At 41.7% G+C, this 280,070-nt stretch overlaps 3 protein-coding genes across 4 annotated transcripts; 1 reads left to right on the top strand and 2 right to left on the bottom strand.

The window, feature by feature from the left end:
- Positions 1-41,750: 41,750 nt before the first annotated feature.
- Positions 41,751-52,218, bottom strand: LOC109416329 (uncharacterized). Its single transcript, XM_062845852.1, has 3 exons — positions 52,011-52,218; positions 51,832-51,949; positions 41,751-45,587 (listed from the first exon to the last, which is right to left on the bottom strand). The coding sequence occupies exon 3, from the start codon at positions 43,954-43,956 to the stop codon at positions 42,031-42,033; it is 1,926 nt and encodes a 641-aa protein (XP_062701836.1). The 5' UTR covers positions 43,957-45,587; positions 51,832-51,949; positions 52,011-52,218; the 3' UTR covers positions 41,751-42,030.
- A 10,443-nt stretch (positions 52,219-62,661) lies between these two features.
- On the top strand, positions 62,662-185,702 carry LOC109416331 (NADH dehydrogenase [ubiquinone] flavoprotein 2, mitochondrial). Of its 2 annotated transcripts, XM_062845850.1 has the most exons (4): positions 62,662-62,819; positions 63,152-63,274; positions 81,287-81,562; positions 185,349-185,702. In XM_062845850.1, exons 1-4 carry the CDS (start codon positions 62,787-62,789, stop codon positions 185,637-185,639), a joined length of 723 nt encoding a protein of 240 aa, XP_062701834.1. In that variant the 5' UTR covers positions 62,662-62,786; the 3' UTR covers positions 185,640-185,702. The 2 variants fall into 2 exon arrangements, with proteins under 2 accessions (XP_062701834.1, XP_062701835.1); XM_062845851.1 differs by lacking the exon at positions 63,152-63,274 and having other exon boundaries at positions 62,667-62,819.
- A 60,305-nt stretch (positions 185,703-246,007) lies between these two features.
- Positions 246,008-264,817, bottom strand: LOC115267065 (uncharacterized). The gene is made up of 3 exons (XM_062845849.1): positions 260,950-264,817; positions 260,317-260,431; positions 246,008-259,052 (listed from the first exon to the last, which is right to left on the bottom strand). Exon 1 carries the CDS (start codon positions 264,798-264,800, stop codon positions 263,514-263,516), a length of 1,287 nt encoding a protein of 428 aa, XP_062701833.1. The 5' UTR covers positions 264,801-264,817; the 3' UTR covers positions 246,008-259,052; positions 260,317-260,431; positions 260,950-263,513.
- Positions 264,818-280,070: the final 15,253 nt, after the last annotated feature.

Here is a 280,070-nt window from a genome sequence, read left to right as displayed (position 1 = left end):
GAGCACCATTGATCTAGAGGAATTCCTGCAGGAGCTCCTGCGGGCACTTCTAGACACTTCTTGTTTGAACTCTGTGAGGGAAATTCTGCCGGAATGCCAAGTGAAACTCCTATAGCAATAATCGTGGGAGCTCCCGAAGGATTTTTTTTTATTTTCACCGGAGATGAAGAAGGCCGCTGGAATAGAGCAATTTTCAATAATCCTTCCTCCAATAGGTATGAAACCTCCTCATTTCTTCATCTTTGAAATTTTATAATTTGCAGTAACAATTTTTGAGTTCATTTTCAATGAGAGTGCACTCATTGATAGTTAGATCACAGACAAACAGACGTAACACTTCGAACATTTTTCGATTCAAATCATAGTCACGGAAACAAATTCGCCCAATGCTAAAAGGACTAAGTTTGGCCGACCATCAACTAGGTGGCGGTAGTGAGCAAACGTCATACTCGAACAAAACCTATGCGAGCGCCACGGATGGGCAGTTGGCCAACTATCATATTTTGAAAAAGACCGATAAATCGATGTACGATGGGAATTATCAGAGTGTTACGTCTGTTTGTCTGTGGTTAGATTGTTGCATCTACAGTAATTGTTGTTGTGAGAATACTAACAAAACATTACAAATCTATACATTTAGGGCTGATTTCTTCACCTACCCGGCTTAACGACGTAAGCCTGGTTTATCTTAAACCACACTTAAAGTTAAGCCAAATTATTAAGCCAGGTTTAAATATTTGCATTTCTTCACACCGGTTTAGCAAATAAAGGCGACGGCTTACGCTAAGCCAAGCTTAACGAAATTTCCCATATCATTCCAGTTAGTAATCCTACATTATAGAGATCTGCGGAGGCGGCCATTGTAAGCCAATCGTGCAGAAAGAACTGTCAAAGTGTGAGCTAAATGAACAGGCTGATCGTTCGTAAGAAGGCGTCGATTGAACGGTATTGCAATCCGAACTAAATAAATTAAAATTATTTATTTTTAATATCGAGAAATTGACGGTATATGTAAGTTTAGTAAAAAGATAGAATTTCATTAATTCTGCTTTCAAAAGCTCAAGCTTATGACGAAACTTTTGTTGCTGCACTTCTCGAAAAAACTTTCATTGCTGCTTCTTGCTTTAGTTCTGCCGATATGTTTAGCTTAACACTTTGCAATAAATTTCAGATTTCATCGATTGCTCCGCTATTTTTTTCAAAATTTTGAAAAAAAAAAAAATTCTATCATAATTAGAAAATGTAAACAAAACAACTTGAACCACTACGAAGTCACGCACAAAGTTTGAACATCTAGCTTTGCAGCAAGTGTTGGCAGCTGATGCAAACAAAATGAACAGCGTTGCCGAATCGACATATGTAACTTCCGCTTATCTCTATGTAGAGGATTTCTAGTTTAGATGTTAATTGACCAATTTATCCTTTGATTGGTTAAAAAAAATATTTCCATGCCTAATGGCTTGCAGTCAAAAAAGCCCAAAATCGTATATTTAGCCCTATAAATTGAGGTATAGCTCAAAATTGCTGGAGCAAATCTAAGCCCGGATTCAGATCCAGCGGCCCAAAATCTGTCAGACACATAAGTTTGCTCTTGAGACAGACCAAAAGTTAATTTTTGTTACGCTGTGTAATTTGCACATTATGGTGGTTACATGTTTTACTTGCGTTGCCTATAAATTAGAAATAACTAGAAATCCTCTACATAGAGATAAGCGGAAGTTACATATGTCGATTCGGCACCGCTGTTCATTTTGTTTGCATCAGCTGCCAACACTTGCTGCAAAGCTAGATCTTCAAACTTTGTGCGTGACTTCGTAGTGGTTCAAGTTGTTTTGTTTACATTTTCTAATTATGATAGAATTTTTTTTTTCAAAATTTTGAAAAAAATAGCGGAGCAATCGATGAAATCTGAAATTTATTGCAAAGTGTTAAGCTAAACATATCGGCAGAACTAAAGCAAGAAGCAGCAATGAAAGTTTTTTCGAGAAGTGCAGCAACAAAAGTTTCGTCATAAGCTTGAGCTTTTGAAAGCAGAATTAATTAAATTCTATCTTTTTACTAAACTTACATATACCGTCAATTTCTCGATATTAAAAATAAATAATTTTAATTTATTTAGTTCGGATTGCAATACCGTTCAATCGACGCCTTCTTACGAACGATCAGCCTGTTCATTTGGCTCACACTTTGACAGTTCTTTCTGCACGATTGGCTTACAATGGCCGCCTCCGCAGATCTCTATAATGTAGGATTACTAACCATTACTTGTCCTATCTATTTGCACAGTACGTACGAAGTGGAAACTAGCCATTAAGGAATAATGTTTAATATTCAACATTGGTTTATCATCCCTGGCCAAGTTCGCAGGGGTTGACGGTATTAAAGTGAAGGAGTTTCATTTTGATTATTGTAATGTAGTGTTCTTTAGTGAAACATATCACCTTTTTAACACTTTAATGCGCCTCCAACGGTTCATCACGAACCGGCTGCTGCAGATGGAGTATGACTGATCATATGCATCAGACATGCTCGATAAACACGGAGGATCCGCCAGGGCTCAGTAGAGTCTATTCCCAAGCAATAGTTCCAAGTCGGTTGGATTTGAGAAGGTGTTGATGATCGTTACAAATCCTAATGAAAGTAATATAGGATTTTTTTTAATCTAGTACCTACTTCACCAATTGCTCCTTTTGCACTTTGAGAATAAGTGGAGTTTCCCAGCCCCTGTTCAGATCAATCATGGGGGAGCAACTATTGACATTTACAGTCAATCTAAGCTATGCTATGCTCATCCATAATCTGCATAATCAAGCTAATGTCGACCAAATGAAAATGAAACGTTGTGGGCCCAAAAGTAATCAACTTCACCCCATGGTGGCGTGTCCACTACTGTTAAAATTAGGCTCCCCTGCGTGGCGTTCTTTCGATTATCAGTTAAACTTAATAGAATTTTTTAGTTATTAATCCCTGTTAATAATAAAATGTGTGTGTTTTTGTTTGCTTTCAGGAGATCATTTGAGTCGCGCTATCGGAAGATTAGCTGGAAAAGGAGGACGAACTAAGTTTACCCTGGAAAACTCAACTAAAACTAGAATTGTTTTACAGGACTCTAAAATTCATATTTTGGGAAATTACAAAAATATACAACAAGCAAAGCGTGCAGTAAGCCATCTAGTTTTAGGATCACCTGCCAGCAAAGTGTATGGGAACTTGCGAACAGTTGCTGGTAAAATGTCTGAAAGAATGTAATATTTTTCAAACCTAAATTTAATGTGTATATATTATGTTAAGTTATATCCATTGAATAAAATTGCGTTTCCTTTTTTGTCAATTTATTTTATCTTACTTAATTAGGGGTTGTGTGCTAGTAGTGGACCCTGCGCCTATAGTGGACCCCCTTCAGAAAAACTCAAATATAAATGCCCAAATAAACTGTTTTCAGGCAACTTCCACCGGGGGAACATCAATTACATTGCTACACAGCAATTCCTGGCAAACACATGACCCAGTAGCCGCAACACTCGATTATTTTAATTATTTAACCCTAAAAGGGATACCTCTATGGCATTAGTTTCGTCACCTCGCTGGGTGTGTTCCATCAAAGACAATGGACCCCAGGTATCCCTTTTAGGGTTAATGAATGTAAACACTCAAAAGGGTCCATTATACGCACACTCAGGGAGGGTCCACTAGTTATCCTACATTATAGAGATCTGCGGAGGCGGCCATTGTAAGCCAATCGTGCAGAAAGAACTGTCAAAGTGTGAGCTAAATGAACAGGCTGATCGTTCGTAAGAAGGCGTCGATTGAACGGTATTGCAATCCGAACTAAATAAATTAAAATTATTTATTTTTAATATCGAGAAATTGACGGTATATGTAAGTTTAGTAAAAAGATAGAATTTAATTAATTCTGCTTTCAAAAGCTCAAGCTAATGACGAAACTTTTGTTGCTGCACTTCTCAAAAAAACTTTCATTGCTGCTTCTTGCTTTAGTTCTGCCGATATGTTTAGCTTAACACTTTGCAATAAATTTCAGATTTCATCGATTGCTCCGCTATTTTTTTCAAAATTTTGAAAAAAAAATTCTATCATAATTAGAAAATGTAAACAAAACAACTTGAACCACTACGAAGTCACGCACAAAGTTTGAACATCTAGCTTTGCAGCAAGTGTTGGCAGCTGATGCAAACAAAATGAACAGCGTTGCCGAATCGACATATGTAACTTCCGCTTATCTCTATGTAGAGGATTTCTAGGGTCCACTATAGGCACAGTCGGCGGCGTGACAGCTAACATGGAAATCAAATGGGGGTGTAGTGTACACCACTGTACAATGTACATACTACCTTTGAACGATAGTGAGTGGTACCCAACCATCATCTGTGTACTCACAATAAGACAAATAAACCTCTGTTCTAGTTTGACTGTTAACTGAAATAGTTGTGGCATCTATGTCGTCCGAGTCCGAAAATCTTGAATATTACAGTGGCTCGAGGATGAACTGGTTTTTGTTTTTAGTTTTGTCGGATGGTTTTTGGTTATTTTCCGACTAGTGATTTTTTTGTGAAAGCGTGCAAATTTTGTAGAATTAGGGAATCGCGCCACTTGGGCAGTGGCTTCTATATTCGTCTGTTTTCCACTATAACTCAGTCAAATTTTAACCAATTGACACAACTTTTGGAATGTGGTGAGATAGGTATTGTAGATACCCGTGTACAACATTTCAAGTCGATTGGTTTAAAATTGACTGAGTTATAGTGGCAAACAGACGAATATAGAAGCCACCGCCCAAGTGGCGCGATACCCTATGTGTACACCTCGTGAATTGTGTGTCGTAATTTTTTGTTTGACTCGGCGGCGACTTTTGAGGCACAGATTTTTGGTGATTGTTTTTGGCGGGATGACGTTTTTTTATTTCAACACTTCAACTTTTGCCCTGGATGATTAGGTGGTTGAATTTGCGAAGCATATTCATTTTTCCAATCGAACAGTGTGCGTATTTTTTAATTTTGTTGTAAGTGTTCGCTGTTTTCAATCAGTTTTATGAATTTGACGTCATTTTGAATCTCGAGTAACGATTCTTTTGCCAAAAAGCCCATTGTGTGCTCAGATTTTGTGCCATTTTGCTTATGGGAATCGACATGGTGCAATAAATAATGAGTGTCGTACTTCGGCCTTTCATCGTGTTTCAGTACCGATCAGCTAGAATGAACTAGATGAATCTTGAGGACCTTGCTGGATTTAGATGTTCAACGATATAGCAGCAGAATGATCATCGTTTGATGTAAGCGCTCCTGTATTATACTTCTACTTATTTCAGTCCCCGTTGTACTGCAGCTAGGGTGGTTTCACCAGCTACGGAGGAAGTGCAGTGCAAAACAATATACAATATACTTTTGTTAATTTTGTTTGTTTAGTACCACCTTAAAAAGTGCATATAGAAATCAATCGGTCATGTTAAGAAATCAATTTAAAAAAAAAAACACATCTACAAAAAAGGCATAGTTAATGTCGTTATTTTTTATATAGAGTTTCAATGTTCATGCATTTGTATTTTTGTAAATATTTGCAAGTCAAAGATGATTTTGCTATCCGAATAATAAGCTTAGTATTTTTTACGTTCTGAATAAAGAGATAGATGTTTTTAATCTTAAGGGTATAGGAGTTGTAGTGTACACCACTGTACAATGTACATACTACCTTTGAACGATAGTGAGTGGTACCCAACCATCATCTGTGTACTCACAATAAGACAAATAAACCTCTGTTCTAGTTTGACTGTTAACTGAAATAGTTGTGGCATCTATGTCGTCCGTGTCCGAAAATCTTGAATATTACAGGGGGGTTCACTATAGGCACCAAGATATTTGTAAATAATCCTATAATGGACCCTGGTGGTGTCCATTGTAGGCAACATCGATGTGTATTTTCAAATGCCTTGAAATAATTTATTAATGTTGTATGTTTGACGGTCTTAACGTAAAGAGGGGCGACGCGATGCAACGACGAACCAAGACAGACTGAAATGTCATCCGCCGCTGCTGGCATCACACGACCGACTCGCTCGAAAACTAGTTTTTTTTTTCTTTAAAAGCACACACATAGGGTAGGTAATCAAAATTTGAACCAAATTGCGGCTTTCTGAAGCAGTGCAAGTTTTAAGTGATTTTTTCTCCCACATGGAAATAATTTACTACGGCAAAATAGTATGTACATGAAAGCCACGGGTATAAGCTTTCTGTTAAATGGTAAAAAGTTTGTATTTGCACCGAATTTCATTGAAATATTTGATGTTTCATCAACAATGGTTTTAATTTTAATTTGAACCATCGTAATCATAATTTGAACCAATTTTAATCTTAATTTGAACTACTGGCGGCAGCAGCTCGAGCAACTCACAAAACAGCCAATTCCATGCTAAACAATGAAAAATCACATGAATCTGCTAATTCTCATACCTATTTTTCATTAGGCAGTGGAATCCCAACTCAGAATGTTCGAAATTCTTTAGGAATTTGGAATTTTTCATCCCCCAAGAGTAGACAAAGCAACCACTAGCGCAATCTACAGGCCAACACTGGAAGCTCACCCCCGTTTACTAGTTCAAATTTAGATTACAAATGGTTCAACTTAAGATAACATTCTCCAAGTAAGAATCACTTAAATTTGATAATTTTATGACAAATTATGCGAAATATTATTCGGTTGATCGATTCTACGATAAATAAGCTTTCATTTGACGTGTTCACATTCTGCGTGTGATACAATGCATGAGCTGTACGAGTGCACCGAAAATGTGCTTTCTGTTGGGGGAAATGGGTGAAATTACAGTGATTTTTCAATTGCCTGTTTTCCATGACAAAAACGCTTTTTTAAATGCTTTCAAAATCCATGTTATCAGGTTCTATTACGGAAAGTTGTTCAACATCTTTTTCGGGACAACATTTGCCTGCGTTTTAATGAATTTTGAAATGGTTCAAATTAAGATTACAATTTGACTAGTTCAAAGTTTGATTTCTTACCCTACACGAAAAGAAATTTAATAATTTTCTTCATAAGTTTCGATTTATCTTTTTCATTAGATACGCCTTCATTACTTTTATAACATCATCTTATTGCACTCATTTTAGAACTTAATATCATTATTAACATATCCTTATACTGCCGTGAATCGCAAGTCAGTCCCATCTGCAATTTGGGCAAAAAAGAGTTGATGGCCGTTTTCGAGCTTTCTTCGGATGATCTTTCAGCTGCGTGCAAAAAAATATATGATTTGTTCAGTAAAATTGAAAAACAACACCAAGTCAGATTGTCCCATAATGAAATGTAATCGCAAGTCAGTCCCATTACGAACTTGTGCACCCTCCAGTACAAAACCTAACACTATATTATCCAGTTTTATTTTTTTCACTGTTACGTTTTCACGTTTGAAACAATATGTGACAGTTTCATGATGATCGCAGAAGTTTTCAATTCATGGCGATTTTTTTGAGTTTCGCATAGAAATCAAATTTGAAAACTTCAGAGGCCATTTTCTCAATGCCTACTTTTTACATATGGGACTGACTTGCGATTCACGGCAGTATACCATGTATAAGTTTTGTGTTATGGTCAAAATGTATAAGTTTTAACTAATAATTTTGTTAAGATCGGGCTTTGAATAATCCCTTCATAAACAAAACAGTATCGTCGTATTTTCGAACGGAGGAAGCCATTGTGGCTCGTTTTCTTTCGGCCAAGCTTTCGGCACTAGCAAATAAAAGTGATTTAGAGGTGTGTAGCGACATCAAAGGCCGACTCCGTTCATTCTACCGACGAGAAGGCATCAAGGCACAATTCACGGCGGCCTACAGTCCGCAACAAAACGGTGTAGCAGAGCGACGGAACCGTTACCTCGTCGAGATGAGCAGGTGCCTGCTATTCGATGCCGGACTGGAACAATGCTACTGGGCGGAAGCGGTGAGCACTGCGGTATACCTGCAGAACATTTCCCTATCACGATCCGTTACTGTCACGCCGTACGAATTATGGTACAACCAGAAGCCGGACGTAAGCCATCTCCAAGTTTTCGGATCCCGTGCATGGGTGCACATTCCGAAGCAGAAGAGGAAGAAGTTCCACCCGACGGCTCAGAAGCTGATATTCGTCGGATATTCCCAAGAGCACAAGGCCTACCGGTTCCTGGACAAGACGACGCGGATGGTGTACATCAGCCGGGATGCAAGGTTTGTCGGGGGCGAACAAGAAGAGCCCGCCGAAAACGTCCAGGAGGAGAATACGGTCGAGTTCCAATCGACACTAAAACCCAGCGTAGTGAATACACCAGCGAAGGAGGTCACTGGTCCCGATCAAAATGAAGACGACGACGGCGACGGCTACGATACTGCTGCTGGCGGTACAGATGATGAGTTCACTGACAGCGACGACGAAGCGACTGTGGACATTGAAACGCCGATTGAACCGCGAAGATCCACAAGAACCACGAAGGGAATCCTGCCGGAGCGTTACCGAGAAGTCACCAGCGTGACGAGTAATTCCGTAGCTGAACCCCGAAGCTACACCGAAGCGATCCAATGTCCGGAGAAGGAAGCATGGCAGGAAGCGATGAAGGAAGAAATCCAATCGTTGGAGGAGCACCAAACGTGGGAGCTGGTTCCACTGCCACCCGGAAGGAAGACCGTTGGATGCAAGTGGACATTCAAAAAGAAGCAGGACGAAAGCGGAAACACGGTGCGGTACAAGGCCAGGTTGGTCGCACAAGGTTTCACCCAACAGTACGGCACGGACTACGATGAGGTGTTTGCGCCTGTCGCGCGGCAAACCACCCTTCGCACGCTGCTGACCATCGCCAGTCGTGACGACATGTTGGTACAGCACTTGGACATCAAGACCGCCTATCTGTACGCCGATCTGAAGGAAGAAGTGTACATGCGACCACCACCAGGACTCAAAACGGGCGAGAAGGTATGCCGGTTGAAACGCAGCATCTACGGGCTGAAGCAGTCGGCTCGTGTCTGGAACCGGAAAATAGACGACACGTTCAAGAGAATGGGGTTCCATCCGTCGTCGTCCGACCCCTGCCTGTACGTGAAGGAGAGCAACGGCAAGCGAAGCTACATTTTAATATACGTCGACGACATGTTGGTATGCTGCCATTCGAAGCGTGAATTTGAAGCGATTACCAAGGCACTGGCGAAGCAGTTCAAGTTTTCGAGTCTGGGAGAACTACGGCTGTTTCTTGGAATCCGCATCGACAAGCAAGACGGGCACTACACCCTCAATCAAGCCGGGTACATCGACAGAATCGTGGAGCGGTTCGGGCACGAAAACGCAAAACCGTCCAAAATTCCACTCGACCCTGCTTACGTAAAGCAAAAGGAGGAGGAAGAGCTGCCTACCAACGAATCTTACCGCAGCTTGGTGGGCAGTTTGCTCTACGTTGCGGTTAACTCTCGACCGGACATCTGCCTCAGCACATCGCTTCTCGGCAGAAAGGTATCCAAGCCAACCAATCGAGACTGGACCGAGGCGAAACGGGTATTGAGGTACCTCAAATCGACGAAGGACTTGTGTCTTCACTTGGGATCCGGAAACGAAGATCTGGAGTGTTTCGTCGATGCTGATTGGGCCGGTGATGAAGCGGACCGAAAATCCAACTCCGGATTCCTGATCAAGTTCGGCGGCGGGCTGGTAAGTTGGGGCACTCGCAAGCAAACCTGCGTTGCACTTTCTTCCACAGAAGCCGAGTTTGTGGCTCTCGCCGAGGGATGCCAGGAATTGTTGTGGATGCGGAAGCTTCTGGACGAACTCAACGAGAAACCAGCTTCTCCGACCGTTGTGTGGGAGGACAACCAATCCTGTATCAAGATGGTCGACCGGCTGAATCGCTGCTGTCTCCCATCTCCATAGTTCCGTCTTCTTCTCGGTCTTAGTGGTCAGCATAAGGAACCCTACACACCAGTCAAACGGTTTGACCAACATTGACTCCGCCCCCAGGTTGGTGTTGAAGTTGGTGCTAAGTTTGACCGTGTGTGATGCTGTTTGACGAACCGATTTGGCAGTTCGTCAAACCGATTTGACGGTTGATGGTTTGGTCGGCAAAAATCAAACCAGTTTGATTTTACTCAAACCAACGGTGGGCGGAGCCAATGTTTGACGAACCGATCGTACCGTGTGTAGCGTTGTTGCACAAACATAGTGCGATTTCAAATGGGAGAAGATGTTGGTGCAACCAAAGTGACATGTTGGTGCAACACGATTTGGCAGTTCGACATACGGTTTCAGAAACATTCGCTGGTTCGACCAACCTGGGGGCGGTGGCAATGTTGGTCAAACGGTTTGAGTGGTGTGTAGGGTGCCTAATACACGTTCCCCAGAATTTCTTGAACGCTTGCGGCATTGTACGTCCGTCGCTGTCTGAGTGGATCAGGCAAGAGCTCAAACCACCGACGAACCGACGTGACAGTGGCGATCCAAAACTGTACGACCAACCCCCCCCCCCCCTAATTTATCGGTCGACCAGCGAAGCGAGCGATCGCTTCTGTCAAATCAGCGCAGACGCGAACCGTTTCCTATATAAACTAGAAATCCTCTACATGTAGGATTACTAATGTAAACAACATGCCGGCCGCAGCTGCTGTTAAATTTCTATTACTTAAAATTTCTGCCGGAATCTAATCATAACTTCCCGATGGTGATCAAAGGAGCAATCACAGGAACTCTGCCGTGAGCTGTTGCCGGAATCTACCGCTGTATCGGATGTCGGGACTTGTAACAATCAAGGAAAATAAGTGTGGAGAAAAATTGTTTTATGTCGTTTTCGTTTTTGCGGCGGTGCTACACCGCTTCGTGCTACACTTTTCGCTGAATAAACGAACATTGTTAGTGCTGTTGCATTGGTGTGTGTGTATAAACACCAAAATATTGACAACTTTGCAAACGCTGATTGGTGGACACGGTGTGCACCAGCTACACTCCCGATTTTTTGAGTGCTACACTATCATGCGCGGTGCAGAAAAAGTGCTGCACCGGTGTAGCACGAAAATCAAAAACGAACATTTTCGGTGCAAATGTGCTACACCGGTGTAGCTCCTCCGCAAAAACGAAAACGACATTAGAAAGATGTCTCAATTTGTTAAATCGTGGATTCTCCAGGAATTCATTCGGTGATTTTTCCAGCGATTCCTTCGGGGATTCCTCCAGGAAATCTTTCGGGGATTCTTCCAGGAATTCATTCGGTGATTTCTCCAGGAATTTCATCGGGATTCTTCCAGGATTTACATAAGGAATTACGAATTACTCTAGCAGATTTTTCGATTCCTCCATTATTTCCATCGGGGATTTCTGCAGGAATTCCTTCGACGAATCCTCCAGGAATTCGGGGATTCCTCCTGGAATTCCATCGGGGATTCTTCCAAGATTTCTTTCGGGAATTCCTCAAGCAGTTTCTTCGATTCATCAAGGATTTCTCCAGGAATTTATTCGGGGATTCCTCCAGGTATTCCGTCGGGGATTCTTTTAGGATTTCCTTCGGGAATTTCTCTAGAAATTTCTTCGATTGTTCTTGGAATTCCTTCGAAGATTCCTTCGGGGATTCCTCCAGAAATTCCTTCGGTGATCCAGGAATTCTTCCGGGAATTCCTCCAGGAATTCAATCGGGGATTCCTCCAGGATTTTTTTCCAGAGATTCCTCCAGAAATTCCTTCAGGGATTCCTCCAGGATTTTTTTCAGAGATTCCTCCAGGATTTCTTACAGAGATACTTCTAATTTTTTTTTCAGGGATTCTTTCAGCGTTTCCTTCAGTGATTCCTCGATTAATTCAAGGATTCCTCCAGGAATTCCTTTAGGGATTCCTCCGAGAATTCCTTCAGTGATTCCACCAGGAATCAAGGGATTCCTTCAGTGATTCCTCCAGGAACTCCTTCAAGAATTGTTCCAGGAATTCCTTCAGGGATTGTTCCAGGAATTCCGTCAGGGATTCAATCGGAGATTCCTCAAGAAATTCCATCAGAAATACTTCCAGGATTTTTTCATGGATTCCTCCAGGAATTCCTCCGGTGATTTATCCAGGGATTTCTTCAGGAATTCCTTCGGGGAGTACTTCGGGAATTGTTCCAGAAATTCCTTAGGGAATTGCTGCAGAAATTCCTCCGGGTATTCATCCAGAAATTCCTTCGGGGATTCCTCCGGGAGTTGCTCCGGGGATTCCTCCAGGGGTTCCTCCGGGGATTCCTCCAAGAGTTCCTCCGGGGATTCATCTAGGAGTTCCTCCGGGGATTCCACCATGAGTTCCTCAGGGGATTCCTCCAGGAATTCCTCCGGGGATTCCTTCAGGAGTTCCACCGAGGATTCCTGCAGGAGTTGCTCCGGGAAATCTTCCAGAAGTTCCTCCAGGAGTTCCTCCGGGGATTAATCCTTCAGGAGTTCCACCGAGTAAACCTCCAGAAGTTGCTCCGAGAATTCCTCCAGGAATTCCTTCATGGATTTCTCTTCAGGAATTTATTCGGAGATTTCTCGGGGAATTCTATCCGGGATTTTTAGCAGGATTCCTCTAAGAATTCCTTCGGGGATTCCTCCAGGAGCTCCTTCAGGGATTCCTCCAAGAATTCCTTCGGAGATTCTTCCGGAAATTCCTCCAGGATATTTTTCAGAGATTCTTCCAGAAATTTCTACACCGATTCCTCCAGAAATTCCTTCAGGGATTCCTCAAGGATTTTTTTTTTCAGGGATTCCTCCAGGATTGCCTTCAAGGACAGGATTTTTTTCAGGGATTTCTTCAATGATTTCTCGAGGAATTCCTTCAGGGATACCTCCGGGAATTCCTTCAGTAAATCTTTCAAGAATTCCTTCAGTGTTTCCTCCAGGAATTCAGGGATTCCTCCAGAAATTCCTTCAGGGATTCCTCCGGGATTTCCTTCAGGGATTGTTCCAGGAATTCCTTCAGGGATTCCTCCAGAAATTCAATCGCAGATTCCTCCAGGAATTTCTCCAGCAATTCATTCGTGGATTGCTCCAGAAATTTCTCCGGGAATTGCTCCAGAAATTCCTTCGGGGATTGCTCCAGGAATTTCTCTGGGGATTCCTCCAGAAAATGCTCCGGGGATTCCTCCAGGAGTTGATCCGGGGATTCCTCCAGGAGTTGTTTCGGGGATTCCTCCAGGAGTTCCAGCGAGGATTCCTTCAGGAAATCTTCCGGGGACTCCTTAAGGAGTTCCTCCGGGGATTCTTTCAGGAGTTCCTCCGGGGATTAATCCAGGAATTCCTCCGGAGATTACTCGAGGAATTCAGGGATTCCTCCAGGAACTCCTCCACGAATTCCTTCAGGGATTTCTCCGAGATTTTCATCAGTGATTGCACCAGGAATTCAGGGAATCCTCCAGGAATTCCTTCAGAGGTTAATCCGGGAATTCCTTCAGGGATTGTTCCAAGAATTCAGGGATTGCTCTAGGAATTCCTTCACAGATTGCTACAAAAATTCCTTCAGAGATTTTTCAGGAATTCCTCCAGAAATTCATTCGTGGATACTTCCAGAAATTTCCTCAGAGACACCTGATTCTTCCAGAAATTCCTCCAGGAATTCTTCCGGAAATTCCTCCAGGAATTCTTCCGGAAATTCCTCCAGGAATTCTTCCAGAAATTCCTCCAGGAATTCTTCCAGAAATTCCTCCAGGAATTCTTCCAGAAATTCCTCCTGGAATTCTTCCAGAAATTCATCCAGGAATTCAGTTACCACCATCCATGCCCAACAGTTAGACCCGTAGCAACACCAACGCCATGCAGCCAGCATAATAGCCAGTATCAACCGGATTCCCAGTAATTGGATCCACGCGCCAAGTAGCAGATACGGATAGACATACCGTTAGACCAGACAGTCAACAAACCCATCTTCCATAGACGCATAAAGGTTATCACCCGCGACCCAGACTTAATAAGAAATCCATATTCATCGGAAACATAAAATAGTCGTAAAAGATAGTATTCGCGAAACAGCAACATCAGCAGAGTCACAACAGCAGATAACCGCATACCGATCTTTTGTATAAATACCCCAGTAGGAAGCTAGGTAGGCCAGTTGCAGTTGCTTTGATTCAGTGTTCAGTTCTAATATCATCTCATCCGGTAGACTAGCTACCATACGCTAGAAATAATAGATCAAGTGTAAATGTATTAAGATTAGTAAGTGTAATAAAATATTTTTTTTCCCTTAACGGAACTGAAATATAATAACTGGCGCCCGAATTAGGCGAATAGCAGTGAAGTTTAGTAGGGCAGTTTTCTTACAACCGCGAAGTTGTATTACAGTGATTGGGCCAAAGAGAGGTGCGACGTGAAGTGCGGCACACCTTTGGGATTTAGTAGGGACTAATCTCTCAAGTGAATTGTCAGAGAAAGTTCAGAAAACCGTCCGAAACAGTTCTAATCACAAAGATTTTGTAGCCGTGTGGAGTGATTCCAGTAGTACGATCACAAAATCGAAAGAGGACAACAATCGCCACACCGAGAGGAACTGGAACATCATTGCCCCATTCTCCCGCAGAACCAATCACAGCTTTTCCCGGAGCTTTCTGTGAAAAAAACTGGACAATAGGAATCGATGGGCTGCAAAACAGTGAGTCGATAAGGAGAGCGTTCAATATTGCTCTGGTCCTCACAAGTTCCTACCTCATGCTTCCACGGGTCAAGCGATGACAAAGACCGCCAGCTAAGAGTTGTGTGCTTAGCTGGTAGTGCAGCCTGGGCACTGTTGTCCTTCTGACTTCAGCTAGATTGAGGAGGTACGATCCGAGTGTCTGTTCACCAAGGAGGTGCGGCTCAAACAGCGTCTGTTCTGGCATCCAGCGGCTGAGTAAGAAACGCTGCACCACGCCCAGCTAGATCCAAGGTGGTAGCCCCATCAGCGTGGTCGTCCCAGTGTTGGTTAGGACGTTAAACAGAACTGGCACGATGGCCCTCCGGCGAGACAGGAGTGTTGGCGTAGGCCCAATAAGCCACCCGTAAAAATCCCCATTGCGAATAACATAGGAGAAAATACGACTCGATACAATCGGCAAAGACCCACGCGACGAAATAAGGACTACGATTGGAAACTTGGAACATGGAATTGCAAGTCACTAGGTTTCGCAGGATGTGACAGGATAATCTACGACGAACTACATCCCCGCAACTTCGACATCGTGGCGTTGCAGGAACTTTGTTGGACTGGACAGAAAGTGTGGAAAAGCGGGCATCGAGCGGCTACCTTCTACCAAAGCTGTGGCACCACCAATGAACTGGGAACAGGATTTATAGTGTTGGGCAAGATGCGACAACGTGTGATCGGGTGGCAGCCGATCAACGCAAGGATGTGCATGTTGAGAGTTAAGGGCCGTTTCTTCAACTACAGCATCATCAACGTCCACTGCCCACACGAAGGGAGACCCGATGACGAGAAAGAAGCGTTCTACGCGCAGTTAGAGCAAACATACGATGGTTGCTCGCCGCGTGACGTGAAAATCGTTGTCGGCGACATGAACGCGCAGGTAGGACGGGAGGAAATGTACAGACCGGTAATCGGGCGAAACAGCCTGCACACCGTATCGAATGATAACGGCCAGCGATGCGTAAACTTTGCAGCCTCCCGTGGTATGGTAGTCCGAAGCACCTTCTTCCCCCGCAAAGATATCCACAAAGCCACCTGGAGATCACCCGACCACCAAACAGAAAACCAAATCGACCACGTTCTAATCGACGGTAAATTCTTCTCAGATATAACCAACGTCCGCACATACCGCAGTGCGAATATAGATTCGGATCACTACTTAGTCGCTGTATGCATGCGCTCAAAACTTTCGACAGTTATCACCACGCGTCGAAGTCGAACGCCGCGGCTCAACATCGAGCAACTTCGTAACGTAGAAGTGGCTCAAGACTACGCGCAGCAGTTAGCAGTGGCCCTACCAACGGAAGAGCAGCTTGGCGCAGCTACACTTGAAGATGGCTGGAGGGACATCCGATCCGCCATAGGTAGTACCTCGGCTACAGCACTAGGCTTCGCGACTCCGAATCACAGAAACGACTGGTACGACGGCGAATGTGAACAGTTGAAAAACGAGAAGAATGCAGCATGGGCGAGAATGCTGCAACACCGTACGAGAGCGAATGAGGCACGTTACAAACAGGCGCGGAACAGGCAGAACTCAGTCTTCCGGATGAAGAAGCGCCAGCAGGAAGAACGAGATCGCGAAGCGATGGAAGAGCTGTACCGCGCTAAGGACACACGAAAGTTCTACGAGAAGCTGAACCGCTCGCGCAGAGGCTTTGTGCCACAAGCCGACATGTGCCGAGATAATCACGGGAATATTCTCACGAGCGAGCGTGAGGTGGTCGAGAGGTGGCGGCAGCATTACGATGAGCACCTCAATGGCGACGTTGCAAGTACCGAAGGTGGCGTGGTAACCGATCTAGGAGTATGTGCACAGGACGAAAGACTTCCGGTCCCTGACCTTCAAGAGATTGAGGAGGAGGTTGGCCGGTTGAAAAACAACAAAGCCGCTGGAGCAGATCAACTACCAAGCGAGCTTCTAAAATACGGTGGAGAAGCACTGGTGAGAGCACTACACTGGGTCATTACCAAGATTTGGGAGGAGGAAGTATTACCGGAGGAATGGATGGAAGGTATCGTGTGTCCCATCTACAAAAAGGGCGACAAGTTGGATTGCGGGAACTACCGCGCGATCACACTACTGAGCGCTGCCTACAAGATACTCTCTCAAATTTTATGCCGCCGACTATCACCGATTGCAAGAGAGTTCGTGGGGCAATATCAGGCTGGATTTATGGGTGAACGTGCTACAACGGACCAGATGTTCGCCATCCGCCAGGTGTTGCAGAAATGCCGCGAATACAACGTGCCCACACATCACTTGTTCATCGATTTCAAATCGGCGTATGATACAATCGATCGAGAACAGCTATGGCAGATTATGCACGAATACGGATTCCCGGATAAACTGATACGGTTGATCAAGGCGACGATGGATCGAGTGATGTGCGTAGTTCGAGTATCAGGGACACTCTCGAGTCCCTTCGAATCTCGCAGAGGGTTACGGCAAGGTGATGGTCTTTCGTGCTTGCTGTTCAACATTGCTTTGGAGGGTGTAATAAGAAGAGCGGGGATAAACACGAGTGGGACGATTTTCACGAAGTCCGTTCAGCTGCTTGGTTTCGCCGATGATATTGATATTATTGCTCGTAAATTTGAGACGATGACGGAAACGTACATCCGACTAAAGAGTGAAGCCAGGCGAATCGGATTAGTCATTAATGTGTCGAAGACAAAGTACATGATGGCAAAGGGCTCCAGGGAGGAATCACCGCGCCCGCCACCCCGAATTCATATCGACGGTGATGAAATCGAGGCGGTTGAAGAATTCGTGTACTTGGGCTCACTGGTGACCGACGACAACGACACCAGCAGAGAAATTCAGAGGCGCATTGTGGCAGGAAATCGTGCCTACTTTGGACTCCGCAGAACTCTACGATCGAATAAAGTTCGCCGTAACACGAAGTTAACTATCTACAAAACGCTGATTAGACCGGTCGTCCTCTATGGGCACGAAACATGGACCCTACGTGCAGAGGACCAACGCGCCCTTGGAGTTTTCGAACGGAAGGTGTTGCGTACCATCTACGGCGGAGTGCAGATGGAAGACGGGACCTGGAGAAGGCGAATGAACCACGAACTGCATCAGCTGCTGGGAGAACCAACCATCGTCCATATCGCGAAAATCGGGAGGCTACGGTGGGCGGGTCACGTCATCAGGATGTCGGATAGCAACCCGACTAAAATGGTTCTCGAGAGTCATCCGACCGGTACAAGAAGACGTGGAGCGCAGCGAGCTAGGTGGGTCGACCAAGTGGAGGACGATCTGCGGACCCTACGCAGAGTGCGGAACTGGAGGCAAACAGCCGTGGACCGAGTGGAATGGAGGCGGCTACTATGTACAGCAGAGGCCACCCCGGCCTTAGCCTGACCGGTAAGGTAAGTAAGGAATCGATAACGAACGACCAGCGCCAGGACCTGCTGAGAACGGCACTGTTAGAGGATTGACGGCCAGCAGTCACGGTTCCCGCAGTTGTGAGCGTACCTCATAATGGTCGAGATTAAATTGTAAGTACAAGAATTTTTCTTTCCTAAGTGAAAAGTGAACAAACAAATCAAAAAGTGAATAGACAAGAAGAGTCAAAAATCTATAACAAGTGAATTTAAATAACAAAAATAAAACAAGTAAAAACTACAACCAAATCATCAAGTAAAATACAAAAGTTCAACATAAAACAAAAACCCCTAACAAATTAAAAAAGCAATACGCCAACTAACGCGATAAAACTCATATAAATTTCATCAAGCATAACAAAGAATTCAACGCAACTCAATTCAAACCAGCACTCATTATCATCAACTTCATTAAATCATCAAATTTTTCTTTCACAAATACACAAAAAATTGATCTATTAACAGAAAAGTTCGGAAATCTCTCACTAGAAATGGCGCAACAAGTGCAAGCGCAAGAAATATTGAATAGATTAGCCGCGTTAGAAAATTTAAATCGCGACGGCAATCTATTAGCAAGAATTAGAAATCTCGAAACACTTAATGCCAACGCAATTGCGTCAGTACCCAGGTAACCACTAAGCACTGTTCTGAGCATTATAACAGCCATATAACAGCTTTTCAGTGCTAAATAGCTCTATATAAGCATTCCTAATGCTTATGGGCACTATAACCAGTAAGAACTAAATTAAGCCCTGTAAGCCTATATAAAGCCTACAAGCTGTAAAGAAGTTTGTCAGTGCTGTCACAGGGCTTGGAGCACATGACGTTTATATCAATCAAAATAGATTTCGACCAAAACAGACTCGAGTCGGTCATGATCAATACATTTTAAACATCCATGTGGGAATGTTTATCGGAATGGTGTTGTTAAATAGATAATAGAATCTGGTTATGTTAATTATTCCATTTTTTTTTCAATCAAGACAAACTCCAGCTCGTTTCCCTATTCTTCTGAAACGTTTCCCGAAAATTTATATAAACATTGCATCTCCTGCTTCATTTCCTGCGTTCGTCACCACCAAGCTTACCACTGAATCATCCTCATCCCATATCATTTTCAACCCTCGAAATGCCCAAACTGTTTTGTTTTTCATGGTTTAAATACTAGTTTGATCACACCATTCCCATGGTGCATTGGTGGAGCAGATGAGAAAGGGAACAGACTTGGACTTGATCAGGAACCCGGAGGACAACAGCTAGAATCTGGATGAAGTAGCAAAAAAGCAACTTCAATGGAAGCGAAGGAAGTTAGAAAAGAACAGGAGATAAACAAAATATTTTTTTTCTTTTTTCTTTGTCTCACTTTTGACAACTTTCGCTCCAGAGACTTGGTACGATATTTCAAAGTTGGCCGTATATCAGCCGAATAATTCGCCAAAAGTGGCTTTTGAGCAGCTCTATAAGAGGATATAGAACCAATTAGCTCTGTTAGCCAGGTTCTACATTCGACTATAGAGCCGATTTAATGCCATTTTTACGGCTTAATGGTTACTTGGGTAGAGGATCTTACCCAAGTAACCATTAAGCCGTAAAAATGGCATTAAATCGGCTCTATAGTCGAATGTAGAACCTGGCTAACAGAGCTAATTGGTTCTATATCCTCTTATAGAGCTGCTCAAAAGCCACTTTTGGCGAATTATTCGGCTGATATACGGCCAACTTTGAAATATCGTACCAAGTCTCTGGAGCGAAAGTTGTCAAAAGTGAGACAAAGAAAAAAGAAAAAAAATATTTTGTTTATCTCCTGTTCTTTTCTAACTTCCTTCGCTTCCATTGAAGTTGCTTTTTTGCTACTTCATCCAGATTCTAGCTGTTGTCCTCCGGGTTCCTGATCAAGTCCAAGTCTGTTCCCTTTCTCATCTGCTCCACCAATGCACCATGGGAATGGTGTGATCAAACTAGTATTTAAACCATGAAAAACAAAACAGTTTGGGCATTTCGAGGGTTGAAAATGATATGGGATGAGGATGATTCAGTGGTAAGCTTGGTGGTGACGAACGCAGGAAATGAAGCAGGAGATGCAATGTTTATATAAATTTTCGGGAAACGTTTCAGAAGAATAGGGAAACGAGCTGGAGTTTGTCTTGATTGAAAAAAAAATGGAATAATTAACATAACCAGATTCTATTATCTATTTAACAACACCATTCCGATAAACATTCCCACATGGATGTTTAAAATGTATTGATCATGACCGACTCGAGTCTGTTTTGGTCGAAATCTATTTTGATTGATATAAACGTCATGTGCTCCAAGCCCTGTGACAGCACTGACAAACTTCTTTACAGCTTGTAGGCTTTATATAGGCTTACAGGGCTTAATTTAGTTCTTACTGGTTATAGTGCCCATAAGCATTAGGAATGCTTATATAGAGCTATTTAGCACTGAAAAGCTGTTATATGGCTGTTATAATGCTCAGAACAGTGCTTAGTGGTTACCTGGGTACTGATCCACCACTTATTCTGCATCACCCCGATGGTACACCAGTATCAATCGATACAATTGAAAAAATCCCAGATCACGTTCGAGATCTTCCAGCCTTCTCTGGAGATCCGAATGAAGTCAGTACATGGATTACTGATGTCGAGGACATCATTAATTCATATAAGCCAACCAATATTAGTACAATTGACCAGAAAAATAAATTTCACATTATTTGCAAGACTATTAGACGAAAAATAAAAGGAGAAGCAAACGACGCTTTGGTATCTTCAAACGTTAATATAAATTGGACAGCAATAAAGAAAACATTGTTAACTTATTATGGTGAAAAACGAGATATTACATCTCTGGACTACCAGATGATGAATAGCCAACAAAAAGGCAAATCTCTAGAAGATTACTTTGATGAAATAAATAAATATCTGTCATTAATAGTAAATCAAATAAAAACTAGTGATAAAATCACCCACCCAGAAGCAGTTAAGGCCCTCATCGAAACATACAACGAGAAGGCTTTAGATGCTTTCATGCGTGGACTAGACGGAGATCTACTTGGACAGTTCCTGAAAAATTATCGACCCGAGTCACTGGCACAAGCCTATGCATATTGTATAAGCTTCCAGAACGTGGAGTTTAGAAAAAAGATGACGAGAGCAAAATTACCAGACACACCTCAAGGACCAAGAAATCTAATTCCCAGTAGTTCATTATTCAGAACACCTCCGAAATTACCCCCAAAACCACCAAGATATTTTCCCATCAATTTTCCTCAACAATATAGGCAACCATCGAATCCATTTGGACAACCACCAGCAATTCCTTTCAGGCAATCACCAAATCCCTTTGGACAACCACCACCAATTCCTTTTAGGCAACCAACACAAGTCTTTGGACAACCACCAGCAATTCCTCCCGAATAGAAATTCTAATGTGGAAAACATCAGCATACATCTATAAAACCTCAACATTTAATGTATATCGTTGTTCTCCTAATGTACTCAGACTTCAATGTAACATCTAAATACACAGTAATACATATGATTTACATGTAACATTGAAGTCAAACTTCAATGTGATGTTGAATTTAACATCATATAACATCCAAAGACCAAATCTTCAAATGTTACGTCAATATCAAATGTCATATCAATGTCAACTGTTGCTCGCTTGAAACATCAGGCTACATCTAACGACAGATAAATGTATTGTAACATTAGAATTAAACATCATATTGGTGTCGAGTGTTGCTCACTTGAAACATCAGAAAACATTTAACGACGGATGATTGTAATGTTACATTAGAATTTAATGTCATATTGTTGTCAACTGTTGCTCTCTTGAAACATCAGACTACATCTAACGACAGATGAATGTAATGTAACATTAGAATCAAACATCATATTAATGTCGAGTGTTGCTCACTTGAAACATCAGAAAACATGTAACCACATCAGAATTAAACGTTACATTAGAATTAAATTTCATTTTGATGTAAAGTGTTGCTAGCTTGAAACATCAGCATACATCTGATGACAGATGAAAGTAATGTTACATTAGAATCAAACATCATGATTATGTAAAGTATTACTCATTTGAAACATCAGAAAACATCTAACGACAGATGAATGTAATGTTACATTAGAATCAATCATCATATTGATGTCTACCGAAGTAGGGAAGATTCAAATATTACGTCCATCATTTTTGGGATTTCTAAATCCCCTCCCCCCTCTGTCTCGCTAATTTCCTATACCTAATACACGTTCTGTCACGCTTTTCTAGACACCCCCTCTCCCCCAAATGATGGACGTACTTTTTGAACGTTCCCTAACCACGATGCTGAAGCCTATGTGTATATGTGTATTGTCGGGCCGCCACCAAACCGGACTTCGCACAATCAAGTCGCGATGCGACCCAATTCGCGACGTTTTTTAATCATGTCAAAAGTAGTGCGCATCCTTCCCGTTGTTGTCAGCAACACAGCGCACTAGATGCGAAACAGTTGCGACACTTGTGGACCAAGAAAATGGCAATTTTTGATTGAATGTCGGTCTTGATTCCAACCGGATAGACAATACATCATGCAGTGTACCTCTCACGCCTCTCACCAATACATATGCATGAATGAGTAAAAAATGAAGAAATGTCAAAGCTTGCCGCGCGGGTGCTGAGAAAAAATGAAAAAAAAAATTCAGCTCCAAAAACAAAATTAAGTTAGGTTCGAGTGATGAATTTTGTTACAAAATCGTGCTAAATAAGGTAAGTAATAAAAAAAATATCATTTGTTATTCATTTACATCTTCAGCTGCCTGTGGCCAGTACGATGACTATGAATTTGTATTATTTTTCGTTATTTTAATGAGTTCTGCCACCACTTAGCACTAGCAGCCAGATTCTTATAACCCAAGCACCCCGACCGTTTTCATTCCAGGCGAATCGAACCACACGGAACATGTTGGATACGGAGGAACAGTGCTTCCATAAGAGCCGAAAACGACAAGTAGTGGTAGGTTTGGAGATGCAGAACGACTTCCCCCGATGTCGGCCCCCAACGCATCGATCTTTAGCTCTTCCGGATGCCCGGTGTGTGCGGTGTGGCGTGCAACTTGAAGGGGTTTTTGTTGATCATGTCCGGATGCATCATTCGTCTCATCACCAACACCCGGACAAGTGCTGGCACAAGAGCAAGATGGTGAGACGGTGGGACCAGGTGTGATGCTGGCCGTGCTTCAGTCCATGCTGGTGAATGCGAGGGTGATTGAACATGAGTGAGTAATAAACTAATAACTTATCTCATTCTCTAGTTAAAAATTCATACGGATATCAAATCCTATATTTTTATATCATTATTTTAATAAAATTTTTCGGGGTTTTAGCATGGAAGTTTGCAATACTCCTCCAGGGCAAATTTCTTCACCAAGAATTCCTCCCTGAAATCTCTTCCGGGATTGCTTATTCCTACCGAGATACCTCTAGGAACTCCTTCCGGGATATCACCAGGTATCCATTCCGGGATTCATAGGAATTTCTTCTTTTTTTTGCATTTTTATTCGGTCGGCTTTCGTGGCGTCAGTTAGTTTACCGGTTCTCGGAGGCCATCAGCTCTTGTTTTGTGTGGGAGTGTCTTCTCCAATGCCGGAAGTGCGATGACTGGACCGGAACGGAAAATCAGGTGAGGATGAGTGCAATTATTTTTTTTCCTGAAGTGGCGGAACAACATCGGCAGTGGTAGAAGTTGCGGATGTTGACCAGGAGAACGATTGTGTATCGCTCCCTGGTATTTTGAGTGAAATTAAAAGTGCTGTGATGGATTAGTGGCTGAAAATTAGTGTTTCGGTGCGTTGCGGGCTATTCCGAGTAGCAGCTGGATGTTGTGTCTACCGTGTGTGGAGGTGCCGCCGGCGTCCGGATGTTTAATGTTCAATGATATATCTACTATAAGACATTATGTTGGAATTTTTTGGATCATCTGGTGAATATAAAAAATGATTTATTTATATTTCGGTGTATGACAGCCATTTGTGCAATCATATGCATGCAGTTGTGTATATTATTCTTGCGTAGAAAAATCGTATTTAAATCATACATGAATGATGCTGCAAATAGTTAATACCTGATTTGAAGTCAACGAATAATTTAGACCAAACAGCGGATCGTTTTTGATTATGCGGGCTATCATTTATGTTTGTTTCTATTTTGCTATATTTTTGAAACAGAAAAATCTTTGAGATGTCTGTGATAGATTTTATTGCCAATAAATATCCATTATTATTTCTATTTTATTGAAGTTTGTAGAATCTACAATATTATTGTGTCACTGGCGCCATTTTGTATTTATGAAGCAAACAAACATTTGTTTTTGTTTTTCAAAGCGTGAGAATCTCTAAAAGAAAAGTGCATAATATACATGATGATTATTTTAATTAATCAGGAAGCTGCCGTTTTCATCGTACTGCTGTTAATGAAGGTAATTTAAAATTTCAGTATAGTAATAATGTGTACTAATACTCTTGGTAATTTCAGGTTTTTTTCTTGGAAAAAAAAATCGTATTTACGACAAAAAATTGCACGAAGGAAGTAGAAGGTAATTTTTACACGGTAGATTGAAAAAATAATACGCGTATGTTAATTAATCATATTTATTTATTGCAGAATTTCTACATTGAATGATTCATTCAAAGGAACAGCACCACATTATGAAATCCTTGAAATCAATATTTACCGTCAGTGTACCAGTAGCCGCTTGTGTTCCAATAGCCAATAGCAGCATTTAGGAAAATAAATCAAATTTAAATTCTGTAGATTAACTTTTGCTGGTTTTTCTATACGATGAACATAATATCAGAGCAGATATCAGAGGAAGGTTCTGTGCTATGTAGTTAAAGGTGTAGACAACAGAAGGTATATTGATGAGAAGTTATTAACTATTCGAATTTCTCTGCTTGTCCCATAGAATGTCTACTAAAATGCTACAAAAATTATCTAGCACGCCGTAAAATTCGTCACCCATGATTTGGCGCCTACATCAGTGGTCTAACAACTCTTCGCGCGTTCGGCACTGGTTCCAATATACCGCTTAAAGAGTTGCCACATATGATGTTAGGTAAGCTAAGGTCAGTAAGCTGACCGATGGGGCACGGGAGCTATTGCTATGATCAAAATGTACGCGTTACATAGACATATTCTAGACGGGCTATCAGAAGAAAAACGAGTATTTAAGAATATAACACCAATCTATCATGTCGGAAGTAAGGTACTGTGCTATGTAGTTAAAGGTATAGACAACAACGAGTGCATTGATAAGACATTAGGTATTATTAACTATTCGATTCTCTCTACTTGTCCCATAGAATGTCTGAAATATTACAAAAATGATCGAGCACGCCGTAAAATAAATAAAATTTATCAAAGGCTATCCAGGAAAAAAATACAAGCATTAAAACATTGAAAATATTTAAAAAAAAATAAAAAAAACTTCGGGAATAGGTAGTATGTTTGCAGTAAAAAGTATAGATGTTCGCAGTGAAAAGTGTAGATAATAAAAAATGTGTAGATGAGAAGTTATTATTATTAACTATTCGATTTTCTCTACTTGACCAATTGAATGTCTGAAATGCTACAAAAATGATCAAGCACGCCGTAAAATTCGTCACCCATGATTTGGCGCCTATATCAGTGGTCTAACAACTCTTCGCGCGTTCGGCACTGGTTCCAATATACCGCTTAAAGAGTTGCCACATATGATGTTAGGTAAGCTAAGGTCAGTAAGCTGACTGATGGGGCACGGGAGCTATTGCTATGATCAAAATGTACGCGTTATATAGACATATTCTAGACGGGCTATCAGGAGAAAAACGAGTATTTAAGAATATAACACCAATCTATCATGTCGGAAGTAAGGTACTGTGCTATGTAGTTAGAGGTGTAGACAACAACAAGTGTATTGAGATAAGACGTTAGGTATTATTAGTTATTCGATTCTCTCTACTTGTCCCATAGAATATCTGAAATGCTACAAAAATGATCAAGCACGCCGTAAAATTCGTCACCCATGATTTGGCGCCTATATCAGTGGTCTAACAACTCTTCGCGCGTTCGGCACTGGTTCCAATATACCGCTTAAAGAGTTGCCACATATGATGTTAGGTAAGCTGAGGTCAGTTAGCTGACTGATGGGGCACGGGAGCTATTGATGATCAAAATGTACGCGTTATATAGACATATTCTAGACGGGCTATCAGGAGGGAAACGAATATTTAAGAATATAGCGTTAATCAATCATGTCGAAAGTAAGGCAATAATGTGTTATTTATGTAGTTTGAGGTGTAAACATTTTTTTTCTGCGAACATCAAAAACACGTTTAAATCTAGGGGTAGCGACACTAGTTTTGCCAAGCCAAAAAACCTCAAAAAAGCTGAAAAAAGACCAAAAAAGTCGCTAAAACCCGCAAAAGTTTTTCGGCTTGGCAAAACTAGTGTCGCTCCCCTGTTTAAATCTAACGTTTTCATAAATTCACATACACCAGAAAACGTTTAAATCTTATATATTTTGGAAACATGAGAATCAAATGTTTCTGTGCATCAAAGAACATGAAAACGTCTATGTTTAACGTACTGTACATCGCAAAACATCAGGAAACCGTTTCATACATCAAAATACATTAGGAAACGTTTGAATCTAATGTTTGTACATTAACATACATCAGAAAAACGGTTGAATCTGATGTTTTGCACATCATAAAACATCTGAAATCATCTAAAATTTATGTCTGAATTAACGTCAACATACATCAGGAAACGTCTGAATCTTATGTTTTTAACATCAACATACATCAGAAAAACGGTTGAATCTAATGTTTTGTACATCATAAAACATCTAAAAACGTCTAAAACTGATGTCTGAATTAACGTCAACATACATCACTAAACATTTGAACCCCATGTTTTTTACATCAACATACATCAGAAAACCGTTTGAATCTAATGTTTTCTACATCAACATACATCAGAAAACCGTTTGAATCTAATGTTTTGCACATCATAATACGTCTAAAACTGATGTCTGAATCAACGTCAACATACATCACTAAACATCTGAATCTCATGTATTTTACATCAACATACATCAGAAAAACGTTTGAATCTAATGTTTTTGCACATCATAAAACATCTGAAAACGTCTAAATCCAATGTTTTTTTTACATCAACATACATAAGAAAAACGTTTGAATTTCATGTTTTTTGCACAGCAAAAAACATTTGACAACGTCAGGTTTTGATGTTTCGGATTATATCATTGACATCTAAAAAACGTTTGATTTCCTGATGTATACATTATGTTACCTTGCATAAACACATCTGAATCGTAATGTTTACTAATGTTCAACATCAGAAGTACATCAAATCTTGATGTTGATGTATACATCGAAATATAATGTCAGGCTAATGTAAATTTTTATTCGGGCTTTCAGGCAACCACCGAAACCCTTCGGACATCAACAATCAAATCCTTTCAGACCATCACAAGGAAACCCGTTCAAGCAGAACAAACCAGAACCAATGGAAGTCGATACATCTATTAGATCCAGACAGGTAAATTATGGTAACAGACCTAACTCTAATCAATACTTACCTCCACAGAAACGACAAAAAGTTTTCTTCACTCAGGGAGAACCTGAAGACGATACACAAAACACTCAAGAACAAGAATACCAGATGGACAATAACGAAGAAGATAATATGATTGATTTCGAAACTTACATGAGAGAATATAATAATCAAGAAATAGAAACAGATGATTATGAAGCAGCAGAATTAAATTTTTTAGGGTAGACTCTAGTTTACCATACTTTTTGTACTATGGTAAATTAGAAAAACCATTGAAAATATTAGTTGACACAGGGTCCAACAAAAATTTCATACATCCTAAATTTACGGACATTTATCACTCTGTAAAGAAACCTTTCATAGTATCATCCGTAGGCGGAGAAATAAAAATAGACCGTTACTCCCAAGGTAAATTTTTTCTACCATACTCAGACATAAATGTGAAATTCTACCACATGGAACAATTAAAAACCTTCGATGCTATCGTCGGTCATGACACCTTAAAGGAACTAAAAGCAATTATAAATGTTCCTAAAGGACTAATTATTTTACCAAACAATTTCGAAATTCCTCTACTCCAATATAAACTTCAGCAAATCAATCAAATTCAAATAAGGGATGATCATTTAAACAAAAATGAGAAAAAACAATTAAAATCCTTCCTAGAAAACTTTCAAGATTTATTCCAACCTCCAGATGAAAAATTACCGTTCACAACTCGAATTGAAGCTACAATAAGGACAACGGATGAAAATCCAGTATATAGCAAAAGTTATCCTTATCCGCAAGCACTTAAACAAGAAGTTACTAAACAAATAGACAAACTTTTAAATGATGGAATTATACGACCTTCACACTCACCGTATAACTCACCAGTATGGATAGTACCAAAAAAGTTAGACGCTTCTGGACAAAAGAAATTCAGAATGGTTATTGACTACAGAAAAAATAACTCTAAAACAATTAGCGACAGATATCCAATACCCGACACTTCCGCTGTACTATCTAATTTAGGGAAAAATAGATACTTTACAACATTAGATTTTGCATCAGGATTTCACCAAATTCCTATGACAGAAAAATAGGGTGGGGCGGGGCAAGATGGGTCGCGGGGCAAGATGGGTCAGTGCCATTTTCGGGCGCATTACTCATGTTTTGATTATATTAATAATTTTGTTAGATGACCAGCATGAATATACAAAAGTTTGGGGCATTGATTGAAAAATTATTCACTCTCATTGGGAATAAAAAATAAAATGGTTTTTTGCCATTTTTCTTATGCGATACATTCCATATATTCTCCATATAAACGGCCGCGGGGCAAGATGGGTCACCTTCAATTTTGAACGTATTTTTGGAGCATTCAAAAGTTATTTATTTTTTATTACAAGACTATCTCATAAATGACTTCAATCAAGCGGAATGAACGCTCAAAATTATAACATAAAATTATGATAATTTTTTAGTAAAAACATCGATTTTCAAGTCGCCTCAGTACCACTCAAATCGTAAAGTTTTTTATGTTCCAAATAAATTTATAAAATGTTTACTAGTAGCTTTTGTTTACTCAGTATGGATATGGAGCATATTTGAATGCGGAACAAACCTTATATTTTGACGTTTTTCGTTGAGAAAATGTTAATTACTTAAAAGGTGACCCATCTTGCCCCGCACTTTTTTCACGGCACAAAATCGATCACTTTTTAAAACTGCTTGTTTAACATCATATTTTGTATTTAATGAACTTTTTATCGACTTTTAGCATAGCTAACTAGTGTATTAAAGAGTAGCGGACGAATGCAAACCAATCCGATTTGTATTTACGAAGTTATGGTGATCCATCCTTATGCGACCCATCTTGCCCCGCCCCACCCTACATTGAAAAAACCGCTTTTTCTGTGAACAATGGCAAATATGAATTTGTTAGATTACCTTTTGGTTTGAAAAATGCACCATCGATATTTCAACGAGTTATGGATGATGTATTAAGAGAACATATCGGAAAAATATGCTACGTATACATCGACGACGTTATAATCTTTAGTGAAACCCTTGAAGAACACTTTAGAAACCTTAAAACAATATTGGAAACATTGCGTAAAGCTAATTTTAAAATTCAACCCGACAAGTCCGAATTTCTTAAAAGCGAAGTAGAATTCTTAGGATTCATAGTATCAGAAAATGGTCTTAAATCAAATGTTAAGAAAATCGAAGCAATACAGAAATATCCAGAACCTACAAACTTAAAGGAACTTCGAGCATTCCTTGGACTCTCTGGCTATTATCGACGTTTTGTCAAGAACTATGCCAAACTTGCAAAACCGTTGACAAAACTTTTAAGAGGGGAGGAATGTCACCATGGACATAATAATTGTAAAGAATGTAAAACGAAAAAAGTTACGAAATTCAATTCCAAATCATTTTCAATCAAACTCGACGAAGAAGCAAAACAATCCTTTTCACTATTAAAACAAATCCTTACATCCGAAGACGTTTTATCTTTTCCAAATTTTGAAAAACCTTTTATTTTAACGACAGACGCTTCTGATAAAGCTAGTGGAGCAGTCTTATCTCAGCAATTTCCTGATGGAGAGAGACCAATAACATTTATTTCTCGCACTCTATCAAAAACTGAAGAAAACTACGCAACAAACGAAAAAGAAATGTTAGCTGTAGTTTGGGCCTTAGGTTCCCTTAGAAATTTCATATACGGAGCAAAGATCAAAATTTACACAGATCACATGCCCCTTACATTCACAATTTCACCTAAAAATAATAACGCAAAATTAAAACGATGGAAAGCATACATCGAAGAACATGACTACGAGATGTTGTATAAACCAGGAAAATCTAATGTAGTAGCAGACGCTCTATCCAGAATTCAAATAAATTCCTTGACACCCACTAGACATTCAGCAGACAATGACGACAATTGTTATATACCTTCAACCGAATCTCCCATTAATGTTTTCAAAAACCAATTAATATTTAAAATTGGAAGAAATTCCCAATATAACTTTGACACTCCTTTTCAAGGATATAAACGCCACACTTTTACCGAACCAATATTTACTGAAGAATTTTTGAAAAATAAATTCAAACAATTTTTCAATCCTCGCGTAGTAAATGGAATTTATACCAGCGAACCAATTATGGGAACAATTCAAGAGATTTACAAAGAACACTTTAATCCTAGAATTGTCAAAGCAAGATTTTCACAAAAACAAGTAACCGACCTTAACGATGAAGAACAACAACTTAAAGAAACAAAAAAGATCCATTTATTTGCTCATCGTAACGCAAAAGAAAACACATTACAATTGTTGAAAAATTTTTACTTCCCTAGGATGCATAAAATTGTTCAACAATTTGTCAAAACATGCGAAACATGCAAAACTGAAAAGTACGAAAGAAATCCGCAAAAATACATTCACGTAAAAACACCTATTCCAAATTACCCGTGTGAAATAATTCATATCGATATCTTTGTTTATGATCAGAATAACCTTTATATTTCATCAATAGATAAATTCTCCAAATTCCTGAAAATCAGACCTATCAAATCTAAATCAATTTTGGACGTTCAAGAAGTTTTGATGCAATTATTATTTGATTGGGATGTACCCGCACAAATAATAATGGATAACGAAAGCTCATTCACCTCAAACGTTGTTGAACAAAGAATCAAAAATCTAGGAATACGAATTTTCAAAACACCCATACACAGATCAGAAACAAACGGTCAGATAGAAAGATGTCACTCTACTTTACGAGAAATAATAAGATGCATAAAATCAGAAAATGAAGAACTAAGCACAAACGAAATTATTCAGTTAGCAGCACACAAATATAATAACAGCATACACTCATTTACCAAACATACCCCACATGATATCTTAATGGGTCCAAACGAAGAAAATTTAACCTACGCAGAAAGATCAAGACAAATAACCGATAACAACAACAAGATAGCAAAAATATTCAGAAACAAAGATGAGAATATAAATCAGGAAACTCAGTACCAACTATACGATCCAGGATCAATTGCTTATGAGAAAATGCACGAATTATCAAAAAAGAAGAGTCGTTATAAGAAAATCATTGTAAAAGAAAATCATGACACTTACATAATTGATAGCATGGACCGAAAAATACATAAGTGTGACTTAAGAAAAACCTTATGATTTTTCTCATTTCAGACTAATTCTTCTCAACATACTTCTTGCAAAATCTAATTGCTTAATGCACATTCACGACTTAAACAACAGTCCCCTTGCAGTTATACCACTAGGAGAAGCTAAATTAAAAATAGGATTCATTAGAATACTACATCCGATAGATCTGAACGACATTCATAATATCATTGTCAAAGTCAACAAAGACGTTAACGATAAAACACAATGCAACGCCTTACAAGATCTGATCACTATTAAGAATAGGAAACTTTATGAAACATTCTTGAAGATAAAGCCATTCGTTAATAGATACAAAAGATGGGATGCGATTGGAACGACGTGGAAATGGATAGCAGGATCACCAGATGCTGAAGACTTAAAAATCATCAACACGTCAATGAATTCACTAATTGACAACAACAACAAACAAGTTATGATTAACAGGGCTATCAATCATCAAATTCAAGGACTTACGGATCTAACCAACGGACTACTTAAGAACCAGTACGAGAGCGCACAGAACCATTCCATTGAAATTAACCAGTTGATTATTCTTTCAAACTTGGACATACTACAAACACAAATGGAGACATTGGAAGAAGCAATCCTTCTAGCAAAACACGGAATACCAAGCAGTAAGTTATTATCAATTCATACCTTCAATCAAATCGCAACACAATTGGCAAATCACGATATATACCTCTCATCATTCGAAGAACTATTAAGCCGATCAACAGCACAAGTTATATTTAACGTAACTCACATCGCCTACATATTAGAGATTCCCCAACTTTCACAAAATACATATGAATATGATTACATTGACTCAACTATCAAAAACAACAGACGAATCATAGTTGAACGAAACTTCCTATTGAAAAATGAAACACACGTATATGAATTGGAAAACTCATGTGACCAGCAAACCGATTACTACCTATGCGACACTACATCTCTAAGACACACCACTGATTGCGTAGAACAACTTATAAGAGGTCAACATTCGAATTGCAATTTTGAAAAAGTTTACTCCAACGGATTAATCAAACGAGTGAACGACGGAACCATCTTTATAAACAACGCAATAGCAGATGTTACATCAAATTGCAGTAATTCTAACCAACGGTTAAATGGAACATTCTTAATACAATTTGAACAATGCAGTTTACATATAAACGGTGAACTATATTCCAATTTTGAAATAACCATAGGAGGACGACCATATCTACCAACAACAGGACAACTGGTACAGGAAATCAACATCATAGATACCCCACCACCAGAATACCTTCGGAATCTCACCCTAGAACATCGAGAAAGATTAAACCAAATCCACCTTCAAAACCATTCACTAAATTGGAAGTTAAAAGTTTTTGGATCTATAGGATTATCAACAACAATAATCATATTTTCGATAATCGGAATCTTATTTTATCTTTCAAGGACATCATTTACCAAAATCAAACTAGAGTTACCAAAATATTCTGTGAATATTCCCTTGTCAAATTTCAAAGCCACAGCACCCAACGACGAGATCAACGAATCATCAGACGAGCTATCAGACGAAAGGAAGAAACAGATCGAACAATTTGTCAACACGCCATCATTGTACAGACCAGTCACCACAACTTTGGAACAACTTTGCGGACAAAGTTAATTAAGAGGGGAGGAGTTACCACCATCCATGCCAAACAGTTAGACCCGTAGCAACACCAACGCCATGCAGCCAGCATAATAGCCAGTATCAACCGGATTCCCAGTAATTGGATCCACGCGCCAAGTAGCAGATACGGATAGACATACCGTTAGACCAGACAGTCAACAAACCCATCTTCCATAGACGCATAAAGGTTATCACCCGCGACCCAGAAATCCATATTCATCGGAAACATAAAATAGTCGTAAAAGATAGTATTCGCGAAACAGCAACATCAGCAGAGTCACAACAGCAGATAACCGCATACCGATCTTTTGTATAAATACCCCAGTAGGAAGCTAGGTAGGCCAGTTGCAGTTGCTTTGATTCAGTGTTCAGTTCTAATATCATCTCATCCGGTAGACTAGCTACCATACGCTAGAAATAATAGATCAAGTGTAAATGTATTAAGATTAGTAAGTGTAATAAAATATTTTTTTTCCCTTAACGGAACTGAAATATAATAACTATTCTTCCAGAAATTCCTCCAGGAATTCTTCCAGAAATTCCTCCAGGAATTCTTCCAGAAATTCCTCCACGAATTCTTCCAGGAATTCTTCCAAGAATTCCTCCAGGAATTCTTTCAGAAATTCCTCCAGGAATTCTTTCAGGAATTCCTCCAGGAATTCTTCCAGGAATTCCTCCAGGAATTCTTCCAGGAATTCCTCCAGGAACTCTTCCAGGAATTCCTCCAGGAATTCTTCCAGGAATCCCTCCAGGAATTCTTCCAGGAATTCCTCCAGGAATTCTTCTGGAATTCCTCCAGGAATTCTTCTGGAATTCCTCCAGGAATTCTTCCAGAAATTCCTCCAGGATGTCTTCCAGAAATTCCTCCAGAAATTCTTCCAGGAATTCCTCCAGGATTTCTTCCAGGAATTCCTCCAGGAATTCTTCCAGGAATTCCTCCAGGAATTCTTCCAGGAACTCCTCCAGGAATTCTTTCAGGAACTCCTCCAGGAATTCTTCCAGGAATACCTCCAGGAATTCCTCCAGGAATTCTTCCAGGAATTCCTCCAGGAATTGCTCCAGGAATTCCTCCAGGAATTCTTCCAGGAAATTCTCCAGGAATTCTTCCAGGAATTCCTCCAGGAATTCTTCCAGGAATTCTTCTAGGAATTCCTCCAGGAATTCCTCCAGAAATTCGTCCAGGAATTCCTCCAGAAATTCCTCCAGGGATTCCTCTAGGAATTCTTCCAGGAATTCCTCCAGGAATTCTTCCATGAATTCCACCAGTAATTCTTCCAGGAATTCCTGTAGAAATTCCTCCGGGAATCGCTCCACGAATTCTTCCAGGAATTTCTTCAAGAATTCCTCCAGGGATACCTCCAGTAATTCGTTAAGGAATTCCTTCAGCAACTCTTCCAGCAATTCCTCCAGGAATTCTTCCAGATATTCCTCCAGGAACTCTTCCAGGAATTCCTCAAGGAGTTCTTTCAGGAATTCCTTCAGGAATTTTTCCAGGTCTTCCTCCAGGAAATCTTTCAGGAATTCTTCTAAGAATTCTTCCAGGAATTCTTCCAGGAAATTCTCAAGGAATTCTTCCGGGAATTCCTCCAGGAATTCTTCCAGGAATTCCTCCAGGAGTTCTTCCAGGAATTCCTCCAGGAATTCTTCCAGGAATTCTTCCAGGGATTCCTCCAGGAATTCTTCCAGAAATTCCTCCAGGAATTCCTTAAGAAATTCCTCCAGGAATTCCTGCAGAAATTCCTCCAGGAATTCTTCAAGGAATTCCTCCAGGAATTCTTCAAGGAATTCCTCCAGGAATTCATCCAGGAATTCCTCCAAGAATTCTTTCAGGAATTTTTCCATGAATTCCACCAGGAATTCTTCCAGGAATTGCTCCGGGAATTGCTCCACGAATTCTTCCAGGAATTTCTTCAAGAATTCCTCCAGGGATACCTCCAGTAATTCGTTAAGGAATTCCTTCAGCAACTCTTCCAGCAATTCCTCCAGGAATTCTTCCAGATATTCCTCCAGGAACTCTTCCAGGAATTCCTCAAGGAGTTCTTTCAGGAATTCCTTCAGGAATTTTTCCAGGTCTTCCTCCAGGAAATCTTTCAGGAATTCCTCTAAGAATTCTTCCAGGAATTCTTCCAGGAAATTCTCAAGGAATTCTTCCGGGAATTCCTCCAGGAATTCTTCCAGGAATTCCTCCAGGAGTTCTTCCAGGAATTCCTCCAGGAATTCTTCCAGGAATTCCTCCAGGAATTCTTCCAGGGATTTTCCCAGAAATTCCTCCAGGAATTCCTTAAGAAATTCCTCCAGGAATTCCTGGAGGAATTTCTGCAGGAATTCCTGGAGGAATTTCTTAAGGAATTCCTGGAGGAATTTCTGGGAAAATCCCTGGAAGAATTCCTGGAGGAATTCCTGGAAGAATTCCTGGAGGAATTCCTGGAAGAACTCCTGGAGGAATTCCTGGAAGAATTCCTGGAGGAATTCCCGGAAGAATTCCTTGAGAATTTCCTGGAAGAATTCCTCCAGGAATTCTTCAAGGAATTCCTCCAGGAATTCTTCCAGGAATTCCTCCAGGAATTCATCCAGGAATTCCTCCAAGAATTCTTCCGGGAATTTTTCCATGAATTCCACCAGGAATTCTTCCAGGAATTCCTCTAGAAATTCCTCCAGAAATTCCTCCACGAATTCTTCCAGGAATTCCTCCAGGAATTCTTCCAGAAATTCCTACACGAATTCTTCCAGGAATTCCTCCCAGAATTCCTCCAGGAATTCTTCCAGGAATACCTCCAGTAATTCGTTAAGGAATTCCTCCAGCAATTCTTCCAGATATTCCTCCAGGAATTCTTCCAGGTCTTCCTCCAGGAACATTTTCAGGAATTCTTCCAGGAATTCCTCCAGGAATTCTTCCATGAAATTCTCCAGGAATTCTTCCAGAAATCCGTCCAGGAATTCGTCTAGGAATTCTTCCAGGAATTACTCCAGGAATTCTTCCATGAATTCCACCAGTAATTCTTCCAGGAATTCCTCTAGAAATTCCTCCGGGAATTGCTCCACGAATTCTTCCAGGAATTCCTTCAAGAATTCCTCCAGGGATACCTCCAGTAATTCGTTAAGGAATTCCTTCAGCAATTCTTCCAGCAATTCCTCTAGGAATTCTTCCAGATATTCCTCCAGGAACTCTTCCAAGAATTCGTCAAGGAGTTCTTTCAGGAATTCCTTCAGGAATTTTTCCAGGTCTTCCTCCAGGAAATCTTTCAGGAATTCCTCCAAGAATTCTTCCCAGAATTCTTCCAGGAAATTCTCAAGGAATTCTTCCGGGAATTCTTCCAGGAATTTTTCCAGCAATTCCTCCAGGAATTCTTCCAGGGATTCCTCCAGGAATTCTTCCAGAAATTCCTCCAGGAATTCCTCCAGAAATTCCTCCAGAAATTCCTCCAGAAATTCCTCCAGGAATTCCTCCAGAAATTCCTCCAGAAATTCCTCCAGAAATTCCTCCAGAAATTCCTCCAGGAATTCCTCCAGAAATTCCTCCAGGAATTCCTCCAGAAATTCCTCCAGGAATTCCTGCAGAAATTCCTCCAGGAATTCCTGCAAAAATTCCTCCAGGAATTCCTCCAGGAATTCCTCCAGAAATTCCTCCAGGAATTCTTCTAAGAATTCCTTCAGGAACTCTTCCAGGAATTCCTCCAAGAATTCCCCCAGGAATTCTTCCATGAAATCCATTAGTAATTTTTCCAGGAATTCCTCCAGAAATTCCTCCCTCCGTGAATTGCTCCTCGAATTCTTCCAGAAATTCCTCCAGGAATTCTTCCAGAAATCTCTCCAGGAATTCCTCCAGGAATTCTTAAAGGAATTCCTGCAGGAGTTCTTCCAGGAATTCCTTCAGGAATTCCTCCAGGAATTCCTCCAGGAATTCCTCCAGATATTCCTCTAGGAATTCTTCCAGGAATTCCTCCAGGAATTCCTCCAGAAATTCTTCAAGGAATTCCTCCAGGAATTCTTCCAGGAATTCCTCCAGGAATTCTTCCAGGAATTCCTCCAGGAATTCATCCAGGAATTCCTCCAAGAATTCTTCCAGGAATTTTTCCATGAATTCCACCAGTAATTCTTCCAGGAATTCCTCTAGAAATTCCTCCAGAAATTCCTCCACCTAATTCTTCCAGGAATTCCTCCCAGAATTCCTCCAGGAATTCTTCCAGGGATACCTCCAGTAATTCGTTAAGGAATTCCTCCAGCAATTCTTCCAGAAATTCCTCCAGGAATTCTTCCAGGAATTCCTCCAGGAATTCTTCCAGAAATTTGTCCAGGAATTCCTCCAGGAATTCCTCCAGGAATTCTTCCAGGAATTACTCCAGGAATTCTTCCATGAATTCCACCAGTAATTCTTCCAGGAATTCCTCTAGAAATTCCTGCGGGAATTGCTCCACGAATTCTTCCAGAAATTCCTTCAAGAATTCCTCCAGGGATACCTCCAGTAATTCGTTAAGGAATTCCTTCAGCAATTCTTCCAGCAATTCCTCCAGGAATTCTTCCAGATATTCCTCCAGGAACTCTTCCAAGAATTCCTCAAGGAGTTCTTTCAGGAATTCCTTCAAGAATTTTTCCAGGTCTTCCTCCAGGAAATCTTTTAGGAATTCCTCCAAGAATTCTTCCAGGAATTCTTCCAGGAAATTCTTCCAGGAAATTCTCAAGGAATTCTTCCACGAATTCCTCCAGGAATTCTTCCAGGAAATTCTCCAGGAATTCTTCCAGAAATTCCTCCAGAAATTCCTCCAGGAATTCCTCCAGAAATTCCTCCAGGAATTCCTCTAGGAATTCTTCCAGGAATTCTTCCAGGAATTCCTCCAGAAATTCCTCCAGGAATTCCTCTAGGAATTCTTCCAGGAATTCCTCCAGGAGTTCTTCTAAGAATTCCTTCAGGAATTCTTCCAGGAATTCCTCCTGGAATTCTTCCAGGAATTCAGAAATTCTTCCAGGAATTCTTCCAGGAAATTCTCAAGCAATTCTTCCAGGAATTCCTCCAGGAATTCTTCCAGGAAATTCTCCAGGAATTCTTCCAGAAATTCCTCCAGAAATTCCTCCAGGAATTCCTCCAGAAATTCCTCCAGGATTTCCTCCAGAAATTCCTCCATTAATTCCTCTAGGAATTCCTCCAGGAGTTCTTCTAAGAATTCCTCCAGGAACTCTTCCAGGAATTCCTCCAGGAATTCCTCCAGAAATTCCTCCAGGAATTCCTCTAGGAATTCTTCCAGGAATTCCTCCAGGAATTCTTCCAGGAATTCCTCCAGGAGTTCTTCTAAGAATTCCTCCAGGAACTCTTTCAGGAATTCCTCCAAGAATTATTCCAGGGATACCGCCAGTAATTCGTTAAGGAATTCCACCAGCAATTCTTCCAGCAATTCCTCCTGGAATTCTTCCAGGTCTTCCTCCAGAAACTGTTTCAGGAATTCCTCCAGGAATTTTTTCAGGAATTCTTCCAGGAATTCCTTCAGGAATTCTTCTAGGTCTTGCAGCAAGTGTTGACCAGGGGACTGTTATGGTCTTCTTGTTTTCTTACCCAGCATTAAAATTATGCTGCTGTGTTGAAAGATAGGTTGTCAGCTTGAGCCCTACGCTTGAGCCGCTGTTATGCTGGCTACGAAAACATTGCATTGGTGGGATAGGGATGCCAATTCCTTGGTGTTGACAGCTGATGCAAACAAAATGAACAGCGTTGCCGAATCGACATATGTAACTTCCGCTTATCTCTATGTAGAGGATTTCTAGTAGGTATCTACTAGACAAAATAAAATATCTAGTAGACATTTAAGCAGATATCTACTACAGTCATGACACGCTGCGGTTGGGGGCTTAATAGGGTAACCAATATAATTTGGACCCCCATATATTTTGGACCCCCTGTGTCCTGTTATCACAACTTACATAGGTTTAATGATGAGATGACGGAAATTTTTAGAATCATTCGCTAAATAAGATCGCTCTGCACGGACAGCAATCATTTCCTCACTGGAAATATCCTTATTTGCCTTGAAATTATTTTTTTCCAATCTCGTCATCCGTGCGAGTGTCGCATCTGTAGTAGGTCACTCTGGATGACAAATAAATAAGTTTACAACTTTATTTCACTTGTATAACTTTGCTTTTATTCTGACTTCGATCTTCACGCGTTTTACACATCACCGTCCCTCCAACGATCTCTTCTCTCTCTGTCTATCTCCCATTTCCCAAGGCGCCATCCCTAAAGGTACAAACAATGCTACTTCTTCTCTGTTGTAGGACCCTACATCCCACCTTACTTCTATTTTTTTAGAAAGGAACGTAGTCCTGAAATTTCTTGGGAGCTACACGTCTCCGTTTCTCTGATTCTGTAGCTTCTGTATCTGATTTAGCCTCTTCCGATCTTAGATTGTTTTGTCCAGAGTCCTCCGATGTATGATCTGTTGCCTGAGCTTGGTTTTCCGCTTTCTTCAAATGTGATACACAGCGTTTATATTCATTTCCTGAACTTAACGACCTAACGATAACCTCCAACCCTGTTCTTCTAATAACCTTGAACATCTCTGAAGAAAACTCTGTGCTCAATTTATTATCTTTTCTTTGACGCTTGACATACACAAAATCTCCTTCCTCAATATCATTCCTACGAGCCTTCCGTTTGTTATCCGCGTATTGCTTCCCTTTTTCTTTAACGATTCTGTCGCTATCCCTAACCTCCTCGTCTTCCTTGTATTCTGGTATCGATGGCAGTTTATTCCTCATTTTGCGCCCGAACATCAGCTCACCCGGGGATCTTCCTGTTGCTGAGTGACTTGTGGAGTGGTACGCCAGCAGGAATTTCCTTAACTCCAACCGCCAATCCTTGCCTAATTCCTGCGCGATTCGCAAACGTTTCAAAATGCTTCGATTCTGACGCTCTACCTCACCGTTTGCTTGAGGCCAGTACGGGATGGTGTTAACAAGCTGGATGTTGAATTCTTCACAGAACTGTGAGAGCTCCCTACACTCTTTGCTCAACTGAGGGCCGTTATCTGCTCTCATAGTGGTGGGAACTCCGAATCTGCTGAAGATGGTTGCTAATTCCCGTATTGTGTCAGCAGCAGATATGGACTTCATCTCGACGACTTCTACAAAACGGCTATAATAATCAACCACGACAAAAAGCCATTGACCTTCTGGGAGAGGCCCCAAAAAATCTACCGCTATTTCCTGCCATGGTCCGGCTGGCATTCGCTTCCTAGTCATGGGCTCTGGTGCGTCAGGTGCCGAGACTAATATGCAACCGCGACAGTTTCGCACAAAATCTTCAACCTCTCTGTCCATTTTGGGCCACCATACCGAAGAACGTAAAGCTGACTTCATCATCGAAGTTCCCAAGTGACCCTCGTGAGCTATTTGAAGAATCCGATTTCGAAGCGCACCAGGAGCTACAATACGGTCTCCACGTAAAAGGATGTCTCCAACCCTACACAGCTCATTACTGAAAACCCGAAATTCAACAGGAAGTTCATGGCGTTTATCCTGATCAATTGATTCCAAAATCTTTTGTAATTCCGCGTCCCGTCGGGTTGCTTCTACAATTTCCTCCCAAGAAACAGCCATAGCGTATGCTGCGAAATCCGTAATCTCTCTAATCATCAATTCTTCTCGCTGGTCAAACGGAACTGGTTGCAGTGTGGACAATCTCGATAATACATCAGCTTGGTTTTCGGTTCCTGGTATATGCAGTATCGAATAATCAAATCCCTGCAGACGTAGCACCCATCTTTCGATGCGGGCACATGGTCTCGAACGTGGGGTGAACAGGTAAATCAAGGCTTTGCAATCAGTTAAAATCTCAAACTCCTTGCCATACAGGTAAATATAAAACTTTTCAACACACCATACTAAAGCCAGTGCCTCCTTTTCCGTATGACAATAACGCCTCTCCGTATCAGTCAAGGATTTTGAGACAAAACTGACTACCCGATGTTGTCCTTGCTTGTCTACCTGAATAAGCATGCCTCCCAGCCCTATTGGACTGGCGTCAGCCATCACCAATGTTCTGTCTTTCCGTTGGTAGAATCCCAAAGTAGACGACTTAGACAGCCTTGTCTTGATTTCACGGAAAGCATTTTCGTGTTCAGCTAGCCATTGGAAAGTGATACCTTTCTTCATCAGGTTTCTTAGCGGTTCATCCACTGTCGCCAAGTTCGGTATGAACCGGTTCAAATAGTTGGCTAGCCCTAAAAATCTTCGTACCTCGTTAGCATTTTCCGGCCTACGAAACGCAACCAGAGCTTCTGTCTTTGCCTCAGATGGTATTATTCCTGAACTTGTTATTTTATGCCCAATAAATTCCAGCTCATCGACCCCAAATACACATTTCTTCCAATTTAGCTGCACATTCCAGGCCTTCAGTCTTTCCAGTACCTATATAAATTAAGTATAAAGATAGAAACAGCATTTTTTTTTTTACCAGTTACAATCATTTTAACTTCTTTTATTTAAACTTCAGAAAAAATCAAGAAAATAAGAGAATGATCTGCCCCCCGTGAGACATAATTAAACAAGACAAAACCTACATTACCTTTGCAACCCGTTCGTCATGCTCTTTTTTGTCCTTGCCTTCGATGTACACATCGTCAATGTACCACCAAGTACCCTCACAGCCGGCAAGAATCGCGTCCATCGTCTTCTGGAAAACTTCCGGGGCCGACACTAGCCCGAACGGCATACGCTTAAATCTGTAGAGTCCACGAGCTGTCAGGAATACCATCGCATCTCTAGAAGCTTCATCTAACTCAAGCTGCAAGAATGAATCTTTGACGTCCAGTTTGCTGCGAATCATGTTTGGTCCGATTCTGGCAAGAAAGTCGTCAACCATCGGCATTGGGTGTCGCTCTCGCAAAACAGCTTCGTTTACCCTTCTCAGATCAAGGCATATCCTGGGTTCACCGTTCGCCTTCCCAACGACTACCAATGGCGAAACCCAAGTCACCGGGCCCTTCTTTTCTTCGATGATGTCCCTCGCCATTAGCTCTGAAAGTTTGTTGTTAACCGCCACCGGAACTCTCCTCATTGGTTGGAAAATTGGCTTAACATCTGGATCTAGGTGGATATGCACCGAAATTCCTTTAACCTTAGAAAGTGGTTCCGCATTTACAGCGACCTGGTCTATCTCTAGGCCAACCTTTAAGACTCCTAACTGCTTAGCTGTTCCATCTCCCAAAAGAGATCGCTGACCACTCTTCACTACGAAAAACTCGGCCTCCACAGATCTTATTCCCACGGCAACCACACATTTGAACGTTCCCAGTACTGTTAGAGGAGTCTCGTTTGCGTAGCTTTTCAGCACCCGATCGCTTCCCTTTTCGCAGCTGATCACAGCGATTCCCGCAGACTTGAACTTTTCCCATGCTTCATCAGTAATCAAATTTACCTCAGCTCCCGAGTCTATCAGCATAGGGTGCATTACTCCGCCGATCATGCAGTTCACTGTATTTGACTCGTTTCCCGAATAGAAAGCGTAGTAGGTTTTCGGAGGGTCTTTTGCCAACGGTTCGCTGACATCAACCACATTTAGTTCTCGAACCTGATCCTGTACCGCTGCACGTTCAACCGCTCGTACCTTCTTCGGTACTTTCGTCTCCTCTTTCCAGGAAAATTTTCCACTGGATGGCCTTCGGCACCGGGCTTCGAAATGTCCTACCCTTTTACAACGCTTGCATGGTTTTCCTCTGGCCGGGCATCGTGAGTCAGTCGAAATATGTCCAAACAGCCCACACTTGAAACATCTCGCCTCCGAATGATTTACCTTTGGTTGGAAATCTGGGAACCCGCCAAGACGTGATTTGATAGGCGGATGTTGTCGTTTGGACTGAACGCCGTAAACTCGCTCATTTTGTCTCAATTCATCGCGCCCCGAGCCAAAATCCTTCATTTGCTTTTGAACCCCCTCTAAGGACTTGCCAATCTCCTCAATCTCCTCAACCGTACGATCCTTTTGCAAAATCTGCCTTCGCAGCTCGTCCGACCGGCAACCCTCCACAATGGTGTCCGTCAACATAATATCCGTAAGAACCTTACAAACATTCGATTCGTATTTGTCCACGCCGCATTCGTTTATCTGCTGTCTGATTCTGATCACGAACTCTGCAAAACGTTCACCTTCCTGTTGTTTCATCCTCCTTAGATTATGCCGTTCCAAGACGTCTTGCCGTCCGGGTTGGAAAAACTCATCGAACGCTTGAACCGCTACGTCATAATACGCCTTCTCTATTGATACCACTGGAAATTTTTCGCTGTTAGGTAGCGATTGAAACAATGCTTGTAATTGTGGCCCGCCCAAATGCAAGAGTTTCGCTCGTCTTCGTTTTTGGTCAGTAATATCCTCGGCTTCAAAATAATATTCCAGCGACCGTTTCCACACCTGCCACTCTTTATGCAATTTGGTCTTTTCAATGTCATTGCACCTGAAGGGTGGTATGGCACGCGTCAAATCCATCTGGAAACATTATAAGCAAGTACGAAAACAACTTAAATTATGACACCCTAATCTTTTATATTCCGAAATATCAAATATTTAAGAAACTGCATGGGTTTATTCATTTATTTAACTTTAGAAAATAAGCATTTATTTGATGGCAGATGAGTGAATGTATGTGTGAACAGAAAGCATTTCTATCCCCCCCCTGAAAAAAAAAACCTTTATTATCAGTCATAATTTTGTTTTATAGTTGGTGTCTTCATTGCAATCGAGATAATCTCAGTCACAACCTAAAAAAATCATATGTTGTAAACTTTGCAAATACTGAAGAACCATTACTGAAAGAAATCTGCACGTATTCATTGGTAACAATCCACGCATTCTATCTACATGCGCACAAAAACGTTGTCTACACCAGGTTGCAAATAAAAACCAACAGCTAGATGTTGAGCATGTGCAACGGCCTATATACCCGAAATGAGTCACCTGAATAACCTATATGCAACGCACGTATATTATAACTACGAAGCTTGATTGCAACAATCTACATGTGGGTGACTAGATGTGGATTTTACTTGGTGTAATCATAAAACGTCGAATGATGTTCAACTCTGAAAAAAAAACAATTTTACTCACCATTCATCTCTTCCGATTCCCAAATCGGGTTGTTTCTACGAGTCCTCAAATCTGGTAACCAGTAGCCACAACATGAACACTACCAAACGTCTGATTCCCGAATCAGAACATACGCACTACACCCTGCTTCAACATATCTTTCCAACTCAATCACCAATCGTATGCGTATGCTCTGCATTTTCATTTTGCGTTACACAAAACCCGATTCCCAAATCGGATTGCCCAACAGCTTCTCGAGTTTCTCGAAACCGAGAGCTTTTTTCCACCACGATGATACCAATCATTTTCACCATTAGCACCAATATTCTGATTCCCAAATCAGATACCATATTTATCACTCATTCATCATTCGATGCCGATTCCCAAATCGGTTTGTATAATCAACACCTCCTGATTCCCAAATCAGGAAACAAAAACACCGCAAGACCAGTTCCCAAACTGGATCGTTTCACTATCACTAGCTTTATCAGATTTTCTGGGCTCTCCGATTTTCATCAATGATTCAACCGCATTCTTTATTGTTCCCGTTATTTGTAGGTAAACAACTCGTATTCCCAACACCAATAACAAACTTCCTTTCTCTGTATCCATCTATTTCGTCATCACACCATAGCATTTACCTTTCATTATTCCCCGCTTCCCAGGAGAAGTGACACACATACACTCACCCATCTCATTGCGGTTGTCGTCATTAATCACGATTCACATCTCTTTTCTTCTACAGTTTTTTTCTCGAATCATTTCAGCCATCTTAAATTTCCAGGCAAAACTCACACCGATTCCAATCACCTTTTTCCTTTTAAAAAGAACATTTTTCAACATACCGTGGTACTTCTCCTCGTCGCCAATTGTAGTAGGTCACTCTGGATGACAAATAAATAAGTTTACAACTTTATTTCACTTGTATAACTTTGCTTTTATTCTGACTTCGATCTTCACGCGTTTTACACATCACCGTCCCTCCAACGATCTCTTCTCTCTCTGTCTATCTCCCATTTCCCAAGGCGCCATCCCTAAAGGTACAAACAATGCTACTTCTTCTCTGTTGTAGGACCCTACAGCATCATGTTTACAAAAAGAGATTGCGAAGCTGAGGAAACTTGCAGATGTAAACAAAAACGTTTATCATTCTAGCGCATTAAATTCGCAAAGTTCGTCTAATCAGCCTTTGTCAATCAAGTAATTAGGATGTGATCCAGCATATTCAAGCGGCAAATTCTTCCAAAATAATTCCAAACGAGTTTAAACACCGGGTGTCCAAAATATATACTGAAGAGGGTCCAAAATATATTGGGGTGTCCAAAACAGTGAAAACTGATGCTTCAAAAATCAGTTATTTTCATCAAATTTTCAGCCAGAAATGACCTTGTAGGTATTTTTAACGGACAGTGGAGGCTTTTACGAACATACTAACATCATCATTATGTGTAAATACCCTCTGAATCTGATTGATTTTAAATTAAATTCAAACCAATGTCCTCTAGGGGTCCAAAATTCAACCGTTACCCTAGTTGGGTGGCTTTTTAGTTGGGGCTCCGTTAGTTGAGCTGTCAGCCAACTAAAAAGCAGTCCCAGCGTAAAGACACTATATGCAAAGACACGAAATGTTCCAATTGGAATTCCAAATTTTCTGTCAATGTCATTCCAATCGAGCAGGAGACCTGTCAAACGTGCTTTAAAGCATTGCTCGTCGGCATCATCGTCATGATTGGATGATCATCATCGACAACAACAATCATCACACTTCGTATCTTTGCTTATAGTATCTTTATCCCAGCGTTGCCGAATCGACCGGGTACTGCATTGTTTTGATTTTGCAAGGAGTTTTGACATTTCGTGGCCTTGTTGTTTACAAAATCTCAATAGGAGTAGAAGAGAGGGAGAGACTTTCGTGCAGAGCCCTATGTAACTTCCGCTTATCTCTATGTAGAGGATTTCTAGGTTAGATCTGGGACGGGACCCGTCAGGTACTAGTGCAAATACGAAACCCAGAGAAAATAGGTAGAGAAGCGAAGAGTGTGAAGTCAAAAAAACCTTGTCGAACCGTCAAACTGGTATCCTATCGAACAAAATCAACAAACCTTGACGATTGCCGCATAATTCATGATAAGTATTGCGATTATTCGAAACATTTATTTACCAATATTTTTAAATATCAAGGATATTACTGTAAATAACATTGATTCCTTAAATTGACGAAAATTTATCCTTTTTGGTATACAATTTAGATGATTTCTTGTTAATAAATCAACAGCATAAATCATTTTCTAATGCAGTGCACGAGAAAGATACTACCCTCGATAGGTGGATTAATCTGTTTTTCGGCAGTTGCCAACATCCGAGTTACGAAATCAAAACAGAAAAAGTGTTGCCGTTCTGACGGCTGTTCACTCTTCGCTTCTCTACCTATTTTCTCTGACGAAACCATTTGCCTGTCAGAAAAGACCACTTCTGATTGGTCGATTTGACAAAAGCGCCGTTGCGTTCCGTTACGCTCGTTTACAAAAGGGCACTTTGTTGTTAAGTTTCCTGTGTTGCTAGTTGTCATTGATTTTTCAAAATGATTTTATTGACTGCCAAGATTTATCATTTATCTCACTTTCTGTGCTGTTGACATTCCGAACTTGATACGAAAATATTATGAAATGAAATACAAAGCGATAAATTATGAGCGGAGTGAAGTGTATACCCCGGTCACAATTTTTACTCGTTTTCGAAGGATCCAAAGGCACGCCGGCACTGGGTGGAAGTCTGTGTGGAGAATGCAAACGAGGAAGACCAATTTGTTTTAAAATTTATACTCTCAGAAGCAAAATTGAAAAAGGAAAATAGTCAACGAGTGTTGATTGATTTGCACATGAATATTAATGGCAGCACTGCCCAAGTAACCACTAAGCCCTGTCGTAAGCTGTCTAAAGGTCATAAAAAAGCTTTTCCGTGTCAATAGGCTCTATAGAAAATTTTCAAATGTTCTCAGGCATTATAAATAGTAAGCACTGAAATAAGCCGTATATTAGTATATGACGCTATGCTATAGTGCTTGTAAACCCAGTGTCTATGAGCCGAATAAGAAGCCTCACAGTGCTGTTAAAAGGCTTGGCCTGCATGACGTTTATATCAATCAAAGCTGATTTCAAGCAAAACAAAAATAAACCACCGACTGATCCGGAGCAAGACGATCAAATATCCTCGGAAATTTCTTCCGATCAATAGGGTGTTTGAAGCTTGTTATCAGACACTTTAAGCATTGAATTGATACAGAAAATGTATAACTACTTTCTCGATTATATTATTAATGCATCGGATGTTAATCTGTGGAGTATCAATCGTTTTATCCACATCCACAGACGAACACCAAAACTAATCGATGAGCGATGAGCCCCATTTTGATTATCCTGTTATTGAACCTCGTCAACCTCCCAAACTTCCCTAGCTGCATCTCCTACAAATCTCTCTCAGCCATCCATAAAACCATTTTATACATCGAATGCGGACACTTTGTGCCCGATTTCCGATCTGAACATCGGATCGTCCGGAACATCAACGCTGTACCAACTTGTCTGCTTTTCTTTAAATACGGTGCTGAGCCAACCGATCTGTTGGTTCATCGATGGAGCAGATGGGAAATGTGATGAAATCCACTTAGAAATAACAATCCCGAGGATATCAGATCGAATCTGGGTCAGGCCGTAAAAATCGAAAAAAAACTTCAATGGAAAAAACATCCAGAACAAAAAAAAAGAAGGTAAATAACTTTCTTTTTTTTGCTTTTTTTCTGACTCTCATTTGACAACTCTTCCACCAGAGACTTGGTACGCAGATTGAAGCTGGCCGTATATCAGCCGAATATTTCGCCAAAATTGGCTTTTAAGCAGATCTATTATAGGATGTAGTTCTGGTAAGCTCTGTTAACATTGCTCTTCATGTGAATATAGAACCAACTTGGTGCCAATTTTTACGGCTTAGTGGTTACTTGGGTGGAGCAGCCCCCGTATCAACTCTGACAAAAAGAATAAAAGGGCTTCTATCAATGAGCTGACTTGTCCCGTCCCAGTGCTTTTTAGTTGGCTGACAGCTCAACTAACGGAGCCCCAACTAAAAAGCCACCCAACTATTAAGCCCCCAACCGCAGCGGGTCATGACTGTAGTAGATATCTGCTTAAATGTCTACTAGATATTTTATTTTGTCTAGTAGATACTAAAGTATCTAGTATTTAGTAGATACCTACTAGAAATCCTCTACATAGAGATAAGCGGAAGTTACATATGTCGATTCGGCAACGCTGTTCATTTTGTTTGCATCAGCTGCCAACACTTGCTGCAAAGCTAGATGTTCAAACTTTGTGCGTGACTTCGTAGTGGTTCAAGTTGTTTTGTTTACATTTTCTAATTATGATAGAATTTTTTTTTCAAAATTTTGAAAAAAATAGCGGAGCAATCGATGAAATCTGAAATTTATTGCAAAGTGTTAAGCTAAACATATCGGCAGAACTAAAGCAAGAAGCAGCAATGAAAGTTTTTTCAAGAAGTGCAGCAACAAAAGTTTCGTCATAAGCTTGAGCTTTTGAAAGCAGAATTAATTAAATTCTATCTTTTTACTAAACTTACATATACCGTCAATTTCTCGATATTAAAAATAAATAATTTTAATTTATTTAGTTCGGATTGCAATAAGGCATTTTATGAGACGTTTCAAATCAGCTGTTTTTTGAATGTTTACCCAGGGGACCCGCATGCGGCAAGGTAGGCCTACTGCTCATCTTTTGCGAGTGTGTTAGTGTGACTGGCAACGCGATCAGAAGCCTGGTCGAATCCTGCTTGGAAATCGGTTTGTTTTGTCGATGGGGATGGCCCGCGAAATCGCATTGTGTTGTTTGGGAAGGCCCGCTCGATGCATGTTAGGTAGGCGTAGTTTGTTCGAGTTTGACGTGCCTGCACCCTCCCTGTGTTTACCAGCTTTGAAGCCCACCCGGTGGGCCCATTTATTTACATTTTCGTTAGCATAACATGTGATACGGACCCATCCAATAAACGGGGTTCATTTATCTGCAAAAATGCGTCAATCCGCCCACTATAATTAATATCCGTAGACCGTGAGAATGTTTTTTCATCTGCTAGTGACATCATACAGCTCGGGGGATTGATACATGCCGCATTAGAAACCGAAACATCTCTGCCAGCAAAAATCTGATTGGCGCTCACCACATGTTATGCTACTTTTTGCGAAAACAAAAACATCAAATGTAAACAATAACATTGAGCGGCCCACCGGTAGAACGTCTCGTAAAATAGCTTATACCGTTCAATCGACGCCTTCTTACGAACGATCAGCCTGTTCATTTGGCTCACACTTTGACAGTTCTTTCTGCACGGATTGGCTTACAATGGCCGCCTCCGCAGATCTCTATAATGTAGGATTACTAATCTAACCTCACTTTGTCTGACAGTTCAGCGAGCTTGTTTACAAGGTGTTAGAAATTTTAACGAGCGGCGAAAATTAAATTTTCGTTTTCCGTCCCGAAACCATTATGATACGGAAATATCTATTATATTCAACTCTACTAGTACAAAATCAATCGTCTAATTACCGTTTCACTGAAATTGTATCGAAAAACAGTTTTGCCCAAGGGGAACGACATATCCTTTTCTAACCGGAATATCCGCATTTATCCGTTTCTAACCGTCGCTAACCGTGTCTAACCGCTGCTCACTTAGCAGCTCGCTTAGCAACGGTTAGCGACGGTTAGAAACGGATAAATGCGGATATTCCGGTTAGAAAAGGATATGTCATTCCCCTTGGTTTTGCCGGATCTCCGCCAGAGACTAAGTCCATGTAAACAAGCTCGCTGAACTGTCAGTGCACGGCTTCGTGACGTCATCTTGCAGTATCCTACACGCTAACCCTCAGCTACCCAGATTGATGTCAAAGCGACCCAGATCGAGCAAAACTGCAGTTACTCTAAAGTGGGTAAAGGTACCTTTACTTAAATCTGGGTTACCGGTATAAGCTATTTTACGAGACGTTCTACCGGTGGGCCGCTCAATGTTATTGTTTACATTTGATGTTTTTGTTTTCGCAAAAAGTAGCATAACATGTGGTGAGCGCCAATCAGATTTTTGCTGGCAGAGATGTTTCGGTTTCTAATGCGGCATGTATCAATCCCCCGAGCTGTATGATGTCACTAGCAGATGAAAAAACATTCTCACAGTCTACGGATATTAATTATAGTGGGCGGATTGACGCATTTTTGCAGATAAATGAACCCCGTTTATTGGATGGGTCCGTATCACATGTTATGCTAACGAAAATGTAAATAAATGGGCCCACCGGGTGGGCTTCAAAGCTGGTAAACATTCAAAAAACAGCTGATTTGAAACGTCTCATAAAATGCCTTATTGGCTGCAAAATCTGGGTAACGGTTACCCTGATTTAGACGTTTCTCATCAGGGTATTCTCTACCCATTTTTACATAAATGAGTAAGCGTACGCGAAACGGATCTTTCATAGAATTGTTGTTTTATCGGTTGAAAAATAGTCACAAAATAAAACAGATAGTATTTATTTACGTCTAAATAAGTAAAATAACATTAAAAGTATAGGGTAACGGTCGAATTTTGGACCCCTAGAGGACATTAGTTTGAATTTAAGCTAGAATCAAACAGATTCAGAGGGTGTTACACATAATGATGATGTTGGTATGACCGTAAAAGCCGCCACTGTCCGTCAAAAATACCCACAAGGTCATTTCTGGCCGAAAATGTGATGAAAATAACTGATTTTTGAAGCATCAGTTTTCACTATTTTGGACACCCCAATTTATTTTGGACCCCCTAAAGTATATATTTTGGACACCCGGTGTTTAAACCAACATGAAACTATTTTCGAAGAATCTGCCACTTGGATATGCTCGATCATATCTTAATTACTTGATTGACAAAGGCTGATTAGACGAACTTTGCAAATTTAATGCGCTAGAATGATAAAAGTTTTTGTTTACATCTGCAAGTTTCCCCGGCACCACTTTCTCTTTTCGTAAACATGCCGCGACACTCGCTCGGATGACGAGATTAATAAAATATAATTTCAAGGCAAATAATGATATTTCCAGTGAGCAAATGATTGCTGCTCGTGCAGAACAATCTAATTTAACGAATGATTCTAAAAATGTTCGTCATCTCTTCATTACATCTGCGAAAATTATGATAATACGACCCAGGGGGTCCAAAATACATGGGGGTCCAAATTATATTGGTTACCCTATTCATAATGATAAAAAGGCTCCAGATTTCAAAGGGCAGTCCCAAGTTTCGTTCCGCGCGCCTACATCGGGCTCCTTTGCTGAAGATGTTGTAGCCGGGAATGTTGCAAAAATATCTGGATGATAAATTTTATGATAAGTAAACACATAATATCATGAAGAATACGAATTACTTACCTGTTTGCAGCTTTCGCGATCCATTTTCTCCGGAGCTTTACCACAGCCTCTAACTTTTTGGAATACACGCCGCGAACAATGTTAATGTTTTTGACAAATCCCGCTTACCCAGATGTTTACCCAGATTTTGACATCAATATACAACCAGGATAAACTGAGTATCGGAATTTTCGCAAAGACCCGTTTACCCATAATCAGAGTAAAGCTTACTCTTCTGTTGCAAGATCGGTTACCCGGATTTTGACAACTTCTAATAACATGAAAATCCGGGTAAAATCGACCCATTCGATGGGTAGTTTCAGGTAAGCGTGTATTGTAAGCCATTCGTGCAGAAAGGGAACGTTCAAAAATTACGTCCATGATTTGGGGGAGGGGGGGGGTCTAGAAAAGTGTGACAGTACGTGTATTAGGTATAGGAAAATAGCGTGACAGAGGGGGGAGGGGGGTCTAAAAATGCCGAAAAACGATGGACGTAATAAATGAACCTTCCCAAAGAACTGTCAAAGTGTGAGCCACACGCTAGTTTGGAAATACCCATTAAATGGGTCTTAGGTACCCATTTTTTACTTCGGTACTAAGCTGTCAAATAATGGGTGTTTTCCGAGCTTCAAATAATGGGTGTTTTTGACACATTTTGGAATACTTCCTGGCTAGTAATCCTACATTATAGAGATCTGCGGAGGCGGCCATTGTAAGCCAATCCGTGCAGAAAGAACTGTCAAAGTGTGAGCCAAATGAACAGGCTGATCGTTCGTAAGAAGGCGTCGATTGAACGGTATTGCAATCCGAACTAAATAAATTAAAATTATTTATTTTTAATATCGAGAAATTGACGGTATATGTAAGTTTAGTAAAAAGCAAGGGGAATGACATATCCTTTTCTAACCGGAATATCCGCATTTATCCGTTTCTAACCGTCGCTAACCGTTGCTAAGCGAGCTGCTAAGTGAGCAGCGGTTAGACACGGTTAGCGACGGTTAGAAACGGATAAATGCGGATATTCCGGTTAGAAAAGGATATGTCATTCCCCTTGGTAAAAAGATAGAATTTAATGAATTCTGCTTTCAAAAGCTCAAGCTTATGACGAAACTTTTGTTGCTGCACTTCTCGAAAAAACTTTCATTGCTGCTTCTTGCTTTAGTTCTGCCGATATGTTTAGCTTAACACTTTGCAATAAATTTCAGATTTCATCGATTGCTCCGCTATTTTTTTCAAAATTTTGAAAAAAAAATTCTATCATAATTAGAAAATGTAAACAAAACAACTTGAACCACTACGAAGTCACGCACAAAGTTTGAACATCTAGCTTTGCAGCAAGTGTTGGCAGCTGATGCAAACAAAATGAACAGCGTTGCCGAATCGACATATGTAACTTCCGCTTATCTCTATGTAGAGGATTTCTATTCCTGGCCAACCTTACAATGGGTAAATAACACCCATGTATAAGTTTGTCAAATAACGTCGCCATCTTCAAAATCATGTTGGACTTTTCGTTTTTCACAAGAAGAATATTTAGTTTAGTGAAGAATTGTGCCATCAGAAAACTACAACGGAGCCCCGGAAGATAGTGTAAATCACTCGGTAATATGTACACTCAGAAACCGGGAAAGTCACTGAATGACTTTATTTTATACATTTGCTAACTAAATTCAATTTATGCATATCAAATGCTGAAAATTATGCATTGAGCAACTGCACGGAACTACAAATGAACCCAAATTTAAGTTGATGATTAACCTGGGCTTGTTAGGGGAATATCTGTAAATAAAAGAAAATCGGGTTAAGTACGGTTCCTTTGAATTCCACTAAGAATTTGCATCCTTTGACAGATACGTATTTCGACCTCAACTGTAAGGTCGTCTTCAGTGTCTTGTCGAGTCAAGTACAAGACACTGAAGACGACCTTACAGTTGAGGTCGAAATACGTATCTGTCAAAGGATGCAAATTCTTAGTGGAATTCAAAGGAACCGTACTTAACCCGATTTTCTTCCAAATTTAAGTTGTTTTGACGCAATCCCGGTCTTCCGTGGAATTACTCAAATTTGCGTCAAACAGCGATAGTGGCGAGTGAGTAGTTCTCGTTTGAGAGCGGCAAAAAAATTAACCCAGTGGTAAGTTATTTTCACCCAACGGAGGCCTCAATTGACGCAAATTTGGGTTAACTCAAGAAAACCCAAATTTGGCTTCTTCCACGGAAGAGCAGCGGATGCGTCGGTGCTTCTCTCTTTGTTTTCGAAAACATTGCGGTGGGGCGAGGGAGAAAACAACCCAACTTTGAGTTAAAACTTTAAGCAGTTTAGTCAAATTTGAGTTTTTAAAACTTATTCTTTGGGTTATAATATTTTTCCGTGTGAATTTCAGCCACGTAAGGGAAGATTCAAAAATTACGTCCATCGTTTTTCGGGATTTCTAGACCCCCCCTCCCCCCTCTGTCACGCAATTTCCCTATACCCAATACACGTACTGTCACACTTTTCTAGACCCCCCCCCTCCCCCAAATGTTGGACGTAATTTTTGAACGTTCCCTAATGAATAACTTGCGTTAAGTTTCCAGTAATGAATATGTTTTAGAACTTATGCCCACCGACTTTCGAAGTTTTGTTGTGTAAAAGAAACTGTTGAAAAAGTAAGTAAATGTAAGACATTTTTTATCAATTCTAGTAAATAACTATATTTTATATTCATCTCAGAATAAAGCCGACAGATTGAGATCGCCACGGACAACGCCCCAGACCCAATATCCGTTTGAAATGCGCGGTGCTACGCTTTCCTCCTTGCTTTCCTCGACTGCTGGCGCAACCGTGGTCAATCAACTTTAGCTGCACCTGGCCACCATATTTCGTGACAATATTATAGAGAGATAATGTAATTTAAGATTTGTAGTTTTGAAGAATAAATAATCTCAAAATACGGTGTCTTTAATCTATAAAATAATTACTAACTTTAAAACAAGCCAATCATGAAAGTTTTTTAATGCTAGAAAGTAGTTGGAAAAATCTAAAAAGTAGTCATTATAAAACTAAACTGATTTTAGTTCAGCTAGAACTTTTCGCGCTTTAGTCATTTTATGCATGAACCCCGAGGGGGGCGACACATCTAAATCGTCCAATAGATGCCGACATAGATGCATCTACTTTTTTAGATCAGTGTGCAACTATCAGATTTTTTTGCACTGCATCCACTTCCAAATCCTGCGAGCGCTGCTTTGATATGGAAGGAGATGTGAATGGATAGAACAGATGTGCGGAGGCCAGTCCAGTAAAAAATGTGAAAAGGGTGTAATTGATTTTTACAAACAAATACGTTAACAACTGCTTCGACTATGTTCACGCAACTGAGTCCAGTAAAATATGGATTACATAGTTATCTAAGCATTTATTTACCTTGTATTTGAGTTAATTGGCGTAATAATATTGAATTAGACCGAGAAATGTCGTCAAATAAAGCGTGAGTGTGAGCTGGTACAAAAAAAAATAGTTGGCCTTTTTTCACATAGTATGTCAGAACTAGTCACTTTGTTTTCGTTAGAAAAAAACAAAACCTGAAGTTCCTCTGGGAGAGTGGAGAATACATGCTCCAGTAATTTTACCGCAATTTTTCAGCAGCTCCGTCCGGAAAATACTCCAGCTGGTTTTTCTCGAAAAATGTCCAGCGATTTCTTCTGTGGCACCCTCCAACGAGTCCTCCAGCAAATCTTTCTATCAGGCAGTGTAAATAATTCAGGACGACAATGAGTTGTTCGTTTATCAGGACGATTGTCTGAATCTTTTGATGACGGAACTCCAGGATTTGTTCCAGCTGAAGCGACCGTCGGTAAGGGTTAGGAGTCCAAGTAGGAGTCTGTCCTACCGAACCGGAGCAACCACAGAAGCTGGCCAAGGCCGTAGAACACAGCGAAGAGGAAGCCGAACACGCTCAGTTGGATCGCGAGGCGAGCAACATGCGACGATGTGCCCAGTGCTTCCAGCTGACGGAGAGGACACTTCAGTGGGAGATGATGGACTTTTGTAACGACAACTAGAAATGTCTTGGGGTTTATCAGAACTCGGTGCGTGCCAATTGTGCCATGTGTAGCAACGCCGTTTCAGTATCCAGCAGGGGCAAGCTTTGCGTCCGGTTTGGATTCGACAGGGCTTACTTGTTTCAAAATGTGCATGGTGAATCTCTATATATATATATAATCACGAGTGTTATCACTAACAGGAACATCGTGTCGGGAAACTGTAAAGTGATGTAAAGTGAAAAGCCCAACTTTGATATGATCCAAAAGGTGATCGGAAACATGGTCAGGTGTTTGCTGAATTGTCTTACCCTGAGCGAAAGTCCGGCAACGCAACGCTCTCTGGGTGAAGCAGATCCCTTGTGACTACTGCAAGCTGCCAAAAACTCCACAGTATCACTTGATCATGAGCGATGCCAGAGTCTAGACCTTCTATACCTATCAGTGCGTGATATCGTTTTAAAGCCAGTTCACCAAAACTCAGTTGACCGAGGAAAGCCGTAATAAATCCGGTGCCCACAGGACTGCCGAAACTAAAAGTGCTCTTCTAAGAGTAGTTTATAAATTGGTCCTATTGTAAAATTTTACGAAGTGGTACATTTCAAAAAGATAGGTATTTTGTACTGATTGTGTATACATATTGATGACCGCCCTTCCCATCCCATTATAGGTTCTGTTTCCCTCTTCAATAACAATAACTACTATTTTTTGAAAGCAACTCATTTCTTGCAAACGACATGAAAATTGTCAAATCTGCACTGCCTATGATCGCATAATTGCCCCACATGTATAGGAAAGCCAGCAAATATAGGACGGATATGCGAACATAGGCAGTACATAGGAATCTAAGCTAAATTGAATGACAGACTTAGTCTATTGCCAGAAATGTTTCTGATTTGAAGTAACGAATCAGTTTCATCTTACGAGCAATATTTAATTCAGCTCGGTGCATTTGATCATCACCAGTTCCAAAGGATCCAGAACATGTATGCCGCCCGGCTTCATTCGTTTCGCGCCATACCACCGCGCACTAACAACTATGGGTGTTTTTTGGTTCTGAACTGTTGTAAAGCTGATGGTTTAGCAAATATTTTATGAAATAACCAAGAGCTGAACCTATGCAAAAATATTGTGGGTTAGCCTTACTGCCCCTATTCGCATAACCGTCCCATGTTTGCTGGGTTTCCTATTCACATGGGACTGTTGTGCCAATGGGGGCAGCTTAGTCCACTTGAAAAGCCCTTCGGGCTTTTTGGCATATCCAAGATAAACAAAGTACCCAAATGGGCAGTGGCAAGATTTTTACACCCACGCTGGTGGCCTAAACGACCAGTAGCAACTATTTTGCCTCCTAGATTTTTGAGAATCTCTTTCAAACAAAATTATTTCCATAATAGTAAACTCTGACACCTCGTCTAATTTCCACGGCTTAATGGGTTAAAATAGGGCACTGATTTATAATCGGGCTGGATTGGGTAGCCTATCAAGTTGCTAGAAATGATTGTGTGTAGCGGAATGAAGCATCCGATTGAAGAGGTAAACCATATCGGTGGCCGTGGGATGAAGGAGTGCTGAATGCTTAGGATGCATGGCAGCCGCTGCGAGGAACAGCAATGTCACTAAAGGAGCAGCAATCGTGGAAACGGGGTCTGATCCCGAGAGAGCATCATGTCCCGAAAGCCTTTAGTAGACCGACTATTACTGGTATCAAATTAGGTACCTGTCACCGATCCTCGAATTCCTCACTGAGTGAATGCAGACGGCGGTGCCTAAAAAATATTAATAGTAATCAGTTTCTAAACGTTAGTTAAGATTCGGACATACTTTTTTCGCTTCATTCCGCCTAGCAGACCAGCAATGCAAAGGGAGTGGCCGACAATCTCGACGACCAGAACCATCACTCACCAGTCTCGGAAGCGGAATACGGCCCTAGCTCTGGCTGCAAACGGTGGAGATACATTGCCTGTGTCAACTGCTTTGCTCCACTCGCTTTTCACACGGCCGGGTTGCTCCGGTTCCTTTCCTTCGGGATACGGTAGGCGGAGATCCTGTTTCCTCCCGACGATCAACTTTAATTGCGCGATTCACTGCAAGGGTTGCGATCTGTTTTGACGTTTGGCAACAAAATCGCTTGCTTTGTTTACGTCGATCGCATTAGATTGAAGAGATGTGAATAGCTTGAAAAAAGGATTTGAGATAGATTTTGGATGGAAAGCAGATGTCAAGATGGAAACGGATAATGCACAGTGCAAAAGATGCGTAAGATTTTTGGTAAAAATGTGATAATCTGGATGTGTCGCCCCCCTCGGCCAGAAGTGAAGGATAATTAAGTAATCTAAAAATGCAGTGGCATACGTAGGACCGCGCATAACTTGCAAACCGAGGGTACGATTTTGGTCGTCTTAGTTTTGTTCTGTTAGTTTTCACCCAAGGAAGGTTTATGCTTGGGTTTATGAGGCAAAAAACATGGAAAAATAGAGAGTTTTTGAAAATCGATCCATACATTTTGACCAGGGATTTGGTCTTGCCTAGAAACTTGAAACGACAAAAAACGCAGTAGGCAAGACAAAGTTTGCTGGGTACAGCTAGTAAGTAGAGTCAGTCTAGTTAGAGTCTGGCGGACTGTCACTTTCGATCGGAGCCAATCGAGCATGACGTCACGGTGTAGCATTTATCGGTGAGGACACTATGACGTCATGCTCGATTGGCTCCGGTCGAAAGTGACAGTCCGCCAGACTCTAATTATAGGGACTCTACTAGTAAGATATAAATTGACTTGTACCTTATATTACGAAATAAATATACAGTTTCAATACTACAGTTGTTTATCTTTTCTGCTTTTCATCTTTAAAAAGTTTTGCCGAATGCCCTAACCTCAACCTGCAATATAGTCACAGAAATAATGAGGTTTAATTACCCATTTTTTAGATGGATATCAAGTGTAAAAAATACCCATTTTATGGAGTTCGGGCTCAACACCCATTAATGGGTAAACGGCAAATACCCATTTAATGGGTTAAGCCACTTTAGTTTGAAATGGGTACTAAAGTACCCATTAATGGGTATTTTCAAACTAGCGTGAGGATTTCTAGGCAAGTGTTGCCACATTTTTATCTGTACCGGAGGCTCAAAAATCTTTTTTATCTGTACCAGACATTCCAAAAATCTGAACCCAAAATCTGTACCAAATTTGTACCACATTTGATTTAAAATCGCTTAAAATCTATGAAAAATACTTAGTTTGAGTATACTGTTACCAATAGGCTAATCCAGATTACCCCCCAATTGTAGAGGCGCTTGGTGAGATGAGGAGAAAATCGTTTGTTTACATAAAAAGGTCAATTTTTTGTCGTCAAATTTTACTCATTCTTGGCTCTAGAAGTTGCTATTTTCCATTTGCAATGGCTTCCATTATCATCATTCTTGATGCCCATGCCGACAGATACCGGATTGGCCAGCTAACAAAAAATCCGGAAGATCGCCCGCCGGAGGCATAGCAAGAGCTCCTCAAATTAATCACATAAATTATAAATTGTTCGTAAGTACCTACACTGCAAAAACTGCAAATATTTATTTTATGTGAAATTACACATCAATCCAATCGACCATCCCACACATATATTTTATTACCCAAAATATAACTAACATGGTTATTGTTTATTCTTTTGATTAGTTTCACAAATCATTGGTATATGTGATCAAGGGGAATGACATATCCTTTTCTAACCGGAATATCCGCATTTATCCGTTTCTAACCGTCGCTAACCGTTGCTAAGCGAGCTGCTAAGTGAGCAGCGGTTAGACACGGTTAGCGACGGTTAGAAACGGATAAATGCGGATATTCCGGTTAGAAAAGGATATGTCATTCCCCTTGTATGTGATCACCCATAGCAAAAAAATATGTGTGTACACACATAATAACAATGTATAGCGAAACCGTGCTTGCATCAGTGTCTGTGTCAGCCGCCGGCCAAGCCGCCGGCGATGCTCAAAGTGAAAAGATGGCGATTAAAACACGTTCACAGAATAATGTGCTGCTGGAGTTGCAGTTCGTAGTGGAGTAATTTCTTCCGAAATCATCTCGACCCTTTTCTTTGGAGCATGAAATAGTGGTTGTCAATAGCTTGAAATTGGAAAATCTATGGAAACTCGAAAATTCCAAGGAAAATTCTCAGGAGAACAACTTTAAAACATCATCAGAAACTTGGTTCGGAACTGAAAAGTTGATCGATTGGTTACTCATTGGGGGTCAATCGATCAACTTTTTAGTGCAATACGGTGTTTGACTCTTTCCAAATGAGCTAAATCCATGTTAAAGGCTAGGATGTTAAAAGCTTTTTAAATCAAATTTATAACATTAATCCCCGATAAAGTTATATTCTCTAATATAAAAACCATTTGAGCACATCCATCAAATATATAAGTAATGTAATAAGCCATTTTACGAGACGTTTCAGAACAGCTGATCGCAGCAGCGGCGTCAACTGACAGAATTCCACGCACGTTTGTTTTGCTGGAATATCGTGTAATTTTTGAAAAGGTACTTGTTCGATAAATTGGAGATATGAGAAATTTGAGCCAAAATAGGCTCAAAAGCTGTCGTAAAAGCAATACAAAACTCAATAATTAATCAGGTATTTTTTTCGTTGCGATTCACTCGTTAACTTGCGAAAAGAAATTAAATAAAAATTTCAAATTATTGTTTTAGCCAGTTTCAAAAACTACGCTTGACTTGCGCGCAGTCATTAACCATCATCAACCGGATGATGATTGAAAACGTAAACATCAGAGCGCGGAGTTCTGTCGTTTGACTAGCCTCATAAAATAGACTATTGATTTTATTTGTCATTCTGCATTGTTTTTATGTGTGGTCCACATCAAAACGATATATACCAAAAAATAATTCGTTATGTGTGTCACCCATAAACATCTTGTCCAGACAAATTACAAAAATATATGTGTGCAAAACATAAAATAATTGTTTGCAGTTTTTGCAGTGTACATAATCTGTACACTGAAATAAATTTTGTTGTGGAAACTACCGATTCCATAGTAAAATTACTAACCGTACCTACACTGAAATAATTCTAAGAGCCTATTTTATCAGACACCACACATAAATTGTACCCCTAGAGTGACACGTTCACTTCAAATGAATCGTTATACGTATCATTTCATAAACAGTTCCGATTGATAAACCTCCTAGTAAAACTAAATGACACTTGCGCATATCGGAGTTATATGCACATAAAACGATCGATACATTAGCTGTGCATATAACTTTGGCCAGGTGGAAAAGCAACATTGGCAGATAAAGTGGAACACGTTTTGCAGAATTCCGCAATCCCAGTAAGTGAGCTTCGTGGTCGTGCGGCTAGCGGCGTCGGTCATTTAGGCGTTGTGAGTTCGATTCCCGCTCCAGCCTAAGGAAACTTTTTTTCAACATATGAAGGATATTATTGGAGTTGCATATACATTGGCGCACTCAGCCCACAGGATAGAAGCAAAATGCATGGCATATAACAATATCATGGCCATCTGAGAGTCATACCACATGCGTCACATATACCTCTCACTTCCCATTTTCAACCTTAGATTAGATTCATATGATATTCCAATAGTGCAGTAATATAAGAGTGACATATAACTACGATCGAGAGAGTTGGCTCAGTGTATGATTCTCAACCGACAACAATTTCCAGTTAACTCCACTAAAACACTGTCAACTTAACTAGCAGTGCAGTTAACATTACCAAAAATAATCTTAATTTAACAAATGAGCATTGTATTTTTAACCATACTGTGTTGTAAAATGCGTGTCCTGGAAAAAATAACAATGTTTTGTTGTTGAGACGACTATGCTTTTAGTTGAATTTACTACAATGCATTGTAATTTCAAGCATAATTCAGTTGCCTTAACAGATTTTGTTGTCGGTTGAGAATCATAGGTACGGTTAGTAATTTTACTATGGAATCGGTAGTTTCCACAACAAAATTTATTTCAGTGTACCAAAAAGTTGAAAAAAAATCTGTACTTTTACAGAATAATCTGTACCTGTGGCAACACTGGTGGGCAGCCTGCTGTCAGGATTTTGCCTCACGCAAAAACGGCTACGCTCAAAAATGTGTTTGACCTGCACATTTTTAGTAAACATCCATGCCGCACATGACTGTGTTGGAAACACACATTTTTTAAAAATTGCTCGTACGCTCACATGAGCATGTATTTTGCAATAATTTCGACATGGCAGCTCACTGGGTTTATAAACCACCTTCAAATACCGAAAAATATTGATATTTTGCAAAAATGTGAGCGTACGAGCAATTTAAAAAAATGTGTGTTTCCAACACAGTCCCTGTGCGGCATGGGCGCTACTCAAAAATGAGCGTTTTTATTTTAGAGAGCTCTGTTAGTGAAGACGGTACTCCGCGAATAGAGGTAATCACGTTCAAATGTATGCGTGCCTTTTTTGTGGATGTAGTTGTGAAACTGCGAGGAAAATATTTGCACTCTTGCCCCGGACGTTAGTTTTATCATTATTTACCCGTTTTACCCAATTCGATTGGGTAATATTTGCATATGCAATCTGAATAGCCTTTCAATCGGCGTGCACTTTTGTGTGAGGAAAAATTTGCGCTAGTGTTCGTGTGTTGAAATGTCACTTATCTCTATGGTTGTGACTTGTTGTGACATTTTTTTAATTGTGATTCACAAAATTGTAGCGAACGAATTTTCCGCGGCAAATATTTTTATTTGAGCGAGTTTTTCTTCAAGATGTTGGCTAACACTTCCAAAATTTTCTCCAAGGTTCGTTTAACTAAAACTCAATATATTATTATCATTGAAATAAGCGATTTCTAACATTTCTGCAAAGTTCGTCAGTTTAAGCCTATTATATAAGTTTTCCTAATGTCCAACTTGTTTTATTTTAGTGTTTTTTTTTTGGGGGGCGACACTAGTTTCGTAAAGCCGAAAAAACCGGTAAACCCCGCAAAACTTTTGCGCTAAAACACTTTTTAGGGATTTTTCAGCTTTTGTTGAGGTTTTTTGGCTTGGCAAAAAGTGTTGCCCCCCCCCCCTGGTTTTTGCGTTATCACTCATAAAATTACAAACTAAGCTGTCATTGTTATTATTTGCAGATGAGTTATCTCCGTGGATTCAGCAGTTCTGCTGTAAGATACAGCGATAATCTTTTTGTGCATCGAGATACGGAAAAAGATAATCCCAGTATTCCATTTGAATTTACCGAAGAGAACAAAAAGGTAAGGTTAACATATGCCGTTTTTCTTTTTGATCCAGTTCCAACCTGGGTTGAAACTGGATGAGATCATAATTTCAACCCCAACCCGACTTCGGTTTCGCTTGTTCTAAAGTCGCCAAAAATTGCCATGGCACAGTGCACTTTTTTCACTTTTTCGTATCGAATTCAGTGTTGGCACATTTAAATCTGTATTTTGCCTTTCAAAAATCTTTATAATCTGTATCACAATTTTTTGTCAAAAATCTGTAAGAAATGGTAGCCAGGCTTACCAGGGATTTCCCACATAGGGTAAGTGTGCCCATCGTTGTGGTATTAAGGTAAATTCATTTTAAAAACAATGATCGTACCATCTACACACTCAGACTCGTTTTCGCTGTTCGGTAAAAATTTCGCAGGAAAAATTCGGTAAAGTGAAAAAGAACAGTTTTTCGGTAATAATCGTTTATTTTACAAGAGTTCGGAAATATAATTACTGACCTGTTTGTAATTTTTTGCAATTTCGCATCGTAATAGGCTGTTTTACCTCATGCCAATCTGCCAGGAAAAGGCCTACTTTCCCACACTAAATTAGCAGTGCTGTAATGTGATGGACTTATCCACCCGCAGAGTCCGTGGGATCACGTGGAAAATGGAAAAAGCCACCAGAAAACCAATCAACGCGAAATTCACAGAGAGAAGTATTTATTTGCGTCTTCGTTTGAATTCAGTACAACGTAGTAATAAAAAGTAAACAAAAGAACTTGTGCCGTTATAATAATTAATGAACTCCAGTGTTGGCAGATCGGTCGGTGAGTCCGCCAGCCGAATAGGGTAGTCCTTTCACTCCAACACTCCTCCTGAAAGACTACTAGGTCTTCAAGCCGATAGCCCTACTCGTTCCACGAACTTCTGCAGCAATGACGGACCCAAAGGTTTAGTTAAGGCGTCCGCCACCATCTCAGCTGTCGGACAGTAGATTAGCTGTATGATCTTCCGCTCGCAAAGCTCTCGGATGTAGTGGCCCTTTGTATCGATGTGCTTAACGCGGCCACTGGCACGTTCCGCTCTGGCAAATGAGAGGCATCCTTGATTATCTTCAAAAATTGTTGTAGGACTTGATTGATGCTCTTCCATGTCCGCCAGCAAACGTCGTAACCATACAGCTTCCTGACAAGAGACCGTAAGCGCGTTGTACTCTGCTTCGAGTGACGATAGGGCCACGCAGTCCTGGCCCTTGCTGTTCCAGCAGATCGGTGCTCCACCATAAAAGAAAACGTACCCGGTTGTTGATCGTCGTGTACGCTGATCACCGGCCCAGTCCGAGTCGGAATATCCGATTAAGTTCCAACCATTGCCCGGACCAAACTTCAATTTATACAGCTTTGTCGTCTTCACGTATTGCAAAACGCGCTTCGCCGCACTCCAGTCGCTCTGGTTCGGGTCGGATACTTTTCTTCCGAGCAGCCCCACGCTAATCGACAGATCTGGACGAGCGTTCACCGCCAGGTAGAGCAGCGCCCCAATCAAGCTCCGGTAAACCGTTTTATCGGTAAACGGTTTACTCCCTTCGTTTGCAGTTGTATATCCTGGATCCATTGGTGTGCGCACTGGATGTGCATCTTCCATACCAAACTTCCTTACCAGATAGTCGATGTATGCAGTCAACCGCAACGTGTAGTAGGTACCATCTCTTCCGATTTCATGGCCCAGGAAGTGCCGAACCAATCCGAGTGACGTAATGTCAAATTTCTCTCGTAGTCTACGGAAGATTTCGTCCATCTCCGCTTCGTCCGTGCTCCCCATCAACAGATCATCAACGTAAACGAGTAAATAGATGGTCGCTCGTCCCGATCGACGGATGTACAGACAGGGGTCCGAATTACATTGCGTAAATCCAAGTTCTATAAGCACAGAGTGAAGTGCTTTATTCCAGCATCTAGCTGACTGTTTTAAACCGTAGATGCTCTTTTGTAGCTTGCATACCATGTCGCTTTCGGCCGTCTGGAATCCCGGCGGCTGTCGCATGTATAGCTCCTCGTCGATCGTCCCGTTGAGATACGCAGTCTTTACATCATACTGTTTTAGCAGCAGACCTTTCTTACCGGCCACTGCCAACATTGCCCTCAGCGTCGTCTGTCGAGTTACTGGAGCAAACACTTCAGAATAATCAATTCCGAACGTCTGCGTGTAGCCTTGCGCTACGATCCGGGCCTTATGTTTAACTGCTTCGCCAGCCTCGTTCCTCTTCAACTTGAACACCCACTTAGCTCCAATGATCTTTTTACCGACAGGCAGTTTCACAAGGTTCCAGGTTTCATTCACTTTATGGGCATCCATTTCTTCACGCATAGCTTTGCGCCACTCCGGTATGCGCAACGCTTCACGGTAGTCACTTGGTTCTTCTTCGTGAAAAACTTGACCCACAACATAATCACCGAATCGAGGAGGCAGCACGCCCCGGTTGCGCCGATCTTCTCTTCTCAAAGGACGCATTTCTGCCTCTTCGAAACCATAAAAGTCATCGTCTTCTTCTTCGTGAAGTTCGTGCGCATCCGCATCTTCGTACACTGATTCTACTTCTTCAGGCTCTTCGACCGCTTCTTTTTCCACACTTTGCTCAAAGATCACTTCGCATTCCGGCTCCACTGATTGCTCCCTTTCAGCTACTTCCGGATCCACAGACATTTCCGGTGGTGTCACCTGCTCCTCCTGTTGTTCTGATCCGTTGCCTAGCTCTATAAACCGCGCATCCCGACTCACAGTGATTCGGTTAGTCTCGCGGTCGACGAATCGGTAGCCTTTGTGGTTATCCGAATAACCCACGAAAGTAAGCTTCTTCGATTTAGCGTCGAATTTCTTCCTCTTGGCGTCGGGAACGTAGACATACGCCTCGCAGCCAAATACACGGAACCTCGAGAAATCAGGCTTTGATCCAGTCCACAACTCAAATGGCGTTCGATCGGTGGCTCTCGACGGCAGTCGATTCTGGATGAATGCGGCCGTCATGATAGCCTCTCCCCAGTAACGCTTTGGGAGTCCCGCGTCCAGCAACATACAATTCGCCATCTCTTGCAACGTCCTATTCTTTCTCTCCGCTATGCCATTGGACTGTGGCGAATAGGGAGTTGAGAATTGCGTTCGAATACCTTCGGCCCTGTAGAAATCTTGCAGACTCTCAGCGATGTATTCTCCGCCGCCATCTGATCGGACGACTCGGACCTTCCGACCAAAAATGTTTTCCGTCCAACGAACATACTCCTCGATCTTGCTAGCAGCCTCGCTCTTTGACTTGAGCAAGAAAACCACACAAAATCGACTATAATCGTCGATCATAGTCATAAAGTATTTGTTGCCGCTCGGTGTAGGGTTCTCCATCGGCCCACAAAGATCGGTGTGGACGATGTCGAGTGGCTGCTTAGATTTTCTTTCGGTAACTTGCGGAAAAGGACTACGGGCTAGCTTCCCCTTAAGGCAGCACTCGCAGATAATCCGTTCGCCGCAATCCTTGATGTCCAAACCATCCGCCAACCCTTTTGATTTAATAACATTCATGGCATCCATATCACGGTGGCCGACTCTCCGGTGCCAAGTATGTTGACACTGCGCGGTGTGATTTCCGGTTGCTACCATACTCGCCTCAGCCATCTTCAGGACGTATTGATTGCCGCGCGTTTCACCAACGGCCACGACAACACCAGACACAGACTGAACTTCGCAGTGGTCCTCCTTGAAAATGACGTCGAATCCCTTTAGCGCAAGCTTGCGAACCGAAATCAACCCGCCCTCCAAGGCAGGAACATACAGGACGTAATCTAACGTAATCGCCATACGTTTGCCTTCTGCGTCCACGCCAAACAGAACTCCGCTTCCGCAACCCGCCGATTTTGTCGTTGTGCCATCCGCCAATGTCACCTGAATCACCACATCCTTCTTGAATTCGGTGAAAAATCCACGGTCGTTTGTCATGTGGCACGTACAGCCACTGTCCACTACCCAAGCACCACGAATCGTATCGCCGGCTGCAAAGCAAACCGCTCCACAAACAGCACTATTCTTCGTTTTCGGTTGCTTCGCAAATTGTTCCGTTTCCGCCTGCTTCGCTTGCTGCTCCGGGGTCGCTTTTTTTGATTCTTTCGAACTCTCGTTCCTGCTTGCTTCTCGAAATTTGCGGCAGTTGCGACGAAAATGTCCCGGTTGATGACAGAAAAAACACTTCTTTTCAGTCTTTGCTCGGACGTCCGTGCGCAGCGCTGTCTCGTCCCTCGAATAACTCTTCTGCAGACCTCCACGCTTCTGGCATTCATCCCGGAGCCGTGCCACTACTAGCTCCATCGTTAGGTCCTCCTGAGGACGATTTTCCAGCGAGGTCACGAAGCTGCTGAATGACGGTGGCAAACTACGCAGCAACATGACTATTCGCAGCAACTCGCTCAACTCGATGCCGGCATTATCAAGCCGTTCGTAAAGACTGTCTATCTGATCGAGATGCTTTTCAACGTCGCCCCTTTCTGCCAAATTCAACGCACACAACTGCTGAAGCAGCATCGCCTGATTCCCGATCGACGCTTTTTCGTGATAGACTTGGAGATTTCGCCACATCTCTTGCGCCGTCGTCGCCTTCTTCACGAACCGCAGCTGGCTGTCCTCCACAAAGAGAGCAATCGTCGTACGTGCGTTTCGGTCGTCCTTAACCCATTGCGCCAGTCCATCCTCGTCGGTCTCGTCCGGCTTCGGCTGGTCAACAGCGTCCCAAACTTCTTCCCGTTCAAGTAGCGTTTTCATCCGGTACTTCCAGGATACGTAGTTCGTGTTGTTAAGTTTGGCGAACGATACTTTCAAACTTTCCGCCATGTTTTCTTCTCACTTTCTTCGCACCACTCGGGGTCGTCGGAAATTTTTCCGGAACACAGTTTTCTCACTAAAGTCCACTTTTTCACAAATTCCACCACTGGGTCCGATAACCTGATGGACTTATCCACCCGCAGAGTCCGTGGGATCACGTGGAAAATGGAAAAAGCCACCAGAAAACCAATCAACGCGAAATTCACAGAGAGAAGTATTTATTTGCGTCTTCGTTTGAATTCAGTACAACGTAGTAATAAAAAGTAAACAAAAGAACTTGTGCCGTTATAATAATTAATGAACTCCAGTGTTGGCAGATCGGTCGGTGAGTCCGCCAGCCGAATAGGGTAGTCCTTTCACTCCAACATAATGAACCATTACATTTGCGTTGCGTAATGAACCATTACAGCACTGTTTTCAGTTTTGATCAAATTGTTGATGGTTTCTGGACGCAGTTTTGAAAAAAATGTGACAACTGCACAGTATAACCTGCAATGATCAGATTTTCTTAAACATGACTATGAACATCGGTGTGCAGTTTGGTGAACAATTTTTGATAAAAACTATCCTGAAGTGGTAGTTTATGAAATTGCAAAAAACGTTGTACGAAACGCGGTGCAGAACTCGATTTTTACAGCACTCGTCGTAATTATCCAACTCGGCAAGCCTCGTTGGATAAATGTACGACTCGTGCTGTAAAAATCTTCATTCTGCACCTTGTTGCGTAAACTACTATATAATTTAGACAGCATCTGCTGTCAAATATATTACAGTATTTACTGTAAAATCGAGAAACCACCGCACACTCAATCCTGAATTGCCTGTCCGGTACTTTTTGACGAAAATAGAACAGCAGAACTTTTTCGGTAGCTTCGGTAATCGATTTTACTGAGGCTCAGTACACCAACTGTCAAAAACGGGTGCAAAAGGTAAACAATCCGTTATAGCTGTATTCAGCTGTTTTATTTTCGTCAAAAATTTACCGAACACGGTACACAAAATTAAGGAAAATATTTTTTTTAAATAGGTTTTTGGGCAAATCTTAAGCACACAAATGGTGCAATCTCATAATTTAAGCGAAATACATCTATTAAAATGCCTTTTGGTAACATTTCAGTCGAAAAAGTGCTCAATTGCCACTACCGCAACATTAGGTACTACCACAACGAAGGGAACAATTACCCTAGTTAAACCTGGTTTAACGCTTAAGCCCGGGTGAAGAAATTGCCCCTTAGTGTATGGGAATGCCATTGAAGGTTTGTAATATGCTCCGAGGCTTTCGAAATCCAACAGGGCGCGTCCCCGGGTTGCGGATAGGGGGAAAAGGGAGATTTTTCGCATTTGTATTGGGTTTCTCATTAATGTTTAGACTACTGTGTTAATTTGAGAATCCACTGAATCATCATTTCCCAGCGAAATTTCACACTAATCAAACTTATTTTGTTTACCTGTTGTGCATCCGACGCCCCTGTCATGAACTCAACCGAACTTGTGTATGCCAGCCGCTGCGAAGTCGTGTGCGAAATTCGACTGTGATGATAATGAATTTCGGCCGAGTCTAAATGGGTGCAAATGTCGCAACTGTAGTCAGCCAATGTGATATTATCTCCTATGGTGTTGTAGTGCGAATGAATGATCTCATTCTATGGGAATTCGAACCTTGTAATGTATTGTTTATTAACTCCAATTTTCTAAGCTTGGCAAGGTTTTGAAGACATACATGTGATGAGAGAATTGCCTAATAGGAAAGTCACATCAGCAAAGCTTTTACATGTGCAAATGCTATCCATGGGGTCATGTCTAGCATTTAATACCCGAGCAGGGAATGAGAACAAACCTATAACAAATTGATAACTCATTTTGTTATTGATAACAAAATGAAATCAAAACAAGTTTTCGTTCCAAATTGTTTTTATTTAATATCAAATTGAGATATCATTTTGTTATCATTTCAAAAACTCAATGATAACAAAATTTGATTTCAAAAATCCAAAATAGGTATAATAAGCCTTATTAACAATCATTATAGGTGTTCACAAAACGTTTGTTAAATCTACCTGAGTATTGTACTTACATGTTGACACAAAATTTATCTGATTCTGGGTAATGGTCATGCTATTGATTTATATTGGCTTGTACTTTAATAAATCTTTTTAGTGTGACTGGTTATTTTTGGAAGGGTTGTTCTCTTCGTTATGAGGGGTTTTCATTGCCCAAATTGTCTAAAACTTGGTCGTATAGCTCAGCTTGGTTGGGAAAGATTTGAGATCAACGTTGAATTCAACAGGTTTCAAGCCTTCCATGACGAAAAGAACAAAACTGCCCAGAATACAAAAGTTCCCCTATAAGTTATTCAAAACAGTTTCAATCTAAACATATTGCCATATATTTTGAAATTTGAACTATTCGCACTTTCGTAAAAAATAACGAGAGTTCCACACTTCCACAGTACTACAGGTATTCTTAGATATAACATACCCTCGATATAGCGAATCCGATATAACGTACATTTTGCTTCGATATAACGTACAACATTGAAATTTTTTATTTTTTCCCAGGAATAATCCTCTGACAAACTACGAAATCACTCAAATCAATGTTTTGTTGCAGCATTAGCCTTTTTACCCAAAATTAGCGCAGTTTGGGGAAAACATTGGTGTAGCAAAATGTACGTTATATCGGAGCACAAAAAACGAAATGAGTTTTTCATGAAAACTTATGTTTTCATTATTAGTTTTGTGAATTTCACCGAAATCATTAATTGGGGTTAATTTCACGTCGAAAACATCAATACTAGCATAAAAAATATTAAATTTTTCTCTGCTTCGATATAACGTACACTTCGATATAACGTACAAAGAGAATTATTTTTTGTACGTTATATCGAAGAGTATCTGTATAAATTTTCTCACATTTTAGGTCGTTTGGTATAAAGTCATTTGGTAGGGGTAGGCGGGGCAATATGGACACCCTAAGGTTTTTGCCAACTTTACCTGGCAAGATGTCATAAAAGTTTAGTTTTTTGATACATGTATCCTTATAAAGTCTATTTAGCATCTATTGCATAAGAATGATCACGAAGAAAAAATATTTATCCACTTCAAAAAATGTTTTGAAAAATGTTAGTTTTTCATGACCGTCTTCAAGCATACGGGGCAGAATGGACACCCCCATGGGGCAATATGGACACCATGAGACTTTTACGAATTTCGTACATTATTTACACCTATAAAGTCATTTCATTACAAAACAACTATTATGGATGAATGATACGCCGAAGTAAAAGTTCATTTTTGTTCAGTTAATTAAAATTCAGGCTGTTTTGGATAAAGCTTCGTTTTTATCGGCATGTTCAGCTGTGCCTAGAAAAACTATTTTCCACTGCTGTCGTTTTTTGACCAATTTGGTTCACCCTATGTCTACTATAGTGAACATTTACCCGAAAATATACTGAAATCGAAGAATTGGGTTGATTTGTGATTTAGGTTATATTTTTCCCTTGCCGCTTCTTTCAAAAAGGTGAGTGTCCATTTTGCCCCGGCAGCAGAAGATATTTCCAAACTTGATTTTTGATATAATAAAGAAGAAAATATAAACATGTTAAGCATGAAGATACAGCAAAACTACTTGCATGTGTTCTAGAAATATCAGGTTTTAATCGACCTGCAATAAATTAATCACTAAATCTTATTTTAGATGGTGTAAAAATTATAATTTCCATGCACAAAAAATGGAGGACGCAACTTTTTCGTGTAAAATCAAGTATAATTTTAATTTCGAATGTTTCTTTCCTGAAACTACGTTTTAGACAAATGGACTATATTCTCTATTCATTAAAAGTTCAAAAAAGTTCGCATATTTAAAAATATTGAGGGTGTCCATTCTGCCCCGGGTGTCCATATTGCCCCGCCTACCCCTATCTCCAAAAATAAAATTATGTTTATTTCGAATAGATTATTTTTTAGGTAGTGGTGAACGTTTATAGTTAATTTCCGATACAGTCCTTAACCCACACTGTTTGCACCACTCCATTGCAGAAATGGAGATTTGATCATATCACCATACAAAAATCCAGCACACTACTTTCAATCTAGTACTTCACTGATTGCGTCCTGTTAGTTGAATCATGGTATAGCTATGCTGCATATCTATGAGGATATCATATCCGATTTCCATACAATTTTTCTTCGTGTAGGCTCCAAGTTAAAAATGACTGTTTATGAAATGTTAATGTTACAATCGATAATACTACGCCATTAATAGGGTTCATATTCTGATGATATCGTATCAAGCAAAACAAGTTTTTAATCACGAGTTTCTTCTAAATTTAAAATAAATTCTCATTTAAATTTTTACTTATTTATGTAAATTAATGTCCAATAAAATATCAAAATGAATACTAAATTTGTAAATTTTTAGTTATTACCCTATAGATATGATAACTCTCTGAGAACTGCATATGATATCAAGTCGTAAAATGTGGATAACGAAATGAGATATCAATTTGTTATCAATGAGAACTCATTCTGTTTTCAATTAGATATTCCAGTACATTATTTTGTTTTCATTTTTGTTATGTTAACACTTAAGTCATACAAAATGAAAACTCACTTTGTTATCAAAATTCGTGATATCTAAATAACTCAATTTGTTTTCAATTAGTTCTCATTCCCTGCTCGGGTATATATGGCAATGACTGGTTCTTACCTAGCAGGGGTACTAAAAGACCACGCTGACAACGCGGACAATTCGATTAAAGGCTTAATTGGGGATAATATATTTTCCAGAACTGAAGGGACATTTTTTCCGGGATGACTGGCGAGTCGGAGAGGGTAGAAGTTTCCGTTTGTTAGAATTGACAAAACAAACAATCGGGCGCTTTTTCTTTCTTTGACTTGCTTGGTATTTTGTGGATTATTGTTTTTTGGTTTTGGAAGCTATGCGATTCACTATTGAGCCTTAAAATTATTTTGCATCTGAATAGCATTGATATTGTCAAGTCTGTACCAACACCCTAATCCCACACCAAAATATCCTTTTCTTACCCCATGGCGTTTATGTGGTCAGCAAAGACTACCCCTCCTTATCATCGGCTTTGGACTGACTTGCGCTCTCATTGCCCCACCAAATGCTGCAAAATGAAAATGAAATGAAATCTTTTTAGTCTCGAATGCATATTTTTCGATATTGGAATGAAATAGAGATTACATTTTGTTTGTTATGCATGCGATTTAATATGCGGTTCGGAGCTGTTCTAAAAAAATGTAATTTAAGTTGTCCAAGATGCTAATAATATTCAAAACAATGAATGTAGTGTAGTTTTTCATTACTTTATTTATTTTTGATCATCACATTTATAATGAACAAAAATATCAAAATTCTCACAGATGGACTTTTAGCCTAGCATTCAACATTGTGTTTAACACTTTGCTTTCCGAATATATGTAGCACGGTTCTCCATTAACCCTTACGTGGCCGGCAGGGTACCCGGGTACCCAGCACCCATTTAAAATACACGGTGTAGAAAAAAGCAAAAAATTTGCCGGCCACATAACGCTTAAAATAATACGGCAAATCTCGTATGTCCTCCGGGAAAAACACAATTGCGGATTATCCTCCTGAAATCTTCATCAAATTGCTGCCGGCTATGGAGATACTGTAATAAACACACAAATAGAAGTTTCTAATCTCTTGAAATTTATGAGCAACTTACCTTAAATCTTTTTAGTGCACTGAATTTGATCAAAACTTTTAAGAAAAACAGAAAAGTGACAGAAATCCACAACTGCGCAATAAGGCATTTTATGAGACGTTTCAAATCAGCTGTTTTTTGAATGTTTACCAGCTTTGAAGCCCACCCGGTGGGCCCATTTATTTACATTTTCGTTAGCATAACATGTGATACGGACCCATCCAATAAACGGGGTTCATTTATCTGCAAAAATGCGTCAATCCGCCCACTATAATTAATATCCGTAGACCGTGAGAATGTTTTTTCATCTGCTAGTGACATCATACAGCTCGGGGGATTGATACATGCCGCATTAGAAACCGAAACATCTCTGCCAGCAAAAATCTGATTGGCGCTCACCACATGTTATGCTACTTTTTGCGAAAACAAAAACATCAAATGTAAACAATAACATTGAGCGGCCCACCGGTAGAACGTCTCGTAAAATAGCCTTTTCATTTGACGTCTTAAATCAGCTGATTCTGGAGCTCGATTTGAATAGGTCGTATGTGCTTTCGTCGATATAAAATTCGATCAGTTTATTTTAGCAATAGTAAAAATATGGATGATATTTCAGTGGCTTTTAATGATAAAACCGAAAGCCTGTTTTGTAAGGAATCGCTTGTATGTATTAATTTTGTTAAATTTCAACAGTTTCCGCCATACGAAGTGAATCCAACTGATCGAATTTTATATCGATGAAAGTACATACGACCTATTCAAATCGAGCTCCAGGATGGTTCAGGCGTTTGACAGTTCTTCTATGAAGATAACACGTTCTTGTTAGGGTGCTATTAATACACTCTTTGCCCAGACGCCAAATAAATATTTGACCACTTTTGACAGATAAATTTTGGCAGGTTGTTTGGCTCTGTTTGTCCCTATTCGTTTTTCGAGAGTGACAAATATTTTTGTTTGCCATGTACACCTTGGTCAAAATTTAACTGTCAAAAATGGTCAAATATTTGGCATTGGTCAAAGAGTGTCATACTAGCTTTAGCAGCTGTTGTTCAAGCTTTGTAAACAAATGCATGCACGGATCTGTCACATGAAAAGGCCTATTAATTTTCTCCGGCCAACAATGGCTGCTGCTTTGCAATGAAACTTGTTGGAAATATTCTTCATGCACCCTCGTCGGAGGTACAGTCTGTTTATAACATATACACAGAGAAATATTTCTACTCAGTGGCTGAGTTGGTCTTACTCAGAAATCGAAAAATCCTTTGTTTTCTTACTCAGTTTCCGATAAAAGTGGGACAACCTACAGAGTGTATATATAAAGACACGCAAAGACAACTTCTTTTGAGTGTTGTTCTTCTTCTTCGCCCGACTTTGTTTTCACAATTTTGCTGGCGTGCTCGATAGGTAGCCGATTTGACAGTTCGATAGGTAGATTTGGTTTCACTCTTTGCGGGACTGTGTTATAAACAGACTGTAGGACAACCCATTGCCAATGGGTTGTCCCACTTTTAGCCTTACTCAGAAATCGAAAAATCCTTTGTTTTCTTACTCATGTCGTTTTTGTTTTTGCGGTGGAGCTACACCCAGCGGAGTCATGGTCACGATTTTTTCACTCAGCGAAAAAAACTGACGAAGTTCATAATAATACCTTATGTTTTTTTGCTATAGGTGAATTCGGATGACTCCCAATTGTAGAGGCGCTAAGTGAGATAAGGTGAAAATCGTTTGTTTACATCAAAAATTCAATTTTTCGTTTTCAAAATTAACTCATATTTTGCCTTGGTGGTTGCTATTTTCCATTGGTAATGGCTTCTATTATCATCAATCTCGACGCCCACGGCGACAGACACCGGATTGGCCAGCTAACAAAAAATCCGGAAGATTGCCCGCCGGAGGCATAGCAAGAGCTCCTCAAATTAATCACATAAGTTGTTCGTAAGTACCTACCGGATCTAAGCGCATCTGAAAGAGAATTAAATTTTCTTTTCAAAAAGTCCTCGTTTGTTTCTCTACGATGCGGAATTCGATATGAAAAAGTGAAAAAAGTGCACTTTGCCTATGATACGCCATGTGAAATTTTGGAGGAGCCCCGTTTTTCATAAGGTTCTCATTCCTGCCACCAGATGCGGAAGGATCGTTAGCTTCCGTTGCATTTACCTATAGGCTAATCCAGATTACCCCCAATTGTAGAGGCGCTTGGTGAGATGAGGAGAAAATCGTTTGTTTACATAAAAAGGTCAATTTTTTGTCGTCAAATTTTACTCATTCTTGGCTCTAGAAGTTGCTATTTTCCATTTGCAATGGCTTCCATTATCATCATTCTTGATGCCCATGCCGACAGATACCGGATTGGCCAGCTAACAAAAAATCCGGAAGATCGCCCGCCGGAGGCATAGCAAGAGCTCTTCAAATTAATCACATAAATTGTTCGTAAGTACCTACCGGATCTAGGCGCATCTGAAAGAGAATTAAATTTTCTTTCCAAAAAGTGCTCGTTTGTTTCTCTACGATGCGGAATTCGATATGAAAAAGTGAAAAAAGTGCAGTTTGCCTATGCTGCGCCATGTTAAATTTTGGCGGAGCCCCGTTTTTCATAGGGTTCTCATTCCTGCCACCAGATGCGGAGGGATCGTTAGCTTCCGTTGGATTTACCTATAAGTAAAAATTATGGATGTCATAAGAAAACCTTATGAAAATTGATCGTGCTTGTTATGACAAATTTCATAAGATAGACTTATGAAAAGAGCAAAAAAAATCTAAAAATGAAGCAGACTGGATTCGATCCATGAACGTCGGGATCACTCCCGGTCAACCATTTCTTTAAAAATCTTTACATTTCTTTATAACGATCTTTAAAGACGTACATATCAAAAATCGATAGCGATCGTCATCGTTTCTTAAAGAAATTTAAATAAAAACAAAGTCACTTCGTTATCGATTGATAAAGATTTTTGAAGATACATCGATTTGAAAATAGTGGGTTCTGCTTTATCGATACGTCATCGTCACAAAAAAAACTAGAAATAACAGCCACTTTACCGCCACCCCACCCTTGCTGTTCATGTTTATTTTTTTGCAATCATTTCCTAAATTGGGAATTGAACTTACATTTTTAGAAACATAGACATTTTATGTTGATACTTACTTACTGAGTCACACGCAATTATAATAATCATGAGTGACAAAATGTATTCAAATATGTATCCAACAAATATCATCTAGTCTTCAGTCTAGCCTTTAGCAGTTTTCAAAATCACAACCGAATTGTTTGCAATCTCTCCTGCATTGACGAATTGCAGCAATATTGAGAAACCATAATTTAGCAAGTAAAACACGGTCCACATAACATCTCACAAGGTTCCCGTCGCAGGAGTGAGTTTTACTGGTTTTACTTGACGGCGGAAATCACGCAACTGGGGGTGTTGGTGGCTTCATACGGCCAACGAAATATCTAAAATACCTACCAATTGCATGAGTTTCTGCTTATGTTGGTATCCTGAGGAGCAATCCTGCGAGCTACGGCGTAATCCGGACCTTGGCATCATTTTTGCGGTCGGAGAAATCCAAGGAGAAACCGTCTCGGTTTAATAAGGATTTCATTTTTTTTTCTAATTCAAGACAAAACCAAAACATTGCTCCTGTCATATGAGATATCAGAACATCTTTACTCAGCTTCACCTAACGACACCGAAAATAACGATAAAGGAGTATCGTGACTAATCTTTGCGCTTCGATATCAATAGGCAAAGTTACGTTGATATCGAAAATTGAATATTTTCCGATAAATGCTCATGAAGAAATCCAAAGTTTCAACGACAACATGGATTTTAACGAAATTAAGTTACTTTTCGGTAAAGATTTATATCTTATCACCGATAAAGGACATATTTCAAGTTTGGTTATCGATCGATGAAGTTGTTTGAATATATGTAACGTAATAATCAGTAAAGAACAGTCTACATTAATATTTATATATTGATAAAGATCTTTAACGTAGTTTGTGAAATGGTTGACCGGGAAGCCATTGCAAATGGAAAATAGCAACTTCTAGAGCCAAGAATGAGTAAAATTTGACGACAAAAAATTGACCTTTTTATGTAAACAAACGATTTTCTCCTCATCTCACCAAGCGCCTCTACAATTGGGGGTAATCTGGATTAGCCTATAAGTCAATGTTATAGTCAAAAATAAGTTCTTTTATGAACACAATAAGTTTATGTTATGAAATTAATTACAGCGTATCTAATGTTTAACATAAATTAATCTTTATGAAGAATATCATTAAATTTCTTTTCGTGCTTAGATCCGGTAGGTAAATACTTACGAGCAATTTATGTGATTAACCCTTAAAGGATGTGGACAACTTTTTTGCATAGTTATACTTATAGCTTTTGACCCAGTGGGTGGATTTCCAAAACCAAAATGTTTTTATCAAGGGGATTAGTTGTGCTATCATATGCATATATGGAGATTGTGTTATGCTAGAACATTTTGGAGATATAGCTGCAAATGTAGTGTACACCACTTGTTATTCGATCGATTTCGGTTAATATTTCTATGCAAATGTGATATATTTTAGTGAAAATTGCCCAAAACTCCTTGTTAGGGTTGTACCTGTTAGATAGAAATGAGTTATGTCATTTTACAGCTGTAACATAGATCTCCAGGTTATCCAAAACGTCCAGAAGTTTTGAACTCTGTCTACTAATTACAAATAGTTATGTTTACTTTTTAAATCACTTGAACTTGAAGAATTACATTCAAATATACATTTTAAAAAGAGAAATGATGGTATTCATGACCTGGTGATGTTCTAGGCAACTTAAAAAATCTCTGAAGTTGTGATTGTAAGGCCTTTACCTGTAATAGTATATCAAACTAATGTATGCATGTCAGAACTGATTCCATTAGATCCATACATGTAAATTAGAGTATGATAGACTAACTGCACATCAATGGCGATACCTTGGGCCATCCAAATCATTCTGGAGTTAAGGCCTTTATATCTACACCCGTAATAACGCATCGGATGCATTTCAAACTTAGTATAGTGTGTTTTGGTAGTCATAGAAGATCAGTTGAATCACATGATACTTGTATACACATCATACAGGCATCCTGGATCATCCGAACTATTCTGAAGTTGAGAAATATGGTTTGAATTTGAAATGGTATACCAACAGAAGTGCACAAACATCAGATTTTGCCCATTTGATTCATACACATAGTGCAAGCCATGGGAGGGAAGTTTCCAGATCATCAGGGATATCTGAGGTCACCTTTCAGTATTATGTGGTTAAGGCCTTCAAATCTACACTCGTAACAAAGCATCCTGCACGTTCAAAACTTGGTGTAGTGTGTTTTAGTAGACATAGATGATGAGTTCAACAATATATCATATAACCTAAAGCTGATCTAGATCATCCAAACCATTCTGAAGGTAAGATATACGGTTTTCATTTGTAATGACATATCAATACAATCGCACTAATAAAAGCATTTATCTCATTTGATTCAAACATATAATACAAGTCTTCTTCTTCTTGGCGTAACGTCCTCATTGGGACAAAGCCTGCTTCTCAGCATAGTGTTCTATGAGCACTTCCACAGTTATTAACTGAGAGCTTCCAATGACCATTTTGCATGCGTATATCGTGTGGCAAGCTCGAAGATACTCTATGCCCAAGGAAGTCAAGGAAATTTCCTTTACGAAAAGATCCTGGACCGACCGGGAATCGAACCCGTCACCCTCAGCATGGTCATGCTGAATACCCGTGCGTTTACCGCCTCGGCTATATGGGCCCTATAATACAAGTCGTTGGAGACAAATTCCCAGTACATCAGCAATATCTGAAGCATATTTTTGTTCGTGAGAACTTTCTTCAGGGAGGAGATGCTTATCCCCTAACGCGGGTTTCACGCAAATATCTCTGCTTGCGGGTCTGCGCAAACCCTTTTTGGCCCATCATAGAGGAGAATAACTGATCATTAACAACAGTACATCTCGCTTTTCAGATTATGCCAGTGGTATAGGCAGATACCTTGCTATAGCATTGTATACAATACAGTCTAAGATAGTTTAGACATGATGTGCAAGATTTTTTTAATTGTTTCTAATCTTAAGTTACAACATTTACAAAAAAAAACTATGTAAACCATATGTCACATGTTCAGCATAGTTTGGATGATTCGGGAAGCTTCTAAAATGTACATTCAAGTATCACGTGAATAAACTGATTTTCTATGACTTCCAAAACGCGTTATAGTGAGTTTGACGTGTAGCCGATGCCTTCAGAATGGTTTGAATGATCTAGAACAGCTTTAGGTTATATGATATATTGTTGAACTCATCATCTATGTCTACTAAAACACACTATACCAAGTTTTGAACGTGCAGGATGCTTTGTTACGAGTGTAGATTTGAAGGCCTTAACCACATAATACTGAAAGGTGACCTCAGATATCCCTGATGATCTGGAAACTTCCCTCCCATGGCTTGCACTATGTGTATGATTCAAATGGGCAAAATCTGATGTTTGTGCACTTCTGTTGGTATACCATTTCAAATTCAAACCATATTTCTCAACCTCAGAATAGTTCGGACGATCCAGGATGCCTCTATGATGTGTACACAAGTATCATATGATTAAACTGATCTTCTATGACTACCAAAACACACTATACTAAGTTTGAAATGCATCCGATGCGTTATTACGGGTGTAGATATAAAGGCTTTAACTCCAGAATGATTTGAATGGCCTAAGGTATCGCCATTGATGTGCAGTTAGTCTATCATACTCTAATTTACATGTATGGATCTAATGGAATCAGTTCTGACATGCATACATTAGTTTGATATACTATTACAGGTAAAGGCCTTACAATCACAACTTCAGAGATTTTTTAAGTTGCCTAGAACATCACCAGGTCATGACTACCATCATTTCTTGTTTTAAAATGTATATTTGAATGTTATTCTTCAAGTTCAAGTGATTTAAACAGTAAACATAACTATTTGTATTCAGTAGACAGAGTTCAAAACTTCTGGACGTTTTGGATAACCTGGAGGTCTATGTTACAGCTGTAAAATGACATAACTCATTTCTATCTAACAGGTACAACCCAAACAAGGAGTTTTGGGCAATTTTCACTAAAATATATCACATTTGCATAGAAATATTACCCGAAATCAATCGAAAAACAAGTGATGTACACTACATTTGCAGCTATATCTCCAAAATGTTCTAGCATAACACAATCTCCATATATGCATATGATAGCACAACTAATCCCCTTGATAAAAACATTTTGGTTTTGAAAATCCACCCACCGGGTCAAAAGCTATAAGTATAACTATGCAAAAAAGTTGTCCACATCTTTTAAGGGTTAATTCAGCTCTACTAGGGTATTTTCTCAGAGTTCTACCCGGAACTTCCGCAATTATCGCCATCCTGAAAATCTAATGTCATAAAACAACACGTCTTCCTTTGTTTTTTGCAGAGAGTGAAGGCTATTCTCAACATTTATCCGGAAGGCCACAAACGCGGAGCCATGATCCCTTTGCTGGATCTGGCACAACGACAGCACGGTTGGTTGCCGATCTCAGCTATGCATAAGGTGGCGGAAGTTCTTGGTCTCCCTAATATGCGAGTGTACGAAGTAGCAACATTCTACACCATGTTTATGCGAAAACCTACCGGTACTTACCACATACAAGTATGCACTACCACTCCATGCTGGTTGCGTGGATCCGATGAAGTAATGAACGCTTGCAAAGTAAGTACAATTTACTGTTTTTATACATAATATATTTTATGCAATTCAGTGTCATAAGCCTACTTTTTCTTAAGGTACATTGGGCAAATGGGACCTAAAAAGTGTTAATTTGGTTTTGTCATGCAAATAATTTCAGAACACACATTCTTTAATAATTCCAATTAATCCAAAATACATTGTTGGTTTATTTCTACTTATAAGAGCATCGCCACGGGCGTCCCTATCTGGGTCCCTATCCCTATTTCCGGGCCCTGAATAGGGACCCATGTTCACACCGGTGGTATCTAAACGGGAATGAAAAATAAGGACGCGGCATGGGATTAGCGATGGGTTTCCACATTTGGGGACCCACTCAAATCTTGCACTGAGTTGCTATTCCGATGGTTTGTGTGACGTCACTTTCTTTATTTACATTTTGCGGTGAAGTGAGCTGAGCAGTGGTGTGGAAAATGAACAGAAGTGGATAAATAAGGCAAGAGGTGAATATTGACGTAAGGTAACGAACCACTTGGGCAGCGGCCGGTATTTTGGGCACTCTTCGCTATAACTAGTCAATTCCAAACCAATTGACTTGAAATTTTGTACACGGCTAGATAATATACGTATCTCATCGCGTTCCAAAAACTGTGAATTGAAACTGAGCCGAAATCCAAATTTTCACGAATTTTGGTGCCCGGGATCTTATTTAAAAATCAATTTGAAGTTTGTATGGGAGCGATTTGTCAAATCACCCATCGTCGCATTTTGTACTGGGTGGAGCTGTCAAACAGTTACTCAGCTGTCAAAAGGTGATTTCAAAAAATCTCTTTGAAATTGATTTTAGGTACCAAAATAAAGTTCTAAATAAAATCATAGTGGCTCAGAAAAAGGTGCTCTTTCGTATAATATCAAAAAATCGTTACATTTTTCTTAATTTAAAAACCCAATTGGCTGAGTTATAGCTGAAAAGTGCCCAAAATAGGACCCCTGCCGAGATGGTTCCACTTCCCTACTTTGTCTTACGTGACTAGATGTTTTCCAGAACCCTATCACAAACAAACAGACGCAGTACCGTGGGGTGCCCTAATTTCGTGCGGGCCCAAACTTCGTTAACTTCTGACATCTGAGAGCATTATTATCTAAATAACAGCGGAATCATCCAAAATTTGCTATAACCTCAAAACTGCATTTGATCTCAATACAATTCACAAAAAAAGAAATGAAAAATTTGATTTATGTCAAAGATTGAAAAATAAATTGCAAATGTATGCAAATAGCAGATGCCATATTCAGAGATACGAGAAAATCAACACTCACGGAAGTTAACAAATATTTCGATCTCTATCAAAGGTAAATATTTCAATTTATGCTTGATTATTTCAATTCAATATGTTTTATTTAAATACGCAATAAAATCACTTAAAAATGGTATTTTCTTATTTTGTTTAAACATTTTTGTTGTTGGCGAAATTAGGAACCCACAATTTGTACGGGTCCCTAATTTCGTGCACTCGTTTTCATAACTTTGTTTTAAAGGTTCATGTGTACACAAATGGCTACAAAGCCATCGTATGATTCGGTTATTAATAATAGTTCTAATTACTATTTTAATTGGTTTAAAATTAGCTAGGGACTGCTCATACACTACGTAGAAAAAAAATAAACAAATTTATAAATGTGGAAATACTAAGTAAGCTCGGGATGATTTTATTTACCCAAACATTGGGAGTAGTAGCTTACAGCCGCTAGTTTCATTCAAGCAAATTATTGCCGTAAGCTTTATTGCCAGAACACAAGTTTGGAAGACGACACTTTACTAGAACTAACCTCCCGAGGAATGTGCCTATTAATGGCACATAATAGAGACGTAAAAAGCTACATTTAAAAAAAAATGAATTAATTCACATTACTGACCATCAGTAAAGTTAGTGAACATTTGATTCAAATAGCAAACAATATATTGTTTTATCAAGATTTCAATAAAAGAGTCAAAATAATATCTTCTTAATCTACAGAAGGATTTTGGAAATCTTAACGTAAACATCCGGGACGAACATGGTAAACAGTAAATATTCACTCATATTTCGTCACAGACAACGATTTTATCTACACTTTATGGTTTCATTGGTATTCTACGAGTATGCTAAGTTTTAAAAATTAACATATTTAAGCGAATTCTACGTCTTTTAGAGTGAGCGAAATTTGGACCCATTTTGAACGAAATTTGGAACCCGTGCACGAAATTTGGCAATTTTAAACAAATCAAAACTAATGCTATATCTATCTTGTATAATGTGAAGATGCCTTATTTATATTTTTCTTGGGAGCTACAGTGCCAGCACTAAATATTATCGAAGAAATTAATCTGATACCGTGTGCGCACCTAACTTTGCGCAGGTCCAAACTTTGCGCATTCTTGTAAAATAATTAAAAAAATAACTAAATGTCAACATTTTCACCAGTTTAATCATTGCACTAGCATTGTGTAAACATAAACATTATTTGACGAAAATTATATTACCATAAAATCTTTGTTTATGTTGAATAATAAATAAAAAATACACAAAACGTCAAAATTTGCCTCGCCTTAACACGGCTGCCAAGAAGTAACTCTACTAAAAATCAACATTTTCCTCGATAAAACTGTGCAATGATGATTAATTTTGCAGTTAATTGACAAAAAAGGTGATATTCTAGTAATATCAATCACAGTTCGTAATATTTTTTTCAATTTAACTAGTAAATAGTGGTGCGCAATGTTTGGAACCAATATTTGCACTGTGTTCTTAATTTTTGCGCACTTTCAGTAAATGCATGATGAACGTGAATACATGACTTATGAACCATTTAAATATTATGTAACAATTGTATTGACAATTTCAGGCCTGCCTCCACCATGTAGCAAATTTTGTATGGAAATTAGTAGAAAATTGTATGAACCGTAGCACTACGGCAGGCACTCTTGGTCTGGCTACAATGTTACGTGATTTGTGAACTTTGACTTTTCCGGCGGTCAATGTTAGGGACGATTCAAATATGACGTCCACCATTTTTTTTGAATTTTAGAACCCCCTCCTCCCCCGGGTTACCCCGTCACGCTTCATAGTACCTATACCTAATACATGGCATATCACACTTTTTCAGACAACTCCAACCCCACCCCCTCCCACCAAAGATGGACGTCATATTTAAATGATCCCTTATTGTTCCTATCCGTAACGATCACTCCATTTATCAGGAAGCTTTTACCTTTGATCTCTACCCACTGGAAAACCCCTCATGAATTTTGGATTGTTCACAGGGTAGGTGCCTAGTACGAACCGCAGACGAATTCAAAAACTGCCGGAGGCCTCCGTCGCCCCTGTCTCGTAGGACAAAGTATTTCAACAAAGATCAGTTAAGAGCACATTACCTGAATAACTTTAGTTCAATGGGGAAACATTAAATAATAGTATTTTTGATGACTTTTTCAAGCAATCCATAGCATGCGCAAAGTTAGGCACACCATGCGCAAAGTTAGGAACAATCGAAGATTTTGTGCGCAAAGTTAGGAACAAGGCAATGAAATAGTTTTTCTATTTTAAGTATTTTTTGGTTCATATTATGATTTTTTAAATATTGCAGACTCAAAGAAGGATCATTAGTCTATCGTATGAGCATGTTGTTCATGATATTATTTGTTTATTTGTATTTTTTATAACGATTAGAAATTTGATTTTTCTTAACTGCGCAAAGTTTGGTGCATACACGGTATACTTTATGGTAAAATTTCAGTCGTTTATCTAACTTTGAGAATTCTTAAGTGCACGAAATATGGGCACCTCACGGTACTAAAAATTCCCACGTATACCGATTCACGTTTTTTTTTTAAATTTCATAGTTGGCCAACTGCCCATCTGTGGCGTTCGCAGCGTTTTTGTTCAAGTTTTACATTCGCTCACTATTGTCACCTAGCTTATGATTGGCCACTCTATTGGCCAAACTCAGTCCTTTTAGATTGGGCTATGACTATGACTTTGAATAGCAAACGTATCACTTGAAAAAAAAACTACTATTAAAATCATCGTCATGTAAACATAATCCCCAATGCCAAACACACTATTTCACAAAACGCTCAGTGGGTGCCGGTAGTGAGCAAACGTCAAGCAGGAGCAAAAATTATGTGAGCGCCGTCTGTGAACAATTTGCAAACTACAGAATATTTGGTTTAAATTTTCTTTAAAAAATAAAACGATAAGAGATGACTAGAGGGAGACCGGAGACGTCTGCTTGTCTGTGACAAAGTGTTAGAAGTGTTACGTGTGCTTGTTTCTATTTTGGGTTTAGGGACTTCAAAAACATATTGATTTTCCACCGTGCGTTGCTAAAAGTGGTCCTTAGAGCAACATTAACGGCGGCTACTATTCGAGCAACCCCCGCAGCGCTACCATTTTGACTTAACCACCCTTTTCCACAACGGTAGCAATCAAATAAGTCACCTTGATTCGTATCGGCAGGGCTGTCATATTTCCATAACATTTTTAGCAGCGCAACTGTCCCGCTACTATATTTGGTCACCCACCCATAGCGCTACTATTTTGCGAGCGCATCCAGCAGCGACCGGTAAAGTTTGCTGCAATGATGGAGGGCTGCCAAACGGGCTATAGAAGCGCACCGTTAAAGGTGCTCTTACTTTTTATCAGATGTAGTACAAACTTAAACATTAAATATATCCAAACTTTTGACGAATCCTGCATAAAATGGCATAAAGGGAACCCTTTATGCCATTTTATGCAGGATTCGTCAAAAGTTTGGATATATTTAATGTTTAAGTTTGTACTACATCTGATAAAAAGTAAGGACCACTTTTAGCAACGCACGGTGGAAAATCAATATGTTTTTGAAGTCCCTAAACCCAAAATAGAAACCACTGCAGTGCACTGGTGGGGAGGTGGGGTGCTATCCTAAAATAGCACCCGAAAAGAAGTGGTATAATAGGGATAGCGATGAGGACTCCCGTGGCGATGCTCTTAACGTGCATTACCTAAAACTGTTTCAAAATATTTACATTCCATATATTATGCATATAATGAAAAGTGTAGCAGTTAGTTATTTACTGCGTTTGATGGGGCAAGTGGGACTTATTCTGTGCTACTGTTCAAATGGCTTAACCCTCTACTTCCCATGGTTGCTCAAGAGCACCATCGGTTTTCGGAAAATTTGAAGAATGTCGCTATTGCTTTTTTCACTGAAAATTTTCCTTGCTTCGCTGAACAACATGACGTTTTCTTCCAGCGAAGGCTTACGCGATACAGAAAATCGCTGAATTTCACACTAACACTGCAGAAAATCTGTCGACAATAACTCAATACACATGCATTTTCAGCGAAAAATTCTATTAGCGTGACAACAATCCACTCCCATGACTACCGGGCGGCCGCCGTCAAATATCAGGTTTGCCAACTGTCCGGCGACTGCTGTCAGTTTTCTTTGTCGCCGAATCTGGCGCTGGGTCTTCGGCGCGGAAACCCAAAGGTGGGAATAAAATTTTGGGGTTTGCGCGCAATATTTTTTCATGGACGATTTTCGAATGCTCCGATGAATTAATTTTGCAGCGAAAGAAGGAAAAAAACCGGGGGACTGTTATGGTCTTCTTGTTTTCTTAGGTACCCCGCATTAAAACTATGCTGCTAGGTGGGATAGGGATGCCACTTCCTTGAAAAAAACAATGGAAGATATTTAGAGAAAAGAGAAACATGAAAAATACACGCTTTAAAAAAAAGGTTTTACCCAAGGTTCTGCCATTTTAAACAAGAACTTCATTATCTAAATAGGCAAATCTGACGAAAGCTAACGATCCCTCCGTATCTGGTGGCAGGAGTGAGAACCCTCCGAAAAGAGTGACTCCGCCAAAAAATGCCATGGGGCAGCATTGGCAAAGCGCACTTTTTTCACTTTTTCGTATCGAATTCCGCATCGTAGAGAAACAAACGAGCACTTTTTGGAAAGAAAATTTAATTCTCTTTCAGATGCGCTTAGATCCGGTAGGTATGTAATTACGAACAATTTATGTGATTAATTTGAGGAGCTCTTGTTATGCCTCCGGCGGGCGATCTTCCGATTTTTTTGTTTGCTAACCAATCTGATGTCCGTCGGCATGGACACCGAGAATGATGATATTAGAAGCTATTTAAAATGGAAAATAGCAACTTCTAGAGCAAAAAATTAGTAAAATTTGACGACAATATTTTTTTATGTAAACAAATGGTTTTCTCCTTATCTCACCAAGCGGCTCTGCGATTGGGAGTCATCCGAATTGGCCTATAAGGTGAATCCAACGGACGCTAACGATCCCTCCGCATCTGGTGGCAGGCCTATGAAAAACGTGACGCCGCCAAAATTTCGCATGGCGCAGCATAGGCAAAGTGTACTTTTTTCACTTTTTCATATCGAATTCCGCATCGTAGGGAAACAAACGAGCACTTTTTGGAAAGTGCCTCCGGCGGGCGATCTTTCGGATTTTTTGTTAGCTGGCAAATCCGGTGTCTGTCGCCGTGGGCATCGAGATTGATGATAATAGAAGCCATTACCAATGGAAAATAGCAACTACCAAGGCAAAATATTAGTTAATTTTGAAGACGAAAAATTGCATTTTGGATGTAAAACGATTTTCTCCACATCTCACCTAGCGCCTCTACAATTGGGGGTCATCCGGATTCGCCTATTGTCATAGGTCTCACTTGCCCCAGATAGAGAAATGCACTGAGGCAAGTGAGAGCAATAAACTAGAAGTAATAAAAAAAATAAATATGTACAGCTTTTTCGTTTAAAATCATTTGCAAGAACTCCAAATATTATTCTGAAATCGAAAAAAGTATTTGTAGAATAACAAATCTATTTTTAAACGTCGAAAGAAGTAAATTAAAAATTACATAGGATAAAGTGACCAGATATCACGGTGTGCCAAAAACCGTTATTAACAAATAAAAATGTCCACCAATTTGGCACCCGTCATTCGAAAGATATACTATCCTAGTATATACTCTGAAAATTTGAAAATCTTTCATCGAGGGAAATTGAAGTTTTTGTCATTTGAGCATATTGCGTTATTTCTATAGGATTTTCTTACATGAGTAAATATGCACATATCGTAGTTCTACGGCCTTGTCTACGGCCATTTATAATTTCAACCCAAATAAATATTCGTTTTTCAAATACTATCCAACGTGTATGATTCCTCCCAAGTTACAGTTATTTGAATAATTTACTCTATTTCCCTAAATTTTACTTATAATCGGTATAATCCAATTATTTCCATGCGACTATCAAACCCGTATATGTCATCAGAGCAAAAATGTTATCCTTTTCAGAAATAAGTATTTAATATGCGTGATTTTTGATCCAATTTGCGATAAGTTGCAGCCACTCTATTGATGGTTTGATAATCACAATGGTATGGGAGCTTAAGACGTTTATAAAATAATCCAATCTAATCTAATCTAATACAAACGCAGCCAGTACGAGAAAGCATCCTGGAAAGTAATCAGGTTAGATTAGGCCCAAAAAAAAAAAAAAATTGCTTTTCTTGTCAATATTGAGGCTTGCCACATATCAAAGATATGATGCAAGCGTCAAAGCGGCCAGGCCTACTGCGTTGTATTTGACGCGAAGATGATTCTTAGAATTGTCTCGAGTTTAAACGATTGTTTTCCTTCGAAGCAATTCTAGAATCTACAGGGGAGGAGGGATGCGTGGACATACCGTACCAAACGCTCCACATATGTATTGAATATGGTTAAAATATTCCCTGGCCAAGTTCGCAGGGGTTGACGGTATTAAAGTGAAGGAGTTTCATTTTGATTATTGTAATGTAGTGTTCTTTAGTGAACCATATCACCTTTTTAACACTTTAATGCGCCTCCAACGGTTCATCACGAACCGGCTGCTGCAGATGGAGTATGGCTGATCATATGCATCAGACATGCTCGATAAACATGGAGGATCCGCCAGGGCTCATTAGAGTCTATTCCCAAGCAATAGTTCCAAGTCGGTTGGATTTAAGAAGGTTTTGATGATCGTTACAAATCCTAATAAAAGTCTTGTAGGATTTGTGACAGGTTTTGGAACCTTTTACAGCCAGCTGACTTCAAAATGTTGTTTGGGCTCTATTTCTCACGTTTCTCGGTTGATTTGGATTAGTAATTTATTAATGTCATAGTCGCTTTTTCGAATTTTTAGAATGTTAGTTGGTCATATTTTCTTGAAATAATGCAATTAAAATCGACCTAAGAATTAATGGGAAGGAGATTTGCAGCACTTAATTGTGCTGATAGATTCGAAGCTAACGTGCGAACACTTAAACGCATTGTTGACGTCAATGCGTTCGACGTGACATTTTGGACAAAAACTGACTGCTTTTTATTAACTGAACAACGTTACTTGTGTATGACTAGGTTGACATTTCTAGGCTACGCTTGAGAAAATGACATGGTTTATCTAGGTAGGACCGATAGGACAATTGAACGAATTTGAATATTTTTCATAGTATTTGTAGGGAGATGAATACATAATAGTTGGCAAGCAATCTGTATTATTTTTTTTTTAATTTTATTGCAATCAACTGACTGGCGTATTTTTGTTTATCTCTTAGCTGGTATTATGACACCAACAGAAATTCAGTTACATGTTTCTGTGGGTTTTGGACCGATGACAATTTAAGGACACAAGAGATGAACACAGAGAAGCAGAAAACGATTAGCGAAATCAAGAAATCAATTTGACACAGGATCGACTATTGTTGGAGAAGGTTCGTGATTTCCGGAGAAATTGCTTCGGAATGAAAATCGGACACTGGCTGTTGGGTAGCCTTACACCGTGCGGAGGTGGTGTTATCGGCTAAAGCACTATTTCACTGTCCACAAAGTTCAACTAACCGCCACTAGGAGATTTTCTTCTTGGATAACGGAAACTTCTGGAGCTTTAACTGTTACTTTATTTTACTTTGGAGATTACGTTGGATACAATTTTGGACCACTTTATTCGTTGGGATTTCAACTTGGAATGAATTTATTTTATAATTTATAATTCTAGGAAAGCTAGCTACTTACTACTACTTTCAAGTATTCAATATATGCTACTCTTTTCAAGTACTACTACTACCATCTAGCACTCAATTGCAGTACTAGAACAAGGTGGGTTCGGCGCGAATCTATAGAGAATTTATTGAGAACTTATTGAGAACAAACATCGCCGCCACCTGAAATTTCTAATTTCATTTCTGACTTTTGTACTGTCAAAACAATTCAATTGTCTGGTCATCTCAACTCACGACAGCGTGCATGCGGAATATGATCAAATTTTAGCAAAATTTTCTACATTTTTTAACAATTTTCTTCGCTTTCAGGTTCACAAACATCGTAGGGTAGTAGGCACACTTTCGTGATAGGTCTTCGGATGGTCCCTCTATTGGTTTGCAGTGTTACGACGCGAATCAATCCGTCGCTCCCTGGATGTGCTTCGATGATCCTCGCTAGCGGCCATCTTACAGGTTGCAGTGATTCATCGACGAGAATAACCATTCTTCCCGTCTGGAAAGCGTTGTTTGGTGTTGTTCGCTTGGCCTCCTTCTGTAGTTCCTGCAGGTAGTCCGTCTGCCACAGATGCCAGAATCGTTGCACTCTCTCCTGGAGCTTCTGGTAGTGGTCCAGCCGGTGGAGTGGAATTGTCGTGACGTCAGTTTCTGGTAGTGTGGAGAGCGAAGAGCCGACGAGGAAGTGCGCTGGTGTAAGGATCGCCAGATCGTCCGGGTTCTCGGTCATCGGTGTGAGAGGCCTTGAGTTCATGCAGGCCTCGATCTGCGTCAGGATCGTTGACATGTCCTCGTAGGATACGGTGATGTTGCCTAGCTGCCGGTGAAGGTGCTTCTTCGCCGTTTTAACCGCAGCTTCCCATAGCCCTCCGAAGTGAGGGGCTTTCGGTGGTATCATATGCCACTGGATTCCATCGGTCGCGCAGACAGTGGCGATCTCTTCTGCTGATTGGTCGCGGTGCAACATCTGATGTAGTAGTTGCAGTTCATTCCGTGCTCCTTCAAAATTCTTGCCGTTATCGGAGTATATGTGCGCTGGGCGACCACGGCGAGACACAAATCGGCGAAGAGCGGCAATGAAAGCAGCGGTGGAGAGATTGCTTACCAGCTCGATATGTACCGCTTTCGTCGCAAAGCAAACAAATATGCTAACGTAGGCCTTGATCGTGGATGCTCGCTTGTGTGGTGGCTTCAGGTACAGTGGACCAGCGTAGTCGACGCCAGTCACGGTGAATGGTCTGCTCGGTGTTATTCTCCGCTGTGGTAGTTGCCCTGTTTGCTGCGTTGCCGGTGTTGGAGATGCGCGTGTGCATCGAAAGCAGCGTCGCAGGATGGTGTTGAGCAGTCGTCGCCCTTGGATAGGCCAGTATTCTTGCCGCATTGTTGCCAATGCTACACGGCCGCCACCGTGCAGCAGTTTGAGGTGATAGTAGGTAGCAACAGAACGTGTGAATGGATGGGAACTGGGGAGTAGGATTGGATGCTTGGTGTGGTATGGCTGCTCTGAAAGGTTTAGTCTTCCCCCGACTCGAATGATTCCGTCAGAATCAAGAAATGGACTCAACAAGCGCAAATTGGACCGTTTAGAAACTGGCTTCCCTTTACCCAAATCCCTAAATTCCTCCGCGAACGAATCCTCTTGGGCTAGCTTTACCAGCTTTAGGCGAGATTGCGCCAGTTCCTCCACGGTGAGTACGGTGCTTCCTTCTGGTTGATCGGATGACCTTCGTCGTCTGCAAGCGTTGATGAACCGTAGGCAATAGGCAGTTACCCGTTGCAGTCGCAGGTAGGATGATGTTCGAAGGAAAATTTCGTTGACTGTTGGCCTGGTTTGGACGGCCGCCACCGTTACTCGCCTCTCCAGAATGTCGTCAGGAAGGTTGCCCGTTTTTGATGACATTGGCCACTGTTCTCTTCGAAGACGCAGCCAGGATGGACCGTAGTGCCACAGATCACTGCTCAGAAACTCCACCTTCATTCCTCTCGTAATTAGGTTTGCCGGGTTGTGGATTCCTGCAACATGGTTCCATTCCGATCCTTGGGTCGTAGTTTGGATTTCCGATACTCGATTGGCGATGAATGTTTTCCAAACATGTGGAGGGGAGCGCAACCATTCGAGTGTGACTGACGAGTCGGACCAAAAGTAGGAAGAATCGATGGACATGTCGAGTGCTTCGAGGATTTTAGCGTGTAGTCGAGCAGCAAGCACGGCGGCTGATAGTTCCAAGCGTGGAATTGAAAGGCGTTTGAGTGGGGCAACTCTTGATTTGGCCGCTATTAGTTGGACGTGAACTTGGCCATTGGGATCGGTGGATCTTGCGTAGGTGCAAGCTCCGTATGCTTGCTCGGAAGCGTCGGCAAACGTGTGGAGTTCTACTGTGGAGTTTGGACGGAAAACGTAGCGATCAACAGTGTAGGTGGACAGTTTTACCAGGTCGGAGCAGTAGGACTTCCATTTCTCGTTGATGACATCGGGAACTTCGTCATCCCACCCACATGGTTGTAGCCACAGTTCCTGCAGCAGCATTTTGGCTCGAATAACGACTGGAGCGGTAATGCCGAGAGGGTCAAAGTGCTTGGACACGCCGGACAAAATCGCTCTCTTGGTTGATGGACCATTAATTTCGACGGAGGCTGTGTCGAAGCGAAGCTTGTCAGTCAGGGGTTCCCAACCTACTCCAAGTGCTTTGATCGGTTTGTCGGCGTCGAGTTTCAGGAATGATTGGGTTTCGATTTGGGATGGATCGAGGCCTTCAAGCACCCGTGGATCATTCGATGACCATTTTTGCAGCTTGAATCCTCCTTTGGATAACAGCTCATCCAACTCCTGCCGTGTTTGGATTGCTTCACAGACGGATTGGGCGCCTCCTATATAATTGAATACCACTCGGACCTTTGTAGTGGTACTTGATTCCTTCACCACTGGATGATGGGGAATGTAGGAGGACTGCGGAGGTTCAGGGTCGTTCGAAGGAACAATGCGTAGGTGACCCAAGGATTTATACTCGGAGAGGAAATTCTGGTACTCCTGCTGCAGATCGGGATCTCGTTCTAATCGTCTCTCGAGTGAAAGATACTGGCGCATGGCGACTTGCTTTGTGTCACCGAGCAGGTGATCAAAATCAGGGTGACGTGGAAGGCGAACCATGTATCGACCTTCGGTGGTGCGGGTGACATTTTCGGAGAAATGCGACTCACATTGTTGCTCTTCGACGGAGTAGTTGGGCGTGTTACTAATTTCCTCAATTTTCCAGAAACGTTCAACGGCGTCATGGAGGGGATCTGATACGGACACATGGCATACGGTGGGCTGTGGGGCGGACGCAAATTGGTTTCTTCCGACGACAATCCATCCAAAGACACTCTCGACAAGCAGATGCTTCTGATCCTGTTCGATTTTTGTCCCAGGGTTGACAAAATTATAGAAATGTTCCGCTCCCAGAAGCAAATCAATTGCTCCGGTTTTGTTGAAGCTGGGGTCGGCTAGGAACAAATCTTTTGGAATTCGCCAGTTGCTGGCTGGAAATGTCACAGCGGGCAGGTCTATTGTGACACGAGGGAGGACTAGAAAATCGAGGTCGATTTGGAAATCATTCCTTCTGGAGCGAATGGAAGAGTGGACGCTGTGCTTCACATTAGAGGCTGATTCACCTACACCATGGACGGGGATGTTTACGACACGTCGTTTCAATTTCAGCATCTGGCACAGCCTCTCGCTCATTATGTTAGATTGAGAGCCGCTATCCAACAATGCTCGTGCAGGATGAGCATCACCATTCGAATCGATGACCAACAGAACGACGGTGGAAAGCAGAACGTTGGAATTCGATATCGGCGCGGGATCGTTTGCATGCGAGGTGTTGCTCGCGCATGTGTAGGTAGTGGATGGAGCATTGTTTCGATTCGACGATGGCTTGGGTGCATGAATGGGTTGATTGGCGAATCGCGACGATGATGCTTGGAGAGTGGATTCATTGAAGCTGTTAGTGTGGTGCAACAGGGTGTGGTGTCTTCTTTGGCAGTGTCGGCAGGAATATTTTGACTGGCAGTTTCGAGCAAAGTGATCGTGGCGGAAACAATTCTGACAAAGACGATTGTTGTCGACTAGTCTCATACGGTCAGACACGTTCATTTTCTCGAAGCGGGGACATTTAATGAGGAAGTGATACTGATTGCAAGCGTAGCATTTGGGCTGTTCTTCTGCGACGGCGTGGGTGGCAACTTTGTGGAACAATGGCTTTCGATGGAGAGGGACTTGATTGACTGGCGTTTGCGAGTTATGCGACTGGTGGTTGACGGACATCGATTCTAGAACACGGATCCTACGTTGTAGAAAATATACGAGACAGGTGTAGTTTGGGTTAGCGACGGTAGTAGCATAATCCTCCCAGGCCTTGAGGGTACCATCGTCAAGGCGGATGCAGAGCAGATGCTCCAGCATTGTGCTCCATTGATCAACGGGTTCTTGGAGTTGGTGGAGAATTTTTGTATGGCGTTGGTACTCATCAACAAGACTATGCAGGGCTTCGGCGGATTCTCTTTTCATGCGGGGACAATCTAGGAGGGCTTGCAAATGGCGCTTTTTGAGCAGGTAGTCGTTGGCGTAGCGGGTAGTCAGCGTCTGCCAGGCGACGGTATAATTGGCAGAGCTAATTGCGATCGATTCGATCAGCTGAGCAGCTTCACCTTTCAAGGCGGCGCGGAGATAATGGAATTTTTGCACTTCGGGGACGTCAGCGTTAGAGTGTATCAAGGCAACAAACGTGTCATGAAAAGCCAGCCATTGATTATAGTCGCCATCGAACTCTGGCAACGAAATGGTCGGAAGCTTGATGCCAGAAAGCAAATTGGTGGGAGGGTTAGGGATTGCGCTTGGAGTTTGGATTGGATTAGCGGGTAAGAGGGAATTTAGAGCAGCCTTCACTTTGAAGTAAACGGATTCGAATTTGGAACGGATTTGATTGTTCTGTTCCCTACCTTCTTCGGTGACCTCCAGTTCCTCGAGTTGCGTTTGAACATCCTCCAGTCCCATCCACACGTTGTCGATGTTCTCGATGCGTAGCGGCACTTGGGCTTGATCACGGTCGGCTTGATAGTTGGACACAAACTGCTCGGCTCTCCCCAGTGAAGCCATGAGGGTCGTGCGGCGGTTGGTTAGCTGAAGCTGGCGTTGTTCCTCCATGACGGAACGGTTGGGGTACGGCGTAACAAAATGGCGGTTCTCTTCAAGGCTAGGATAATGCCTTGTATTTTTTATAAAACACCTCTGGATACTGCAGATTCTCGGCGATGGAGGGTTGGCCAGATTAGCGAAAATGGTGACGGAATGGCCTCTGGGTATTCGGTAGCACTCTCGAGGGCGGAAAACGGGAAACGGCACTTCTATTCACCGGCGGGAGTGGGCCGGAAACGGGCAAAGCTCTTGCGTTCACTGGCGGGAATTCTCGATGGACGGATGTTGAAAGCGTGGAAAGAAAATCGAAAAATCTCAAGGCACCCGCGGATAATAACTGCGCACTGTGGAATCACACGTACCGTGTGCCTAATTTCAATAGGCCTTGTATTAATCTTCTGGAACACTCGGGAATCTTCTTCGGAGGAATGGCGGTTGATCGGTAGAAAATGATGGCGGAATTTCAATAGCGATGTCTTCTCGCGATGGCGGTTGAAGGTCACTCGGATCACGGACACAATGGCGAAACGGAAACCGAATCCTGGTCACGGCACCAAATATGTTGGAGCAGGTTCGTGATTTCCGGAGAAATTGCTTCGGAATGAAAATCGGACACTGGCTGTTGGGTAGCCTTACACCGTGCGGAGGTGGTGTTATCGGCTAAAGCACTATTTCACTGTCCACAAAGTTCAACTAACCGCCACTAGGAGATTTTCTTCTTGGATAACGGAAACTTCTGGAGCTTTAACTGTTACTTTATTTTACTTTGGAGATTACGTTGGATACAATTTTGGACCACTTTATTCGTTGGGATTTCAACTTGGAATGAATTTATTTTATAATTTATAATTCTAGGAAAGCTAGCTACTTACTACTACTTTCAAGTATTCAATATATGCTACTCTTTTCAAGTACTACTACTACCATCTAGCACTCAATTGCAGTACTAGAACAAGGTGGGTTCGGCGCGAATCTATAGAGAATTTATTGAGAACTTATTGAGAACAAACAACTATATTTTAGCATACGGGGTTCGATTGATTCGATGAAAAAAAAAAACAAACATACTACAACTGACTTAACGAGGAGAAATACATATTGAACGGAACCATTCCACAAAATCAAACAAGAAGACAAACACAAACCGTGTGACCATAACACTACTTTGGCAAATCCTAACTGACCGACCAATTGAAAACTTTCCAATCTTCTACCGTAACTTTCTGAGTCAGTTGCAACAGTGTCTTAATGGATATCATTTTCCGCGTACGGCTGGCAAACTGCTTCTGAAAGATTACGTACTCTTTTCTATCTTCGAGTCTAGTGTAGAGGTTTCAACTCTATTCAGAATGCAGCTAGAAACCTAGCAAAAAAAAAAATAAAATTAAAATATTATACGCATATGATATTGCGCGCAAACCCCAAAATTTTATTCCCACCTTTGGGTTTCCGCGTCGAAGACCCAGCGCCAGATTCGGCGACAAAGAAAACTGACAGCAGTCGCCGGACAGTTGGCAAACCTGATATTTGACGGCGGCCGCCCGGTAGTCATGGGAGTGGATTGTTGTCACGCTAATAGAATTTTTCGCTGAAAATGCATGTGTATTGCGCGCAAACCCCAAAATTTTATTCCCACCTTTGGGTTTCCGCGCCGAAGACCCAGCGCCAGATTCGGCGACAAAGAAAACTGACAGCAGTCGCCGGACAGTTGGCAAACCTGATATTTGACGGCGGCCGCCCGGTAGTCATGGGAGTGGATTGTTGTCACGCTAATAGAATTTTTCGCTGAAAATGCATGTGTATTGAGTTATTGTCGACAGATTTTCTGCAGTGTTAGTGTGAAATTCAGCGATTTTCTGTATCGCGTAAGCCTTCGCTGGAAGAAAACGTCATGTTGTTCAGCGAAGCAAGGAAAATTTTCAGTGAAAAAAGCAATATTGAGTTATTGTCGACAGACTTTCTGCAGTGTTAGTGTGAAATTCAGCGATTTTCTGTATCGCGTAAGCCTTCGCTGGAAGAAAACGTCATGTTGTTCAGCGAAGCAAGGAAAATTTTCAGTGAAAAAAGCAATAATGATGAATATTGGAAAGCTCTCACCCATATCGTTTGTTTGGTCCGAAGTTGATCATCCATACTTCACGCAAGACCGCGAGTCAGGACAAGCAAAGTATGGCCGTTCAGCATTCTTTCTTCCTTTGCAAATCACACGGTTATATGGGAAAAAATGGTAAAACTCTTGTTCCTGTATACTTTTTGAGTGCCATTTTGCCCTCATATCAACTGTACAAAATTTCAGCTCAATCAAAGATTTGGCGATTTGTCTTTGAAAAGGTGATTTTTTCCATAGTAAATTGTATGAAAACTTAAAATGGCTGGCGCTAAAATATAGTTTCTCCGATCGTGCTGAAATTTTGCACAGTTTATATGGGGCCAAAATGGAACTCAAAAAGTGTGCAGGAGTGAAATGTCTATTTCTACCCATGCACAATGGTCGGAAAAAAATAAAGTTCGGCCAAAACTCTTTTTATGTGTTTAATCGAAGTTATAGGTTGTCTAGATATGTTATATAGTATTTTTTTGTGTTCAAAAAGGGGTATTCAAAAATTACGTAACTTCAATAATTTCAAAAACGGTAAAAATCGGTTTACTCCACATTTTTTGCGTTTTTTGTTAGGAAACCAATTTGAATTTAATTAAATGATCATCTTTCGATCAAATCCAATCAAGTTTGTTCAAAACGTGTGAAAAATGTTGGAAGATAAATTTTATTTCAGTTAAAAATGGAAAAATAACGTAAAATATATGAAAAAACATGACTTTTTTAAATAGCTCTAATTTGAAAAACTGCAAATTTCTGCAAAAAGTTTAAACGTTTTTATGCAGCCCTAAGCATGATGTTTAAGATGTACTATTCGAAATTGCGGCGACACGTGACGACGCGAACCGTTTTTTAACTTGAATATTACCAAAATTCCCAAGGTACAATATATGAAAATTTGAAAAGTGTTGTGACATATTAATTTTGCACCATACGTGCATTAAAACAGTCCAATAACAAGCTTTCATATGCTGGATAACATAAAACATACATTCCATTCTCAAATATTATTATTTTACTTTTTTCGAATAATTCATTTTTCAATTTTATGACTTAGGCCACTTTGGCAGTGAAAATGTCATTGAAATACAAAAGCTGGTATGCTTTTATTTAAGAAACATAAAACTACAATACATTATCTTTGTTATAAGGTGAAAAAAAGTTTAAAAATATGAATTCCGTTTTTTGAGAGTTTTGGCCGCCCCTTTGTATGGAGCCCGACCAATGTGCCATGCTATTATATATATATTGTTATTGCTACAATTTGTAACAACAATGTGTTAATATGATAATCTCATAATCTCACTTAATTTTTGATAAATTGGAGTTGATACCCAATACCATAAGCTATAACTCCAATTATCTGATGGAATATATTTTTTTATTTTTAAAAAAGATCGGTTATCCATGTTAAAGACACATTTTTACTCCTTTATGGTAGACTAGAAAATATTTTAAACAAGTGGTAGATTTTCTTCCTAACACTTTTTCAAATTATTTTATAAATGTCTTAAACTCTTAAGCCAGCGTGCCTATCAAACCCAGCAATATAATGGTTCAAAATTTATCGCATTTATGCCCAACAATCACGTATATTCATTACAAATTGCTAAAAAAATGTTTTGATGACGTATACGGGTTTGAAACTTATATGTAAGTAACTGAATTATAGGTAACATATTAGGGAAATATGTTGGGATATCAGAGTAAACTATTCAAATTACTGTAACTTGTGATTCCTCTAACAAAATGTTGTCAAATTTGCAGAAACTATGCTTGGATATCATACATGTTGATAGATATTTGAAAAACTAATGTACATATATTTGTTGAAATCACAAATAGCCGTAGAACCACGATATGTTCATATTTACTCATATATGAAAATTGTATAGAAATAACGCAATATGCTCAAATGGCGAAAACTTCAAATTCCCTCGATGGAAGATTTTCAAATTTTCAGAGTAGATACTAGGATAGTATATCTTTCGAATGACGGGTGCCAAATTGGTGGACATTTTTATTTGATAATGTTAATACCGGCTAGCCCCGCGGCTACACCCCTCAGGGTCGGCGACTGCTTGCCTCGAGAAACTCACTTACCGTTAGGTCGGAACAGAGCGGACGATACAAAATGAAAGTAGACCCACTAATAGGGAAACCAAGGCGGTCATAGAAAAAAAAAAATTTGTACTGTTTTTTACAAAACTTAGGCTTAAACATATTTATTAATTAAATTGTGTGAATGTGTGTGGGGGTGGGTGTGTATGTGTAAAACGTTGCGGCCGTGCAGATGCAATATTGAGAGATAGAGAGAAGATGTTGATGGAGGGTTACTTGCCACTGTGACCTGCTGGGGCACCTTAGCAGCCATATCGAGGCATCCTCCTTTGCTGACGTTGGTGGTTTCTGTGGAACTCCATGCCGGATGTCCAGGGTATTTCCTCAGAGGTGATTCCGGGTGGACGACTCTCGGACCAGCTGGGCTCAATAGCGGCTTCCCAGAGCGGAGATGGTTGGCGGCAGTTCAATGGCGGCTTCGCAGCGTGGAGATAGATGGCACAGTTCAATGGCGACTTTCCGGAGCAGAGATGGCTGGCGGGGGTTTTACGGCGACTTTCATCGGTAGGGGATGGCTGAGGGGCTTCGGAGCTGCTCTACAACCTTCGTCGACGTCCCAGCGCCCGCCAACGGGGTGGTGACTCATAGGATTTTGAGCGGCGGCAAGCGGGGCAAGCCCACGGACCTCACCGTCGCCCTCACCGCAAAGACGTCCGTCGCCGGGCCCTCGTGGCGTGTGAAGCAGCAATGGCACTACTCACCGATCACCGGCGCTGAGCTCGCCGACCCTCCTACACGATTCCTCGTGGCTGACCGACCAAAATGGCTACTCTTCGGGGTCGAGATCTCCAATCGCCCCGGTCCTGTCACTTCCGGATTTGGCGTCACGTTCGTCCACGACTAGCTCCTCGATTCGGCTCCCGGGCTCACACTTGGCCGGAAAAACTTCACGTTTGGTCACTATTCGATCCTTTCTTCTTGGGCACTCTACGCGTTCCTTCGCAGGCACTTTCTCTGGAGCAATTTTCGTTTTCCAACCGTTGCGCTCGAGTATCAAAACCTTTCTCCTCGTTTATCGTCTCCGTCCTTCCTCTTTCCTCTCCTTTTTCCACTCCTCTTCCTTTTCTCTTCTCCACTTTCCAGTCACTTTCAGGAGTTGTCATTTGGGGCAGGGTTGCCACTCTCGTAGACTCCAATTATAGAGTAAAGATGTGAGGCGTGCTCATCCATCATGGGTGTAGTAAGGGTAAGTGTTATAATGTCCGGTGTGTTATCTAGCTATTTTTCCCTTTCGTAAACAATCATTGGGCAATACTCCTATCCTTGAGAACTAGTAGGGGAAGACGGGGTAAGAAGGCCCGCCGGGGTAAGACGGACCACCTGCTGTTCAACATGAAAATGCCGTTTTCTTTAAACTTTCACCCAGTACTCTGGTCAAGTACAGGATATTTGTCATTTTGAGCCATTTTTTGCAATGTTTACATTGAGAATTTCAAAACAAATAATCAAAACAAAAATTTTGCTTCATGATGATGTTTTTGATCTAAATTTGTCGCATATAACCTTAAGGTTTTTTATTCGGAAAACGTTTTCAAACCAAAAAAATAACCAGCTCATAACTTACCAGGAATGTAACCAAAGCATAAGAGGAGCGGGATTGAGATTGAAAAAAAAAATCGTTAGGAACTAGCTTCATAAGTAAAATCTGCCCATGTGGGGTAAAAGCGTCCACCTTGAACGGGGTAAGACGGCCACCCCCCAGTTCATAGAACAAAATAGCTGCAACCCAATATAACGAAAATTGTTTGTGAAAAATATGCCATTGCACAAAAATAAACTCATGTTTGAGTTGTTTGTGCTGAACGTGACCAGAAACAACATTTTTGTGATAATAATGGGTGCTGGAGCATTCATATTTACAGTGTCCCAATAAAAACAATAAATGGTAGCATAGGCGCCAACTTGTGACGTAGTTGGGGGGGCGAAGCTCTCCAAAATTGGTCAAAATTCAGCTTTTTTCAGCTCACGGTTTTCACGTAAATATGCCTAAACTTGGTGAACTGCGTCGATACTTTCCGAATTTGATTGATTTTGAGAGGCCCCGCCCCCCCAACTACGTCACAAGTTGGCGCGTATGAATGGTAGCCTTTAAACAATTATGTGAACCAATTTCCCATGTGAAGAACTTAAGGGAGTCATATCTCATTACAACGTATGGAATTCAAACATTTCTAATCAGAATTATTTAAAAAAACGTGATGGTCCTTCTTACCCCTTTGGTGGGCCGTCTTACCCCGCCGTCAAAAAATTAAGCGCTTTTTAATCACATTTTCAAATGGCTCAAAATTATAAAAGTTTCAACAGCACGAATCGTAAGATAATTTTCTTGCATACCTAACACTTTGAAAAAAGATATGCTGTGTTAAAACTAGTGTAATTCATTGTCAGTTTCAAGTTATGATTTTTTTGGCTTAGGGTGGCGGTCTTACCCCGTCTTCCCCTAAAACCTTCTTGGTGTCCATAATGTGGGTTATATTATATTGTTCAGATTGGTCGGTAACAATCATCCCTCCTCCCAAGGAAAATTGCCAAGCTAGAAGTACTTGATTGGTAATTTTTCTTGGATTCATCCTTTTACGAGTCGTAGTGTTCGAATTGTAGTATGCTCTGAGTAAGTAGTTCTCCGGATCCATTGGCTTTTATTTTATTTTATTTTATTTTTGTTTTCAATTATAGACACTTATTGATTGATTTGTGACGTTTACTTTTGTGTTGCTGTATTTCGATTTAACTGTTTTTTTTTTCCTTTTTAATGTCTTGATTCTTAATTCCATATTCTTATTCCATTACTTAGATTATTTCCTATTATTATCTACCTTATCTTCATTCACACTCTCAAACATTTGGGTACCCTTTAATCACTTACATTCTTTCATTCATTTATCATTCATTCATACTGGCTTACTCAATCTTACTTTAATCTACTTTATCTTGAAGATTTATTTTCTCTTCAGAGATGGTTTATATTGGAAGACAATTGTTCTCTTCCAATATGACGACCAGGCTAATTATTTGTCTACCTCATCGTTAGTTTCAAGGTAGGAAAACATTTCGTCTTTCTCTTGGAAAGAGAAAGTTTTCCATCTTTCATTTATCTGTGACCGCGTCATTTTCGTCAAAACGACGGGTCCCTCGTATTTCCCTTTTTTTAAGAGAAGATGTGAACCGTAATGCTAGTGGTTCATTTTTTTGTGAACGCGCACGAAACGGGGAATTTCCAACAAAACGAAAACGCGGAACAAAACAAAATATGAACAAAAACAACAGTCTATTCCAGCTTCATCGATTCATCAGCAACTAAATTTAGCATCCGCAGCAGCAGCCGCCGTGGATCTTTATTTTGCTGTTTTTCCTACCGAAACTGGCCTATTTTGGAGAATGAAGAACTACTATTCGCAGGAGCAACTTGGTAGAGCACCAACCGACGTCTATGAGCGATCCTGTTGTGATGCTACAAGGAAATCCGGGAGTGAAAGCGATTGAAACCCGACAACCTAGTGCTGTTGTTTATTTTTTTTTTAAGGTCAATGAACTCCGGCCGAGTAGCCGGGCTGGGTTCGAGTATAAACAAGGAGGACAATGACCTACATCAGCTAAGTGGAAGCCATTTGTAGGTAAACAGCTACAGCATTATATTGCAATAGTGGTCTGTACCAGAGTGGCTGTGATGAGACAATGAGAGACTGTACACTGTTGTTTTCGTGTGCGCTCTTCAATTCGCCTCTACTGCGTGTACCTACTTACAGAGGAACGCGTATCAGGGTGATATTGTGTTGTAATACAACTGTGCAAGCAATTGTACAGTTGTTTTGCAATTATGGGTCATTTACAATTATGGGTCATTTCCAATAGTATAGTGAATTGGCTGACTAATATTTGTGGATGAATCACGTATAACTGTGATACGAGTGTATCGCAAATCATGTTAACGTATTTATATATATCTAAATATATATGTGAAAAACACGGACACGTTATTTGGAAGAGTGAAATACCTTTGTGAACCTTTGATTTGCATGGGGTTTTTTTTTCTGGGTGTATGTAATATGTGCATCAGGAAATATCCCTGTATTTTTCAAATTGTTCACTATTTGGAATTTCTCCTTCATACATTCATGGGAGAAATGGCAATGGAGGTTTGCTCATTTGTTTGCAATATGAGAGTTCGATCGATTGCTTGTATTGTCAATTATTTCAATCCTAATATGAAAGGGTAAAGGTTCTATACAATGTGTGATAATTTGCGTGCATGGGGTATCTTATGGGCGTATGGCATATGTACGCCAAAAATATCCCTGTATTGCATATTGTTCATAATGGTGTATTTATGGACCTTTTTTTCGCTTTTGGTGCTCAAATTCTCTCCAAAAGTTAGTGTGTTGGTGAGCCAACTACTGATATAGAACCCTACAGAGCGGTTTGACTGAAGTTGATCATTCTTTTGATCCTGGACGTCATTCGTTGTGGTTCGATATTTCTAGCTAAGCGGTGATTTTATTTGAAAACATGGCTGAGCTTTCAGGTAAGCCCTCTGGTAGTTTCGTGCAGCATTCGGAGGATTCTTCGAATGCATTTACTGGACGTGCTGAAGAAGAAACTCTATGTGCTGGACATAAACTTCCGAGTGCGGAGCCATCGACCACAAATAGTGGTGATCCTGGTTTTGCCGCGATAGTGAAAGGCAAAAATTATGCGAGAAACCAGAGAAAGAAGCAAAACCGCAAAACTGCTTTGATCGGTAAAACTTCTATCTCTGGGGAAGCAAACAGTTCTAAACCTTCGTTGCGTTTGCAAATTAGGCTTGAAAAAGGCTATTTTACGAATGCACTGAAGGATGAACTAATGAAGGGTTTGAACACTCTTTTATATCAAACGCCGCCTAATTCATTCATCCCAACATTCCTCGGTTCCGGGCTCAGATACGGCAAAATCTGGTTTTCTCCGGAAAATCAAGAAAGCTATGACTGGCTGAAACAGAGCTTGTTGTTGATCAATGAGAAGGCGGTGGTTGATTTCAAGTTCGCGATTGAACAGTACGATCTTCACCGAAACAGCATTTGCTTGCGCATTCCTTGGAATGCGTCTGAAGATTTGAAACGGAACGATGTATTAAACCGTTTAGTTTTTCAGAATCCCAATATTCTGGCGAACTTCTGGGGGATCAATAAAGTCATACCGAGTGAAAAAGGACATCACCTGTTCTTTTTTAACATTGGTGATGATTCGTTGGTCCTTCTCAAAAAACAAAACTTTTTGGTAAACTATGGTTTCCAGAAAGTTTTTGTTCGTGTTTTATCGAATAAAACAGAATCTAATACTCGAAATGGCGCATCGTCTTCTACTGTGGTAGATAATGTGATGTCATCATAGAGTGTTGGGATTTGTTTATGAATCATTTTCAGTATCCCTTCGGGGGTGCAGAAGTGAATCGTTCTGGAAGGATTAAACGCGATTTTCACTTTGATTGTTGTGTTCGAATCCTTGTTTATTCTAACAAGTAACTCTTCGGGGGTGCTTGTATGAATTTAATCATCCCTTTCCCACTTCCCCTTCCTTTCTCCAAAATCCCTTTTCCCTCAGGTAAGTGATGATCGGCTATGACGTGCGAGGCACAAATCTCCCATTTGATGGAGAACGTGCCGCCTGAGCCAATATTCTGATACCTGAATACCCCTTTGGTGGGCCGTCTTACCCCGCCGTCAAAAAATTAAGCGCTTTTTAATCACATTTTCAAATGGCTCAAAATTATAAAAGTTTCAACAGCACGAATCGTAAGATAATTTTCTTGCATACCTAACACTTTGAAAAAAGATATGCTGTGTTAAAACTAGTGTAATTCATTGTCAGTTTCAAGTTATGATTTTTTTGGCTTAGGGTGGCGGTCTTACCCCGTCTTCCCCTAAAACCTTCTTGGTGTCCATAATGTGGGTTATATTATATTGTTCAGATTGGTCGGTAACAATCATCCCTCCTCCCAAGGAAAATTGCCAAGCTAGAAGTACTTGATTGGTAATTTTTCTTGGATTCATCCTTTTACGAGTCGTAGTGTTCGAATTGTAGTATGCTCTGAGTAAGTAGTTCTCCGGATCCATTGGCTTTTATTTTATTTTATTTTATTTTTGTTTTCAATTATAGACACTTATTGATTGATTTGTGACGTTTACTTTTGTGTTGCTGTATTTCGATTTAACTGTTTTTTTTTTCCTTTTTAATGTCTTGATTCTTAATTCCATATTCTTATTCCATTACTTAGATTATTTCCTATTATTATCTACCTTATCTTCATTCACACTCTCAAACATTTGGGTACCCTTTAATCACTTACATTCTTTCATTCATTTATCATTCATTCATACTGGCTTACTCAATCTTACTTTAATCTACTTTATCTTGAAGATTTATTTTCTCTTCAGAGATGGTTTATATTGGAAGACAATTGTTCTCTTCCAATATGACGACCAGGCTAATTATTTGTCTACCTCATCGTTAGTTTCAAGGTAGGAAAACATTTCGTCTTTCTCTTGGAAAGAGAAAGTTTTCCATCTTTCATTTATCTGTGACCGCGTCATTTTCGTCAAAACGACGGGTCCCTCGTATTTCCCTTTTTTTAAGAGAAGATGTGAACCGTAATGCTAGTGGTTCATTTTTTTGTGAACGCGCACGAAACGGGGAATTTCCAACAAAACGAAAACGCGGAACAAAACAAAATATGAACAAAAACAACAGTCTATTCCAGCTTCATCGATTCATCAGCAACTAAATTTAGCATCCGCAGCAGCAGCCGCCGTGGATCTTTATTTTGCTGTTTTTCCTACCGAAACTGGCCTATTTTGGAGAATGAAGAACTACTATTCGCAGGAGCAACTTGGTAGAGCACCAACCGACGTCTATGAGCGATCCTGTTGTGATGCTACAAGGAAATCCGGGAGTGAAAGCGATTGAAACCCGACAACCTAGTGCTGTTGTTTATTTTTTTTTTAAGGTCAATGAACTCCGGCCGAGTAGCCGGGCTGGGTTCGAGTATAAACAAGGAGGACAATGACCTACATCAGCTAAGTGGAAGCCATTTGTAGGTAAACAGCTACAGCATTATATTGCAATAGTGGTCTGTACCAGAGTGGCTGTGATGAGACAATGAGAGACTGTACACTGTTGTTTTCGTGTGCGCTCTTCAATTCGCCTCTACTGCGTGTACCTACTTACAGAGGAACGCGTATCAGGGTGATATTGTGTTGTAATACAACTGTGCAAGCAATTGTACAGTTGTTTTGCAATTATGGGTCATTTACAATTATGGGTCATTTCCAATAGTATAGTGAATTGGCTGACTAATATTTGTGGATGAATCACGTATAACTGTGATACGAGTGTATCGCAAATCATGTTAACGTATTTATATATATCTAAATATATATGTGAAAAACACGGACACGTTATTTGGAAGAGTGAAATACCTTTGTGAACCTTTGATTTGCATGGGGTTTTTTTTTCTGGGTGTATGTAATATGTGCATCAGGAAATATCCCTGTATTTTTCAAATTGTTCACTATTTGGAATTTCTCCTTCATACATTCATGGGAGAAATGGCAATGGAGGTTTGCTCATTTGTTTGCAATATGAGAGTTCGATCGATTGCTTGTATTGTCAATTATTTCAATCCTAATATGAAAGGGTAAAGGTTCTATACAATGTGTGATAATTTGCGTGCATGGGGTATCTTATGGGCGTATGGCATATGTACGCCAAAAATATCCCTGTATTGCATATTGTTCATAATGGTGTATTTATGGACCTTTTTTTCGCTTTTGGTGCTCAAATTCTCTCCAAAAGTTAGTGTGTTGGTGAGCCAACTACTGATATAGAACCCTACAGAGCGGTTTGACTGAAGTTGATCATTCTTTTGATCCTGGACGTCATTCGTTGTGGTTCGATATTTCTAGCTAAGCGGTGATTTTATTTGAAAACATGGCTGAGCTTTCAGGTAAGCCCTCTGGTAGTTTCGTGCAGCATTCGGAGGATTCTTCGAATGCATTTACTGGACGTGCTGAAGAAGAAACTCTATGTGCTGGACATAAACTTCCGAGTGCGGAGCCATCGACCACAAATAGTGGTGATCCTGGTTTTGCCGCGATAGTGAAAGGCAAAAATTATGCGAGAAACCAGAGAAAGAAGCAAAACCGCAAAACTGCTTTGATCGGTAAAACTTCTATCTCTGGGGAAGCAAACAGTTCTAAACCTTCGTTGCGTTTGCAAATTAGGCTTGAAAAAGGCTATTTTACGAATGCACTGAAGGATGAACTAATGAAGGGTTTGAACACTCTTTTATATCAAACGCCGCCTAATTCATTCATCCCAACATTCCTCGGTTCCGGGCTCAGATACGGCAAAATCTGGTTTTCTCCGGAAAATCAAGAAAGCTATGACTGGCTGAAACAGAGCTTGTTGTTGATCAATGAGAAGGCGGTGGTTGATTTCAAGTTCGCGATTGAACAGTACGATCTTCACCGAAACAGCATTTGCTTGCGCATTCCTTGGAATGCGTCTGAAGATTTGAAACGGAACGATGTATTAAACCGTTTAGTTTTTCAGAATCCCAATATTCTGGCGAACTTCTGGGGGATCAATAAAGTCATACCGAGTGAAAAAGGACATCACCTGTTCTTTTTTAACATTGGTGATGATTCGTTGGTCCTTCTCAAAAAACAAAACTTTTTGGTAAACTATGGTTTCCAGAAAGTTTTTGTTCGTGTTTTATCGAATAAAACAGAATCTAATACTCGAAATGGCGCATCGTCTTCTACTGTGGTAGATAATGTGATGTCATCATAGAGTGTTGGGATTTGTTTATGAATCATTTTCAGTATCCCTTCGGGGGTGCAGAAGTGAATCGTTCTGGAAGGATTAAACGCGATTTTCACTTTGATTGTTGTGTTCGAATCCTTGTTTATTCTAACAAGTAACTCTTCGGGGGTGCTTGTATGAATTTAATCATCCCTTTCCCACTTCCCCTTCCTTTCTCCAAAATCCCTTTTCCCTCAGGTAAGTGATGATCGGCTATGACGTGCGAGGCACAAATCTCCCATTTGATGGAGAACGTGCCGCCTGAGCCAATATTCTGATACCTGAATACCCCTTTGGTGGGCCGTCTTACCCCGCCGTCAAAAAATTAAGCGCTTTTTAATCACATTTTCAAATGGCTCAAAATTATAAAAGTTTCAACAGCACGAATCGTAAGATAATTTTCTTGCATACCTAACACTTTGAAAAAAGATATGCTGTGTTAAAACTAGTGTAATTCATTGTCAGTTTCAAGTTATGATTTTTTTGGCTTAGGGTGGCGGTCTTACCCCGTCTTCCCCTAAAACCTTCTTGGTGTCCATAATGTGGGTTATATTATATTGTTCAGATTGGTCGGTAACAATCATCCCTCCTCCCAAGGAAAATTGCCAAGCTAGAAGTACTTGATTGGTAATTTTTCTTGGATTCATCCTTTTACGAGTCGTAGTGTTCGAATTGTAGTATGCTCTGAGTAAGTAGTTCTCCGGATCCATTGGCTTTTATTTTATTTTATTTTATTTTTGTTTTCAATTATAGACACTTATTGATTGATTTGTGACGTTTACTTTTGTGTTGCTGTATTTCGATTTAACTGTTTTTTTTCCTTTTTAATGTCTTGATTCTTAATTCCATATTCTTATTCCATTACTTAGATTATTTCCTATTATTATCTACCTTATCTTCATTCACACTCTCAAACATTTGGGTACCCTTTAATCACTTACATTCTTTCATTCATTTATCATTCATTCATACTGGCTTACTCAATCTTACTTTAATCTACTTTATCTTGAAGATTTATTTTCTCTTCAGAGATGGTTTATATTGGAAGACAATTGTTCTCTTCCAATATGACGACCAGGCTAATTATTTGTCTACCTCATCGTTAGTTTCAAGGTAGGAAAACATTTCGTCTTTCTCTTGGAAAGAGAAAGTTTTCCATCTTTCATTTATCTGTGACCGCGTCATTTTCGTCAAAACGACGGGTCCCTCGTATTTCCCTTTTTTTAAGAGAAGATGTGAACCGTAATGCTAGTGGTTCATTTTTTTGTGAACGCGCACGAAACGGGGAATTTCCAACAAAACGAAAACGCGGAACAAAACAAAATATGAACAAAAACAACAGTCTATTCCAGCTTCATCGATTCATCAGCAACTAAATTTAGCATCCGCAGCAGCAGCCGCCGTGGATCTTTATTTTGCTGTTTTTCCTACCGAAACTGGCCTATTTTGGAGAATGAAGAACTACTATTCGCAGGAGCAACTTGGTAGAGCACCAACCGACGTCTATGAGCGATCCTGTTGTGATGCTACAAGGAAATCCGGGAGTGAAAGCGATTGAAACCCGACAACCTAGTGCTGTTGTTTATTTTTTTTTAAGGTCAATGAACTCCGGCCGAGTAGCCGGGCTGGGTTCGAGTATAAACAAGGAGGACAATGACCTACATCAGCTAAGTGGATTGATTCGGCGAATTAGTGTTATGCAGGTTTCAGGTGAACGGCCGGCCATACGCCCAGAGATTTACCATCCAGATCCTCGATTTCGTAGGAAGATGAACCAATTTTACGGACTACTTTCGCAGGGAGATACTGCGGGCCAAATTTCGCGTTATATTCCTCTAAAGCACTCGATTGCTTCATGTGGCGCCGATACACCATTTGGCCGACCTGTAAAGCTTTTCCATAGAAGCGATGACGAAGATCGTACCGTTTGTGGCTTTCTTGATGGGCTTTTTCAAGCCTATCCTGTATTAGATTCTTGATATCGCCAAACATTTCTGCCTGGCGTCTTCCTCGCTCGGCGGAGGAAATTTGTGGATCATCATCGCCAAAATTATGGTCAGACCCTTTTAAAAACATCTCATGTCCGTGAGTAGCGAAGAAGGGGGAAATCAGTGGCCGAGTGTTCTGAGGTGTTCAGGACGGCCTCTACTTCGGACAATCTTGTGTCCCAGAGTTTCTGGTCGCTTTTCACATAGGTTCGTATCGCGACATTGACCGTTCTATTCACTCGCTCCACAGGGTTGGCTTGGGAGTGATATTTAGAGTTCAGCCAATGTCGGATATCGAACCTCGTAAAAAGCGAACGAAATTCATGGGACAAGAAACAGGAAGCGTTATTCGTAATTAGTACTTCTGGCACTGAATTACGGTAGAACCACTGGTCCCTCAAAGCTTTACAAAGGCTTTTGCTTTCTATTTTTTGGAAGGGAATCAGCATAATCCACTTGCTGAAAAGGTCAACGACGGATAGAATATACTGATTCTGGTTCCGGCTTTTGGGTAGGGGGCCTATAAAGTCTAGCGCGATGATCTGCCACGGGTGTGACGTCACGCGTTGTTCACCTAGCTGAGGTGCTAGAGCTATGTTTGCGGCTTTCGCTTCCTTACACGTAGTGCATTTACCCACGTATTCTCGCACATCTAGTACCATCTTCTGTCGGTGCCAGGATGCATCGAACCATCGTGGCATTCTTGGATAATGTCATTCCGTTGGGCTGGATGAGGAACAATTTTCCAGTCAAATCGATTATCGTGTGGCTCACTGGTATTGGCCACGTATTTATACGTGGTATATTGTAAGTCTAAACACCAACGACTACAACGGGAGGATGTTTTCCACTTCGCCGTCATAATGTGTGTTAGAGCTGAGGAATCCGTAATGACCGTGAAATGAGAACCCTCTATATATCCCCGGAAAGCCTCGATGGATAAAAGAACAGCTAATGCTTCCTTTTCGCAAGCGTGGTAGTTCTTTTGCGGTGTTGTCAACTTATGCGAATAGAATGCGATGACTCTCTCATATCCCTCTTGGATTTGAGTTAGAATCCCCGCGACTGCAACGTCGCTCGCATCGGTCTGCAAAGTGAACTCCTTCGTAAAATCTGGACATGCGAGGACTGGGGCTGAGATGAGTTTCTCCTTGATAAGATTGAAGGAATCTTCGGCAGACTCATTCCACCTCAAAATCTTGGACTTTGTTTTTAGCAAGTCGGTGAGAGCGGATGTGATCCCACTGAAGTCCTCTATAAAACGGCGATAGTAATTTGCCATTCCTAGGAACCGTCTTAGTTTGGTGACCGTGGTAGGCCGTTCATATTCCACAATGGAGCGGACTTTCTCAGGATTGGCCCTTAGGCCATCTGTTGACAGAAGGTATCCTAGGAACGGCAATTCACTAACGCCGAATTTGGATTTCTCAATGTTGGTAGAAAGGTTCGCTTCTGCCAGACGTCTCGCTACTTCCTGAAGGAGCTGCACGTGACGCTCGAACGTCTCCGATACAATGACTATGTCGTCAAGGTATACGAAGACGTTCGGTTCCAATTCACCATGTCCTAAAACTCTATCCATGAGTCGGGACAGGGTTGCTGGACTGTTCACTAATTCGAACGGCAACCTGGTGAATTGGAACATACCCTTGCCCTGAATACTAAATGCTGTGTATCGTCGGGAAGCTTTCTCCAACGGGATTTGGAGAAAGGCTTCTGATAAATCTATTGTATTCAGATATTTGGCTCTGGGCAACTGATCAAGAATGCGGCCGTGGTGGGGCATGGGATAAGCGTCACGTACAGTCCTTTCATTTATTTTGCGAGCATCTAGGCAGAGTCGAACCTTTCCGGTGGGTTTAATTACCGGTACCACGTTCGAACACCAATCGGAGTTTGCTCTCTCGATAATACCGATGGACTCCATCCGTTCCAACTCATCCGCTACTTTCTGCTGAACTTTTGGAGAAAGGGTGTAGGGGTATTGCCCTTACCGGTGGTTTGCCTTTCCACTCTTCGGCTATTTCAATCCGGTGATCTATTAGAGGTGTGATAGTTAACCTATCCGGACGAGCCGGTAGAAATAACTTTTTAATCTCCTCCAACTGAGAACGCTCTGATTCTGTGAACGGATTTTGGTCTAGTTCGTCTGTAGGTGAGTTGCTTACTTCCACGGTAGCGCAGTCCTTTACGGTGGGCCAGATTTGAAATTTCTGCCAAAAATCCATACCAAGTATGCATTCGGCCGAAAGGGTTTTCACTACTAGGGTAGGAATTATTTTGATTCGCCCTGCGAAGTTAAAAGGGATCGAGAGTTGACCCAGGACTTCTAGTTCTGACCCGTTTGCGGACTTAACAACTACCGGTTGGCTACATGGACGCAATCTTTGGTGATTGAGTTTGCTTTAGACACCTTCGCTTATCAACGTTAGCTGACTTCCAGAGTCTAAAAGACCATTAGACGGTCGACCATAAATTTTTATTCGAGCGTAAGGCCGGTTATCGTGAGTGTCACCAATACAAATGTTGAGAACCTGGGACTCATCACTTGAGTAAAACTCTTCCCGAACTGATTCCCAAAATTCGGCAAGGGTGATTCCTTTTGGAACCTGATTTACGCGCTTGGGGTCGACGGTTGGCGTTTTTGAACCGTCTGCAAGCCGTTTTTTTGACAATAGGGACAATTTTGGGTTTCAAAACCTTTGAACCCACAAACCATACAAATAGAGCCTCTGTAGTTTCTACATTGCTCTAAGGCGTGGTTTGTCTGCCGACAATATAGGCACTCGTAACTCCGCGGAGGCCTATGTGCTTCAATAAGCGTCGCCAAAGTCCTCGTCGGTTTGGACGGACCCTCTTTTGGATCCTGTTCTTTCGACTTATTTGGTTGAGGAGGATGAGGAGCAGGTTTCTTGTTCTCCGTTTCATCCTTTTTCTTCGGGTAAGCTTCTTTGGCCCTTTGGTTAAAATTGGATCCCTGACTTTGACCTGGTTTAAAGGGTGGCCTGCTATTCTGCCCTTTAAAATCACCTCTCTCTGGTTTCGACTCTGAAATCGCATTCGCGGATTTTTCATTTCCGAAAACCTTAGCAAATAAAGAAAAATTGGAAGCGTCAATCATGTGTCCCGCTTCTAACAAATCCGGTAGACTGAGAATCGGCTTCCAGAGAAGCGTCTTCTTGTAATCCGCTCTCATATTCCTTTTCAGGATATCGAGTTGTTCATGATCACTCATGGGGACTATCATGGATCGAAACATACTCTCCATGTCATAATAATATTCCTGAAATGTCTCATTCCTTTGTTGGCGCCTTTGGTAAACCCTAGTGCGAACCAGTGAATCGAGTTCGGGATGTGCGAACGTTTTTCGGAGTTCACTGACCAAATGTAGCCAGTTGACAAGCCGTCCCGATGCGCGCATTGTCATGTACCAGTTTAGGGCTGGACCCGTAAATAAATGGAACGCCGAATCAAATAACTCGGCTTCGGAATTTCGCTCCGATAGGGCTAACTGGGACACAAGGACCAGAAACTCATTCAGTTTGAGCCCCTGATCGGTCCCAGCGTACTTGTATAGCTTCCACTTCGATACCGGTAACGATTTGTGGCCATATTGACCCCGAATAGGTTCCGCTGCACTCACGTACTGATGTGAGACCGGGGCATGGCCTTGATAAGGCTGATTGGGGAGAGTCTGAGGAATTTGAACATTCCTCGCACCCGGAAGGATCGCTGTGCTCACAGGCGGTCCCGGCAGAGGGTGAAAACTCTCCGATGAAGGCACCGGGCTTCTCCAAGGGTAGCCGATAGATGGCCATCCTTGATTGCTGTGTCCCGGCTCCCCTTGTATAGAAGGAGCGCTGCTCAAAAATGAGGTAGTTGGCCCCACGTAAGGGACGTGTCCCTCAGGCGTGTACCCCACACCGTATGGGTGGGAATACACAGATGTCGTGACACGTGGGAACGGGTTTGTGGTTGTAGTCGACGTTTGAAACTGAATCGTCGGGTATGCTACTGGGACTCTGTGATTAATACCAGCAGCATTTGTGGTGATTTCTGAATTGTTCGGAATTGTACCAGGAAGGCTTGAAACGCTCAATGAACTTTGGACACATGAGAACGGTTGAGAAAAGGTATTCGAAAGGACTGGGACTGCTGTACTAAGTTCTGGGTTGGCTGCCTTTTATGGCAAGGTCCAACCCGAGCTTCCGACCTGCGGTACCGATTGCTTGGGTATTGTCCCCATATAAGTAGTACGGTTCGGAAGTGAAGAAGTAGCCATAGAAGTCTCACTTATTGAACCCGAATCAATTGGTAAAGTTGAGTGTAGCTCCGAAGCAGATACAGTTCATGCTCCAGAGTTAGCAGTGCTTCTTTTATATTTGTCGACCCTGCCGCCTGCAAGTTCCCTTCCAACAATCCTAATCTTCTTAACCGTAGTGTGGCCAGCAAAAAAAACACCCGTAGAAGGCCGGCAGGGTACCCGGGTACCCACGCAAATGATCATATCTCAGCGATTTTTCCACCGATTTTTAAAGTTTTTGCCTCATTCAACTCAGAAACTCATTATCTATCGAGATCGTATTTGGTTAGACCGGTCCGATCACCATAGGTACCGGAAAATCCGGATTTCCGGATCCGTGTTTTTATACAATAGAATATACGGGATTTTCGGTAGGTTAGTAGCAATTTCGGTACCAAGCATCGTAAAATTGCTTTGGCATATTGTATCTGACCGGCAGGGAATCATAAAACGTGTTGACTTTTAAACTGTGATTTCGGAACACGCTTCCCGTGAGGCCATGGTTGACCATAAATACTTTAAGGTATCCTAGCCTTAACAATGTGGGTTTCAATATGGTATAAGGACATGCTCCCAAAAATATGGATTTTCCGAAAACCACGGTGATTAGATCGGTCTAACCAAATATTTTCCCGATAGATGATGAGTTTCTGAATTGAATGAGCTAAAAATTTCCAAAATCGATGAAAAATTGACGGAGATATGATCATTTCAATTTCGTGGGTACCCGGGTACCCTGCCGGCCTTCCACGTAATAAAAAAATGCAGGAGCCCCTCCCCCTGCCCATCCTCACTTTAAAATTTGGTCAACCCCAGTAATAGATGTATATTCACGAGTTCTAAGATCTAACAGAGTTCCAACATCCTAGTCTCAATAACCATTAAAATATCGAGATTTGAAATTGAAAAAGGTACCCGGGTACCCTGCCGGCCACATAAGTGTTAAGGATTCCGTAATATCCGTGTCGTTCCCTGATAATGATTCCTGTTCGTTTAAACCTGGGTTCGATGATATTTCCCCAGGATTCCTACCTACCATTGGTGCTGCCGAGCTTTCCGTGCTCCTAAACAATCTGTCTAATCCTGCATCCTCATGTTCGGCTAGCGAAACTGCCCGTTTCCCGTAGAAGCATTCGTTCAAACGAGCTAAAACTGCTTCTTGCAAGTTGATTACTTCTACTTTCCCTTCTACTGTCGCATGTTTTTCGAGGAGAATCAATCTATTTCCTAGGTGCAACAATCTAGATTGGTACCTAGGTGGTACTGCTTTTCCTGATAATCTAATTGTACCGTCTACTTCCGCGAGCTTGTTCCTACACACCTCGCATTCTTCGGTAGGATCGCGCCTGAAATCTAGGAATGGCTCATCAACTGTCCTTTCAGCTTTCAGCGCTTCACGAAGAGCCCGTCTCTTCCTCGCCATCGCCTTGTTATCGCTGAAAACGATTTTCCTCACCTCCAGCTCATAATCAAGTTCATCTTCGGCTAAGTGGTCCACCCTAATATCATAGAATAGTTGTTGGAGCTTCTTCGCAACTAAATTTTGACCAAATGCCATTTTTCTTTAATCTTCCACTCGATTCACCAAACAAAAGTTCACTTTCAAATTCAAAACATTACCTAATCCTATGTTATAGTTTCAATTCAATTTCGTATTTCTAAATTCATATTCAAGTAATCCTATTCAATTCAATTAGATAAATATAATATTTAATTCACTTAATTTTACCTTAATCAGTAATGTTCAATAGAAAAATAGTACAGCTATGGAAAAATAAACTCGATAATCAAAAAAAGCATCTATAATTGATTTAATTTACTAATTTGGATCAAACAGATAGTTTATCTTACCTTTTTGCTACTATTTTGACGAAACACAACGAAACATTCACGATGAATAGAGGAACGAATCGTGAGTCTCCCGGAGCAAGCAGAAACAATGTTCTTGGAACAAGGAGATTTTTTTAGTTGGATCGCCAATTGTTAATACCGGCTAGCCCCGCGGCTACACCCCTCAGGGTCGGCGACTGCTTGCCTCGAGAAACTCACTTACCGTTTGGTCGGCACAGAGCGGACGATACAAAATGAAAGTAGACCCACTAATAGGGAAACCAAGGCGGTCATAGAAAAAAAAACAGTACAAAACAATACAAAACTTAGGCTTAAACATATTTATTAATTAAATTGTGTGAATGTGTGTGGGGGTGGGTGTGTATGTGTAAAACGTTGCGGCCGTGCAGATGCAATATTGAGAGATAGAGAGAAGATGTTGATGGAGGGTTACTTGCCACTGTGACCTGCTGGGGCACCTTAGCAGCCATATCGAGGCATCCTCCTTTGCTGACGTTGGTGGTTTCTGTGGAACTCCATGCCGGATGTCCAGGGTATTTCTTCAGAGGTGATTCCGGGTGGACGACTCTCGGACCAGCTGGGCTCAATAGCGGCTTCCCAGAGCGGAGATGGTTGGCGGCAGTTCAATGGCGGCTTCGCAGCGTGGAGATAGATGGCACAGTTCAATGGCGACTTTCCGGAGCAGAGATGGCTGGCGGGGGTTTTACGGCGACTTTCATCGGTAGGGGATGGCTGAGGGGCTTCGGAGCTGCTCTACAACCTTCGTCGACGTCCCAGCGCCCGCCAACGGGGTGGTGACTCATAGGATTTTGAGCGGCGGCAAGCGGGGCAAGCCCACGGACATCACCGTCGCCCTCACCGCAAAGACGTCCGTCGCCGGGCCCTCGTGGCGTGTGAAGCAGCAATGGCACTACTCACCGATCACCGGCGCTGAGCTCGCCGACCCTCCTACACGATTCCTCGTGGCTGACCGACCAAAATGGCTACTCTTCGGGGTCGAGATCTCCAATCGCCCCGGTCCTGTCACTTCCGGATTTGGCGTCACGTTCGTCCACGACTAGCTCCTCGATTCGGCTCCCGGGCTCACACTTGGCCGGAAAAACTTCACGTTTGGTCACTATTCGATCCTTTCTTCTTGGGCACTCTACGCGTTCCTTCGCAGGCACTTTCTCTGGAGCAATTTTCGTTTTCCAACCGTTGCGCTCGAGTATCAAAACCTTTCTCCTCGTTTATCGTCTCCGTCCTTCCTCTTTCCTCTCCTTTTTCCACTCCTCTTCCTTTTCTCTTCTCCACTTTCCAGTCACTTTCAGGAGTTGTCATTTGGGGCAGGGTTGCCACTCTCGTAGACTCCAATTATAGAGTAAAGATGTGAAGCGTGCTCATCCATCATGGGTGTAGTAAGGGTAAGTGTTATAATGTCCGGTGTGTTATCTAGCTATTTTTCCCTTTCGTAAACAATCATTGGGCAATACTCCTATCCTTGAGAACTAGTAAAACCTTCTTGGTGTCCATAATGTGGGTTATATTATATTGTTCAGATTGGTCGGTAACAATAATAACGGTTTTTGGCACACCGTGCGATATATTTTGCTCTGATGCGGGACATAGTTTTACTAAACCAGGATGTCGATTACCTGGAGAGCCAGGGACTGTTAGGGAGTTTATTTCTGGGCTTGGAAAATTTGAGAAAGTCAGAGAATTTCACGGGGAATTTGGTTGAAGATCAGGGAACAAAGTATCAGATCTCAACAAGGAAATTATGGAATTTGGAAAACTAGCTTAATATTTTTTTTTTCTAAATGTCTGGATTTTTTCATGAAAAATTTCTGCCAAAACATTGAAGAGATAGCTGGAGAAAATCCAGGAATGAGTTTTTGACAAAACTATGGGAATTTTTTAGTTGCATTCAAACGTAAAGTACTGGTGGACATTTTCCAAAACATTGCTTGACAAAACTATGGGAATTTTTTAGCTGCATTCAAATGTAAAGTACTGGAGAACATTTTCCAAAACATTTCTTGGAAAGTATTCTGAAACAATTCTTCAATATTTTCATCATAAACATGAAGTGTATCTTTATCAAACTTTATAAGAATATACGTTTCTAAAAAAGATATTTGTTTCCTGAAATTATTTCCATTTGTAGCTAAAAAAATCTACCACCGGTGGAGTTTGCAGAGTGATCCACCATATACTTATATAGAACTCCTTCGATCATTTCCGAAAACCCCCGGGAAAATCTGACAAGGGGAATCCTGTATGTAACCTTCCACGAATCAATTAGCCATGTAGGCATTTTTCTCTTAGGAGTTTATCTGACGGGTTCTAACAGATATTTCTATGAGAAAGCCCTGTGGATTGTTACTAGAAATTCATTTGAAATTTTTGAAAAAAAAAATATGAACAAAAGTTCTGGTGAGACACTTCTAAATTCACTTGCAGATCAAGGCAGAGATTCAAAAATGTTCAGTCAACTCCAAGGGGTTGGTCATTCAGCACACTTCGTTTGTACCATTATTTTTGAGCATGTGCCAAAACTGTGCCGGATGATTTTCATTGTGTGCCGGACGTGCCGAAGGTGTGCCGCACGTTCCCAGTGGGGTTTTTTCTTTGAATGTTTTTGCGCTAATGAAGAACCCTGCCAATTTTTGGCGAATGTTGTTTATCTGATTGCTTTCGGGCCCGTATGAAGTTGATCACCAATATTAACTTCTTTTCCCGATCAGCCTAGATAGCTGTGTAGTGTCGGTAGCGGTTAGTTCAACTGGCTAAGAATAGCACTACGGACCGCCTGTTCCAGTGGTAGGAATCCACTAATCAGGTGACCCCTAATTCATGGTGTTATGCGGCTTTACGCTTACCATGCCTAGGAATGAATGGTTAGGGGGGTCTTATAAAAACCCAATCGCAAACGGAGCCTGTGGAGTACCAGGGCACCCTCCACAGTATTTGCCCTTACTGTGCTAACCGGAGCAATAGCGCGGTGGACCTTGTGTTTCTCCGAGACAATCAGCTGCCCTTCTTCAATCTCATACTTGAGGCTGAATAAGGGCGGGATTATGAAGATGTTATTAATTAGTTTAGATTTTCACCTTTATGGTTTCGCATTATGCGTTTTACACAGTGTATTCTGTGCATCCTCGCCTTTGGCGCACTCAAATCGATACCGATCTGGCTTTATTGTTGCTGTTCTTTTTTGTGCTGTGATTGTTAAGAGTTTAATCTTGCCTAGTTTGGGTAGTGGCTACGGTTAGGATAGCTCAGATCAATCTTCAGCACAAAAGAACAGCAACGATCAATCTTTGTAGACTTATGCAAAATGGTACAGCCCAAGTGGCGTTAGTCCAAGAACCTTACTTTCGTAAGGGGAATTTCTATTTAGGAAACCTTGTGAATCCGGTGTTTGCTACTTTCAGTAAAAATGAAATGGCAAACACACGTGTCATGCCTCGAGCATGTGTGCTTGTCAACAACGCAATCGTTGCTACACTCATCTATGAACTAAGTACCAGAGATGTATGTGCTATCACAATAGATGTATCTGTTGGAAACCTCAACAGGAAATACGTTTATTGTTCGGTTTATTTACCGCATGATGAACCATCCCCTACGGATGCTTTCAAGCAAGTCATTGCATACTGCACTTCAAAAGGCCTTCCGCTAATTGTTGGTAGTGATGCTAATGCACACCATATAATCTGGGGCAGCTCAGACATCAATTTGAGAGGCTCCAGTTTGATGGAATACTTAAGTAGTACAGATCTTGGATTACTTAACATAGGCAACCGCCCAACCTTCATGGTATCTGGTAGAGAGGAAGTGTTAGACATAACGCTTTGCTCTAGCAGAATTAGTCATGAGCTGACCAATTGGCATGTGTCACACGGTGTGTCTGGTGGACAACATTAATTTAAAAAAATCGGTATCGCTAAGACACCCACCAAACGAAAGCTAAGGGTCCCCCCTTTCATTTGAGACTTAAAGGAGAAAGTTCTATCGGCGGGTCTAGAACAATTTTTTTTTTGAAAAAAATTTGATATTTTTTCATTTTTTTCGAAGAACACATTTATGACAAAACACTGTTTTTCCATTGCAAGCATGATTTTCCGACGATATATTTTTATATTATGTTTATTATTCTTCACATAAAAGCACAATAGTACCATGTGAATGGAAAATCCAGGCGATGACAGTTTTGTGTTTATGGACAGTGTGGTGAAAGTACTAGAACATTGAGTATAAAATCGAGTGATATGCAGTTCCTTTGATTTCCAATCTAGATTCCAATAATGTGTTTGCATCCTATGACAGATGCATATACGTCTTTAGGGTCTCGTATTTGACTGGCACCAGCAGGTCACAAATCGAACACCTTACAGCATATACCGTCATTTGGTTCTTCAGATTTGTGCTCTTGAAATTTCGGGGTGTGACTTCGTCATATATGCTCCTAAAACAGCTTCTCAACTTCAATGCGCGTCTGGTACTCAAGACACATGTTTTCTTTCGTCTTCTTCTTCTTCTTCTTCTTCTTCTTGGCGAAACGTCCCTACAGGGACAACGCATGCTTCTTAGCTTGTTCTATGAGCACTGTAGGAGATGTAATAAGAATAAATGAAATTGTTTGATTTGTTTGAAATTTTCTTTTTTTATCTTCTACAAGCACTTTCACAGTTTTTAACTAAAAACTTCTTTTGCCAATTACTTTTGTGTGACTTGCTCGAAAATACTACATGCTCATTTAAGTCAAGGAAATTTCCTTCACGAAAAGGCCCTGGACTGACCGGGAATCGAACCCGTCATCCTCAGCATGGTTGTGCTGGGTACTCACGCCTTTGCAGATGTGGCTTTATGGACACTTTTCGTTATCAAAAACAAATCATCGGTGAACAAAATCGGTTTACTGTTCAGGTCACTCGTTGACGCCGGTTTCTATCTGGATGGTAGTTCATGAATATTTGAGAGCTTCATCTGATCTGCCTGATCTCTGGGTTTAACCCGCAAATATTCAGCAACCGCAGCAACTTTATGAGAAGTCTGAATGATGTTCAACCTGTTTCAATGTACTTCAGCTTCAGTGCAAACAAGCTGCTTGCCTTTGATCATTTTCCTGTAGCATCTAGAACACAACCGCAACGAGAAATTTCTTTCTGCGTCATCGGTAGTAGCGCTAGATCTGCCACGTTTGCCCATTATGAGAAGTAGTAGTTCTTGCAGAACTACATATTTCACAAATAAGGGCCGCAACTCCATGTAGAAGGTTTCAAATAATATGTAAGCTCATAGAGAGTAAATCTAATGGGTATATTCGCCACCATTGAATGGGATAAATTTAAAAGAGCAAGTTCGAACTTTTTTGTGGGGTAGTACTAACTGCTATCTCTGATATCTTTCAGAAAAAAAGTTTTCATAATATCAACAACCTGCAAGTAGAAACAAGAACAAGTTATGACATTTTCAATCCGTTATGATTAATATGTATGTGCTCAGACATATGTACTTTAATGTAAAACATGTATATATGTCAATAAAGCTGTAGAAATGAATGAAAAGTTGCTAACTCGTCTATTATGCCATGATGCTAGCAGAAGATGTGGAGCGGACCTGGTGTGATGGTTAGAACACTTGACTATATTTTTTACTGAACAAATCTAAAACAGTAAACATCAACTGCTTTCGATGATAATTGTGGCGGAAAAACATTTCTTCAAACACAAAACGTACTCTTTGGTTTGGTTTTCCTCGTCACTTAGGGGGTTCTTGTCGTAGTTGTATCTTTAAAAGTAAGGAGCTATACCTAACTGCAATAACTGCAGGAGCTATACCTAACTGCAATTAACTAAAAATGTTTAAGTCTTAGGTACCATAAAGGTGCACAAATTGAACAAATACCGGCATGTGATAATTCTAACCGAACCACGGCATACAAGGATATAAGACGATCACATTGATAAAATTGATGTGGAGTTCTAGATCGTTTTATTCATGCTTTTGAACGATTTAAATTGCATCATCAAGAAACTTTAAGTTTTCCGAAATGGATTACCTTCCAAATGTTGTGCCCCGTTATCCGAGCTACTTTGATGTATGTTCTATTTTTGTTGACATTACTCGGCCTACTTTGATCGTTAAACTGTTAAATCATAAGACACTGTCAATAAAATGGGGGTGGAAGCTCAGGTAAAATATTATCTCCTGGGCGCCCATTAAAAACACCACCCCCGGCGAAGACTGGCGCTCGAGCCTAGCTATTTAGCACTGTAGTTGGAGGAAATGCCAATGCAGAACCCGTAGCTTCCGGGAAGGTAAGCCCAGCTCCCTGGGTTAGTGGGTTGGTGTCAGGCCCTGCGAGCCAGCCGTAAAAAAGACTAGCACCGGAAAATCAACAAGAGATCCAGTTAGTAGTCAAGATCTGGGAAACCGAACAGCTACCGGAGGAGTGGAAGGAAGGGATAATCTGTCCCATCCACAAGAAAGGCGACAAGTTAATGTGTGAGAACTTTCGAGCGATCACCGTTTTGAATGCCGCCTACAAAGTGCTATCCCAGATCATCTTCCGTCGTCTTTCACCTAAAGTAAATGAGTTCGTGGGAAGTTACCAAGCCGGTTTCATCGACGGCCGGTCGACAACGGACCAGATCTTCACCGTACGGCAAATCCTCCAGAAATGCCGTGAATACCAGGTCCCAACGCACCACCTGTTCATCGACTTCAAAGCGGCATACGACAGTATCGACCGCACAGAGCTATGGAAAATTATGGACGAGAACAGCTTTCCCGGGAAGCTGACTAGACTGATAAGAGCAACGATGGACGGTGTGCAGAACAGCGTAAGGATTTCGGGTGAGCTATCCAGTTCATTTGAATCTCGACGGGGACTACGACAAGGTGATGGACTTTCCTGCCTACTATTCAACATCGCCCTGGAAGGTGTTATGCGACGAGCCGGGCTCAACAGCCGGGGTACGATCTTCACGAAATCCAGCCAATTTGTCTGTTTTGCGGATGACATGGATATTATTGCCAGAACATTTGGAACGGTGGCAGAACTGTACACCCGCCTGAAACGTGAAGCAGCAAAGGTCGGACTGGTGGTGAATGCGGCTAAGACAAAGTACATGCTGGTAGGTGGGACTGAACGAGACAGGACAAGCCTTGGCAGCAATGTTACGATAGACGGGAATACTTTCGAGGTGGTAGAAGAATTCGTCTACCTCGGTTCCTTGCTAACGGCTGACAATAACGTGAGCCGTGAAATACGAAGGCGCATCATCAGTGGTAGTCGTGCCTACTATGGGCTCCAGAAGAAACTGCGGTCAAAAAAGATTCACCCCCGCACCAAATGTACCATGTACAAGACGTTAATAAGACCGGTGGTTCTCTACGGACACGAGACATGGACGATGCTCGAGGAGGACCTGCAAGCACTCGGAGTTTTCGAGCGACGGGTGCTAAGGACGATCTTCGGCGGTGTGCAGGAGAACGGTGTGTGGCGGAGAAGAATGAACCACGAGCTCGCTGCACTCTACGGCGAACCCAGTATCCAGAAGGTGGCCAAAGCCGGAAGGATACGGTGGGCAGGGCATGTTGCAAGAATGCCGGACAACAACCCTGCAAAGCTGGTGTTTGCAACTGATCCGGTTGGCACAAGAAGGCGTGGAGCGCAGAGAGCACGATGGGCGGACCAGGTGGAGCGTGATCTGGCGAGTGTTGGGCGTGACCGAGGATGGAGAGCTGCAGCTGCAAATCGAGTATTATGGCGGCGAATTGTTGATTCAGTATTATCATGAATTTGATGTGAACTAAATAAATGAATGAATGAACTGTCAATAAAAAATAAGAAAATTGCAGCCGAAATAACTACTTCCCCATGTATAAAAGGCGAAGTTTATTTGTATACGTGTATGCCCAGATACTGCTGAAATTCTATTCAACTGCCTTAAATATTTTTTTTTGCACTTTATGTTTAAGCAATATTTTGTAAGGAAAATTTTTAATTTTTGATTTGACCCGTTTACTCTTTTAAAAGGACACGTTACTAATGGGCGACCTCATACAAGCCCATTTGGCTACAATCAAGGTTGAAAAAAGAAAAAACACAAGCCTCAATGATAATAATATTTGAAAAAAAAAATGTTCTAGACCCGCCGATAGAACTTTCTTCTTTTAGGCTCAAATGAAAGAGGGGACCTTCAGCTTTCGTTTGGTGAGTGTTTTAGCGATACCGATTTTTTTTAAATAATTTTGTTCTACCAGACACACCGTGGTCAGATGAAGAATCTTTATCTGACCATCGTTACATCTTGTTTGAACATGTGAATGTTACTTCGCAAACTTTGAGTTTCAGGAATCCCCGGTCAACCAACTGGGATCTCTTTACCGATTTGGTTGCAGCCAAATTTCATGGCCGGCCCATGTGTTGATGGGTTCGATATGTAGGGTCCTCAGGTGTGGTGGCTGTCTCCCTGGGGCGTCGAAATTTAAGGCTTAGCTCCTAGACCCAGCCGACGTAAAAAACACAACTGGCGCCGAACGGTGCTAGTTGGCCATAAAAAAGGAAGATGATTGTTGTGCCCATGTGAGCCGAATTGTGCCGAGATGTGTCGGCATGTGTGCCGGGCACAATGTGCCAAGTGACCAATCCCTTGGTCAGCTCTCAATTAGTCCACTTCAGTGCGAAGTGCTTATGAAAACCAAATTTTACCTTCATCCTTCTCCCAACAACCCTGCCTTTACTTTATACAATGTCAGATTAAAATCCTCAAAATTCTAAAACAATTGTAAGCCTGGTTAAACTGTTTTTGCTATTTACATTTGTCTAAATGTTGATTTTCAGAAGAACAGAAACACTTCAACATGTTTGTCAAGAAAACGACATTTTAACGACATTTTAATTGTTGAAATCCGGGACATTTCCGGGACACTTTGCAGTGCGGGACGACTAGCTTGAATCCGGGTCTGTCCAGCACACTCCGGGACGTCTGGTCACTTTCACATAGGGGGATTAGGGGCATAATGGACATCCTAAGCAAAGCCTGTATAACAGACAAAAACTTAACATATTATCAGTTGGCTTACAACTTTAACTTGTTTCTTACGTATTTCAATCATTTACAGCAGGTAGAATGTCTTTATTGTGAAGAAATAATGAATTGTAAACCGTATGTTATTTAGGGTTGGCAGGAATGGTACGGCGACACCCATCGGGGCATAATGGACACCCCTGCATATTTTATGCTAATTCTTTGATTACATCGACCATTTAAGTAATTTGCCTACGGAGATCAATACCACAGATGCTCCATCTTAGACGAGTTTACTTAACATCAAAGTTAATTAAATAAACTTTAGGTTAAAATAATCGGAATGATTTTTCTAAACTCTCTAAAATGCCTAACAGTATGCAACGCGCATACATCCTTTCATAATTGCCAGTGTTCATTTCGCTTCGAATCGACTACAGCATTAAAATTGCTATTTTGAGTAAATTCTGATCAAAAATATAAATCTGCGTATACATGTAGATAAGGTAACAATTGTAGTGCATAAATTAGTTGAGTTGCATATTGCCAACAGATGTGGCACAGCAACAATAATTCCCATCGTCAAGGTCTTGTCACGTTGCAAGAACTCCCAAGTGCAATAGCCCATGTTGCAACCGCCAACGATGCTCTTTTCCCAAGCTCAATATTCCCAGGCTAAATGATTCTCGAATTTCACTTATCGACGGGTTGTCAACTGCAATATAATTTTAACGCATATCGATTATCGATGTTACCATACGCCTCCTATTTACCGATTCTCTCATTCTCTCGATTTGTCTCTGTGAAACCAATTATGTAGCTTAGAATTAAGGCTCAATAGATTTCTTAGACTTGAATAAAATACATTCGTATCGCAACCACGGAGTTGAACACTTCGGATGACCTCCTCGATAACATACTGCCCCCACTCGCATAACAGTCCCATTTGCAAAAAGTAGGAATTGAGAAAACAGCATTTGAAGTTTGAAAACTTGTTTCCATATAAAACTTTGAAAAATCGCCAAACTTTGAAGAATATTTCGATCATCTCGAAACTTTCACAGATTGCTTTGCACATGAATATATAACTGTAAAAAATATTACAATCACTACAAAGTTGTTCAGTTTTGTGTTACGTGACACAAAAATCCATGATGGGACTGTTATGCGGGTACTTTTGATATGGGACGCTCATGACTTGGTATTTTAATCACATATTGACATAAAAATTCATAATTTTTATTATTGTTTTTGGAAGTACATCGAAAATGATGACTATTCATAACGTTAACTCAAAAGTGATGAAAAGTCAAATGAGACAGTAATGCGAGTGGGGGCAGCATAGTTAGTACACAATTCACTAGTTTTTATGGTGTACACACACAAACACTCGTAATACTTTATTTGCTGCTGCTTCGAAATTATAAGAATTCCACCATATGAAAAACATATTTCAATTTCAATGATATTTTGGAGAAATATAAATGGTACTTTTAAAAAATAGAACTGTTGCGGACCCCTCGACGCCGATGCCATGTCAGCCCAACATGGAGACAGATGTCAATTTAGTAGTTAGGGTGACAGGTGAAATTGCGAATCAGACTGTCACGTAGAATGATTCGAGAGGATTCTCTCCAAGCTAGTTGATCGGTTCGGACGGTCTTTGACGAGGATTGTGGAACGCGTTTCGCGAGCGAGTGAAAAAAGGAATAATATTACAACTGACTAATCTTTAGTATAACCCTGGCCAAGATCACAGGGTTCGACGGTATTAAAGTGAAGGATGTTAATTGTAATTCTTGTAATGAAAATATCACCTTTAACACTTTAATGCGCCTCCAACGGTTCATTGCGAACCGGCTGCTACAAATGGAATATGGCTGATTTATCAGAAATGCTCGATAAACAGGAGGGACCTGCTGGGGCCTAGTAGTTTCTATACCCAGAAAACAGTTCTGGTCTATTGAGTCTGGGAAGGTTTCGAGAGTCGTTGTGAATCATAATGCAATTTTTTGTGTTTTGTGACGAGTCTCGGAATCTTTTTTGAGTCAGCAGGCTTTGAACTGTTTCCTGGGCTTCCCACTGTTCGGTTAATTTTAACAAATACACTATACAAATACAAATTTAATTCAAACATGAAATAATTAGTAGTATCTCGCGTATTTAATTTGCTAATACATAGTCCTCAACATTTGATGTGCTTTCGTGATTCAATTTTCTCTATAATTTTCAATATCAATTTAGAATAACTAAGTAACTAATAATGGGAAGTGCAGCATTTAACAGTGCTTGCTTATAGATTCGAAGCTAACGTGTGATCAAGACGAAATCGAAAAAACTGACTACTTCGACTTTGACTAACGTAGACTATTTATGACAAATTAGATTTTTCGACTGAGTGTATGAAAGGTTTTCTTTAATATGGACTTATTTGGACCGATGCTGATAGTGCTGATAGGGATGTGGACGAAAGACAACTTTCAAAGATAATAAAAACAATACTAAAATGAGGATCAACGAAAATGGACATAACAAACACATCGACTATCTAACAGATCATAGGCACACCAAAGATTACTGAATTATAGGGCACAGCATAAATATGAACAATAACATTCTTTAAAGCTTAACATGACAAAAAAAAAACAAATACAAAATTGACCATATGACAAAACCGAAACTTTCACACCTACTACCGTAACCTTCTGAGTCAGTACGCAACAGTGTCTTACTGGACGACATGTTCCGTGCACGGCTGGTGAACTGCTTCTGAAGGATTTACGTACTCTATCCTATCTGTAGTAAATATCTTGGTAAATATATAATATTACTGTACTCGGACGGACTTAACAGATTTAGATGATTGTAAGCAGGCCATGACTTTAGAAATAACGGAAATAAAGATCATTCTGTCAGAAACTGTAAAACTGAGCACCCCTATTATCTCTACAAACTCAGAAGTGGGATACGTTCCGGAATAAGCGATTTTTTTTCCAAAGAAGAGGCCCGGTGATCAAATGTTTCAGAGGAAGGTCGTTATGGATGGCGTTTTCTTCAATGAAATATCAAGAGCTGCGGGTATCGATGCAATTGGCACAATGAATGCTGCAGCGAGTCCCAGGTCAAAAGTCTCCGATGTATATTGCTCCAGTTCGTCAAATTAACCATCAGTTCATGCAAATGGTGTGGATGTCTTTCCGAGTGTTCCAGTAACCAGTGGAAGTGCGGAGCGATATTGTCAAGAATCGATCAAAGGTGGTTCAAGTATTCGGCTTAATGAAATTTCAACACTTCTACCGACATTCAGTGGAAGCAGTAACGAAGACGTGGATCATTTCATTAACACTGTTGAATTCACGAAGCGTGTTTTGAATGTGAGCGATGATATTATGAAGTTACTTTTGATGAAGCAATTTGATGGGAAAGCAAGATTATGGATGTCTACCTGTTCGGAGTTCGTTATGAAAAGTTATTAAGAAATACTTGGAGAAATTCGTGAGATGTTCGGAGTAGCAGAAAACAAGATTGAATTGTGGAAAACCTTGGAAAATATCAAGTGGAATGGTCGTCAACCTTTTGAAGAATATTGTTTTCTCAAGAAACTCGTTGCGCAAAAACTGAAGATATCTGAAATGGAGTTGGTCGAGTATGTGGTGGAAGGGATTGCAGATGACGTTATCAGAAATCAGGCCCGGATGCAAAACTTCAAAACGATGGCGGATGTTCTTCAAGCATTTCGACTGATCAGGCGCTCCGATGTTCAATGTTCCAGGAGAAGTTCAATAATATGTTATGCATGCAATCAAGAAGGACACAAAGCAGTTGACTGTTTTAATCGAAGATATGAAAATAGAAAACATCAGACCAGACCGATGAAATATTCAAACAATGAAACTATCAAGGAAACTGTAGTAAACATAGTATCGACAAAAGACAGTATTTTGACCAACAGACCATTAGAAAAGTTAGAAGGAAAAGACGGACTCATTGACTTTAAATTTTTGAATAATAATTGTAATTTCAAAGGACTTTTCGACACAGGTAGCCCCATCTCATTGATACGCCGAGGTTTAGTAGAAAAAAAAGATATTGATGAACACATTAATTGTAAAAAATATCGGTGTATCGGTGGGAAGAGGCTAAAAATTTTAGGAACATGCAATAATATTATATTAATTCAAAATCTTCGTTTCAGCATTGAATTTTATGTTGTACCAGACTCAACATTGGGCCTATTCGATGCCATTATAGGAAGAGACGTTATTATGCGCCCCGGGATTCGAACAGTAATTGAACGAAGTATTAAGATTTGTCCGGTAAATGAAAATTTGAAGCTTAGCAATCCATCAATTAACAAGGTAAAGTACAAAACGCTTTTTCATATTAGCTCGGATCTTTTAAACCAAATCAAAGAGAATACAGATAACATATCTTCGGATCAAATGGCAAAATTTTTAGAAATTTTCAAAAAGTATTATTTGTTTTATGAAAAACCTTCGAACCCAGAGATAAATTATGAAATGATAATTTCGTTAAAAAAAGGCGAACCATTCCATTATAAACCAAGAAGGCTATCATACGATCAAAAGAAAAAAGTAGATGCTAAAATTGCAGGAGTAATAAGAGAAAGTGATTCCCCATTTGCGAGTCCTATTGTTCTAATTCCTAAAAAAGGCAATGACTTTAGAATGTGTGTTGACTATAGAAAACTAAACAAGGATACAGTACGAGATAACTATCCATTACCGGTAATCGATGAGTTGTTTGATAATCTTAGAAATAAAAAAATATTTTCAATTTTGGATCTTAAATCAGGATTTCATCAAATTAGAATATCAGAAAATTCAACAAAATATACTTCTTTTGTAACTCATCGAGGACAGTATGAATATGTTAGAGTTCCATTTGGTTTATGCAATGCACCGGCAGTTTTTCAACGTTTTGTGAACAAAATTTTTAAACATTTGATTGATGAGGGTAAAGTTTGTATTTATATTGACGATATTCTTATAATAAGTGAAAGTTTTGAAGAGCATTTGGAAATCTTGCAGGAAGTCTTGACCATTTTAAGCAAAAACTTGTTAGAGTTAAATTTGGAAAAATGTAAATTTTTATTTCGAGAAATTGATTATTTAGGGTATACTGTGAACGAACAAGGTCGTAAACCAAACAAAACTCATATAGAGAGTATTTCTAATTTTCCCGAACCAAAAAATTGTAAAGATGTGCAGCGTTTTCTTGGATTAACTAGTTATTTTCGAAAGTTCATTAAGAATTTTGCAATATTAGCTAGACCGCTTTATAATTTAATTAAAAAAGATGCAGTATTCATTTTTGAAAGGGAACAAAAGGAATCTTTTCTTCTTCTAAAACAAAAACTAATAACTTCCCCAATTTTGGCTATTTTTGACCCCCATGCTGAAACTCAGCTACATTGCGATGCCAGCTCATATGGTTTTGGAGCAATGTTACTTCAAAAACAAGCTGATTGTAACTTTCATCCCATTAGTTTTTTCAGTAAAAAAACAGATGAATTTGAAGCAAAGCTCCATAGTTTTGAGTTAGAAACACTAGCTGTAGTTCATCCCTGGCCAAGTTCGCAGGGGTTGACGGTATTAAAGTGAAGGAGTTTCATTTTGATTATTGTAATGTAGTGTTCTTTAGTGAAACATATCACCTTTTTAACACTTTAATGCGCCTCCAACGGTTCATCACGAACCGGCTGCTGCAGATGGAGTATGACTGATCATATGCATCAGACATGCTCGATAAACACGGAGGATCCGCCAGGGCTCAGTAGAGTCTATTCCCAAGCAATAGTTCCAAGTCGGTTGGATTTGAGAAGGTTTTGATGATCGTTACAAATCCTAATGAAGGTAATATAGGATTTGTGACAGGTTTTGGAACCTTTAACAGCCAGCTGACTTCAAAATGTTGTTTGGGCTCTATTTCCCACGTTTCTCGGTTGATTTTGATTAGTAATTTATTAATGTCATAGTCGCTTTGTCGATTTTTTACCATGTTAGTTGGTCATATTTTCTTTAAATAATGCAATTAAAATCAACCGACGTATTAATAGTGGGAAGGAGATTTGCAGCACTTAATTGTGCTGATGGATTCGAAGCTAACGTGCGAACATTTAAACGCATTGTTGACATCAATGCGTTCGACGTGACATTTTGGACAAAAACTGACTGCTTTTTATTAACTGATCAACGTTACTTGTGTTGACATTTCTAGGCTACGCTTGAGAAAATGATATGGTTTATCGAGGTAGGACCGATAGGACAGAACGAATTTGAATATTTTTCATAGTATTTGTAGGGGGATGAATACATAATAGTTGACAAGCAATTTTTGTTTTATTACAATCAACTGACCAACTTGGCGAGGCTTGCTTACATAACAACTGACAATAAAGAAACCTATTTTCCTTGACTTTCTACGCAATGGACATCTGACCGAACACACGTGTTTTCGTTAATCTCCTAGGCATTATTAAGACATGACGTATGTGCATGACGGAACAACTAGCAGGACACAGTTCCAGACGTCTCTTTTTAATAACGATATTCAGCATATTTCCAATAAAACTACACTTCAATAAAGCAAAGACTAAAGCTGCTATGATAGAACAGATCAGAATGACTTAATTGACTTATTGACTACATATTGGAGATCTACTTCGAATAACTGACAAATTGATCAGAACCTAAATAAATACATGGACCATACTACAAAAAAAAAACAATTGACAAAAAGAAAAAAGGGGAAACTTTTATTAAAACTATTTTTGTTCAACGCAGGCCAAAACAGTGTCGACTTGGGCCACGATATGCCTACGTACTTCTGTGTGTTGAAACAAAAATAGAGGCTCATAGAAGCAAACGTAGGGAAAGGGTGCGGTGTTAGAACATAAGCACAGTGTGCTACCGCCGTAATCACTATGAAAAAAAAAAAAAAAAAAAAAAAAAAAAAAAAAAAAAAGAAACACTAGCTGTAGTTCACGCTATAAAAAGATTTCATGTTTATTTGGCCGGTTCTCATTTCAAAATTTTCACTGATTGTAGTGCTCTTGTCAAAACATTGTCTAAAAAAGATATTAATCCTAAAATTAGTAGATGGGCAATGTTTTTGGAAAATTACAATTTTGATTTGGAGTATAGGGAAGAAAGTAAAATGCGACATGTTGATGCTCTAAGTAGGATAGATATGAGTTCAAAATCCAACCATGAATCAAATATTGTTTCAAAAATAAAAGAATCTGTTGAAATTGATAATCATGAAGTTGAAACTATAGGATTGCTTGATACTTCGGATATAGAACATAATATAGTAGTTGCACAAGAACAAGATGGTAAGATTTTGAACATAAAACAACTATTAGAGAGATCGAGTTTTCCAAATTTTAGTCTAATTAATGGTGTGTTATTCAGAAAAGAACAGAATAAAAATTTATTAGTCGTTCCGAAGTCTATGATAGACAACGTTATACGATTATATCATGATAACTGTGGGCATATAGGAATTGAAAAAACAATTCATGAAATTAAAAAATGTATTGGTTTAGTAGTATGAAAAAGATTGTCAAAAGCTATATAAAAAATTGCCTTATTTGTATTTTTTACAGTCCAACTAATAAAAAAGAGGGATTTCTTAAAATAGTTGATAAGGGAAGTCAACCATTTGATACATTACACATAGACCACTATGGGCCAATAAAGCTAGCATCGTCGAATAAATCTAAATTCATTTTGGTCATAGTTGATGCTTTTACAAAATATACAAAATTTTATGCTACTAGATCCACAGGTTCAGAAGAGGTTATCAATCATCTTGATAGTTATATACAATATTATAGTAAACCGAATAAGATTATTTCTGATAGAGGCACGTGTTTTACATCAGAAAAATTCGATGAATTTATAAAGAAGAATAACATAGAACATATTAAAACTGCTGTAAGAACACCAGAGGCAAATGGACAAGTTGAACGTATCAACAAAACTCTCACCCCAATGCTTGCAAAAATGTGTAGTGAAAATTCGTTGAAATGGGATAAACTGTTACCAAAGATTGAGTATGTATTCAATAACACTTACCATAGGTCGATTAATAACTATCCTAGTGTTTTGCTTTTCGGAGTTCAGCAAAAATCTTCAGACATAGAAAAACATAACATTGAAAGTTTTATTCAAAACAATCAACCTGCTATTCCTGCTCAAAATATACAATGCATTCGTGAAAATGCTCGTCGAAAGAATTTAGAAGCTCAAAATTATAATAAGAGCATCACGGACAAGAAAAGATTAAAATGTCCTGATTATAAGATAGGCGATTTTATAGTATTAAAAACAATTGAGTCTCATAAATTATCTCCAAAGTTCAAAGGACCATATACTATTAAAAAAGTTTTGCCAAATCAAAGATATGTTGTATCCGATATAGATGGACTGCAAGTTTCAAGTGTTCCTTTTGAATCGGTTTGTTCTCCGCAAAATATGAGAAAATGGGTGCACAGTGACGTAGACCAAAATGGTATCGATGAGGACATCGCGGAGATCAGGATGGCCGAATTGTAGTAAATATCTTGGTAAATATATAATATTACTGTACTCGGACGGACTTAACAGATTTAGATGATTGTAAGCAGGCCATGACTTTAGAAATAACGGAAATAAAGATCATTCTGTCAGAAACTGTAAAACTGAGCACCCCTATTATCTCTACACTATCCAAAGGCTTAGTGAACTGTCATTGTCCGCGCAAACGCGAGACGCTTGTGCGTACAGTGATGGGAGAGGTTTCTACGTCCGTCGGCGTGCCGCTAGGAACCTTTCAAAAAAAAAAAAAAATATTACAACTGACTAATCTTTAGTATAAATTTGTACATATTAGTGATAAGATTACATTTTATTTATTATTGTAAGTATACTCCATTACGTTAATTTTATTGCTTGAAACTTTTTGGTTATTTTCTGGGGAAATTGTTTAATTTTGGGGAGAAGGGAACCCTAATGTGGGAACAAAATGGCGGCGGGCGGTGGAGACATGTTAGAGGATGAAGACTGGACAAAGGTTTTATCGCGAAAATCTAAAACAAGACACAAGGGATCGGACGAGGACAGTGATTATGACAAAGGAATACGAAGAAACAAGAACACTTTCAAACTAGACAAATACCAAGCTACTCGGCAGCTGGATGACGATGCAGTCAAACAAACGGCGACAAACGGGAACGAACAAAAACAAAATGGCTATATCAGATTGGAATACACACTCACAAAATCAAGTACCGGAACACACACAGAGACCAACAGGAACAACACACAAATACATGACAAGATTGAACAAAGATAAAACGGATGGAACTTACAACGACGGATGGGTTAAGAACCCTCACTACAAGACTTTCATTATCGAAAAGGAAATGAGTGACGAAAATAAAGCGAATCGTGTTAAATACCCACATCCTATGGAGGTGGCAAAAATGCTCAAAAATATCGGGGTGACAAACTACATCGAAATGAAAGGAGTTGGCAGAGGAAAATTCCAAATAAGCTTTGACAAACCCAGACACGCGGAACAGTTGTTGCACTAACAACTGCTGAAGGAAACTTTCAGATATACGATATTTGTTCCAACGAGATTCATGGAAAGTGTAGGAGTAGTTAGTGACGTACCACCATCCATAACGGTAGAAGAGATTCTTGAGAATATTGAAAGCGATAACAACACTAATGTAGTTAAGGCAGAAAGGATAATGAAAAAGGTCGGCGAAGGCAAATTTGCTCCAACGTACTCGGTCAAACTGTTTGTGAAGGGAGAAAATCTACCTAATTCGGTGAAAATTTATGGAACAAACAGATTTGTTGAACCATACATTTTCCCGTTAAAGATATGTTCGAAATGCTGGCGTTATGGAAACAGGGAAAAGTTTTGTAAAGCGAAGGAGGCAAGGTGCTGTAATTGTGGACAAGAGCATACAGAAGATAAGTGTGAAGTAACAGAGGTGAAATGTCTAAACTGCGCAGGAAATCACAAAGCCATAAGTATGGAATGCTCAGAACGAGTAAGGCAGAATCAGATCAGGGAAGACATGACAGTTAACAAAACATCATTCTTTGAGGCAGCGGAAAAGTACCCTAAAAAAACCAAAAAATGATCTGCAAGGTAGGCTAGAGTCAGTCAGGGATTATACACAGCTAGGAGACGGAAACAGGACAGATAATACACCGCAACCAAAATAACGCAGAATAAGGATAGTAAGTCTCCAACCAAACTTTCCAACTCCACAGAACTGGTTCAACTCACAAAACCAAACCACAGAATTTCTCCCAAATCCATACAGAACTACCGAAATTGAAAGAATCACTCAAACAATAAAAGATGACCTAATTCGACCGTTTAACCTTAACGACATTTTTTGGAAAAATCAAAGCAAAACTGAAACAATTGAACAAGACCTACTACTAATTAACATCAGCAATGATTTGAATAAGATAATACATCCGGAAGTAAACACCCCAACTGAAATACCGATAGTAAACAACTAAAAAGGCATCAATTAAGAAAACTGAAAATAATCCAAAGCAATGTTACTAGCTTACGTCCAATAGACACAAGAGAATCCATAAAAAACTTCCTTTCAAATAATAAAACCGACATAGTAATTTTGAGTGAAATCTGGCTTAAACCAGATGAAAATTACAAATTTCCAGGCTATAAATTATTATCTGAGACCCGAACCACTGGTTACGGTGGAGTAGGGTTTTTTAACAGAAACGAGATAGAAATTAAACCTTTTAAACTACCCAAATTATCCCCAATAGAAGCAATAGCAATAGTTACACAGAATACAGAACCTAAAATACTGTTAATTTCAGTTTATATACCACCTTTACCAGTAAACAATAGCGAAATTAGAGAACCACTTAACAAACTACTAGACACAATTGACAAATTTGAAGGAGCAGTACTATTGGCAGGCGATTTTAATGCCCATAATAAACTTTGGAATACATTACAAGAAAATTGTCCCAGAGGTGAACTTCTTGAACATTTAATAGACAACTGTAACCTGGTATTAATTAATGATGGCTCTAGTACTCTAATTAAACCGCCTAATACAATTCCTTCTTCCATATACCTGACATTTGCAACACCGGAGTTAGCTAGTAAAATTGTTTGAAAAGTAATTAACGAGGATTTTTTCAGTAACCATAGAATAATAGAAATTGAAATAGACAATACAGCAACTAAGTACATATATCATTCAGAATATTTTAATAAAAAACAAGTAATAGAAAAACTGAACAAACTACAACCACAAGCATTTCACACACCACAAGACATTAACGAAATAATTCAAGAAACATTTAAAGAATGTACATACAAAACAAACAATAATAATAAAAAATGCCCTAAAAGTGGTGGGCTAACAGAACTAAACAATTATTAGACATTAAAAATAAAAATCTTAAAAACTTCTACAGAAATCAAACAGAGAGCCATTTTACAGAATTCAAAAGAAGCATTTCTTAAAAAAGAAATTAGAAAAGTGAAAAGAAAATGTTGGAAAGAACTAATAGACGCTATAGACAATAATATGAACAGCAAAACACTTTGGAATACAATAAAAATCATCAGCGGCGGAAAACCATCAAAGGATAATATGCACCTCTTAAATAACAGAACCTTTTCACAACAGTTCATGAATCTAAATTTTCCTCAAATAACAGATACAATAAACTATTCACCTAAACTAGGAAACTTCATCAAAATAGACCACATAGAAATAATAAAAACAATAAAATCTAAAAAGGACCACTCAACACCAGGCATTGATAAACTATCTTTTTTCATATAAAAAAATCTGAATGAATTCATATAAAAAAATCTGAATAATAAGATTTTCAGAGCTTATGAATGAAGTACTTATATCCGGTAACATTCTTAGTGATTGGAGGACAATGAAAATAATACCCCTATTTAAACCAACAAAAGACTCCGATAATCCGCAATCCTACAGACCATTGGCAATGCTAAATGTGTTGATCAAATTAATTAACATCGTTGTAAAGAATAGACTAAATAATTTCACAGAAAGTTAAAACTTAATTCCCATAAATTTATTTGGTTTCAAAAAGCAAACATCAGCCATGAACTGTGTAAATACACTAATTGCAAAAGTTAATGAAGCTAAGAGGGAAGGAATGGTTCTAGCGGCCACATTCCTTGATCTCACTAAAGCTTTTGACAATGTTAACATAAATAAATTGTTGGCTATAATGGAACAACTAGAAATACCAACAGCAACAGTAAACTGGGTCTACAATTATCTGAAAGAAAGGAAAATGATATTGATATTAAATGATGGTACACAGATAGTTCAAATAACTAATAAAGGGTTACCGCAAGGTTGCCCTTTATCTCCCATACTCTTTAACATTTACACAAAATTGATCCACGATATAGTTAGAAACGATGAAATACTACCCAGGTAACCACTAAGCACTGTTCTGAGCATTATAACGGCCATTTAACAGCTTTTCAGTGCTAAGTAGGGTCTGGGAGCATTTGGGCAGGAGCACCTATTTTGGGCACTTGCTGCTATAACTCAGTTAATTTTGAACCGATTGACTTGAATTTTTGAACATGACTAGATATTGTGCGTTACTGATCGTGTCTCAAAAATCAAGTCAATCGGTTTAAAATTAACTGAGTTATAGCAGCAAGTGCCCAAAATAGGTGCTCCTGCCCAAATGGTCCCAGACCCTAGCTCTATATAAGCATTCCTAATGCTTATAGGCACTATAACCAGTAAGAACTAAATTAAGCCCTGTAAGCCTATATAAAGCCTACAAGCTGTAAAGAAGTTTGTCAGTGCTGTCACAGGGCTTGGAGCACATGACGTTTATATCAATCAAATAGATTTAGACCAAAACAGACTCGAGTCGGTCATGATCGATACATTTTAAACATCCATGTCGGACGGGATTGACGAAACGGGATTTTTTTGTTGTTGGCATGTTTATCGGAATGGTGTTGTTAAATAGATAATGGAATTTGGTTATCTTGATTATTCCATATTTTTCAATCAAGACAAACTCCAGCTCGTTTCCCTCTTCTTGTGAAACGTTTCCCGACCATTTATATAAACATTGCTTCTCCCGCTTCATTTCCTGCGTTCGTCACCACCAACCTTACCACTGAATCATCCTCATCCCATATCATTTTCAACCCTCGAAATGCCCAAACTATTTTGTTTTTCATGGTTTAAATACTAGTTTGATCACACCATTCCCATGGTGCATTGGTGGAGCAGATGAGAAAGGCAGACTTGGACTTGATCAGGAACTCGGAGGACAACAGCTAGAATCTGGATGAAGTAGCAAAAAAGCAACTTCAATGGAAGCGAAGGAAGTTAGAAAAGAACAGGAGATAAACAAAATATTTTTTTTTCTTTTTTCTTTGTCTCACTTTTGACAACTTTCGCTCCAGAGACTTGGTACGATATTTTAAAGTTGGCCGTATATCAGCCGAATAATTCGCCAAAAGTGGCTTTTGAGCAGCTCTATAAGAGGATATAGAACCAATTAGCTCTGTTAGCCAGGTTCTACATTCGACTATAGAGCCGACTTAATGCCATTTTTACGGCTTAATGGTTACTTGCAAGTATACAAGTATACAACACACCTTGGATAACTTCTGGCGACGCTGGCTGAATGTGCACCAGCCAACCATAACGCGGCGAACTAAATGTTTCTACGATGTTCGTCATGTACGAGAGGGTGATTTGGTAGTGATTGATGATGAGGGGGTGAGGAACCGGTGGATCCGGGGTAAAATAGTGAAGACCTACCCGGGAAAAGAAGGTGTACCGAGACGGGCGGACGTGAGAATTCCACCAGATCGACCGAGATCGACCAGTGACCAAATTGGCCCTACTGGAAATTGGAACAGGAAGTGACGCCGAACCGGAAGTTCTAGCGACACGTTGGGGAGAATGTTGCGGACCCCTCGACTCCGGTGCCATATGATATGGTGGCTGACAGATGTCAATTTATGTAGTAGTTAGGGTGACATGTGACATTTCGAATCAGACTGTCACGTAGAATGATTCGTGAAATTGAATTGTAGCAAGCAGCAGATTTTCGTAGAAGTAATTTTTTTTCTTTGCGTATTTGTAATATTCACTACTAGCTGACCCGGCAAACCTTGTATTGCCCATTTAAAATGTGCTGGTGTAGTTTTTTTTACAATTATCAACCGCATTTAATATTTAATAATTTTATTGTGTTGTTTTTGAAATTCTTCGCATCCCATGCATATTTTAGTAATGTCAGTTTTTTTTTTTAAATAACCTATGTAGTTGATTTTCCCAACTTTTTCTACATCTAAACATAGCCACCCTGAAGTCGAATTGAACCGTGCAAAAATCACGCCGATCGTTCTAATATTTCATCGACTACAAAGGGTATGCAAAGTCAGTTATAATAGGACATCGTGTATGTATAGAACATAATATAACAGAACATGCTTTTCACCTGTGAAATAAACAGTTTGTGTTTAAATTGTCCAAACAAATTTTATCTATGGTTTCATTTTTTCTCTTAACAGCCTTTCATAACAGTGTACAACTCCTGGAGAAATCTCTGGAGGAATCCTTGGAAGAATCCCTGGGTTCTTGAAATAATTCGTGTATACACTCCGGGAGGATGATTTCCTGGAGAAATTTCTGAATAAATTGCCGTTGTAATTTCTGAACGATTTACTGGATTAATTTTTGCAAGAATTCCTGAGGTAATTTCTGCAGGAGTTCCTAGGGTAATTCCTGGTGGAATTCTTAAAGGTATTCCTGGAGGAGTCCCAGAATCAAATCCTGAAGAAATGCCTGGAGGAATCACTATGAACATCCTTGGAAGAACTCCTGTAGGCATTCCTAATAGAATTCCTGGAGGAAATCCTAGAGCGATCCCTAAAGGATTCCCTAGCGAAGCTCTGGAAGATTTTCTTGAAGAATTGCTGGAAAACCTTCAGGTATAATCCCTGGAGGAAGAATTTCTGGAGAAATTCTTCGAGGAATCCCTAGTGGAATTTCATGAGGTATCTCTAGAGAAATACCTGCAGGAATTCCTCGAGAAATCCTTAAGGAATCTCCAGAGGAACTCCTGGAGGAATCCCTGCAGAGATTCCATTAGGAATTTCCAGAGGAATTTCTGGAGGAATTCCAGGAAAAATTCTTGGAGGAATATCTGGATGAATTATTGGAGGAATCATTATAGGAATTTCTGGAGGAATCTCTGGAAGAATCTTTAGAGGAATCCCTGATGGAATTTGTGGTAAATACCTGGACCAATTCCTGATGGAATTCCTGGCGGAAATGCTGGTGGTATTCCTGGAGGGATCCCCTGAACCAATCTCTGGAGGAATCCTTGGAGGAAAAGCTCGAGGAGAAATTTCTGGAAAAAATTCGCAAGGAAACCCTGGATGAATTCCCGGAAAAATTCCTTGAAAAACTCATGCAGGAACTACTGAAAAAAATTCTTGAAAGAATTTCAAAAAGGAATCCCTGGAGGGTTTTCTGGATCAATTCCTGGATCAATTCTTAGGGTAATTCCTGGAGGTATTCTTGGTGATAATCCTGGAGGAAATGCCTGGATGAAATCCAGAATTCTTGAGGTAAATTCTGCAGGATTTCCTGGTGGAATTCTTAAAGGTATTCCTGGAGGAGTCCCAGAATTAAATCCTGAAGGAATGTCTGGATGAATCCCTGGAGGAATCCCTATACAAATCCCTGGAGGTATTTCTAAAAGAATTCCTGGAGGAATTCCTAAAAGAATTCATGGAGGAATTCCATAAGCAATCCCTAGAGGAGTTTCTGAAGGAATTCCAGTAGACATACCTGAGAGATTTTCTGGAGCAACCTGTAGAGAAATTCCCTAAGCTATCTTCTAAGGAACTCCTGGAGGAATCTCTAGAGTAATCCCTAGAGGAATTTCTTGAGGATTTTCTTGAAGAATCACTGGTGAACTTTCAGGAAGAATCTCTGGAGGAGTTCTTGGACAAATACTTGAAAGAATTCCTGGAGGAGTTCCTGGATGAACCCCTGGTGGAATCTCTGGAGGAATTGCTTGAGGTATATCTAGAGGAATACCTGGATGAATTTCTAGAGGAATCTCTGGCGGACTTTATAGAGGAATTCCTGAACGAATCGCTGTAGAAATTTTTAGATGAATCCCTGAAGGAATTCACAGAGGAATCCTGGAACAACTCCTGAAGGAATTTCTGGTGGAATCCCAAGAAGAATGCTTGGATTCATTTTAAAATAATTCCGAAAGTTGTTCCTGAAAAAAAAAACACAGAAGGAATTACCGGGTGAATTTCGTTGCGTTGCGTTGCGTTGTAACGGAGTAATTCGTTGATTGCATACTGAAAGTTGTCATGTTGAAACTTGAATACTCCTATTCTAATTGCTTATGGAATGCTATTTGGGAAGGATCAGCTATCCAATCAGAGGTTGAAGTAAAAAAGACATGAGAACTTCCATTGCCGGCCACGCCCATCTTCTCCGTTACGAGGATAGGAAAGGATGTGATGATATGACACCAACTTTACAAGAGGTCAGCGACTCACCGACACTCCCATAGGTGTCAAGGAGTTGGATACAGTAGACGTTCGGTCGGTGCAAACGGTTTAACTGCAATGCTTTTTAACTGCAAGTCCGGTAAGTGCAACAAATTTGCAGTTATCGCACCGCTATCCATCAAAATGGTGCGCCAAGTTAGCCCAAATGAACAATTGAATGAATTATTCGTTCATTTAACGTCAATTGATGGGTTGTTGATGCCTATCTGACGTTGCAGTTATCGAATTTTGTTCGCTAACTGAAACGTAAACATGTTGCAGTTATCGAACGTCTACTGTATTTGGAAAGGGTTGATTGGGGATTCACTATAAGCGAGTGGTGCGGCAAGATTCAGATTCTGTAAGTGTATTTGAGTTGATCTTGTAGATGTTTTGATGTGAGTGTGAGTGATTTTTTAAACACCAACGTTGGGAGTGACATATATGAATAGGCTCGTGTTCATGGCGATGGCACAAATTTCCCAAATGGAGGAGAACGTGCCTCTAGAGCCGACCTACTGATACCTGATACCTGGGAGTGACATAGCTAAGAAATGTGTCACTCCATGGGCCTTTTTGCTTCCGGGATGGGGCACAGGCATTTGGACCATGTGTCCTGGCTAACAAGCCTAGGCTTAAGCGCCATTGATCGCTCTCTGAAACGATAAGAAACACGTTATGTGGATGGGAAGGGGTAATAGGGAAGGGAGGATGTCTATTTATCGAGATGCCAGCGACTCACCGACGCTCTCGTAAATAGAAAGGAAATAGGATTTTGGTACTGGAATTTATTATGATTAAGCTATGCTGGAATTTGAATGAGATGTAAATATAAATCATGACAAACCTTATACTTATGTCGACCTGTTGCGACAAATATTTGTCTAGGTCCCAATAATATTTGATTTTTTTGTGAGATGACGTTATTGACATAATTGGTGTAAAAACCTGGTCTAGAATCGAGGGTTGTAAGTTGTACGGTACCGACGCCTGCCAAAGTTGCCATTGCGCAGTATCTTACTAACTTAGGTTGTGGTTCATGAAGTCTCTTTCGAAGATCGCTGGAGCGCTGTAAATCAGTTTTCAACGAAGTGTACATGATGTGAAGATAAGGAAACGATTAGTTTGACGGCCTGCAACGCTGCAGCACGAGACGTGACAGAACGTGGAACAATTCAAAAGAAAACAGAAAATTCTTCAAAAACTCGGCGGTTACAAAGGCAGGCACGAAAACGGGGAAGTGTTAAGATCTGAGGACATGTTTTGTGACCTTTCATAAATCATATCTGGAATATTTTCCGACGTCATCTTTAAAATCGTGCTTTAAACCGTTTTTGCCCACTGTTCCTCTCCTCAAGCACTAAAATTTAGCCGATAGGCAGAAGTATCTAATGCGTACTCGCCACGAACCGTGAATTGAATCGTACATCCCCCAATCTCGTCAAAAAACTATGATAGTTGAAAAATTTTGCGCACCATACGATGCGATCCACCTACCAACCTACCTTGGTTATAATGCTCCGCAGGTCGTGGAAGTGGCTGTCGACGTCCTTCTTGATAACGTCCGGCCAGCCTTCTGGATTGCGCGGGTTGCTGATGATCGGATAGAAGATTCCATCCACTACCGCGGCAAGGGCATCGATCGGATTCGCCGACAGATCTACCGTACTTACATGATTTGCTCCCGAGAACAATCCACATCCAGAACGATTTTCCGGATTTCGATGAAAAAGCACCGCTTGCACCGACATTGTCCAGCGTAACGATCAGCCACCGGACGTTTGCCCGCTTGACACAATCCATGGCAATAAGTTGGAGCTCTTTTGGCATTTTTCGTCCTTTAGACGATGCTTCAGGATGTACCAACACGGATCTTCTGTTTCTTCCTTCTTCTTATCGTCGGATATCGTTGCACACCCCGAAATGGTCCAAGTTGATCGGAATCTTACAAAGTTCCTAATTCTTCCTAACACTTGAAAATAGGGAAAATTCAAACGCGAAAGTTTTCGTGACAGGCACAAATTTGCGACCTCAGGAATTACCGGGTGAATTTCTGAAGAAAACCCATGAGGAATTCCTAAGGGAATCACAGGATAGTTTTATTAGCGAATTCCTAGATGAATTTCTGTACGAATCGCTGGATAAAAAAATCTAAAGAAATACATGTATGCTATAATTTCCAGATGAATGATTTAAGAAACAATTGGATGGACTCCTATAGGAAAACATGAGTGTAAGGTTAGCGTAAGGCAAACCCAGTTAACATCCAAATGATCCCAGTTAACATCCGGTGCAATTTTCCCGGAAATTTTTTAGATACGTTGATCAGGATTTCCTGAAAGATTCTGATATGCATACTCTCAGATTCAGATGTTACTATATAGAGTCTTTCATAAGTCTTCATTTGAGAAGTTATGGATTCCCCAATGAATGTTCCGCTCATTCATTATCTTCCATTTTGGGCATTAGTTCCCATTTGTTATCATAATCCCACATGCTTGACTAATGAAAAGTTTAAGCTTCTATTAAAACATGCTTCTTATCTGAGAAACACACCGTTCGTGTTTTATTTGCCTGTATAAATTTAATTTTGGGTTGATTTTTATGTGACGGTCTACTCTTTCGTAATAGTTTAATGCGAAAGAATAGCCTATTTTTAAAAGAAGGAAAAATCTTTGATGAACTATGCACTAACTGATTAAAAGCTGATGCTATGCTGATTAAAAGAAGGGAACATTTCTGTTTTCATTTTCAGTATTTGAACCACAAATGTAACAGTGTGACTTGAAATAGCAGCCTATTCCTAAAAAAAGGTAAAAATCTGGCAATTAGGGCATGATGATCATTCTGCCTGATGGCCTTTTGGTTCAATCGCCATTCTGCTTAGTATTCATTCGGGATATTGTGCATTTGGTTGTATGACGTTTTGCCTAATGGCTGCCCGCCGGACACCATTTCCAAATTATGCCTTCATGGATTATGGATATTTTTAGCCTTCAAAACCTCCAGATGCCAATTTTAGTTACCTTTACTTTTGTACTGCTCAGGTTATTCATTACCCTTATAAAATAAAACTTCCAATAAAGCTACACCACCTTACACGTTCAGTGAGCACAGTTGCTCTTTTAAGGAAGCGTCAAAAACTTATCTAACTAATTACTAATAGCGTTGCTCAGGGAATTGTTAGAAGATACGTTAGGTCAGCCTGCTGATCTCCACTGCGTTGCCTGCGTTCGCCACTTTTTATATCACACGGCTGTTATCAGTTGACAGGTTGCCTGTGAAGAGACCTTCATCACAAATTTAACCGACGGGCTGGCATTGACTTAACGGTGTCTTGGGTGTGGAAATGTTAGAATGGTCCAGAGTTAGCAGGTATCACATTTTCCGGAATACAACTTCCCGGAATGCCATTTCCCGGAGTGACATTTCCGGGAGTAACATTTCCCGGAATGATACATTTCCGGAAATCATTAGTTTCGCGGTATGAATGTATAAAAGACGCTACGATAAGCTCATGTGTATACAAGCATAGTGATTTCGGGCGTTAATGTTCGAGATAATTTTGTGTGTTATACAGTTTGTTAAACCACCCACGCGTTGTTCTTGAGTTCTGTGTTTGTTTCGCTAATCGTATTTACTTGTGATCGTTTGATTCGCCGCGCCCTAGTGAGAATATCTCCAAATCAGTTTTTGGGTTTTAGAAGTGTTTTTTTGTTGTTTTGCTGAGTAATTCTTCTACCCCTACCTACTCCCCTCGCCGATTTTTTCGATCGCAGTGACATCTGGCGGATTCCAAAGCAACCTTTATACGAGCTTTACCACACGCGTAACGCAGTTGCAAGCATACAGCAAAAAAGTTCATATACTGTCCCTCTACCGGTTAGTAGCGAAAATGGATTCAAATTGCAATCAATGCTCCGGAGCGATCAAAACGATTGAGCTTGTGCAATGTGGATATTGCCATCAATCAGCGCATTTGAAATGTGTTGGTTTGAAAAGACCGAGCATGGAAGTAGTGAATGAGAACAGAAACATTCTATGGTTCTGCGACCAATGCATGATCAGAATCGAGTACTTAAGCAATAATCCAATTCAGTCGACGCAAGAAGTTGTGGAAGCTGTTTCTAATGCTTTTCGTGATACATTCGATGAATTGAAGGTTGAGGTCAAGGAAAATCTTTGGCTGAAAGACAAAATTCCAATGATCCGTCTGGCATTGAGCGAGGTCGTACTGCTTGGCCTAGTATTAAACGATCCCGAGACATTGCTGAAAAGAGCACTCCAAAATCATGACCCGACTCTAAGCTGATTGGAGGTACAAAAGAAATCGAGAATAGGCACCTTACTGTGGAGACTGTTGCAAAGCCACCCGAAAAGTTCTGGTTGTATTTATCAAGGATTGCTCGTCATGTTACCGAGGACGATGTGTCTGAGCTCGTAAAAAAATGCCTTCAAACCCAGCAGCCTATTGATGTTCGGAACAGGGGCCTACATCGTCGAAACCAAAACATGACGCTGAAAGCGAGCGCCCATCAGCATCGGACGGACGCCGACGACGGGAGCATTCAAAACAATATGCTGCGCTTCGCTTCATCCGCACTTCTTATCACTTTCTTCGACGCAACGACGGGTGGCGGCTCATTTTCACACCGACTGGGATTCAATTGAAATTTTCAAATTGTCTAAAATGTATGTTTGCTTAATATTTTTATGGGTAATAAACTATTTTAGTAAAATATGCATAGCAAACATTAACATTACACAGATTGGACGGTTGTTACACTCATTAATTGAGTTATAACAGAGAAATTCGTTCGAAGTCGAACGAGCGTGCGTGAGCTTGTGAGTGCGAAACAAAGTGGCATCTGCGACGTCGCAGCAGCGTCGGTTCATCGGTGACGATGACAGTCGGGCTGAGCGACGACGACGGCGCCTTGTTTCCATTGACGATTGAAAACATTGTTTACAAACTTCGCCTGAAAATTTCAATTGAAATTGAAAATGTAGGGCCCTGGTTCGGAAGCTTGTGGCGTAGAGACGCCGATTTGAAGCAGTTCGCTTGCATCTCTTTCAAGGTGGGTGTCGAAAAGAGCCTTAAGGATAAAGCGCTCGACCCATCAGTTTGGCCAAAAGGGATTCTCTTCAGGGAGTTTGAGAACCTTCAAACTGACCGGGATTTTTGGGGACCAACGAAAATACCTCGAATGGACACTGGGACACCATCGATGATTACTCCTTCTCCAATCGTCGATTTAACCCCAATGCAATAAGCAACCACCACAGATATTTATTGTTTGACCGATGCATTGTTAATCATCATGATTTTGGACCTGACCACCAATCGAGACGCACCGTTGAAAGCTTTTTGGAAGCCCCTGATCTCCTCAACTCAGTCCTGCCTATTGCTGCCAGCGATCATCACAGTCGTCTCGATCCTGCAGTTGAGGAATGTGACGGGGTCTTCCAAAAAGCTTGCATAGGCAAGTATAATGTTGAGTTGAATGTTGGAGAACGTACTCTGTGTGATGTTTCCTCACATCTCTATAGACCATCAGCTAAACGCCGACATTCCGTTGGTAATCGCTCGGTATCCTGCAACCATCATTCACCACCGGAACGCACAAATTCGACAAGCATTATGGAAGCCCCTAGTCCCTCCATCACGGTTGCGCACTCGCCGCCAGCGTTCAACAGTCGTTCCGGACCTGTGTGTGGAAAGGACGATGGGGTCTTCCAAACACCGATTGAAGGCAAGTTCGATCTGATGTGGACTTCGACCCTGCCTGAAAATGCTTTGATTCCCGCAGTCATTACTGGCCCATTAGCCGAAGAGAGCAGTTTGTTCAACGACAGTAGCCAGTACGTATCCATCTCTAGAACAGCTCAGTGGAATCATGAGCATCACCCGAGACGCACCGTGGAAAGCTTTTTCGAAGCCCCTGATCTCCTCAACGCAGTCCTGCCAAATGCTGCCAGTGATCATCACAGTCGTCTCGGTCCTGCAGTTGAGGAACGTGACGGGGTCTTCCAAGAAGCTTGCGTAGGCAAGACTCGATTGTCGAAGAACGTACTCTGTGTGAGGTTTCCTCCCCTATCTACAGATCATCAACTAGTCACAGCATCAACGGGAATGAAAGATGTCAGCATTCATCACCGGAACGCACGATTTCAACCAGCATTGTGGAAGCCCCTAGTCTCCCCATCACAGTCGAGCTGTCGCAGCCAGCGCACAACAGTCGTTCCGGCCCTGTGTATGGCGTAGATGACGGGGTCTTCTAAACACCGATTGAAGGCAAGTACGATCAGCTTTGGACATTAAACCTGCCTGAAATAAGTTCGCTTTCCAGTTTCGATGTAATCTCGTCCGACCGACTACTACCGAGCTTGGTCGACAACGTTGAACTGACACAACGGGTTGATGGGACACACATTCCTGAGCCTCAAGCCTACGTCATCAAGTCCACGATCAACTGTCGCAGCGCAGAAGCTTGTGTTCCACCGCTATCATCGCTCGGCCCTGACTCCGCTGGACAATTTTCCCTACCAGCTCCTTTTGTCAGTAACACGTCTCCTACGCACTGCTTGCCAGCTGGTCTCCGAGTTTTTTACCCAAATGTACGGGGTTTAAGGACGAAAATCGACGACTTCTTCGTAGCTGTTGCAGATATTGTGGATTTACCGGCTACTTGTATTCTACCGGTTACTTAAGTATCCGTTACAAAGTAGCCGTTTTCATATAAAAATCAACTTAATTGTCAAAAAATGAATGTCGCTGAGTAGCTAGTGACAACGAGGAATAGCGCATACAATAAAAATGTTTAAAATCATTTTTAAATTACTCTTTTTATAAAACGGCTACTTTGGAGGCCATACTGAAGCGACCGGTAGAATACAAGTAGCCGGTAAATCCACAATACTGTCTACGACGTTGTAGTACTTACCGAAACGCGGCTAGACGACCGGATCTTTTCATCTCAATTGTTTGGTAACCGGTTTACCGTATTCCGGAATGACCGCAATTCCTCAACTAGTAATAAACTACGAGGCGGTGGAGTGCTGATTGCGGTTTGTAAGCGCTTTAGCTGTTTCCTTGACTTCCTTTCCTTTCCTTGTTAGCGCCTCGGTTGAGCAACTATGGGTTAAAATCAAGCTATCTGGTCGAAATGTAAGTGTTGGTGCCCTGTATTTACCGCCAGATCGTAAAACTGGCATGGTATACGTTGACAACCACATCAACTCCATTGGTGCTGTGTTGTCTAGACTGGACAACAATGACTTGGCTCTTCTCTGTGGCGATTACAACCAATCTGGCTTAGTGTGGATCGTGCAGGAAAATGAAGTACCATGCATCGACGTACTCCGTTCCAGTATGCCAGTATCAACTTGCACCCTTTTGGATGGTTTAGACTTCCACGGCTTGGTCCAGATCAACACAGTTTTGAATCGCAATTCTCGGATGCTTGACTTGCTACTGATGAATGAAGCTGCTCTCTCTGACTGTTCTGTTTCTGAAGCGCTGGTGCCCTTGGTCAATCTCGATGCTGATCATCCCGCCTTAGAAATAGCGATTAATATCTCTGTTCCCATTCTCTACGAAAATATTGAAGATGCGTTGGCTCTGGACTTCTCCAGAGCGGATTTTGATTCTATAACGCAAGCACTCACACAAGTTGACTGGAATTTTCTCGACACGTGTTCTTGTGTTAATGAGGCTGTTGACGAATTTACTCATACAATGAGTCAGATAATTGCAGATCATGTTTTTCAACGACGTCCAACTCCCAAGCCAGTATGGGGTAATGGACATTTGCGAAAGTTGAAACGGTTAAGGCCAAAGTCAGTCGAGCACCCGAAAATAATCTGTGATTAACCGCCGATTCGAAATTTCAAGAGTGAATCTGCTTGAAAAATGAACTAGCCACTACTACATAAGCGATGATAAAAGACTACTGTTCCTTTTGCGGGAAAAGTATAGAGATAAGTGACATTTCAACACACGAACACTAGCGCAAATTTTTCCTCACACAAAAGTGCACGCCGATTGAAAGGCTACTCAGATTGCATATGCAAATATTCCCAATCGATTTGGGTAAAACGGGTAAATAATGATAAAACTAACGTCCGGGGCAAGAGTGCAAATATTTTCCTCGCAGTTTCACAACTACATCTACAAAAAAGGCACGCATACTTTTGAACGTGATTACCTCTATTGCTATTCGCATGTGAAAATAATCATAATAGCAAATACCGATGTTTGAGTATATGAGTAATGATTAAAAACATATTATATAATATCAAGTATTTTGACAAATGATCTAAAAGTCATATGTTACCAAAAACTCACTTTACAATAAAATAAGTTGAAATAATCAAACGTGAACAAATTCAAAATCCTGATAAACCTAAGGTATTTGAATCAACTCACACCATCGAGCAACATGATATCAGCAGATAAGCTAAAAAAATACCAGTAGTACAAATTTCGATTATAACTTACTCTTTTGAGCTTCAGCTATCTGCTAGAGGGTAATAAAATAGCAGTCATAACTTACACAATTACAATGAGAAGCTTATGCAATATATGAAACTGATGGCATATTTGTATTCAATGAGCTGATGAAATAGCAGAATATTCAAAACTAATTCCTTGTAGTTATAATCATCTTTCGAAGAATATGCGTTCCAGATCACTTCTGTTATGATTTAGGATACAAGAGTCCATCCGACCACAAGCGCACCCTAGTCGTAGAAGAAATGAACTCAAACGTTATAGAGATAAGTCAGTGACATTTCAACACACGAACACTAGCGCAAATTTTTCCTCACACAAAAGTGCACGCCGATTGAAAGGCTGTTCAGTTTGCATATGCAAATATTACCCGATCGAATTGGGTAAAACGGGTAAATAATGATAAAACTAACGTCCGGGGCAAGAGTGCAAATATTTTCCTCGCAGTTTCACAACTACATCTACAAAAAAGGCACGCATACATTTGAACGTGATTACCTCTATGAACGCAGCGTAATATGCCACTGGCTTGTATGTATTGTTGCGCATGGAATCATTGCACCTAGGATTTCTCAACATTTTTATATGAAAGTATGATATTTTGTATACACCAAAAGATTGCTGAGAAAATTTGCAATCCAATGGTGTAATTTATTCTACTGAAATGTAAACTTCATAGCATACTTTTTCTATTTCCATTCCATGCGTAAATATTCCTCGCTGTAGCCGCAGCGCACGGTGTGAGGTAGAAATACGAAAACAGCCAGCAGCAGCGAAAGCATTTATTGATCATCTAACTGTATTCATTCCACCAACAATGCGGACAGGACCGGGGATTTGATGTTTTCAATTTTGCTAACACGTTGTGGTTATTTGGAGCCGTTGGAACCAAGTAGGAAATAATGATTATATTCTTCGCGGCTATTCGGAAACATTTAGATATTTTTACATACAATTCTTACTAAACGATAGCTTCTTTGCGAGTTATTTCGGAAAATTCCTAGGAAATTTCTTCAGCATCCCCTCTGGAATTCTTCCTGGAGATTATACTAGGCACTGCATTTGGGGATTCCATCAGGAATTATATTCCACCGGAAATACCCGCTGAGGATTTCATCAGGGATTGATTCTGCGATTTTCGCCAGGGTTTTCCTTTGAAGATTTAGCCAGGGATGTCTTCTGGGCATTCCACCAAAAATTACTTTTGGAAATTCCGCCAGGAATTCTCTATGGAGATTGTATGGGTTTCCCCTGGAGATTCTGCCTGATTTTCTCTGGAGATACCGGCAAGGATTTCCAGAGGAAATTCCATCATAGGTTTTCTCTGGGAGTCTCGCAAATGATTTCCGTATGCGCCAGGGATTTCTGCAGAGGATTTCACCAGAGGCTCCCTCGGGCGATTCCATTTGCGCTGGGATTCTCTCAGGAGATAACGGCAAGGTTTTTCATGGGAAATTACGTCAGGAATTTTCAGAGGAAATTCCTGGTAAAATCCCGGAAGGAATTCCTAGTGGAATATTCGGAGGAAATTTTTGGTGGAATTCCGTGGTGGAATCCCCAGAGGATTCCTGCTTGAATCCCCACACGCAGAAAAAAGCATGGTAAAATCAAAAATATTTCAGGTAAACTCAAATAAATTGTCAATTTGTTCTGGCAACAAAAATAAAACTGTTTGGAGCAAATCGAACGTCACATTTGAAGCAAATTCAATCCATTTTTGAAACAAACATGTATCTTCAGACTGGTTATGTTAGAAACAAATGTAAATTTTTTTGTTTTTTTTGTGGCAGGTCGGCCCTACGAAAATATTTGTTTTCCAATTAAATTTACAAAACTATTTCCTTCTCTAGGAAAATCCACTTCCCGCGTGGCACTTTCAATGCCAACATCATGTAGATAACATACGCTCCCGAAATCAATGGGATTTCGTGGAAACTTTTGGTGAAACTTGCCTTTTTTGCAAGAGGAAAACTTGTTTGGTGATGCAGCTGGAACTTGAGAGTTTTGTTTATGTTCTCGACGGCGGAACGGGGGGCTCTTCAATGGGTATTGTAGAAATCAATATGTAATTGAGTTTGTTTTAAAAATTAATATTTTAGTTTTAAATATTTTATCAGTTTACCGAATAAACATGAATTTTTTTGGTTTCAAACGAACGAAATTTGTCTCCGTGCAGAGGATATTCCTGCTGGGATCCCCAGAGGAAATTCCTGCTGGAATCTCCAGAGGATATTCCTGCTGGAATCCCCAGAGGATATTCCTGCTGGAATCCCCAGAGGATATTCCTGCTGGAATCCCCAGAGGATATTCCTGCTGTAATCCCCAGAGGATATTCCTGCTGTAATCCCCAGAGGATATTCCTGCTGGAATCCCCAGAGGATATTCCTACTGGAATCCCCAGCGGATATTCCTGCTGGAATCCCCAGAGGATATTCCTGCTGGAATCCCCAGAGGATATTCCTGCTGGAATCCCCAGAGGATATTCCTGCTGGAATCCCCAGAGGATATTCCTGCTGGAATCCCCAGAGGATATTCCTGCTGGAATCCCCAGAGGATATTCCTGCTGGAATCCCCAGAGGATATTCCTGCTGGAATCCCCAGAGGATATTCCTGCTGGAATCCCCAGAGGATATTCCTGCTGGAATCCCCAGAGGATATTCCTGCTGGAATCCCCAGAGGATATTCCTGCTGGAATCCCCAGAGGATATTCCTGCTGGAATCCCCAGAGGATATTCCTGCTGGAATCCCCAGAGGATATTCCTGCTGGAATCCCCAGAGGATATTCCTGCTGGAATCCCCAGAGGATATTCCTGCTGGAATCCCCAGAGGATATTCCTGCTGGAATCCCCAGAGGATATTCCTGCTGGAATCCCCAGAGGATATTCCTGCTGGAATCCCCAGAGGATATTCCTGCTGGAATCCCCAGAGGATATTCCTGCTGGAATCCCCAGAGGATATTCCTGCTGGAATCCCCAGAGGATATTCCTGCTGGAATCCCCAGAGGATATTCCTGCTGGAATCCCCAGAGGATATTCCTGCTGGAATCCCCAGAGGATATTCCTGCTGGAATCCCCAGAGGATATTCCTGCTGGAATCCCCAGAGGATATTCCTGCTGGAATCCTCAGAGGATATTCCTGCTGGAATCCCCAGAGGATATTCCTGCTGGAATCCCCAGAGGATATTCCTGCTGGAATCCCCAGAGGATATTCCTGGTGGAATCCCCGGAGGATATTCCTGGTGGAATCCCCGGAGGATATTCCTGGTGGAATATCCGGAGGTAACTCCCTGTGGAATCCCCGGAGGAAATCCTGGTGGAATCCCCGGAGGATATTCCTGGTGGAATCCCCGGAGGATATTCCTGGTGGAATCCCCGGAAGATATTCCTGGTGGAATATCCGGAGGTAATTCGCTGTGGAATCCCCGGAGAAAGTTCATGTTGGAATTTCCTGAGGAAATTCCTGGTGAAATCCCCGGAAGGAATTCCTAGTGGAATCCCCGGAAGGAATTCCTAGTGGAATAGCCGGAGGAAATTCCTGGAGGAATCCCCGAAGAAAATCCCTGATGGAAATCGCGGAGAAAATTCCTGGTGCAATATCCGGGGATAGTTCCTGTCGGTATTTCCTGAGGAAAATGCTGGCGAAAATCCCAGAGGAAATACCTGGTGGAATTCCCTTAGCAAATCCCTGGAGAACTACACTGAGGAAATTCCTGGTGATATCCCCAGAGGAACCTCCTGATGGAATCCCCGGAGAAAATTCCTGTCGGAATCCCCGGAGTATATTCCTAGTTGAATTCCCTGAGGAAATTCCTGGTGGAATCCGCGGTGGGAATGCCTGGAGGAATTTCCTGGTGAAATACCTGGTGGAAATCCCTGAGGATATACCTGGTGGAAGTCCCTAAGGAAATTCCTGGAGGAATCTCCGTAGAAAATCCCTGGTAGAAAGTCCGGAGAAAGTTTCTGGTGGAATATCCGGAGGAAATTTCTGATGGAATCCCCGGAGGATATTCCTGGTGGAATCCCCGGAGGATATTCCTGGTGGAATCCCCGGAGGATATTCCTGGTGGAATCCCCGGAGGATATTCCTGGTGGAATCCCCGGAGGATATTCCTGGTGGAATCCCCGGAGGATATTCCTGGTGGAATCCCCGGAGGATATTCCTGGTGGAATCCCCGGAGGATATTCCTGGTGGAATCCCCGGAGGATATTCCTGGTGGAATCCCCGGAGGATATTCCTGGTGGAATCCCCGGAGGATATTCCTGGTGGAATCCCCGGAGGATATTCCTGGTGGAATCCCCGGAGGATATTCCTGGTGGAATCCCCGGAGGATATTCCTGGTGGAATCCCCGGAGGATATTCCTGGTGGAATCCCCGGAGGATATTCCTGGTGGAATCCCCGGAGGATATTCCTGGTGGAATCCCCGGAGGATATTCCTGGTGGAATCCCCGGAGGATATTCCTGGTGGAATCCCCGGAGGATATTCCTGGTGGAATCCCCGGAGGATATTCCTGGTGGAATCCCCGGAGGATATTCCTGGTGGAATCCCCGGAGGATATTCCTGGTGGAATCCCCGGAGGATATTCCTGGTGGAATCCCCGGAGGATATTCCTGGTGGAATCCCCGGAGGATATTCCTGGTGGAATCCCCGGAGGATATTCCTGGTGGAATCCCCGGAGGATATTCCTGGTGGAATCCCCGGAGGATATTCCTGGTGGAATCACGGAGGATATTCCTGGTGGAATCCCCGGAGGATATTCCTGGTGGAATCCCCGGAGGATATTCCTGGTGGAATCCCCGGAGGATATTCCTGGTGGAATCCCCGGAGGATATTCCTGGTGGAATCCCCGGAGGATATTCCTGGTGGAATCCCCGGAGGATATTCCTGGTGGAATCCCCGGAGGATATTCCTGGTGGAATCCCCGGAGGATATTCCTGGTGGAATCCCCGGAGGATATTCCTGGTGGAATCCCCGGAGGATATTCCTGGTGGAATCCCCGGAGGATATTCCTGGTGGAATCCCCGGAGGATATTCCTGGTGGAATCCCCGGAGGATATTCCTGGTGGAATCCCCGGAGGATATTCCTGGTGGAATCCCCGGAGGATATTCCTGGTGGAATCCCCGGAGGATATTCCTGGTGGAATCCCCGGAGGATATTCCTGGTGGAATCCCTGGAGGATATTCCTGGTGGAATCCCCGGAGGATATTCCTGGTGGAATCCCCGGAGGATATTCCTGGTGGAATCCCCGGAGGATATTCCTGGTGGAATCTCCGGAGGATATTCCTGGTGGAATCCCCGGAGGATATTCCTGGTGGAATCCCCGGAGGATATTCCTGGTGGAATCCCCGGAGGATATTCCTGGTGGAATCCCCGGAGGATATTCCTGGTGGAATCCCCGGAGGATATTCCTGGTGGAATCCCCGGAGGATATTCCTGGTGGAATCCCCGGAGGATATTCCTGGTGGAATCCCCGGAGGATATTCCTGGTGGAATCCCCGGAGGATATTCCTGGTGGAATCCCCGGAGGATATTCCTGGTGGAATCCCCGGAGGATATTCCTGGTGGAATCCCCGGAGGATATTCCTGGTGGAATCCCCGGAGGATATTCCTGGTGGAATCCCCGGAGGATATTCCTGGTGGAATCCCCGGAGGATATTCCTGGTGGAATCCCCGGAGGATATTCCTGGTGGAATCCCCGGAGGATATTCCTGGTGGAATCCCCGGAGGATATTCCTGGTGGAATCCCCGGAGGATATTCCTGGTGGAATCCCCGGAGGATATTCCTGGTGGAATCCCCGGAGGATATTCCTGGTGGAATCCCCGGAGGATATTCCTGGTGGAATCCCCGGAGGATATTCCTGGTGGAATCCCCGGAGGATATTCCTGGTGGAATCCCCGGAGGATATTCCTGGTGGAATCTCCGGAGGATATTCCTGGTGGAATCCCCGGAGGATATTCCTGGTGGAATCCCCGGAGGATATTCCTGGTGGAATCCCCGGAGGATATTCCTGGTGGAATCCCCGGAGGATATTCCTGGTGGAATCCCCGGAGGATATTCCTGGTGGAATCCCCGGAGGATATTCCTGGTGGAATCCCCGGAGGATATTCCTGGTGGAATCCCCGGAGGATATTCCTGGTGGAATCCCCGGAGGATATTCCTGGTGGAATCCCCGGAGGATATTCCTGGTGGAATCCCCGGAGGATATTCCTGGTGGAATCCCCGGAGGATATTCCTGGTGGAATCCCCGGAGGATATTCCTGGTGGAATCCCCGGAGGATATTCCTGGTGGAATCCCCGGAGGATATTCCTGGTGGAATCCCCGGAGGATATTCCTGGTGGAATCCCCGGAGGATATTCCTGGTGGAATCCCCGGAGGATATTCCTGGTGGAATCCCCGGAGGATATTCCTGGTGGAATCCCCGGAGGATATTCCTGGTGGAATCCCCGGAGGATATTCCTGGTGGAATCCCCGGAGGATATTCCTGGTGGAATCCCCGGAGGATATTCCTGGTGGAATCCCCGGAGGATATTCCTGGTGGAATCCCCGGAGGATATTCCTGGTGGAATCCCCGGAGGATATTCCTGGTGGAATCCCCGGAGGATATTCCTGGTGGAATCCCCGGAGGATATTCCTGGTGGAATCCCCGGAGGATATTCCTGGTGGAATCCCCGGAGGATATTCCTGGTGGAATCCCCGGAGGATATTCCTGGTGGAATCCCCGGAGGATATTCCTGGTGGAATCCCCGGAGGATATTCCTGGTGGAATCCCCGGAGGATATTCCTGGTGGAATCCCCGGAGGATATTCCTGGTGGAATCCCCGGAGGATATTCCTGGTGGAATCCCCGGAGGATATTCCTGGTGGAATCCCCGGAGGATATTCCTGGTGGAATCCCCGGAGGATATTCCTGGTGGAATCCCCGGAGGATATTCCTGGTGGAATCCCCGGAGGATATTCCTGGTGGAATCCCCGGAGGATATTCCTGGTGGAATCTCCGGAGGATATTCCTGGTGGAATCCCCGGAGGAGATTCCTGGTGGAATCCCCGGAGGAGATTCCTGGTGGAATCCCCGGAGGAGATTCCTGGTGGAATCCCCGGAGGAGATTCCTGGTGGAATCCCCGGAGGAGATTCCTGGTGGAATCCCCGGAGGAGATTCCTGGTGGAATCCCCGGAGGAGATTCCTGGTGGAATCCCCGGAGGAGATTCCTGGTGGAATCCCCGGAAGATATTCCTGGTGGAATCCCCGGAGGAAATTCCTGGTGGAATCCCCGGAGGATATTCCTGGTGGAATCCCCGGAGGATATTCCTGGTGGAATCCCCGGAGGATATTCCTGGTGGAATCCCCGGAGGATATTCCTGGTGGAATCCCCGGAGGATATTCCTGGTGGAATCCCCGGAGGATAATCCCCGGAGGATATTCCTGGTGGAATCCCCGGAGGATAATCCCCGGAGGATATTCCTGGTGGAATCCCCGGAGGATAATCCCCGGAGGATAATCCCCGGAGGATATTCCTGGTGGAATCCCCGGAGGGTATTCCTGGTGGAATCCTCGGAGGATATTCCTGGTGGAATCCCCGGAGGATATTCCTGGTGGAATCCCCGGAGGATATTCCTGGTGGAATCCCCGGAGGATATTCCTGGTGGAATCCCCGGAGGATATTCCTGGTGGAATCCCCGGAGGATATTCCTGGTGGAATCCCCGGAGGATATTCCTGGTGGAATCCCCGGAGGATATTCCTGGTGGAATCCCCGGAGGATATTCCTGGTGGAATCCCCGGAGGATATTCCTGGCGGAATCCTCGGAGGATATTCCTGGTGGAATCCCCGGAGGATATTCCTGGTGGAATCCCCGGAGGATAATCCCCGGAGGATATTCCTGGTGGAATCCCCGGAGGGTATTCCTGGTGGAATCCTCGGAGGATATTCCTGGTGGAATCCCCGGAGGATATTCCTGGTGGAATCCCCGGAGGATATTCCTGGTGGAATCCCCGGAGGATATTCCTGGTGGAATCCCCGGAGGATATTCCTGGTGGAATCCCCGGAGGATATTCCTGGTGGAATCCCCGGAGGATATTCCTGGTAAAATCCCCGGAGGATATTCCTGGTGGAATCCCCGGAGGATATTCCTGGTGGAATAGCCGGAGGAAATTCCTGGAGGAATCCCCGAAGAAAATCCCTGATGGAAATCGCGGAGAAAATTCCTGGTGCAATATCCAGGGATAGTTCCTGTCGGTATTTCCTGAGGAAAATGCTGGCGAAAATCCCAGAGGAAATACCTGGTGGAATTCCCTTAGCAAATCCCTGGAGAACTACACTGAGGAAATTCCTGGTGATATCCCCAGAGGAACCTCCTGATGGAATCCCCGGAGAAAATTCCTGTCGGAATCCCCGGAGTATATTCCTAGTTGAATTCCCTGAGGAAATTCCTGGTGGAATCCGCGGTGGGAATGCCTGGAGGAATTTCCTGGTGAAATACCTGGTGGAAATCCCTGAGGATATACCTGGTGGAAGTCCCTAAGGAAATTCCTGGAGGAATCTCCGTAGAAAATCCCTGGTAGAAAGTCCGGAGAAAGTTTCTGGTGGAATATCCGGAGGAAATTTCTGATGGAATCCCCGGAGGATATTCCTGGTGGAATCCCCGGAGGATATTCCTGGTGGAATCCCCGGAGGATATTCCTGGTGGAATCCCCGGAGGATATTCCTGGTGGAATCCCCGGAGGATATTCCTGGTGGAATCCCCGGAGGATATTCCTGGTGGAATCCCCGGAGGATATTCCTGGTGGAATCCCCGGAGGATATTCCTGGTGGAATCCCCGGAGGATATTCCTGGTGGAATCCCCGGAGGATATTCCTGGTGGAATCCCCGGAGGATATTCCTGGTGGAATCCCCGGAGGATATTCCTGGTGGAATCCCCGGAGGATATTCCTGGTGGAATCCCCGGAGGATATTCCTGGTGGAATCCCCGGAGGATATTCCTGGTGGAATCCCCGGAGGATATTCCTGGTGGAATCCCCGGAGGATATTCCTGGTGGAATCCCCGGAGGATATTCCTGGTGGAATCCCCGGAGGATATTCCTGGTGGAATCCCCGGAGGATATTCCTGGTGGAATCCCCGGAGGATATTCCTGGTGGAATCCCCGGAGGATATTCCTGATGGAATCCCCGGAGGATATTCCTGATGGAATCCCCGGAGGATATTCCTGGTGGAATCCCCGGAGGATATTCCTGGTGGAATCCCCGGAGGATATTCCTGGTGGAATCCCCGGAGGATATTCCTGGTGGAATCCCCGGAGGATATTCCTGGTGGAATCCCCGGAGGATATTCCTGGTGGAATCCCCGGAGGATATTCCTGGTGGAATCCCCGGAGGATATTCCTGGTGGAATCCCCGGAGGATATTCCTGGTGGAATCCCCGGAGGATATTCCTGGTGGAATCCCCGGAGGATATTCCTGGTGGAATCCCCGGAGGATATTCCTGGTGGAATCCCCGGAGGATATTCCTGGTGGAATCCCCGGAGGATATTCCTGGTGGAATCCTCGGAGGATATTCCTGGTGGAATCTCCGGAGGATATTCCTGGTGGAATCCCCGGAGGATAATCCTGGTGGAATCCCCGGAGGATAATCCCCGGAGGGTATTCCTGGTGGAATCCTCGGAGGATATTCCAGGTGGAATCCCCGGAGGATATTCCTGGTGGAATCCCCGGAGGATATTCCTGGTGGAATCCCCGGAGGATATTCCTGGTGGAATCCCCGGAGGATATTCCTGGTGGAATCCCCGGAGGATATTCCTGGTGGAATCCCCGGAGGATATTCCTGGTGGAATCCCCGGAGGATATTCCTGGTGGAATCCCCGGAGGATATTCCTGGTGGAATCCCCGGAGGATATTCTTGGTGGAATCCCCGGAGGATATTCCTGGTGGAATCCCCGGAGGATATTCCTGGTGGATTCCCCGGAGGATATCCCTGGTGGAATCCCCGGAGGATATTCCTGGTGGAATCCCCGGAGGATATTCCTGGTGGAATCCCCGGAGGATATTCCTGGTGGAATCCCCGGAGGATATTCCTGGTGGAATCCCCGGAGGATATTCCTGGTGGAATCCCCGGAGGATATTCCTGGTGGAATCCCCGGAGGATATTCCTGGTGGAATCCCCGGAGGATATTCCTGGTGGAATCCCCGGAGGATATTCCTGGTGGAATCCCCGGAGGATATTCCTGGTGGAATCCCCGGAGGATATTCCTGGTGGAATCCCCGGAGGATATTCCTGGTGGAATCCCCGGAGGATATTCCTGGTGGAATCCCCGGAGGATATTCCTGGTGGAATCCCCGGAGGATATTCCTGGTGGAATCCCCGGAGGATATTCCTGGTGGAATCCCCGGAGGATATTCCTGGTGGAATCCCCGGAGGATATTCCTGGTGGAATCCCCGGAGGATATTCCTGGTGGAATCCCCGGAGGATATTCCTGGTGGAATCCCCGGAGGATATTCCTGGTGGAATCCCCGGAGGATATTCCTGGTGGAATCCCCGGAGGATATTCCTGGTGGAATCCCCGGAGGATATTCCTGGTGGAATCCCCGGAGGATATTCCTGGTGGAATCCCCGGAGGATATTCCTGGTGGAATCCCCGGAGGATATTCCTGGTGGAATCCCCGGAGGATATTCCTGGTGGAATCCCCGGAGGATATTCCTGGTGGAATCCCCGGAGGATATTCCTGGTGGAATCCCCGGAGGTTATTCCTGGTGGAATCCCCGGAGGATATTCCTGGTGGAATCCCCGGAGGATATTCCTGGTGGAATCCCCGGAGGATATTCCTGGTGGAATCCCCGGAGGATATTCCTGGTGGAATCCCCGGAGGATATTCCTGGTGGAATCCCCGGAGGATATTCCTGGTGGAATCCCCGGAGGATATTCCTGGTGGAATCCCCGGAGGATATTCCTGGTGGAATCCCCGGAGGATATTCCTGGTGGAATCCCCGGAGGATATTCCTGGTGGAATCCCCGGAGGATATTCCTGGTGGAATCCCCGGAGGATATTCCTGGTGGAATCCCCGGAGGATATTCCTGGTGGAATCCCCGGAGGATATTCCTGGTGGAATCCCCGGAGGATATTCCTGGTGGAATCCCCGGAGGATATTCCTGGTGGAATCCCCGGAGGATATTCCTGGTGGAATCCCCGGAGGATATTCCTGGTGGAATCCCCGGAGGATATTCCTGGTGGAATCCCCGGAGGATATTCCTGGTGGAATCCCCGGAGGATATTCCTGGTGGAATCCCCGGAGGATATTCCTGGTGGAATCCCCGGAGGATATTCCTGGTGGAATCCCCGGAGGATATTCCTGGTGGAGTCCCCGGAGGATATTCCTGGTGGAATCCCCGGAGGATATTCCTGATGGAATCCACAGACGGAATTCCAGAGCAATCCAAAGACAGAAACTGCAGATGAAATCCAAAATCGCAACTCCAGGAGGAATTCATAGGAGGAATTTCTGGAGAATCTTCGAAGGAAATTCCTGGTGGAATCCATAGACGGCATTCCTGGTGGAGGGGAGCGGACCTGGTATGATGGTTAGAACACTTGACTATAACGCCGAGGACCTGTGATCGAATCCCACTCCCGACAACCTCGCAAAATGGGAGTTCTTCCTTCGGAAGGGAAGTAAACCGTGGGTCCCGAAATAAATTAGACTAGGGCTAAAAATCTCGTTAATACAGATTAAAAAAATCCTGGTGGAATCCACAGACGGAATTCCTGGTGGCATCCTCGAAGGTAATTCCTGGTAAAATCCATAGACGGAACCCCTGGTGGAATCCAAAGACGGAATTCCTGGTGGAATCCACAGACGGAATTCCTGGAGGAATTCACAGAGGAAATTTCTGGTAAATTCTTGGAGGAAAGTCCTAGTGGAATCCTCGATGGGAGTTCCTGGTGGAGTCCACAGACGGAATTCCTGGTGAACCCTCGGAGGAAATTCCTGGTTCAATCCACACACTGAATTCCCGGTGAATCTTCGGAAGGAATGCCTGATGGAATCAACAAACGGAATTTTTGGTGGAATTCCTTATTGAATCCACAGATGGAATTCCTGGTGGAATGCACAGAGGAATTCCTGGTGGAATCCTCGGGGGGATTACCTAATGGAATCCTTGGACAGAATTCTCGATGGAATCGACAGATAGAATTTCTGGTGGAATCCACAGAGGGAATTCCTGGTTTGATTCACAGTTGGAATTCCTGGTGGAATTCAGAGAGGGATTTCCTGGTGGAATCCTCGGAGGGAATTCCAAGTCGATTCCTCGGAAGAAATTCCTGCTGAAATTCACAGACGGAATTCCTGGTGGAATCCTCGGAGGATTCCCATCAGGATTACCATCAGGAATCCTCGAAGGGATTTTCTAATGCAGGGGTTCTCAAACTTTTTCAGCTTGCGACCCACTTTTGATTGTTATTGAATTCGGCGACCCACCAGCACATATTTTCAAAATATACGTCATTTAGAAAATTTGGGTTGACTTTTTTGATAAACCTACGTTACATAGCCTTACATCTTTAAAATTTTAAGTTTTTTTTAAATCTACTGTGTGCTTTTTTTTGGAAACGTCAAAATAAAGTAAACGTGATTAGTTTCAGTTAGTTAGTTTCCTTGTTTTAAGAATTTAAAATGTTTGCAAGGAATCCCCGGAGGATATTCCTGATGGAATCCACAGACGGAATTCCAGAGCAATCCAAAGACAGAAACTGCAGATGAAATCCAAAATCGCAACTCCAGGAGGAATTCATAGGAGGAATTTCTGGAGAATCTTCGAAGGAAATTCCTGGTGGAATCCATAGACGGCATTCCTGGTGGAGGGGAGCGGACCTGGTATGATGGTTAGAACACTTGACTATAACGCCGAGGACCTGTGATCGAATCCCACTCCCGACAACCTCGCAAAATGGGAGTTCTTCCTTCGGAAGGGAAGTAAACCGTGGGTCCCGAAATAAATTAGACTAGGGCTAAAAATCTCGTTAATACAGATTGAAAAAATCCTGGTGGAATCCACAGACGGAATTCCTGGTGGCATCCTCGAAGGTAATTCCTGGTAAAATCCATAGACGGAACCCCTGGTGGAATCCAAAGACGGAATTCCTGGTGGAATCCACAGACGGAATTCCTGGAGGAATTCACAGAGGAAATTTCTGGTAAATTCTTGGAGGAAAGTCCTAGTGGAATCCTCGGAGGGAGTTCCTGGTGGAGTCCACAGACGGAATTCCTGGTGAACCCTCGGAGGAAATTCCTGGTTCAATCCACACACTGAATTCCCGGTGAATCTTCGGAAGGAATGCCTGATGGAATCAACAAACGGAATTTTTGGTGGAATTCCTTATTGAATCCACAGATGGAATTCCTGGTGGAATGCACAGAGGAATTCCTGGTGGAATCCTCGGGGGGATTACCTAATGAAATCCTTGGACAGAATTCTCGATGGAATCGACAGATAGAATTTCTGGTGGAATCCACAGAGGGAATTCCTGGTTTGATTCACAGTTGGAATTCCTGGTGGAATTCAGAGAGGGATTTCCTGGTGGAATCCTCGGAGGGAATTCCAAGTCGATTCCTCGGAAGAAATTCCTGCTGAAATTCACAGACGGAATTCCTGGTGGAATCCTCGGAGGATTCCCATCAGGATTACCATCAGGAATCCTCGAAGGGATTTTCTAATGCAGGGGTTCTCAAACTTTTTCAGCTTGCGACCCACTTTTGATTGTTATTGAATTCGGCGACCCACCAGCACATATTTTCAAAATATACGTCATTTAGAAAATTTGGGTTGACTTTTTTGATAAACCTACGTTACATAGCCTTACATCTTTAAAATTTTAAGTTTTTTTAAATCTACTGTGTGCTTTTTTTTGGAAACGTCAAAATAAAGTAAACGTGATTAGTTTCAGTTAGTTAGTTTCCTTGTTTTAAGAATTTAAAATGTTTGCAAGTTTCTGTTACAAACTCAACTAGTCTGGTTTATTTTAACATAAACATCACTTTTTTTTGGAATTTCAATAAAGAACACATAAAAATTACACAGAGTCGTTGAAAATATAATGATAGTGAAACGCATTGGGGAACTTTAAATGTGGCCTTCAAATCGTGGCCTTCAAATCGTGATTAATAGGGCAAACAAATAAATCCTTCAAACAGATCGAGTTGAAAGTACTTTTCTACATATACGGTGTTTATTTAAACCACTTTTTTCAAACCTGTTCAGCTGTTTTGATTTCTGTAAAAAATCAGATTATTAAAATTGATCCAATCAGAATTTTACAGAAGTTAAACTTTATCGAAAAAAAAACAAAAAAAAACAGTGAAGATTAACAAACGTTCGTTGGTTTCTTGTCGAAATTTGTTGAACTTTTGGTATTTCAAAAATTTTCTGGAATTTTTACTGCTGAACTTGATGTGTAAATTTAACGGAAAATGCTAACTGTAAACAACATCTTTAACCCATTTTTAGAGAACGCATAAAAGTTATTATTAGGGAAACCTTATTTCTAGAAATAACTCAGGCGATTCTACAAGAGAGTATATGCAAATTTGAAAATGGCCAAAAAAGGTTTTGGGATAAGTTAATTTATACATTTTTATTATGATATCGACAAAGGTTTCGCGACCCACCAAAAATCAGCCCGCGACCCACCAGTGGGTCGCGTTCCATAGTTTGAGAAACGCTGTTCTAATGGATTCCTCGGAGAAAATTCCTGATAGAATTCAAAAACAAAATTCCTGGTACAATCCACAGAGTGAATTTCACCAGGATTTTCTCCGGGGATTCCACCAAAAATTTCCTCCAGGGATTCCTCCAGGAATTTCCTCAGGGAATTCCACCAGAAATTTGCTCCGGGGACTCCACCAGGAATTTCATCTGTGGATTTCACCAGGATTTTCTCCAGGGATTCCACCAAAAATTTCCTCCGGGGATTCCACCGAAATTCCTGGGATTACACCAGGAATTGTATCCGGGGATACCACTAGGAATTTCATCTGTGGATTTCACCAGATATTTTCTCCGGGGATTCCACCAAATAAGAAGAAATAAGTAGCATATCATCAACCGACAAACTTCCGGAAACTTGTTCGCATTTTAAACAGAATGTGACCGAAGTTTTGATATTGACAAAATTTCAATCGCATGAAAAGCCCAGCCAAAATGAAGGAAATTTATAAAAACATACTAAGCTCATCCTTCTCGGCTATTCTGGGAACTGAAACGAGCTGGGATGAAAGTGTAAAAAGCGAGGAAGTTTTCGGAAGCAGCTTTAATGTATTTAGAGGCGACCGTAATTTTCTGGAGTCTCAGAAAAAGTCTGGCGGTGGAGTTTTAATTGCTATTTCGGCAAATCATAATTCTGAATTAATAAGCACTTCAAAATTCAAAACGTTTGAGCATATCTGGGTGAAATCACACATAGCAGGTGAAACGCACGTGTTTGCCTCAGTGTATTTTCCTCCAGACCATGCTCATAAAAGCACATACGAAAGTTTTTTCCAATGTGCTGAACAAATTTTATCACAGCTTCCTCTTGAGGTTATAGTTCACATCTATGGAGACTTTAATCAACGCCATGCTGACTTCATTCTGGACTCAGAAAATGAAAGCATCTTACTCCCAGTCGTTGGGGATAATGAAACATTGCAGTTTATTTTTGAAAAATCCGCAAATTTAGGACTGAACCAAATTAATCACATTAAAAACCAACAGAACTGCTATCTGGACTTTTTATTAACAAATATTAACGAAGATTTCTGTGTGACCGAATCATTAACTCCATTGTGGAAAAATGAGGCTTTGGGGCCATCCATAAACCACGTGGTAATGTGGGGGGGGGGGGGGGGGGGGTCAAAATACCACGGTCCATACAAAGTTAATTTTTTTTGTATGAACGACAAACCACGCAGGGGGGGGGGGGTTCAGAATCCCCCAAAAAATGACCACGTGGTTTATGGACAGCCCCTTTCCATACAGCAATCAATATTCTTTATTCATACATAAAAACCAAAGACCCAATGACTGTGAATACGAGGTAATCTTTGAATACCAATTGGCGAACTATAAAAATATTAAACGTAGGTTAAGTAGTGTGAATTGGCAAGTAGTTTTAAGAAACGAAAGAAATGTCGATACTGCTGTAGACGTATTTTACAAAATTTTATCGGAAATAATTATCCAAGGAATTCCTTCAAGGAAAAAACGTCGTAGCAGAAATTTTAAAAACCCAATCTGGTATAATACCCAAGTAACCATTAAGCCGTAAAAATGGCATTAAGTCGGCTCTATAGTCGAATGTAGAACCTGGCTAACAGAGCTAATTGGTTCTATATCCTCTTATAGAGCTGCTTAAAAGCCACTTTTGGCGAATTATTCGGCTGATATACGGCCAACTTTAAAATATCGTACCAAGTCTCTGGAGCGAACGTTGTCAAAAGTGAGACAAAGAAAAAAGAAAAAAAATATTTTGTTTATCTCCTGTTCTTTTCTAACTTCCTTCGCTTCCATTGAAGTTGCTTTTTTGCTACTTCATCCAGATTCTAGCTGTTGTCCTCCGGGTTCCTGATCAAGTCCAGGTCTGTTCCCTTTCTCATCTGCTCCACCAGTGCACCATGGGAATGGTGTGATCAAACTAGTATTTAAACCATGAAAAACAAAACAGTTTGGGCATTTCGAGGGTTGAAAATGATATGGGATGAGGATGATTCAGTGGTAAGCTTGGTGGTGACGAACGCAGGAAATGAAGCAGGAGAAGCAATGTTTATATAAATTTTCGGGAAACGTTTCAGAAGAATAGGGAAACGAGCTGGTGTTTGTCTTGATTGAAAAAAATGGAATAATTAACATAACCAGATTCCATTATCTATTTAACAACACCATTCCGATAAACATTCCAACAACAAAAATAATCCCGTTCCGCCAATCCCGTCCGACATGGATGTTTAAAATGTATTGATCATGGCCGACTCGAGTCTGTTTTGGTCGAAATCTATTTTGATTGATATAAACGTCATGTGCTCCAAGCCCTGTGACAGCACTGACAAACTTCTTTACAGCTTGTAGGCTTTATATAGGCTTACAGGGCTTAATTTAGTTCTTCTGGTTATAGTGCCCATAAGCATTAGGAATGCTTATATAGAGCTATTTAGCACTGAAAAGCTGTTTAATGGCTGTTATAATGCTCAGAACAGTGCTTAGTGGTTACCTGGGTAGACAGATAAAAAATTTGAAGAACCGCAAACAAAACCCGATCAGAAAGGCATAACAAAAATGTAACAGAATTATATAAGCGGTTGATAGATATATCAACGTTTGATATATTTAGATATATTTGACAAAAATGATTTGAAAACCTGATTTAATTATATCAGAATTATAACAAGGTCAGTTATAATACAAAAAAAAATATATTTTGATCATCTTTATAGGAACATTATAACAAACTCAGTTATAGTTTTGAAAATGCAGTTTGTGTCAAATGAATATTTTACAGGTGGTGTTTGGTACGCAATTACACCGCTGTGTGGCGGTACTGCAGTTGTCATTGTAGGTGAGCCACACTAGAGTATCTAGTAAAATTTAATGCCCAACGTATGCAATGATTTAACCCTCCTAATATGTTAGTGTTTACGCGTATGTCCTTCCCCTCAACAATTGGAACTGGTCCTGTCCTTCCCCCCAACGATTTCAAGCTAGTCGAATGTCAACAACATCCGCCTCCGTTCGAGCATAGTCGACGGCGAAAACCCAGAGGAAAAATTTTGTTAGTTTTAAGCGCAGCCATTGTAGAGAAACGATGCAATAAAACTACAGTCCGCAAAATCGAGTGTTATTCCACTTTTTATTTCGTTTTCCGACTCGGATTTCGGTTTCCTCCGTTTCCTGCTACGGTGTTCGAGTTTCGTGTTTGGCATTCCCGCGTACAGTTAGGCTTTTGCACCACGAAGGCGTAGCGTACGTTCAGCGTGCTTGTCTGGGTCATATTGACCCCAACTTCCTACTAGGGTTGATGCAACTCTCAAACGATCACATGAAGCTATGATAAGTGAGGCAACAAAATGGATATTAAAAGGATGACTTTCATTGAAACTGTTAACACTCATGAAGTAAGTTTTAAGTTTCACAAACCTCCATAGGTTTTGCAGTATGTGGTCCCATTCAAGATTATTCTAATAAATTATTCGGAAATTAGAAGTTTTACCATTAACATGATACAACTGGAACAATAAGTCGTCTGAAAATGAAAATCACCTTAGTTTTTGAAGAATTGATTATTATCTAAATAATTTGTGGAGCTTTGAAATTTATATATAATTTGGTCGCGCCATGTCGTTAGTCACGTTTCATTGCCATGCAATTAACGTCCATATCAATTCAGTAGAAATACAGCTTCTTATTATCTGCAAACATGTGGTGTGGATGTTACATACTCAAAGATGAAGGAAGGCCGTTGATAAATAAGGCTAACATCAATGGTCCTAAAACCGATCTTTGTGGCACGCTCGATAGAGTACCGATCGGGCTTCAATGATTTCCTTTAACTTCCATAATTTTAAAGCGGTTATTCAAATAGGATTTACTTAATGAAACAGAATCTCAACTGAAATCGAATAGATGTGATAATCTGTGCAGTAGTTCAAAATGAGAAACACTGTTGAAAGCTTTTAAAAAACCAATCAATAGCAGAAGGTTATTTCTTTTTTACCGATGTGTTGATGGACATCGTCATGCATGCCGAAGCAAATGCCGAACACGTGCTTTCAACTAGTGGAGGAATTTCTTGTTTAAACTATTTTTGCTGAAAATTAAAACATTGATATCACGAGGCAAAGCAAACGCCATAGTTTGTCAATTCTTGTACCATGTAATGTTGAATTGTGCTTTAAACACTGCATTTTTTTAATTTTATAAGCCATCTAAAACTGACAATCTTCAGAAATGCACACTAACGCCACGATGCGGTGAAATTTTAAACCACCAGACTACTGCATAACTTTGCCATAGGCAGGAACTTTCTTGATGGTGAGGAACATTAGATAATTATTTAATAACACATGTCGAAATGTTCTGATTTAATTGCTCGCTAGGGGCTGTCCATTGATTACGTAAGGGTTTTTGGGGGGAGGGGGGTTTGATAAATCTTACGCTACATAAAAAATATTTGGTTTCTCATACAAAAAATCTTACAAGAGGGGGAGGGGAGTTAAAAAATCGTAAAAAATCCCTTACGTAATAAATGTACAGCCCCCTAGCACCGAGAGAAGGTGAAATTTAATACCACTCTTTTCACTGTTTAGCCATTAACTATCTCTACAACTTTGATGAATATACGACATGTATTTCGGGTCTGAATCATGAGATAAAGCATGCCAAAATGCAGAGCAAATTATTGAGTTACAATTATAACCAAATTATATCCACTTTTGTTATATTCTAAGATGACGTAATTGCGATCAACTGTATCAAGAACACTTTTATGTGACGTTATATTTTCTCTCCTGTACGTTGGACAAATGAGTCTATTTATAGACCAGCCGCCAAAACGAAGAACCACTTGATCGTATACCGCCTTTCACTTCAAGTGCTGCAATGGTCTCATTGATAAAGGCGCCGGATTGCAGTTAAAGGCTGGCGTCCTTGATTCGATTCCCGTCTGGGTGAGGGTTTTTTTTATATACTACGTAGGGCAAGTTTTTTATACAAAAAACTTTTCGCTAAAAATAAATAACACTCTTAATAAAAATTACCCAAAAAATGAGTTAAAATTTACTCAACTCAATTTTTACCCAATATATTTATATCTAATTTATAACAACATGTGTTAAAACTTTTTGATCATTCCAATATTTATTATATCTCACGTTGTTATAAATTTGTTAAAATTGTATCAACACCTGTTATAATTATGTTATGGCTAGAGCAATTTTAGTTATATTTTTGGTTGTTTTAACACCTAACCGGCGAATTTTATAACTCATTCTGTTATGAAAAATCTTTGAAATAAATAACTCAATCGGTTATAATTTTGTTATGCCTTTCTGATCGGGAAAGCCCATAAAAATTACAAGACACACAATACCAATGAAAATCTAGCAAATTATTTGGATATATGCGAGCAACTGAACTTAGCCATCAGTAATGCATTTGAAGAATAAAAAAAAAAACCATCCGTTATGCATCTTGGTGATAACTCGGAAAAAATTTGCAATCTTTTTGCAAATTTCTTCCAAGAAATCTATACAACATTTTCTCAAGAAGATCGTGACCGCGATTATTTTGCATTTTACCCAGAATTCCCTAGGGACATTGGCGTAAACCAACTCCAAGTGCAGGATATTTTACATGCTCTTAAGAATCTAGACGCCTCAAAAGGTCCTGGTCCTGACGGGATCCCCCCAGTATTCATGAAAACTTTAGCACAGGAACTGACTGCACCTTTGTTTTGGCTTTTTAATATGTCGCTGGAATCTGGTAATTTCCCATAGTTTTGAGTACTAGAAAAGCTCTTTTCTAGTACCTATTTTCAAATCTGGCCGAAAATCAGACGTACGTAATTATCGTGGTATAGGGCACTGCATGAAATTATCTCCTTCTCTTTCAGTCTTACAGAAATTTTGTAAACAACAAGGCCAAGAAACGTCAAAATCCCATACAAAATCAAAACAGTGCGGTGCCCTATAGCCATTATCTCTTGCATTCCGAAACTTTTCGAGGCAATTGTCAACGAAAAGCTATTTCTCCAAACCAAAAACAGAATTACTGATATGCAACACGGCTTCTTCAAAGGTCGGTCGACCTCAACAAATTTACTGCAATTCATAGACTATTCATTAAACGCAATGGATAATGGAAACCACGTGGAAGCTCTCTACACGGACTTTAGTAAGGCATTTGATCGCATTGACATACCAATGCTACTTTTCAAACTACAAAAAATCGGAATTGAGCCAATTCTCCTGAAATGGCTTGAATCATACCTAACTGACCGTCAACAAATAATTAAATTCAATGGAAACAAGTCAAACCCAATTAAAGTCACTTCAGGTGTCCCCCAAGGCTCTCATTTAGGATCTCTTCTCTTTATTATGTATGTAAACGACATTTCCTTCATTTTAAACAAACTAAAAGTTCTAATTTATGCCGATGACATGAAGCTCTTTCTGGAAATACGAAATGAAGAAGACATCAATGTATTCCACAATGAAATTCACATATTCTACGTATGGTGCAAAAAAAGCCTTTTAGAATTAAATGTAGAAAAATGCAACTTAATATCATTTAGCAGAAAAAGAACAACACCAAACATTTCAGTTGCATTAGGAAATCAAAATGTGGAAAAATGTGAAAGAGTAAGAGACTTAGGAGTAATCTTAGACTCTAAGCTTACTTTCGTAGACCACTACAACACAATAATTCACAGGGCTAATAACATGCTAGGGTTTATTAAGCGTTTCTGCTACAACTTTAATGACCCATACACAATCAAAACTCTGTATATTGCATATGTAAGATCAATACTGGAATATTGCAGCATTGTATGGTCTCCTTTTTCAATCACGCACGAAGAAAGATTAGAATCAGTACAAAAGCAATTTCTATTATATGCTCTTCGTAAATTAGGTTGGACTTCATTTCCACTTCCATCATATGAAGCACGCTGCAAGCTTATCGACATACAAACATTGAAAGAGCGGCGTGAAATTGCAATGGTTTCTTTTGTTAACGATATCGTTTCACAACGTATTGATTCAACAAAAATCTTATCCTCATTAAATTTTTACATACCTTCTCGGCAACTACGAAATCGAAACATATTCATAACAAACCACCGTAGAACAAACTACGCCAAATTTGGGCCTATTAATCGAATGATGGACATTTATAATCAACACTGCGAAACCATTGACTTTACAATGTCTCGGCATAACCTTAGAAAATACTTTTACAGTCTTCGAAGTCCCAACACCTAAAAACATTATAAATACACTACTGTTGGGATCAATGGAAAAACATCCTGGCAACACTGCTCCGCTCCACAGTATACATCAGTCTACGTCAAGTCAACTGTGGGCTCACCAGTGACAACCGGAGTGTCACTGTAGTGACGCAATAGATGTTGATAACAATCAACTCAGTTGTCAACATGCAAGATGGCCACTTGCACAGTTCGTCCAGTCCGTTTTATTGTAAATAAATCATTTTAGCATGTTAGTTTGTAAATCGTATGTATCGCGTTTTGCTAGTATACAACAGTGGCGACGAGAAAGTGGGTCCTTAGGACCCCGGGAACAAATCCACGCAAGGGAAGACGTTGCAAAATGGAGTTTTCCAAAAGTTTTCCCTACGGATTCACCATCATCAAAGCCAACCATGGCTCACCAAAGGGCACCTAAACTGAACTGGATCAATCACCATCACCAATTGCACTCATCACAAAGTGTGCTACCATTTGATGTAACTATATGAGGACAAATCAAGTCATGTCCTCTGAACCCATCACATCAAGGGTTCGTTACAGTGACGTCATCCGGAGCACTGTGAGAAGCACTCAGCAGCCATGATGTTTGCATCATCATCAAGCAGCATCGTTCATTCATACAGCATGCAAGCAGCTTCCACACAAGTTCCGGGCCTACGCGTTTCATCATCATCCACAGACGAACCACTCTGACCAGCAGCATCGTCAGGCAAGTCATCAGGTCAAGCATCAATGATCATTCACGACGCTCTTCGTGTAAAGACCGATTCGTAGAATGTTCTTCACAACATAATCATCACCATCAATTCAAGGCGGAGATGTTGGGATCAATGGAAAAACATCCTGGCAACACTGCTCCGCTCCACAGTATACATCAGTCTACGTCAAGTCAACTGTGGGCTCACCAGTGACAACCGGAGTGTCACTGTAGTGACGCAATAGATGTTGATAACAATCAACTCAGTTGTCAACATGCAAGATGGCCACTTGCACAGTTCGTCCAGTCCGTTTTATTGTAAATAAATCATTTTAGCATGTTAGTTTGTAAATCGTATGTATCGCGTTTTGCTAGTATACAACAACTACCTATCCTAATTTATTTTTTTAATATTTTTTTTGCAATTTCTCATCGTAATAGGCTGTTTTACCTCACGCAAATCTGACAGGAAAAGGCCTACTTTCTCACACCTAATTAACAGTGCTGTAATGATTCATTACAGCACTGATTTGCGTTGCGTAATGAACCATTACAGCACTGTTTTCAGTTTTGGTCAACTTCTTGATGCTTTCTGGACGCCGTTTTGAAAAATTGTGACAACTGCACAGTATAACCTATTATGATCAGATTTTCTTAAACATTGGCTATGAACATCAGTGTGCAGTTTGATGAAAAAGTTTTATTGAAAACTATCCTCAAGGGTAATTTATGAAATTGCAAAAAACGTTGTACGCAACTCGGTGCAGAACTTGATTTTTCCAGCACTCGTCGTAATTATCCAACTCGGCAAGCCTCGTTGGATAAATGTACGACTCGTGCTGTAAAAATCATCATTCTGCACCTTGTTGCGTAAACTACTATTATGTATTTCTTAGACTAAACTATAGCATTAAGAAACAAAAAATATGTATATGTACGTCGGTTGACGAAATAAATAAATAAATAAAATAAAAATTCCCTCAGGGAATTCCACCAGGAATTCTCCGGGGATTCCATCAAGAGGTTCTTCAGGGAATTCCACCAGGAATTAACTCAGGGAATTCCACCGGGCATTTCCTCAGGGAATTCCACCAGAAATTTGCTCCGGGGATTCCACTAGGCAATTTCCTCAGGAAATTCCACCAGCAATTTCATCTGAGGATTTCACCAGGATTTTCTACGGGGATTCCACCAAAAATTTCCTCCGGGGTACCACCAGGAATTTCCTCCTGGGATTCCACCAGGGATTGTATCCGGGGATTCCAGGAATTTTCTCCGGGGTTTTCACCAAGAATTCTTTCCGGGGATTTTACCAGTAATTTTCTTTGAGAATTCCACCAGGAACTTCCTCCAGGAATTCCACCAGGAGTTTCCTCCGGGGAATCTACCAGGAATTTCCTCCGGGGATTCCACCAGTAATTTCATCTGTGGATTTCACCAGGAATTTTCTCCTGGGAGTTCACCAGATATTTCCTCCGTTGATTCCACCAGGCATTTTCTCCTGGGATTCCACCAGGGATTGTATCCGGGGATTCCACCAGGAATTTTCTCCGGGGTTTTCACCAGGAATTTTCTCAGGGGATTCCTCCAGGAATTTCCTCAGGGAATTCCACCAGGCATTTCCTCAGGGAATTCCACCAGAAATTTGCTCCGGGGATTCCACCAGGAATTGTCTCTGGGGACTTCACCAGGAATTTCATCTGTGAATTTCACCAGATATTTTCTCCGCAGATTCCACCAAAAATTTCCTCAGGAAATTCCACTAGGCAAAAATTCCTTCAGGGAATTTCACCAGGAATTCTCCGGGGATTCCACCAAGAATTTCCTCAAGGAATTCCACCAGGAATTTCCTCAAGGAATTCCACCAGGTATTTCTCAGGGAAATCCACCAAGAATTTTCTCCAGGGATTACACCAGGAATTTCCTCCGGTGATTCCACTAGGCAATTTCTTTAGGAAATTCCTCCGGGAATTTCATCTGCGGATTTCACCAGAATTTTCTCCGGGGATTCCACCAAAAATTTCCTCCGGGGCTTTCACCAGGAATTTCCTCCGGGGATTCCACCAGGAATTTCCTCCTGGGAGTTCACCAGATATTTTCTCCGGGAATTCCACCAGTAATTTCCTCCGTGGATTCGACCAGGAATTTCCTCCTGGGATTCCACCAGGGATTGTATCCGGGAATTCCACCAGGAATTTTCTCCGGGGTTTTTACCAGGAATTTTCTCCGGGGATTCCTCCAGCAATTTCCTCAGGGAATTCCACCAGAAATTTGCTCCGGGGATTCCACCAGGAATTGTCTTCGGGGTTTTCACTAGGTAATTTCCTCAGGGAGTTCCACCAGGTATTTCTCAGAAAATTCCTCCAGGAACTTCATCTGTGGATTTCACCAAGATTTCCTACTGGAATTCCACCAAATATTCCCTCCGGGGATCCCACCAGGAATTTCTTCCGGATATTCAACTAGGAATTTATTCTGGGGATTCCATTAGGAATTCCTTCCGGGTATTTCACCAGGAATTTCCTCAGGGAATTCCACTAAGAATTTCCTCCGGGGATTCCACCAGGGTTTTTCTCCGGATATTCCATCTGGAATTCTTTCCGGGGATTTTACCAGTAATTTTCTCTGAGAATTCCACCAGGAACTTCCTTAGGGAATTCCACCAGGAATTTCCTCCGGGAAATCTACCAGGAATTTCCTCTGCGGATTCCACCAGGAATTTCCTCCGGGGATTCCACCAGGAATTCCTTCCAGGTATTTCACCAAGAATTTCCTCATGGAATTCCACCAGGAATTTCCTCCGGATATTCCACTAGGAATTCGTTCTGGGGATTCCACTAGAAACTCTTTACGGGAAATTCACCAGGATTTTCCTCAGGGAATTCCACCAAGTAGTTCCTCAGGGAATTCCACTAGGCATTTCCTCAGGGAATTCCACCAGGAATTTCCTCCGGATATTGCACTAGGAATTCATTCTGGGGATTCCACTAGGAATTTCTTCCTTGTATTTCACCAGGAATTTCCTCAGGGAATACCACCAGGAATTTCCTCCGGATATTGCACTAGGAATTCATTCTGGGGATTCCACTAGGTATTTCTTCCGGGTATTTCACCAGGAATTTCCTCCGGGGAATCTACCAGGAATTTCCTACGTAGATTCCACTTAGAATTCTTTCCGGGGATTTTACCAGTAAATTTCTCTGAGAATTCCACCAGGAATTTCCTCCGGGGATTCCACCAGGTATTTCCTCAAGAAAATCCGCCAGGATTTCTGTCCAGGGATTCTACCAGAAATTTCCTCCGGATATTCAGTTAGGAATTCCTTCCGGGGATGTCGCCAGGAATTCCACTAGGAATTTACTCAAGGATTTCCACCAGAAATTTCCTTCGGGATTTCCACCAGGAACACTGGTGGAATTTTCAGAGAGAATCTTTAGCGGAATTCTCTAGGAAAATCTCTGGCGGAATCTTCAGAGGAAATTATTGAAGGAATTGCCGGAGAGAATTTCTGATGAAACACCCGGGCTAATATCCTGGTTTAATACTCAGATAGAATTCTTTGTGTAAAACTCAGAGGGAATTCTTGGTCAAATACCCAGAAGGATTTCCTGGCGCTACTTTCGAAGTGAATTCTCGGTAGAATCCCTTGCGTATCCTGATGGAATCTCCCAGAAGGAAATCCTGAGAAATTTGTCATAGACAATTCCTGGTGGAATCCCCAGAGGGAATTTCTAGTGGAGTACTTGGAGGTAATCTTTGAAGAATCGTCAGAGGAAATCCCTGGCGGAGTCCCCAGAGGGAATTCGTGGTGAAATTCTCGGAATAAATTCCTAGTGTAATATTAGAATGAATTTTCAATGGAATCATCAAAGGGAATTTCTGTTGAAACCATAGTGCAGGCGGAACCCTTAGAGGAATTTCTTAGTGGAAACCCCAGAGAGAAATTCTGGTGGAATATATGAATAGAATTCGTGGAGTTCCTGGTAGAATCACCAAAATAAATTCTTGGTGGAATACCTGATGCGAGTTTCTAGTGGAATCCCCAGAGGGAATCCCCCAGAGAATCCTCTGCAGAAATACCTGGTGCAATACCCATACGGAAATCATTTGCCAGACCTCCAGAGGAAATCTCTGATGGAATCTCCAGATAGAATCCCTGGCGCAATTTCCAGAGAAAATTCCTGACGCAATTTCCTTTGGAAATTCTTGCCCAGAGAAGACACACAGAGAAAATCTGGCAGAATCTCCAGAGGAAATAAATTTTTAATGGAATTCCCACAAGACATCCCTGGCTAAATCTTCAAAGGGAAACCCAGGCGAAATTCACAGAATGATTCCCTGATGGAATTTCATATAATTCCTGGTGTAATCCCCAAATACAGTGCCTAGTATAATCTCCAGGAAGAATTCCAGAGGGAATGCTGAAGAAATTGCCTAGGAATTTTCCGAAACAACTCGCAAAGAAATAATCGTTTAGGAACAATTGTATGTAAAAATATCTAAGATTAGTTTTGCCAATAGTCGCGAAGAATATAATCATTATTTCCTACTTGATCCCAACGGCTTCAAATAACCGCAACGTGTTAGCAAAATTGAAAGCATCAAATCCCCGGTCCTGTCCCGCATTGTTGGTGGAATGAATACAGTTAGATGAACAATAAATGTGTGGGATGCAAACTATTCGTTGCATACCACCCTGGAAAACAACAGGATTCGACAGAGAGAGAGAAAGAGAGACGACGACGAGCACGACGAGCCAACGGGCTGTCAGTTATCAACAACAAACAGAAGAACCTGAGACAGAAGAACGTGCGCGATAATTATAATCGAAATAAAACGTTAGATTATTAGTAGTAAAAAGTCTTATACTTTATTTCAACGGTTCGAATCACCACATTGGTGACCCGCGACGTCGCGTACTATCGAGTTCAGCCGTGAAAATCGATCCAGCTACGAGAATTCTCGCTCGGAAAAAAAGTTGACAATCTAACCTAAAAAATCATGGCCCAGCCGGATAATGCCAACAATCCAGCAGCTGCTCAAACTGCACTGGTTGGTGTGAAGCTCCCGGACTTTTGGAAAACTGATCCGGTTATGTGGTTTGCCCTAGTAATCCTACATTATAGAGATCTGCGGAGGCGGCCATTGTGAGCCAATTAGAAATCCTCTACATAGAGATGAGCGGAAGTTACATACGTCGATTCGGCAACGCTGTTTGTTTTGTTTACAAAAGCTGCCAACACTTGCTACAAAGCTAGATGTTCAAACTTTGTGCGTGACTTCATTGTGGTTCAAGTTGTTTTGTTTACATTTTCTAATTATGGTAGATTTTTTTTCAAAATTTTGTTGAAATAGCGGAGCAATCGAAAAAATCTGAAATTCAATGCAAAAGTGTTACGCTAATCATATCGGCAGAAGTGAAGCAAGAAGCAGCAATGGAAGTTTTTTCGACAAGTGCAGCAACAAAAGTGTCGTCATAAGCATGAGCTTTTGAAAGCAGAATTAATAAATTTTTATCTATTTACTAAACATACATATGCCGCCAATATCTCGATATTAAAAATAAATAATTTTAATTTATTTAGTTTCGATTGCAATACCGTTCGAACGACGCGTTCCTACGAACGATAAGCATGTTCATTTGGCTCACACTTTGACAGTTCTCTCTGCACGATTGGCTCACAATGGCCGCCTCCGCAGATCTCTATAATGTAGGATTACTAGAGCCAATCGTGCAGAGAGAACTGTCAAAGTGTGAGCCAAATGAACATGCTTATCGTTCGTAGGAACGCGTCGTTCGAACGGTATTGCAATCGAAACTAAATAAATTAAAATTATTTATTTTTAATATCGAGATATTGGCGGCATATGTATGTTTAGTAAAAAGATAAAAATTTATTAATTCTGCTTTCAAAAGCTCATGCTTATGACGACACTTTTGTTGCTGCACTTGTCGAAAAAACTTCCATTGCTGCTTCTTGCTTCACTTCTGCCGATATGATTAGCGTAACACTTTTGCATTGAATTTCAGATTTCTTCGATTGCTCCGCTATTTCAACAAAATTTTGAAAAAAAAATCTACCATAATTAGAAAATGTAAACAAAACAACTTGAACCACAATGAAGTCACGCACAAAGTTTGAACATCTAGCTTTGTAGCAAGTGTTGGCAGCTTTTGTAAACAAAACAAACAGCGTTGCCGAATCGACGTATGTAACTTCCGCTCATCTCTATGTAGAGGATTTCTAGTTTGCCCAGGCGGAATCGCAGTTCGCGCTGACAAAAATCACCACAGACGAAACAAAATTCCATCACATCGTTGCTAAGGTAGACCAAACGGTAATATGCCACATTGCCGATCTGGTTACTACTCCGCCAGCCACGAACAAGTACGACGCCGTAAAAAAGCGACTGATTGACCGTTTTGCCTTGTCTCCGGAAAACAGCTTGGAACGTTTACTTGGGATGCATGACCTGGGAGACCTGCGTCCCACTCATCTGCTCTCCAAAATGCAGGAGTTGTCTACTGGTTTGGGAGTTGACAACAATTTGCTGAAGATGCTGTTCATTCAACGATTGCCGGCAAACATTCGCCCTATCATCTCTTGTCATGACGAAACCCTTGCTAAATTAGCGGAAATGGCTGATAAGATGGTGGATACAGTAAGCGTACAAGCTTCTGCGGTCGTTGCTAGCGGCAAGGAATCGGTCAGCACGGTGGAAAACGAGCTCCGGTCAGAAATCGATTTTCTCACGGCCGAAATCCGAAAATTAAAAACATTCGGACGCTCACGGAGTCGATCTGTTTCAAGGACCCGGTTTTCGGCGAATAGGCAATCCCAGGGTGAGGTTTGCTGGTATCACCGAAAATGCGGAACAAACGCCCGCCAGTGTCGCCAACCCTGTTCGTTCGCATCAAAAAACTAGGTCCGTCCCAACCGATCTCGGCGGGGGTTGGGGATGTACGCGAAGGCCGCCGATTGGTTATCCACGATCGAACAACAAACTACCGTTTTCTAATCGACACTGGATCCGACGTGTCGATACTACCGGCGAACAGGCGAGAGAAGAGCGGGGAGCTTTCTACGCAGTCCCTGCATGCTGCAAATGGATCCAAAATCGCAACCTACGGAACTAAATTTCTGAACACGGACCTGGGACTCAGGCGACGATTTCTATGGAACTTCATCATTGCGGACGTTACGATGCCAATCATTGGGGCCGACTTCATCGCTCATTTCGGCATCTTGGTAGACCTCCAGCATCAACGGTTGACAGATGGAAAAACCGGCTTAGGCTCCCCTGGTAATGTGACGACAACAAATCTGTACAACGTGACAATCGTCAACACCGACCATCCGTATCGAGAGCTCCTGAACGATTTCCGCGAAATAACGTTGCCCTCGACGATGCATACCAGATCCAGAAAGACGTCACCCACCATATTGTCACTCGAGGACCCCCAACAGCGTCGAAAGCACGGCGAATGCATCCTGAAAAAGTGAAAGCTGCTAAGGAGGAATTCAGGGTGATGTGCGATTTAGGAATTTGTCGTCCTTCGAGTAGCAGCTGGGCGAGCCCACTCCATTGTGTACCCAAGAAGAACGGACAGTGGCGATTCGTGGGTGATTATCGTCGTCTGAACCAAGCCACACTTCCCGATCGATATCCGGTTCCTCACATCCACGATCTGCTGAACTCATTTCATGGTAAGTCCATTTTCTCTACGCTAGATCTAGAAAGGGCTTATCACCAAGTACCTGTGGAAGAGGACGACGTTCCAAAAACAGCGGTAATAACTCCATTCGGACTGTATGAGTTCACGCGGATGCAATTTGGCTTGTGTAATGCCAGCCAAACCTTCCAGCGCTACATGAATAAAATTTTCGGAGACTTGGAATTCGTGGTGGTCTTTATAGACGACATCTGCATAGCGTCCACTTCTTCCGCAGAGCACCGCGAGCATTTGCGAATTGTTTTCGAGAGGCTACGACAACACGGCTTGGTAATAAATGTTGCTAAAAGTACCTTCGGACGAAGCGAAGTGGAGTTTCTGGGATACCTTGTCAGCGGCGATGGTGTACGACCACTTCCGGCGCGTGTGCAAGCTATTATGGATTACGATTTACTAACATGTGTCAAGGGTTTACGGTGTTTTCTTGCGTTGGGTACAAACGATTCATCCAGCATGCAACGGACATTCAAGCGGAGCTGAGGAAGCTGATTCTGGATAATCGAAAGAATGATTCCAGGAAACTCACATGGACAGAAGCCGCACGATCAAGTTTCGAGAAATGCAAACGTTCACTTGCAGATTCTACGCTCTTACATTACCCTGACAATGAAAAATCTCTTGGCCTCATGATCGACGCTTCAAATACGGCTGCAGGAGCAGTTCTTCAGCAGCTCAATAACGGAATTTGAGAACCACTGGGGTTTTATTCCGAAAAGTTTTCCAAATCTCAGTGTATGTATTCCACGTTTGGCCGTGAACTAACTGCCATGAAAATGGCGGTTAAATATTTTCGGCATTTCCTTGAAGGTCAGAATTTCACCATTTTCACGGATCATCGCCCCTTAACATTTGCTTTGACATCAGAATCAAGCTCTCGTCTGCCACACGAGGAACGATATTTGCGTTTCATATCGCAATTCACTACGGACATTCGGCACGTCAGTGGAAAGGAAAACTTTATCGCCGATGCACTATCGCGTGTTGATAGTGTCCTATCACCTACTTCGATTGATTACGAATCAATCAGTCACGATCAGAAACATGACAGGAAACTGCTCGAGTTAATAAAATCCTCTTCAACGTCCTTGAGATTCGAACAAAAATCGTTCAACAAATGCAGTAATAAAGTATATTGTGACATTTCAACAGGTTACCCTCGTCCGTTTGTACCCAAAACACATCGCAACAGCATTATGGAGCATCTACATGGGATTGCCCATCTCGGTACCCGCGCAACAAGGAAGCTCATAGCACAACGCTTCGTTTGGCCTTCCATGAACGCCGATATCAGCAGATTCGTCAGACATTGTGAGACCTGCCAGCGCTCAAAAATACATCGTCACACTACGGCTCCTCTGGGGAATTTTGATCTTCCCAAGGCTCGATTCCAGCACATCCATATTGATCTTGTTGGACCACTTCCACCTTCGCAAGGACATAGGTATCTGCTCACGATGATTGATCGTTTTTCTCGTTGGCCGGAGGCTGTTCCACTGACGGACATCACAGCAAACACGGTAGCTCAAGCCCTATACTCCACTTGGATCGCGAGGTTCGGTGTTCCTGAAAATATAACAACAGACCAGGGACGCCAATTCGAATCGGAGCTATTCCACGAACTGACCAAAATGCTTGGAGTTCATCATATTCGCACTACAGCATACCACCCGCAAGCAAATGGTATTGTAGAGCGATTTCATAGGACATTAAAGGCTTCTATCATGTGCGTCAACCCGAAGGACTGGTTCGTTGAGTTACCATTGATTTTGCTTGGACTACGCGTTGCATACCGTGAAGATTTGAAGTGTTCGGCGGCAGACTTGTTGTATGGTCAAGGTTTACGTATTCCCGGTGAATTTTTCGATTCGCCAGCATAGCATCCACTGTTGATCGCTCAGAATTCTGCAAGTAACTTCACCAGTCGTTCCAAAACGTGAAGGCACCTAATCCAAGTCATCATGGTCAGCAGAAAGTCTTCGTTGATGCTGAATTGAAATCGTGTACACATGTTTTTGTCAGGGTGGATTCAGTCAAGAGACCACTCCAGCATCCGTATGAAGGACCGTAAGAAGTAGTACAGCGTGACGACAAATTCATGGACGTGTTAATTTCCAGAAAGCCTCATCGAATATCCATTGATCGATTGAAGCCTGCTTTCACATGTAACTCACATTTGAGGGAGCATCCTCCAGACGATCGCCAGACGAAAGTCACACCAAGTGGACATCGCATTAGATTCTTGGTGTAACTGGGGGGGCTCTGTGGGATGCAAACTATTCGTTGCATACCACCCTGGAAAACAACAGGATTCGACAGAGAGAGAGAAAAAGAGACGACGACGAGCACGACGAGCCAACGGGCTGTCAGTTATCAACAACAAACAGAAGAACGTGCGCGATAATTATAATCGAAATAAAACGTTAGATTATTAGTAGTAAAAAGTCTTATGTCGTTTTCGTTTATTCATGGAGCGAACCTAGTTCCGCTCTGGATCCGCCCTAACTGCTGTCAAAACGTTCGTTTATTCGATCGAGTTGGATACGGATCCGCCCCAGATCCGACCCAAACATGGCGAGGTTCGCTCTGCCGATTTTTTTCGATCCAACCCGAACGAGGTTCATCTGTCAAAATGGATGTAAACAATCCATCAAAACAAAACCAGAAAATCAAAATTCTTAACTATTCAAGCATATTAGAGATAAAGGATTGCTTGAATTTGATTTCCTTTTTTTAATAAATGTGCCAACTATCACTTCCACGTGAGTTTAAATTCTAAAAGGAAGAATTTAACGAAAATGTGCAACTGACAGTTCGATTGATTTGCACAATGTTTACATATTGACTCGATTTGGGTTGGATCCGGATCCGTTTTCGTTCGGTTATTGCGAGTCAGGGTCAGCTCTGATCCAGGTTTAAAACCGAAAACGACATTATACTTTATTTCAACGGTTCGAATCACCACAAATGCTTTCGCTGCTGCTGGCTGTTTTCGTATTTCTACCTCACACCTAGGGTCCCTATAATTAGAGTCTGGCGGACTGTCACTTTCGACCGGAGCCAATCGAGCATGACGTCATAGTGTCCTCACCGATAAATGCTACACCGTGACGTCATGCTTGATTGGCTCCGATCTAAAGTGACCGTCCGCCAGACTCTAACTAAACTGACTCTAGGCACAACATGAATTTGAACAATAACATTCTTTGAACCGTGACATGACAAAAGAACAAATACCAACTTTCACACCTTCTACTGTAACCTTCTTAGTCAGTACGCAACAGTGACTTATTGGACGACACGTTCCGTGCACGGCTGGTGAACTGCTTCTGAAGGATTACGTTCTCTATCCTATCCAAAGGCCTAGTGAACTGTCGTTGTCCGCGAGACATATATACGCGAGATGATTGTGCGCACAGTTATGGGAGAGGTTTCTACGTCCCTCGGCGTGCCGCTAGAAACCTTTCAAAAAGAAAAAAGAAATATATAACAGAACTTGTTATAATTTTGTTATGATTATCTCAACCTATCATGTTTTTGTTTTAATTGGAACGAGTTTTATTAAGTTTTTCGTTATTTTTACTATTAACGGTACATTTTTTTTATAACAACCGTTGTTACAAAAATCATTGTGCCAAAATACCTAACACAACCTATAATAATCTTGTTTTCCCGTCTAGTCGGAAAGTTGTTTTTATGACATTCATGTCAAGCTGTAATCAAGTTGTACTAAACTAAATAACATATAAACCTTTGTTTGTTTTAGCAAAAACTTGGCATTGAATCGGGCGAAACAACGAAGGATGGAAAATTTACAATATCAGAGGTGGAATGCTTAGGTGCTTGTGTAAACGCCCCAATGATCGCCGTCAATGATGATTATTATGAAGACTTAACATCAAAAGATACAATAGAAATCTTGACGGACTTACAGCAAGGCAAAGTACCAAGACCAGGGCCAAGGAATGGACGATTTGCATCGGAGCCTACTGGCGGATTAACTTCATTAATCGAGGAACCGAAGGGTCCTGGTTATGGAATTCAAGCAGACTTGTAGATTAAAAATCACATGAAAGCATGTCTAAATGTCCTAAATCAATAAAATTATCGAACATACAAATACTGTAGTTTATTTGAATGAAGACCTTCACGTTAATATTCCAATGCACAAGGGCGTTATCCGTAAATCATTATCTTTATCTCCTATTGAAAAAAAAAAAAAATACAACATGACCAGCACCTGTCAAATTTGTCGGCTGTTCGGGCTCTAAAGGAGTTGATCATCTATATTAATTTCTATTCCCGATCAACCTAGATAGCCGTGTAGTGGCGGTAGCAGTTCCCTCAACTGGCTAAGAATATCACTACGGATTGCCTAATCCGGTGGTAAAAGTCCACCAAACAAACGACCCCTAATTCATGGTGTTAAGCGTACCGTGCCTAGGAATGAGTGGTTAGGGGGGTCTATTAAAAACTTTCCATGTAACAGAACAAGCTGAATAACAGTTTCTTAAGCTAAAGTTTGCTTAAGAGTGTTTTGTTCCACTCTTATACAGCGAAAATGTTTGTTGGGTTAACCGTGAACGGACCCGGAAAATAATTACAAAACAATTGCAAGTTTTACCATTCAAAAAGAATTACTGAATGGTAAAATTTGTCATTGGTTTGTTTGAAATAAGTGACAAAAGGGCAAAAATAATAAATGACATTGTTCGATAAAATAACTAAAGATTGTCAAATTTTGACATTACAATGGTAAACCAAGAACAAAAAAATTAAGATTGAGAATTGCAAAATATACCATTATTAAGTTATTGAAAATAGAACAATATCAAAATGAGTTATTCCCGTGTCATCCAAAAGAAGGGTATATTAAGTTGTTTATTCCAATAACGAAATATAAACTTATAAGTTTTTTGGATGGAAAGTAATTGCAAACAAATATCAAAATTTACCATTGGAATAACCAAAATTCAAATTTTGTAATTATGTTGTTCTTGATAAGTGCCAAAACTGCGAGTTCATCAAACTCGCAAAAGGTCAACAATATCTCACCAATAGACCATTCCCGTCAAAAATTTTTATGTGCTCAACGGCTTTCCGACGTTTTATTGAGCAAACTTTCCCAAGAAACCCATATGTTTTGAAGCCTCTAACTATTGAAAAACAATGAAAAACCTGCGAAGTAGCGCTTTAGCCCTATTGTCTCCTATCTTTTATTTCACCCCAAATCCCGTCGAACTCCTTTCTCCTCTATAGCTCGACCGCAGCGATGTGGTGAGTTTTTGATCAGCAAACTGTCAAATGTTTGTTTTGTTTTGGTTTGCTTATTTACGACTCCTCTCAGTTTACTATCGGCCAAAAGTGTTTGCAAAATCGGTTCCAAAAATTATAAATCGTACTGAAATTGACCATTCGACCGCGGATTCCTCAACGCGAGTAGTGTAGTGTTATCGCTGAAGGACGTCAGTGAGCTCTTGGGCGATGGAAGCATTCTGCAGCTGCCAGCAATGGATGGAAAGCAACTAAGAAAATAACTCCGGAGATTGGATTTACTTGACGAACTTCCCACTTTTCTATTCCGAAACTACCAGACCAGTCGGTCGTACAGGCGTCGTTATTCCGAATCAAGTCGGCGGTGCTGTCTACTATGTTGGGACTTTATGGCGACGGTGGTTATCAAGGTGGCAATGTACAACAATTATTGTTGGGGAAAGTGTCGCTGATCCGATGGTTTACGTTTGGGAATCAGAATACGGCATCCTGCACTAGCGGAGTCGCATGTTGCGGATCAAAGTCGGTGCTTCCTGTTGGTCATAGTAACCCTTGAATTATTTAAGTTGAATAAATCATTCTAGTTTGTCATTCCGTTGCAACCACACGTGTTTTCCTTCAGGTTATGGGCCTGTGGCACCATAGCAACGGACAAACAATTGAAGAAAATTTTTCGCCGATGTGAAGAACTGAAAATTTCAAGATTTTTATACTAGAAGAAAATTGATGTCGCTCCAGAGAACTCCAACACGAAGCATGAACGGTAGCAGCTCAGAAGCACTTCCAGGCGCCGGAGGTCCGGCCGGAACAGCAGGAGCAGGAAGCCAGCAAGCGGATTCCGTTGGAGGAGCACCGGTGGCGACGAATTCAAGAATCCTACCAGCGGGAGGAAGCCTATCGTTGCCATTGGCGGAGCGATTACGAGGGCAGGAAAACTACAGCTCCTGGTCCTTCGCAATCAAAATGGTGATGATCCGAGAAGGTACGTGGGCGGCCATCAAGACGGATAACCCGACGGAAGAGCTTTCGGAGCGTGCGCTTGCAACCATTTGTTTGAGCATCGATCCGACGAACTACAGCCTTGTCCAGAACGCTGCAACGGCCAAGGAAGCATGGGACAGTTTGAAGGCTGCATTCCAGGACAGCGGATACATCCGGGAATTTGGACTACTTCGGCAACTGACCGGAGTAAAGTTAGTGGATTGTGCTACGGTGGAGGACTACGTCAACCAGCTGATGTCCACCAGGCACAAACTGTCGCAGATTGGCTTCGAGGTGAACGATCGGTGGATGTCCAGCATTCTGCTGATGGGCTTGCCGAAACAGTATGAGCCCATGATCATGGGCCTGGAAGCATCAGGGATCCAGATGCGGGCGGACACGATACGGGCGAAGATTCTCCAGGACGTGAAGTGGCCTGACGACTCTGGAAGCGAGTCTGGACGGGCATTCTATGGCCAACCCGGAGCGAAGCCAAAGCCAGCAAAACCGAACAAGAGTAACGTGAAGTGTTTCCGGTGTAACCAGCCGGGTCATTACGCTTCAGAATGCCAGCGAGAAGGCAAAATGGAACCACGAGGACACCGCAGAGGCGGGCAAGAAGCACCGAAGAAGTTCGACAGACACTCGGCGTTCATGGTCCAACATCGTCGTGAAAGTCCGGGTGAGTGGATTTTCGATTCCGGCACGTCGTCCCACATGTGTCGCGAAAAAGCAATCCTGAAAGAAGCAGAAGAGGTGAGTGATAGTGTCATAGTTGCAAACAACATGGAGACACCAGTCGTTGCTAAGGGCAACGTGGTAATCAAAGCCGACTTGGGTGATGCAACCGAAGTGCTCGATGTTTCGGAAGTTCTGTGCATTCCGGAACTGGCGATGAATCTTTTATCCGTGCACAAGATCTGCAGTCGTGGTCATCAGGTGGTGTTTTCCAAGGACGTGTGTGAAGTTTTCGACCAGACCGGTCGGATAGTGGCTGTTGGTGATCAGCAAGGCGGACTATATCGTCTCCGCCAAACCGGAAGAAATGTATCGTGCATCGCGACGCCCAAGGAGGACATCGGATTATGGCATCGCCGCATGGGGCACTTGAATGCACACAGTTTGAAGCAACTTCGCAGTATGGTCTGTGGTGTGCAATTCGACGAATCCGATATGCCGGCGTGCATTCCGTGCTTGGAAGGAAAGCATCAACGTCAACCGTTCAAATTCAAAGGGGCCAGAGCAGCAGAGGTGTTGGATCTCATCCACAGTGATCTGTGTGGTCCCATGGAAACGACTTCCGTAGGAGGCAGCAAGTACTTCCTTACCTTCGTCGACGATTGCAGCAGGAAGTGCTTTATCTACTTCATTCGATCGAAGACGGAAGTGCTGGAATGCTTCAAAGATTTTCAAGCGTATGCAGAGACCCAAACAGGTAGGCGAGTGAAGCGATTGAGAAGTGACAACGGGACGGAGTACGTGAATCATGACATGAAGCGATATTTGCGGCAATGTGGAATCCGACACGAAACCAGTGTGCCGCATAATCCGGAGCAAAATGGTCTGGCAGAACGGATGAACCGGACCCTCGTGGAACGTGCTCGTTGCCTACTATTTGATGCAGGATTGGACAAATCGTTTTGGGCCGAAGCGGTTGGAACAGCGTGCTACCTCGTGAACCGTTCACCAACGAAAGGTCTTCAAGTGACTCCGGAAGAAAAGTTCAGCGGAAAGAAGCCGGACCTATCCAATCTGCACGTTTTCGGTACGAGAGTGATGACGCACATACCGAAGGTAAGAAGGAAGAAATGGGATCCGAAATCGGAGCAAGGCATCTTTGTCGGATACGCAGCGGGAACGAAAGGCTATCGAGTCTACAATCCGAAATCCAAGAAGGTGTATGTGAGTCGGGACGTTGTGTTCCTGAACGAAGGCAGCAGCGAAGAACGACTGGAAGCTCCCGAACCAGAGATGCTACAGTTTCGGATGGCATCAGTGGACACCGATCCGGAATCCGAGCAAGGCGGAGAAGCTACCGTAGCAGAACCATTACCAGCGAATGAAACTGGCGGCGAAGTGCTGTCGGACCCATCACAAATTGCGCTCCCTCCACAATCAGAGGACCCCCAATGTGTGGTAAGGCGCAGTGGCAGGGAGCGCCGTATCCCAGGCAAGTACAATGATTTTCAGTTGAGCTTCAGTGCCGTCCCTCAAAGCATTTCCCCATCTCAGGTATTTCTCGATGAGCCGCAAACGTTTGCGGAAGCAATGCAGCGTGACGACAGCAACCGGTGGCATGAAGCCATGGAGGCAGAGATGAAATCCCACAGCGACAATGGGACCTGGGAGCTCTGTGCCCTACCGGCGGGGCGGAAAGCCCTAAAATCGAAATGGGTGTTCAAGCTGAAGACGAAAGCGGACGGCTCGATCGAGCGGTACAAAGCGCGATTTGTGACGAAGGGCTACTCGCAAATCAAAGGAGTCGACTATGGAGAAACCTACTCTCCAGTGGTCCGATACTCCACGGTCCGTTACCTGATGGCAGTAGCAGCGAGGTTAGGATTGAAGATCCATCAACTCGACGCAGTGACGGCCTTTCTTCAAGGCGACTTGACGGATGAGGAGATCTACGTGGAGCAACCAGAAGGCTTCGTAATCCCTGGCGGCCAGGTGTGTCGTTTGAAGAAAGCGCTCTACGGACTCAAGCAAGCGAGTCGCGTATGGAACAAGAAGCTCGATAATGTACTCAGGGAAATCGGTCTGCAGCAATCGAAGATGGACTCGTGCGTGTATTTCCTGATCGACGGCGACAAGATTCTCATCGTGGCCGTGTATGTGGACGATATGTTGGTGTTCGCCAACGATGATGAAATAGTCGACGCGTTGAAACAGCAGCTAATGATCCGGTTCCAGATGAAAGATCTTGGATACGCGGAGCAGATCCTCGGAATGCGGGTCACACAAGTTGACGGGAGGATCACATTGGACCAGGAAAAGTACATCGAGCAACTGCTCGAGCGGTTTGGAATGAATGACTGCAATCCCGTTTCCACGCCGTTCGATGCAAGCCAGAAACTGAGCAAGGAAATGAGCCCGAAATCGCCCGATGACGTCGAGAGGATGGCAAATGTACCTTTCCGCGAACTCGTCGGTGGATTGCAGTTCGTGGCTCAGTGCACCAGACCGGATATAGCATTCGCGGTCAATGCAGTCAGCAGTTTCAACAGCAACCCGGGAGAAGCTCACTGGACGGCAGCCAAACGCATTCTGCGGTACCTGAAAGGAACGAAGGATATGAAGTTAATCTACAGTAGCGAAAATGAAGAATCGTTCCACGGGTATTCGGATGCAGACTGGGGAAACGATCCAGAGACCAGACGGTCCGTGACAGGCTACGTTTTCAAGCACTCGGGCGGTGCAGTTGCATGGAGCTGCAGAAGACAACCCACCGTTGCTCTCTCCACGACGGAAGCAGAGTACATGGCGATCGCAGCCGCGGGCCAGGAAGCTCTATGGTGGCGCTCATTCCGAGCAGAGCTCAGTGGCCTCACTACCACAGTTGAAATGCGTTGCGACAACAGAAGTGCAATGTGTTTAGCCGAAAAAGAAGTCGGTTACTCGGCGCGGACGAAACACATCGATCTGCGTCATCATTTCGTCAAGGAGCAGTTGGAGCAGAAAACTATTGCCCTACAACACGTTCCATCCGAAGGTCAACTGGCGGATGTCCTGACGAAGCCGCTTCCGTATCCGAAACTCCGAGAAGCAAGAAAATCACTTGGGGTTTCTCAAATTCAGGGTTAAGGGGGGATGTTGGTCATAGTAACCCTTGAATTATTTAAGTTGAATAAATCATTCTAGTTTGTCATTCCGTTGCAACCACACGTGTTTTCCTTCACTTCCCTTGACCACGAATCTGGATCCGGTGTGTGGTCCGGTCAGTTCAGTGTGTAGAAGAGCGCAGAAGCGGCAAGTTCCGGAAACCTGTGAATGCTTCAGCTGAGTAACTTATTCTATCCCGTAACCCCAGAGGAGTAAACTTGTTTAGTGCACAAACATGACAAGTTAACAGCGCCGGAAGAAATTCGAGTTGTGGCACAGCACAGTTGACAGGTCTTCTACGCAACGCCTCAGGTGGTCCTGGCTAATATCAAACTACCGTAACAGAACTTGCCAAACTGTCGTTCTGAAGCCAATGGATCCGTCATCGAATTCCAACCGAATATTCAAGCACAATTCAAAACGCCCCTCATAAAGAAGGTAAAGGATCAAGGAAAAAATCATCGACAAAATATTTACATGGCGAAAATAGTTGCTCCTGGTGCTGCCGGTAAGTCAAAACTGAAGTACAACAGAAGTTAGTTGAATCTAAGTTATTGAATAGGTCAGTTTATGTTACACCTTTTGTACTGCCGTTCTACGCCCGATTGTCCCATGTTATATGGGAATCCCATATAACATGGGGCAACTATGCGTAGAACGGCAGTGTATGTAAGGTACACCGGAAACAGCAGATTAACATGATGTTGTTTAATGATTATAAACAATATGATTGCCATAACACATAGTTTTTGATTCAAACAAACTTTTAGCGAAGGATAAATTTCCAAATTTATCGGTGTAGGGTCTGGGACCATTTGGGCAGGAGCACCTATTTTGAGCACTTGCTGCTATAACTCAGTCAATTTCAAACCGATTGACTTGATTTTTGAGACACAATCAGATACGTACAGTATCTATCCAAGTTCAAAAATTCAAGTCAATCGATTTGAAATTGACTAAGTTATAGCAGCATGTGCTCAAAATAGGTGCTCCTGCCCAAATGGTCCCAGACCCTACCTTATTATCGTTTCCCTAAAAAGCCACAATCATCTTTGTTTGTGGATGGGTTTTGTGTTCATAAACCACGTTGGCTTTTTTTTGGAAAAGGGGAGGGATATCTGGCCAAAAGCTACGTTTCCTACAAATTTGTGCATGGGCAAAAATATATGTGATGGAAGAAGGTGGGGTCTGAGATAAGGTACCGTGGGGTGCCCTAATTTCGTGCGCGCCCAAATTTCGTTAACTTCTGACATCTGAGAGCATTATTATCTAATTAACAGCGGAATCATCCAAAATTTGCTATAACCTCAAAACTGCATTTGATGTCAATACAATTTACAAAAAAAGAAATGTAAATCAATTTTTTCATTGTCAAAGATTGAAAAATACATTGCAAATGTATGCAAATAGCAGATGACATATTCAGAGACACGCGAAAATCTACACTCACGGAAGTGAACATGTATTTCGATCGCTAACAAAAGTAAATATTCCAATTTTTGTTTGATTATTTCAATTCAATATGCTTTATTGTAATACGCAATAAAATTACTTAAAAATGTAGCTTTCTTATTTTGTTTCAACATTTATGTTGTTGGCGAAATTAGGAACCCACAATTTGAATGGGTCTAACTTTGTTTTAAAGGTTCATATGTACTTGTAGCCATCGCATGATTCGGTTATTAATAAAAGTTCAAATAACTATATTAATTGTTATAAAATTAGCTAGGGACTGCTCATAAACTACGTAGAAAGTGAAAAAATAAACAAATTTATGAATGTGGGACTACTAAGTAAGCTCAGGATGATTTTATTTATCCAAACATTGGGAGTAGCTAGTAGCTTACCGCCGCTAATTTCATTCAAGCAAATTATTGCCGTAAGCCTTATTGCCAGCAGAGAAAATAGGTAGAGAAGCGAAGAGTGTGAAGCCAAAAATACCTTATCGAACCGTCACACTGGTATCCTATCGAGCAAAATCAACAAACCTTGACGATTACCGCATAAGTGAAGATAAGTATTGCAATCATTTGAAACATATTTTTACCCAAGTTTTTAAATATCATAGATAACAGTATAAATTACATTGATTCCTTGAATTAATGAAAATTGTTCCATTTTGGAACATCAGTTTGATAACGCCTAGTTAATAAAACAACAGTATAAATAGTTTTCAAATGCGGTATGCGAGATAGGCACTACCTTCGATGGGTGGATTAATCTGCTTTGCTGCAGTTGCCAGCATCCGAGCGATGAAATCAAAACAGAAAAAGTGTTGCCGTTCTGGCGGCTGTTCACTCTTCGCTTCTCTACCTATTTTCTCTGATTGCCAGAACACAAATTTGGAAGACAACACTTTACTAGAACTAACCTCCCGAGGAATGTGACTCTAAATGGCACATCATAGAAAGGTAAAAAGCTACAATTACATAAATTAATTGATTCACATTACTGACCATCAGTAAAGTTAGTGAACATTTGATTTAAATAGCAAACAATGTATTGTTTAATTAAGATGTCAACTAAAGAGCAAAACAAACGTCAAAAATAATAACCCTTAGAACTACAGAAGGATTTTTGGAAATCTTATTGTAAACATCCGGGACGAACATGGGAAGCAGCAAATATTCACTCATATTTTATCAGACATCGAAATTAGCTCCACGTTATGGTTTCATTGGTATTGTACGAGTATGCTACATTTTGAAAATTAACACATTTAAGCGAATTCTACGTCTTTGAGAGTGAGCGAAATTTGGACCCATTTTGAACGAAATTTGGAACCCGTGCACGAAATTTGGCACTTTCAAACAAATCGAAACTAATGCTGTAACTATCTTGTATAATGTGAAGTTGCCTAATTTATATTTTTCTTAGGAGCTACAGCGCCAGCACTAAATATTATTGAAGAAATTAATCTGATATACTTTATGGTCAAATTTTAGACGTCTATCAAACTTTGAGAATTCTTAAGTGCACGAAATATGGGCACCTCACGGTACACCGGGCAAGTTGAAACGCAAAGTTTTCAAATAGATATCAATAAAATTTTGCTAAAAATTTGTTTGAATCAAAAACTATGTGTTATGGCAATCATATCGTTTATCATCATTAAAAACATCATGTTAACCCGCTGTTTCGTCTTACCCCATCCGTTTCAACTTGCCCCGGTGTACCTTAGTCAAAATTTGGTTAACAAGGTTTATCAACGACTCCTTTCCTTTACTGTGTGCTACAATAAAGTTTAATGCTCTATACAAATAGTTTAATGTTGTGTTTATAATTACGGATTTTTTCTATTTATAATTCCAGTGAAAAGCAATCTTCAGCTGCCGTCCGATTCCAGACATGTACAGCGTCTTACCGAATATCAAATTGTGACGCCTTGCTGTGATAAACCGCTTCTGATAGGCATGAATTGAAGCCACGCTCGTTGGTTTTATAACACGCCTTCCCATCTTATCCTTACGGCTTAGTTATCTTCAAGATGCAGGGTATATCGCAGCACCCTTCGTTGTTCGTTGTTGATCGGACACAGTTATAATAATGTAATTGTAATTGGTATTTTCACGCTCTGGTCGACTACAGTCAGCCCAGCTAGGTGAGGAAATACCAAGCCTAATAAAACTAGTCCCATGTTTCACATAATTCCATTCATATATAGAATAGGGTGGGTGTACCAATTATGGCACTACCTAAGGAAAACTATTTATACAAAAATAACGAGAAGACCAACGAATGTCATCAATAAGCTAAAAGACAGCTTAGTTTCCATACTTTACAGGAAAAATATAGAAACAGAGCCAAAACTACTTTTAGTATTGATTACAGCGTGTGCCAATGATAGGAACCCTGTTCCAGTTATGGATACATTTTTTAACTTCGGTTCCTTTTCGCACTATTTGCATGCATTCCTTATGGGGTTAGCCATAACTGGTACACTATGGCGAAAAAGGGTGCAAGGAAGCCGAAATTTTAAGGAAAATGATTTAATTCTACCATGATTTGAGGAAAATGTGGAGTTTAAATGAGTGCGACTATCTTTTGTAAACGTGGTCTGTTGTTCACAATTTTTTCTTGTTGATTAACATCGTTGAAGGGTGAAAATCAACTATGGCGAATAATTGGTACTATAGCCATAATTGGTACACTTACCCTATAATAAAAATGTATAGGTAGAAAATACAGTAGCTAATTTTAGTCTTCGTTCAACACTAAGATACATCACTATACTGCCGGTGGAAGCATAATTGTCCCATGTGCATTTTTGGCAATATTGAGATTTTGCAGCCCATGACCATGTATCGTGGGGTACTATCATATGGGGAAATAAAAATAGATAGTTTGTTCCGAAAATTGTTGAAAAAATGCATGGCCGATTTGTAACATTCTTAAAAGTGGACGCATAAGCGTCACGTTTCATTGGGAATCCTATGGAACTATAAAATCGCTCTGAAACAAAAAATAGTGCTCAAATTAAAAATTAGCTGATGTTAGAACACGATTCAGCACTTATACTTCATAGTTGAGACAATTTCCTTTTTTCGAACTTTGGACGCGATTTTCTCGATTGTCTGTTTTTGCACATGGGACATTTATGCGTCCACCGGCAGTATACGACATTGAAAATAGAACGTAGAACTGAAGCTCCGCAAACTCATTTATATGGGAGCCCCCCTTTCCAGTGGGGGAGGGGTTTAACACTATGCTAAGAACCTTCCCCGGCCCCAAACCCACCTGTATACAAAATTTCACGCTGACTGGTTCAGTAAGGTACAGTAGTTTCCGAATCTATAAAGGCCAGACAGACAGAAATTCATTTTTATATATGCAGATAGACAGATAGATAGATTACTCCACGTTCGCAGTTGAGCCAAATCCATATTTTTATAACGATTGAGATTATAGAGGGACTCAATAACATAATCGCACTGAAACATTAACGAAAGTGGGTCGAGGTTGATATGACTGATTTTAAAATATTCGGATGAATCAGCGTCTACCTTACAGTGACCAGCATCGCCTACAAAACATCATTTTTAAAGAAGAAACCGAATAGGCCTAGAGCTATTACGAGCATGCGCTTATCACGCAGAATATGAACCCTTCACGTTAGTCGAAATTAAGACCCAAACTTTGTATCAAAGTACCTATACAGAAAACCAAAATTAAATTACACAATAAGCAAAAACAGCAGCTTTACTTAGGGTTTATTGAACTATTTTGCCATCGAAGCATGTTTGAAAACTCCAATGTCTAATGGTATGGCATAGCGTATCTTTGTGCCTGCCACATGATACATATGCAAAATGATCATTGGCAGCGGAAACTCTCAATTATTTACTGTGACAGTGCTTTTAGAACACTAAGACTAAACTGAGAAGCAGGCTGCGTCCCAGTTAGGAATTTACGCCAAGAAGAAAAAGCATATTTCGGGAGTGGAGACTGGAATATCAGTCTTGGAGAGATAGTCATCACACGCTTGAACATACATAAGAATGTAGGTACTATACGACGGACAAAACAGAACAGCCTGTACCCTCAGTGTACCAGTAGCCGCTTGTGTTCCAATATCCGTTCACCGTCATGAAAATGATCTTTTTTGGCATAAATATGTACGATTGTCTTCATTCCGATATTATTCGGCACGCATATTTTGAATATCCGTGCAAAAAAGATTGTATTTTACAAGGAACCTTCTGTTCTACGCTTGTGAGCGGATATTGGAACACGAGCGGCTTCTGGTACACTGAGGTGTCCAATGGATCTGTTTGACTAAGGCGGAAATTGATATCACACTCCCAGACCTAGCAAAGAATATACTTGCAATTGTGATTCAGTTTGGACCGAAGCTGTCCTGGACCTGAAAGCAGTACATAGCAATCCTGGATCCATACTTGTGTAGATATCCAACCGATCATAGGCGCCAACTTAGGGGGGGCAAGCATGGTTTTGCCCCCCCAATATTTGACGATTTTTCGATTTTCCCATACAAAAAATCAGAAAAACCAGGCTTTGCCCCCCAATAATTTGACCAAGTTGGCGCGTCTGCAACCGATCATATACTTTTCAGGCACGTAAAATTTAAGCCGCGGACGGTACATCCCGTGGCAGCAACGGTTCCGGGATGGTTTGAGCATTTCTAAACAAGCTGCAGTATGAGCACGGAAAGCATTTGCTGGTGGTATTTACGGAAGGAGAAAAGTTAGAAACGGTAACTTCCGGCATTTTTCAGAGTTCGACCCGGGTTCATTTACAGCTCCAGCAACTGTTGGTTTTGATTCGTGTTATGTTACTTGCCAGCTCAGGGTTAAAGGGATCACAGGGTCGTTTATCGGCTTGTACACGCAACACACACACAGCTGAAAGGTACTCACTATAGATAGTAGAGTAAACATAGATCCGCGGACACCGCTGACTAAAATGTTTCAAGCGTGTAAGTAGTAATTTTCAAGAGTGCGACGATTGAATATGACGTCATGCGTTCCATTGATGTTGTCCAAATCGTGACGTCATGCTCGTTTGGATACAGATTTTGACAGTTCGTTTGGATACAACGGATTCATCTTAGCGGATCTATGTTTACTCTACTATCTATAGTACTCACCATAAGCAGAAACTGCTCGAATTGAACCACTGCCCACTGACTTCACCTTTCGTCGATTAAACGGAAGTTAACCAAAATGTTCAACACCGAGAAATTTCAAATTCAAAATAAGTTTTGAAAATCCGAAAGTGGAAGCAATTTGGTTCCTTTCTGAACCCGACAAAGCGGAGATACGAAAAGGAGTGGAAATATCAATCACCAGGGCTATGCTCTTTGAACAAATAGCTACTGAGGCCAAATTTTCATAATAGGGTTACAATTTTATTAATGACGTCATGCGGGGTACTTGCTTGTTTCGGCATTCGGATCGCGATCCTGACAGGGCTGGTGGCGGTTACGGTGACATGCGGGGCTTGGAGGGTATGACTTCGGGTTGGCCGGCCGGAAGCCGACGTTCACAATGCTCGGCGGTAACGGACCGATGGATGGTTGCTTTGGCCGCTGGATGGTGATCAACGGCGATTTAATTCTCGCTGCGGGGCCGGCTTTCCGGCGTAGGGACAGCAGATGGTGTTCGGGTACCGGATTCACCACTAGGAACCGGTCACGTGCAGGGTTGGCAACAGGTGGTAGCAGAGAAGTACAATGGAAGTTTGGTGGCTTGGAAGATGGCGACGGTGGCATTCGACGGCCACCAGGGCTGGTATCGATTTTTCCCCAACAGCAAAAGGGCGAATGGTGCTGTTCTCGACCTGGATGCGCTTAGGTCCTGTCCACTTCCGAGTCCACTGTTTCCACTTTCGTTGCTTCCGGTTCGTCGTCTGCCAAGAAACTGCACGCTTTGTGGACCTGCCCTTTTAATTAATACCCCGTGACGTCATAACTCTTAGGCCTCTAACAAATTTTCACATTAACACTTATTAACAGTACAATTAACGAAACTTTTAACAATTACCTTTTTCTTCTTCTAAAACCTTCACGTTGACAGTTTTCACTTCTTATACGGTTCTTTTTGGCAAAATCTACAATTTGTTCAAATTATTAGCTTTAGAACAATTAATCGCTTGCAACTACTAACCTTAGCATACACTTTTAACACTACTAACTGCTTTTGATTCTTACTAACAAAACTAATTGTTCTACTAACAATTACCACCTAAAACAAAGAAACAATAACCTTAATAATTAACACTTCCACTTCATTATTCTTCTTCTTACAAACTTTTGTATTGAAACAATTAACTCGATTATCGCGCACTTCTTAAACTTTCGAGATTTCCAGGGAAAAGAGATTTTTTCCTGGTCGCGAAGACCTTTTTATCAAAATTGAAAATTCTCGAGGGAGCCGAAGTTCTGCCGAGAATCGTTCGTGAATAAAATTTACGAACGATTTTTGACATTTATGCTCCTAACATGGTGGTTTGCCATAATCGCCTTGGGGTTCCATCTACGAGCAAGTAGTACAAATCCGGGCGGGATTTATGTGTTACCCCGTCACGGAGAGTAGTTTACAATGCTCAAAAAGTACACATACAAACTGAAGGTGTGTTGTGAGTGGAGCAGCGATCACTACACACATCAAGCCACTGTGTGCAGCCACTGACCCATTTAGTGTTAGTAGGAGGTCTATTTGTTTAAAGGGCGTGTTATTCTTTTGGGAAGAGGGAATATCAAATTGCGGTGGAGCCGACAAATAATAATTGTAACCGCTGGTTACATTACCCCCTCATCCTCCTTGAATGAAACGGATTTTCATTCATTTTTATGATTTTCATCTGTTTCCTAATCAAATTTTTCTTTGATTAAAGCAAATTGACCAAAATAGGCCCTTTTCGAAAGTCTTTTACCTTTTTCGCTCTCACGAAAAAGAAAAGGAACTCAAAGTAACTCAACCAACACCACTGGGTGTCGAGAACTGTCAAATCATCGACTGGTTTGTTTACATACCGACGCGAAATCGAACTACGGTGCATGCGAGTCGTCGAACTTTTCCGCGGGTTTTCCACGAAGTTTTCGCGAGTTTTCCGGCTGTTTCGCAACAAAATCTCGTCCGGCGAAAGAAGAATCTCGGGGTGAGCAAATATCCGCGATCAAAAGGTGCATTAACCGGTTGTGATGGCACTTGCTGTTGGGGGGGATCGACTGATGAGGAGATGATTCTTTTGGGGGAAGCGATTATGTTTAGCCAGGTACGTTTGTTTTTCTTATGTTTTCGTTAGTCGACGGTGACCTTGACTTTGATTTTCAATCGTTTTCAGCTGTTAACGGGGTTCGGCGATTTTACCGACGGTTTTGTTTTTCAATGAACGTCCGGACGTGTTTACTGAATGGTAAGTTGTGAATCGGATAAAACGAGTGTTTTGAAGAGTGAATTAAATCGTTTTTTCTAGCTTTCTGGCTTCAGGTCGCACACGGAAAACACTCCGATCGGTTTTCCTGATTCGTCGGCCAGTTCGTACGAGCTGGTGCCAACTCGAGCGAGGACGGTGCAGGGTACGTACAAGGCGTCCAATTTGGCATTGTACGAGTCCGCTGCGGAAGATTGACGGAAGTTCCGTCGGAAAACCCGCTGGCCCACAGAATAGACCGGCGCAGAAGTTTTAGAGCGGAGATTGTACGTGCGGATGTTTTTGTCGTGGCTTTTCCTCAAGTTTTGTTGCACTATGGAATAAATACGTTCGTCGATTTTTCCCTTCCTCTCCACCCTCTCCTCGTCGGACACTTCGTCCGTCTCCCTATCCATCCTATGTTCCTCTTCAGATCCTACTATCTCATGTCCGAAAAGAATCTTATAGGGGGAGAATCCGGTGGCTGTGTGGGGGGTGCTATTTAGACAATACTCAATCTCGGACACTCGGGTGTCCCAGAGTTTTTGATTTTCTTTAACGTACGATCTAATGCAAGCATTGATCGTACGGTTGAGACGCTCGACAGGATTTGATTGACTGTGATGTCTTGCGTTTTTCCAATGTTGGATTTTATGTTTTGTCAGAAGAGTATTGAACTCTGATGACAAAAATGTTGATGCATTGTCGGTAATTATGAATTCTGGGACTGAGTATCTTCGGAACCAGGATTCTTCTAAAATTTTGATGACTAACGTAGCCGAAATTTTCCTAACCGGTGTGAGCAAGCACCACTTTGAAAAGAGGTCCATGACCACGAGCAAATGGGCATTCCCATTTTTACTGCGGGGGAGGGATTGTATGAAATCTAGCGCTATAATTTGAAAGGGTTTATTTGTCAATCTTTGACGACCCGGCGCTGGAATCTGAGATTGATTTGATGGTTTGTTTTGCCGACACATTGAACATTTTCTGATATAATTTTTCACGTCGGTTAACATTTTAGGCCAGAAATATTTCTTCTTAACGAAAGCTAAGGTTTTTTCACAACCAAGGTGCATTTTATCGTCGTGCTCTTCCACGAGGATTTTCTCTCGCAACGACTCTGGCACACAGGTCTTCCAGGAGAATCGATAGTCAAGCAGATCGTCCTGTGAGGAAACCAACTTTTTAAGGAGTCCGTTCTCATACCGGAAGTCTTTGAACTTTTCAGGGTCAGCCTTGACTTTCTTCACCATGTCAGCATACCAACCATGGTTACTGCTGGACACGGCTAGTTCCTCAACGGAACGAGACAAAGCATCGGCCACGATGTTGTCTGCACCTCGGCGGTGTAGGACAGTCATGTCATACTTTTGAAGCTCTATGCTCCAACGGCATAGGCGAGATGAAGTACGCCAACTACTTCGCATGATGTAGGTCAACGCAGAAGCATCTGTGTAGACTGTGAATTTACTGCCCTCTACGTAGCAACGGAATTTCTCAATAGAATTGAGTACGGCTAGGCCTTCCTTTTCTGTTGCGAAGTACCGTTGTTGGGTAGTGGTCAGTTTTTGGGAATAGTATGCGATGGGTTTTTCTATACCGTCATGCGTTTGCGTTAGCACACCAGCAATAGCGGCGTCGCTTGCATCGCAGTGAATGGTGAATGGAAGACTAAAATCGGGGTTCGTTAGGATTGGAGCGCTAATTAATATTTCTTTGATTTTGTTGAATGAAGCTTCTGCTTTATCATTCCAACACACAGACTTCGGCTTATTCTTGAGAAGGTCTGTGAGATGTTGTGTGTAATTACTATAGTTGGCCAAGAACCTCCTATAATAATTACACATCCCCAAGAATCTTCGCAAGGCCCTCAAGGAAGTAGGTCGCTCATAGTTGACTATGGCAGCTACTCTATCTGGGTTTGGTCGCAGCCCGTTTCTTCCTAGTATGTACCCTAGGTAAGTAACCTCTGGTACACAGAAATGAGACTTGTCCATATTGATGGACAGATTGGCAGCTTTTAGTCTAGATGCAACCTCCTGAAGTATGGTCAGGTGTTCCTCAAACGTTTCGCTGACAACTATAATGTCGTCAAGATAGACGAAAACGTTTGGTTCCAGTTCACCACTGCCCAGCACTCGGTCCATCAGCCGTGAGAGTGTGGCTGGACTGTTCACCAGGCCGAAGGGCATCCGGGTGAACTGGAACAATCCCCGTCCCAACACAGAAAAAGCAGTGTATTTGCGCGATCTAGGATGTAAAGGAACTTGTAAGAAGGCCTTAGACAGGTCCAACGTGGTGATGTAGTTCGCTTTTCCTAGTCGGCTTAAAATTCGATCGGAGTGTGGGAGGGGATAGGAATCCCTGACCGTACGCTCATTCAGTTTTCGCGCGTCTAGACAAAGGCGGACCGATCCATCCGTTTTATCCACAGGGACTAAACGCAGGGCCCAGTCGCTGTAGGATTTTTCTATGATTCCACACTTGAGCATCTTATCGAGTTCTATGTTAACTTGCTCTTGCTTTTTCGGTGAAGTGGGAAATGGGTTGATTCGGGCTGGAGCAAGCTTTTTAGCTTCCTCAGTAAGCTCTATACGATGGGCAATCCAGTTGGTCGTATCCAGAACGCCATCTGTGGCAATTTTGAATTGCATTTTAACTTTATCCAGGCTTGCGGTTTGTTCTTCGGATAAATCTGTCTCCGAGCCTTCCAAGGAGGACTGATTTTCCGGTATTAGATTTTCTCCCGCGGCCACCTCTTCAACCTGGATTTGGCCAATCGTGGGACGGATTTCAAATGCTCTCCAGAAGTTCATTCCCAAGAGAATTCTTCTTTTGAGTGATGGAACTACTAAAGTATCGACCATTTTAGTAGCCCCATTGAACGTGATAGGTAAGTATACTAAGCCAGTGACTTCCAATTCCTCACCGTTGGCGGTCCGCAGACTCACCTCGGACGGAAAAAGTTTTAATCCACATTTTCTTATCAAATTCAGAGCACCGATCCCAAGGATACTCAGATGGGCTCCGCTATCCAAAAGACCAACCATAGGCGTTTCGAAAACGGAGACTTTCACAAACGGTCTGTCGTCATTGGCTAAGTTGATTATCGTTTCGTACGTTTGAAAATTGTGTGAATGGACATATTCGGTAGGAGAAACTTTGTCTAATCCAAAGTTTAGCAAAGCCTCTCTGACTTCGGCAACAGAGTTGAGGGACTTTATTGTCGGTCGAACTGTCTGCCCTCGGGGACAGTTTTCGACGCGTTTTTTGCACACCATGGACACGAGGCTGTGTCCACGTTGAGGAATCCACATTTTTGACAATATTTGTGCTTCGGTCTGTCGCAGTCGCGAGCATGGTGACCTTGAAGACGACAATTGAAGCAATGCCCGTCCTTGAGGGGTTTATATTTATCGACAAGCATCTGTAGAACATCTTGTTGTTCGTTCGGCCGGACAGGACTTTTGGACTTTCGCGGCCGTGAATCGTTTTCATCTTCAGAACCGCGACGATCTCTCGATGAATTGTGGAACGTACGCGATCTCTGTTTTTCTTCTGACTTGGCCTTCGGTTTCGGCTTCGTCCCTGTATTAATCTCGTTAACTTGCGATGGTTTACCACGTGTATTCGCGTCATTGGAGGATGTTTGGTATTTGTACCAATACGTCGCATCCAACCTTCTACCAAACTTCTTAAGATCGGCCAGATTGTCAATTTCCGACGAAACAACGTGGCCTTTGTAATCCGCTCTCATGTTGCGAAACACGATTTCGAATTTTCGACGCTCGGTCATCGGTTTGGTCAACGAGTTGAAAATCTTTTGCAACTCGATGAAATAATCTTGAAAGGTTTCGCGTGGACCTTGTTTTCTCGCGATCGCGCGTATTTCCGACGTATGGTCGTGATCGGGGCTTAAGAACTCGCGCTTAAGCTCCTCCTTGAGTTCTTCCCAAGACGTAAAATCTTCGTTTTCAAAACCGGTCATAAACCAAGTTTTGGCGGCTCCACTGAAAAGGTGGATGGCCGATCGGAACAAGTCTTTCGGTGACATGTCCTCGGATTTCGCGTAGAATTCAACTTCTTTCAGAAACTTCATCAAGTTTTGACCGTTATCCGCGCCGTCGTACTTAAGTCTCCAGTCCGACACTGGACGATTTCGCGGTTTGCTTTCGCGTTTCTTTTCGCGGACCGGTTTCGGAGGTTCATCCGATGGCCATCCGGATTCTGTACCGGACGAATCTTTGGATTCAGAACTCGTACTTCTGACCCTCTGTCTAACGCGACGGGACGATTTTCGCGGTTTCGCGTTCGAATTATCTACCTGTCCGGGTCCGAATGGAACATTCAATTGATTCGAAAAATTACCTATAGAACCAGCTCCCAACATCTGTTGAGTGGCCCACATTTGCATCTGGGGGTTCCCAAACATCCACGGTGGTATCATCCATGGAAGAAAATTTGTTGCTAAATTTTGACTCGCGACGGGATTGTCGACTGATTTTAAATTTCTTTTGCTAGAACGGTTCGAAGAAACGACTGATTCTATCTCTTCATTTTGCTTGTCACCAGCGTTCTGGTTGGCTGAAAGCATTCTCGAAAACGATTGGTTAAGCTGTTCGATTACGTCTCGTTGTCCCGAAAACAACGAAAAGTGTGTATTAAAGGCCCCACGAATACTCGCTATCAACGAGTCTATATCCGCGAGATCCTCTTCTCTGTCCGTGTTATCCGGCAACCGCTTCGCACGTGCGAAGTAATGTACGAGTCGCGTTTTGAGGCTTTCTCGAATTCCCTCAAACTTCGATTTATTAACTAAAAAATCCTTAATCTGTTTTAATCTCGTATCGATAACTTTGATTTCATCATCTACCGTGGTGTTCAACCGTTCGAACTCTAGATCGCGATTCGCTCCCTTCTCCTCTTTCAACCGATCTTTCAAACGTCTCATCAGTGCCGCGCGCGTTTCGGTTTCGGTGAATGGAAGCCCTCGAATTTTCAATTCATATTCAATCTCCTCACGATCGAGGTGATGAATCGACAAACCGGTGTATAACAAATCAAATTCAACATCCATCTTGGATGTGAATGAAATTCAACAGTTCTCAAACACTCTTTCTCCTTCGTTTGGAGGACGAAGATAAATTTCAAAACGGCAAGCCGTTTTTACCGCCCCTACCGGGAACGAAAACGATTCAAATTCAAATTTTTGTTGGGCGCCAATTGTTACTTGCCAGCTCAGGGTTAAAGGGATCACAGGGTCGTTTATCGGCTTGTACACGCAACACACACACAGCTGAAAGGTACTCACCATAAGCAGAAACTGCTCGAATTGAACCACTGCCCACTGACTTCACCTTTCGTCGATTAAACGGAAGTTAACCAAAATGTTCAACACCGAGAAATTTCAAATTCAAAATAAGTTTTGAAAATCCGAAAGTGGAAGCAATTTGGTTCCTTTCTGAACCCGACAAAGCGGAGATACGAAAAGGAGTGGAAATATCAATCACCAGGGCTATGCTCTTTGAACAAATAGCTACTGAGGCCAAATTTTCATAATAGGGTTACAATTTTATTAATGACGTCATGCGGGGTACTTGCTTGTTTCGGCATTCGGATCGCGATCCTGACAGGGCTGGTGGCGGTTACGGTGACATGCGGGGCTTGGAGGGTATGACTTCGGGTTGGCCGGCCGGAAGCCGACGTTCACAATGCTCGGCGGTAACGGACCGATGGATGGTTGCTTTGGCCGCTGGATGGTGATCAACGGCGATTTAATTCTCGCTGCGGGGCCGGCTTTCCGGCGTAGGGACAGCAGATGGTGTTCGGGTACCGGATTCACCACTAGGAACCGGTCACGTGCAGGGTTGGCAACAGGTGGTAGCAGAGAAGTACAATGGAAGTTTGGTGGCTTGGAAGATGGCGACGGTGGCATTCGACGGCCACCAGGGCTGGTATCGATTTTTTCCCCAACAGCCAAAGGGCGAATGGTGCTGTTCTCGACCTGGATGCGCTTAGGTCCTGTCCACTTCTGAGTCCACTGTTTCCACTTTCGTTGCTTCCGGTTCGTCGTCTGCCAAGAAACTGCACAAAAGACAGAAAAAGGCCCGCTTTGTGGACCTGCCCTTTTAATTAATACCCCGTGACGTCATAACTCTTAGGCCTCTAACAAATTTTCACATTAACACTTATTAACAGTACAATTAACGAAACTTTTAACAATTACCTTTTTCTTCTTCTAAAACCTTCACGTTGACAATTTTCACTTCTTATACGGTTCTTTTTGGCAAAATCTACAATTTGTTCACATTATTAGCTTTAGAACAATTAATCGCTTGCAACTACTAACCTTAGCATACACTTTTAACACTACTAACTGCTTTTGATTCTTACTAACAAAACTAATTGTTCTACTAACAATTACCACCTTAAACAAAGAAACAATAACCTTAATAATTAACACTTCCACTTCATTATTCTTCTTCTTACAAACTTTTGTATTAAAACAATTAACTCGATTATCGCGCACTTCTTAAACTTTCGAGATTTCCAGGGAAAAGAGATTTTTTCCTGGTCGCGAAGACCTTTTTATCAAAATTGAAAATTGTCGAGGGAGCCGAAGTTCTGCCGAGAATCGTTCGTGAATAAAATTTACGAACGATTTTTGACATTTATGCTCCTAACATGGTGGTTTGCCATAATCGCCTTGGGGTTCCATCTACGAGCAAGTAGTAAAAATCCGGGCGGGATTTATGTGTTACCCCGTCACGGAGAGTAGTTTACAATGCTCAAAAAGTACACATACAAACTGAAGGTGTGTTGTGAGTGGAGCAGCGATCACTACACACATCAAGCCACTGTGTGCAGCCACTGACCCATTTAGTGTTAGTAGGAGGTCTATTTGTTTAAAGGGCGTGTTATTCTTTTGGGAAGAGGGAATATCAAATTGCGGTGGAGCCGACAAATAATAATTGTAACCGCTGGTTACAGTTAGAGGTAGCCAAACATCCGTACAGGCGTAGCGATCTTGTCCACGACCACCAATTCCACATCATTAACATTGTAACCGCTCCTCGAGGACGTGTGTATCGAGACCCAAAGGGGGTATCGATCTAAACCTCAGGCTGCTGGGCCAGCCAACGGCAGCCAACGAGGCGTGCACAAAAGGCCTCTTTTGTGTCCTCGAGTCCCAGGGTCGTTGAGGAGATAGTGGGGAGGTCTTCGGATTTATTTAGCGAGCTAGAATATGGGGATTAGTTTTTAAACCTTATATTACTTACTCCGAGGCACGAAAAGCGAATGCTGCGTCCAGCAGTAGCGGCGTGGGGTAGCCGGCAACCAGAGAGGGTATAGGTACCGGTCTCGTAGCGGCGTGCACCGCCCCAGGTTAGGGGCTAGCAGGCGATCAGCGAGGTTGAAGGTAGTGGTTTGGTAACGGCGTGCTTTGCGGCGGCGGCGGCGAGGGGCTAGCAGACGGCCGGCGAGGCCGAAGGTGTCGGATCCGTAGAGGCGGGTACCGCAATGGCGGCGAGGGGCTGGTAGGCGACCGGCGGGGTCGACGGTGTCGGTTCCGTAGCGGCGTCCACCGCGGCGGCGGCAAGGAGTTGGTGAAAGACCTCACGATAGTGGCGAGCTTGGCTTGATCTACTCCGGTGGCCGGAATGGGGACCCGTGCAGTGGTCTTTGGGGCCAGACGATACTTCCGGCACGGTAAAATACCAGCAAGCTTTCAGGCGGGGACGTCTACGGTGGCAGAGAGCTTCGTAGGCCGCATGCAACGTGGCGGCGATGTCGAGTGTCGCACAACAATGGCGTTCACGAAGGGAGGCGGCAGGATGCCCGCAGCGATAGTGGGTTCGCAACGGTGATGAGTACCCGGGGACCACGTGCGGCCGGTGGAAATATCGGCCAACGGCGAATAGGGTGCAAAGGCAGCACGCACCGCAACAACAATGGGACTCCGGTGGGTACTTATCCACGACGATTCCGGATTATGCAGGAATCAACGCTCCGTCCACAAGATGGGAACTTTGCGACCTGTCTCCACAAAAAAAACTTTTCTTCGGTCAATTGACTCCACAGGACTCTCCGATCTTCACGGTGTTTCCACTTTGACGGTCGAGATACAAATCCGCCCACCGTCCCATCGATCTCTCTCTTCACAGCCTCATCAATCAACATCACACTCGCCCGCAAATGCGTTTTCCCAGATCCGCTGCATGGCCTGTCATCCACTCAACCAAAGTGCAAAGCCATCTGTTGAGGAATTCTAAACGCCTCCCCTCATTGGTAGCGCTGCCCAGAGCGATAGGGTTCTCAAACCGCCCCCCAAACCAAGCACGCTAACTAAACGATGAAATCGCAAAATCAAACAACTTTCTCTCATTAAATTGTAATTCATTTTCATGATTACAATCCGTCTGGGGCTGGGAAGAAAAAGAAATATTGTTTAATATTTCTTTTTCTCACACTACACGTAGTATTCTCACCACAAAAGATTTTGTCTTCGACTCAGCTGGTTCGTGCATTCTACCCATGGAATAACTACTCAAACGACCGTTCAGACGAACTTCATATAGATATTTTTACTAAGAAACGCTTCACGAAAATAGTGTTTAATAACTCAAGTAAAGAAATAAAGAAAATAACGAAAATCACATGCAATTTAGAAAACAACGCAACATAATCATACGCTTTAGCTGAATAATCGAACTTAACACTTAACACTCTGACATCTAATTTTTCTCTTATACAAACGATAATTGACAATTACGAAAAAAAAAACTATTTACAACGCGACGTACCGCGTACCGAGACCGATCCAAGCTCGCCAACGGTCGGGTTGGCACTAACAATAATGATCAAGTCTGAACCCTTCGTCCACTCGGGATTTGTACTAAAACCGAACGGGATGCGATTATACAACTCTCAGCATAACCTTGAGAGAATAGTTGCTATAAATTTTCTATTCCTATTGATAACTGCTCGAATTCCGGATATTCGGAGCCGTTGCTATTGTTTCGCAAACACATATAAACAATACTACCTGCGCAATCCTATGCCGAAGCCGGCACGTCGACTCGGCTTCAGTGATTGATCGCGTATCGAATTAATCGGTCCATGATTCGCGCGCGCATGGAGTCTACGTGGTAAGGTGCACCAATTTAAATTTACGCGAATAGTGTGGGATGTGTTGGGCATCTGGGTATGTTTACCGATGGGCATGATGTGGGCTTTTCGAGGAATAAGGACGCTGCGGTTTGCCGTTCCAACAATAAAAGCGGAGTATTCACCGGCTGGTACGTACTGGACACCGCTACATCGACGGAAACCAGTTACAAATTAAAATGGAACCATTTTTCTTTTCAGGTCTATCCAGAGACTAAGAACGGTAGGTCTTTCTAAAGCTACGGTCACTGACCCTTCATGAATCTATTGTTTAAATTGATTTAAGCTGGCTTAATCAAGTTCGCCGGCCAGACTCCAAGGTTTCGACCGGAAGCATCTACTAGCTCATAAGATGAAGTGCCATGCTTCTGCACAACCGTGCACGGGAGATATTGCGCTCCTAGCTTAGCGTTATAATGCTCGCTGGCATTAGATTGCTTAGTGTTGCGTTTGTACACTTTGTCTCCCACATTAAAGGGCTTCGCCGCCTTACGGTGACGCAAATTGTAATTGTGGCTTGAAAGATCGTAGGCCTTTTTCAGATTTTTGGAAACCAGCTCAAATATTCTAGGATAACCATCCTTGATTCTGGTCATTCTAGCTTCTAAAGTTTGTTCTTCGTCGTTTAGGAACCGATTATGATCTTCCCCGTTCACAACGATTTCATGCCCTTTTGCTACAAAAAACGGTGAAAATCCCGTAGCTGTGTGAATGGTAGAGTTTATGGCCAGCTCGATTTGGGATAGCTTTGTGTCCCACGATCTTTGATCATCTCGAGCATACGATCGGATCGCTGTGTTAATCGATCTATTTACCCGCTCTACTGGATTTGCTTGGGAGTGATATCGGGACGTGAGCCAGTGTTTCACTCCGAAGCTTTCCAGAAACGTGCCAAATTCTCTCGAGGTAAAAGTGCTGGCATTATCCGACAGTAGAATCGACGGTACAGAATTGCGTACAAACCAATGATCACGCAGAGTTGTTTTTAGTGAACCAACAGAGATGCTAGGAAAAGCTTGTATTTGTGTCCACTCGCTAAACAAATCCATCACCACCAGGATGTACTGTTTGCCAGACCTTGTCCTTGGCAAAGGGCCAATATAATCAATGGCGATTATCTGCCAAGGTTGACTGGATATGCGCATATCACCCATTAAAGGTACTGTTGGTACCGTTGCAGGTTTAATTTCTTTGCACACTGTGCATTTCTGCACGTGTGAGCGAACATCGTTCGTTAGTCTAGGCCAATAATATTTTTGGTGGATTTTGCCAATAGTTTTGTCCACCCCGATGTGCATTGCATCATCGTGGGCTGATAATATGATAGGTTTGCGGGCATCTGGTGAGGGGACAATTTTCCAATCGAACCTGTGATCGGCCGGGTCGCTGGAAAAAACGAACTTCATTAATTGATCATCCTCAATTTTGAAATCCGGATAATCTTCGGGACAATCTGTCACCTTTTGTTTCAAAGTGATGTACCACGATGAATCTGACCTCCTCGAGATGGCTGCCACGCTTCTGGATAACGCGTCTGATACCACATTATCTTTTCCGCGGCGGTGGAGGATCGTGAGGTCGTACTGCTGGAGGGTCAAGCTCCAGCGACTTAAGCGTGACGAAGTCTTCCATTTCGTCCGCATTATGAAGGTTAATGCGGACGAATCAGTGACCAATGAGAAGTGGCTTCCCTCCACGTAGCCCCGGAAATGCTCTATCGAAAGAAGAGCAGAGTGCTTCTTTCTCTGTGGCATGATAACTGCGCTCTGGGGTGGTTAGCTTTTTTGAGTAATATTCAATTACATGCTCGCGACCATCTATTTTCTGGGTCAGAACACCCGCGATAGCCTGGTCGCTCGCATCGGTATGAATGATGAATTCATGATCAAAATTGGCACTTGCGAGGATGGGAGTAGTGATGAGCTTTTCCTTGATGCGTTGGAAAGCTTCCTCCGCTTCCTGACTCCATTTCAAGTTCTTCGATTTAGCTTTCAGAAGTTCCGAAAGGGGAGCGGTGATGGTACTATACTCGGCAATAAATCGCCGATAATAATTGGACATGCCGAGAAATCGGCGAAGCTTTGTGACCGTTGTGGGACGCTCATACTCCAATATGGGCCTGATCTTTTCCGGGTTAGTTTGTAAACCACGGGGAGACAGGATATATCCCAGAAATGGGATTTCTGGCACACAAAAGTGGGATTTTTCCAATTTAATTGATAAATTGGCATTCCTCAATCGCCTCGCAACCTCATTGAGCAGACGAATGTGTTCTTCAAACGTCTCCGTGACTATGACGATATCGTCTAAGTACACGAAGACGTTTGGTTCCAGTATACCCTGCCCCAACACCCGGTTCATCAGCCTAGCCAAGGTCGCTGGGCTGTTGATGAGTCCGAATGGGAGTCTGGTAAACTGGAACATCCTGTAGGGTCCACTTCCGGAAGTAATTATCACAACGGCAAACTCCAGCTCTCCAGTCCAGAAGCTTTCTCGTTCTGATCCACCAGACTTCCCACAGGTTCGCTGTCCGTCCTCCACCGATGCTCCACTTCATCGCAACTGTCACTCTACACGCTCATTCGTAACTGCTGAATTCGCACTATCTACACACTCAATGTAAACATAGAGAGTGCTTGCCAGCAAAAACCCTACACCCCTACCTTTCTTTAAAAAAAAAATAAAGGAACCAGGCATCTGAACAATCTCTCTTCACATAACACTATGACTACAGACTCCCTTGAATTCAGCAAATTTAAATCCATGCTCTGAAATGCAATATCAGCCTTATTATTACTCAGCACCATTCCATCGCTAAACTCATTGAGTCCTTCCTCTTGCCATTGAAGAAATTTCTTATGAGCAAAAACTCCGAATCTCTACCTACGACTGTTCCCCTGATCAACTAGATGAAAATCGAAAGTAGGAACCGTGTCTGCTCTAGTCCACCATCATTAAGGAGAAACTTCAGAGAATACCAGTATGGCTGCCACAATGGCCGACTTGGACCCCTACTCACGTTTTCAAGAGCACCAATCTTGAAAATTCGTAAACAAATGCGCTCGATTTGGAAAAGCTGCCTCTTTTTGCAAGTGAGCAAAGCCAGGAAAAACAAGTGCGGCTTGGTTCAAGGCCTCGTTCGTCATATTTGTGCCTCTAAAGTTTGTATGCAAAGTTGCAATGGGATTTGTTGACGTTTCATCTTAACACTATGCAACTCGATACTGGAAATCAACAATCCACCAAATGTAACTCCCCTCTTTCTTCTGGTACCACGCCTCCGCTTGACATTGGTCTGCCCAGTCGCAACACGGTGTTCCACAAGCAATCTTACATCAAGGGCCTTTGCCTTTGCACATTGTGGCAAGCTCATTGATATATCACATCCAGGAAGTCTCGAATACCTCACGATCGAGACGGGAATCCAACTCAGCTTCTCCGAGTTAGAAATTCGAAACCCTATCCATTAGACCATGGATAGACCATTAATACTGCAGTATTGCTCAAATTGCGGCCCGCGGCTTAAACGCAAAATCTCAATTTGGCCCGAGGTATGCTTTGATAATTTATTAATAAGAAAACAAGATATAAAAACAGGGTTGTCAACTGTTCGGCGCTTGCTGTTAAATCTGTTTGTCGCCGAATCTGGCGCTGGGTCTTCGGCGCGGAAGCCCAAAGGTGGGAATATTGCGCGCAAACCCCAAAATTTTATTCCCACCTTTGGGTTTCCGCGCCGAAGACCCAGCGCCAGATTCGGCGACAAAGAAAACTAACAGCAGTCGCCGGACAGTTGGCAATCCTGATATTTGACGGCGGCCGCCCGGTAGTCATGGGAGTGGATTGTTGTCACGCAAATAGATCTTTTCGCTAAAAATGCATGTGTATTGAGTTATTGTTGACAGATTTTCTGCAGTGTTAGTGTGAAATTCAGCGATTTTCTGTATCGCGTAAGCCTTCGCTGGAAGAAAACGTCATGTTGTTCAGCGAAGCAAGGAAAATTTTCAGTGAAAAAAGCAATACAATTTTGGGGTTTGCGCGCAATATATCCTGGTTTACTCCAAGATGTCATGGAAGCACTTCCCAATTCCCAAGTACCCTACCTGAAGGAAGAAGCTTCTAAAGCAAATTACTTTATTTCCATGCACCCTCCAGCCATGGAAGAGTTACTATGTTCTGGTTACAGAAATTGCCAAGGCCACTATCTTGGCCACTACCAACTACTATTGTGTATCCAATGCACCCTTTAGCCATGGCAATACAACACCTCGATGTCACCTGATTGCAGGATTTTATGGATCCTTTTCCAGGCGCACTCAAGCCATGGAATCACTACCTTGCTCCTAAGCATCCTGCTTGCAGGAACTTCCAAGGCTTATCATTCTCTTTGATCGGCAACCCGCAATGGTCTCGATTATAACCGGCACCCGCAACGGTTAAATTCCTTTAGACCGGCACCCGCAACGATTGCATTTCCTTAGACCGGCACCCGCCACGGTCTTAATTGTCATTTTAACTGGCACCCGCAACAGTTAAATTTGTTTCGACCGGCACCCGCCACGGTCTCATGTGGGGCTGTCCATAAACCACGTGGTCATTTTTTTGGGACTTTTCAAACCCCCCCCCCCCCCCCCCCCGCGTGGTCATTAGTTCATACAAATTTTTTTATTTGTCCATACAAAATGGTCATTGGCCGAACCCCCCCCCCCCCCCCCCCATTGACCACGTGGTTTATGGACAGCCCCTGTGTTCTTTTAACCGGCACCCGCCACGGTTAAAATTTTCTTCAACCGGCAACCCGCCACGGTTGAAAAAAATATGATTGTATCACCCGCATCCACACTTCTCTACTGAAACATCATACAATCACTCTCTCTCAATGAGCTGTCCAAAAATTATTCATCAATACCTGCACTTTCAAAACCAGTGACGGCAATTGTCAAATTACGGTCGTCTGCACCGACGCCCAGCGGCGCCAGCGTCGTTGATTTGTTTTTGTTTTTATAGTCGTCTTGACAACCCGAGCGGAATTCTCAGAAATGTATGCTTTCGAAATTCTATTGACCGCTGTCTGCTGAACTTCAACCACCTACTGATACTCAAAATCAGTATTTTCAATTTCAACTGATTGGTTTTAATTAAGCACGATGCAGAAGCAAAATATGCAGTTGTTTTGCATCACTCACCAAAAGTAACTATAATGCATTGAATTAAGGTAACATATCGGTATTTGCATGCCTAAAACCATAATAAATCAATTACAAATTGAAATATTCATATTCGAATTCGTCGAGCTGAAGTTCAGCTGAACTGAACTTCAACTGCAGTGCATGACACTACAAGACGCCGCTTTCATTGTCTCGTCTCTTCATTGTCATGTTCATTCTCGGCCTCGTGTCTATGGGTAACTGTGTTTGTTTATTTGTGTTCGTTTTCGCACAAATTGAACATCTTTGTGCTGATTTTTTTCGACACTGTTCAAAACACTGTGTCATCAACTTCTTGCAAATAATTACACTTCTTCTTTTAACTTCACCTGCCGAATTGTTGCACCGTTTCTCCCATCACCACAACAACAACCAACCTGCCAGCAATCTATTTGAAAACGAACACGTTCAAGGTGGCCCAAATACATTCACTCTATACGTGGCTTTCCATCCCATCCTCGTCACCAATTGTAGGGTCCACTTCCGGAAGTAATTATCACAACGGCAAACTCCAGCTCTCCAGTCCAGAAGCTTTCTCGTTCTGATCCACCAGACTTCCCACAGGTTCGCTGTCCGTCCTCCACCGATGCTCCACTTCATCGCAACTGTCACTCTACACGCTCATTCGTAACTGCTCAATTCGCACTATCTACACACTCAATGTAAACATAGAGAGTGCTTGCCAGCAAAAACCCTACACATCCCCTTACCCTGAACGCTGAAAGCACAGTATTTTCGCGAACCCCGGGCCAGAGGGATCTGCAGGAAGGCTTCTGTCAGATCGATGGTGCTCAAGTAACGGGCCCGAGGTAAGCGACCAAGGATGCGTCCAGGATGGGGTAGGGGATAAGCATCACGAATCGTCCGCTCATTGAGTTTGCGGGCATCGAGGCAGAGGCGAATGTCTCCAGAGCTTTTCCGAATCGGGACAATGTTCAAAGACCATTCGGAATTGGACTCTTCAATGACACCTCTGGCTTGTAGTCGATCGATTTCCGCAAAAAGTCCAGCTTGGATTTTCGGGGAAATTGGATAGGGGTACTGACGTACTCGTTTTGTCTTATGAAATTCCTCCCCGAGAACTATTTTGTGCTCTATTAGAGGGGTGGTTTCCAGTTTATCAGGGGAGGCAACCTTAAAAGATTGCTTCACCTGGTCTAAAACATTCTTTTGCTGTTCAGACAATATTGGGGTTTTGGCTGGTACTTGATAGTGGGAAGCACCGACAGAAGTTATAGCCAAAGCAGAAACGGTGGGTCGGATGTTGTAGGCATGCCAAAAGTCGATGCCACAAATACAATTGACGGCTAAACCAGGGACATAGAGTGTCGGCAGAACTCGAGTTTTACCCTGGAAGGTGTATGGTACTAAGATTTCTCCAGCTATTTCCAAAGGCTCGCCACTAGCTGTGACTAACTCGATGGGTTCTGCTGGTTTACGAAGCCGGACATTCGAAAGTTGATCGAAAATGTCTGAGTTGAACATTGTTCTATGACTTCCACTATCGAGCAGCGCATAGAGTGGCACATCAAAAATACTCAAGTGTACGTGGGGTCGATCATCATCTCCATCCGGAGATGAGAGAGTGATCTTATTAACTTGGGGTTGACGGTATTCAGATTCAGAGTCTGCAGATCTTGGCACGTAGTGGTTAACCAGATCTGCCATAAAGGTCTCGAAATGCTTGTTTAAAGGCGCTCGAAGAGAGTCCGGCGGCTTTAGGACTCCCGTACGGAGTTTTTTGAACAATATGGACACCTTTTGTACTCTACCCCTGGAAACGCACAGATGGGACAGAACAAACGTCGGGGTAAGGGGCAGCTACCCGTTTCATGATCATCCCGGCAGTTGAAGCATTCGCCCTGTGGAGGTGGCCGATAGTTGCTTACCAACTTGGAGAACGGGTCTTTCGATGCCCTGGATTCTCGGTTAGAGGAATGTTTCTCCAGCTTTGACTCTGATCGATCAACAGTTTGGGATTCAGCTTTGGGTGATTTTGAGTTTGGGTACGCTTTTGTATTTTTCTCTTGCTTTGGGTGTTGATTGTTCTTCCCCATTTGCTGATGTTTATTCGAAAATACCCGCGTTTTTTGTGGGCTAAATCTTCCACTACTAAGCGCACAAGTTTCCTTCTTGGGATTACCGAAAACCCGGGCAAAGGCTGATGAGTCTGCGGCATCGAGGTCGTTGCCGAGATTTATTAGAGTCTGAATGGACGTTATTCGCCGTCCCACCAACAGCTTACGATAATCGAACCTTTCATCTTAAGTACTTCGATTTTATCTGACTCAGACATAGGTTGGCTCATACTGCGGAAAAGTTTTTCCATATGCAAGTAGTATTGCTGAAAGGTTTCGTTGCGCTGTTGTCGATATTGATAGATTTTAACTCTCAATACGGCGTCCAAATCGGGGTGACGAAATGCTCTTTGCAGTTCCTGAATCAAGTGATTCCAGTTCCTAAGCCGGTCTTGGCTTCTCATGGCTGTATACCAACTGAGTGCCGGCCCATCAAATAAATGGATTGCAGAGTCAAACAGCTCCTCTTCAGACACATGTTCAGAAAGGGCCATCTGCATAACGTTTTCCAGAAACTCATTCATGGCCAATCCTTGATCATCAGCTTTGTATTTCTGAATTTTCCACTGCGAAACCGGTATCACTTTCCGAGGGTGGAAAACGGGATGACGCCTTTCCCCCTGATAATAATCGTAGCTTCCAGAGACCGTCGGAAGGGACGACTGAGCTCTCGGAACCGGAGGATATGACTGGGCGAAGGTTGCATTTGGAATATGCCACTGCTCCGCCGCAGGCTCCATCCGAGGCTCCAATCGAGGCTCTACCCGAGGTTCCCGCGGTGGTGGTGGCGCTTCTGGCTCCGACCACCGAGGGTAATAGCTGACCGACGGATTACCCCACCTGGCCTGAGTTGATGTCGGCTGAGATACCGATGCTAAATGGGGCGTTACATCTCGACTGGACCCCTGAGGAATAGTAAATGTTACGGCCGGTTCAGAACGAGTTAGTTCAAGGGGCGGCGGTAGTTCCTGGGGACAATCAGTCAGAAATGCGTTGGTGGAGTTCAACTGACAAACAGCCGGTTGATTGCTTTGTGAGATTCTGGTCGACTGGGTTGACGAAGGAGGGGGATAAGGAATGCTTTGATTAATTGCTGTCGTTACACACGTCGACGACCTAGAAAAAGCAAGCGTACTCGTAGCAGGTTTGTTCCCTTCACCTTCTTTGCGGTCAGACGTCACTAGGGCATCCATCAGAAAATCAGATATATCTAGCTCGCTAGTTGAGCTAGCTTTTCTTGATTTCAGCTCCGTCTTCAGTTCCTTTAACTCTGTGGTCAAATTACTGAAAAGGTCTGCTACTTCTTTCATTGCGGATGTTAAGTCCAACTTTGACACATATTTGGTCGTTGGTCGCTTCGGCTTCGTGCCTGTATATGGCACTGAAGAAGAAGGCTTCAATGCCGAAGCTCCTTGTTGGGATTCACTGTCACTTGAAGACGATGAATCCGCATCAGCAAAAAAACTATTCTCATTCCAAAAATGTTCTGAAAAAAGGGCAATCACATCTTGGAAAGCTTTGCTACATGTTGCAGTGAGCTCCTCACTGCAATGGTTCCTAATCACTGTCAAACGATGACCCAGATGTAGCAATCTTGACTTGCAATGACTACTGTTCTTTCCTTTCGTTTCAAGTATACGTTTTATCTCATTGACCATTCTCAAACAATTATTAAGATCCACTTCAGGATCATGATCGAACTCCAGAATATGCTCATGACCTTCCCGCTCTTGTTTTAGGACCTCTCTTAACCGACGTCGCCTTTTGCACCGCGATTCGTCATCCGCGATTACGATGTTTCGAAGGAGCAGCTCATAGTCTAATTCACCAGGCTCCAAATGATCGACGCGCAACGTACGATACATGGCGCAAAATGATTCGCCAGAAAACCGCGGCATTATGGTTGTTCGATTTTTGTTTGCCCCGATTTTATTCAGCTATACGGGATTTGAACTCATGAATTCTTTTCGTTGATCTAAAAATCATGTGATTTATTACTAAGCACAACTTTTCCTACCCGCAATTTAAATTTTCGTTCCGGTTTCAGGAAGAAAAAGCTCCATGAATTCCGTCGTACAACTTGCTTTGTCCTTACGAACGCGATATTGATCTTACCAGCTCAGTTGAAAATGTTATATAAGCGAGATTAACCAGCCGGACGGATTTTCTGATAAACTTGACAGAAAGGCGATTTTCGCGAAAACTCCCCCACACCTCAAAAGAAGAAAAAATATTCACTGAATATTTTTTCTTGCTGGGAAACTTCCAGGATTTTAGTTGGGCGCCAAATGTAACCGCTCCTCGAGGACGTGTGTATCGAGACCCAAAGGGGGTATCGATCTAAACCTCAGGCTGCTGGGCCAGCCAACGGCAGCCAACGAGGCGTGCACAAAAGGCCTCTTTTGTGTCCTCGAGTCCCAGGGTCGTTGAGGAGGTAGTGGGGAGGTCTTCGGATTTATTTAGCGAGCTAGAATATGGGGATTAGTTTTTAAACCTTATATTACTTACTCCGAGGCACGAAAAGCGAATGCTGCGTCCAGCAGTAACGGCGTGGGGTAGCCCGCAACCGGAGAGGGTATAGGTAGCGGTCTCGTAGCGGCGTGCACCGCCCCAGGTTAGGGGCTAGCAGGCGATCAGCGAGGTTGAAGGTAGTGGTTTGGTAACGGCGTGCTTTGCGGCGGCGGCGGCGAGGGGCTAGCAGACAGCCGGCGAGGCCGAAGGTGTCGGATCCGTAGAGGCGGGTACCGCAATGGCGGCGAGGGGCTGGTAGGCGACCGGCGGGGTCGACGGTGTCGGTTCCGTAGTGGCGTCCACCGCGGCGGCGGCAAGGAGTTGGTGAAAGACCTCACGATAGTGGCGAGCTTGGCTTGATCTACTCCGGTGGCCGGAATGGGGACCCGTGCAGTGGTCTTTGGGGCCAGACGATACTTCCGGCACGGTAAAATACCAGCAAGCTTTCAGGCGGGGACGTCTACGGTGGCAGAGAGCTTCGTAGGCCGCATGCAACGTGGCGGCGATGTCGGGTGTCGCACAACAATGGCGTTCACGAAGGGAGGCGGCAGGATGCCCGCAGCGATAGTGGGTTCGCAACGGTGATGAGTACCCGGGGACCACGTGCGGCCGGTGGAAATATCGGCCAACGGTGAATAGGGTGCAAAGGCAGCACGCACCGCAACAACAATGGGACTCCGGTGGGTACTTATCCACGACGATTCCGGATTATGCAGGAATCAACGCTCCGTCCACAAGATGGGAACTTTGCGACCTGTCTCCACAAAAAAAAAAACTTTTCTTCGGTCAATTGACTCCACAGGACTCTCCGATCTTCACGGTGTTTCCACTTTGACGGTCGAGATACAAATCCGCCCACCTTCGATCTCTCTCTTTACAGCCTCATCAATCAACATCACACTCGCCCGCAAATGCGTTTTTTCAGATCCGCTGCATGGCCTGTCATCCACCCAACCAAAGTGCAAAGCCATCTGTTGAGGAATTCTAAACGCCTCCCCTCATTGGTAGCGCTGCCCAGAGCGATAGGGTTCTCAAACCGCCCCCCAAACCAAGCACGCTAACTAAACGATGAAATCGCAAAATCAAACAACTTTCTCTCATTAAATTGTAATTCATTTTCATGATTACAACATGCGATTTCTTCCCCGGCTAGGTACGTCAAGGTACGTGAAGCGGCACACTGAACCCGTTTAAGCTGAAGTCCGGTCCGGTTCATGTCCGATCCGATTATCCGATCCATTACTGCGGTTCCGCTTGCTCCTGGTTCTGACGAAATTGATTGAGCCGAGAAGTGGAGTTTGACATTTTTGAATGTAAACAAAAAAAGAGCTCCCAGACGTTGCTCTTTTTCTGAGGTGAAAAAAAAAAGATCACCATTTCAGGGTTGCCGAAAACAGCCAAAAACTACTTCGCATGGTGATTTTCATTTCAAAATGTGGTGAAATTCCCAGTTTTTGAAAATTTATATGAAAATCAGGAGTTAATATAAAAAAAATCTAAGAGCGGTAATATTCATGAAAAACACGTGTCTTTCGAAGAAAAATATAAAAAGGGGGGTTAGGTCAGACGGGAATGGTCTATTGCAAAATTTGTTATGATAGCTAAATAAGACTTTAAGTAGTTTGTAATAAACGACAAGACATCGGAACGGCATACAATAAACACAAGTTGTTCGGTCTACAGTTAAAACATTACTCTCATATATTTCGCCTATTCGTCTACATGCCTACTCGAGAGGTAGCGGCGCTCGCCTTTGACTGTATCTCATTCTGAGAGATACAATATTTTAAAGGTGGTGTTACACTGCCATAGAAGAAAGCAAATATTATTTGTTCTGAAAGCTAAATTTATGAAATCGATCATTAGCTTCAAATATTGACAATTGAAATATCGACACAATCTATTTAACAAAAGATATTTTCAATCACACACTATCACACATATTGATTAAATCATATCACAATTAGAATTATTCTAATTAACAAAAACAATATCATGTCATTGGGTTATAGTCCATTTTCAGTCCTGCTACCCTATCTCTCTAGTCAAAAATGTATGTATAAAATTAATCCACTCGCAATATCACTACACAAAACAAATCATGCTGGTATATTTTCTCTTCGTTTTTTTTTGTATTCTTCAATGCCAGTAGCTGCAGCGTTTAAAACAACGTATTTTTAGTAAAACTGCATGACCAGCATAACTCGATGTTCCGACGACCTCTTTGTCTTGGCTGCATACATCACCTCGTTCCTGCGTTGTTTTTTTCTAGTTAGGTTGGATATCTCCTCGCCGCAAACCATTCCCGTATCTCATCCATTGCACTCAATGAAACACGGGCTCGACGACAATCAGTTCAGGATACTAATATACACTAAGCTCACTGCCGATGATCCAGTAAAATGCCGCTCTCACATTCGGAGAAAAACTTGTGGCGCTCATGCTCACAATGAAAAAAATGGAACAAACAAAAGTAGGGAATCGCGCCACTTGGGCGGTGGCTTCTATATTCGTCTGTTTTCCACTATAACTCAGTCAAATTTAAACCAATTGACACAACTTTTGGAATGTGATGAGATAGCTATAGTATCTACCCCTAGAACAAAAATAGGCAAAATCCAGTCACAAAAAATCTGGACAAAAAGAATCCTTATGGATTCAAAATGGCCTGGGCCTAAAATGCTGTCTTCTACATAAAGTTCCATAAAAAATATACGTTTTAGCCATGAGCATATGAACTGCGTCAGGGAGAAATGAATTGTAGCATCCCAAGTAACCATTAAGCCGTAAAAATGGCATTAAGTCGGCTCTATAGTCGAATGTAGAACCTGGCTAACAGAACTAATTGGTTTTATATCCTCTTATAGAGCTGCTCAAAAGCCACTTTTGGCGAATTATTCGGCTGATATACGGCCAACTTTAAAATATCGTACCAAGTCTCTGGAGCGAAAGTTGTCAAAAGTGAGACAAAGAAAAAAGAAAAAAAAATGTTTATCTTCTGTTCTTTTCTAACTTCCTTCGCTTCCATTGAAGTTGCTTTTTTGCTACTTCATCCAGATTCTAGCTGTTGTCCTCCGAGTTCCTGATCAAGTCCAAATCCGTTGCCTTTCTCATCTGCTCCACTGGGAATGGTGTGATCAAACTAGTATTTAAACCATGAAAAACAAAATAGTTTGGGCATTTCGAGGGTTGAAAATGATATGGGATGAGGATGATTCAGTGGTAAGGTTGGTGGTGACGAACGCAGGAATTGATGCAGGAGAAGCAATGTTTATATAAATGGTCGGGAAACGTTTCACAAGAAGAGGGAAACGAGCTGGAGTTTGTCTTGTTGAAAAAAAAAAAATGGAATAATCAAGATAACCAAATTTCATTATCTATTTAACAACACCATTCCGATAAACATTCCAACAACAAAAATAATCCCGTTACACCAAACCCGTCCGACATGGATGTTTAAAATGTATTGATCATGACCGACTCGAGTCTGTTTTGGTCGAAATCTATTTTGATTCATATAATCGTCATGTGCTCCAAGCCCTGTGACAGCACTGACAAACTTCTTTACAGCTCGTAGGCTTTATATAGGCTTACAGGGCTTAATTTAGTTCTTACTGGTTATAGTGCCTATAAGCATTAGGAATGCTTTATAGAGCAACTTAGCATTGAAAAGCTGTTTAATGGCCGTTATAATGCTCAGAACAGTGCTTAGTGGTTACCTGGGTTGTCTACATACTTTCCCACGCTTTCAATAGTTTCTACATTTACTCGCTATCCAAAAATCCTTGCCACCTATAGCGAAACTCGTTATGCCATACACCTCATCACAAAAGCATGACACAAAAATTACGTAAATAAATTATGAGCACAAAAATAAAAATACTAAAAAGCACATTAACGCAAATTCCACTCACTTTTTAAAAATAGGCTATTGTATTTGAAAAAAAAATGTAACGGCAAAATGAAAACGCAAAAAAAAAATCCAACACTAATTTACGCCATACAAAAGTAAAAATCACAAAATTTCCGTTCACACTACTAATTGCACTAAACAAAGCACGCTAATAAACGAACAGAATGTGTATATTAGAGGAAAAATTACTGGTGGCCAAGCCATCATTTTGATGGTAAATCTTTATCCTCGTACGCCAATTGTAATAAACGACAAGACATCGGTACGGCATACAATAAACACAAGTTGTTCGGTCTACAGTTAAAACATTACTCTCATATATTTCGCCTATTCGTCTACATGCCTACTCGAGAGGTAGCGGCGCTCGCCTTTGAATGTATCTCATTCTATGAGATACAATATTTTAAAGGTGGTGTTACACTGCCATAACAGTAGTTATTCTTCCAAATTTTAAAATGACAAGCAAATGGCATATTTTGATATGATATCATATTATGCTATTCACATGTTGTTTTAAGCTCTTCATGAAGAACTCATGAATGACAAAATAAGTTATGACAATAAAATTTGTTATTCTTTTGTTTTTGGTTTGCCATTCACCTTGTGAGAATCTTTCTCTGTAATGATTATTCAACAACTCTATTCATTATTTGTATACACTTTATTACCGATACTTCAATATTACATACAATGATTCACACTCCAGACAACAATAACAATATCTCCGCATATGACAGATACTCAATGTAAACATACACGCTAAACGTAATAGAGTAATACAATAATTTATTATGTGCATACCACAAGGTACCACATCTCGTTTTTTCTCCAGATCCGCAGCAAGGTCACTCCACGTTGTTTCGCTTATAGTCTCCTCAGTTTATGAACGTCTCGCTTTCAGTCTCACATCAGAATTAGAAGTACAGTCATCCATTTGGTCATCCATCTCTGCTCGGCATTTTGGTAAATTACTTGGCCGTTACTTGTGGTTGTACCTAAAAAGAAATATTATTTTGACCCAAATATTTTCCCAAATCCCAAAACATTTTTAATACTGAGTGTCAAGCTAAATATTACCTTTGCTGATGAATTAATTGAATTGCTTTCCTCTTCTCAAATGTTTTCAATGACAGCTAGCATGCAAACATTGTATACTGCCCACTGATTTTTTTTTTGGCATGTCCTTTCCTAGAAGAATCTCATACATAAGGTATGTATATTCAGATTATTATTCAGACATTTTTTTAACTAATATGTCGGAACACTGCACGAATGTTACAGTGGAAAGATTATCAATATCCATTAACTCGTTTTCGATCCAAAGTGTCCAAGTGTCATACAAACACTATTTCATTTCATGTTTTTTTTAGCGAACTTTGCTGGAACTCGTTTCTTGTTCAGAATATATCCAGAAGTTTGGCTTTACAGATTTTGTTTTCTAAATATCGAAGGGATTGATACTTTTTTTTAAATCAAATCACGATTTCGTAAAACGTCACTTGTCCAAAGCAATATTTGTAATACTATAGTTTCAAATTCTTAATTCTCAATTCTCTTAATTCTCAAATTCTTAATACATACATCATCGACGCAGTACCAAATCGAAGTCACGCAAAGCACATGCAAAGTTGCATGTAAATTTGAACCGGTTGCTGGTATTGCGCATCATTAAGCTACTTAAGAGCTGAAATTAGCACTAATCTAAATCGAGTTGCTATCCCGCATAGATAATCACAGTTTGTGTTGGTTTCCAAACAGTAAACTACCTCCAACTCTTGGGGTTAATGTATCATAAACAGTTCCACTTACATTGAACAATATGAAACCTATAGCCAACCACATCAAAAAACAGATCGCGGGAACCATATCACATTGTAACAACTAGACATAATATCCACACACAGTTGAATGGTATCGACGTGAAATTTCCCTAGAAATGGTTTCAATTTAGGATCACAATCTGTCATACGGTTTATGTTTGGCAAAGTGCAACACACTCATACCTGCATAACTCACTGTATATTACTTTTGCTCGACAGTTTGTCAAACAGTTTGGACACGTGCGTGTGTTTGTAAGCGATCTGTTTTGGAAAATGTTCATACTTTCCCGTCAGTTTGTTGTGTTACGTTGATTCAGGGACGCAAAATTGAAAATTTTAGTTACTTTACTGTTCATTCAGCCGCTTTTGGGTAAGTTATTTTCACAATTCATCATTTAAGTTCATATCTAGGTTCATATAAAAATTTTCATCAATATTTATCTCTATCGGTGCTTTTTCAGCAAACTTTCACAATAGCGGTGAAAAAAACAGAAGCAGAAGGAGATCCTTGGGCGCCCTGAATAAGCTAAATGATTTTACTTCGCTAGCGTTTCTGCCGTTCTATTATTGACGAAAAAAATGAGGAAAAGCGCATCAGAGATTTTGTCAACCCAGCCAAAGGTTTCACCGAGCGGTAAAGGATATGACTTCCGAGTTATTTCATGAACTTGGACGACTAGCTGATCGAGTATCCGTTCTTTGGATCTTAACCTGCAAGCATGAATAGTATTCCGGTCGAGTGCAAGACCGAGTGATGCTCGCCACCCGCGGGAGCGTGTTGTGCCAGTCGATGTCCATCCTAGGCGTAAGGTGTCGTCTCGGGTGTCGCTGTAATGATGGGGTACACCAGTGAAGTGTGAAATCTTTTTTTTTCGAACCTTTGTATAGAACTTTTTTTAATTTACTCAATAAATTAATGCTTAAATTTAAACTTTTATTTTTAATTTGTTTTAATTTTGATCCTGCATTAATTTTATTTATATTCCAAGCTGGCTACTAACAAATAAAGTTGCACTATAAAACAACAATAAGACATACGTTATTTATTTTACTCCGATTTTATAGTCCGACAGCGTTAGAACTGTTTGCTCAACAGTCAACTGAGTAAAACATGGATAGTAAATCGACCTTCTGGCAAACTGTAATCGAATAAATTTGTTCGAGAAAATGGGCAATTTTTTATTGTAACATAACTTAACCGCCTATCTCCCATACTGTTATTTGCTCGATAACTATCTGTCACACTGTTGAAACCGTTTGTGATACTGTTGGTTTATTGTTGCTTTGGATGTTATATGATGACATTGAGATACTGTAGTTAACAGTCTTGAACAGTATGGTGAACAGTATTAGTACGGTTCATGGTTATGCGGGATGTTTATAAGAAGGTTAAACATCAATTTTCGCACCGCCAGTCACTTCGGTTTGGTCGTTGAAGAGGTCAAGGAATAGGTTTACATTCTACGATGCATATTCCCCCGCATTAACTGGTGATTCGTGCTCAATCAAACCTATTTTAACATTACAAAACCAAAAATTTGTTCCTTTGATGTCGCTCTTTCGGGTTCTGAACTGTAGGACTTATTTTAATGGTGTACCTCCAAAATATTGCAAAAGCCCCTCAACATGTTATGTTCTCACTCTAGATACCTAATGAAGCTATTTCAACAAGCTTTTTCCAAATTATTCGCATTCAATGTACCGTCAAAATTTAGAACTTTTTATCTTTAAGTAACTCTGATTTTCTACATATGCTCATCATATTGATAATATTCTCAGTTCGTTGGATCGAACTAGAATATTCTGTATTATTGCAAAGCCCAATCATCTGTCTATCATATCACTTATTTCACATTTTTCCGATGAAATACATCCTCATTTTTTTTTGTTAACGACTACAAGTCTGACGTAGTGCACACTGACCATGATTGTCTGTGTCATGATGGCCCTTACGCTTGCCTCTACGATTTATTTCTTTGTACTGAAACAATTTAAAGCACGTTTTTATTCAAATTTTCAATGAACTTATTAACACAAATATCACTTATACATGTACACGCATTTTTATTGGTAAAAATCCATGAATTTGATATATAAATTTTATTTGTACACACATACTCGTTTTCCACGCTGGATCACACATAAAATCGGAGGACCTTATATAAACTATGTGTATCTACACATGAAAAGGGTTATCTATGACAAATTGCAAAAATCTATGTGAGCGACACATGCATACAATATTTGCAGTTTTTTCAGTGTATGAAATCTAAAAATTCAAACAAGGTAACATGTTAGTAAATTGTACCTGTTTGCATTAATAAGCTCGACTGAAAAACAAACCTCACAATCCACCTTTCATTAGATATATCTATTCCTGTAGTTACAGAAATGATTATCTTTTATTATTCCAATATCTTGTGCTTTTGATATATTGTACGTTATTCTCCTCAATAATAGTTTCAATACTTCTTTAACTGATCAAAATTTGTCTCTTCCTGTAAGGAAATTATTGTGCAGAATTTGTTGTTGAGCGTACTGCTGTACCTTGTTCTCTAACTTGTGCCACAGTTCTTGGCAAGATGGCTCACTTATTAGCAAAAATGGCACTATATCCATAGTGTTAGACAATCATAAGTCAAAATGCCCCTCCTGACCACACCCGATACATTTTATATTCAAAGACTTCAGAAGTGATTACTCAAGAACTCACTGTATTTGAATCGCATAAACATTTAGTGGCATTCAATAGGTTATAAAGCGCCTTTTACTCGAATTCCTGAGACTTCTAGTTAAGCCGAAAGTTTCATTTTTTTATTGTTCGATTTTTTAAAATATCCAATTCAACTAGCCATTTGACTAGCATGATACTTAACAGGATCGTGGTTAGCAACTGCTCTGAATATGTCATCTAGCTTCAACGAATGCTTTAACTGTCATTTTGACTTCCTATCTTGCAAACTACCAAGACAGTTTAATTATTCTCACACATTGATGTTAATTTTCTTGAAGTCTTGTAAGAGAGGACAAAGCATTAGTTAAATCATGTCTTCATGTTAATTTGGTTTCAAGAGCCAACCCTTTTTACGTCTCCGTAGACTTATTATACTTTACTGAGCAATGATAACTTCAATATATATCACCTGAGGTGGGTCCACAACAACCTCAGTATCTGCTCAGTTATATTCGCATTTGGAACATATTCAAATACTATTCGTTACTGTTTTTCTAGTCACGCTCAGCCTAAAGTTTAGTTTTGTCTTTCGCCTTCTCAGCTGCCACTTAATTGGTGTGAAATTTCATTTTTAATGGTTCAATTAAACTAAAAAGCCCAGATTGGAGTTCAAGAGAAATCGCTCAAGAAACTTCTAGAACGATTCCTGGCAGAAACTTTCTATGGTGACATTTGAACTGTCATTTCTTTGCAACTGCGTACTGCGATCGAAGAAAAAACGGTTTCTTGAGTGATTCAGCCAAGGAATTTCCCATGCCTCAAGATAGGCCGAGAAATTCCTTCTGATCTGCAAACAGCCCTTAAATCTGCGTTGGCTGGTAATCTGTTTCTTACGAAATTTACGACACTGTTGCGTTTTTAGTACTTTAATTTTTAATAACACAATTCGCCTTATACGGCTCTACAAAGAATCGACTATATCTGCCTTGCAGGTCTTACCGCCTTCAACGGCATTTCCACCTTCAACGGCTTTTTCCGCCTTCAACAGCTTTTTGCTCTCCGACGGATCTTTCCGCCATCGACAGTTTTTCGCCTTAGTCGGCTCTTCTGCCTATAACATTTTTCCGCCTTCAACGGCTTTTCTATCTGTAATCCTTTCCGCCTTTTACGGCTATTTCAAGAATGTCGCCTTCATTAGCTTTTATCGCCTTCATTGGCTTTTATCGCCTTCACTGGCTTTTAACAGCAACGGCAAAACTTGATTTCAAAATATTGTTTCACCTCTACGCCTTCCACGGCCATCCGTTTAACAAATCAATACTTCATTCATCATTCAGCATTTAAGTCTAGATTTAGGACAACAACCCTATTCAACGAGTATTAATATCACAATCAACAAAACTTAGATTTTCTTCACAGTTCTTTATTTCTTTATCTGACAATAGTGATTGTCATCGATTTGAACTAAACAATACCGATCACCATCAAAATCTCTCACAGGTTGATCATTGTCATTAGTCGAAGGTACAAATAGATTGTTTGATTCATATTGAACAGTTAGTACACAATATTTACCTTTTTGATTTCAATGTTGAAATTCATTCACAAGTCATCACCTGGAGGTCATCACCACTCTGCATGCACCACACACACACACACACACACACACACACACACACACACACACACACACACACACACACACACACACACACACACACACACACACACACACACACACACACACACACACACACACACCACTCATCTCATTCTTTTTCCAAAGACAACACTTCCCGAACCGAAATTAAACTAATTTCACATGCACTGTTCACCGTTCTCGTCGCCAATGTGAGAATCTTTCACTGTAATGATTATTCAACAACTGTATTCATTATTTGTATACACTTTATTACCGCGATACTTCAATATTACATACAATGATTCACACTCCAGACAACAATAACAATATCTCCGCTTCGGCAGATACTCAATGTAAACATACACGCTAAACGTAATAGAGTAATACAATAATTTATTATGTGCATACCACAAGGTACACTCTGAAATAATAGAAATCGTGTTAAGTTTAAAATATAGTCGTTTTTGTCATTTACGTCATTTAAACGTGCCCTAGTACCGTAATCCGGGGTAACATTGATCAGAATTTTCGATCTTTCTTGAATAATTCTCTTGTCAAAGCAAATGTTACATGTTTTATATTTTTAAAAGAAGTACTGGCCCTCTGAGTTTGTGTTAAGCTACTCGAAAAAGTATTGTAAAACTTTAAAACATGTTTAAAAGGGTTTTTAAATCTAATTTTTGATTGTGTTGATTTGGGGTAACATTGATCATGTCAGTGATCAATGTTCATTTGTGTTGAAAATACCCTTACTTACTAAATTCGGGGTCGCTGATTTCGAATATGTTGTCTAAATTCTTACAAATAATGTGCTTTTTAAGTTATTTTAGAATTAACATCCTCTAAACCACGAATAACGCCTAAAGGTAGGCAATGGCTTAAGGAATTGATAGTCGACTTTTAATAAATCGTAAATTATACTGAAAAATAGCATTTTCATAAAAGTTTCGTTTATTAAATCCAACTCTAGGATATCATATTGAAGTAATACAGTGATTTCGAGCCTCATATTATATCTAGTATTCACGCCAAGCATGAATGTTTGACAATGTATCTCATTGCGCTACGAAACACAATTATGGAAAAATCGATTTAATTCAATGTTTATGAAATTCAATTTTCATAAATTGCATGTTATTTAATAGCTAAATGATAGCAGATTACGATATACCATTCCATAGTAGAAACTGATCCAATGTAAAATGCTTGTTTGAACATTTCATGAGGTGGGTCAAGCCGATCAATGTTACCCCGCTGATCAATGATACCCCGGATTACGGTATAAAAAGTATACTGTTGTAACTTAATAATTTAAACTTGGTCAAATTAAAGCAGAAGTATTTTTGCCAGTGTATTAGCCTGAGTCGGAAAACTGCCCAAGTAACCATAAAGCCGTAAAAATGGCATTAAGTCGGCTCTATAGTCGAATGTAGAACCTGGCTAACAGAGCTAATTGGTTCTATATCCTCTTATAGAGCTGCTCAAAAGCCACTTTTGGCGAATTATTCGGCTGATATACGGCCAACTTTAAAATATCGTACCAAGTCTCTGGAGCGAACGTTGTCAAAAGTGAGACAAAGAAAAAAGAAAAAAAATATTTTGTTTATCTCCTGCTTTTTTTTCTAACTTCCTTCGCTTCCATTGAAGTTGCTTTTTTGCTACTTCATCCAGATTCTAGCTGTTGTCCTCCGGGTTCTTGATCAAGTCCAGGTCTGTTCCCTTTCTCATCTGCTCCACCAATGCACCATGGGAATGGTGTGATCAAACTAGTATTTAAACCGTGAAAAACAAAACAGTTTGGGCATTTCGAGAGTTGAAAATGATATGGGATGAGGATGATTCAGTGGTAAGCTTGGTGGTGACGAACGCAGGAAATGAAGCAGGAGAAGCAATGTTTATATAAATTTTCGGGAAACGTTTCAGAAGAATAGGGAAACGAGCTGGTGTTTGTCTTGATTGAAAAAAATGGAATAATTAACATAACCAGATTCCATTATCTATTTAACAACACCATTCCGATAAACATTCCAACAACAAAAATAATCCCGTTACACCAAACCCGTCCGACATGGATGTTTAAAATGTATTGATCATGACCGACTCGAGTCTGTTTTGGTCGAAATCTATTTTGATTCATATAATCGTCATGTGCTCCAAGCCCTGTGACAGCACTGACAAACTTCTTTACAGCTCGTAGGCTTTATATAGGCTTACAGGGCTTAATTTAGTTCTTACTGGTTATAGTGCCCATAAGTATTAGGAATGCTTATATAGAGCTATTTAGCACTGAAAAGCTGTTTAATGGCTGTTATAATGCTCAGAACAGTGCTTAGTGGTTACCTGGGTGTTGCTTTGATCTCCGCCATTTCCAGTTGTGACTTGTCCACTTTAATTTCTATTATTTTTGGCGAAAAAACTTGGAAAAAACGAATCATATTTTCATTATTTCAGTGGGAAGTTATTTGCAGCAGAATTTTACCTCAAGTAAGTTGATTTCAGTCGAAACTGTTTGTGAAAACTAGAAAAAAAACTGTTGATTTACAAGTTTATTTTTTTTCAGGCTGGCGCTGCAACGCGGAACGAAACGCATCCGAAAGGAATATGCCTCCACCGGAATCCGAGTTACATAACGAATTCAGTGGACCGCAGGTCGTCGGATGGTGCTGAGAAGCTCCCGCATCCGGAAGATACATCATCAGCAGAAGAAGAAAATGTAATGCACCGAGAAAGGCCACACAAAAAAGTGAAAAAGATGATGTCCGTGGAGCGCACGCTTATCCGGAAGAGGAGAAATCGCTGAAGCCCAACCGTTCTGAGCAGAAGAACATCCCTCCAAATGCTGACGTACAAGTGTGATATTTTTTCGTGCACAGGCGAGCCTTTCGCGATACTTCCGGAGGTTCTGGAGTGGAGATCTGCATGCCTCTGCATCTGAATGAATGCTGCTGCCTACCAATTCCGTTACGAAAAAAAAACTTATTTAATTTTATTTAATAATATAGGTACTTAATAAATAAAACGGGTTACATCTCCCAATGTTTTTCTTTTTCTAAAGATAAAAATAAAAATATATTAGTCCTACACAAATTTAAATAAATCCTGGTTAAACAAGCTTTAATATAGCGGATATTATACTAGGTTACGTTTAAATCAAAGTTATACTGAGCCAGTATAGCATGCACATAAACGAAGCCTAGGGTCAACCAGGAGAAAATGATTTTGTATGGGATTTATACTATTTAGTTTAATTTTTTTCCAGAGTGTACCACACACCTTATCCGGGAGGGCACCCTCCACAGTATGTTGCCCTTACTATGTTGAACGGAGCAATGACAACGACATTTCCTTCATTCTCAAGAAATTAAAAGTGTTAATTTATGCCGACGACATGATTCTCTTTTTGCATATAAGAAGTGATGAAGACATCAATGTACAGGGGATAGACAAAATGATCGGGACAGGCAAAATTTTCACTTTCCAAAAAATGTTCAACTAGCTGTAACTTTTCGAAAAGTGCATCAAATATTCTGAAATTTTTACTGTAAGTTCTTCAACTAGTTGTGTATCAGTGGACAAAATTTGGAAAATATCGGACAATTCTTCACGAAGTTATAAATATTTTTGAAAAAGATAAAATTATCCGATAGCCAACTTTGAGCTGTTATATCTCCGGACTCAAAGAACCGATTGCAATGAAATTTTGACCATTCATGACTTATATAATGAACTCTGCAAAACATTTGACATAACTTGAAATTTTTAACAAGCGAAAAAGTTATAGCGATTTTATTTTTTCCACGATTTTTTAGTAAATTGGTCTATTTTTAATATGCATTTCATTATTTTTTCAATTTATTGGCGGCTATGTTGTAACTTTCCTCCAAAACGCGATTGTATATAAGTCAATTAGAGGGAAACTAAATGAACTATAATTTGCATCTTGAATTTTGAAACGATGTTGATGTTTTGGATAATTTGATGTTTTATTAGAAAAATAATCTAATCGTTTTAATTTTCTTCCGTGTTAAGAATATTAAGTTAAGTCAATGGTTTTTCATAGCTCATTATATAAGTCATAAATGGTCAAAATTTCATTGCATTCGGTTCATTGAATCCGGAGATATAACAGCTCAAAGTTGGCTATCGGATAATTTTACCTTTTCCAAAGATCTTTATAACTTCGTGAAGAATTGTCCGATATTTTCCAAATTTTGTCCACTGATACACAACTAGTTGAGGAACTTACAGTAAAAATTTGAGAATATTTGATGTACTTTTCGAAAAGTTACAGCTAATTGAACATTTTTTGGAAAGTGAAAATTTTGCCTGTCCCGATCATTTTGTCTATCCCCTGTAGGTATTCCGCAATGAAATAGACATATTCTACACATGGTGCAAAAAAAGCCTATTAGAACTGAATGTTAAAAAATGCAATCTAATATCATTTAGCAGAAAAAGAACAACACCGAATGTCTCAATTGCATTAGGAAATAAGAATGTGGAAAAATGTGAAAGAGTTAGGGATTTAGGAGTAATCTTAGACTCTAAACTTACATGCGTTGACCACTACAACACAATCAGGGCTAATAATATGCTGTGGTTCATTAAGCGGTCTAATTTTCATGACCCATATACAATAAAAACACTTTATATTGCCTATGTTAGATCTATTTTAGAACACTGCAGCACTGTATGGTCTCCTTTTTCAACCACGAACGAAGAAACATTAGAATCAGTACAAAAACAATTTCTACTGTTTGCTCTTCGTAAATTAGGCTGGACATCATCTCCACTTCCGTCTTACAAAGCACGCTGCATGCTTATTGATATACAAACTCTGCAGGAGCGGCGTGAAATCGCAATGATTTCATTCGTAAACGATATCGTTTCGCATCGTATAGACTCGCCTGAAATCTTATCAAAACTAAATTTCTATATATTGCGGATTTTGCCCCGTAACAGACTCACGCGGGGAAAATTTTGTCCTACCAAAATATTCTCCCACCGCTTTTCCCATAGATTGGGTTTTGTCACTGCTAACGAAAACAACATTGAACGCACGCTCTTGGTTGGTGCAATGAATACATGGTTTGCTCAGCTGCTAACTGCCATGCAAACTTACGTGTGAGTACACGGAGAAAACAGAATATGCATATTAGCATATCATATAAGAAAAAAATCATATTTTTTCGTTATAACCTTTGCAATGCATAAAAAGTATGCACCACTTCATATGTTTTATGCACTCAATGGCATATCTGGCGTTTATTATAGTTTCCGTGAATATAATGTCATTTATGTTATTCTTGGGACTTAAGCAAATTGTTATTAGCCAACCGACAGCTGCCGCCATGGCGGAGTTCTAAAAACCGCTTTTCCCGTTCGCAATTTGGCCAGTTTCTAAAACTGCCTGCCGGGGTAACTCCGGGACCACAATCGGTAAGTTCATCTAAATCTCCCCAAGGCATAGAACTTTACAGTATTTCATCTTACAGAAAGAAAGCAGATTATACCCAAGTAACCATTGAGCCGTAAAAATGGCATTAAGTCGGCTCTATAGTCGAATGTAGAACCTGGCTAACAGAGCTAATTGGTTCTATATCCTCTTATAGAGCTGCTCAAAAGCCACTTTTGGCGAATTATTCGGCTGATATACGGCCAACTTTGAAATATCGTACCAAGTCTCTGGAGCGAAAGTTGTCAAAAGTGAGACAAAGAAAAAAGAAAAAAAATATTTTGTTTATCTCCTGTTCTTTTCTAACTTCCTTCGCTTCCATTGAAGTTGCTTTTTTGCTACTTCATCCAGATTCTAGTACAGTCACTATATATACAGTCTGGCGGACTGTCACTTTCGACCGGAGCCAATCGAGCATGACGTCACGGTGTAGCATTTAACGGTGTGGACACTGTGACGTCATGCTCGATTGGCTCCGGTCGAAAGTGACAGTCCGCCAGACTGTGTATATAGTGACTGTAGATTCTAGCTGTTGTCCTCCGGGTTCCTGATCAAGTCCAAGTCTGTTCCCTTTCTCATCTGCTCCACCAATGAAGGTGAAGACGGAGAAGCGAGAAAAGCGTTTGAAGCAGGACAGGAGATGCAAATCGCTCTTGGTATCTCGCATTCACGACTCACAGCTTGAGTACGTGCTGGAGAAGGGGACGTTAAAACAGATTTGGGATGCTCTCGTTCGGGTTTTTGAGCGAAAAAGCATTGCGAGCCGCATGCACCTAAAACGCCAGTTGTTATCGTTGCGATATGAGTCGGGATCTCTTCAGGAGCATTTTCTGCGTTTTGACCGCTTAACGAGAGAGTATCGAAACACCAGCGCCGTTATGGAGGAGTTGGATGTGATCTGTCATCTGCTGGTTACTCTCGGCCCGAAGTTTGCTACTGTTGTGACGGCGATCGAAACAATGCCCGAGGATAAATTATCACTGGAGTTTGTCCGATGTCGTCTTCTCGATGAAGAGACCAAACAAAAAGGGTCAGGTGCGGAATTGTTCACCTCCACTGATTCGACTGCGTTCGCCGGATCGCACAAGAAGAGCAGAAAGAAGAAGAAGCTAAAGTGTTTTGGATGTCAACAAGAAGGACATAAGTTATCAGAATGTCCGAAGAAGACTGCAGAAAAGGGAAAATTTTCAAAAGCAAATCTTGCTGATCGTGGTGGAATTTCCTTCGTCGCGCTGAATAGTGAGTGTCGTGATAATGTGAAGATATCAGACCAGCGTCGTGTGAAGTGGTTCGTCGATTCGGGCTGCTCGGATCACCTCGTCAAGGACAGAGACCTGTTCGAAGAATTGAAGCCACTTACCAAACCAGTGCACATAGCAGTCGCGAAGAATGACGAGTCGATAGTCGCAACCCACTCCGGCACGGTGAGACTTTTCTGTGTTGTCGGTGGATCGTATGTTCCGTGTACAATCAACGATGTGCTCTTTGTTCCGTCATTACGTTTCAATTTGTTTTCAGTAGTGAAGGTTGAAAGCAAAGGGATGCGAGTGGTTTTCAGCAACGGTCAAGTGAAGATCTGTAGAGGTTCTGAAACCCTCGTTTGTGGTACTCGAAACGGAAAACTTTATGAACTCGACATGTACACAAGTGAACATTGTGCTAGTGAGGCGATGTTATCTTGCGGCCGCATAAGCAAGAACTTGCTGCTGTGGCATCGGAGGCTTGGACACCTGAACGCAAATCGTGAATAAGCGATTAGTGGACGGTTTGGAAACAAAATGTGCGGACAGAAGCGAAATCGTATGCGAACCGTGTGTGCTCGGAAAGCAATCGCGTAAACCTTTCCCCGCGCGTGATGGGAAACGGTGGTCGCGTGTGTTAGAGGTCATACACTCCGATGTATGTGGACCAATTACACCTACGGGGCCGAATGGTGAGCGCTACTTCATTTCTTTCGTGGACGATTGGAGTCATTTCGCGATGGTTTTTCCAATGAAATCAAAAAGTGAAGCGTATGCGTGTTTCGAACACTATGAAGCGGTAGTCACAGCTAAGTTTGGCCAGCAAATATCGCGACTCAAATGTGACAACGGTGGTGAGTACGCGAATAAGAATTTCCTTGATTTCTGTCGGGGAAGAGGAATTCAAGTGGACTTCACAGTTCCCTACAGTCCTCAGCAAAATGGGACAAATGAAAGACTAAACCGTACCGTTGTTGAGCGTGCGCGTGCTATGTTGGAGGATGCGAGGATCAGTAAGAAGTTTTGGGTACAAGCAGTGCAAACCGCAGTGTATCTAATTAACAGATGTCCAACTAACGCGAATGATTTGTGTGTAACCCCGTTCGAGATTTGGGAGGGGAAGCGCCCGAATGTCTCCAAGCTGCGCACATTTGGATGTACAGCATATGTCCATATACCGAAAGAGACTCGCCGGAAACTGGAAGTTAAAGCTTGGAAAGGTGTATTCGTCGGTTACTCACCGAGCGGCTATCGGGTCTGGAATCCGAAGAAAAGGGTGATTGTTGTAGCACACGATGTGGATTTTGTGGAGCTGCCAGAGATGCTGCCACAGTCTGTCCCGCAGGAAGTGAAGAACTATAATCCAGTGATTTGTGTACGAAAGGAAGAATGTGAATCCCAGTCGAACAATCAGCAGTCCGGCTCCGTTGAAACTGTAGACGATGAAGTGCAGTCCGATGCAGTTGAAGAAGAGGACGAAGAACAGTTCGCAAGTTTTAGGGAAGAAGAAGCGACCACCAGTGAAGAATCTGCAGAAACCAGTACTGCTAGCGGCCGTCCGGTTCGAGTACGCAGTGCGCCACGGTGGCACCGAGATTATGAAGTGGATGCGAATTTCGCATTGAATGCCCTATCGTATGTGGAGAACTTGCCAGATTCGTTGACGGAGATGCAGAAGCGAGAGGATTGGTGTTTGTGGCAGAAGGCTATGCAGGAGGAAATGAACGCTCTACAGAAGAACGGTACATGGACCTTAGCAGAGTTGCCAGCCGGAAGAAATGCAATATCTTGCAAGTGGATTTTCAAGCTTAAACCATCCGAGAATGATCAGCCGCCTCGATACAAAGCTCGCTTAGTAGCGAGAGGTTTCAGTCAAAAACCAGGGTTCGATTTTTCTGAAACCTATTCTCCTGTAGCTCGCATGGATACTCTTCGTTCTGTACTTGCTTTGGCCAATCAAGAAGGGATGGCCGTCCATCAAATGGATGTAAAAACGGCCAGAAGGATTTCGTCAGGAGAAGGGCCTTGTTTGCCGCTTGCACAAGTCGCTATATGGATTGAAGCAGGCTTCAAGGTCATGGAACATACGGTTCAACGGCTTCATCGAACGGCTTGGATTCACCCGAAGTTCAAACGATCTGTGTTTGTACTACCGAGGAAGCGGAAAGCAGCAAGTGATAATCGTTTTATATGTCGACGATATTCTTATTGTGAGTCCGTCTGAAAAATTAGTGTGCACGATCAAACAATGTCTCGCCCGAGAATTCGAAATGAGTGATCAAGGAGCAGTGAAACATTTCTTGGGGATGAAAATTGATCGTGATCTGAAGAACAAAGTTCTATGTATCAGTCAGCAGCGATATCTCGAAAGTCTACTGATACGGTTCGAAATGCAAAATTGCCGCCCAGTGTCGACACCGATCGAGAACAAATTGAAGCTTCCAAAAGGAGAAGAATCGAAGAGGATCTCGAAGCCATATAGGGAACTTGTTGGCTGCTTAATGTACGTCGCTTTGACGAGCCGGCCAGACTTGGCTGTCGCAGCGGACTTCTTCAGCCAATTTCAAGTGTGTCCGAATGAAGAACATTGGGTGCATCTGCGTCGTGTGTTGCGATACGTAAAAGGTACATTGTCGTTCGGTTTGTGCTATCGAGGAAAAGAGAACAGCCCATTGCTAGAAGTGTACACCGATGCTGATTGGGCGAACGAGACTACTGACCGTCGTTCTATTTCTGGAGCATTGTTCAAAGTTTGCGGGGCTCTCTGTGCAGCAGCTTTCCACAGCCAATGGATTCTACGTTTGCTTGCGGATCTAGGGAGGATTCCAGAGGGTCCCGTCCAATTTGCACGAGGATAATCAATCCGTGATCAAAATTGCTTCAAATCCCAAGGACTCTTCGCGCTTGAAGCATATGGAGGTAAAGCATTTCTATGTTCGTGAGTTACTGGAGAGGAACCTCATTAAGCTCGACTACGTACCTTCAACGATGCAGCAGGCCGATATTTTAACCAAGGGTCTGCCAGCTCCTGGTTTCAAGAAGTTACGGGGTAGCCTGGGTATGATAGACTGCAATGTTTAAGCGGACGTGTTGAGAATGTAAACCTATAGCTAATCTACCATATGCCCCCATCTAAAACCTAGCCTACCTAGCCTATGTATATTTTTGACAGCTACCCAGTGTTATATGTAGTATCTTATCTCTATGTCATTTTTATTCAGTTGATATTCCGATCTAGAACAATAAAGACGTTTCTTTTCTATGTTAATGTAAATCGCGGCGTTCTAAGTATACCATATCACATCAATACTTTCGCAGCAAATTATCATCATCTGAAAGATGCAGCACACCCCAGTTGATCCGGAGAACCTCAAGGAGCACGCATACAAGCGGAACATATTTCAACGTGGTTCAACGACGGCAAAATTGGGTTGTTTAGTGAATAAAATATTGCTATTTTCTATGGCCTAATCGAAAGAGCTCATTTTTCTGAGAATAACGTGATTTTATTGGATTTCAATACCTTTGTTTTGATGGTTAAATTAACAAAACAGTTTTAATTTTTGTGGATAGAATGACAGTTCAATCGATAAAGTGACAGTTCGACCCGAACAAAAAATTTTCCTCATACAAACTTTAAATGCATTTTAAAAGTAGTTCCCGGACTCCAAAAATTATGAAATTTTGGATTTCGACTAATTTTTGGGCGAAGAATCCGATTATAAAATAATCCGGATACCCCTAAAGAACCCAATTGTGAGAGGGCTTATCGCCTGCATATTTAACTACGTATTTAACTGTGTTGATTTTATTGTAACTCAAAGGAAATGAAAATAAAGATGTATAGTTTTATTTTCTCTCTCCAATCAAACTTGTTGTATTATGCTTTTCTGTTTTGGTCAAGAAAAACAAAAAAAAAACAAACAAAATTGAATATGCATTCCTTAATGAATATAATCGATGTATGTATTTCAATGCATAAACGTCTCTTAGATACGGATTATAAAAACGCAAAATATGCATTCCAAAGGGTGGGCAGATCGAATATGGTTTTGGTAAATAATGTATGCATTTTAGCATATTCCGATCTCTCCGTGTACACTCATTGCACAATTATGGGTCACACACAATTATTAGTCACTTTTCAGTTTAATAGATAAATACTACCAGGGATGCCAGGTCAATTTTTGAAAAATCTGGATGATTTAGGAAGATTTGTCTGGAAAAGTCTGGATTCGTGTGAAAACCTTACAAATTCCGGGCAAAAACCTTACAAATTCCGAGCAAAACCTTACAAATCCGGAAAACGAATGTCTGGATCTTCCAGACTTTTGTTAAATGAGACCTCAAAAATCTGGATAAATCCAGATAAATCTGGAAGGTTGGCAACGCTGAATACTACCCAAGTAACCATTAAGCCGTAAAAATAGCATTAAGTCGGCTCTATAGTCGAATGTAGAACCTGGCTAACAGAGCTAATTGGTTCTATATCCTCTTATAGAGCTGCTCAAAAGCCACTTTTGGCGAATTATTCGGCTGATATACGGCCAACTTTAAAATATCGTACCAAGTCTCTGGAGCGAAAGTTGTCAAAAGTGAGACAAAGAAAAAGAAATTGTTTATCATCTGTTCTTTTCTAACTTCCTTCGCTTCCATTGAAGTTGCTTTTTTGCTACTTCATCCAGATTCTAGCTGTTGTCCTCCGAGTTCCTGATCAAGTCCAAATCCGTTGCCTTTCTCATCTGCTCCACCAATGCACCATGGGAATGGTGTGATCAAACTAGTATTTAAACCATGAAAAACAAAATAGTTTGGGCATTTCGAGGGTTGAAAATGATATGGGATAAGGATGATTCAGTGGTAAGGTTGGTGGTGACGAACGCAGGAATTGATGCAGGAGAAGCAATGTTTATATATCACGGTGTGTCTGGTAGAACAAAATTATTTAAAAAAAATCGGTATCGCTAAAACACCCACCAAACGAAAGCTGAAGGTCCCCTCTTTCATTTGAGCCTAAAAGAAGAAAGTTCTATCGGCGGGTCTAGAACAATTTTTTTTTTCAAATATTATTATCATTGAGGCTTGTGTTTTTTCTTTTTTCAATCTTGAGTGTAGCCAAATGGGCTTGTATGAGGTCGCCCATTAGTAACGTGTCCTTTTAAAAGAGTAAACGGGTCAAATCAAAAATTAAAAATTTTCCTTACAAAATATTGCTTAAACATAAAGTGCAAAAAAAAAAAATATTTAAGGCAGTTGAATAGAATTTCAGCAGTATCTGGGCATACACGTTGTTCACGAAGTAGTTTTCTCGGAACGCAAGAAGGCAAACACTGACAAGTTTTCTTTCACACTGTACTTTATTCACTTGATCTACACTTACAATTTACTTACACTTCACTTTTCACTACGATATAATCCGCGCGATGGTAGAAAATCAACTGAACTAAAAGTGCGCACTACGCGCATATTTATAGCGCTGCGTCCGTTCTGGAAAAGTCGCACGCAGCGCTTTCCAGAATGGTCGCGAACTCGCAGTACACTTATCTGTAACGATGATGACGATGACGGCAATGATGACAAGCCACAGCTTCGCAGTGCACTCACTGGAAGCACTCACTGTTGAGATGTCACTCACTGTTGTCATCGCCGCTGCCGCCGCTGCGCTTGCTGAGGTTGATTTTGTTGTTGTCCGTGTTCAGGTAGCTTCATCGGTATGTCGCATATGTTGTGTGTCGTTGCGTGAATCTGTAGAGTGTTTTCCTCTGAACATACCGCCGGCCTTGAAGATTTCCCAGGTAACCACTAAGCACTGTTCTGAGCATTATAACAGCCATATAACAGCTTTTCAGTGCTAAATAGCTCTATATAAGCATTCCTAATGCTTATGGGCACTATAACCAGTAAGAACTAAATTAAGCCCTGTAAGCCTATATAAAGCCTACAAGCTGTAAAGAAGTTTGTCAGTGCTGTCACAGGGCTTGGAGCACATGACGTTTATATCAATCAAAATAGATTTCGACCAAAACAGACTCGAGTCGGTCATGATCAATACATTTTAAACATCCATGTGGGAATGTTTATCGGAATGGTGTTGTTAAATAGATAATGGAATCTGGTTATGTTAATTATTCCATTTTTTTTTCAATCAAGACAAACTCCAGCTCGTTTCCCTATTCTTCTGAAACGTTTCCCGAAAATTTATATAAACATTGCATCTCCTGCTTCATTTCCTGCGTTCGTCACCACCAAGCTTACCACTGAATCATCCTCATCCCATATCATTTTCAACCCTCGAAATGCCCAAACTGTTTTGTTTTTCATGGTTTAAATACTAGTTTGATCACACCATTCCCATGGTGCATTGGTGGAGCAGATGAGAAAGGGAACAGACTTGGACTTGATCAGGAACCCGGAGGACAACAGCTAGAATCTGGATGAAGTAGCAAAAAAGCAACTTCAATGGAAGCGAAGGAAGTTAGAAAAGAACAGGAGATAAACAAAATATTTTTTTTCTTTTTTCTTTGTCTCACTTTTGACAACTTTCGCTCCAGAGACTTGGTACGATATTTCAAAGTTGGCCGTATATCAGCCGAATAATTCGCCAAAAGTGGCTTTTGAGCAGCTCTATAAGAGGATATAGAACCAATTAGCTCTGTTAGCCAGGTTCTACATTCGACTATAGAGCCGATTTAATGCCATTTTTACGGCTTAATGGTTACTTGGGTTTGCTTCAACAATTTTCAACTTGTTAGCCAATTGTCGCTTCCGGTACCTACCCAACGGTTGAGGCATATCAGCATCCGTGATTGAAGTGGCCGAGTTTGACTGCACATGAGCCTGCAAACACTGTTTATAGCTTCCCGAAATTATCCAACCTAGTTCCGAGTTCCACAGAATAAGATCGTCTTTTTCGACCTTTTCTGGTAAAAGAAGCTTGAAAAAGAGCTTTGATCCCAACAGAATGTCAATATCCCCTGGTTTGTTATATGTTGGGTCCGCCAAGTCCTGGTATCCATGGACAATGTCATCGCACTGAAAAGGTTCAGATGGTATCAAGTTTGTGATTCTCTTCATCACAAGCAACGGGATTTCAAACTGCCTTCCATTCACGCAAGACTCGATTGTAGCCATTACTCGTCTGCCGACTTGAGTTTCTGCTCCACTTACTCCATGGACCGTGACAGCCGTGTTAGATCCCTCCAACCGTAGTTTTCTGGCGAAACTTTGCGTGATAAAGTTCGGCTGTGATCCCGAGTCTAACAGCACGCGACACGGCAATTTATTTCCTGCAGAATCGTAGATGCATACCATTGCTGTAGCCAAAATATCGTTCGATGTCCGCTTGATATGCCTTGCATTACTTGCCGCATCAGCATTCATGAAAGGTTTAGCAAGATTAGATGACTCTGATGAGGATGACACTCGGCTAAATGGATGTCGTTTCTGCTGATCCTGGTGATGTTGATGCTGACGACTCGAACCATGTAATAGTGTATTATGCTTACCACTACATGACTTGCATACCTTCGACTTGCATTTACAGGCTCTATGCTTGGATGAGAAACAATTGAAGCACAACTTCCACTTTCTCAGTTCGTCCAATCTAGCTGCTGGGCTCATCTCCAGGAACTTCATGCACTTCCATAGTGGATGATACAAGTTACTCTGGCAGGTATTGCAGCCGACCGAACTTGTTGATATATGTGACAGCTGCGGCTTGGAACGACTGGATGTGCGAAGTTCTCTCTTATCTGCCGCCAACGCCTCTAGTGTTTGCTGGCAATCAGGTACACCAGAATTGTGTCCCATTCTTCTGTAGGCTCTCCAAACTGCCGGAGTACATTGATGTTTCTCTGGCATTCAGTTAGCAAACGGCGTAACTCCTTCGGTGAATCCTCTGGCACCTGTTTGATGGTGAACAACGCCTTCAGATGTTTCTGCTTGAGTATTCGTCGGTTTTCAAATCTCTCCACAAGCAGATCCCAAGCCACACGATAATTGGCGTCAGTAATGTCTAAGGTATCCAACATATATGCTGCTTCATCATTCAAAGTTGACTTCAAATAAAGCAGCTTCTGTACGTTGGTCAGTTGCACGTTTTTGTTGATGAGCGCATCGAATGCATCGCGAAAAGCTGGCCAATCCATATAGTCTCCGCTAAACGTTGACAACTCCAATGTGGGCAATCGAACTTCTATTGATTGTTGTGGAACAAGAAGTTGTTGATGATTAGTATGTACTAATGGTTGCCCACTGATCGTATTTAACGCCGTTTGGACAGACCCTAGCATTTTCTGGATAAGGGAACGTAATGCTGCTCTTGCATTCATGCACCTTTCCTCAAAGGTAGCTCGCTTTCCTTCCTCTTCTTCGATGTTGATTCCATCCTCAGCCTCGATGGCGGTTTGTACAGTGTCGTAATCTACCCAGCACTGGTCGAGGACATCTAGTCGTGCCTGTATCAGCTCTGCCGTGATTCCGGGCCTAGAGTCGATGTCTCGGATGAACACCTCGATCCTAGTCAGTCGTCCGAGGATAACTCCACGCTCCCGATGTTGCTGTGACGTCATGCCGAAAGCTTCGATGCTAGTGCTATTTCCACACAATTGAATCGACGAACACCGAAATAGTCGACTGGTCGAGACCTTACAGTTCCGCTGACTGAGACGAACACTGTTGCTACAGTCTCGCGACTATCACTTCCGCGCACACTAGAACGTTCCGCGACGCGACTAACTCTACCACGACCGTTCGCGATTTATGCAAAACTTGCCTTGCCTTCGATTTACTGGATCAGCGTAATCCGGCTCGAAGGACCAAATGTTCACGAAGTAGTTTTCTCGGAACGCAAGAAGGCAAACACTGACAAGTTTTCTTTCACACTGTACTTTATTCACCTGATCTACACTTACAATTTACTTACACTTCACTTTTCACTACGATATAATCCGCGCGATGGTAGAAAATCAACTGAACTAAAAGTGCGCACTACGCGCATATTTATAGCGCTGCGTCCGTTCTGGAAAAGTCGCACGCAGCGCTTTCCAGAATGGTCGTGAACTCGCAGTACACTTATCTGTAACGATGATGACGATGACGGCAATGATGACAAGCCACAGCTTCGCAGTGCACTCACTGGAAGCACTCACTGTTGAGATGTCACTCACTGTTGTCATCGCCGCTGCCGCCGCTGCGCTTGCTGAGGTTGATTTTGTTGTTGTCCGTTGTCAGGTAGCTTCATCGGTATGTCGCATATGTTGTGTGTCGTTGCGTGAATCTGTAGAGTGTTTTCCTCTGAACACACGTATACAAATAAACTTCGCCTTTTATACATGTGGAAGTAGTTATTGCGGCTGCAATTTTCTTATTTTTTATTGACAGTGTTTTATGATTTAACAGTTTAACGATCAAAGTAGGCCGAGTAATGTGAACAAAAATAGAACATACATCAAAGTAGCTCGGATAACGGGACACAACCTTTGGAAGGTAATCCATTTCGGAAAACTTAAAGTTTCTTGATGATGCAATTTAAATCGTTCAAAAGCATGAATAAAACGATCTAGAACTCCACATCAATTTTATCAATGTGATGGTATGTCTTATATCCTTGTATGCCGTGGTTCGGTTAGAATTATCACATGCCGGTATTTGTTCAATTTGTGCACCTTTATGGTACCTAAGACTTAAACATTTTTAGTTAAATGCAGTTAGGTATAGCTCCTGCAGTTATTGCAGTTAGGTATAGCTCCTTACTTTTAAAGAAACAACTACGACAAGAACCCCCTAAGTGACGAGGAAAACCAAACCAAAGAGTACGTTTTGTGTTTGAAGAAATGTTTTTCCGCCACAATTATCATCGAAAGCAGTTGATGTTTACTGTTTTAGATTTGTTCAGTAAAAAATATTGGTAACAGTATACCTTTGTGAACAGGTAGCCTTACTCTACTGACAAAAACAGAATAATTAATGCTACATGTCTAACGGTATATGTAGTAAGAACAATGTGCTAATCTGTCGGTTATCAATAGTTTGTTTTTTTGCTATTTTTTTTTAATCTGTATTAACGAGATTTTTAGCCCTTGGCTAGTTCATCTCGGGACCCACGCTTCACTTCCCTTCCGAAGGAAGAACTCACATTTTGCGAGTTTGTCGGGAGTGGGACTCGATCCCAGGTCCTCGGCGTGATAGTCAAGTGTTCTAACCATCACACCAGGTCCGCTCCACATCTTCTGCTAGCATCATGGCATAATAGACGAGTTAGCAACTTTTCATTCATTTCTACAGCTTTATTGACATATATACATGTTTTACATTAAAGTACATACAGGGGATGGCCAAAATGTTTGGGATAGGCAACTTTTTTTCTCTCACAAAAAAATTCAACATGCTGTAACTTTTCATAAAGTGCATCAAAAAATCTCAAATTTTGACTGTTTGTCAACCTATTATATATGCATCATCGGTACAAATTTGGGCTCCATTGATTAATTTTTCGTGAAGTTAGAACCGTTCGAGTAAAACACTATTTTTTAGACATATCATTTTTGAACTGTCATATCTCGGAAACCAGTGAACCGAATTGAATGAATTTTTTAACGTTTATCAACAATATTTTGATACTTAATACGACGATATAAAATGAAATATTTTCTAACGACGAATTAAGTTATACCGGATTGAAATTTTTACCCATATTGAGGAAAATAAGTCAAATTTACAATACCACACAAAAATTACTAAATGTGTTCTTTCTTCCTTCTAAACAGGCTCTAATATATCTGATTAGAGATAACTTGAGAACAGAAGTGGAAAATCTTTGGATATCAACACTAAAATTTATTGACATTGATGTAAAAAAATCACATTTTTTCGAGAAAAATCCAAAAAGTGTCAATCCATGATAATATTTTTCAACGTTTAGAAAGTACCTATGTTTTGATAGTTTGTGAAGCACATACATTTTGTTTGTGTACGTTCAAAATTTCATTCAATTCGGTTCACTGGTTTCCGAGATATGACAGCTCAAAATTGAGTTGTCTAAAAAATAGTATTTTACGCGAATGGTTCTAACTTTGCGAAACATTAATCAATCAGGCCCAAATTTGTACCAATGATGCACATATAATAGGTTGACAAACAGTCAAAATTTGAGAATTTTTGATGCACTCTATGAAAAGTTATAGCATGTTGACCTTTTTTGTGAGAGAAAAAAAAGTTGCCTATCCCAAACATTTTGGCCATCCCCTGTATGTCTGTTTCTACTTGTCTTGTTTCTACTTGCAGGTTGTTGATATTATGAAAACTTTTTTTCTGAAAGATATCAGAGATAGCAGTTAGTACTACCCCACAAAAAAGTTCGGACTTGCTCTTTTAAATTTATCCCATTCAATGGTGGCGAATATACCCATTAGATTTACTCTCTATGAGCTTACATATTATTTGAAACCTTCTACATGGAGTTGCGGCCCTTATTTGTGAAATATGTTGTTCTGCAAGAACTACTACTTCTCATAATGGGCAAACGTGGCAAATCTAGCGCTACTACCGATGACGCAGAAAGAAATTTCTCGTTGCGGTTGTGTTCTAGATGCTACAGGAAAATGATCAAAGGCAAGCAGCTTGTTTGCACTGAAGCTGAAGTACATTGAAACAGGTTGAACATCATTCAGACTTCTCATAAAGTTGCTGCGGTTGCTGAATATTTGCGGGTTAAACCCAGAGATCAGGCAGATCAGATGAAGCTCTCAAATATTCATGAACTACCATCCAGATAGAAACCGGCGTCAACGAGTGACCTGAACAGTAAACCGATTTTGTTCACCGATGATTTGTTTTTGATAACGAAAAGTGCCCATAAAGCCACATCTGCAAAGGCGTGAGTACCCAGCACAACCATGCTGAGGATGACGGGTTCGATTCCCGGTCAGTCCAGGACCTTTTCGTGAAGGAAATTTCCTCGACTTAAATGAGCATGTAGTATTTTCGAGCATGTCACACAAAAGTATTTGGCAAAAGAAGTTTTTAGTTAAAAACTGTGAAAGTGCTTGTAGGAGATAAAATAAGAAAATTTCAAACAAATCAAACAATTTCATTTATTCTTATTACATCTCCTACAGTGCTCATAGAACAAGCTAAGAAGCATGCGTTGTCCCTGTAGGGACGTTTCGCCAAGAAGAAGAAGAAGAAGAAGAAGGCGAAAGAAAACATGTGTCTTGAGTACCAGACGCGCATTGAAGTTGAGAAGCTGTTTTAGGAGCATATATGACGAAGTCACACCCCGAAATTTCAAGAGCACAAATCTGAAGAACCAAATGACGGTATATACTGTAAAGGTGGTCGATTGGTGACCTGCTGGTGCCAGTCAAATACGAGACCCTAAAGACGTATATGCATCTGTCATAGGATGCAAACACATTATTGGAATCTAGATTGGAAATCAAAGGAACTGCATATCACTCGATTTTATACTCAATGTTCTAGTACTTTCACCACACTGTCCATAAACACAAAACTGTCATCGCCTGGATTTCCCATTCACATGGTACTATTGTGCTTTTATGTGAAGAATAATAAACATAATATAAAAATATATCGTCGGAAAATCATGCTTGCAATGGAAAAACAGTGTTTTGTCAGAAATGTGTTCTTCGAAAAAAATGAAAAAATATCAATCTTTTTTCAAAAAAAAAAAATTGTTCTAGACCCGCCGATAGAACTTTCTCCTTTAAGTCTCACATGAAAGGGGGGACCCTTAGCTTTCGTTTGGTGGGTGTCTTAGCGATACCGATTTTTTTAAATTAATGTTGTCCACCAGACACACCGTGATATTGTCGGGCCGCCACCAAACCGGACCGCGCACAATCAAGTCGCGACACGACCCAACTCGCGACGTTTTTGAATTATGTCAAAAGTAGTGCGCATCTTTGTCGTTGTTCTTAGCAACACAGCGCACTAGATGCGAAACAGTTGCGACACTTGTGGACCAAGAAAATGGCAATTTTTGATTGAATGACTGTCTTGATTCCAACCGGATAGACAATAAATGGTCGGGAAACGTTTCACAAGAAGAGGGAAACGAGCTGGAGTTTGTCTTGATTGAAAAAAATGGAATAATCAAGATAACCAAATTCCATTATCTATTTAACAACCCCATTCCGATAAACATGCCAACAACAAAAATAATCCCGTTTCGTCAATTCCGTCCGACATGGATGTTTAAAATGTATTGATCATGACCGACTCGAGTCTGTTTTGGTCGAAATCTATTTTGATTGATATAAACGTCATGTGCTCCAAGCCCTGTGACAGCACTGACAAACTTCATTACAGCTTGTAGGCTTTATATAGGCTTACAGGGCTTAATTTGGTTCTTACTGGTTATAGTGCCTATAAGCATTAGGAATGCTTATATAGAGCTACTTACCACTGAAAAGCTGTTTAATGGCCGTTATAATGCTCAGAACAGTGCTTAGTGGTTACCTGGGAATTAATATTGCAAGCTTTTGTTAGCCATAATCATTTTTCGTTCATAAGTTGATTTGTTTTGTGTCACTATACGTATCGCACACGGGCTTATACGTCAAAACATACATATTTTCGATATTTTTTTGTACGGCGCAAAACCATCTGTCAAAGTAACACTTCGATTGTAAATATCGGAAGGTGCTTGCGCTGCTTTCGTAAGCTCTGTAAAAGCGAGCTTCAGTGATTTCCAAGTGCAAAATGGTATCGTCTCCAGAACAAAGGTATAATTGGGTTGTTTAGTGAATAAAATATTGCAATTTTCTATAGCCTAATCGAAAGAGCTAATTTTTCTGAGTATAACGTGAATTTATTGGATTCCAACACCTTTGTTTTGATGGGTAATTTAACAAAACAGTTTTAATTTTCGTGGACAGAATGACAGTTCAATCGTTAAAGTGACAGTTCGACCCGAACAAAAAATTTTCCCCATACAAACTTTAAATGCATTTTAAAAATAGTTCCCGGAGTCCAAAAATTATGAAATTTTAGATTTCGACTAATTTTTGGGCGGAGAATCCGATTATGAAATAATCCGGATACCCCTAAAGAACCCAATTAACGTTCTAAATGTAGAAATTCATGTGACTGCAGCTTATTTCTGGCAAAATTTAAGCGACTCATTATTGTGCCAAGGAACACCGAAAATCACACAATTATGGGTCACTTTTTGTGCAGCATAAAATTGACAGTTCTGCGTACATGGGCATTGCATACTTTTAGGCGTTTATCGGTGGTTGTGTTGAAGATTTCGTCCCAATTTTGAAAAATTAATTCCAAATCGTGAAAACACGCATCGTTAAGAGGTTTGAGACCAGTTTTAGATTCTACTTTAGTTGATTTATCGAGAATAAGTGATCAATCAGTGAAAAAATAGACAAAAAGACAAAACATTATTGTTGAGCCAATTCCTCTTGAGTGACTCATAATAGGCAACAAATTGACCCATAATTGTTACACAGTCAATTTTGACCCATTATTGTGGTTTTCATTATCCACCAACATTTTAGTAATTTTCACTGTCTAAAATGAATTTTACAAGCAAATTTCTATATAAAACAATAAAAAGGAGTTTCAATGAAGAGAATATAAAATAAAAATAATGAAAGTATTATTTTTGTATGTAAAACGATTCATATTATGAAATGATTGTGCCTTGCGTGACCCATAATTGTGCAATGAGTGTATTTATTTTTTCTCTTCGAAGATTTGCTCGAAAGTCTATCAACGAATAAAAAATGCAATACCTACTCGGCAATTAAGAAGTCGAAATATTTTCGCAAGTAACCACCACCGAACAAACTACGCCAAATTTGGGCCTATAAATCGCATGATGGTTGCTTATAATAAACATTGCGAAACGATTGACTTTACCATGTCAAGGCAAAATTTCGTACCATTAGAAAAAGGAACACTTAAAAAAACAAAACACTACTTAACTTAATCAATTTTTCAAATATATTTTTCAATGTGTTTCATAAATATAGTATTAGGAAATAAGAAAAATATGTATATGTATAATGTACTAGTCTACGTTGGTTGACGAAATGAAATAAATAAATAAATAGAATGACGCAGTGGACCTTATTTGTCTCCGGGATAATCGACCACTTTTCTTACGTCTCCATTCCGACGCTTAATAAAAGTGGGTAAATGATTTTTTTTATGGCAGGAATTAAGTTCGTACAGGTAAACCTTCATCACGCAAAAGGTGCTTCTGCTGTGTTGAGTCGAAGGTTTAAAAAAGAAGGACTGGAAGTGGCGCTTATTCAAGAGCCATGGTCCAATAAATGAAAGATTCTTGGAGTTCTGACACAAAATAGTAAACTATTTTATGATTCTCCCAGAACCGCTATCTTAGTACGCAAAACGTTAAAAAGCTATCCTATCACAGAGTTTATCAGAAAGGACATTGTTGCGGTCATGGTAGCTACCAGTACCTCTAGAGGTACCAACCATTAGGGGTAAAACTGAGATCGCTGTGGCTTCAGCTTACTTTCCTGGTGATGTTCCTGAGGTACCTCCTCCTGAGATCGCATCATTTGTTCAATTCTGTGAAGAAAACAACAAATCTTTTATCATTGGCTGTGGCGCCAATGCGCATCACACGGTTTGGGGTAGTACGGATATTAACCCAAGTAACCATTAAGCCGTAAAAATAGCATTAAGTCGGCTCTATAGTCGAATGTAGAACCTGGCTAACAGAGCTAATTGGTTCTATATCCTCTTATAGAGCTGCTCAAAAGCCACTTTTGGCGAATTATTCGGCTGATATACGGCCAACTTTAAAATATCGTACCAAGTCTCTGGAGCGAAAGTTGTCAAAAGTGAGACAAAGAAAAAGAAATTGTTTATCATCTGTTCTTTTCTAACTTCCTTCGCTTCCATTGAAGTTGCTTTTTTGCTACTTCATCCAGATTCTAGCTGTTGTCCTCCGAGTTCCTGATCAAGTCCAAATCCGTTGCCTTTCTCATCTGCTCCACCAATGCACCATGGGAATGGTGTGATCAAACTAGTATTTAAACCATGAAAAACAAAATAGTTTGGGCATTTCGAGGGTTGAAAATGATATGGGATAAGGATGATTCAGTGGTAAGGTTGGTGGTGACGAACGCAGGAATTGATGCAGGAGATGCAATGTTTATATATTGTCGGGCCGCCACCAAACCGGACCGCGCACAATCAAGTCGCGACACGACCCAACTCGCGACGTTTTTGAATTATGTCAAAAGTAGTGCGCATCCTTGTCGTTGTTCTTAGCAACACAGCGCACTAGATGCGAAACAGTTGCGACACTTGTGGACCAAGAAAATGGCAATTTTTGATTGAATGACTGTCTTGATTCCAACCGGATAGACAATAAATGGTCGGGAAACGTTTCACAAGAAGAGGGAAACGAGCTGGAGTTTGTCTTGATTGAAAAAAATGGAATAATCAAGATAACCAAATTCCATTATCTATTTAACAATCCCATTCCGATAAACATGCCAACAACAAAAATAATCCCGTTTCGTCAATTCCGTCCGACATGGATGTTTAAAATGTATTGATCATGACCGACTCGAGTCTGTTTTGGTCGAAATCTATTTTGATTGATATAAACGTCATGTGCTCCAAGCCCTGTGACAGCACTGACAAACTTCATTACAGCTTGTAGGCTTTATATAGGCTTACAGGGCTTAATTTAGTTCTTACTGGTTATAGTGCCTATAAGCATTAGGAATGCTTATATAGAGCTACTTAGCACTTGTAACGCGGTTACAAAATCCTTTAACATCCTTATAAAAAAAAAATCATAATTTGAAACAAAAAAACATTGGTTTCAATAATCAGCCTCCACTGTAAAAAAAAACGAATCATGCGTTCCAGGTCTCTGGATTGTTATTGCAGGATCCACTAATTGAGTTTCGAAGTTCAAACATTTACCTAAATTCGGAATTGAAGCCCCGAAGGGAGCCGAACGAATGTACTCGGGTTTAGACGTTTAGGTACATGAAATATAGAAATTGAGTTGAAGGTTCTCTTTAATTTCAACCCTCGTTGGAACAAGTCATAAGTGGCAGTGCCAAGTTGTAAAAGTGATTAGAGTCCGATAGTGAAAGCTAGAAGCATAGAATAGAGTGCAGTGCTTGGATTACAGGAAAAGTAAAGTTTAACTATTGTAGAAAAACAGGAAATTATGCCAATTAAATTTTCTAGTTTGTAAAATTTGCAGTGAAAACACAATTCTAAAAAAAATCCCAAAAGGGAGAATTGAACACGTGGATCGACAGTAAGATACCTATTCTAAAACCTGTAAACTCCAATACAATAGTGTGCTTTCTTTCATGGTTAGGCAGAAGCCATATTGCGTAATAGAACCAAGTCGGTGAAATAGAAGCCAGCCTAAATAATTTCGAACGATTATTGTAAAACGGCCGTAACCACACGAACAGGTAACTTTTGTAACACTTTTGGTAATTAGCAAACATATCTAATGTGAAATCGTTTGAAGATCCCTTCAAACGAGGGTACCACCCTAGGGCCGTGCTAGTGGACTCATCGTGATAACACCAACGATACTTGTCGCGCGTGTGTACTCTTATGCCGATGAGGCCGTGACCGTGCAACCGTACATAATTCCGGCAACATAAAGCGCAACATCATAGCCACGACGAGCACTCCAGAAATTCACCACGTGGTGTGGCCAGGCTGTCGTCGCGTTAGTTCAAGCGAAACCGGACAGATGGCGAATAGCGGTTTCTAGCACGCAAGAAGTTGCATACAAGCCGCGGGAGGTCACACGTTCCCGACCAAAAAGTGTATCAGCGAAACGAGCTCGTCACGTGGCGGTCCGAATCACGCCATCACCACAGTAAGTGCACTTACCACCGCTGGACTCCGGGGGATACCGCTGCGACTTCCGGAAGTGAACCTACAAGTAAGATCTTCCCAATTGTAAACTACTAACCTAATCCTAAACCCCCAAATGTACAATGATGGTCGAATTGAACAATTGAACTCGAGTTTGTTTTAGTGAGTCAATGCATAAGTCGAGAAAATAAATGCATGCCATGAACGTAAATGAGCAGTGGTTTCCAATCTAGTAGTTTCTGACGGTTTTAGTGAAAGAGGGAGTTCAACTCAGATCGGTGGTTAGCTTCGTACGGTAGAATAGGCTCTGGGAAGGAAATCCACATGGTAACCAACCCACCCTGTGAATTGTAAATATTTTTTTCTAATAGTTATTCTTTCGGTTTGGTTTTTGGTCGTGCTGAGGTTTCGAAAGCGGGTTTAGGTTTGAAGAAAGGACTCGCCCTGAGGATTCCTGGCCGGGTACGGGACATTTCTAGAGATTTTGGACACGCATCTTCACGGTGGAACCTCGAATCCACCTGGCGCTTAAGTGGGGATTGTTCCTTCCGAACCTTATCTTCCCTTCCCTGTCCCGTTACATTTGGCGCCCAACCAACGGTTTTGTTGAGTAATCTGTAAATAATAGATCGTAAGTACTGAATTTGATAAGTTTTAGTTGAATTTGATTGTTTGCTTAATTGATGGGTTAGTATTGAGTTTGTGAAGTTAAGAATTGGTAGCTTTTCGGATTTTGATTTTGAATTTTCTTATTTTTTAAGTTACTTATTTTGGAATACTACATACACACATACCATATATATTTTCTTTTTTTATTTGTACACATTTTTTTCGTTAATTAACTAAGTTGCTGAAACATTCGAGCCTATCAGCTGTTATAGAAAACCTGTAAAATAGAATATAACATTAGTAAAATGAATTCTCAAGAAATGGATAGAATTGACTATTACATAAACCCTAACGACCTACTAAATGATGAAATTGACTATGAACTGAAACTAAGATGTTTGCCGATTGATGGTTCGCTAGAGATAAAACGACAGAGACTAAAACATGCTCAATTGGAAGAAGTTCGTAAGCCAAAGGTTCTTCGATCCAAAGTATCAATAGCTCAAGAATATGATGCGATTAGGGAAAAGGTACAAGATATAAAACACGCTATTCAGTTTTACCCGGAATCGAAGTTTATCTCCCGTCTAAGACATTGTAGACTGAGAGTTATTAGGGCAAATGCTGTAACCAGGGAGCAAGGTAGATTGAAAAATGAATTCTTAACGGAGATTGAGGACTTGTTAGATCGGTACGGTAATCCGTTAGACCGGAGAGGTAGCCAATTGCCTCCTAATGTGCACATGAGTATGTCGGCTGTTCCTGAACCGAAGGAACAGCACGAGTCTAATGAAAAATCGATTCTTAATTTTTCGGATATACCAGGAGTGGCTCGTTCGGCTCAAATGTCCAAGCAACATATAGAGGTTCCGAATCCAAATGAACAAAGAGAGTCAGGGTTACTGGATGAAGCGGCTGGCGGACGCGAGTCATCAGGGAGTATTGAGGAAGAGCTGGATTTGCTTTTCGCAGAGTTTCGTCAAAACTCACAGAGACGCGAAGAGACAAATCGTGAACCACTGTTACCATATAGGAAAAACCAAAGTGGTATTGGTAACCCAGCGGCGGTTCAAGGGGATCATTGGAAGGAAGAAATAAATCGCTACATACAACAAGCGTTGTCAGAGCAGATGTCTGCGCTGATGGAGAAGTTGACCCCGATGCTAGCTAATCAGAGGGCATCAACACCAGTACCTCCTCCTTCCCCTCCACTACCACCACCACCGCCAGTAACTCCGCCACCACAAATGCACAGACACCCTGACCGCCAAGAACAGTTTCAGAGAGTTTACCCAAACTCTATTGCGTCACACGTTTCTTTTGCGGGAAACGTCGAACGCGAACCTGAACAAATGATCCGACCAAATGGTGACCCACGAGCTCGCTGGCAAGTGCCAGTAAGTAAGTGGCGAATAAATTTCAGTGGGGATTCAAGAGGACCCACAGTGACCCAGTTCTTGAACAAAGTAGAAATACTAGCAAGAAATAATAAAATAACGGATCAGGAACTATTGAGCCAGGCAAATTTCTTTTTTAAAGAAAATTCGGAGGCTGAGGAATGGTATTTTACGTTCTGCCACAAGTTTACGACTTGGGCAAGATTTAAGCATCAGTTACGATTGCGTTTCGAGCAGCCCAATAAGGACAAGGTGATCGAACGCCAAATTTTGGATCGGAGGCAATTACCTAATGAAACGTTCAATGCTTTTTTGTCAGCAGTTGAGAAACTGGCACAACAACTGACAAAACCCTTATCAGAGGAGCGTAAACTCGATATTCTTAAAGAAAATATGAAAGACTGTTACAAGCCATTTCTAACTATCTACAGAATTGAACGTATCGATGAACTTACAGCTGTATGTCATGAACTGGACAAATCCATGTACCGAAATTATGGTACATATCCTAGGAACAGAATACACCAAGTCAATAACGTTGAAGAGGGCGAACAGAACTGGGAAGATGAAGAATACGTAGAAGAGGAGGTTAATGCTATTGGACAGGCCATTCGTAAGAATAAAGCTATGCAAAGAACGAAGGAAATGACGAACACAATTAACCAAAAGGTCCCAGAGGGCGAAGACAATGTTTTGTGCTGGAATTGTCGGCAGTACGGCCACTTTTGGCGTAACTGCAACAAACAAAAGAAAATTTTTTGCCACTACTGTGGACAGATGAATTACGTCACAGCAAATTGTCCCAATAACCATCGTTTTCCAGTGGATCAACAGGGAAACGAAAATTCAGAAAGATTGTAGGGAGGAATCTTTCTGCCCCACTTAGAAACTCCCCGGAATGCAAAAACGAGAATAATGTCGGTCTTGAGCAACCGTTTTCAAAATATGCAACAACGTTTTACATTCATACAAAACCGAACAGATGTCCATATGTTCATGTGGAGATACTGGGGAGTAAAATGATTGCGTTGTTAGATTCGGGAGCAAGCGTAAGTATTCTAAGCTCTCGTGAACTTGTAAACAAACATGGATTTAAAATCCACCCTATCAATTTAACCATAAAGACAGCTGATGAGACAGCTTATAAATGTGAAGGAGTTGTTCAAATACCTTACACATTTAATGGGCTAACTAACATTGTTCCGACCCTACTCGTTCCTCAAATTTCAAAAAAACTCATCCTTGGAATGGACTTTTGGGATACATTTAAAATTGCCCCAGCGTTTGTGGAAGGTAAGGCGATTCAAATAATTAACAATCAAGAAGGAAACGCCATCAATATGATAGAAAACTTTTATGCCGATATGGAAGAGACGATCGTTTTCACAGTTGAACCTGGGGAAGAAATTAACGCGGCCAATGAAGAGGAGATCGAGGATACTAGCTTGGACCTACCCTTTCTAGATGAACCTGGAAATAAAGGAGATCTAGACATTGTTACAGAGCATGACCTATCAATTAATGAACGGAATGAACTAGATCAGATTATTGAACTGTTTAAAACGACTAACAAAGGTAAACTAGGAAGAACAAACCTAATTTGCCATAAAATTGATTTGGTAGAAGGGGCTGTACCGAAAAAACCACCTCAGTACCGATGTTCTCCACATATCCAAAAGGAGGTGGACAAAGAGGTAGCGAGGATGTTAGAACTTGATGTTATCGAGGAATCAACCGCAGAATGGTGTAATCCATTGCTGCCCGTGAAAAAATCTTCAGGAGAGTGGAGAATATGCCTAGATTGTCGGCGAATAAACGATGCGACCAAGAATGAAGCATATCCCTACCCGGACATGTTAGGTATTCTCGGCAGAATAGAAAGATCCAAATATTTCACAGTCATTGACCTTTCAAAGGCATATTGGCAGATTCCTCTTGAGGAATCGAGTCGGGATTATACTTCTTTCAGGGCAGGCAAGAATCTATTCCGATTCAAGGTCATGCCTTTTGGCCTAAAAGGGGCCCCAACAACCCAAACTAAGCTAATGAACAAAGTGCTTGGGATTGACCTAGAACCGTATGTTTACGTGTATCTAGATGACATAATTATTACTTCAAATTCCCTGAAAGAACATTTCCGCCTTCTAAGACTAGTCGCTGAGAGATTAAGACAAGCTAATTTAACAATTAGTTTGGAAAAGTCAAAATTCTGTCAAAGAAGAATTAGCTACTTGGGCTACACCTTGTCCGAACAAGGTTTAGCTATAGACAGCTCCAAAATCCAACCAATCTTAGATTACCCTATTCCAAAGACTCCTAAAGAAGTAAGACGATTTATCGGCATGGTCAGCTTTTACAAGCAATTCATTGATCATTTCAGTGACTTAACCGCTCCCATCACAGAGTTATTGAAAGGGAAAAAGGGGAAAATATGTTGGTCGAAAGAAGCCGACGCAGCATTTTTGAAGATTAAGTCGGTACTTACCTCTCCAAATGTGTTGGCCAACCCGGATTTCAGAGCCCCCTTCATTATTGAGTCGGATGCCTCAGATGTCGCAGTAGGCGCCGTTCTCGTTCAGGTCATCAACGGAACAAAGAGACCGATAGCATTTTTCTCTAAAAAGCTGTCAGCGACCCAACGAAAATATGCGCCGACGGAAAAAGAATGCCTTGGAGTCATTCTGGCCATTCAAAAGTTTCGTCAATATGTAGAGGGGTCCCGCTTCACAGTGGTGACTGATGCCCAGAGTCTAATTTGGCTTCGGAAGATAAGTGCCGAAGGAGGGTCGGCAAAACTGATTCGGTGGGCCCTGAAGCTCCAGCAGTACGACTTTGAGCTACTGTACCGGAAGGGGTCGCTTAACATCACGGCAGACGCTCTGTCACGGGCTGTGCTCTCGATAGATATCGTTGACCCAGAGTACGAAGAGCTGAAAAAGAAAATTGTGTCAAATAATTCCAAGTTTAAAGATTTTAGAGTAGTTAACGATAAGATTTACAAACTAGTGGAATCTAATCTAATAGATCCAAGATTTCACTGGAAATATGTCCCTCAAACTCGAGAGAGATTTCAGCTGGTAAAGGAAACACACAATGCCATGCATTTTGGTCGCTATAAAACATTGAAAAAGCTGCAGGAACGATATTACTGGCCATTAATGTCGGAGGACGTAAGGAAATTCTGTCAAGGGTGTGATACATGCAAAAGCACTAAATACCCAAACACGAATCAAACACCTTTGATGGGCAGGCAAAAAATAGCATCAATGCCTTGGCAGACGATTTCAGTTGACTTTATAGGCCCATTTCCCAGATCAAAATCAGGGAACTCGGTCCTGTTAGTAGTGACCGATCTATTCTCCAAATTTGTCATTATCCAGCCTTTAAGGGATGCCAAGACAAAACCCCTTATATCGTTTCTAGAGAACATGGTGTTCCTTTTATTTGGTGTACCGGAAATATTGATTTCGGATAACGGAGTCCAATTTAAATCTAAGGAATTTGATAAATTTTTAGGTAATTATCATGTAACACACTGGAAGAATGCAAATTACCATCCGGCAAATAACCCAACCGAGAGGGTGAACCGGGTTATCGGAGCAGCAATCCGAACATATGTAGGGGATGACCATAAGGAATGGGATCGAGACATTCAAAAAGTTGCAATGGCCATTCGGACAGCGGTCCATGAATCTACATTATTTACTCCATACTTTGTAAATTACGGACGTAATTTCATAAGTTCAGGGGCAGAGTACAAACAAATCAGGGAAAGTGGGAAGGATGTCACCTATGACCCACTGGAACTCAACGAAAACCTCAGAACAATATTTGACACAGTAAAGGGCAACTTGAAAAAGGCCTATGATCGATACTCAAAACACTATAACCTCCGATCTAATAAAACTGTTCCATCATTCGAAATAGGGGAAGTTGTCCTTAAAAGGAACTTTAACCAGTCTAACAAAAGTAAACACTTCTCGGCAAAATTAGCAAACCTATTCTCTACGGCAAAGGTCATTGGAAAAATTGGTTCCACATGCTACGATCTAGAAGATCTACAAGGCAACCGAGTGGGCATTTTTCACGCATCCCACCTGCAGAAAAGATAAAATGTTCAGTCAATTTCAAGCTATGTCTGATGCAAAAACGCTCAGTAACTAAGAGATTTTATCCACAAAAACACGAACTTACAGTTTGTTAACACCGAGTATGGCAAGAGGGATTGACTCCAAAAACAGCGTTAGAACTACGAGCAATCTCCTCTTTGCGTCTCGAAGAACCGGCCCAGGGCTGATGGGTAACGTACCTGAAAGAAGAAAACAAGTTAGTCCTGGTTAGTCAGTTGAGCTATGTAATAAATGGAAGATCAAGCATAAATTGTCGCCCGAGAATCTACAGCCAGCTTACCCACCCAAGCCCGGAGTCCACTGAGGTGAACTGAGAAGGGAGAGTACCATGGAAGGAAGTGCGAGTCTGAAGGGCCAGACGATGACCAGGCTGAGATTCGAACTCAATATATGCTTGTTCACCACTTAAGACAATGTTGAAAAACGCAAAAATACCATGAACAGGTCAGTTGTTCGCAAAAATAAGCTATGTACGTAGATAATTAAAAAAAACACTGTATGTTTATCACAGGCATTGGAAGAGTAAACACTGTATAAAGAAATGTAAATAGATTTAGATTAGTATCTAAAATAAACACCGTTTATATAGCTCAGTAGTAAAAAACGTTTTCAACATTGTTCAGATTAGCTCTCAATAAGTATGTTTACGCCACTGATGTTTCGTCACTCTTTCTTCTTTCATAGTACCAATACTCACTTTTTTCCGTTCTTTTTGAATTCAGCTCCATCTAGGTTAAATCCGGTTCACTAGTACAAGTTTCTCACCAATTCCCGATCCAATTATCCAATAAAATTGATTAGTTTCAGGAACATTGCTTTGCCGTATCAGATCAAGTCAATTTCACTCCAATAGCAGCATATAATCAAAACATAATAGATGACGTAAAGAAACGTCAAACTCAAACTTATCGTTTTAGTGGTCGTAGGTTGATGCGGTCGTAGTTACAGTAGCGGCTCTCAAAAAGGGGTACCATAATAGTTGATGTCATTTGGAACTAAAATGTTCTAGTTGGCTTGTCAGTAGGCAGGTTTTGGGAAATAATTAGTAACAGATTTTTGTTCGGATTATTCTGAACAGTACATAAGACAGCAAATTGGTTTGGTAGAATATGGTCGAGAATGCTCTTGACAACTCCTAAGCGGAGATTTTGTGTGGGTTTAGCTTACACGCAGTATAGTTCTAGACGTACTAGGACGTGTCTGAAAAAGACGTAAATAAAATGAAGTACAAATTTTGTGAAAGTGGTATTCCGGTATGACAGAGCTACATAGAGAAAAGTTAAATGGTATTTTTGTGTAAATATATAATTATCTTCTGAGTTTGAACATCCGTTTTATCAGTTAAGCAACAATTTAAAATCAACTAAATTTGTGTTTAAAGTTCAACAGTAATGAAAAGTTTGGTTTAAATATAGTACTAATTTCTGAGTTTGGACATCCGTTTTGATAAATTAAAACTAATTAAAATAATATTAATAGAAACAAACTGTTTTATTTTTATAAAAAAAAAATAAATTCAGTGAACTTCATTTATTTTTTTTTACCGGTGGTAGGGAGTAATGTAACGCGGTTACAAAATCCTTTAACATCCTTATAAAAAAAAAATCATAATTTGAAACAAAAAAACATTGGTTTCAATAATCAGCCTCCACTGTAAAAAAAAACGAATCATGCGTTCCAGGTCTCTGGATTGTTATTGCAGGATCCACTAATTGAGTTTCGAAGTTCAAACATTTACCTAAATTCGGAATTGAAGCCCCGAAGGGAGCCGAACGAATGTACTCGGGTTTAGACGTTTAGGTACATGAAATATAGAAATTGAGTTGAAGGTTCTCTTTAATTTCAACCCTCGTTGGAACAAGTCATAAGTGGCAGTGCCAAGTTGTAAAAGTGATTAGAGTCCGATAGTGAAAGCTAGAAGCATAGAATAGAGTGCAGTGCTTGGATTACAGGAAAAGTAAAGTTTAACTATTGTAGAAAAACAGGAAATTATGCTAATTAAATTTTCTAGTTTGTAAAATTTGCAGTGAAAACACAATTCTAAAAAAAATCCCAAAAGGGAGAATTGAACACGTGGATCGACAGTAAGATACCTATTCTAAAACCTGTAAACTCCAATACAATAGTGTGCTTTCTTTCATGGTTAGGCAGAAGCCATATTGCGTAATAGAACCAAGTCGGTGAAATAGAAGCCAGCCTAAATAATTTCGAACGATTATTGTAAAACGGCCGTAACCACACGAACAGGTAACTTTTGTAACACTTTTGGTAATTAGCAAACATATCTAATGTGAAATCGTTTGAAGATCCCTTCAAACGAGGGTACCACCCTAGGGCCGTGCTAGTGGACTCATCGTGATAACACCAACGATACTTGTCGCGCGTGTGTACTCTTATGCCGATGAGGCCGTGACCGTGCAACCGTACATAATTCCGGCAACATAAAGAGCAACATCATAGCCACGACGAGCACCCCAGAAATTCACCACGTGGTGTGGCCAGGCTGTCGTCGCGTTAGTTCAAGCGAAACCGGACAGATGGCGAATAGCGGTTTCTAGCACGCAAGAAGTTGCATACAAGCCGCGGGAGGTCACACGTTCCCGACCAAAAAGTGTATCAGCGAAACGAGCTCGTCACGTGGCGGTCCGAATCACGCCATCACCACAGTAAGTGCACTTACCACCGCTGGACTCCGGGGGATACCGCTGCGACTTCCGGAAGTGAACCTACAAGTAAGATCTTCCCAATTGTAAACTACTAACCTAATCCTAAACCCCCAAATGTACAATGATGGTCGAATTGAACAATTGAACTCGAGTTTGTTTTAGTGAGTCAATGCATAAGTCGAGAAAATAAATGCATGCCATGAACGTAAATGAGCAGTGGTTTCCAATCTAGTAGTTTCTGACGGTTTTAGTGAAAGAGGGAGTTCAACTCAGATCGGTGGTTAGCTTCGTACGGTAGAATAGGCTCTGGGAAGGAAATCCACATGGTAACCAACCCACCCTGTGAATTGTAAATATTTTTTTCTAATAGTTATTCTTTCGGTTTGGTTTTTGGTCGTGCTGAGGTTTCGAAAGCGGGTTTAGGTTTGAAGAAAGGACTCGCCCTGAGGATTCCTGGCCGGGTACGGGACATTTCTAGAGATTTTGGACACGCATCTTCACGGTGGAACCTCGAATCCACCTGGCGCTTAAGTGGAGATTGTTCCTTCCGAACCTTATCTTCCCTTCCCTGTCCCGTTACACACTGAAAAGCTGTTTAATGGCCGTTATAATGCTCAGAACAGTGCTTAGTGGTTACCTGGGTTGTGTGAGGATCCGGCGCGATTGGACTTCTGCCGGGGGGAAGTGGAAAGAACCACACATGGACTTGTGTGAGGATCCGGCGCGATTGAACTTCTGCCGGGGGGAAGTGAAAAGAACCACACATGGACTTGTGTGAGGATCCGGCGCGATTGGAGTTCCGCCGGGGGAAAATGGAAAAATCCACACAAGAACTTGTGTGAGGATCCGGCGCGATTGGAGTTCCGCAGGGGAGAAGTGAAAAGAACCACACATGGACTTGTGTGAGGATCTGGCGCGATTGGACATCTGTCGGGGGGATTGGAGAGAACCACACATGGACTTGTGTGAGGATCCGGCGCGATTGGACTTCTGCCGGGGGGAAGTGGAAAGAACCACACATGGACTTGTGTGAGGATCCGGCGCGATTGGAGTTCCGCCGGGGGAAAATGGAAAAATCCACACATGAACTTGTGTGAGGATCCGGCGCGATTGGACTTCCGCCGGGGGGAAGTGAAAAGAACCACACATGGACTTGTGTGAGGATCCGGCGCGATTGGACTTCTGCCGGGGGGAAGTGTAAAGAACCACACATGGACTTGTGTGAGGATCCGGCGCGATTGGACTTCCGCCGGGGGGAAGTGGAAAGAACCACACATGGACTTGTGTGAGGATCCGGCGCGATTGGAGTTCCGCCGGGGGAAGTGAAAAGAACCACACATGGACTTGTGTGAGGATCCGGCGCGATTGGACATCCGTCGGGGGGGAGTGAAAAGAACCACACATGGACTTGTGTGAGGATCCGGCGCGATTGGACTTCTGCCGGGGGGAAGTGGAAAGAACCACACATGGACTTGTGTGAGGATCCGGCGCGATTGGACTTCCGCCGGGGGGAAATGGAAAAATCCACACAAGAACTTGTGTGAGGATCCGGCGCGATTGGAGTTCCGCCGGGGGAAGTGAAAAGAACCACACATGGACTTGTGTGAGGATCCGGCGCGATTGGACATCCGGCGGGGGGAGTGAAAAGAACCACACATGGACTTGTGTGAGGATCCGGCGCGATTGGACATCCGCCGGGCGGAAGTGAAAAGAACCACACATGGACTTGTGTGAGGATCCGGCGCGATTGGACTTCCGCCGGGGGGAAGTGAAAAGAACCACACATGGACTTGTAAAGGATCCGGCGCGATTGGACATCCGCCGGGGGGAAGTGAAAAGAACCACACATGGACTTGTGTGAGGATCCGGCGCGATTGGACATCCGCCGGGGGGAAGTGAAAAGAACCACACATGGACTTGTGTGAGGATCCGGCGCGATTGGACTTCCGCCGGGGGGAAGTGAAAAGAACCACACATGGACTTGTGTGAGGATCCGGCGCGATTGGACATCCGCCGGGGGGAAGTGAAAAGAACCACACATGGACTTGTGTGAGGATCCGGCGCGATTGGATTTCCGCCGGGGGGAAGTGAAAAGAACCACACATGGACTTGTGTGAGGATCCGGCGCGATTGGACTTCCGCCGGGGGGAAGTGAAAAGAACCACACATGGACTTGTAAAGGATCCGGCTAGATTGGACATCCGCCGGGGGCAAGTGAAAAGAGCCACACATGGACTTGTGTGAGGATCCGGCGCAATTGGAGTTCCGCCGGGGGAAAATGGAAAAATCCACACATGGACTTGTGTGAGAATCTGGCGCGATTGGAGTCCGCCGGGGGAAAATGGAAGATCCGTACGAGATTGAAGTATCGTCGGTAAATTAAAAAAAAAATCCAGACGTTATGCACGTGGTTGTGCTTTTGATTGAGTGCTCGTTTCGAAGAGCATCTTATGCATGTGGATTACCGTCAAAAGATACAGATCGAAGCTTGAGAAGTGGCAGCTCAATGTTCATAAATTCGCGTACATGGGCTTGTGTGCGCAATTTCAGACTACCGTCGATATTGTAAGGGAATTCATTTCTTGATTTTAACGAGAAGCAAGTGAAGCAACACGTGATGCTCACGTGTATTCATGTTCGTACGACTTGCAACAACGACAGCAAATAGTGCTTGTTGTGACTCCTTAGAAAGAAACCCAGCGGACGTGTTTATGCGTCCGCCTTTGTGGTGTACTGATAGCCTCGGATGTGCTTGGAGAGTCACCGGAATAAGAAGTATCTCGGATTGAGAAACTATGGAAAATATAGAAGTTACTGTACAATTTTTATAGATTCTAAAATCCCGGAGTTGTTTGAACAGCATTGAACGCTTCTTTCACAAGTTGAACGTGTCCTATAATGTTGAAATTCATGCATAAAAACAAAAAAAAAAAAAATAAAAAACCGTCCTGCAGGTAGCGACATTAGTAATTTTGGCGTATTGTGTGTGCCCCAGACGACTCGATTCGCGCTGCAGGTGGAGGAAAATTTCTGTTAAACGAAAAATACTCAACTGGTCCACCAGATGTTTCATGTTGTGGTTTCTAAGGGTTGTAATCATGAGGTGCTATTGCGGACCGATTGGACAACCGTTTGAATGAGAACGATTTCGCTTAGAAAAGATTTCATGTCAATTTAGTATTCTCGGGCGAGTTTTGTTTCACGATGAAAGGTATTGTACCAGTATTTGCTAACTGAACACGACGAATCAGAACCGTCGTTTTTGGAATCGCCGTTGGAATCGTCCTTCGATTGCAGAGCGAAACAGCAACGAAACTGACACATCGCTTTAACATATTTAACGTAGGAGCAACACGTGCGTGAGTTTCTCTCTATCGGTTGGTGTGATTTGTTTTGATCCAATCTGACATTTATTTTATGCTGCTCATGCTGCCGATGCTGCCAGCTGATGGTGGCAAGGATGGCGGAGCATAGTCGGAGGGGTCCTCCAATGCGTTTTCGGAAGAGTTTGTCAAGATAAAAAGTTTTCGTTATAAAAATTATGGAAAATTCTACTTTAAAAGTTCAGCATTAAACTTTTCAATGCGTGTTTCATACATTATTTTAGAGAGAATCAGTCTAGAGGTCGTTTAACGTAATAAGAGCAATTTCACAAGAACGCATTGAAATGCCCCCAGCATCAGCAGCAGAATAGAAAAGCACGGTGGAGATGTGGTGTGAGGCTGTTTTGTTTTGATTGACCAGAGGAGAAAGTTACGAACCGCGAACAACGACGGACGCAATTTTGTTCCCCGTTTAATTTGACCGGGAAAAAGCGCGAATCAGCCTCCGTGTCGCATATATTAGCTGGATGGTTGTTCCCAGCAACGTCGGGAGTGTCCGTTCGTAGTTCCCAAAGAGGAAAGTGCCGGCCGCGGTTCGGGAACAAGTGAGTGCTAGTGATAGTGCTAAAAGGTGTGTGGACCACCGCCATTGCTGTTCGTCAAGTGTACCACACATCGACCGTTCTCGCTACACGTGCTCAGCCAATAGAGCCAGTCTCGCCCGGGTAGCTAATTGTCAAGGAGAACGAAGACAAGTTTGTACAAAGGGGCGTACAACTTGTGGCAGCATTCTGTGGAATCTGCCGGGATCATTCACGGCGAGTGGATAGATCCGGTGTTTTACACCACCGTCGCTAGGGGGGATCCGACAAAGGAGCCCGCTCTTCCCCCTAGCTAACTGCCAAGGACGGTTGCTTCGGCAACCCCAGTGCCCAAAGAAGAAGAAGAAGAAGGAAGAAGCTTCGCATAGTCCGTGTGGGAGCGAAGAAACGACCACCACCGTGCACCACCACCAGCGAAGGGCCCCACGTTGGGCGCCAATTGTAAGGAGAGGGTTTAGGCCTTTACCTGCTGTTACCCGGCAGGGCGGCCTTAAGCAGGATACCTCCACTAAATTCTGGATTTCGGATGAAATTAAATGTATGAAATGAATAATTTTCCAATTTTAGACAATCTCTATATTCTACGCCTGACCTGCGATTTGCCCCGTTCTCCCCTCTCGGTGCTGCACGCAGATCGCTCGTTGGGGCCCTTCGCTGGTGGTGGTGCACGGTGGTGGTCGTTTCTTCACTCCCGCACGGACTATGCGGAGCTTCTTCCTTCTTCTTCTTTGGGCATTGGGGTTGCCGAAGCAACCGTCCTTGGCAGTTAGCTAGGGGGAAGAGCGGGCTCCTTTGTCGGATCCCCCCTAGCGACGGTGGTGTAAAACACCGGATCTATCCACTCGCCGTGAATGATCCCGGCAGATTCCGCAGAATGCTGCCACAAGTTGTACGCCCCTTTGTACAAACTTGTCTTCGTTCTCCTTGACAATTAGCTACACGGGCGAGACTGGCTCTATTGGCTGAGCACGTGTAGCGAGAACGGTCGATGTGTGGTACACTTGGCGAACCGCAATGGCGGTGGTCCACACACCTTTTGGCACTATCACTAGCACTCACTTATTCCCGAACCGCGGCCGGCACTTTCCTCTTTGGGAACTACGAACGGACACTCCCGACGTTGCTGGGAATAATCATCCAGCTAATATATGCGACACGGAGGCTGATTCGCGCTTTTTCCCGGTCAAATTAAACGGGAACAAAATTGCGTCCGTCGTTGTTCGCAACTTTCTCCTCTGGTCAATCAAAACAAAACAGCCTCACACCACATATCCACCGTGCTTTTCTATTCTGCTGCTGATGCTGTTGCGGTTGATGTGTGCAATGAGGGGGAGATTGGGGGTCAAATGCCTCACCGGTACAATAAATACGTTTTGATTTCCCTACATTCTAATTAAACAAATATCAAATAAAAATTAATAAAAAACAAACAAATTAAAATATTGCAAAACACAGTGGTGTTCACAAATGTAGCACAAAATTGTAACCGCTGGTTACACCATACCGCGCGATTATAGTCGTAAATATTTTGATTACTTTTTTGCTGTCTGTGCCGTGCTTCATCTGTTCAACCTCCAACCATTTGTTGTAGCTATCCACAACTACCAAAAAAACCTTCTTTTCAAAAAAGAAAAAAATCAGAGTGTATCCTGCTGAAGGGTTTATTGGTAGGTATCCAAGGTGAATATGACGGACGCTTCGTAACCGCTGTTGTTTCCTGACAAATCCTACAGGTCCGAACGTACTCTTCAATATCTCCATTCATTCCGAAACAATACACAGTCCGTCTGGCCAGTTGTTTAATTTTATGCATTCCAACATGATTGCGATGAAGCAGTTTTAAAACACTATTCTTCATGGAATTTGGTATTACAACTCTGTCCTGGAATATGATGCAACCATCCACATCTTCTAAATCTTGATAATGTGAATACACGTCCAAAAATCTTTTTTCCAACCGGTCTGGCCAACCGTTTTCAATATATTCTCTAATTCTGAGCATGAGCATGAGATAACCGTACAATTCGTAGTTGCTACTCCGTTACTGATTAGAACAGTCAATATTGCACAGGGAACCAAAAGGAAGGGGGCTGGGTTTAGCTTTCCATCCTCAATGTGCAATTTCGAAAATTCAAAACTATATTGTCAGTACCGGCGCCGGCCACGTCCTTATGGTCATCGAGGAAGGGAAGGAATGTTGGTGTGACATCCGTTGCTACTAGAGACCGTGTGTACCTCCGCATCCCCACGGTTGTCACAGGAAGGAAGTTTGTTGGTGGGAGTGGGAGGGGATAGATAGTTACATAGATCTGGATTCACATTGGTAAGTGATGTGATCTATGCGACCCATGATATGATTTAGTCTTCCGGCAGCCGGCTGTCGGAAGAATACAATAATTTTATTGTATGTTTGTATATTGAATTTTATTATATACCGGGTATGGATAATTTTTAAACCACACTTATGTCGGACCAACTCGCATTAAAGCAGGTTCTAAGCTAATCGTTTCTAAGTAAAAAATAAACTGTATGTAATTCAGTTCAATGCCAATGATGGAAAACCGAAACACGCGCCATAGCTTTACGAGACAACGGAAGCTTAAAAAATGCCAGTGAATAATGCTTAACGATCGTTGTTTATAAGTTTCACCTATGTTCTTGTATTACTCTTTTCTCGCGTTCCCGTGTTAAGGCCGGACGGGACGGTGGTTGAATCGTCCGCCATTGCTCTGTTGCTAGTAAGATGCAAATCTCAACTTCTACTTCATATTATTGACTAGAAATTTGATCGTTCATTTGCTCACTTGTGGTGCACAATCGCCAAAAGTTTCAGCTACGTCAGTGCTGTGGAAATTGATATTTGCTTCTTCAAAATCGCGAGGCAAATTGTTAGAAAGAGAGGGAAGATAGGAAAAATTACACGTCGTCCCGTGCGGCCTTAATAAGATTGCGGATAATTAAACCATTGTACATATTTATTACCGCGAATGCTCGCGACGCGTAATATAAATTGAAAATGTAAGCTAAGGAATTATTTAATTTTTGCTTAAGAAAAAAATATACCAAAAAATAAAATTATCGTACGTGTTCGAACAGACGCGAAATTATGAAACTTGGCATGAATAAATCGACGCGGACAACGCGGTCTACTTGTCACTGAATCGTACGGTAATCTTGACGTTTCGTCGATTTGATCGCTGATTGTCTGCTTGTAAATCTGAAAAAGAAAATTGTATTAGATGGTGATACGTTCTCTATAGTTATGTTTTTGTAAATTATGTTATTCATGTATATGATAAATTTACCATCATCCCTCTGAAACAAAAGGTATATAAGCGGTGGAAAAAAAATATTAAAAAAATATATATATATATAGAGAAAAAAATAACAGTAGAAACCAAATCCTGATCCTGGAATGTTCCTGCATTTGAATTAACCAGGCTGGCAAATAGCAAGATCAAAATGTGATATGGTAGATCTTACGCCGTAACGCATCATTCCAAGGTGATCTACCCACGTTTCGGGTACCACCTGGGCAGGTGCACCCATCCTGGGCATCCGCCGATGTGGCTAAGTCAACTTCACATCAAATAATCCAACTCCCGGTACACGATGAGATACGTATAGTATCTAATCCTATGCAAAAATTCAAAACATTTGGTATGAAATTGACTCAGTTCTAGGGGCAAGCGTCCTAAAAAGAACACCTGCCCAAGCGGCACAAGACCCTATTGCAGTTTAGACTTAGGTATCGTTTATATTTTACTACGGCCAATGTGTTCATGTATACATTTGTATTATGTAGCACGCAAATTGCGGCTAAGAGTTTTCCCGTCTTCTGCTTCGTTCCCTGGCTCCAAAAACAGACGGCTTAAGCGCCATCTCCGAAGAGGACCGTCTGTCGAGTTATGTTTGCCCGGCAAGAAACCCAACCTCAGGGCGGGTTTTTTTTATAAGAGACCCAATAGCGATTTTGGGACGATACAGAAAACTCAAAAGTACGGCTAATCGAGATATCTCACTTATAGAGGTCGCCTTAAGCGATTCTCAAAATATGGTTGATGCTAACCGTCGTTCTACCAACTCACAAAGACACCACTCACGACTATCATCACTGGAAGAACTCACCAATTCAAATTTCCCTGTTAGCTTCGGACACGTGAGTGGAGAGACTGATTTCCCAGGCAGTCTACCCCGGGCGTACAAAAATAACTAAAAAACAGGTAGAACGACGCGAACGTGAGAAATCTCGAAGACCAAAAAACTGTTACAGGGAAAGCACTAACATTTCACAAAAATACAGCATGTTTGAAGGTAACGACAAAACTAACGAAACATTTATTCGAAATTTGATAACCTAGGTTTTATTCATGTTCCTTTCCATGCTATTTCATCTTCTTCCACTTCCTAGCTTTCCCTACGTGTGTGCGGTTTAAATTTGTTACTATCCTAATCTGGTTCTATCGACAGTAATCGATCCAATAGGGTACTGCAGGCACCTGATCCAACCTCACTTTGTCTGACAGTTCAGCGAGCTTGTTTACAAGGTGTTAGAAATTTTAACGAGCGGCGAAAATTGAATTTACGTTTTCCGTCCCGAATCCATTATGATACGGAAATATCGATCATTTTCATCTCTACTAGTACAAAACCAATCGTCTAATTACCGTTTTACTGAAATTGTATCGAAAAACAGTTTTGCCGGATCTCCGCCAGAGACTAAGTCCATGTAAACAAGCTCGCTGAACTGTCAGTGCACGGCTTCGTGACGTCATCTTGCAGTATCCTATAACTTTCTACTCCGAGCTCGGTTAGTGTGTGTGGAGTTTAACGCATGCGCATGGTTAATTTTTGGATTGGCTTTGTCTACTCACGGTACCTTTCAGCTACTCATCAATGCCGTCGACAAAACAGAAGCGACGGCGTGGCGGTCGACGGACGGCTTGGTAAAGAAGCACGCTATTCTTACCGCATCCTACGGTGATATTGCGCCGCTACCTCCAAATGCGTGCGACGCGCGGCGGTTCGGAAAGTGCGCCTTTCTCGCTGCCGGCCGCTAAATGGACCGGATCACCGGCGCAGTTGCTTCTCGGTGTCGATGACGATGGGGGTCGTTGATGGCTTCGTCGGTAAGGTGACTACCACATGGCCGACGTAGAAAAACGTGGGTTTCGGCCACCTCCGGTGGGTGAATGTTCCGATCACCGAAAAAGTTGCTTGATGGCGGATCTGACGATGGGGGTCGTCGGTGGCTTGGTGGGTACGGTGTCGACTTCACGAACACCAAAGAAAAACGTGGTTTGGCCGCTCTGTCGGAACGGTTGTTCCCTTCCGGCTTTCCCCTCAAACCGGGACTTCTGACGCTGCGACGTGGGGTCGAGAGCGCGTTTGGCGGAAAAGGTGCGGTGTGCCGAGCTTTCGGCCGTGGATCAAATCCAGAATAAAAAGCCGTCGAACGGCTGTTCGACACGTTTAACAAAGAGTTTACTCCACACAACAAATTTCACAATTACCTTTCTTATTCACATACACGCACACACGAACTATCTTGACCGCACGTAACCTTTGACAAAGGTTATTGAACTAGCTAACTGGCTAACGGAAAGGAACGAAAAAGTAACATTTAATTTAATCTAGAAGACTTCTCACATTTTAAATCACATACTTAATTAAACACACCGCGACACAAGAACTTTAACACGCACTCCCGCCTCTTCCACGGTCCTGGTCAAAATGGACGAGTAGAAGTTCTGTTAGTCCTCAGATAAGGTCGGATTCCAAGACTTCGTGGCCGGAAATACGTAAAATTACCGAAGTAATTTTACGATCTTTTCAAACGACAATTCTCATCAACCACGAATGAGAACCGAATAAATTGCTATCTCTTTCACTTTCATACCCATCTGAATGATCTGTATCGTTCCATCTATTTTTAAATACCCGATCTATTTTTGACGAGAGAGTTCGGGCTTGAACATTGAACCTCGAGATTATTCGGGTTTCGTGGTGTAGTGGATAGAACGGCAAGAATTTTATTTACATGTATTAGACTTGAGAAGGCGACTTGCATGCAAGTTGTATGCGGTTTTGAAGTGCATGTCATTTTGAATGGTGACATTGAATATCGCAAACATTTATAGTGAACTTTGGAATATAGTACATTTGACAATGAAAACAATAAATTGAATTGAAAAATAAATTAACACGAATAATAAATTAACATTGAAGAACATGAAAAATATTTAATTTATTATACAATTTATGTACATTTTATATACATTTTCTATTATATATTGAATAAATCCTAAAATAATATTTACAAAAAAGTGACCATGCTACAATTAGTTGTCACTCATTCTCTTTTTACTTATGCTTAATACAATATATAAGCGAACTGTTAGTCGGTCGCTAGTATATAATGCTTATACGCTATCTAAGTACGATCAGAATTTCACTACTACTACTTCAAACAAACAAGCCTATTGGAGCGTCAGCGTCACGTGATTTCAAGTTTGAGATTTTTTCCGCGTTACAACTCGTGGTTGCTGTCGTTCAATTTATTTTGTGAAGCCCTCATGATGGAATGTATTGTGGATAATCGCGGAGATCGTTATTGGTTGCTAAAGATTCCCGGCGACGGAGATTGCTTGTTCGGTTCTATCGTGCATCAGGTCTACGGGGTCACCTCCAAACACCCTATGTTCAAGACGCATAGCCATCAGGCACGCCTAACTGCGGTGGATGAGATACGGAGCCACCTTCCCTATTACTACGACCAAATTGCTTGCCACGCTAACGACGAGTTTCCTGCGGACTGTTCTATTGAAGACAAAGTTGAGTGGTACCTTGCGAAGTTGGAGAGTTCTGGATTCTGGGGTGGAGAAGAATCTATCGCGGCGCTGGCGAATCGCTATCAAGTAATATTTACGATTCACCAGGATGGATCAAAAATCGAATTCAGACCAGCAAATTCCGAAACCGAGCTCCTACCTCGCTACAACCTGTTCTACAGAAACCTCGTTTCGGGCACTAAAAGACGTGTGAATCACGGGCTGCCCACCAGACGTACCCACTATGACAGTGTGCTTTGTGTACGCGAGGGGAGAGTCAACGAGAATGGCATTATTGGAGGTATTGCCTAGCTTCAGCTATCCAATTCGGGTTAAATGGTTCGAAAACAGTCACGTTGTGAGGTCCGTAATTCATCAACTTACTGGATTAGATCCTTCCCAAGAAACAGTGAATGTTTTCTGCGGTCTAATTGCTGATGAAATTGACCATCGTTCGTCGTCTTTTCTGCCTTCCTGTGGTGTGCAATGTGAATCTCCGGAGGAAATATCGAATTTCTCCTGCCGTTTACGGGAAGGATGTCACGATGGTGGCTTTGTGACTCTGGTTGTGTTGGCGGACCTGCTCGACTTCACTGTATTTTTACATTCTACTCAGCAAGACAGTTCGATACGTTTTGAGCCCTCAGTCAGCCGTCATCGATCAGTAATAACGGTTCACATAGTGGAGGACTTGAGTCACGAGTTGCCGTCCTACGGGAGTATTTCTTCTGTTCGTAACCATGCAGCCCTGCGCTCCCATGCGCCGGATCCAACAATGATCGTTCAGGAGGTTATTAGGAAGGAACTGACCACTACTCAAGTTACTGTACCTGTGGATGTTACGGTTGATCCGAAACCAGGTTTACGATTTGCTTCTTTGAACGTGAACGGATGTCGAAAAGCGGAGAAGCGGGAGTGTATAGATGCCCTGTTGTTGGCCCAAGGAGTACACAATGCGGTGTTGCAGGAAGTGAACTTGGATTGTATGTATGCCGTAACAACTAACTATCGTTGGTTATGGGCGCTTCATCCAAAAGCCAGAAGCGAGGTTTGGCGATTTTACTCCGCCAAGGTCTTGATGTTTCAATCAATCGAAGCATTCCTTCTGGGCACAACATCCAGCATGCTGAGATTTTTTATCAGGTATGTCAAAATAATGTTAGCGCTAGATATCTTTCTAATCACGGCTGTTTCAGGAGGGAAAGTCTTTCCGCACAATTAATGTTGTGAATGTCCATGGACCAAATCGGGATGCTGATCGTTTTTTTGCTGATTTGGGTACGGTTATTGGTAAACTGGCTGACACTCGAAATCTCATGGTAGCAGGGGACTTCAACAGCCATATATCATGGAAAAACTTGTCCGTGGAGGAATCACGGCTTATTGGGAGATTTGCTGGGCACGATCAATTCAATGCAAACGGGTTGCAGATGAGGATGTTCCTTAGTCTAAACAGTCTTGCGGTGCGGTCTACACAGTCCAACTCTAACGAAAGTTTCCGATGGACTTGGTCTAATGGGAAATCTAAGAGTCAAGTGGACCATTTTTTGACAGCGCTCCATTCTACATTGTATTTGAGGAGCTTGAAGGCTTTGTCGCTGCCAGACCTTTCCACTGATCACAAGCTACTATTGTGTAGTATTGTGGAAAACCATTCAAGGTCGCTGCCTCCTGCTTCTACTAAAAAAGTCGAGCCTAGACAGAAAGCTCATCTTGAGCCTGCCATGTTGAAGTTGCCTGATGTTCAGAAGAAGTATCAGGAGCATCTCAGCTTAAAAATTCTAGAACCTCGTTCTACAGAGAGCGTAGAACAAAACTGGGACGCTCTTATGTGTAAGATACAGGATTCGGCCGCTTCCGTTTTAGTAAAACCGTCGTTCATACCACCCAACCGACAATGCCGTAAAGCCTTCGCGGAAGTGAAGAGGTTTTTGTTTTGGGCAAATCGATCTGCTCAACCGAAGTGGAGGCACAAGCTAGCAGAGGCTAGAGAGTTGTTACAGAAGAACATACGCGAATACGAGGAGAAATAGATTGAGAACTTTTTCGAGAACCTTCATCAGTATCCAACCGGCGAACGAATAAATCGTACTTTTCGTTACTTGAAGAGGTACAAAAAGAAGAAATCTAACCGGACCCAGTTCTCCACCATTCGTTTAAGCGATTGGCTTCTGGATGACAGTGGCTTATCTTCCCTTCCTGATACGTTGCCTGAGTTGGGAGAAATATCCCTGCCTGATGCTCCCACCCTACGTGAGATCCAGGAGCTTGTTAGTCGGATGAAGAGCGGAAAGACGGCTGGCGTAGCTTGTCTCAGCGCGGAGTTCTATAAGTATTCTGACGATCGCACTATAGAAGAGCTACATGCGTTTTTGGTTCGAGTGTGGACCGAAAATGTACTTCCAGCGGAATGGAAGCATGTGCTGGTGGTACCGATCCCCAAGGTGAAAAGTCCCAAGACCGTTAATGACTATCGTCGTATTTGTTTAAGTTGTTCTGCGTATAAGGTCTACGCAGCATGGATTTTAAGCAAACTGCAGAGTACGATTGGCCCTTTAGGATATCATCAGGAAGCCTTCTTGCCTGAGAGGTCAACAATGGACCACTTGCATGTCCTACAGCGGATTCTTCAGGAGCGTTGGAATGGCGGTGAGACCACTGTGTTGATGTCCCTTGATATCGAAAAGGCCTTCGATTGCGTGTCGCTGGAAGCTCTCCCGGCTATATTACGAGGTTTGTCTATTGATTGTCTTATGTATGTGTAGTGCAAACCTTATTTGTTTTAAGCAAGGGTGTACCTGTGCTGTTCATAAACCGCATTCTGGAGTGCTTGAGGGAGGAGCAACAGCAGGTACTATGAGGAGGACAACTATCTCGACCATTCAAACGTATGCGCGGGATCAAACAAGGTTGCCCATTATCGCCCTATTTGTTTAACTTGATCATGGAAGCGGTACTGGAGTCTGTGACTGACGAAGTGGAAGGCCTTCGCTTAAATCAGGATGGCCGAATAACACTTCCGCTTGTGCTAGCCTTTGCCGATGATCTCATCATCATAGTGGAGAAAATTGAAGATCTAGAGCTCATCCTGCGGAAACTTAAGGAATACCTGGCTTGTGTAGGGCTGAAGTTAAACGAGGCGAAATGCAAAGTGTTGGTTCGGGAGCCTAACGGCGAAGCAGTGGACGAAGTTGAGTTAGAAGGCCGTGTGTACAAGACTACCGAGCCGCTTCGGTATCTTGGGATATACCTTACTGCTCGACTGGAGCGACCAATGACGGTTAGGACTCGTTGTCGGAATGCTGTGCGCGTCTCGCGAGTAGTTATGGATTTTCTGAAAAACTATCAACCATCATGGCAACTAGGACGGGTAATATATGAATCCGTCATAGCTCCTGCTATGCTGTATGGCACCCAGGTGGCAGTACTAACGAAATATAGTCGCACGTCGATCCGCGGATACGAGCGTCAAGTGGTGCAGAACATGGCTGCCTTATGTCGAGGTCGCGACGGCGAAGAGATTCCTAAATCGGTTAATAAATTGTTAAATAAGAAGCGCATCACAAAAAAAGTTCGCATGTACCAGATGCGATGGTGGGGCCATGTACGACGGCGTAGTACATCGCACCCCTTACGTTGTGCTGCCCGTTTACGAGCCACAAAGCTTCGATCCTGTCGACCTAGCTTTACTTCGCGGAATAGCATCTCTCAAACCATGCAACGATTCGGAAATCTGAGCTATGACGAATGGAAGGAGCTTGCCACTGACAAGGGAAAATTTCATCAGAAACTTACTCAAATATATGATTACGATGAATCAGATGCCAGTGATTGGGGTAAGTATTCAAATCTCATAATGATTATTCCCGGAATAATTCAATCTTACTATTTTCTTTTTTTTAGAAACTCTACCCGATGAAACTCAAGGCGTATAACCTGTGAGATATAAGATGTACTGAATAAAGCTGTGATATAGAGAATGATCACAGCAGGCGATATAGCGCATTTTGAATGTGATGCGAACTGTCAAGCAGACAATGTTAGCATCCCTGCTTGCGTAGCAACAACTCCAGGCGTCACCCAACCGCGTTCACTCTTGCCGAACCAACGTCAGCCTGGGTAAGTTGTGTGTGCTGCACGTGAGGGGTGATTCCTTCCCAGAGAAATCCTAAACTCCACATTGGCGAATTCCTGCCAGTTTTTCGTTCAATCGCGAAAAAAAAAATCGAACCAATTTATTATTTTTCTGGGAGGAATCACTCTTCAATTTGCATGCGAAAGTGAGAAAATTACGACAACCAAAAAAAAAAAGTGAAAAATGTGGTGTGATATTCATCGTGGGCTCCGGATGGTGCATGCTTCCGGATGATTTTTTGTGCTTGGACAATTATTGAGGAAGACATAAAACACGAGCAAAATAAACCAGCAGCAGTAACTGGTAAGGAAAAGCTATAGTGATTCTGTTATTTTGTGCTTACAGCGTGTTGTTTGCCGTGGGGGGAAACCTCCGGCAATGTCCGCTGCCGAAAAGCAAGGTTAGAAAGATCCTGTTGTTTTGCTTCGCGCAAATGTCGGATCGAATGCTTACAGCGTGTTGTTTGCCGTGGGGGAAAACCTCCGGCAATGTCCGCTGCCGAAAAGCAAGGTTAGAAAGATCCTGTTGTTTTGCTTCGCGCAAATGTCGGATCGAATGCTTACAGCGTGTTGTTTGCCGTGGGGGGAAACCTCCGGCAATGTCCGCTGCCGAAAAGCAAGGTTAGAAAGATCCTGTTGTTTTGCTTCGCGCAAATGTCGGATCGAATGCTTGCAGCGTGTTGTTTGCCGTGGGGGGAAACCTCCGGCAATGTCCGCTGCCGAAAAGCAAGGTTAGAAAGATCCTGTTGTTTTGCATCGTGCAAATGTCGGATCGAATGCTTACAGCGTGTTGTTTGCCGTGGGGGAAAACCTCCGGCAATGTCCGCTGCCGAAAAGCAAGGTTAGAAAATTCTTCCATAAGTTCCTCGGGAATTCTTCCGGAAGTTCCTCGGGAATTCTTCCAAAAGTTTCTCGGGAATTCTTCCAGAAGTTCCTCGGAAATTCTTCCAGAAGTTCCTGGGGAATTCTTCCAGAAGTTCTTGGGGAAGTCTTCCAGAAGTACCTGGGGAATGCTTCCAGAAGTTCCTGGGGAATTCTTCCAGAAGTCCCTCGGGAATTCTTCCAGAAGATCCTCGGGAATTATTCCAGAAGTTCCTCGAGAGTTTCTCCAGAACTTCTGGAAGAATTTCTGAGGAACTTCTGGAAGAATTCCCGAGGAACTTCTGGAAGAATTTCCGAGGAATTTCTGGAAGAATTTCCGAGGAACTTCTGGAAGAATTCCCGAGGAGCTTCTGGAAGAATTGCCGAGGAACTTTTGGAAGAATTCCCGAGGAACTTCCAGAAGAATTCCCGAGGAACTCATGGAAGAATTCTCCAGGAACTTCTGGAAGAATTCCCCAGGAACTTCCGGAAGCTTTCCCCAGGAACTTCTGAAAGAATTACCCAGGAACTTCTGGAAGAATTCCCGAGGAACTTCTGGAAGAATTCCTGAGGAACTTCTGGAAGAATTCCTGAGGAACTTCTGGAAGAATTCCCGAGGAACTTCTGGAAGAATTCCCAAGGAACTTCTGGAAGAATTCCCGAGGAACTTCTGGAAGAACTCCCGAGGAACTTCTGGAAGAATTCCCGAGGAACTTCTGGAAGAATTCCCGAGGAACTTCTGGAAGAATTCCCGAGGAACTTCTGGAAGAATTCCCGAGGAACTTCTGGAAGAATTCCCGAGGAACTTCTGGAAGAATTCCCGAGGAACTTCTGGAAGAATTCCCGAGGAACTTCTGGAAGAATTCCCGAGAAACTTCTGGAAGAATTCCCGAGGAACTTCTGGAAGAATTCCCGAGGAACTTCTGGAAAAATTCCCGAGGAACTTCTGGAAAAATTTCCGAGGAACTTCTAGAAGAATTCCCGAGGAACTTCTGGAAGAACTCCCGAGGAACTTCTGGAAGAATTCCCGAGGAACTTCTGGAAGAATTCCCGAAAAACTTTTGAATTCCCGAGGAACTTCTGGAAGAACTTCCGAGGAACTTCTGGAAGAACTTCCGAGGAACTTCTGGAAGAATTCCCGAGGAACTTCTGGAAGAATTCCCGAGGAACTTCTGGAAGAATTCCCGAAAAACTTCTGGAAGAATTCCCGAGGAACTTCTGGAAGAATTCCCGAGGAACTTCTGGAAGAATTCCCGAGGAACTTCTGGAAGAATTCCCGAGGAACTTCTGGAAGAATTCCCGAGGAACTTCTGGAAGAATTCCCGAGGAACTTCTGGAAGAATTCCCGAGGAACTTCTGGAAGAATTCCCGAGGAACTTCTGGAAGAATTCCCGAGGAACTT

The sequence above is a fragment of the Aedes albopictus genome, chromosome 1, assembly GCF_035046485.1.
Source record: "Aedes albopictus strain Foshan chromosome 1, AalbF5, whole genome shotgun sequence".
Taxonomy (NCBI): domain Eukaryota; kingdom Metazoa; phylum Arthropoda; class Insecta; order Diptera; family Culicidae; genus Aedes; species Aedes albopictus.
The sequence above is the reverse complement of the archived record's forward strand: the minus strand, read 5'-3'. Positions and strand labels throughout refer to the sequence as shown.

Excerpts from the sequence above, each read along its gene's own strand:
- LOC109416329 (XM_062845852.1), bottom strand. The coding sequence starts at position 43,956 with ATGGATTTGACGCGTGCCATACCACCCTTCAGGTGCAATGACATTGAA.
- LOC115267065 (XM_062845849.1), bottom strand. The coding sequence starts at position 264,800 with ATGTCCAATCGCGCCGGATCCTCACACAAGTCCATGTGTGGTTCTTTT.
- LOC109416331 (XM_062845850.1), top strand. The coding sequence starts at position 62,787 with ATGTTGGCTAACACTTCCAAAATTTTCTCCAAG. Across the intron at positions 62,820-63,151 it reads CTTCCAAAATTTTCTCCAAG|ATGAGTTATCTCCGTGGATT; the intron begins GTTCGTTTAACT and ends TATTATTTGCAG. Across the intron at positions 81,563-185,348 it reads AAGTAATGAACGCTTGCAAA|CAAAAACTTGGCATTGAATC; the intron begins GTAAGTACAATT and ends TGTTTGTTTTAG.